At 39.8% G+C, this 262,500-nt stretch overlaps 4 protein-coding genes across 7 annotated transcripts; 1 reads left to right on the top strand and 3 right to left on the bottom strand.

Moving 5' to 3' along the window:
* Window positions 1–42,240: 42,240 nt before the first annotated feature.
* Window positions 42,241–92,738, bottom strand: WASHC3 (WASH complex subunit 3). 3 transcript variants are annotated; one of them, XM_020982350.2, is made up of 7 exons: window positions 92,568–92,738; window positions 89,730–89,828; window positions 82,227–82,292; window positions 76,021–76,143; window positions 71,841–71,948; window positions 55,855–55,919; window positions 42,241–44,659 (listed from the first exon to the last, which is right to left on the bottom strand). In XM_020982350.2, exons 1-7 carry the CDS (start codon window positions 92,616–92,618, stop codon window positions 44,575–44,577), a joined length of 597 nt encoding a protein of 198 aa, XP_020838009.1. In that variant the 5' UTR covers window positions 92,619–92,738; the 3' UTR covers window positions 42,241–44,574. The 3 variants fall into 3 exon arrangements, with proteins under 3 accessions (XP_020838009.1, XP_020838008.1, XP_020838010.1); XM_020982349.2 differs by having other exon boundaries at window positions 71,841–71,951; window positions 92,568–92,736; XM_020982351.2 differs by lacking the exon at window positions 42,241–44,659 and adding an exon at window positions 66,375–66,489 and having other exon boundaries at window positions 71,841–71,951.
* A 19,801-nt stretch (window positions 92,739–112,539) lies between these two features.
* On the bottom strand, window positions 112,540–156,869 carry NUP37 (nucleoporin 37). The gene is made up of 10 exons (XM_020982352.2): window positions 156,651–156,869; window positions 151,636–151,794; window positions 147,334–147,458; window positions 144,481–144,553; window positions 143,440–143,534; window positions 122,585–122,675; window positions 120,162–120,343; window positions 117,617–117,667; window positions 113,502–113,595; window positions 112,540–112,717 (listed from the first exon to the last, which is right to left on the bottom strand). Exons 2-10 carry the CDS (start codon window positions 151,789–151,791, stop codon window positions 112,604–112,606), a joined length of 981 nt encoding a protein of 326 aa, XP_020838011.1. The 5' UTR covers window positions 151,792–151,794; window positions 156,651–156,869; the 3' UTR covers window positions 112,540–112,603.
* A 62-nt stretch (window positions 156,870–156,931) lies between these two features.
* On the top strand, window positions 156,932–233,628 carry PARPBP (PARP1 binding protein). Of its 2 annotated transcripts, XM_020982353.2 has the most exons (11): window positions 156,932–157,036; window positions 161,903–162,056; window positions 177,031–177,261; window positions 189,639–189,749; window positions 196,780–196,950; window positions 198,038–198,192; window positions 210,129–210,312; window positions 213,352–213,530; window positions 214,922–215,003; window positions 228,099–228,237; window positions 231,077–233,628. In XM_020982353.2, exons 2-11 carry the CDS (start codon window positions 161,907–161,909, stop codon window positions 231,418–231,420), a joined length of 1,746 nt encoding a protein of 581 aa, XP_020838012.1. In that variant the 5' UTR covers window positions 156,932–157,036; window positions 161,903–161,906; the 3' UTR covers window positions 231,421–233,628. The 2 variants fall into 2 exon arrangements, with proteins under 2 accessions (XP_020838012.1, XP_020838013.1); XM_020982354.2 differs by lacking the exons at window positions 213,352–213,530; window positions 214,922–215,003.
* Window positions 232,136–232,906, bottom strand: PMCH (pro-melanin concentrating hormone). The gene is made up of 2 exons (XM_020982355.2): window positions 232,667–232,906; window positions 232,136–232,348 (listed from the first exon to the last, which is right to left on the bottom strand). Exons 1-2 carry the CDS (start codon window positions 232,904–232,906, stop codon window positions 232,136–232,138), a joined length of 453 nt encoding a protein of 150 aa, XP_020838014.2.
* Window positions 233,629–262,500: the final 28,872 nt, after the last annotated feature.

The following is a 262,500-nucleotide window of genomic DNA, read 5'->3' on the forward strand; positions in this document are numbered from 1 at the left end:
AAAGGCATGGGTAGTGGGAGTGGGAGTAAGAGAAAATAAATGCTTTTTAATTTAAAAATAAAACGTGAATCTCGAATTATCTTAACACAAACATGACAGACAACTCATTCACGGGAAGACTTTAAGTCAACATTTTGCTCTACCAAATCCAAATTGCTTTCAGTCAATAATCACAGTAAACACAATCTTATTATTACTAATTATTTCCAAGATTACTAATTTTGTATTCTCTGCACCTTTTCAGTTAATCGTGTGTGACTGTAAAGCTGCAGCCTGCTGTTGAATGTTGTTTGCAAATTCTGCCTCTTCCTTCTTGAATCTTCAGCATAGGATGATAATCCTAGAACTGGAAGGAACTTGAGGCCATCTAATCCAAGCTCCTAATTTTGCAATGTCTTGCCCAGAGTCACATGGTTAATAAGCATCATAGTAGGGATTTGAACCCAGGTCCAAAGGATGTCCTTGATGCATGTATGGATTAGTTTCAAAAAGTTTTTGTAGAAATGGGAAAGAAGGCATATGGGTACATAGTTATTGATCCTTTCCGTCATCTTATTTTCCAGTGATAATAAGACCTCATATACTTTCCAAGCTATATCCTCTTTCAGGTATCTCCCCTTTGAACTTTATCATCTTCATCTCTGACCCCTTCCGAGGATATTTGGTTTAGTCCAGCTTCCCATTTTTGTTTTCTTTAGCATAGTTTCTATTTCATCACACAATAAAAATATGAGGGACTATGATGTTAGAATCCAGATGTTGCAGTTCCACTATCATTGATGGAGGAGAGAATTTGCCAGTGGAATATTTACAGATCTGTTCCATTTCTGTCTTTTTTTGTTATTTTTCCAGTTTCATCCTTAAGTGTCCATGGGATGTAGTTAAGTCTCAATAGGTTTTCTGTAAACTCGTCTTTCCCCTCTACTCCTTCTCACTATTTTATGAGGTAATACTTTGCAAAATCATCCACTATCCATCCTCCTTTTGTGAGATTTTACAAACAAGTTTATATTCTAAACCAGTGTTGACCTTGGCTGCCATCTCTCACCACTTGGCAAGGAGATCAAGTGTTTCATTTGAGGTGATGTCTAGGCTCTTTTAATCTTATCATTGTGGTGTTTGATTTACACTGGCTAAACTTCCTTAGGAAGTAATGATACTCTGTGTTGATGTCTGTTCTTTCACTCATTTCCTATTTTATAGGGTCAACTATTTGTTTAAATAGGTCAAGCTAGTGTTGTCTCAATTGTACATCATGCTTTCTTCTCATTTTATTCTTTCTTATAATCTGGTATCGATTTTGATCTTTGCACTAACAAGCTGATAGTTCAATTGTACAGAGAAAACTGATTCAGAAATAACTCCTATATTAGTAATGAGTAATTTCCTGTCTGTTAAAATATAATCAGTATAATTTTTTATTTTTTATTTTTTATTTTTTTGTGCTCAGTGTCCAGGGACTCCTGACTCTCTTCCTGGAAAACATATTCCAACAATATACGTATAAGGTTTTTATAAAGTCTATAATCCTTTGACCTCTTTCTTCTTTTATTCATGAGCCATATTTTCCTACTTTTTTTTTTGGTCATTCTCCCCTATGCCTTTCTTTGTAATGAAGCTAGAATTGGGATAGCAATTGGACTTGTAAGTTTATTTATATAGGGAACTCCCTCTACTAATGCAGGTCAGCACCCTCTCAGCAACTTATACTCCTGGAGAGTTGTTGAGATCACTGACAGGTTCTGTGACCTTCCCAAGGTCACAGCCATTATTTGCCAGAGGCAGGATCTGAATCCAGTTCTTCTTGGCTTCAAGGCCAGCTCTCTAGCCATGAAAGCCAAGTTGTCATTCTGACACTAATGTTCTCAAATATTAAAACATACTTGAATAAGCAGAGGCTCCATGGCTTAATTAACATAAGGAAGTCCCAGTGTGTAAACTCCCTCCACCCACAGATTGCAATATGTCTATAATTTAATAGGTGATTCCTGGGGAGTTGCCTGAGGCACATAGAGGCTAATGAGTTGACCAGGGTCATACAGCTAGTAATTATCATAAGCAGGATTTGAATCAAGTTTTCCTGGCTTAAAGTTCAACTTTCTATGCTTCTTAATAAAATGTATATTTGTAAGATACATATGTGTGCATATTTACTGTCTAATATAGAGATGCAGCTAGCTGGCGGGTGACAGGGATAGATATAATCTGGAATCTGACCCATATATTTAGAGAGTTATAGGAAGACCTTGAAGACCAGCAGCCTAGCAGGAAGAGGGGCAGACAGGACTTAGAATTGCTGAAGCTAGGCTTTCCAGTAGGGGTAGCAGGCAAGATTTATAGCTATTCATAACTTTCAAATATCTCTATCCTAAGGGGTCTGAGTCTGGGTTCAGAACAAGGGCCATTTCTTTGATTGCTTCCAAGGGGGAGGCCAGCCTTTACCTTGCACTGGCCAACTTAGCCCTTTCTCAACAACAGCTAATTAAACAAAAGACAATCACAAATAGCTAGTGAACTTTTTTTTTTATCAAAGAAAGAAGCAAGTGGAAATCAGAGAAATAATAGGATAGAATATGTCAAAGAACACACAAAAATGAATGAACTCCTTAGCTGGAAGTTAAGATCTTAGTTTGAATCAGGAGTGAGAACAATCCCAGTGAGTAGAAGTCTACTTTCTCTAGGACCGCAAGCTCTGGAAGTCAGGCGACATAAGAGAGGCTGACTCCCCTGACGTGCTGCAGCTCCAGGATTCCATTTCACCATTCAAAAGCCCACACTTCAACTCTTATTCTCACTTTCCGTTTCCTGGGAGCGTCACTGATTTTGTGGTTGCTCAATATCGCTTTCTTTTAGTGACTTTTCCATTGACATTGTTATAACCATTGTTAATATTCTTCTCTTGAGACCATGTGCAAGAAACTTGTTTTCAGGGGTTGGCAGACCCTGGTCCACTTACTAATATCAAATGCCAAGTTGAAGAGCAACAACCAAAGATGAATAGTGATACTGACCAACTCTACGATGAGGGTTCCATTGTTGGCCAGGGAAGACCAATGTGAAATGGACCATCTATTCTGTAGTTCCCATGCATCACAAGCTATGATGTAACCCACAGAGTAGATGAAAGGGACCTATGACATGAAGTGAGCAGAGCTGCTAACCTAAGAATGTGTCATTGATACAAGTAAATGACGTGTTTTGAGTCCTGATTGATTGTGGGTAATTAAGAGGGAGCCCAGCCACAGGATGAAGGTCAAGGAACAAACAAAGAAATACAAGTATGACCTTGAGTTCTCCTAAGGATGTAACTGATCAAGGAATGGCAGAAGTTGAGGCTTGGCAACAGTGAACTATATTGATCTATTATTGTTTTACACAAGGCAGTTAGTGCTGCTCAAAGCCCACCAATACGTGATGATTTCAGAGACCCAGTCTAAGAGAAAATCTCAGATCTGATGTCAAACAGGTTCCACCCCCCAAAAAGATACTGCTCCATCACTACTGTCTACATGAAGCCTTTCCCAAAGCTCATAATGCCTAGTGTCCTACCTGTGTCCTACCAACTACTCTGTAATTAGCCACTTCGCATTTTTTTGCATTTACTCACTTCATATTTATTCTGTACATACATATACATGTATTTGTTGTCTCCCCAACTAGAATATAAGCTCTTGGGAGTAGGGATAGTTTAATTTATTGTTAGTAGAACATCCAAGTTGATCTATCTATTTATCTATCTATCTATCTGCCTATCTATCTATCTATCTATCTATCTATCTATCTATCTATCTGCCTATCATCTATCTATCTACCTACCTACCTATCTATCCATCCATCCATCTATCTATCCATCCATCTATCTATCTATCTATCTATCTATCTATCTATCTATCTATCTATCTATCCATCCATCCATCCTTTTATCTATCTATCTATCTATCTATCTATCTATCTATCTATCTATCTATCTATCTTTAAAACTCTCTCCTTTGGAGCTGGGAGTAATGTCTTAACTGTGTCCCCTTTCAAGTTAGGCTAGTTTTTCCTTAAAAGGCATGACACCATCCTCCAAATTTAATTGGCTTTTGTTGTTCAGTCATGTCTGATTCTTTGTGACCTCATTTTTGGGATTTTCTTGGCAAAGATGCTGGAGTAGTTTGCTATTTCCGTCTCCAGCCCATTCTACAGATAAGGAAACTGAAGCAAAAAGGGTTAAGTAACTTGCCCAGGGTCACACAGCTAGTTAAGTGTCAGAGTCTGGTTTTGAACTCATGAAGATAATGAGTCTTCATGATCTCAAGCCCAGGGCTGTATCCACTGCACCACCTAGCTCCCCTTGGAAGGAGATTCTTAAGCCCTAGATAACATTTTCTGGTTGCCAAAACAGCCATGAGTCAAGATCTTCCTGATACTTGGCTGGTAAACTGCCATGAACAATTCAGAGGCAAGGGGAGTTCTGTTCAACAGAGCTGGGAATCAATTCATTGTGTCCTGTGTCCTCAATACATATCCTTTTTGAATATCCTTCTCTTGCTATGGCTGAGCAAATCTCCTTTTATGAACTGCTGAAAGGCCTTCACAGTGTCTTATTTTGTTTAAATCCTGCGTGATTTCTGGGGATAGTTTCAAATTACTTTCTAGAATGTCTAGTCTAACTCCACCAACAATGCACAGGTATACCTCTTTTCTCACAGTCAATTGTTCTGGGCTGGGAATGTGTCAGGGTAGTCCCTGACAGTTTAAGTATAATATTGGGATGAAATGAGACATTTGTAAGCTCTTCAACAGTTAACAAAAGATTTACTTAGCTGTTATAAGGGAAGGATATGCAACAAGGATATGCTTGGGGGACATTATCAATTGATTGTGATGAACAAAGTTCTGCTGCCTCTGAGTAGACCATGCTGTTGTATTCCACTAACCATAGATGAGGCAGTTAGCTCCTCATGGCTGATTTGTACTCAAGTGACTAGGAAGTGTGGACAGCAACAGTTTTGAGGATGGTTTCAAAAACTGTTTTTTTGTTTTTTAATATTTACATTTTTCCTAATGTAAAAACAATTCAGACACTTTTTTATACCTACTGTTCTTTTTTAAATAATATTTCATTTTTTCTCAATTACATGTAAAAACAATTTTTATTGATTTTTTGAAATTCTGAGTTCCAAATTCTTTCCCTCCCTCCCTTTACTCTCCCCTCCTTGAGAAGGCAGGCAATTTGATATAGACTATGCATATGTAGTCATGCAAAACCTATTTCCATATTATTCATTTTGTGAAAGAAAACACAGACCAAAAAATAACACAAAAAAAGAAAAATAGAGTAAGTTTTAAAAAGTATGCTTTGATCTACATTCAGACTCTATCAGTTCTTTCTCCAGAGAAGGATAGCATTTTTCATTATAAGTCCTTTGGAATTGTCTTGGATCATTGCGCTGCTGAGAATCGCTAAGTCATCCTCCGTTGAGGATGTGCACTGTTCTCCTGGTTCTGCTCATTTCACTTAGCATCAGTATATGTAAGTCTTTCCAGGTTTTTCTGAGAACATCCTGCTTGTCATTTCTTATAGCACAACAGTATTCCATCATAATCACATGGGTATCTCCTCAGCTTCCAATTCTTTGTTACCATAAGAAGAGCTGCTACAAATATTTCTGCACATACAGGTCTTTTTCCTTTTTTAAAATCTCTTTGGGGTACAGACGTACTAGTGGTATTGCTGGGTCATAGGATATGCAAAGTTTTATAGCCCTTTGGATATAGTTCCAAATTTAGATGTAGCTCTCCAGAATGGTTGAAACAATTCACAACTCCATCAACAACTTATTAGTGTCTCAATTTCTCCACATTCCCTCCAACATTTGTCATTTTCCATCAGCTAATCTGATAGGTATAGGGTGGTATCTCAGAGTTGTTTTAATTTGCATTTCTCTAATCAATAGTGATTTAGAGCATTTTTTCATATGACTATAGGTAGCTTTGATTACTTTGCCTGAAAACTGCCTGTTCATATCCTTTGACCATTTTTCAATTGGGAACTGACTTGTATTCTTATAAATTTGACTCATTTCTCTATATATTTGAGAAACGAGGCCTTTATCAGAGAAACTTGCTGTAAATTTTTTTTCACGATTATTATTACTGTGTATTTCTCTTCATACTATTTCCCCACTATTTTTCCTCTCTCTCTCTCCTTTCAACTCTGTCCATTCTCAAAAGTATTTTGCTTCTGACTACCACTCCCCCCTTACTCACCCTCCCTTCTATCAGCCCCCTTTCCTCTTATCCCTTTCCCCTTCTACTTTCTTATAGGGTGAAATAAATTTCTACACTCAACTGAGTGTGTATGTTATTCCCTCTTTGAGACAATTCCAATGAGAGTAATGTTCAAGTGCTCTCCTCTAACTCCCCCATCTTCTCCTCCACTGTAAAAGCTCTTTTGTATCTATTTTACATGAGATAATTTACCCCATTCTACCTTTTCTTTACCCCTTCTCCTAGTGCATTTCTCTTTATTTTTTAAATAGCAATTGTTTCTGTTTTGGCCAGAAAAACTGATGGTCTTCCCCTTGCAGATGATTTTTTTTTCTTTTGGACTAGGTAAAAGAAGCATTCCCTGCTTCATTTCTTACTTAGCCTTAATCACTGAATGCGTGTTGCTCAGACAAACTGAGACCTGGGAAAGACCTTAGCTTCAAAGGCCAAGGTCTCCTACTGCATCCTGGGCCATTTTCAGTCATCCTGATCTATCTCTCACCACTGGACCCACACTTTGCACAGCCCTCCCTCACTTAAATCCAGTTCACTTGCAAGTCATGGCATCACCTCCCTGATGCCATGGTCCTCTTTGAGAATGAAGGGCAAACAACACAACAATTTTTTTAGGTATCATCCCATCATATTCAATGCATACCTATGCCCTCTATGTATACTCCTTTAACAGCCTTAATAATGATAAATTACTTAGGAGTTACAAGTATCATCTTCCCATGTAGGAATATAAACAGTTTAACTGTTGAATCCCTTAGGATTTCTCTTTTCTGCTTCCCTTTCTATGCTTCTCTTGAGTCTTACATTTGAAATCTAATTTTCTATTCAGATCTGGTTTTTTCATCAGAAATTCTTGAAAGTTCCCTATATCATTGAACATCCATTTTCCCCCCTGAAGGATTATGCTTGGTTTTGCTGGGGAGGTGTTTCTTGGTTGTAATCCTAGCTCCTCTGACCTCTGGAATCTCATGTACCAAGCCCTCTAATCCTTTAATGCAGAAGTTGCTAAGTCCTGTGTTATCTTGACTGCAGCTCCATGGTATTTGAATTATTTTTTTCCTGGTTGCTTGCAATATTTTCTCCTTGACCTGGGGGCTCCGGAATTTGGCTATAATATTCCTGGGATGGGGCAGCTAGGTGGTGCAATGGATAGAGCACTGGTCCTGAAGTCAGGAGGACCTGAGTTCAAATCTGGACTCAGACCAAACACTTGACACTTACTAGCTGTGTGACCCTGGGCAAGTCACTTAACCCCACTTGCCTAAAAAAAAAATAACAATAATATTTCTGGGAGTTTTCATTTGGGGATCTCTTTCAAGAGGTGCTATTGGTGGATATCAGGGCAATTTTCCTTGACAATTTCTTTTTCTAATAATTTCTTGAAAGATTCTGTCTAGGCTGTTTTTTTTAAGTCATGGTTTTTAGGTAGTCCAATAATTCTAAAATTATCTCTACTGGATCTATTTTCCAGGTCAATTGTTTTTCCAATGAGATATTTCCCATTTTCTTCTATTTTTTCATTATTTTGATTTTGTTTTATTGTTTCTTGATGTCTCATGGAGCCATTAGTTTCCATTTGCCTAATTCTGATTTTCAAGGAATTATTTTCTTTAGTGACCTTTAGTAACTCCTTTTCCACTTAGGCAATTCTACTTTTTTAAAGAGTTCCTTTCTTTAGTTAATTTTTGTACAACTTTTTCCATTTGGCCAATTCTGCTTTTCAAAGAATTATTCTCTCCAATGAATTCTCTTTCAGTGCCTCTTTTTACCATTTGACTTATTCTGTTTTTAAAGTGTTATTTTCTTCAACATTTTGGTGCCTCCTTTCCCAAGCTATTGACTCTTTTTTTCATGATTTTCTGACATCACTCTCATTTGTTTCCCCAATTTTTCCTTTACCTGTCTTATTTGCTTTTGAAAATTCTTTTGGAGTGCTTCCTGGAATTCTTTTTGGGCCCCAGACCAATTCACATTTTTCTCTGAGGCTTTGGATGTAGCACTTTTGATTTTGTTGTCCTCTTCTGAGTGTGTTTTGACATTCCCTATCACCAAAGTAACTTTCTATGGTAAAAAAAATTTCTTTTTGCCCATTTTTCCAGCTTATTTTTTGAATTTGAACTTTATGTTAAAGTTGGGCTCTGCTCCCGGGGGGGGGGGGGCATTGTCCCAAGCTTTAGGTTTTTTGTGCAGCTGTTTTCTGGAGGTCTATAAGGTGGTGCTCTAAGGAGAGGTGTGTTTACTACTTTCCTGACCTGCGTTCTATCCTGTGAGTGACCACAAGCACTCTTTTCTACTCAAGAACTATGACTAGGGTCCTCTGCTCCCCTGTGGCTGCAATCTCTGGTGTTTCAATGCTCCTCTTTGCCCTGGGACTGGGACCCAGAACAGGGACTTGGATCTGCATATTGGCAGTGCAGCAGAGTCTTGCACCCAGTGCCAGTTAAGGGACCCCTGTAACCTCCTCCTTTTATTTTTTATTTTTAGTTAACTGGGGTTAAGTGACTTGCCCAGAGTCACACAGCCAGTAAGTGTCAAGTGGTCTGAGGCCAGATGTGAACTCGGGTCCTCCTGACTTCAGGGTCTGTGCTGTCTCCAGTGTGTGTAACCTCCTTCTGACCAGTTGTCTGACGCCCTTACCATCTGTGAGCTGGAAGCTGCTGCTGCTGCTGCTCGGCTAACGCCTGCTGCTGGCTTGCCAGGGCATTACCAGTGCTGGACTATTCTCCACTCTCATCCCAGTGTGACAGACCTTTCCTGCTGATCTTCTAAGTTGCCTGGAGCTGGAAAATTGTTTTACTCTGTAATTCTGTTGGTTCTGCTGCTCCAGAATTCCTTTTGAGGCATTATTTTAAAGTTTTTTGGAGGAGAATTGGGGAGAGCTCAGGCAAGTCCCTGCCTTTTCTTCACCATCGTGGCTATGTCTCCCTTTTCCATAACGTTTAAAGAAAAGCTAGTGTAACTTACACGGAGGTGGTACAGGCATTAGGGAGTTAGGCTATCGTTTCTACTTTATCTTCCATCCAGAGCTGCAATGACGAGGGACAACCGGGGCTTTTTGCCTCCAGTGTGATAATGTCAGAGGGCGCTGAGGTGCAAAGTCTAGAGGGCATTCATAGCACTTCCAAGCCATTAGCAACCAGAGGCAGGAGTGCTTAGTGTACAGTTAGCAAAACTATAGGAAGTTATCTGCTCCTTTCCCTCTCTGTCCTCTGTGCTTTCATCCATGTAGCAGTAACAGCCTTGAACCACTGTCCCAGAATCTTTGTGATTTCTCCATGACATTCTTCTCACCCCCTTCAAATGAGGCCCTGATGAATTCCCAGGTATGGTCCTGCTCTCACCCTTAGATTTACATATATCTCCCACATGTATGTGCTTCTATTTTTTCACTTTATTTATTTTTTAAATTAAATTAAATTAATTTTTTGTTACATTTTAAGTTCTGAACTGTCTCCCTCTCTCCTTCCCCACCTTGTGCTTATAATATTTTAAACAGTTCAGCTCCAGCCTTATAACCTTTATAGGACTCTAATTTTATTTGGGGCATTTCTCTTATGACCTTCATCCCAACACCCCTCCTCCCACCCTTGCTAAGAAGTATTTTAGAGGCCTGGGGCACATTTCTGTTTTTAGCCTGAAACCAGCCGTTTTGGGTGGTTCTTTTTCCTAAAGACAGCATGGAAGGCATCCTAATATCAGGTCACAAGAGGGGAAACCAAAGCTGCACAGGAATATGTGCACTTTTAATATCCCAAGTGCAACCTGAGCTTCGGGTAAAGACCCAGATACGTTACCCTGACATCCTATCAAATCTAATCAGTCTTGTCTTTATTCTGAAAGTTGGTGGTACTCTGACTTAATAAATTGAAGTAAACAATAAATTCCACTGGTCTGTCGAGACTGTGGTTAGATTCCCTGGCCAGAAATGATTTTGATTATGGAGTTGGCATCGTCAACACTTCCTCCATCCCCCACCCCAGTGCTCTGAAATCAGTGGTTGGCAGTAACAGGATTCGGAAAGAAAGCAGGGAAAGAACTACAATGACAACAACAACAACTGTATACAAAATCCTTGCATCTTCAAAGCCCTTTCCACATTAATGGATTCCTTATGGGTAATATGGCCAGAACTGTCAACGAGGACAAAGAATGGGAAAGAGCCTTCTTTCTTAAAAGAAAAAGGGGGAGGAAAGGGCTCTACTTGAGAAAAAATGATTTTTAAAAGAGAACAGGAAAAATCCCAACAGAATGGAACTCGTCAAAGTGTGTCTCAGCAACACACCAGGAAACTGAGCTGAACGTGGACTCGGCAACCACACAAAGCCAGTAGTAAATGCCCGTTCAAACTGCACACAGCCAAAGCTGACAAAAAACAAGACAACAAGTCGTAAGGATCCAGATGCCAGTTCATGCTATGGGGGAGGTGGCATGTGTGTGGAAAGAACATGTAAAGGCTCACAATGACAGGTTGCTCATATCAAATTCACAAAATCAGCAGAAGGAAGTCTGCTTATGTTGTTGTCAGATTCACCCTAAGACGTTCAAGTTTCCATGTCCTGGCCAATGACCCACAAACAATTCTCTTCTTCATAACATTCTCCTTCCATGGTCACTTGAAAAACAGGGAGTGAGTTTCACAGTTTATAAAACCCCCACTTACGTCAGAAGGGCTTGGGAGGTCATATTGGGACATTTCGAGTAACTGGGGGCAAGGTCTGGATTTACCCTTTGGCTCTGGTGTTCTGAATGTGAGATGGCTCCTCATCCCTTGAACTGATGGTTGGCTGACATTTTGGAACGAGGGTTTGGAGGAGATTGGGGGTGGGGAGGGGAAGGAGCTCTGATGACAAAGAGGCACTTAACGGATGGGGGAACACAGGATTGAAGCTGACAGCTCCTGAGTTTAAGGAAGTTTTATTTTTAGAGGCAGGATTAATGGTAGAGGTTGGAGAAAGATTTCTGAGGCCTAGTTTGAGGAACTGAGAGTGAGTAAGATGACATCTCCCATCTTAGGGTTTAACTGATCTGACCAACGTAACTACCACTTGGGATAAATAGTAAATGCATATATACATACACATATATACACATAATTGTTTGTATCTATATATAGCTACACACACATAACTATACAGATATGTATCTGCCTCTATACATAATAGTAACTGCCTATATAAATGTGTGTACATATAGATACACATATATGCATGCATGCATGTAGACAGAATTACAGATATAGAATTATAGCTATCGACATAGATACAAATTTTTATTATTTTGTGATCTTTTGTTTTTACATTACCTATATTCCTCCCAGTGTCTTGATTTTTTAACTCATTCCATTCTGCACCTGCTGCTCTGCCTGGTTTCAACTCCATGAAACAAGATGCCCCTGAGTCTCCCTCACCCCCTGCTTTCCTGCCTCCTCTCATTAGATTGTAAACTCCTTGAGGGCAGGGGCTGTCTTTTTATTAATTGTACCCCCAGTACTCAGCACAGTGTCTGGCACACAATAGGTGCTTAACAAATGCTTATTGGATTAGATAAAGAAGAAAAAAGAGAGGAAAACTGATTTAGCAAAAATGACCAATATACTGGAAGAGTCTGGTATTGTAGATAGTGTTCAGTATCCATAGTCTCCTACCTTTGCAAAGAAGCAGCAGGGGGAGATGCTTTTCATCTCTCTTCCCTGGGGCCAAGTTAAGTCATCATAATTTTTTTTTTTGTCATCATAATTTTTGCGGAATTCAATTTCAGTCATTCTGGGTTTTTTTTTTTAATTTACATCATTGTGGTCTTTGTGTATATAGTTTTCCCAGTTTTGCTTCCTTCACTCCATGTCAGTACATGTAAGTATTCCCATGCTTCTTGATATTCACCATATCTGCCATTTTGTATAACTCAGTCATACTCCAATACATTCATGTACCACAATTGGGTTGGCCATTCCTCCAATCAATTGCCTTCTTACACATGTAAAAGAAATAGGGGGCAATGTTAGGTTGAGGGTTGAAGACAATAAATGAGAGTGCGACTTCAAGTTCAGGTAATAAATTGTTATAATTTCAGTACAGGGGACACTTGAATGAATCTGTGGTTTCATCCCTATGAGTCCTTCCTCCAATCATGTAGAGTGCATCCTATTCTACTTCCTCATCTGGTGGTAAGCTATTATCCATGTTCCTCCACAGGGAGTTCGCAGATAATAGTATTCTATCATTACTCCTAAGAATAACATTTTTATGGCACATTAAGGTTTTCAAAAAGGAGAGGGGAGTGGAGTCTGCAACCTATAGGGTGGTGAACTTGTCTTTAATTCCTAGCAAAATTCTTGCACTGGCTATTAAAGGAATGCCTAGTAAAAATCTAGAAAAGAAAGTGGTGATCACCTGGAGCCAAAAAGACTTCATCAAGAATAAGTAATGCCAGGCTAGATCAAGGGAATGTTGAAGATATAGTCTACCTAGATTTAGTAAAGCATCTGACAAAGTCTTGAGTTCTATTCTTGTAGATAAGATAGAAAGATATAGACTAGATGATCCTACATTACGTAGATTCAGACCTGGTTAAGTGGCCAGATTCAAAGAGAGTGTCATGTCAGCTGGGAATGTGATCTTCAGTGGAATGCCCCAAGGATCTGTGCTTTGCCATATTCTGTTAATCATTTTTTATAAATGAGTCAGATAAAAGCAGAGATGCCATATTTATGAAATTTGTATATGACATTAAGTTAGATGGTGTAACTGACATCTTGCCTAAGTATCTCTTCATTTTAATCCATTTTCAATTTAGTTGCTGAATAAAATGTTCTAAGGCACAGGTCTAACCATGTCATCCCACTACTCAATAAACTCCACTTGGTCCCTATTACCTTCAGGTATATAGTATATAAAGTATGCTGGCATTTCAATCTCTTCACAATCTGGCCTCTTCCTACCTTTCTGGTCCTTCTACTCTATAATATAGTCATACCTGCCTACTTTTCGATCCTTACCCTTGACCCTCCATCATTCAACTTGATGCATTTTCACTGGCTGACCTCCACTCCTGGAGTCCTCTCCCTTCTCACCGCTGACTCTCAGCTCTCCTGTCTCCTTCCAAGCTTCAGCTCAAACCTCACCTTCTTCAGGAGGCCTTTTCCAGTTGACTCTGATCCCAAGTCCCTTTGCCCTGTCATCACCTTTCATTTAGACTGAATGTCTCTTGAATACACCTAATTGTCAGCACGTTTGCTCCCCCAGTACAATGGGAGCTCCCTGAGGACAAGGACCGTTTTTGGCCTTTCTCTGTATTCTCAGCACTTAACACAATCCCTGGCACTTAGGAGGCACTTAATAAATGCTTATTGACTGACGGACTGTATGGCAGAGAATAAAGATTCCAAAAAATTGTGACAGAATCTCCGTAATGAAATTTATGACTACTACTACTGATGATAAGGATAGCTAGCACTTATTTAAATAGCAATTTAATGTTTGCCAAAACATTTACAAAAATTATCTCATTCAATCCTCATAACAATCCTGGGAGGCGTGTCATTATTATTCCCATTTTACAGATGATTAAACTGAGGTTGTTGTTTAGTTATTTCAGTCATGTCTGACTCTTCGTGACCCCATTTGGGGTTTTCTTAGCAAAGATACTGGAGTGGTTTGTCATTTCCTTCTCCAGCTCATTTTACAGATGAGGAAACTGAGGCAAACAGGGTTAAGTGACTTACTCAGGGTCACACAGCTACTAAGTGTCAAGGCTGGATTTGAACTCAGGTCTTCCTGACTCCAGGCCTGGCACTCTATCTACTGTGTCACCTTACTGCCCTGCAGGAAACTGAGTGACAGAGAGGTTAAATGACTTGCCCAGGGTCATACAGTAAAGTGTCTGAGGCTGGATTTGAACTCAGGTCTTTCTCATTTTAGGTTCAGTCTCTATACTCTAACATAGAAAAATAAATACATAAAAACCCAAAATTTAAAAAAATTAAATTAATTTAAAAATTTTTTTTAAAAATTAAAAAAAATCAATTTCACAAATACAAGAAGGAAGAGAGGTTGTTAGGTAGCGATTCAGGTAAAAAAAAATCTGGGGTTTCTAATGGTCTGCCAGTCCAATGATAGTCAACAGTGTGCTAAAGCAACCTTCAAAGCTCGTGCAATCTTGAGCTATATCAAGTCCAGAATTAGGAAGGTCATGGATCTTCTGACCTCTGCCCTGGTCAGCCCCTATCTAGAGGACTGTTTTTAGCTGTGGGCACATTTTAGGAAGGAAACTGAAAAACCAGAAAGGAGCCAAAGGAAATCGGTGGGGATGATAAAAGCACAGGAGGTCCTACTATCTGTGAATTAACCCGAGTAATGGAGGCTCTCTGGTTGAGATGAGAGTGAGGTGACAGACTAGCTGTCTTCAACTGGTCACAGAGAAGAGACAAGCAGAGTGTTGCGTGGGAGGAACAGAGAGAGAAGGCCAGTTTGGCTGGTTCCCAGAGTACAGGAGGGTGAGTGATGCTCAATGAGGCTAGAAAGTGGGTTGGGCCAGGTTGTGAGGGCCTTTAAAAGCTAAAAAGAGAAGTCTACATTTTATCTCAGATGCAATAGGAACTCACTGGAGTTGACCGAGTGTGTGTGTAGGGGTCATATGGTCAGCTCTATGTTTCAGGAAAATTACTTTGGCAGTAGTGAGGAGGATGTAATGAAGGGGGGAGAAACTTGAAGCAGGGATCTAATGAGGACATCATTGCAAATATTTAGGTAAGAGGTGATGAGGATCTAGACTGGGGTGGGGAACCTGTGGCCCTGAGGCCACGTGTGGCACTCTAGGTCCTCAAGTGTGGCCCCCCTAGAGCACCATGTGTGGCCTCGAGGCTGCAGGTTCCCCACCCTTGGGACTATGGTAGTGATTCTGGAAGGATGAAGGGGTCTGATCCAAGAGATATGGATGCAGAAATGACAGAGTTGGCAACTGATTGGCCATGTGGGGTCAGAAAGAGTTGTGGCTAATGCCAAGGTTATGCATCTAGTAGGATTGTGATGCTATAGACAGAAATAAAGAAGTCTGGAATAATGGAGGGCTTGAGCAGGAGTTTTTAACATAGGGCCCAGGAACCTGTTTTTAAAAATATAATTGATTTCCTTTAGAATTCCATTTATTTTAGAAAATCATTCTGAGAAAGGACCCGTAGGCTTTCCCAGACTGCACAAAGGATGCATGGAGAAACAAGGTTCAGAACCCTGGGTTTAGGGGGAAAGAGAACGAGTTCAGCTTTGGATATGTTGCATTTGACATATCTCTGAGAAGTCCAGTTTGAAATGTCTAATAGGCAACATAGGTAACGTGGAGCTGAAGCTTACGGGAGTGGCTGGAGCTTCAGACCCAGGAAGAAGCCTAAGATAAGTCCCAAACAACCTAATCGTTGTTCCTTACCTGGAAAATCACCTGTCAGCCTCTATCTCTAATGTTCCCATAGACATTTCACAATTGCCTGCTGTTATCGATAAATACAGGTGGCACAGTGGATAGAGCGCTGGGCCTGGAGTCCGGAAGAATCCTCATGAGTTCAAATCGGGCCTCAGGAAGAAACTAAAGCTATCTATAGTCATGTGAAAAAAATGCTCTAAATCATTATTGATTAGAGAACTGCAAATCAAAATGACTCGGAGGTGCCATGTCACACCTATCAGATAGGCTAACATGACAAAACAGGACAATGATAAATGTTGGAGAAGATGTGGGAAAATTGGAAGACCAATGCATTGTTGGTGGAACTGTGAACTGATCCAACCATTTTGGAGAGCGATTTGGAACTATGCCCAAAGGGCTATAAAAATGTGTATACCCTTTGACCCAGCAATGTCACTTCTAGGTCCGTATCCCAAAGAGATCATAAAAATGGGAAAAGGACCCACATGTACAAAAATACATATAGCAGCTCTTTTTGTGGTGGCTAAGAATTGGAAATTGAGGGGATGTCCACCAATTGGAGATTGAACAAGTTGTGGTATATGAATGTAACGGAATACTACTGTGCTATAAGAAATGATGAGCAGGCAGACTTCAGAAAAATCTGGAAAGACTTGTATGGTCTGATGCTGAGTGAAGTGAGCAGAACCAGGAGAACGTTGTACACAGTAACAGCCATGTTGTGTGATGACTAACTTTGATAGACTTAGCCCTTCTCAGCAATGCAAGGATCTAAGACATCTCCGAAAGTCTCATGATGGAAAATGCTATCTACATCCAAAGAAAGAACCATGGAGTTTGAATACAGATTGAAGCATACTATTTGCTATTTTTTTCTTCTGTTGAGTTTTGTTTTCTCTTTCTGGTGGTTCCTCCTGTTGATTCTCATTCTTCCTTACAACATCACTAATGTGAAAATTTTAAAAAAAGACATTAACTCTTACATAGTTGGGCTTTCTGCTGCCTAATATGTAATATTCAGTATCACTACAATAATTCTAACAACTTGTTATAAACTTTTTAGCTTTGTTTTTTTCATATTCCGATGTATGTGTTACTCCATGTATAAATTAGCTTACTAAATATACATATATCGATGTGACAAATAAACATGTTTACATTTTCATCTTAAAAAAAAATGATGAGCAGGCAGACTTCAGAAAAACCTGGAGTTATATGAACTGATGCTGAGTGAAGTGAGCAGAACCAGAAGAACACTGTACACAGTGACAGCCACACTGTGTGATGACTGACTTTGACAGACTTGGCTCTTCTCAGCAATGCAAGGATCTAAGACAACTCCAAAAGACAATGGAAAATGCTGTCCATATGCAGAGAAAGAACTTTGGAGTCTGAATGCAGAGGGAAGCATACTATTTGCTCTCCTTTTCTTTTGTTGTTTTTTTTTTTGTTTCTTCTTTCTCATGGTTCCTCCCATTAGTTCTAATTCTTCTATACATCATGACTAATGTGAAAATGTTTAATATGAATGTATAAGTAGAGCCTGTATCAGATTGTACACCATCCTGGGGAGAAGGGAGGAGAGGAAAGGGGAGAAAACTTAAAACTCAAAATGTTATGGAAGTGAATGTTGAAAACTAAAAATAAATAAATGAATTATTTTTTAAAAAATCTGGCCTCAGACACTTCCTAGCTGTGTGACCCTGGGCAAGTCACTTAACCATGTTTGCCTCAGTTTCCTCATCAGTAAAATGAGCTGGAGAAGGAAATGACAAACCACTCTGGTATCTTTGCTAAGAAAATCCCAAAGTGGGGCCATGGAGAGTCGGAGACCTCTAAAACAACTAAACAAACACCAGCGATCTCAGGCTGAGAAATGTGATGCGCCCAAGGTCATACGGTTAATAAGTGACTGAAGTAAGATTCAGACCCATCTTCCTGATTCCAAATCCAGCACTCAGGATCATAAGTTTGGACCTTGAAGGGATCTTAAGATATTATCAAGTCCATCTTCCTCATTGTACAGGTAAAGAAACTGAGAAAAAGAAGAGGTAAAGTGACTTGCTCTAGGTTGTAGTTAGAAAGATTTGAACGTAGGTCTTCCTGACTCTGAGTCCAGCCTCCACCCAACTTTACCATTGATGTCCTCCATCAACATCATGATGTGTGTGTGTGTGTGTGTGTGTGTGTGTGTGTGTGTGTGTGTGAGAGAGAGAGAGAGAGAGAGAGAGAGAGAGAGAGAGAGAGAGAGAGACGCATAGCAAGAAAAACGTGACAGGCATTTTCATATGCGTTCAGATGAGGCATCGTGAATGTTCCAGGACCTTCCAAATATTTATTTCTGGAAGATTTTTTCATCGAGAGTTGAGCACTCTCTCAGTTTTCTGTTGTGTTATTCCTGGTAGTCTGCATAAGGCAAAACATCTGCTTTTATTTCTCTCCTTTGACAAGGATTCTAAATATTTGTACATTAGAGAAAATGATGACAATTGTAGGAGATTTCGGATGTGAAGAAAGAAGGAAAAGAGGTTTTGCAAGCTAGCCTGATAATGGTCATTGTGCAGACCTGAGAAACAGAATGAGAGTGGGAAAGATGTCAAAGGTCAGCTAGCCAATGCCCTCAATTTACCCGAGTAAACTGAGGCCCAGGGGAATGAAGGCGCCAGTGGTTATATTCATGTTGGCAGTCACAATTTGTGTCCCCATCTAGTGCTGCTTTTTAATAATTAAAAAAAATTGTAACCATCTTTTAAAAAATATTTTAATAATCTCTTGAAAATTATGAACATAGTATTTTATTTTCTCCCAATTACATTTAGCCATCTTTTAAAACCTTATAACCATTGACAAAAATCAAACAATCAACATGAATATGCCAAAGAAGGACTTACATCTTCATGGACCCTGGGCATTTAACAAAGTGGAACCGACCAGATGAAAGGACAACAAGAAGTGAAAGCAGGGGTCTGCTCTTCTTCCCTTCTGGGTTGGTCCAGGAGGACAGAGAATGAAACACGCCTCCCTCCTTTTGGCAAGCACAAGGGAAGAAGGATTCTGACATGGTCAGATACTGGTGTTGCCTTGTTTGTGAATAATTGATTTTCCTTGTTCTAAGGGTGGCACCTGAGGGCACCTCCTCCCGACTCATAGAGTGGGTCCCCCAGAGAATGACCAGCCAGGTAATGGGAGATCGATATTCTGTAATACCTTCTGTAAGATGAGGACTTGGCCTACATGGTTAATAAGGTCACTTCCCGTGCTGAGTCTATGATCTGGTGATTGCATGACTGATTGTGTCTGACAGTTATATGCACGATTTCATACCCATACCTCCCCACCTTGGCAAACAGGAAGAAAGTGCATTTTCTCAATTCTTCCCCAGGGCCAAGCTCTGTCATAAAACCTAGTAGATTCTTTAAACATACAAATAGACATTCATTTATTTAATCAATTCAGTAGCCATTTATTAAGTCATTACTATGTGCTATATATTGCTCTGGGGAAGGTAAAAAGATAATTACAATATGGTCCCTACCTTCATGGGTTTTACAACTTAACAACTGAGGAGAAATAACATTATGGGTCAGAGGTTACAACTGGGCTACTCAATGCAGTATTCTACCTCTGACAAGAGCATTGAGGAATACTTGTGGGGAAAAAAAGTTTGTCTTCAAAAGGTAGGGCTGTACCCCAAATATCCCTCATAGCTCTTAAGCACATACGATGGATCTGCCTTCCATAAACTTATCTAAACCCTTCTTGACCCTAGTTCATTTTCAGTCTGGACCATCTCTCAAAGTAACTAAATACTTCATGGTATTATAATAATAAAATAAATATAGGTACATAAACAAGATAAATAATAAAATAGAAACAAAAAATAAAACAAATAATTATACAGTAATATAGAACATAACACACAATAAATAATAAAATAAATATTACAAATAACTAGCTTATATATTGATATAGTTTTAAGGTCTGCAAAGTGATTTACCAATATTATCTAATTTTAATCTCATAACAACCCTCAGAGGCAGGGGCTACTATTATCTCCATTTTACAGATGAAGAAACTGAGGCAGACAGAAGTGAAATCACTTGCCTACACTTAGACTTATAACTAGTGAGTGTCTGAGGCAAGATTCAAACTCAGGTCTTCTTGACTCCTGGTTTAGAACTCTATCCATCGCACTTGGTGCATCTGCACTATCCAGCTGCCTCTGGGTACATCCAGATTTTCAGAATTAGAACGGACCTTGAGAGCCATCTAGCCCAACCCATACGCGAAGAAGAATCCTTTCTACAACATAGCCGAAAAGTCGGTCTTCACCCTTTGCTCAGAAACCTACAGGGAGGAAGAAAACAGCTCCTCCCTGAGAAAGTCCTTCAAATAACTGGACACAGCTGTGATGTGCCCTTTACATCTTCTATTCACCAGGCTAAGTATCCCTCGTTGGAGGGCATTCTAACTAACAGTATGGCTGAGTAAGACATTTGTAAAAGCTCACTCACTACCTCAAAACACAGCTAGAAATGTGCCCAAAACACTAAAAGAAAAAAACAACTAAAAAAGGGGAAGTCAAATAAATTCCCAATAGGCAAAAATAGCAGAGCGATGGAAGATACAAGCGAGCAAAGCCAAAAACAAAAAGGTCCCAATGCAATGAAGAAATATCATAGGGTATAAGGAATTCTCCAGTGGAATAGAATAGTTCTGCAGTAAGTAGGACTAGAACCCAGAAAAGAGAAAAAACTGGCCATAAGAACTTTGGGGGAAGGATTAGAAGACCCAATAAAAGAATCTAAGGAAAAGTTATGGAGTGAAATGAGAACTCCCAATGGAAAAAAAAAAAGAAACTCAAAAGGAAAATAAGCAGTTTAGAACAGAAGCTGTAAAACCCTAGCAAAGCAGTGAACAGCACAGAAGGGAAAAATAACAGAGGAGCTATAAATCAAAGATTCAATGATACAAGAATCTTTGGAGAAAAATAAGAATGTATGAGATATCTACTACCAAAACCTATTTGCCTGGAAAACACGGCTGCTAGGGAAAACCTATGAATCATCAGTGTCCAAAAAAAGTATAATATGAGAAGAAAAAACTTGAATACCCTATTGTAGGAAATCATAAAAGAAAACTGTCCAGAAATATTGCAACCAGAGGGCCAAACATAGGCAGAGTGGTATAGGGGAAGCCACATTGGGCCTAGAATCAGATGGGTTTCACCTGTAAGACCTTGAGCAAATTACTTCCATCTCTGTGGGACTCAGTTTGCATCTGTAAAATGAGGGGTTTGGACCTGATGACTTTTAAGATTCCTCCCAGTTCTAAATCTGTGATCCTAGGATCCAATAATCTAACCCATATGATGCCACCACAGAGGAATCTTGGTAGACTAGGATCAGAATGTTAGAAGCAATATAAGATACAGTTACCTAGTACAGGTTTAATTTTTCAAAAGGGGAAAAAAAGAAATATAACAAGATTTAATGGACTAAGCAAACTTAATAGTTATAATCATAAAAGTGAGTGGTATAAACTTGTCTATAAAAGTGGAAGAAAGTGGTAGAACGAATGCAAAGCCCCACAATTTGCTATATACTAGAAACACACTTAAAACATAAAGATTCAGACTTCCCAGATGTCTGATCAGGGAAGAATTATCATCTCTTTAGTTATGGACACCAGGTATCTCTGTCATATCACATGGATTGACATATATTGACCTTGAAATTCAGTAAAACTCAAAGATTATTAAAACAACAACCACAGATCCCAAACTTTCTATCTAATCATGTCTTCCCCCATTGATTTTTTGAACCCCAGTTCATTTGTCACAAGGGGTTTCTTGGAGGTAAGAACCATTCCATACAGCAGCAATTCTCAAAGGTTGTGCCATGAGTTCTTACCAGGTGTCCCATAAATCACACGGAATATGCTCTTGGAGTCACATGTTTGAGTCTCTTGACTCTCCTGTAATATGCCTTAATTCTTCATGGCAAAGAATAACAGTTTCCAGAGGGGAAAAATGTTTGAGAACCACTGCTGTGTAGTATCACTGGAGGCAGAGGTCAGTCATTGGATCAGAGCTCACCCCCATCCTCTCCTCCTAAAGCGGTGCTGGTAATTCCATGGGTAACCCTGCCTTGTCCTAGATTTCCAGTGCTTTGATGTCATTTCTCGTCCTTTCTCAGAAGATCTGGGGGTCTGTGGGTAAACTAAATGAGTTTGCCTTCAGTCACACACATGCCTGTGTTCTCCCAGGCCAGGAAGAGGGATCAGGGCCAGTGGATGAGGCAAGGATAGGAAGGGTCAAAAGGTTGTTGTTAATGGGGAGGGGAACTGCTAGCAATTTGGCTAGCCCTGCATATTTTCTTGAGGATATTTCGGAGGCTGGACTCTCTCTATGTAAACCCACCAAGAACATGCACATACCCCAACCATCATAACAGACCTGTTAGAAATAGGGTCATTTCTCTAGAACTTTGTATGTCAGCCACAAAATTTATTGTGCAATATAGTTTATCCATCTGTTTAAACCATCCTGTTGTAAGCCCCTGGACACACTCCTTGGGAATAGAAAACATACTCAACTAATTTTCAGTTTCACATAAATTCTATGAAAACAAATAAAAGAATGAAATCTCAGAATTTCTCTATTCTTTTTTACCACATGTGTTTCTTTGAGGTTTAATAATATTATAAATAAAGCAGCTTCAAGAGGGAACACAAAACAGTGAATACCGATTTAAAAGAATCTGGAAACAGTGAACTTTCTCCATATACCACTGTGTGGGGGATGGGAAACAGAACAAAGATTCTTATTAGTTGTATGGAGAAACCAGAAATACTGGCTTGGCATTAAACTGACCTCTTTGCAGATGTACATTGGCATTCAAATATTTTTTTAAATTCTTAAATTCCCAAGGAAATGAAAAAAAATCAATTTCAGTCAAATGTATTTACATATAAATCTACTCTACCTTATTCTAAACATTTCCTAAACCTTTTAAGGAAGAAACTTTTCTCTTTTCTTTTCTCTTCTCTTCTCCTCTCTCCTCTTTTTTTAAAAAATTTTTTCTCTCTTATTTTTTTCTCTCTTCTCTCTTTTATTTCTTTTGCTTTTCTTTTCACATTTAAAAAATAAAATCTTCAGTCTATTCATCACACCAATAGTAACATTTGAACAACTCCCTGCATCTTTACTTGTACAATTCAACTATTGCTTCACCTCCCTAGAGTTGTCAAATATGTTTTAGCATTCCCATCAATGAGATGTCATTATTTTGGAAGAGAATTCACAGAGGGAGACTGGAATGCTGTGGACACTTGTAAATGTTGTCCTATAATACGGGTCATAATCCAATGCAGGTTTCTGGCTTGTCCCAGCCTTCCTGATTTAAGCATAGGTACTGGTTTCTATGATTATGCTAAACACCCCCTTTAGCTTTGGAAGTTTGGACAAGAGTTGAATAATCACTATCCTAATCTCAGATTATATGGAATACAATGGAATAAGATCTTTAAAGAATCCTTAATATTATTGTGCTGCAAGAAATGATAGATTTAAAACTCAAAAGCTTATGGAAATGAATGTTGAAAACTAAAAATAAATTAATTAGAAAACAAAATAAAACAAAAGAAATGATAAATAGGAAGAAATCAGAGAAGCCTACAAAGACTTGTAAGAAGTAATGTACAGTGACGTATGCAGAACAAGAAGAAAAATATACACGATGTTTCTTTTTAGGGACGAGGATCTGGAGTGTGATTTCATTCGTGTAGAGAACTCTTGGTGTGGAAACTCTCTTTACCAATGTAGATCAATAATTGTTCTATAACTTCAAGTCTTAAAGTGACTTGTACAGGGAGACACAGGCAGCCATGTATTAAGAGGTGGGACTTGAACCTAGGTCAGCTCTCTGTCCATTATGCCATATTCTTTTCATAATGTAGATGAAAAGAATATTAAAATGAAGCCAGGTACTATGTAATTATAATGATGTATCTTGGCTCCAGAGAGGAGATGAGAAAGTAATTTTCTCCTTTTGGTAATGAGGTCACAGTATCACAAGACTATGAAGCGGGGGAGTGCTCCATACCATCATCCCAATTATTACAGAAGAACTGGGAATCTCCATTGACTCAATCAATCAAAACTGGAAACTAGGAGAGATTAAGACCTTAATCACTTTAGGAAGAGTGAAGTACTTTCGAGCTACAAATGAAATAAGATGACATGGGAAATGTATTGGGATTGGTTGGAAGAAGCATGTATATCAGAGAAAGGAGTCAAATAGGGAAGATGTCAAGTTTCAGGAATGCCTTGAAGAGGCAAACCCCTTGGGCTTGTAGGAGAAGGCGCCAAGGACTGGGGAGGCAAGCTGAGGAGTGTTACTCTTCTTCACTCTCCTCATTTGATCAGAAGATGACCTTGGGAGTTTTGAAAGGTCAGAAGATTTGGACTTCCCATCAGGATTGGTAGTAGTATTCTCTGAACAACGGTGGCTGATGGCAGCACCTGCATTAGGTGCTGAGAGACATGCTGAGCACACTAGACCTAGAGTCTGTGATTTTTAAAAAATTATTTTGACATGTGAAAAAAGTTTTAAATCATTATTGATCAGAGAAATGCAAATAAAAACAACTCTGAGGTACCATCTCATACCTATCAGATTGGCTAAAGTGGCAGAAGAAGAAAATGGCAAATTCTGTAGAGGATGTGGAAAAATTGGGACATTGTTGGTAGAATTATGAACTGATCCAACCATTTTGGAAAGCAACTTGGAACTATACCCAAAGAGTAATAAAACTGTACATACCCTTTAGCCCAGCAATACAACTATTAAGTCTGTTTCCTAAGGTGATCAAGGAAAAAGGAAAAGAAAATATACATTCAAAAATATCTATAGCAGCTCTCTTTGTGGTGTCAAAGAATTGGAAAGGGGATGTCCATCGATTGGGAAACGGCTGAAAAAGTTGTGGTGTGTGATTGTGATGGAATACTACGGCTCTGTAAGAAATGATGAACAGGTCGGTTTTAGAAAAACATGGAAAGACTTGCATGAAATAATGAAGAGCGAAACAAGCAGAACCACGAGAATATTGTATGCTGTATTTTGCATTGTTTTAGAGTAACTGTGAATGATTAAGCTATTCTGAGTAACATAATCATTCAAATCAGCTACAAAGGACTTACGAAGGAAAATGCCATTTACCTTCAGAAAAAGAACTGATGTATGGAAGTTTGTATTGTATGGTTCCACGTATATATCTATATCAAATGTTGACCTTCTCTATTGCAGGGTTGGAAGGGAGGGAAGGAGACAACTTGGAACTCAAAATGTAACAATAATAAAATAAAATTAATAAAAATATTTTGATAATGGCATTTGAATATAATTAGTTTCCTTGTAATACTGTGTATTTTATTTTATTCATTTAAAAAATTCTGAGAAGAGGTCTATAGGCTTCACTAAATGGCTTAAGGCATCCATGATACAAAAAGTGTTAAGAACCCTTGGACTAGACACACTGAAGACAGGCAGCCTCAGGATTCCATCAAGGCACCGACCTTCAGAACCCCATACAGAGTGTTTAAACCTTAGAGGAATTTCATGAGGGTTGCACAAAGGGAGAAAAAGACTTCTAATAATCAAGAGCTGTGAATTTACCCTTTGGCTACATGAACTTTCTAAATTTGCACCCATTTTCCAACGAAGGACCTTGTGTATGCAAGGGGACCATGTGGTTTTGGTTTGCGGGGCTATGCTTGCTTAGTAAACAACCCTTTGTAAAAACTAATTAACTCTGTCAGGTAAAGCAGTCATCAGTAAAGAGTCCACGGGATAAAGGCTTATAAGCAACTGTGATACACACACATACACATATGTAAGTACGTATGTATGCATATATACATGCATATATGCCCTCCCACATACATGCATGCATGTATATATGTATATAACAAATTTCATTTATACTTTATGTATCACATACATAGATACCATATATATAATCCCAACCCCTCAAGGTTATTTTTACAATCTGAGGGGAGTAGTCAGTTGCCTCAGGGAACCAGATCAATCAGAGAGAGTGGGAGTTGGGAGAATGGTCTCAGACTGAGTTCTACAGAATCATAAATATATAACTGGAAATAACCTTAGATATCATCCAGTCCACGCCTCTCATTTTACAAATGAAGAAAATGAGGCCCAGAGCAGAGGAATGATGTGCACATGGTCACGGAGCTAGTGAGTGGCACAGCTGCCACTCACTGTATAGTTGGTTTTGTTAAATTTTGTCTTTGTTACAAGACAGAGCTCATTCATTTGGACATGGGGACAGTTGATCTAGAAATAAATGGAAAGACAAGAGCCAGCAGTAAAACATTTTCTCTTTTTTCTAAAGAAGAAAAAGAGGAAAGCATCCCAGTCAGAAAGAAGAATTCATCATCTACCTCTTTTGGCAAGAAAATTTTAAAAAGTTATTTTGCCCCAGACAAAATCAATTGAATAAACAAAATTAAACAAAAACCAAGCCCAAAAGAAAGCAAAATGCCATAAAAAAATTGTTGCCTCTAAGGCCTCATAAGAAGGCATCTCTTTTGGCTACTCTTTGATTCATGGTACTCACCAGTCATCTACCTCAGAAACCTCAACTGAATCACCTTCTCCAGGTCAGAATAAAATGAAAGACATAATGAGAAAGCAAAGGGCATGTTCTTCAAACAGAATTCAGTGTAAATAACTAGGAGAAAAATCTCTCCCCACATACACAGTGGGTATGTGATACCCAATGTCTTGCAGAGCTCACATTCCTAGGCTTATATCCATCACAGGATACCTCTCCTCCTCAGAAGCTGCTTCCTTGAAGAGCTGTTGATGTCATCTGCTGGGCTGCTTCCTCCATTGAGCTTGAAGTTGCTGATGTCATCTGCTGGATTGCATTATCCACTGAGATGCTACTGTCATCTGTGGCTTCTCCACCGAATCGCAGCTGTTATGGTTCTTCCCCCAAAGAAAAGTATTTATAGCTCTGCTGTTTTTACTCTTCCTGCAGACTCATATCCAGAAAACAGCAAAAGCCTTTATGTCAAGTCTGTCTTTTTTCAGTGACTGTCCTCCCTCAGCAAGAACTCTCCATACCTGCTTAATATTTCTGCTGGGATGAGTACATTCCTTTCTAGAAGATCTAGTTTTCTAGTACCAGGGATGCCCCTAAGGGGCACAAATATCTTTTTGCAGGGCTCCTTTCTATATAAAGAATGTGATTAAAAATGTATTACAAAATTCAGGAGCCCATATGAGGCATACTGATTTATCAATGAAGATCTAGAAGAATGGGAAGAGGAGGACTTACATATTTGTGGATTGTCCATTGTGTGTATGTGAAGATTTTTTGTGAGTCCCTGTTCCATTTCTTTTGGTTCAGGTCTAGGTACTATGTCTCCATGTTCTTTATCTTCAAATTCACCACTCCTGGCAAATTTTACACCTTCCACCTTGAGAAAAAGGTAGTAACACTCTTGGTTATCCTTTTCATAAGAAGTATTATGATTTAAAACACTGAATTGTACAAGGCCAAAACAGCTATCCAAATTTGAAAGTCTGTTTGTTGTTCTCTCAACCACTCACACGACTTATTGTGCCTCCTGTGTGACCACCAAGGGTTAAGGAAGATGAACACCCTTCTTCCTGGCTGGTCAAAACACTATTCATCAGATATTCCAAGAAAATGGTTTACAGACTGAAAACTCACCGCATTCTCACGATGTAATTTAAAGTGACTGTGATGGCAATGAGTGATAAATCGACATGCATGTAAATGATTTAATGAAATCTGGGGCAAGTGGAAGTACTGCTATGGAAAGTCAGGCAAATGTAGAACACTTTTGTGACTCTTTATCTGACAGATATCTGGGATTATTGGAATCTGGAACTGTTTAATTTAATCTAGGACATTTAGCTGGCTTATTTTAGGTTTATGCAAAAATACCCATATCCCATACAATATATCCTATACGAATAAGGTAACATTTGCTTGCTTGTGAAGGCCATTAATAATTATTCTGTTTTATTGTGTATATTTCATTTTTATCTGCATAAAGTTGGTGCTTGTGATGAGCTGGGAGCTGGAGTAAGCTCTGGCCAGGTCTCTCTTTGCTATATTCATTCTGGAGGAGGGAAGTGACTCCTTCATTCATAGCCAGTGAGATCATGTGTAAAAGGAGGGATGGTTTTGGGGTCTCCTTCTCCCAACTCAAGAAGAAATGGCCCCTGGACTCTTGGCTTTTTCATTCATTTTTTTTCCATCTAGGGCAGGAAGTAGAGTCTCTGACCTTAGGAGTTTTGAAGTTTAGGAACATGAATCATAGATCTCATGCAGATGTTGTAGCCAGCCCACCATCAAGCAATCACGAGGAGGGGTTCAAGGCTCCAGCTCAGCAGAAGCCCACAGCGATGCCCTCTTTGGACACAAATTTGGCGGGACTAGTATTATGTGGAAACTAAGCTAAGTTATGATTCCTATCTTGGGGTACGGAGAATTATGCCTCCAAAGGTGTTGGGGGAGATGTTTGTACAAGTTCTTTTTATATCTTTGAAATAAACGTCCCTTTATAAAAGCTACCTGGTTTAGATAAAGAACTGATAGACTCAGAATATAGATTGAAACATTTTTTTCCCTTTATTCTTTCCCGTGGTTTTCTTTCCTTTTGATCTGTTTCTTCTTCCACAACTGTGGCAAATATGGAAATATGTTTTACATGATAGCACATGTATAAACCATATCAAACTGCCTACCATTTTCAGAAGACAGGAGGGGAAAGAAGGAGGGAGACATTTTTGGAACTCAAAATCTCACAAAAAATGAATGCTAAAATTTTTTCTTAACATGTAATTGGGGAAAAATAAAATGTCATTTCAATTAAAAACAATGAAATGAAAAAGAAAGCTACCTGGTTTTAAATGGTCAAATGGAACTGCAGTGTTAGTTGCTGGTGCCTAACAAATGGAGGGAATGTAGTTGGTGGGGGCCAGGGGTAAGTACAAAGAAAAAAGGATGCCATCCAACTGTACTCCAAGCCATCTCACTGGCTTGTGACCAAAGGCCTTGATCTCCCAAGCATGAATGCAGTAAGGAAAGACGTAGCAGCAGCTGACTCTATCTTTTTTGAAGACAGTGACAGTTCCATCTCCACAGCCAATAGAAAATGGCCAATCTCATGGCAGGCCATCCAGAACTAGTTACAGGATGTCCCCGTGTGTTCTTCTTTTGAATGGCATCACAATTCTCCCTGCCTCTTCAGGTGGACAGACACTTTTCAGGTGGTCTGTGAATGCACTAGAACCACTCCCTACCATTACAAATAGACTGATAAAATAAAAAATGACCACGTGTACACTAACGTTAACAAGGCGGGGCCAATCTTGTCTATCAAAACTTACCATGAATTTTGGTGCTGTCCAACGTTCTCTTTTACATAAAGTCTGAAGCTGGAGTTATCCTTTCAGCTTTGCTTTTTTTCACTCAGTATCTTTTCATATTTTTTCATTTTTTTCAATTCTTATGGCACATAAATATGGCATATTTATTACATTCATAGACAACTATTTAATAATAATAGTTAGCATTTACCTAATACTTTGCAAGACATCTAACATATATTATCTTATTTGATCCTCACAAAAACCCAGTAAGGTAGTAGCTATTACTACTCCCATTTTACACATGAGGAAAGTGAGGTGTAGAGTTCACTGACTTTCCCAGAGTCACACAGTTAGGCCAGTGAGGCCAAATTTGAACTCAAGTCTTCCTGACTCAAACTACATTTTATTTCCTTCTTCGTCTCCTTGACTTTGGTTTCCTCCTCTGTCATGCGGAGGGCTGGACTAGTTCAAGAATCTCCAGGAACTCTTTTATCTCAAATTCTGTGAGCTGCCATGTAGATGGTGATTTCACATACATATTATCATCTCATCATCTGCATACACCTGTGAAGTAAGTACCATAGATATGACGATCCACATTTTAAACTGATGCGGTTGCAGAGGCTTCAGGAGCTAGCATGACCCTCTTGCTAGAGGAACTTCAATGATTTTCTTTTGGTACCCCAGAGTCGAACACAAACTCCACAACTTGTCCTTTAAAGCCCTTCTCAGGAAGAATTTATGATCAAATCAGAGGTGGAGAACATTATGAAATGCAAAATGGATAATTTTGATTACATTAAATTAAAAAGGTTTTACACAAAATCTTATGGAAGTGAATGTTGAAGACTGAAAGTAAATTATTTAAAAAAGAGCCAAACCTTGTGTTTGGCAGTCAACGCCTTCTTGTTCCAATATTCTACCGCCTTATGCCTTTTCACAACTCTTCGATAAGTGACACCAGCCACCTGCCTGTTCCTTGAATGAGCCTCCATCTCCTGACTCTCTCCTCATCTCTACCTTCTAGCTTCCCTGGCTTCCTTCAAGTCTCAGCTAGAGTCCTACCATCTCCAAGAAGCTTTCTTGATTGCCCTTTATGCCAGCCCCTTCCCTCTGGTGATTACCTCCAATTTATCTTGTCCATAGTTTGTTTAAATAGTTGTCTTCTTATTCCATTGTGAGTTCCTTGAGGGCAGAGACTGTCTTTTGCCTTTCTTCACATCCTTAGTGCCTGGCACATAGTAGGCTCTTAATCAATGCTTGTTAACTAACTTATTAAGTACTTACTATGTGCCAGGCACTGTGTTAAGCACGAGAGTTACCAAAAAGTAAAAACTGTCCCTATCCTTAGGAAGCTTACATTCTAATATGGATGACAATTTGTATGTGTGTTGGTATATATATGGACAGTGACCTTAGAAGAGAAGGTACTAATAATTTAGGGGACCAGGAAGGGCCTCCTGTAGAAGGCCACATTTGAGCTGAAGCATAAGGAAAAGCAGGTATTCCAGGGGAGAACACTCTAAGAACGGGAGACCCCCCACCACAAAGAGGAGAGATGGAGCGCTGTACGGGAGGAACAGCACATAGGCCAATATGGCTAGATTGTAAAGCTGGGAGGTGGGACTTAAAATGTAAGACCAGAAAATTGGAAGGGATCAGATTGCTGCAGTTCAGTTGTGTCTACGTCTTCGTGACCCCCATTTGGGGTTTTCTTGGCAAAGATACTGGAATGATTTGCCATTTTCTTCTCTAACTCATTTTACAGATAACTAATGCAAACAAGGTTAAATGACTTGCCCAGGGTCACACAGCTAGGAAGTGTCTGAGACTGGATTTGAACTCAGGTCTTCCTGACTCTAGGCCTGATGCTCTCTCCACTGTGCCACCTAGTATTTCCATCTTAGAAGTAATAGGGAGCTTATTTAATTGAATTCAATTTGTCCAAAGACAATCCCTAGTACTTGGAAGAACCTGGTTCTGAACCTGCATCTTTCTCACTACAGATCTGGGGTTCTTTCCACTATACCAGGAATCCTCTTGAAGGCCAAGAATTTCTTATTTTTTTGGGTGGGTGGGGGGGCTAGGCAATGGAGTTAAATGACTTGCCCTGGGTCACACAGCTAGTAAATGTCACTTGTCTGAGTCCAGATTTGAACTCAGGTCCTCCTGACTCCAGGGCTGGTGCTCTATCCACTGTGCCACCTACCTGCCCCCAGCCAAGAATTTCTTCTCCCTTTATGGAACTGACCTGGAGAAATACTGGCTCAAAGCCTGGTGTATCTTACAAATCATTTATTCTTCCCATGGACACATTATGGGATTATTCAGTGATTTTACAAAAATAAACAACCCCAAAGGGTCTTCTTGTTTTACTAGGGACAGAAGCATCCCGTGCCTGGATCAGGAATTGTTTGAACTGGAGTGGGGGGCAGAGGGGAGCTTAGCAAAACATCCATCCTGAACCACCAGAACTGAATGACCTTTAGGAACTGGCTTTGAATGAAAAGTCCTAAGCAAACACTGTATTAGAGATTTATTTTGTCTCTGCTTCACCGGTGCTTTCCTCTCGTTTAGATAGCTTTACACATCCACAGCTAGGCCTCCTTAGGTATGATTAAGTTTGATCTTTTAAAGAACAACATGAGTTTATTTTCAAATTCAGGCTCTGGTCTTTGGAGACCAATATCCTTTTCCTTCTCCATATTTTGCCATTAAGAGCCCTGGGGTTCTGCCAAAGAAATGTATTAATAAATTAAAGCTTGAGATTTTCGTTGTCATGTGAACCAGAAATTGGCTCTCGATGAGATGAAGCAGCCAACTTACCAGGGCATGTACGTGTATTGGACTAATAATGACCATGTCTCCAATAGAATGACTGAGCAATCTGGGGTTTGTGGTTTGTTTTTAATTTGTACAGAAGTATGATCTACCAGTCAGAAGGCGCTCAGCCGACTAGGGTGGGTTTTTGGAAAAATACATGATTTTACTTTTATCAGGCAGAGCACATTCATTTGACAAGGACCCTTGGTTTAACATTGTAAGGGGGTTGAGGGAGTTCCCTGATTGATCTGATGAGCTTTCAGAGTGGTAGCTTTCATAGGGAAGTTTGATGGTCTGCTTCTTCTTATGTAGAGAAGAGGCATGACCTTTGGCACTTCAGAGACAATGGCTCTTAGTAATTAGGCTCAGATAGTCATGGGAGAAACCACCCTTTTGTGGAGGACCTATACATTTTTCCTTTACCCCTCCCCCTTTTTGTAGGACAGGCTAGAGAGTGCAGCAGAACCAAAGCAAGACAGTGTCCTGGGACAATGGGGGGCTCTACCTGCCATTTAATTCGCATTCCAGCCCAGGACTAGCTCAGTACATGAGAGCCACAGGTGATCTCAGCCACATAGCCCAAGAGTAGAGTTCCTGCTTCCCAGCCTGGGTGGTGGAAGGTAGATTGTCTGGGTGGCTGAATCCTAGAATCCAGCCTTCTAGTAAGGAAAAGGGGCATATTTTTTTTGTTTGTTTTTGGCCAGCTAGTGGCCTTGGAATCACCTCACTAGAATTTCCATGTTACAAAAGACCCTATATTTCATTCTGTAGAAAAAGCAAAAATCACATAAAAGACTCATAACAGATATCTATCTATCTATCTATCTATCTATCTATCTATCTATCTATCTATCTATCTATCTGTGTGAGAGAAAGAGAGATAAAATCAGAAAGGCCATGCACCAAAACACTTGTACTTTTCTGAGAAATTCCCTCAGGTAAAGTAATTTAGGAAGTATGGTCAACTCTCAGTTATTCAGAACCCGCAAGAAATAGGTTGTTCTATGTAACCATGTGGGATGGAAATCTTTCCATAACGTTTTAAGCATTCCCATGCCTTCTAACACAGTGTACATAAACATCGTTTAAGCTATTCTAGCTGACTAAGGGTCACTGCTGCAGGAATAAACCGTCACATGGTGCTGTGATGTCTTCAGGGGGTGCGGGGGCATCTGAGGCAGTCTCTCCCCCGCTGCTGCGCTTTTGTTCTCATGCCATCTTACTTCGACAGTTGTCTCCTCCTTTGCTGTCAGGTGTTCCCACCCATTGGTACTCATTACTCCTTTCAGTGTGTCTGCTCATAGACCCTCTCCCTTCTTCTGCTCCACTGTGGGTTTGGAAAGCAAATATTCGTGCTTGTTAGAACTGGGTACAACGGACAAATAAGCTCCTTCTACATACATCTCTGTGTCCCTCTTGTGCTCCAAACCCTCCAACATCTTACTGGTTACCAAATCAACACTGACGTGCATACTGCTTCATGGTTCACATGTATTATCTCATTTGATCCTCGCTACAATAGGACCTATCTGGTAGGTGCTATTATCATCTCCATCTTACAGAGAGGTGAAGTCCTGAATCCCACAGCTAGTAAGTGTCTGAGGCAGACTTTGAATCAATCCAGTCCCTCTGTAGCTACCTGAAAATGAAAGTTATTTATCCTTTCTTTCAAGCAGTTATCCACTGAACACATAAGCAAGTGTGTATTTGTTTCTCTTCTCAGATGGAAGATAACATACCAGAGAGATGTGAATACCAATGTCCAATGTTAACTAGGTAGGTTGCCTGGGCTCTAATGACTTGGACTTGCCAACAGCAACAGCACTTTCTCCCATAACTATTCACCAAGAAAAAGAAAAGAAAAGACAAGAAATCTTTCAAAATCAAATGTGTAATTGCATTCTTATCATTAAGTTGTATCAGTCAAGGCAGTATTCAGGACAGCGACCCTTAACTAAGATCCCTGAACCTAAGATTTGTTACATAAAATGTGGAGCTTTTCCCTTTCAGTTTTCAAAATTGTGCAAATTCTCTAACAAACAGAACAACTAGGGCAAGGGTTCTTCACTTTTTGTTGTGTTTTGGAACCCCCTGGCAGTCAGCTGGCTGAAGCTTATGGGCCCCTTCTCAGAACTGTGTCTTCCAATGCATAAAATAAAACATAGGGTTACAAAGGAAATCAATTATCCTCAAATAGTGATCAAAATATATTTAAAACAAGTCTGGATACCTCAAGTTAGGAACTCCTGGAGAGACAGTCAGAAGGAAATAAAGGTAAACTGCAACCTAGTCTATGAAATCATTCCTAGCCTTCTAGTTTTTCTAGTACTTGGCAGTATTAAACTCCCTTTTCTCTATAGTACACAAAGGAGGTCCCTGACAGTCCCCGTGAAGAGACAGCATCAGTCTGAAAGTCTAGGGGATAGGCAAGAGTCCTGGTTCCAGGATGGCCAATGGTGTAAGGGATGGTGTTCATCCTTCATACTCAAAAAGGATCGTCATCATGATGTTGGGGTCAAGGTACAGCGTGTTCAACTGTGGTTGACCGGTTCAATATGAGGTCACAGGTCAGGCACAAATAGTACATTTGAACATTTGCAACGGAGACATCTCTATATTTGTGTATCTCACGTTTCTTCTGTGCTACTGTGATTCTGCTTTGCTCACAGAGCACAGTGCCTTTTTGGATGTGGACACACCATGCTGGGCAGTCCTGTGCCAGTGTCTCTCATATCTCACAATTGACACTACAGTTTTTCAGAGAGACCTTGAGAGTGTCCTTGTATCACTTCTTCTGACTATTGTGTGAACAAACTTGCCTTGTGTGTGAGTTCTCCGTAAAATAGTCTTTTAGGCAAATGTGTTTTTGGCATTTGGGCTATGTGGCCAGATCATTGGATTTGTGCTCTCTTCAGCAGAGTCTTAATACTTGGCTCAGTTCAGTTTGACAGAGGACCTCAGTATCTAGGATCTTATCTTGCCAGGTAATCTTCAGAGTTTTCCTAAGAATTCCAGTGGAAGCGGTTCGATTTTCTGGCATGGTGCTGTAGGGGTAGACTGTCTGGGCTACACAGACATACATCAATGAAGTCAGCACAGCAGCTCCATAGACCTTCAGTTTGGTATGCAGCCTAATGCCTCTTCTTTCCCGCACTTTCTTTCAGAGTCTCCCAAACGCTGAGCTAGCTCTGGCAATGTGTGCATCAACCTCATCATCTATATGGACATCCCTGCAAATATACTCCCAAGGTAGATGAATATGCCCATAGCTTTCCAAACTTCTCCATTTGCTGTAACAAATATTTCCACATATGGATGGTGCAGGTCTGGCAGGTGCAGAACCTCTGTTTTCTCGGTGTTGGTAACTCCAACCAGCCAGAGGTTCTCCACCAACATTTCAAATTGATCCACACTCTGCGGCATCTCAGCCCCAGAGGCCGCACTGAGTACACAATCATCAACTCTCCCTCTGTTTTAGTCTTAGCTTGTAGCCTTTTAAAGCTAGTTTGCCATCAGTGTGGTAGCTGACCTTGATGCCGTTTTTTGTCCTAGGTGGAGTCTGACAACATCATGGAAAACATCATACTAAGAAGCACAGGAGCAAGAACACAGCTCTGCTTCACTCCACTGATGACTAGAAAAGTGTTAAGAGTATCATCCTTTATCCGGAATCTGTGCAAGCACGCCGTTATGAAACTGGTGTGCCATGCTGATGAATTTCTCTGGGCAACCAAATTTTGCTACGAGCTTCCACAAGTCCTTGACAACTGACAGTATCAAAGGCCTTGGTCAGGTATCGATGCACATTGTACAGACCTCTCTTCTGCTCCGGGCATTTCTCTTGGAGCTGTTAGGCAGCAAACACCATGTCGATCATTCCTTAGCCCTTTCTGAAGCCACACTGGCTCTTGGGTAGATGACCATCTTCTAGGTAAAGGACTGACTGATTAAGGAAGAGATGACTAAGAGAGAGAAGCTTCTTTGATTGTCACAGGACAACCTATTTCCTTTTTCTTTGTAGAGATGGACAGTGGAGGCATCCTTGATCTCTTGGGGGATAACTTCATCTTGCCATATAACCTAGAAGATTTCAGTCAGCTTTTATATGAGCAGTGGACTCTCTTCCTTGTAGATATCTGCTGGGATGGAATCAGTGCCGTTTGCTTTGCCATAATAGAGGAGCCTAATGGCATACAATATCTCTTCTTCAGTTGGAAGTTCAACTAGAGAGGGACTGACTTCAACCTGAGGTATAGTCAGTGGCTTCAGCATTGGTTGATGATGGTCTATTAAGAATACTTATAGTAATGTTCAGCCTGTGTCTCCAGGATCATGAAAGGAACCCAGAAATGGGAAATATTCAGGCAAATATAATATTCAGATATGTATCTGTCCATGAATCTGTGATCTCCAGGAGTTTGATACCTCTAAAGCAGATGGCAACCCACTTATGTCTTCTCATTCTGAGTGATTTTTTTCTCCTCCATCCCAAAATACTTTTATGAGAAGTTTATGCAACACACTGGTGGCCTTCCTCGTTGTATAATGTCAAGAGGTACCAAGATATACAGACTCTTTTGAACATATGTAGAAATACAATGTCTAGGATGAAGTAAGCCATTGTCCTATCTTGTGTGTTGAGGGTTTTGTGTCCAGTTCTGGGCACATTTCAGGAAAAGTATGCGTGGGCACATGCAGAGGAGGGTAAGCAGGATGACGCAAGGACTAGAAACCATGCTACTGGCTGAACAATGTATGCAAAGATAACCTGAAGAAGAAAAGACTTCAGAAAGAAATCAGAAAGAGTTAAAGTCCTATCTTAGTGAACGTGGTGAATGACAGCTGCCTCAGATATATGAAAGGCTGTCACAGAAAAGTAGTTAGATGAATTTTGCTCCCGTACAGAAGAACTAATAGCAGTGAGTAGAACCTGTAGTGGGGCAGGAAGGGGAACCTCAAAAAAAGGTTGACTATCAGACCAGGGGTTTGGAGTAATATAAGCCTAAAGCCCTAAAATGGTTCTTTGCTCCCTTAGGCTGCAAAAAACCCAAGCCAATCCCATCTCCGAAGTCTCAGAGAGTGTGTGTGGATGGATGACCAACGGCAGAGAAGGTATGGGGTACAGGCAAAAAAGCTAGACTAGGGATCAGGAGGGATCAGAGCTGATCTCTATCTGGCTGTGTGACTTCTGAGAATTCATTCCTTCTCTCTAGACTGCAGTTTCACGATCTTTAAAATTAAGAGAACGAACCATATATTTTTGAAATGCCTTCCATCTCTAGGGTTCTATGATCCAAGGATTGGCTCTCTCTGGCTTAAACCCATAGTTTAATATTTCTGTGGTACAGCAAGACCCTACTCCTTTGAGGAATTTCAAGCCCAATCCAATGAAGTTCATAGAGAACTGGCCTTGAAACCAGGACAACCCACATTCAAGTTCTGTCTCTGACAGATAATGGCTGTGTGGCCTTGATTAAGTTAGGTCTCCAAGCAATCCTGAGGCCATCTGTTGCAGAGAAGGTGCTGACCATGCTTTTGGGTTCTCTGCAACGATGAAATGATGGATCCAGTCCCTATCCCTTCCTTGTATAGGCTTGGGGCCTATAGACAGGGGCCTTGACCAAAATTCTAATCTTGAATACATTACAGTGCAATTCTTTTACAGGCTCTAAGCTATTCATTCCTTAAGGAATATTTGTGTATCTTCTAAGATTAGGAGACAGTGTAAATGGGGTCACTGATGAGTTGCAGGAGGCATTTAAGGTTTTCTCTACTGTGAATGAACCTACGGAAAGCCCAGGGTTTCTATCTCAAAAAGAAGGATGGAGCAGTTCTATTTTCTCTTATTTTTGAAATGGTTCCCGGTCGATACCTTGCCAACACTTTCTACTTGCAGAGAGGGAAAAAATAACTGTAATAAACAGGTTAAAATTTGCTCGGCTATTGCCTGGGATTGTTTATCTACATTCCATTGTTTCCATGGTGATGACTGAAACCAAAGGCTTGTTTTAATGGCCTGTCCCGCACGGTTTGCATATTATAAAAATCAATAAAACAAAAAATAAAAAGTTCCATTATTTGGGGCCATTAGTGGGGGGAATGGAGGACAGCCCATTGTAGGATGCCTGATTTTAGAGGAATATGCACACTGGCGTGCCCAGATAAGCTGGAAGCCTTTTCAAAAGAAGAGAATATTACAAAATATCCTCCTTCCAGAATGAGCTTGGAGTCAGCCTCTCTTTGTTAGAACATCAAATAATGACAGAATTCTTAAAAAACCAGAGCAGTTGCAAGATTGTTTTCCTTTTAGATTGGAACTGTTCTGAAAGACAGGGCATTCCTGGATTCGAGGGCTATTCATTCTTTTTCTTATAAGCTCATAGAAAGGATGTGTTCAAATGTATGACTGACCTTGATTTTCATTGTTCTCATTGCACAGCTCCTCCCTTCTTCACACCAACAATCCACTTTGCAAACCACCAAATTTGGTGCTAGCTAGCGCTGAACTGAATATGAAATAGCCTCGAGGATTCCACAACCAAATGGAACTGATTATACAACGAAAAATAAACTTGAACAGGGCTCTGGGACATCATGTAATGTATTTTACTGTGTTTTGCTAGGTTATATGAATTTGGAAGCAAGAAAATTTGTTTTCAAGTACAATGCCTTTCCTTTAGAAAACCAAAACACAATGCCTGTTTTGGAAGAGAAAAAAGAGCAAATAAATGAGAAGATCATTATTCAGAAACTAACCATTTGCTATTAACTGTGAAATCTAAAGGGGAGAGCTTGAATCACAGCATGGCCTACCCCACAAAGTGTGTGCTTAGCTTCAAAGCAGGTCTGAGCTGTTTAACTATGTGTAGAGAGACATGCTGATAGCACTCAGCAGACGGTGAACCTTTTGGAGGGGACAGACAGTTCTTAAATACCTGTCATCAGTATTACATCGTAGACACACTAAGATGGAACAGAAAGATTCTCATGTCAAGCCTTCACTATTACTACAACACAAATGACTTCATCTGTGCAATTAGTGAACAGGCTGTTCCCGCTTGGGAAACAGCTCCAGAAGGAGAAGCTTATTTGGGGTTTGGTTTGTCCATTTTTTTTCTGCTGTGAATGTTGCAACTTTAGGCCGACTCAATCTCTCAACTTAATGCTTGCTGCCAAAATGGGAAAGCTTTGCCCTCAAATGATTAAGACAAATAAAAAGAAGGAAAAGAAAATTAAACACAGCCCTTCCACCCTCAAACTACAGATTATATCTACCTACACCTTATAATCTCTGTGGTCAAAATGTTTTAGCACTTTCACATCTGTAAAGTCAAATTAAATGGATTTTTACTTAATAAATTGGCTTTTTCCAAAGCCATGCTTTGTTACTATTATCATTACCTTATTGAGCTGTTTTGGCAACTAATTCCAGAAAGCTGAAACTAATTAAATTCCTTTACTTAAAGGAAATCAAGAGCAAAGGAAAGAAAACCTTTTCTTCTCTACCCAGTTTCTACTCGCTGGAGAGTAGGCTACAGCTAAAGGCAGATCTTTGGAGATTTAAAATTACTATAAGGGTAGTAGAAGTGAGGAATACCTCCAATAATGGTCATGACTTAAGCTTCTAATACAAGAGAAAAAGGTCACATATTTACACATAGGAAAAAGAAAAAAAAAGCCCACACCAAAAAATGGAGGTATAGAGATTGCTTTCTTAACTCTGACTCAGCAATGAGACTGAAAAAGCATTCCCAAAGGCCTACTTCATAGAAAAAACGAAAAGGAGTTTCCTGTTTTTTTCATATAGGCCCTTCTTCCAATCCTAATAGATCCTACTGTTGGCAGACACCAGGGACTATCAACAGTTATTAAAGAGATACCAGTTTCTTCCATTAGCAAGTAAAAAGTAAATGTGGCTGGTGGAACAATAGACCATGGAGCATTCCCATTAAAGAGCAGCATTAAAAAGTTATTTATGCTGTTGCTTGACTGGTGACCTTATTACGTATTACAGCCTCATCCCATTTGAGAGTTTGCGGGACGTATTTTCTAAGCAAATTATTTTTACTTAAAAAAAGCCACTTCATTCAATTTCAGGTCTGATTTTAAAAGGATGAGAACAAAAGCTGTTATTTTATAACCAAGGCTCTCTTCAGTCTTAGTAATTGTTGTATTGTATAGTTTGCCTTCTGCCATGTTACAAAAATATAGTTTTTAAAAGGTCAAAAATGTTTCAAAGCCAGGATGCATCCATGCTGTGATAAGACTGTGCACTCACTTCCTCATATATCTGCTTGAGATGGAAATTAATGGATTCAATTTCAATGAACATGTATTGAAAGCCTGCAATATGCAATATACTCTTTTAGACACATGGGAGACAAAGCAAACCTAGATGATATGTATGTCTAGCTATAACTGTGTAAGACATTCATGGAAAGTGATATGAAAGTTCAAAGGAAAGAGAGATCGCTGCAAGTAGGGCATCAGGGAAGATGGTATGCTAGCTGGGTCTAAAAAGACAGGTGAGCTTTCATCTGGGTGAGGTATGGTAGGAATGGATACTTTCTCAGATCTGTCTCAGGAGCTGATACCACACACAGGGCATTTTTCAGCACAGCAGCGGGGTGGTAAGGCAGGGCAAATGTGCCAACACCACCAATTCCAGGCACTTCCTAGTCTTTTTGTTGTCAATTACAGCTCTGGTCTTGGGCCAGATACCATTAATTTGGAATATAGGGCAGAAGATATAAGAAGGCATCAGAAAAAAAATGTACTAGATTCCACAGCTGTTCAGTGGGTACAAAAATTATGAGAGATCTTACGGATGCCTGAGTTATCGTCAGTGGGTTGTTGGGCTTGGAACATAAATGTTGGGTGTCTCAGGACTTAGGCTCGTTAAACATTTTCATCAATGACTTGGAAGCATATCAAGCTAAGCAAGGAAGAGCTTAGAAGGAAGAATTTTAATGTGAAATGATCTTAGTAAATGGAGGTCGTCATTCCATAAAACCTTTCCAGACTACAGCAATGAGACCCTTACCTGAAATCAGAGCCCTTGTTATTTAAACCATTCATTTGGCAATGAGTCACATAATATCTCCTAACATTTTTTTTGGTTGTGTTTTCTATTATTGATGCTTATATTATTAATTTTAAGTAATTAAAAATAACTTTTAAGATTTTAGATTTTGTCAGCCCCTAGAAGATGTGGAGTTCTCTGAGAACCTCCTTTTTATATGGTAGAGTCTCAGTATGTATTTGATTGATTTCAAGACGAATGTTTGTTTGGAAATGAAATCCTGAGATTTATACATCAAACACAGAGGTAAATATCTCATCTATACACTGGCTATACTCTCTTGTAGCACCTACAGCATAAGGTTTCACAACATCACTCAGTTATGAAAAGATCAGATGCTCACATACCTATGAAAGATCAGCTCATTAAAGTAGGGCTGCTGAATCCACGAAGCCTCATCTTCTCTACTTGTCTGAGAGCCCATGACATATTAGACGATGGAAAAGGAACAATAGATTTTTTTTTCCATCTCCATTGGTGAGGAGAAAAATAGGCTTAAGCCGAATCATGAGAGGATTCATATTAAACACAACGCCTTCCTATTCCAAAACATTTCTGAAAGGTCATTCAAAACTGGAGCAAGGAAAGGACACTGGGCAACCTTCTCAGAGGCCTTCAACAGGGGATAGCATTTTACCAGGGGAACTCTGAGAATGATAATTTACCTCTAGAGGAACTTACCCACACCATAATTAAATGTTTTTAGAGCCTTTCAAGTTTTTATTCTTCTATAAATTTCCATGATGGAAATGGAAATGGAATTCCATTCCATGGAATGGGTTATGTCACCTTGATTACTAATCACTGTATCTTTGTATCTTATATCTCAGCTTAGCTGATTGTCTGACAACAGAAATGATAAAGTCCTCTCTTCTTTGTCCTTTTTTAAAGGTCCATCCAATTAAAAATAATCATGATGAACTTTTCAGGGGGATTTCTAAAATAAGAATGGAAGTATAGTAAAGTGTGACCAACGTTGCCAGAAGCCTTCTTACCACCTGAGGAAAAAGGAGGCATAGCTGAGGGTTTTTAGGCAGTCCCCTCCTGCTTTTAACTTTTGCTTTTGGAGAAACAATTGGTTACTACAACAACACAGCATCACACAATTTTTGTTTAAGTGAGAAAGTGAAGGAGAGAAGTGAAACAGATGTTAGAATATCCTTAGGAGAGTTCTGAAAATAACTTGACTCAACTTTTCATCTCAAAGGAATCGGTGTGTAGTTTATAAAAGGCAAGTTTAATAAGATTATTAAAATCTATTTTGTAAGTTCTTATAAAGGACTAGAATTTTAATACATAGGAATATAATGGCCAAAGTAAGCATTTCTCATTGACATAAATGAAATTATTTTTAATTTCTTTAGCAAGTCACTTTACCCTTTTTTGGCATTCATTGCTTCACCTGTAAGACAAGGAAACTGGACGAAATGCTGTCCATATACTGAAAATATTTTTATTCATGCTTGTGAAGACTGTTAATTGCTGAAAACATACAAGATTAACTATGTAGCAAAAATACGTATTACCTCTAAATCCTACGATTTAGAGCTGAAGGGACCTCAGCAATCAGCTGGTGCAACTCTTTCCTTTTACAAAAGAAGACACTGAGGCCCAAAGAGGTTAGCTGACTTGTCCAAGGTCACAAAGAGAGTAAGAAACAGAGCTGGGATTCTGAACCCATTTTACAGTAAATTGTAAAATGTGAGGTTTCTTAGCCTATATTTTAGTCTTCTTAGTCGTTCACGTAGGTATTTAATAAGATCTAGAGATGACCACTGCTTGTGGGAGGGCTGAGAAAGGCAATACAAGGTCAATTTAATTTCATCGACATTTATGAGGGGCCTACTGTGTGTGGAGTCAGCACCAAGACTTCAATGGAAAAAAAAAAAAGAGCTGGCCTGTCCAATCTAGGTAGACTGAGGCAGCCACCACTCGGTCACTCGTTTTCATCCCTTAGCTTATTAACGTTTTGAGAAAAAGAAGGCAAAATAACTTTTTTAATGACTGCCACACTGGCAATACCGTAACACTGCTGCATTACAAGGTTAAAATGTGGGAATTTCCATAGTTTGTGAACTCTGGGGATGGAGCTCGTTATTTTAAGCAACCTGTTCAGAAACAAAGCAGTTTTACTAAGCGGTGTTATCTGGGTGATACTTCCTAAGAGCACACATACAACATTCACCCTTTAACAGAAGCCATGTTTTGCTTACGGATTTAAGGAAACTCGATGGGTTGTGTGTCCAGGGAAACATTTAAAATTTGTACTGTAATTACAAGGGACTATACAGATATGGACTTGTTTATTGTTAATCCTTGGCTCATCATTGGTAGTTTTTTTTAAAATAAATTTTCAAGTAGAAAAATTCTGGAAGTCTTAAGTATGGCTTAGCATCAAATCTAGCTTCAGATTGAAGGAGATATAGAACAATCCTATACTTCTAGAGTAAAACAGTAAATTTAGGTCAATTCAACAATTGTGAAATAGTACCATCCAGCAAGTTTGTCAACTTTTCCATGGAACAAATGTTTTAGAGACTTCTCAAGCTATTCCCTGCACCATTATTTACAAAGGGTTGTCTCTAAAGGTGAGCGGCTCCTACAACATGTGCAGATTAAATATTCTTTTTGAACAGCGAGTCCTAAGGGGTAGCACCGATGCTTAGCTAACTCCTTCAAGAGGACACCACATTTATAGTCAACGTGGACTGTTACCACTGACCTTGGTATAATATATGATGACCAAGTGCTGAAAGGTGTCGTTCTCTAGTAAACAGGAAGAGAACCATCTTCACAACCACACCTGAAGTCTCCATAGGTAATTTGGTGATTTTGAACTGTATTGTCTTTTGGACAGAAAATTAGTTAGTAAATGTTACGAAAGTGAACTCACGTGAACATTTTCATGCTGAAACGACTAGTACAAATAGTCTCCACAATTTAACCAAGTTTAATGTTTGGATAGAGCTAATTAGGAAGTATGCTACCTGCTATTAAACTCAAAGTAAATGGTTTTTGTCTTTCAACTTACATTTCATCACTCAAGTATCACAGCTTAGTGCTTGTAATACCATTATGCTTTATTTTAAGTAGGCTGTTCACTTTTTACTTCTTCAGGTATACTGGGGTTATAGATTCTTAAATGTGGTAATAAGATGCACGGTGTCAAGTTACTCGTCTACCAGGATAATAAAAAATCCTTTGCATTTTTAAAACACAGAAATAATTTTTGACTTATTGCGTGGCTGGTTATTAATTCCTGTATAGGTCAGATAAAATTCAAGTTAGTCATTATAGAAAAATTTTCACAAATTCAGATGATTCTTAGATAATATTTTTTCAACTTGTGATTAGAAGCCATTATGAAGAGCTGAAAAATCTTAGTCTAATAAATATTTTGTGAGAGAGGTGATCTCTGAAAGTTGTCATCCTCTAACATAATAGAAATGGCTTTTACCTTAGGACTAAAGAATATAAGTTGTCAAAACATCCCTCCTCCTATGCATGTATATATTATGTAGATATAGAAGTTCTATAAGGCCAACGTGAAGTTCAGTCACTAAAAGAAGATTCACTATCCGAACTCTCTTTGGCATTTGCTTCACCTTCCCCATCAGGCACTGGGGCGTCTGGCCTCCTAAAAAAGAAAAGGGAAAAAGTTTTTTTAAACGCTTTTTTCCAGTTGAGCAAAGAACTTAGTTAACTGTAAATGAAATTCATCTTAACATAGAATATTTCTAGTAACAAGGCTGCCAAGCCTGCCGGGCTTAATTGTGGGAGTCTCCCCCTCTACCACCACCAAGCTGTCCTCTCTGGCACCTTCGGCATCCCAGGGATTAAGTGCAATTCCTCCCGAGCCCACGCACTCGACTTTCCTTCGCCAGTCCTTCCATAGTTCGCTGTTTCAGCATTTTCTGCCTCTTGTTGCCATGGACACGGGGTTGCAGACAGAGATGGGAGCTGTAGGGGCAGGCAGGGCGAGCGTTCAATGCCAGCAGGCTCCAAGTGAGGGAGAGGTACAAGAGAAGGGAAGGAAAAGAGGGATGTTCGGGGAAGACACAGAGGCTTGAGGATGGCCAGCAAATTCAAAGAAGCCTCAAGGAGACATGGATAACAAAGACGTAGAGTAGGTAAGGACAAACAAAACCTTCAAGGCAAATGCTGGAAAAAAACCCATTCCGTGAGGCCCCCATGATATTTCCAAGGACTGCTGCTGGAGAGACATAAGCGTTCTTGCAGATGAGCTTCGTCACTTGTGATATTTTTAAAAGGTCATGATAGCAGCAGCTGAGGCTGCTTGGATCCCTGGGTTGTCCCGGCACTGCGACGACAAAGTCTATACATTTTAATCGGGCCAGTAAAATTCCATGGCAGAAGAGAATACGTCTGCGTGAGGGGGCCAGTAAGGTTGTAACACATAGTTACCTGTTGTAAGTCAAAAGAAACCCTCCAAGTTTTCATTTCTTCCTAAAAGTGACTGTAGGCTCCCTGACTCTTGGAGACTTCGTGCCTCCAGTAAATTCACCTTTTTCCTTTGATGAGCTCACAGGAGCCTGGATTCCTTCGCAAAACCTCCTCTAGAAGCCCTCTCTCTAGCAGGGGCTTTCTTTAAGTCCCAACTAAAAACCCACCTTCTACAGGGAATCTTTCCCAACCCCTCTTAACTCTATAGTCTTCCCTCAGTTAATTATTTCCTATTTATACTCTATGTAGATTGTTTGCATATATTTCTAGTCTCCTCCATTGCACAGTAAGATCCCTGAGGGCAGGGACCCTCTTTTACCTCTAACTGTATCCCTAGTGCTTAGCACAGTACCCTACATACAGTAGGTGCTTAATAAATGTTTACTGATTGGATGAGTGCACAACATGCCAGGACAGGCTCTTTGCTAGCCATCCTCTCCTCTTCTGATGCTCACTCCATCTGCCAACATCACCCTGTCGAGCTCCTTGCTGCTTTCTCCTTCAGTCCAAGGTAGTCTCTCTCCTTTCTTAAGGGGTTTAATACCTGGCTCACAGCTTTCTTCTTGGACCCCACCGCTACACTTCTACTCAGGAGTGCCAACTTTTGAGTTGCTATTTCCCCTAAAGTGCTGACCTCCCAGATCATCAGCCCCTTCAACTGCTATGCTCTCTCTCTATACCCCTCAGCGTAGTCATGAACCCAAAATGGTCATCTCTGTGAGCTCCAACTCTGAAATTCCCCTCTCTCATCAGGATTTTCTATCCATCCACTGTCTCGTCCCCCTGAACTCCATTTTTCTTCCTTCCCACAACGTTCACTCCCTCCACATCTCCCTGTTCTCTGGGTCCAACACCTCCTGTTCTGGTTTCACTCTCCTCTAAAGTCTCAGCCCAACAGTTGGTTAGCTTATCATGCACCATCTCCGAGCCCTGAATCCTTCTGGCATTCATACCTGCTAATTCTCAACCTCAGATCACTCCAACTACCTCTGGTCTTTGCTATCATTCCCAAGATGCTCCAGAGTGGGGAGGGGCCAACCTATGGCCCTCTAGGTCCTCAAGTACAGCCCTTTGATGCTTCCCTCATATGGCCTCGAGGCTGCAGGATCCCCACCCCTGCTCTAAACACTACTGAAGGAAGCTCTGTAACTTTACCAATTGGTTCCACTACAAATTCATGCTAAAATAATACCAGCCAATATTCACACAGTGCTTTAAGATTTCTAAAACACTTTACACAATAAGTTAATTTGATCTTTAGAATAACCACCTGAGGAAGATACTATTATTATCATCATTTTACAGACGAGGAAACCGGGGGCACAGAGAGAGAGAGTCCTAGCATTAACTGGGCCTGATCCACTGCATGGCAATCCCTTCATTCTTAACTGGTAGACTTGCTATCACACTTCCCATAGTGAATGTTTTAAACCTTCTTTTCCAGTTAAATCATCCCACCCCTCCTAGTAGATAATCTTACCTCCCAAACTGGGGAAACTCATCACGCATTCCCTTTTCTTTCCTACCTCACTCATCATCACCTCCTTTATTTCTGCCTTCCAAGGGGCTGCTGTCTCTTTTCCTTGTCAAACTAAAGCATTTTATTTGTGCCCTAGGTCTTACCTTCTCCCATTCCTAGGGCAGCCTGCCCCAAGGACAATCCAATCTTTCCCTATCTTCATTGCTTTCTATCTAAAAACAGTTTCATAGGATCTGGAACAAAAAATGACTTTACAGATTACCTAGTAGTCCAACCCCCTCGCATTCTACAGATTAGAAAAAACAAAAACAAAACAAAACAAAAAAACTAAACGAAGCCCGGGAGGGAATTTTGCCCAAAGTTATACCAGTCCACATGGGTAGTAAGTAACTTAGATAGGTTTTGAACTCAGGTCCTCTGGCTACAAATTCAATGATCTATCCATTACACCTTCATATCTGATACGCTACAAAACAGAAAAATACTGGCAACGTTCCATGGCTTTCAAATATAAATTTATACAATGTTTCACATTTTTGGACAACGCTGTGGTGTAATGCTCCTGGAGGTCAGCTACAGTGTTTTTGCCATTCTTTGTATCCCCAGCACTCAGCATGGTGCTTGACACATAATAAATGCTTAATAGAGATTTGTTGACTGACTGATTGACCAATAAATACAGTCTGCCACATGACAGAAGTCAAAGAATTTCAGTGTTGGAAGGAACCTCGGAGATGAGCTAGTCTGACAAGGTCCTGAACAGTAATCCCTGCTATGATGTCCCCAGCAAACAGTCTTCAAGCCTTGGCCTGAAGACATCCACTAAGAGGGAACCTACTACCCTCATACGGCAGTCCACTTCACTTTTTGGCCCTTAGGAGCCTGTAGGAGCAATAGCATCTACATGTCGGGCCAATTTCCCAGGTCCCAATTTATGTTCCATTTGCACAGGACGTGAACAATCAGCTAGAATCAGCCACAACCACCAGCGGATGCTAAAGTTAACACAGCAATATGCGAGGCCTATACAACTGAGATTGGCCCAGTTGGGCCAAATAAAAATTGGCCACAAGACTGGAGGTAGCAGATATATTTTTTCCCTTGGCTGTCCTCAGACCAGGCCTGCATAATGTACGGTCCACGGCCCACCAAAGCGGCCTGCGGGTAGCAGGTTGGGCAGGCCTGCCTTAGACCATATAGATACTTTCTTACCAATTACAACTGGAATAAAAGGTAAATTCCTAGCAAAAAGGCACCGATAGTACAATATTCCATTTTTCAATTATGGGCCACATCAAAATTGAATGACCATCTAGGACAGTGCAAACAAATAACAATGAACATATCTCAAATCATTTTAAAATAATCTAAAATCCGAAAAGACTAAGAGTTTGAGATTAGGAGAAAAGGGACATGAGAAACATAAAGGATAGGAAATCAATGAAGCAAAGAAATCACCTTCCCTCGACCCTACATACATACATTTAAGTCTGGGTTAAGTTGGCCTGCCTAAGTTCTAGCCCATGTGTTTGCATCAGGGATTTTTAAAAAAAGCCCTGAAGCAAAGTATAATGGCGTTTTTAAAGCCTGTATCCCTGCTATTTAATGGCATTTCCCCCACATACTCAGGGGGGAAAGGAAATCTTGCTTTTTCAATTTCAGGATGATGCACATATTGGAAAATTAAATACAAGTTGAACCAAAAATCATATTCTATGCCTTCATCTTGATTTCATACATTAATCTTGCATTTAAAACTTATTTTAATAGGAAGAAAATATTTTTAAAAACATTTGCTATGTTGAACCAGGATGCTAAAATAAAGCTCCGTCTCCTATGGTTTAACAGAATATTTTCAATTCAGATAAAAAACAAACAAATCACAACACCTTAGTGCTAAAACCTAGAAATGAAGACATCAGGTTTATGTGCCATATTTAAAATATCTGAACGACATTCACCAAAAGGAATGAATATATCAACAAAATCTAGAAAAATTACGTAGTTACGGGCTAAATCAGTAGCAGAGAATCATATATGCGCGTGTCGCCAATTTCTCAACTTTCAGTTACAGATTTTTAAAAATTTAGTTTGCTACAGAGCACATTTGGCAAGCAGATGATAATATCACCCGAATCCAGGTTACACATGAACTCTCCGAGTCAACTGAAAAGATGCCTTCTAAGCCGGAATCTTTTGCTGAGGCTAGATTCCTCTTCAAAGAAGGAACTCCTATGTCCTTGACCGAACAGGCCCAGAAATGGAAAAGGACACAAAAAGGGCCCTTTGGCTGCATGAAGTATAACCTCTCTGATTGAAGAGCCTTTGGTACAGACAGCATCTTCCTGTGACACTTAAATGGAAAGATTCGATCATTTTAAGGGCTCGAAAGCACCTGAACCATTCTCGATAAGAAAACATATTTATGCATGTAGACGCGCAGCTAACAAAATGGCTCCTGTCTGCTTTTTAACTCAGAACAGTTGAACAGCCTGTTCCAGCTCCCTAAAAAAGTAGTTCTACAATCATCTGGGGGCTCAGACTAAGCAGACTAAGCATGAACGCAACTCTTAGGACATCGCAAGGAACGCGTGACGGGGCTACCGTGAAAGATCCTTTTCAAACTCCCCACCAAATCTATTGTACATTTCAGAGCAGCAATAAGAGAGTAAGACAGCAACAACAGCAAACACATCCCACCTCTTCGGAGATGCTATGACTGGGCTGTCTGAGTCCTCAACGTAAGCCTTGGAGCAGTGCTGAGAACTCACAGAAGAGTCAGACAGCTGACCGGGGAAACGGAAAAGAGAAGCCACATGAAATCCTCACAGTGGAGCTCCATCCAGCCTCAACAGGCGGTCTTGCAGAAAGATCAGACCACCAAGACTCCTGCACTCGGCTTGCATTGGCTATCTGATGATCCACTGGGAGCCCCGATCCATTAATTCCTACTCTCATATCAACGGAGCTGGTTTTGCTGAAAGGTTTAAAGTAAGGCAATTATTGACATGTGTCGTCATAACAATTCAATTATAGTTCTACTCTGGCCGTACCAATATGCTACAAAACAACCCAGATTTAGAAGCAGCTCTGCCAAATTTCAGTTTCAGAAATCTATTCTTGCAAAAGCACCCAATATATGCTAGTTTCCTCAATAGTTTAAGAAAATACATGAAAGCATAATGAGAAAAGACATTTTAAAGAGCAATATCTTCAGTAATGACAAAGACGTATACTATATTTCTGAATGAATAATTCAAATAAATTAATTCTGGACAAAATCCACTGTAAATTTTCCATTGTCTCTTTCCCTCTATCAGTTTAATATCCACTAATATATCCTTCCATACACCTTTATATATCATTGGCATCAGGGACTAGTTTTTACCCAGAATAGAAAATCAATTTCACATTATGGGAAAATAGGAGATAATTTTGTTTTAAAAAAAAATGAACCAAAACCCAAGATTTTTGCACAATTCTATCTTCACTCAAAAACTTTCCTCAAAAACCAACTCAGCAAATAAAACAATGGTACTATGACAATTATTTTTCTGAGAACAAAACCACATCTCCTTCCTGCTGTCACGCTGACTTAGTTTTCAGGCTGAAATTCAACACTATCACTTGATTTTCAGTAGTTCTTTCTCTACAAGGGAATCAAACAGAATTCTTGGACCACATTTATTGTAAACCTTAGTTTTGTTCTTTTGTTTCTTCATGCAGGCAGAGCAGCATTGTTTCTACCAGTTGTCATACGAGTCTGTAGAGATACACTTACTACCTAAGGCTATAAAAACTTTTCTGTTTATACTTTTAAAGAGAAAAGACAAACAGACCGATCTATACTAAACAGTTCTTCGCTGAGGCTTCTTATGCACAAAAGAGTCTAAATGAGAGAAGAGAAGAAAGGGGACTTTCTTCAGTTGGCACATGGTACTGATCCTTCATCATCTCTCCACCTTTGCCAAAAGGAATGTCTTTAACTTTTACGTAAAAATGATTTACCCACTGTCAGAGCTGCTCCATCAATATAAAGTTGGAGGCCATTTATCATCACATCTAGCTGTGCAATGTACTTTGAGTGGCTTTTCTGGTAGTGATTAGATGCACTGAGCTATCCACCTTCTCTCACCCAAACCCCCTTGTGACAAACGGCATGTATTTGGGAGAAAGCTAGCCAGACTGAGGTTGTCGACTGTGGTTGAATAACAGTCTTTCCTCTATGAAAAGCTAAATGGTTACTGGAATTCGACCCTAAAACCTTGGCAATCATCTCCCTACCCAATGTTTCCCAATTTTCTCAGTCATTGACATGCCTATGAACACACCAAGGGGAGGCTTTTTTCTTTCCTGGCTTGGAATCCATGGATCAATCCAACAGCCCCCCTCCTAAATGCATTTATAGATGTATATAACAGCATATTATCCAGAAGAACGTTCCCCTCTCTACAAGGTTTCCTACTACCATAGTTCATCTAATCTTGGTCAAAAACTGGCAAAATTGGCAAAAAAAAAATAAAGTCAGGAAATCAGAAACATCATGACACATCGATTCCAGTCACATTTTAAAAAACAACTCTTGTCAAAAGGCACAGTAAGAACTACACTAATTCACAACTTTTTTCTTATGACGATACCTTAACTTTATCTATATGGTGCATAGTTTCAAAGTGCTTTAATACATTATCTCATTTGATTTTCACAAGGAGATAATACAAATTTGGGTGAGAATTAGATTCAAATTTATCTTTGTAAAGATACTTTTGTACCATTTATCTGGTATTCAAGATGTGTAAAGGAGAACTCATTATTTCCCCCACCCCAACCCACCTCTTTTCCCAATTTCTGTCAATGACACCATTTTCCCCATCTCCAGGTTCATAACCTTGGCATCATCCTTGACTCCTTAACCTCCCTCAGCTCATACAGCCCATCAGCTGCCGGCCCTTGCCCTTTCTGCCTTCACAGTATCTCTCTTCTCACATAGACGGGGCTTGAGTTCAGAATCTCACTGACTCCCGTCTAAACTATTTCAATGGCCTCCTCAATGGTTTCCCCACTCCAAGCCTCTCTCCACTCCATTCTCTCCTCCATACAGAGGATACCACATGTCAGAGCAATGTTCCTCAAGCACAGATCTGACTACATCCCTCTCCCTGGTCAATACACTCCAAAGATTCCCCTTTGCTTCTTAGATAAAAATAAAAACACAAACTCCTCTGTACACCTTTAAAGTCCTCCATGCTTAGACTCAACCTACATTTGTGGTCTCGCTGCACGTTACTCCCCTTGTGCACTCTATGGTCCAGCCAAACTGGCGTTCTTGTTGTTCTCCCCCTGCCTACTCCATCTCCATCTTCATGCCTTGGCACTGCCCCCGCTTCCATCCCTGGGACGCACTCTCTCTCTTCTCCACCCTCCGGGAATCTCTCTCTTCCTTCAAGATGCATCTCAAGCACCACCTTTTCCACAAAGCTTTCCCTGATCCCTCCCTAACGACCTTGTACTAGTTTGTCTTTATTCTGCGCGTGCTTATATATGTGTACATGGTGTCTCTCTTGCTGGAATGTAAGTTGTTTCAGAGCAGGATCATTTCATTTTTGTTTTTGCATCCAGTGTCCAGCACATAGTAGACATTTAATGGATGCTTACTGATTGAATTAGGTAAAAAGTGTGTTTTCAAAAAAAATTGCACGCTCTCAAAAAGTATGTGAAAACATGCTCCAAGTCACTAATAATAAAAGCGCAAATTAAAACAACTTCCAGGGTTTCACTTCACACCTAGCAAATAGGCAAAGGGGACAAAAATAGAACCTGAATTCCAAGGAGTTGTGGGAAGGCAAGAATATTGGTGTACCACTAGTGGCGTTGCAAGGCAGTCCTGTTTTGGAAAACAATTTAGTCATGCAAAATAAAGTAACTAAACTCTTCATACCCTTGACTCAGTGCAAGATCACGCAGGATTGACCTCACTGACCTCAAGGAGGTCAAAGACAGAAAGGGCCACTATTATACATTCAGAATTTTCATTAAGTTAGATGGATCTTCCATTCCCTTAATCAAAACACGCTGGGTTGTAGCTAAGCTCCTTAAAGGCAGGAACCATGATTTATTTCCCTCTGTACCTCCTTTAGTAAGTAGCAGAATATATTGCACACAGTGGGCGCTTTATGCAAGTTTATTACAAGGATTAATGAAAGAAAACTGGTAAAGTCTGCCTAAACTGCAGTTTGCTGACATACATCCCCTTTCAATTTCAGATACACAAAAACCTTACCTGAAAGAAATCTGCATGGAATAAAGCACTCAAATAATTGCTGAATGAAAGATTTTTTTACAGTATCAGTTTATGGGAGAAATAAATTTATTATTATTATTTATAATATCATGTATTATGTATGTTATATGATTTATATTATATCTATCATATATTATTACACCATTATTATTCTTTGCACAGGTCTTATACCTTAAGGAAGCATGTATAACACCTACTGTTAATGAGGGCCCACTGTGTAGCAGAGACTAAAACACTGGAAGGCATGACTATTACTGAATACACTGTATGAAGTGGTATCTTAAAATACATTATATTTTTATAACTGCCAACTAAAGGCTGGAGATGCTTTCAACTCACATTAGATGTGCATATGAATCCAGCATGGGGAAGAGAAGGGAATAAGGGCGTTATAAAGGAACTACTATGTGCTGGGCATTACAGTAAGTGCTTTTTATTTAATATTTTTACAGGTATTATCTCATTTGCTCCTCGCCACAATCCTGGGAAGCAGGTGCTAGCTCGTATTCTTCCCATTTCACAGTTAAGGAAACTGAGGTAGACAGCGATTATGGGATTTGTCCAGGGTCACACAACTAGTAAGTTTTTGAGACTGAATACGAACTCAGCTCTTTCTGACGCCAGGCCTGGTGCTCTGTCCATTATGTCCCCGGCTACCTCTACAACTTTAAAAGTGTACATCAGACTCAGGTGCAAGAACAGATGTTACATATTGAAGTGACGCTTCAGTGGAGCTGTGGAATTAGTTCTGATTACTGAGACATGCCAGTGTTGGAACTGTATGCTATCTGGAAAATGTCACGATCAGGGAGCCAAACATGTAGACTTTTTTCTGAGTTTTGGCGGGTAGAAATAATAGAGAATTCGGACATTTGTATTCGTTTTTAAAGCATGTGCACCCGCTTCCTGTAAAGTTGAGAGCCATGCAAAATTGCAAGGTCTACAGCTACCGCAGGATATAATGATGATGAATGATGAATGATGGTGACTAAATAGTTCAGAACACAAGGATGAATCAAAACTTGAAAGCCTCTGTACAAGAATTCAGAGCAGCTCTAAAGAGGCTGGTGAGGTATCTGGGCCTAAGGCAGAGCAGTCGCCAGATTCCTTTGAACTGAACAACAGACTTGATGAGGGCAGGGGCTGTCTTTTCCCTTTCTTGGTGTCCCCAGAGCTTAGCACAGCGCTTGGTACACAGTAGACTCTTAATAAATATTTGACTGCACTAATGCATTGTTGGTGGAGTTGTGAACTGATCCAACCATTTTGGAGAGCAACTTGGAATTGTGCCCAAAGGGCTATAAAAATGTGCATACCCTTTGACCCAGCAATACCACTTCTAGGGCTATATCCCAAAGAGATCATACAAACGGGAATAGGACCCACACGTACAAAAGTATTTATAACAGCTCTTTTTGTGGTGGCAAAGAATTGGAAACTGAGGGGATGCCCATCAATTGGGGAATGGCTGAACAAGTTGTAGTATACGAATAAAATGGAATACTATTGTGCTATAAGAAATGGTGAGCAGGCAGAAAGACTTGTATGGACTGATGCTGAGTGAAGTGAGCAGAACCAGGAGAACACTGTACACAGTGACAGCCATGTTGTGCGATGACTAATTTTGACAGACTTAGCTCTTCTCAGCAATGCAAGGATCTAAGACATCTCCAAAAGCCTCACGATGGAAAATGCTATCCACATCCAGAGAAAGAGCTATGGAGTTGTAATGCAGATCGAAGCAGACTACCTGCTCTTTTTTTTCCCTGTTTTGTTTTGTTTCTTCTTTCTTGTGGTTCTTCCTATTGGTCCTAATTCTTCTTTACAACATGACTAATGTGAAAATAGGTTTAATAGAAATGTATACGGAAAACCTGTATCAGACTGCACACTGTCTTGGAGAAAGAGGTGGGGAGGGAGGGGGAGAAAAGTTAAAATTCAAAAGCTCATGGAAATGATCGTTGAAAACTAAAAATAAATAAATTAACTTAAAAAAATATGTGTTTGACTGACCAACCAGAAGAGAATCTTGTTAAAACTTTTAAATCACACATTCTCACAACTCTGAAAACAAACATGTTTTGTAAAACTCATACAAGCCAGTACCTGTTTTCTGTTTGCTAGTCACTGTTATGGAGACCCAGTCAAACTAACCCTGTTATTTCTTAATTTGGTTCAACCAAGGATTTGGTAAAATTCAAATTTTTCGCACTCTAAGGTCTTCAATGAGAAGTCTCTAAGTATTATGAAAACCAAAAGAAGGGAGCTAAGGAGAAAAACAGCAGCTCACTCTTCTACACTACCTTCCCCTTCATGACGCTGCCTTACCTTTGGAAGATCCACCGGCTATTGACAGCTATGTGTATCAACAAGTTCCTAAAACTCCTCCCTAGATGATTAAGGTTGGTTTAACTGATCATTTAACACACTGGTTTGTCCCACAAGTGGAAGGGGAAGGGACAATTTATAAAGGAAGCTTATTCATCCACAAAAAATCAACAAAGAAATGAAACTTTTTTCATTGCCTTGGATAAATTCACTTCATAAATAAGAACCTAATTAACATTCTGTAGGAAGAATTACTTACTCAAGAAGATCTGGGTCCAGTCCTTCAGATATCATTTTGTTTCTTATTGCCATCACAGGAACACCCTGAACCAAAGAAACATGGAGAAAATACAAACATCAGAAACGTCTACTTACACAATTTACCACCTTAGCCATCCACTCTATATGTGCCCTTCAGATCTATCCCTTTTTAAAAATATAAACTACATAAAACCAGGTGGACTGTGAATTATTTTTTTTAAAGACTGCAATAACTATATTTCAATATAATTGGTTTCCTTCATAATTTTGTGCATTTTTAAATACATTTTAAAACCTTATTTTGAGAAGGGCTCCCTTAGGTTCATTTGGCCAGACTGCGAAAATCCTAAAAAAGTTAGGATTCCCTTGTATAAACCTAGGCACTGATGGGTACTTAAATGCCTTCTGAGACTATGAATCATTTTCCACCCTGTTCTTGCAAAGTCTGGGCTGTTCCTTAGGCACACCGCCATCAGATGAACGATAATTCACATTATTAAACCACAGGGTAACAAATGTTGCCACTATTCATCATATTCAGCTGAAATTGAAAATGTGTGACTGCAGAATCATTAAGGGTGACTTCTCCGTTTATTTTTTTCTTTTAATCAGACCTGTGATTTCATCCAGGTTAAGGGAGTTCCAATGAGGAACTGATAGACACCTGATACACAACTTAAGTGTTTTAGGGAACTGAAGGGGGGAAGTGACTTGCCCAGGGTCACAGAACTAGTATGCATCAGAGGCAAAACTTTAACATAGTTTTTCCTGACTCTGGACCCTGCTTTCGATCTACCAAGCCATGCTTTTCCACGATGGGTTGAAAAGAAATCTAAGTCAAGAGGGAATGAAAACATCGTTTGCTGGAGATGTTTTACGTTAAGTCACTTCAATTTTAGACATGATGACCAAGAACCCGGATAATTAGCAACTTCTTCAAACTCCTAAGCTTTAGGTCTATCCCTATGATTTTAATGACCTGTGATAAGTAGTGGGACAATCCATTATTTGAGGAGGGTGTTAGGAATGCACCAAGGTCATTAGCCATCACACAGCTATTCTGTGAATGAGAGAACTTGTCTTGCAACCTGGTAAGTCTGGCACCTTTAGAATGCCAAACTTAACATTCATATATATTAGTAGGAACACTGGAGAGCTAACAGAAGAGCTGTAAGATGTAAGTTAATGCTGTATTTTTAAAAAGAGACTTTTCAGTGTCTTTAACCTTGGCCTGATGATATGAGGGCTTTCTACAAATCCAACTGCTTGCTTTAATTTGATTTTAGCATAATCCACAGGCTATCACTGGAAAGGTTATACAAACAAGATATGAGTCCAAGAAAACAGAAAGGGAGGGGGAAGGAGAAAAAGGGAAAAATGTTTCCTAAAACATGGCAAAGGGAACGAAAGGAGAGATAGGGATTGACAGATTAAGGAGCTTGGATTCATAAGCACTTTATATTAACATGTTTCCCAGAACTGGTGGAAAGCCAGCTCAGTAGAGATGTGCATGGACCATGGAAGAACTCTGGTCCAAACATGATATGGTAAAGGTTAGAGAAAAAAAACCAAACTACCTTTTCAGCATCAGTCCTGCTACAGACTCCATCATGATCACCACCTTTATGCTAAAAACATAATGCATGATTCCTAAGAATACCGATGGAGCATCTGCCTCCAGAAGGAAGGACATCTTCAGCTGCCACTAATGCTGCCCAGAAAATCTGTTCTTGTACCCTATTCTGCCTCAGAGGTCAAGAAACACTGCCTGGCTTGTTAAACATCCAAAAGAAAAGAGTCTGGTGGTCTAAGGAGGACATGAGCGACCTCAAAACCTAAGTATACTGAGCTGTGGGATTTTTTTTGGCATGGAACAACTTGTTGCATGTCCAAGGTAAGTAAAGAGGAGGAGAGAAGGCAGCCATAAGGCTGATGTTCCAGAAAATCCCGTCTGGACTTGCGTCACTGGAGAAAGTGTATAAAGAAGCCAGACTACTGAGATCACGACTGCAGCACCAAGAGTTAAATATAAGTTCTTTATTGCATCACAGAAACTTATGTTTGGGAGTTTAAAATGGGCCAAGATATACACTGATTTGTTATTAGTGTTAATAGGAAGTGCCCTGCTAAATCCCTTTATGCTCTGTTGAAATTTTCCTGAAAGTTTAACCTAAGAGTAAGATTGGGGGGGGAATTTTAAAGGCCCTTCATCTGCTTTAAGATATAGAAATTGTTTCTTTTCACAATATCACCACAAAAAAAGCAGAATCACACAGCTGGAAGGGACTACAAGAGATCACGTATTTCAATCAGCACCTGAACAGGAATTCCTGACGAATGATTATCCGGTCACTGCTCAAAGACCAGTAGTGAAGGGCATCTTCTGAAGGCGGCCCATTCCCCCTCAGAACAACTTTTAATTGTCAGGAAATGTTTCTTTACACGGAGCAACATCTACCCATTAGTCCTAGCTTTGCCGCCTGGGGCCAAACAGCCCAAATCTCAACCTTCCTCCAGATACTTGGGAGCCTGCTCTCTCTCCTCGAGCCTTCTCCAGGCCAAACATTGGAAGCTCCCTCAGCTGTTCCTTCTATGGCATGGTCTCCTTGCCCTCACCACACACGAATGGATGTACTTGACTTGGCAACGTCTCTCTTCAAATGTGGTGCCCAGAACTGAACATAGGCTCCAGACGTGGTGGGACCAGGGTGGAACGCAGTGGGTGTATCAGCTCTTTCATTGTGAACACAATGTCCTCCTTAATGCAATTGAGGAAACTAGCAATTTTTCTGGCTTTCGTGTCACATTGGTAACTCATGTTGAATTAAGACTGTCTTCTACAACCCCCGGCTCTTGTGCCCAGGACCTATTGTCTAACCATGCCTCCCCTTCCCTCTCTTCATGTAGTTGATTTTTTTAACTCAAGCATGCAGTACATTTTGTGATTTTTCTCCTAGATTTGTAAACTTAAATGACAATTTAATTAACAAATAAAGAATGGAAAATCTGAAGACTATTTATTCTATTATGTTAACAAAAGAAGAAACAGCTTGCGAAAGTGATGGCAGGATTTAACAAACCTTTGCAGCCCATCTTTTGGAGGCAGTGGGGATAGTCAGCACTATATCCAGATGCTAGAGCAGGGCTGGGGAACCTTCAGCCTCAAGGCCACATGTGGCCCTCTAGGTCCTCAAGTGTAGCCCTTTGACTGAATCCAAACTTAACAGAACAAATCCCCTTAATAAAAGGATTTGTTCTGTAAAACCTGGTCTCAGTCAAAAGGCTGCACCCAAGGACCTAGAAGGCCACATGTGGCCTCAAGGCTGCGGTTCTCCACGCCTGTGCTAGAGCTTCAGCTGGCATAAAAGGTCATTAAGTAATTATGGCTGTTTTGATCCACCTTCTTTCTGGCTCTACACGTGTTAGCAACCTAGTCATATGTGAGATGGTGCCTGGGCATTTAGAAATGTTGTAGCAGTTTTTCATTGAGGGTGAAGATTTTTATATAAAATATTCTACATAGTAGAACGAAAATTTTTATTGACTAAATCATGATATGTTGGCACAAGCTAGTCTAGCAGCTTTCAATGGATGGATGAAAAGTTTAAATCTTCAAAATGAAATACTCTTCAGACACAAACTACTCAGTCACTGTGCTCCAAGTTAGTTATTTAGAATAGTGATTTTTAAATAACAAGGAAATATTAGACTGAGGGCAGCTAGGTGGCGCCATAGTGCATAGAGCCTGAAGTCAGGAAGACTCATCTCCCTGAGTTCAAATCTGATCTCAGACACTTACTGGCTGCGTACCCCTGGGCAAGTCACTTCACCCTGTTTGCCTCAGTTTCCTCATCTGTAAAATGAGCTGGAGAAGGAAATGGCAAACAACTCTGGTATCTTTGCCAAGAAAACCCCAAATGGGTCACAAAGAGTCAGACACAACTGAAAAGCGAATGAACAATAAAAATATTAGACTCACCATGATCAACTCATTACTTGTCTGTCATCAAAGACTTAGGTAATTAACTTGAAACTAGCATCTTTCAGTGTGGAGGTAAAGGGAAAACTTGCAAATGTCAGAGCAGCTGCTGCAATTTTGCCAAGGGCAGGCTTCTAAGTGGTTCAGTTCTCCATGGGCCGATCTAACTTTTCAAATGACATTCTTATGAAAGATTTAGAGTCTAGACTCCTTGGGTTTGGGTACCCCCAAAAGATGGGCTGCAAAGGTTTTTACATTCTACTCATCAATTTAGTAAGCTATTTCTTCCTTTGTTAACATAACAGGATAGTCTTCAGATTTTCCATTCTTTATTTGTTGATTAAATATTTGAGTTCAAATTCAATCCGTGATACTCTCTCTTTTTTTTTAAAGGCAATTGGGGTTACGTGACTTGCCCAGGGTCACACAGCTAGTAAGTGTCAAGTGTTTGGTCTGAGGCCGGATTTGAACTCAGGTCCTCCTGACTTCAGGGCCGATCTATCCACTGCGCCACCTAGCTGCCCTGAGGAAAGCAGTTTTTTTTTTCATACAGCATTCCTTGTGGTTAAAAAAAATGTTCCTGAAAAGCTGTATATAGATTAAAGTGCTGTAAACTGATTTTGGACACTCTGAGGGAGTTGATTACTTAATGGAATTTTGTGGAGATTCTTCTATGATGAGAATACTCCCCCACTGAATTACACATTATGTAAGCTCTGTGTTTCTCATATCAGGTTTTCTTTAAAGAAGGGTTCACTCGTCCTTTCCTGTTCCTATTTCTCACTGTTTGAAAGCATCTGAGAGAAACACCCCACAGTCCTGCAGCTAGGACTGTGATGAATGCACGACTGTTCTCGTTGGAAGGTAATCCTATTCCATAGCAGAGCATTTGCTTTGAGCTGCTTTTCAAAAAGGATTTCACTTTGTCCCTTTCAGCTCTCTCCTTCTATCTCTTTGGTAAGCAACGGGCCCCTTTACGAACAAGCAGCTGGGGAAGGATGTTAGCTGTGGCCATGGGACAGAGTACAGCTCACTGATCCATATGGAAACAGAAATTATGACCTTGGCCTCATACATACATGGTCTCTAGCCAATGGAATTAATCACAGGCCAATATAACTAAGCAGGAAAAAGCAAGAAAGAAAAGGATGGATTTATCACTAAATCATATCAAATGTCAGTCATTAAACTGTACTGGACACGGGCACCTGGAGGCATTAAAGCAATAACAATGAAGCATTAAGATTTAGGCAACTTCAAGCATGTGTATGGTAGGTATAGATAATTTCTCAATTGGTGGCACTGCTCCATGTCAATCAAAAACTCATCATCTCTGGGGCAGCTAGGTGGCGCAGTGGGTAGAGCACCAGCCCTGGAGTCAGGAGGACAGGAGTTCAAATCTGGCCTCAGACACCTGACACTTACTATCTGTGTGACCTGGGCAAGTCACTTAACCCTGATTTCCTCACCAAAAAGCAAAAATAAAACAAAAAAAATCATCATCTCTCAAAAACTATAACTTCTTTGATAAGCAACTTTCCTTACAATACTAACAGAAAAGGAAATTACTAATAAAGCTCTTTAACATATCTTTGTTGATGTGGTTCAATCAAAGCAAAGTGTCTTATACTTTACTGTAGCCGTGTACCATGTCACGAAAGCTCACAGTACCACGAATCCAAGCTACAGCATGAGCAAGAGTGTTTCACACCAGACAGGAGATGAGGTGCAGAATATCTCCACCACCAGGGCTGCTGTCTTCACTACCTGAAGCCTACTTCCCTTTCATTGCTCCCCCCTTGTCTCTCCTATCATCACTTCCCTGTAACCTGAACCTTAGGCTGACAGAAGGTATGGCCAATATGGTGGAGTAGCAGGGAAAAATACAGCCAATATGGCTAACATGGTAGAGTAACAAGAAGAAATACAGCTGAGCTCTTTCCCCAATACCTCCAACTCCTCCAAAAAGATCTAGAAAATACACCAGACTTAAGTTCTGATCAGGAACTCCAAGAATAAAATCACTGTGAGCCATTTTTTAGCCCAGGCTAGCATAGGGAGACCAAAGGTCTTGAGAGGCTAGGGATGGGATGGGATCAAGCCAGAACAGCCCCATGGAGCATTTCAGTGCACAAAGACAGGAAGTCATCCCAGACGTTAACGAGATGCTCCTAACTTTCTGCACAGTGCAGGGGGTATGTGAACCTGGCCACTCTGCTGCTCATTTCCTAATTCCAGGTCACAGATGGATGCGAGGGGGCAGGCATGGCAGGATGACACTCCAGCTAAGAAGCAGCTGCAGGTCCTAAGCTGTATACCAAGGAAGGATGGAAGCAAGACACAGCTGTGCGGCCAGAACTACAGAAGCAGAGCAAGGGCTCGGTTCTACCTCCTAGCCTAGTCTAAAACCTGCACAGGTAGAACCAGGGCAAAAATCCCAGACCAAAGGGTAGCCTGCGGTTCTGTTACTCTGAATCAACGTAGCTTTCTGCTGGCTGAGAGTGAGAGTCCAGCAGAAGTCTACTAGAACTCTAAAGGAGGTTAAGTCCACAGGTGTGCTGATCAGACCCAAACCTAGGTTAAGAATCTGCAGAGCTCAGGAAGTAATCAGACACTGCCTTGAATCAGGCCACTTTGAGAATACTGAAACGAGCCATCCCTAAGATCCTGGAATAATATAAGACTTAATACGCTGAGACAGCAATGGCAAGACCAGTCCAGACATTCTCTTCAAAAGTACATGGAATCTGGCCTTAACATAAAGTCTCAAGTCAGGGAGTAGGCTGGAAAAATAAGCAAACAAAAAAATAATCCCACAATAAAAAGCTATTATAGTGACAGGAACATTTAAGACATAATCCAGAAGAGGAGAATGACTCCAGAATATCCACAAGCAAGAGCCTCAAAGAAAAACAGAGCTTGGGCCTAAGTTCAACTTGAATTTCTGGAAGAGATAAAGCAAGAGTTTAAAAAAGAACTAAAATTTTTATAAATGAAATGAGAGCACTAGAGGAAAAAATTGGAAAAGAAATGTGAGTCATGGAAGAAAGAATTGGAAATAGGAATTAACAGGCTGGCACAAGAGGTACAAACCCTTGCCCAAGCATCAAACTCTCTGAAAATTAGAATGTTCCAAATAGAAGCCAATGACTCCACAAGGAAAAAAAAGAAGTTGTCCCAAAAGTCTTAGTGCAGCTTTAAGTGCTTGCCTGCTTCTGTCCTAGCACTAGCTTAAAACTATGCTAAGACTTTGGGACATCTCAGATTAAAACAATGTCAAAAGACCGGGGGAAAGAAAGTGTAAGGTATCTCTTAGTCAAATAACTGCCCTGGAAAACAAATCAAGGAAAAATAACTTAAGAAATCACTGGCCTACCCAAAAGCTATGAGTAGAAAAAGAGCTTAGACACATTATTTCAAGAAAACATAAAAGAAAAGTGCCCATATTTCTTAAAACCAGAGGACAAAGTGGAGATAGAAAAAATCCACTGGTCATGGCCTAAAAGAAATTTGAAAAAGAACACTCCCAGATACACGAAAGCCAAAATCCAGGGCTTTCAGGTCAAAGAAATACTACTGCAATCAGCCAGAAAGAAGGGACTCAAGTACCAAGGACCCAGAGTCAGGGTCGGGCACAACTGAGCAAGCACCACCGTGAAGAAGCAGAGAGCTTGGCATGCAGTACTGCAGGTGGCAAAGGACATAGGCTTACAACCAAGAATAAGCTACCCAGCAAAACCCAGTAACTGCACAGGAGGAAAAAAATGTGCTTCTGATGAAACAGAAGCATTCCTAATGAAAAGATCAGAGGTGTATGGAAAGTTAAAAATACAAATACAGGAGTCAAGAGAAACAAAAAAAAGGGTCAATATGAGTGATCACAAAGGAATAAGGGGAAATCATCTACAACTTGATTTGGGGAGAAAACACACGTGTCCCCTGAGAGCCCTTCAAAATCAACGTTCACAGAGACAGTCTGACTAGATGCAGGACCTGGGAGTGGTTCCATCACATCAATGCTCTTAAAAGGAGAATGGAAAAGGAAGGGAAAGGCAGGGGAGGAAGGTGAAAAAAAGGATTGGGAAAACGATGGGACCTAATTGTGGTATGCAGGCAGAAATCGATACCAACAAGGACAAAGGGAAAGGGCAAGAGAGTCACAAGGGAAACTCACTCATTTCAACTGGTCAAAGGAGGGAAGAATACACAAACACACATTTGGGTGGAGAAAGTTACTCAAGGGGAAGCAGGAAGAAAGGGGAAAGGAAGGAATAAGAGAGAGGGCAGATTAAGGGAGGGATTAGTCCTAAACAAAACAAACCCTTAAGGATAAACAAAAATGTTGACAGCGGCTCTTTTTGTGGTGACAAAGAATTGGAAATTGAAGGAGTGCCCCTCAGCTGGAGAATGGATGAACACATTATGGTACACACATGTGATCGAATACTACCGTGCTAAGAGAAATGATGACAGCAGAATCACAAGAATAATTTACACAATGACAATAATATTGTAAGAGCACAAATAACTTTAAAAGACTTAGGGTCTCTGATCAAAACAATGACTATGATTCCATAAGAGTCATGATGAAACATGCTCCCTACCTCCTGACAGAGAAGTAAAGGGCTCAGAATATAGACTGAGGCTTCTTTGGGAACACAGCTAATGTGGGTTATTTCTTTTGCTTCACTATATACGTTTGCAATAAGGGTTATGTTCTTCTCTCTTTCTCAAGGTGGGGTGTGGAGGAGATGGTAGAGAGACAAGATGAATTTTTGCTGACTGAAAAAATCAAAAAAGGTAATTTAAAGGAACTTTTAATGAGGAGCTCCAATGTGCCAAGTACTTTATCTAATACTGTGCACCTACAATTTCTGATATGGGTGAATACAAATAAAGATGTTATCACCTTATCCTCAAGAGTCTGGAAATTCTACATATTCTCTTTTTCTTTACCAAGGGCAAGATCAAGGGAAAGAAACCAGAAGGGAGTTAGATTAAAGTTTGAGAATCACTAAACAAAAGTATTGTTGCTAAAAGAAAAAATAATTAGAATATGTCATTTAACTCTTATTTTTTTTAAAAGAACACTACAGTACCACTTCTTACGAGAGCAGAACTTTGTATTTATTGTACCAACAACAGAATGGGAACTGAGAATTTTTTTAAAAGGCTAATGTATAATCAGAGTTATGATCTTTTTCTGTTAAATGTTCCTTATTGCTAGTTGTGATTTTTTAATGTTACTTAGAGTAAACCAAAGTGAAATCTAAAATGACCCTTTAAGCCACTCTCCAGCCCAAAGTCCATCATCTAAATTGCACCTCCCCCTTTTTAAAAAATAATTCTATAGCTGGCTCATAAAGTAGCTGAAATAAATTGTGTTAAAGCTTGGCAACTCCCCTCCCCTTTCTAAAAAAAAAAAGGTACATAAACTAAGACTAAGAATGGAAAGCTACAGCTTGAAAGGAATATTTCTGCCCAAACTTCTACTGTCTGAATATAGCAGCTCTACACATAAGAGTTCACTGACCTACCCCCTCAATCCCTAGTACCGTCATAATATCATTGGCACAAAAATATGTGGATTAAATTATTTCAGAAACTCATGTTCTCTTCATGCTTACTTAGTTTTGCTCTTGAGAAAGCTTTATGGGTGCTTTGAATATATAAAAATATATCAGCATGTATACTTCTCATTGTATATATATTTAATACCTTACGCATTTTCTTAATTATTTTTGAAGTGCTGGGAGAGGTACCCCCCACTTATAACCACTGCTGGGTGTGGGGGTGGAAGGAAGCTGGCAGAGGGATTCCTTGAGTTCAGTAGTTCTGAGCGGAAGCAGGGCTTTAGCTGTTCAGGTGTCTGCACTAAGTCTAGCACCAATATGGTAAGTCCCTGAGAGGTGGGGGCTGCTAAGCTGCCTAAAGAGGGGCAAAGTGGCCCAGTGCAGAAAAGAGCCAATGGGATCAGCCTGTGAGTGGCTGCTGTATCTGTAGCCTGGGTGAGCTAGGGAGACACACCTCTTCCCCAAAGCCACCCCCCACCCCCAGCTATCACTGTTACATATTCAAATTTTCCTTTAAATTTTCATTTAATCTCCTTACCAGAAAAGCTTGTATATTATGAAAACAAAGAATTTAAGAAAACAGTAGCTTGAAATTCTTCTGTAGCTTTAACAGCCACTAGTATTGTTGGTATATGACTATTCTTTCAAATACTACCAAGAATTTTAGGTTCTCTTGAGGTTTATACACAGAAGATAAATATTTTCTATATACTAAAAGCACTTCATGTTAAAAAAAAAATCAGTGACAATAATTTTGACCTAACTAATGAACTAACTACTAACTACTCTTAACTCTTCACCTGTTACAGGACCACGGACTCTTATATATTACACAAATGCCATTTAAATAATTGCTGTGATTATTATAAGGAAAAATGTGCTATCAATAAAATAGAGTTGAATTGTTATCTTGTCAACAGGTGTGATTTGGATTCAAATAAATGGACAGAGAGAAATGAGAATCACCTCTCAAATAGGTGGTCGCTGCCCCTGGCCATCATTCTGTTCTAGGTTTTACTCTCCTTCCCACCCTAATGTCTTCTTCTTGGGTCTCTCTTCTTCTAATCGTCATTACTTCATTCTAAGTATAAGATAAAAATAAAATAAAATTGATAAATGGTCTTAGCAGTTTATTAGCTAAGAGATGCGCACCTACCCAAGATGAAAACTAAATGTTTCTAAAATTCACCATTACGTGTAAGAAAGAATAAATGGGGATGAGAAGCATTAAAAGGTCCAAGATTCCCCAAACTCTGAGCCGGTCAGTGTTGAACTCTCGTGTAATATGTATCTGCATCTGGAGTGCTTAACTTTCAAGGACACCTTGGAAAGTGTTCAAATGGCGGCCACAATTGCGGCTGAATACAGCTGGAAATGAATGCTCTGTAAAATGGGTATAAGAAAAAGCTATTTAAAGGAGTCAGATTTCCATCATTCTTTTCACTCACATGCACAGGAAACCAAGCTGTAAGTAATGACAATTCTCAGAGATCTCCTATAGAGATCTGGTGAAGTTATAAAACATCCTGAGAACTGGCTAAAAGAAACCATTTACAGCAACAAAAACATTCCATATCTCACATGGCATGTTACTGTTAATTCTTGGGATTTAGTCATCTTTAGGCACTTTGAAATAGTTGGACACATTAAGGTAATGAAAACAGATCTGTATTAAAGAAAATCCATGATAGTACTTTTCACAGTTCCTATCATTAACTATCTTTCAAACCCACCAACCTTAAGGTCTTCTGACCAAAGTGGGATTCTCACAATAGATTTTTTGCATTGTAGGATTAAAAGGTAATTTTACTTGTGGCCTTCTATGTCACTAAAAGTCATACTGGGATGATCAATTATAAACACTAAGTGCCAAAGTCAATGACCTTTTCTTAATTAGTTGAATTTCATTCAAATTCTACACACTACACTTTCCCCCCTTCAAGTTCCTGGAATTTCTTCACCCAAATTGGGGATGGGGCTGGACTTGCAATTTTGTCGGTATAGGGAACTCCCAGATGAGGCACCTCCCTCTACTAATACAGATGAATGTCTTTCCTGCAATTCAGAATTAGAGATGACCTGTCCAAGGGCATACAGCTACGAGGTAAGACCTGAAATCAGGTCTCCAGAGCCAGCTCTCCCACATTACTTCCACCACCTTGTTGACCACTTCTGTTCCTTTTAAATAAGATAAGCCCTTCTGCACCATACTTTAGTCATGGGTCTGGACCCACTAGTCTTAGCTATAGCTTTGTGGCTAAATTTGCCTTTTTGTATTTTCTAGTTCTTCAGGCTTCTTTCTCTTACTTTTTGCTTCTGTGTACAGTTACGTGAGGCCAGTGGTTTTATTGCTGGTCCTACTCCTGGATACTTTCACCTCTGAGTCACTGGCTGGTCATTTCTTTTGCCATTCTTCCTATGCTGTACACCCTGAAGCCCTCTGCGGTATGTGGCTTTTGACAGGCCCATCTGGGCAGTTTTCTTCCGTCTCCTCCATTTGCAGTTTAAAGCCTTCTTGGTCACCTCTACTAGACTCCAGGCAATTCTATTTTCTATACCTTATTAGCTATATTCCACCTCTGCCTAAAAGTCTGTCATCTTTGTCTTCAGTTCCTTACTCAGAAACCTTACAATCCTGGCGATCTAGGTTCCTCCTGGCAGTATCCTTTGTGCCCACATCAATCTATGGGAGTAGAAGGTTTTCCATCACATCCAAACACGTGAACTGGGGAAGACAACAGACTTTAATAAGTCAGGCTGACAGTTTCTCCAAGATCCCTCAGCAGCGAGTCCAAGGACCACTTTCATCTCTTCTACTGCTGATCTTTACAAGGTGCCCTCTCCCTCTCTCCTGTTAATACCTATGAATCCATATCATCATTCTCTGGACCATAAGAAATTATTTTTTCCTCAGAAAGTCCAGTCCTCTATCTGTGGAAAGAGCCTCATGCTTGTCAGTCTAAATATTCAGTGGTTCCTCTTCCCTTCATTCTGTATCTGTTTCTTCTATCTTCTACCTGCCTCCCACAGGTTAGGATTCTATTCTGCTAATGTTTCTCCTCCTCCCCCCACCTACACTAACTGCCACTGATGAGAAAGGCAGGTCAGTCTAGACAAAGCAGCAATGTACCCTGAAGAAGAGACAGTGATTGGCATTTATCAAGCTGGTCAAACCATTGGTAGAGTCAGCCCCGGACCCTGAGCACAAGAGCCCAGGAAGCAGCAGGATCCCCGTGAACCATCAGCCCTACCTCCAGCCCAGCTTCAGCAGCCATTATCAGGGAAAGGAGCCCCTGAGGAGATGTAGCCTGGTAACTGCTAGTGAAACTGCTGTCAGCCTGCCCTCCTCTTCATCCACAGTCCTGAGCACCTGGCAAAGTGAGTCCTCCCCGCCAAAGCCCTCCTCACATTAAATGGTTCCACATTAGGAATCTGCTGGCTTTGCTGTTGTGACCTAAGGACCCCACCACCCTTCCATGGCGCTGGGAGTAAAAACTTCTTCCAAATGGGTGGCCTTCCCCATTAGAATGTGAGTTTCTAGAGGAGGGACAGTCTGCCTTCTCTATTTGCATCCCCAGTGCTCAGTACAGTGCTTTGCACTGAAATAAAGGTGTTTTCATTTATTCATTCAAAACCTCTTCTTCCTTAAAGCACATCTCCATTTTCCCCCCTAGATAACATGAAGAACATGGATGCAAATGAGGCTTCCATGGCTATCATGTCACATGGCTATTACAGAAACGCCATTATTGGTGCCTTTCTGCATCTCCTGGTCATAAACTTCTTGTGCTTCTGCTACATCTGAGGCCTGGACTGCCGCTGTGGCCAGGGGCTGCATGGCCCGCCGGTCCCTCTTCTTGATCAGCTCCCTTTGATGGGCAATTAGTTCTCTCCTGCGAAGTCCACACGGAGCAAGGTTAGAAATAAGCATTGCAAAAATAAAGCTGGAATAGAAATGAAGATACTAGAGATTGTCCTGAAAAGCAATGAGCCAAGGAGCTTGAGAAAGGCTAAAATTGTGATACAGGAAGGTAATGGAGTATTACTGTAGTGTAAGAAAAAATGAGTATGAAGAATTCGCAGAAGCACAGTTAGGTCTATAGGCTGTGGATGAAGAGTGGGTAGAATTAGGAAAGCAATGTACCCAGTAACTACCTACGCTAAAAATGGAAAGTCTAATACTGGGTGCTAGGTAACTTTGGAGCGACCAGGTGGCGCCATAGCAGATAGAGCACCAGGCCTAGAATTAGGAAGACTATCTCTTTGAGTTCAAATCTAGTCTCAGACATTTCTTAGTTGTGTGACCCTGGGCAAGTCACTTAACCCTGTTTGCCTCAGTTTCCTCATCTATAAAAGGAGCTGGATAAAGAAATGGCAAACTACTCCAGTATCTTTGCCAAGAAAACCTGAAATGGAATCACAAAGAGCCAGACACAAATGAAATGACTGATCAACAACAAATGTAATTATGACCAATCTTAGCCTCAAACAAGAATGATAAAATGTACTTTCCCCCAATACTTTGGCAGACATGGGGGGTAAGGGGAATAGAGGACTGCATACATTGCCAGATGTGGCTAGGCGTTTTAAAAATTTTTATTGATATCGTTTGTTTTTGTATTACCTTTATCTCCCAAAATGTCCCTTTACCATCCTCACCAAGAGAGCCATCCCTTTTAGCAAAAAATAAAATAGGAAAAAAAAGCAATTCAGCAAAACCAACCAGACCATCAACTAAGTCCAGCAGTACAGAAAGCTTCCCATGTCTCTCTCCCTCCATCCTGTCAAAGAAGGGAGAAAAGAGGGCAGCTAGGTGGTTCAGTGGATAGAGCACTGGCTCTGGAGTCAGGAGGAGCTGAGTTTAAATTTGGCCTCAGACACTTGACACTCACTTAGCTGAGTGACCTTGGGCAAGTCACTTAACCCTGATTGTCTCACTAAAAAAAAGGAAGAAAAGAGTTGGTTAGTTTTACTGAATTGCTTCTCCTCTCCCCTTTTTTTTTGTTATGATAAATGGTTCATAGAACAGGAGAAGGGGAGGGATATAGTCAGAAATGAAAGGTATGGAAAACACATACACATACATATATATTATAAACGTTAAAAAAAAACCCAACAGGATAATTGGAAAATGTTTGGTGAAAACTTGTCAAAACAATGAGAATAAAAATGAAACTCTCAGTTGTCCTCTGCTGCTCCTTGAAAGCAGGGATCGTCTTTTGCTTGTCTTTGTAGCTCCAGTGCTTACTACGGTGCCTGGCACATAGTAGGAGCTTAATAAATGCTTAGTGATCACCTGAGTACATCTAAGCTGAAGTAAAAAACCAGGTTTTAGATGTTGTTGGCAAATGGGAGGTAAGTGGGTTAGCATCACAGGATCATAGATTTGAAGCTAAGGGGTTTCCATTGCTATCTGGTCCAAACCCTCTCATTTTAGTTAATATGACTTGAATCCACCCATGGAAGATTATACTGTACTTCTGGGTATCCCTCTACTGATTTCATACTCTGGCAGACACCATCAGAATTTGTGGATAACAACAGAAGAGCTTTCAATATTACTTTATTTAGATGAAAAATCTGTTATTTTTCTATAAATGCTGATAGAGAAGCATTAAAATGAAAGCATAATAGTTGTCACCAAAACAAAGGACGTGTTTCTCACTAGCGTGTGGAAAATTTAGCAGTGAATGCTATATGATTCTCTAAATACTAATTTTCCTTACATGACTACCTTCCACCTATCCAAAAGCACTCTCATAACCAGTTTTGAGAAAATGAGGAAAAAAAAGGTTTTATAAAACTTTTTCTTGGATCCTTAAAACACTTCTTAAACTGTGGGTCATGACCCATGGGGTCACAGCTTAAGAAGCACTGCCCAATGCCTCTTACTTTTAGTACCTTCCCTCTGTTAATTATGTCCTATGTAGCCCGTCTATAGCTTGTTTGTGTATATGTATATATATATATTATGTTTGCATGTGTGCTCCTTGAAGGCAAGAAGTGAATTTTGTTTCTTTTTGTACCCCCAGTGCTTAGCACAGTGCCTGGCCCACAATACTTGCTTAATACATGTTTACTGATTGATTGATTGATTGTTAAATTCTTCCCAAGAGAAATAAAAAGGCTGACATAAAACTATACTGGGGAACTGTGTTAGTATGAAGATTTGAACCTCCAAGGTTGTATAATTTTTCAAGTGTAGGTACTCCTTCTATTGACATAAAAATGGCTGTTATTAAATAAGATGGAGAATTATTCTGAATGACAAAACAGAGAATTAATTAAGCATAATCGGGAAACAGGAGATTGGAAAACTTGGTCCCTGAGTTTAGCAGTTTTTCTAGATGGTAAAAAAAAAAAAGGAAAAAAAATCTCCAAGAATTTTCAAAAGCTGCTGCTAGACAGAGAAGACAGATTAAATCAGCTTACCACTTGAACCATTTTGAGATATCTGGCATATCTTGGATCCTTGGCTACAGTTAAGATATGTTCTGCTGCCGCTTCACATTTCTGTGGTCCAGTGTCTCGTATACTGTTCTGCTGTAGAGAGCATTGTGTATAAATCTTTATATAATTCAGAAAAGGGGACCATTATTCTATTTACAAAGGATGCTTCTTTTTTGTAATTCTAAAGCAATTAACAAACTTTAATCCCCCAAAAAAACCAACCATATTTCTAGATTTGGATTAAGAATAAACTCAGGTATGTCACAAAATATTTACGCACCCCTAGATAACATTTCAAAAGAGGCTAATTTTGGGGGCAGCTAGGTGGTGCAGTGGATAGAGCACCGGCCCTGAAGTCAGGAGGACCTGAGTTCAAATCCGACCTCAGACTGAACACTTGACACTTACTAGCTGTGTGACCCTGAGCAAGTCACTTAATCCCAATTGTCTAAAAACAAAAAAACAAAAAAAAAGAGGCTAATTTCAATTTTGACGTACTGTTTTTGGAAAGAGTAACTTATCTGTGGAAGGAAAAGACTCCTTTCAAAATCTGAACATTCTCAGAACAGTTAACAGGTCTTATATATACAGACAATAGAAAGACACTATTTTAACAACATTTTATCATCAGTCCTTTAATTATCAAACTAATCTAAATTGTTTTGGGGGCAGTCAGTGACATCCTTATGTATCTAAAGTTGCCTTATTTGGATCCCACATTAAATATTTTAATTTAATTGCTTAAAGCTATTTCTGCTTCTAAGAAAATGGTACTGAGAATGTCACTGTATAGTAAATAGAAGCCTATCTCATAGATGGAATTCTCAATTTTGAGAGTTTCACATATATAATTATTACTTATAACTTTGAGAAAAAGAAAATTTTTTCCCTACACCATTACAGACTAGCAAATATCATTTATAATCTTAGAGCGTTGAAAAGCTAAGTGACTTGCTGAAAGTTATAGGGTCAGCATGTATCAGCGGAGCACAATGACCCTAGGTCTTCACAACCCCAAGGCTGGTCCTCTCAAATCCATTACGTCATGCTCAGTAAGATTCATACAATTTTCTCAATATCTGCTGTAGTTCACAATGATGTATGACCTTTAAAATAAAAAATGTATATACTATATAAACTACTTTAATTTTCTAGTAAATTGAACCCTTCTGTTCATGTGAACATTTCAGATAAAGTTAGTGATTGGGAATTTAAGCCAGTATTGATGGTTACTTTGTGTTCAATTCTCTAGAGCAGAATTTGTTTGCAATTTAATAAAGCAAATTTAAGTGAATCGAAAGGGAATCGAAAGGGACCATGCAGTGAGTCATTCACTCATAAAGGTCTAGTATGGGGAGATCTATTCAGGCACAGCATGTCTGCCTTCCACTCTCTGAGAGTCTGATACCTGTTTTACATAGTATATGAAAATTCATACTATAATCATTACAATTTAAACCAGAGCCAAGTCTGACCAAAATTCTAAGGTAGGCTAAGAATAAATGTCCCCCAAGCCCCTAAAGTCTCTCAAATTGAAATGTTTAACAGTCCTAAATGTACCACTAAAAAATTCAGGTGTATTTTATATTTTGTCCACATGTAGGTGAACATGGTGAGCTGAAACTACTAAATTAATTTTTAAAAAATTCAAACAAGCTTCCAAGAATATATTTTTATTTACGGACAATAAATTTGCACAACAAAACGGAGCAAATTTCAGTAAATACACTTGCTTAATAAATTTTAATTCATAACTCTTAACTCATGCTGTAACCAAGACTTCAATATAACATTTTGCAGTTTTGCTATTTAAACAACTGTCTTGGGTCATTTACCATATCTCTCAACTGGTCCTAATTTTATTTCAGAACTCATCTCAATCTGCATGAATTAACTACTGCTCCTAGAACAAATGGTAACATCTGACCCATGAAATACAGGTTGCAGAAAATCAGTGTGACATTCTAATTTAATGCTTCAGAACTCCAAATCATGAGTTAGTCCTGCATTTAGGCCATAGATTGAGAGGTATGGATCAAGAACACAATGTACACGATTACCCATCACTACAAAGTTTTCCAAACAAATTTGGGGCTGTCTTATTTTAGAGAAATACAGACTTATTAACTGAGTTAATGATGGAGTTGATGGAAAATGAAAATGTGTTTATCAGCATAGCAGTATCAAGACAGTTCACATACGTACATCTATTTCAAGTTTGTGTTGAACAGATTTTAAAAAATTAATCCAACGAACATGCAACATTATTACAGCCTTGCAATACATGCAATGCATGGGTATGCTTTATAGACGTTCCAACTGAACTGATGTAAAATGATAATACGTTGCATATCCACTTTCTCATAGGTACACCATCATTTTATCATCACCCTGAGTTTGCAAAACATGTTAGAAATCTGGCTAGAAGTAGTGCTGATTAGTGTTTTTCCTAAGCAAAAAACAAAACAACAACAAAAACCCAGTCAATTTTTAATATGCTAGGACTACATTAACCTTTCAAATACATTTTGTTGATAACATTCCATAGCAGCATTTAAAAGGCCTAAGCCACATTTCATTCCTGTATTGTTTTTAAGTTTGTAGATAGGAACATTATAAACAGGTCCAGGTGTACCCTGCCTAATGATAAATGTTTCCATGAAATCGCCACTTTAGTCAAAAAAGGAAGTAGTCAACTGCTACTGAAACAATGCTATGAACGTGAAGGACACTCTTTGGGGGTAGGATGGGAAGGGGAGATATTGGCCAGAGCCTGTCCAGAACCTGGGGGATGGGGAAGAAGGGCTAAGCACAGGAGAGAGCCAAGGAAAGGGGACCTGGACACTCTGCACCTCAGCAAGGGCTGAAATGAGTGGAAGATTTGGGACAACCTTAACATACTGTACATAGGACAGGACCCTACACAAGGGAGAAAACGAATGGGCGGAGGAGATTTAGGTGCAAGGAAGCACTGGGCCAGAGTCTGCCAGAACAACTAGGCTGGCCCAAGATGATGGGCCTGAACAAGGACCTGATGCTGACAAAAGAGAGCTATGATGAGAGAATTAGCTAAAATTAAAGTGGGGTTTCCCATTGTTAAAATGGAAATTTGGTTAAACTATACTGTTCATGTTGGTTAGGGCAACTTTAATGGGATATGCCTGTACAACTAAAGATAAATTACTAGGGAGTATATAAAAAGAGACAAATGTAAAGATTTCAGAAATCGCATTCAGGGGACAAGAAAATTTAGTTTGACTGCAGGAAGAAACAATCTTCTAAGAAATGAAAATTCCTGTCCAACAACCATAATTTTAAAATTTTACCTCGTACATATTTTTGGAGACTTTATGATAGATGCAACTATATACCAAATGAATATTAAATTACCCAATTGTAGGGAATTGTTTCTCTAATCTGCATCCAAAATCCATAAGCATATACAGCACAGTTAGTACTTTGTTCACAAAGAAGAGCAAGTAAATGTTGAATTAAATATATCTAAATAAAAATCCTAAAAAATGACTACAGACAGAAATACACAATTCCCATATTAGTGAATGGATATTATTACTTTGTTATAGCCTTTTAACGGACTATAAAAATGGTCTTGCTTATTATTAGTCTTTGAACTAAATACCTTACTGAGGTAAATATCTTTACTATCCTTATCTCAAGTTGTCCTTACCGGTAAAAAACTTAAAAAAGAACTTTTAATATACTTTGCAACTGAACAACAACTTAAATTAAACCCAACAAAAATAAAATAAACCCCCCCCAAAAAAAACACCATGTTAACTGTGGGAGGTGAAGGGTAGAATCATATTCAAGATTTTTTTCCTAACCCCAAATACTTCATGTTTTCCTTTTTAATAGTTTTATGGAAAAGATGAAAAAAAATTCAACTTTAAAACTAATCTGAATTTCTGAAATGACCACCCTCCAAAAGCAGGCCAGTTGAACAAAGACAAACAGGAAAGAGAGGCTGACAATATTTTTACACTTCATATTTTATGTCATTTGAAATTTAGAATTTGACTCTTAAAACTTTTACATTTTTTTTTATTTCTTCTTTCCACCCTAGTTGCTCTTCCATCAGGCTCAACCATGAGGACATATTCTCTGGGAAGTAAATATGAGTCCTCAGTACTTAAATACTTACCTCAGATTGAGGAGACAGAGATGACTGTTGACCTGAGGGGGCTTCAGGGCCATTTGTAACACCATTAACATTTGCAGTCGATATTTCAAATTTAACATCATCTAGACCCGGAATAGATGATAGCTGAACATAAAAAAGAAGTTCCATCATGAGGATAATGCTAAAAGCATATCAGGTTCTAGCTATTATTAAATATACTAACAATATACATTGCAGCTGGGTTTATCATCATGTCTTACTTTGTAATTTGATTTCCTTTCCATTCACAGTAAATGTCTTCCAAGTTGTACATACACTCATAGTGCATTTCAAACTTATACAATGGCCACTGTGAGGTAAGAACATGGTTACTACTAGAAGATAGGGATTCAGAGACATTTTCAGGCCACACACTAATCAAGATGGTGATTAACTCTGAGAGAAAGACCAGCTTCTTAGCAGAGGGCCAAGTGCAGGGCCAGTCAGCTTGATAGCCTTTAGCAGCTGGCTGCTGAGTTCCCAAGATTTCACCAAGAGGCAGTGAGTGGCCACTAACTTCCCTCACTGATTCATGTAAGTCAAGCTGTATGTCACTGCTACAGAGGAGGGATCTGTTTTCAGGGAAGAGAAGGAGGCACTGGAAGGTGACACTGATATAAAAAAGTGTGTGTGTGTGTGTGTGTGTGTGTGTGTATATATATATACATATATATATATATGTATATATATATATATATATATATATATGTATATATATATATACATATATATACATACATATATATACATATATATATGTATATATATGTATATATATACATATATATATGTATATATATACATATATATGTATATATATATACATATATATGTATATATATACATATATATATGTATAGAGAGAGAGAGAGAGAGAGAGAGAGAGAGAGAGAAGGAGGCACTGGAAGGTGAGAGAGAGAGAGAGAGAAGGAATCACTGGAACATGACACTGATTATATATATATATATATATATATGTATATATATATATATATGTGTGTATATATATATATATATATGTATATATATGTATATGTATGTATATGTATATGTGAGGTAATAGGGGTTAAGTGACTTGCCCAGGGTTCACAGCTAAGAAGAGGCAAGTGTCTGAGGCCAGATTTGAACTCAGGTCCTCCTGACTCCAGGGCCAGTGCTCTATCTACTGCGCCACCTAGCCACCCTTCAATAATATATTTTAAAAGAAAAAAAGTAAAATTGAAATCAGAGGCCAAATGAGCTAAATAGTCCAAATTTCAGTACTACGTAAACATATCCATTCTAATTAGTAGAAGATACTGGTAATTCTGAATGAGAACCCAATCAACTAAAAGAGGACTGAGCTATATTAAAAAAAGAAAATAAATCACCTTTATGAGAAACCTAATGAGATCAGACCATGAGTCTACCTATACAAAAAGGGAAATGGAGAACAGACAAGTGACTGTATAATGATCTCCAAACCCAGTTTCACAGTAAACTCCCCTTAAGTGTTTGGGGGATTTTTTGGTCTGATCTAGCTGATATAACCCTCCAGTTTAATTTTGTATGTATAAACACTTTTAATATTCATCACTGCGCATTGCTGATATAGTAAAAAAAAAAGATTACAGAAAATCAGATAATTCTGGACCTTGAAAAATTTAAGAAAAGATCTAAAACAATAATCTTTATTTTGTGGAGGCCTAGACAGAAAGAGTAGATTACCAAAGATGAATTTGCTTTCAATACAACAAATATTTGGTTGATTTTAGATTATTTGCTCTTTATTAGCAATTCCCAAATACTGTTTTATAGAATGTTAATAAGACTTCTATGAGAAATGGCTAGTGATATTTCTCTCTCCAAATACTGAATATATAAAATTTTACACATATAAATAAAACACGTGTGACTATTTTTTGGTTTAAAAATCAAGCATAATTTCATCTCTTTAGTCCCCAAACTACCCTGACTAGTTTATTTTACCCCAGCTATCCAACCCATTGCCATATCTTATTATTTCTCCCTCTACAATATCTCTCCCATCCATTCTTTCTCTCACCATCTCCTCTCCAGGAAGACCCTCATTCCCTCTTGCTTGGATGACTGTGATCCCTTCCTAACTGGTCTCCCAGTCAAGTCTCTCCGCGCTCCATACAGCTACCAGGTGCAGGTCTGATCATGTCATTTCCCTATTCAGTAAACTATAAAGGCTTCCTCTTTCCTCCAGGCTCATAACTCTTCCGTCTAGCTTTTGAAGTTCTTTAGAACCTTGCGCAACCCATCATACTTTTATAACCTTATCATGTGTCCCAGTGCTTTGCCGCTCTACAATTCAGCCAGAGCGGCCTTGTCATTCCTCACAAGCCTCTCGTTTCCACTCCTTTGTGCTGCAAGTACCTGGAAGGTAGTTCTATTTTAAGCTGAGCATCCCTTGTTTCCTTCAAAACTCCGCTCAAGAGACACCTTCTCCTTGAAGACTTTCCTGATCTCCCATGATGCCCAATGAGAATGCCTTCCTCCACAAAAACAACTCACTATGTATTTCAGCTGTATATATTTATGTATGTCAATGCTGTCTTCCTCACTTGAACATAAACTCCTGGAGGGCAGGGATGCTTTCATTTTTGTCTTCATAACCCCAGTTTCTAGCACAAAGCAGCACAAGACATCACCCTTGTGATGTCATTCGGATGAACACCAACACTAACACAACACCGACAGCACAGCACCTTGAGGGCAGTGGGCACTTGGTCAATGCTTGCTGACTGACTGATGTGCCCACATCTCATTCCCAAGAATTACCAGGCCAGCTCTTCTGGGTTCTGTCCATCTATCTCAAGGCCTCAAATTCTCTGTCACCAAATAAACTTGGGAAATGCTATTCTCTACTCTTCCCTGAGCCCTTGATGCAGCCACTGGCACATACAGAAGGCATGTTTGACTTTGTTTAGTGGTATGGCCAGGCCTAAGTAACAGAGTTTCATATCCCATCCTCCACAGTGTCCATTCCAAACGTTTCTCTCTCCTTTTTGAAAAGACTTCCTAGCTCCCGACATCACTGAGATTCAGGAAAATGGGTGGGAGCATCTTCAATTCCCTTCCTTTATTCCTGAAAACTCAGCATCATCACCATTCTCTCCTTCTTCCATTTTGTCTTAGAGGAAGAAGTATCAGTTCCTTGTAAAACGAATTCTCTGCCTGCCCCTGGCTCCCCTAGTCTATGGCCTTGCTATCATAATTGCCCTCTCAAGCATCTTTACTGCTTGAGATGATGCCTTCCCATCTGCCTACAGATATGCTCAGGTCCTCCCAAAAAGTTATGCCCTGATCATTTTACAAACTGTTCCAGCCACAGTCTCATTTCTATCTTTCCCTTCATCGATGCCAGCATGGCACAGCGGCTAGAGCTCTGGACTTGGGGTCCAGGAGACATACATTCAAACCCCACATGTGAAATGACTAGCTAAGTGACAACTGTGTAGAAGTCACTTGCTGAATCACAGTTTTCTCATGAAAACTGGGGTAATAATCCCACGTGTCTACCTCATAGAGTGGCAAGGCTCACATGACATAACAAAAACATCATCCTTACAAATGTCAACATGCTAGATGACTGTAAGCTAATAGGGTTATTCATTCTTAGACAGAGTCGTCTACATCTGATGCCCCGACTTCTTTACGATGTACTTTCTTCACACACTCCAGCCACCTGGCTTTCATTCGGCACGCCATGTTCTGGGGAAGTCACCAAGGCCTGCCTCATCCCCAAAGCCCAGGGCCTTTTTCTAGTCTTCATCTTCTCTAATCAGTCTGGAGCTGACTTCTCTACCATCACTCCCACATCCATCCATCCTCTTGGTCCTCTTGGTCTTAAGGCTGCCATCCCAGTATGACCCACCCTGCCTCTCCTACTAGCAGGGTCTTCTACAAGTTATTTCCCATCTCAATTCTCCATCTTGCTCCAAACCATTTTTATGCTGCTGCTGGACTGAGCTTCCTCATGCAAAGGCTTAGCTGTGTCATTCCTACTCAAAACCTTTCACTGGGCTCCTGCTGAAAAGCCAAACTTCTTTGCCTGGCATTCAAGGCCCACACACCTACCTATGTAACTTATGAGTGTAAAGTCAGCTCTAGAGAACATGGACTATTTCCTACCCTCTGCACGTTCCTGAAATACACTCTTTCTTGGCTGAATTCCTACAAATACTTTAAAACCCAATTCAATAATACCTCCTCCAAAAAGCCTTCCCTGATCTCCTAGTTGGTAAGGACCTGTTTTCACCTCCCTTATAGGTTTCCCTTTGTGTTATGGCTATTTATGCATGAGTCATATCCCCTTACTAAGGAGTAAGCTCCAGAAGGGCACAATCCAATCCTTCTTGAGCTTTCAGTACCCCCTTGCCCCCCACAAACAATAGGCACTCTGGAAACCAATGACCAAAAAGTCCTTAGTTTGTAGAACTGCACTGAGTGACCTTAATTGACCTAAGAGGAGATCAAACCCAGGATTTTGGCCTCAGTCAAGGGCCAGGTATTTATTTAGCCCCTGCTATGCTACCATGTGCAAGGCACCAGGGCCACAAAGACAAAATGAAACAGTCTCTGCCCTCAGGAAGCTTACATTCTATCGGTGGACATAATGTGTACATATAATACCAAAGAACTGGAGAGGGGGAATTATCAGGAAGCGTAAGGGATGAACTGGAGCTGAGCTTCTGAAAGGCACTAGGGATATTTAGGGGTGAAGCTTACTAGGGAATGCATTCCAACCATGGGAAGAGGCAAGGAGAAGGAATGTCATATACAAGGAAAAGTAAGTTGACCTTATGGCTGAACTGTAGAGGAGAAGGGAATAATATGTAATAAGCATGGACAGACTGAATGGTTTTTGAATGCTAAGCATTCAATCTAGAGGTAACAGGGAGCCCCTAGATTCCTGTTATTAAAGGGATTAGTTCTATGAAGTTTGGATTCCGTCGAAGGGCCGCACTTGAGGACTGGGGGCTACATGTGGCCTTGAGGCCGCAAGTTCCCCATCCCTGCCCTAGAGCTTTTCGGAAGAGGACAGTAACACTGCCAGGCCTGAGTTCAGGAATATCACTTTGGCAATTATGTGGAGGATGGCCTGGAAAGGGAAGGGAATCGATGGAAGGAGCCTAACACTTGAGTATTGGTAGAGCGTTAAAACAAAGTGCAATTACATTAATCAAACAATCGAATCTCAAGAACTAATATACACTGAGAATTTGGCAATGACGAAGGCAGAGGGACTGAGCCCTGGGTAGCTTTAACGTGTGCACTGAACTGAGGGCAGAGCAAGGAAATGTTCAAGGACACATCCTTTTATTCCCCAAACTGTGAAACCATTCTAGGAAAGCCTACTCTTACTGCTTCTTGAGTCTGAATAGGGAGAGAAAAACCACAGACTCCAGGGAATTCACATCAAAGGGCATTTTCTCCAGCAGTGAAGATGGTAACCCACACACACACCTTTCGTTTTCTGCAACCATAAATAGGGGGTGATAGTAGAGGGAAGGTCCATTGACTGTACACACACCACACACACACACACACACACACACACACACACACACACACACACCCCCTCCCCTCAATTTTGAAAAGATATTGGCCAGAGCAATGATATGGATGTTATGTTTATATAGAATTTATCCTATTACTTTCTGTATTGGTGACTATTTTAAAAAATTTATATTTTTCATCCAGTAGTTTAATTTGACAAGGGCATCATCATTAAGATTTTCAATATTTTAAAGAAAAGAAATTAATATTTTAAAAATAGCTGCTGGAGGAGATAATGTATTGCATTTTAATTATTTTTTTTTCAAGGCAATTGGGGTTAAGTGACTTGCCCAGGGTCACACAGCTATCTGGTCTGGGACCGCATTTGAATTCAGGTCCTCCTGACTCCAGGGCCAGTGCTCTATCCACTGTGCCACCTAGCTACCTCTGCATTTTATTATGATGAAAATAACAAACAGTTTAGAACAAATTTCATTTCTCCTCCAATTTTAGCTTTTGAAAACCCACAGTATTGTAAAATGTTAGCTTTCTTACTACATATAAACAAAAAACTGACCTAATTCATCCTGAACTATGACTTAAATACTGTCACTTAAAAAGTTTTAGGATACTGAGAAAACTATATCTATGAAAAAGATAAATTGGGTAAAAAGACAAACCTTTGCATCCAAAATATTGAGAGTTGTTTCAATTTGTTGGATCCGAAGAGAAAGAGCTGACAGTTTCTAGAAAAGAAAAAGAGTTGAGACATGAGAATGAAGTTCACTGGCAACAATGGAAGACTGAAGGGTAGCTGGACCAATTTAGGAATGAGAAAAAAAAAGAACATTCCATCCTACAAAGAGTGAGACAATCTATGATATTACTTAGCAGAGGTAGGAAAACTTAAAAAAAACCCCATATATGTATATATAAGAAATATAATGTCTTTAGCCTTATTAGAATTTCCAAAGGATTCACAGTAGGATACACACATAAAAGCAAGGGTAATATAAACCAGCCAGCTAGAATTTACTTGGAATAAGATACGACTTTACTACATCGACACGTAAGCATATAGTACTGGCCCCACTTTGACTTTCAAGATTCAGAAGTCAAAGGGTGAGATGAGCATGTGGGGAAATAGGTAATTCTTGCTGGGAAGGATTAAAGAAAAAGGAAAAAAAGTCAGAACAAATGAAAAAACAAAAGGAAGCAATCTACCATCAAAATCAAAGATAAACCAGAACTATGAATTTACCATGCTCTAATTATTCTGCACCATTAAATTACACATACACACATAAACAAACAACAGTATCATCGTCATAAAATCTGATCCATAAAAACATTTATTTAAAAAAAAACCCTAACCCCAAACATTACCATATTCAGCCAAACAGTCCAAGGCTAGTCGGCCAGGTTATTTGCTGGCGAGTTTTTTGCATTCTGACTGCTTCCTGGCACATTATCCGATTCTGACTGGCTTATAAGGCTAACTTTAACATCCTGAGAAATGGTCATTCTGCCAATTTTTCTAGAGAAATTAAAAAAAAAAGAATATACAACCTCAACGTAGTTTGCTTTCTTACAGAAGACAGTTATTTTTAAGATGAGATTCTTGAAGTCAGAAGGACATTACTCGGAAAAAAATCAAAGATATCAGAATGCTATTTAGACCAACTAAGGCCAAAAAAGAAATTCAAAGTGAACCAAGTTTAACTTAACCTGCCAGGATTTGTTCACTTAAGTTATTCTGATTGTAACAAATTTAGGGCATTTTCAACAAATTCAAGGTAATAAAAACAATCTGTTGAGATTTATCAGGTCAATGATTCAATGGTCAAACTCACATAAAAATGTAAGTGGTTTTGCAAAATAAGTGTGCATCCCTTTTAACAAAAAGAAATTGTCAAAATCTTAATCATATTTTGATCAATGAAATTGTACTGTTTTATGAAACTCAATATTTAAAGAAAATCCATGATGAATCATTATACAAAATACATCTATGAAATTCCTAATGTGTTAGTTCTCTAAATATAGATGCTCATACAGTGGGCTTCACTGAGGTAAATTTACCTGAAGTCAGAATGCAAAAAAACAGGATTTGGGAAAGAACAAACAAAACTAAATATAGTCTGATACCCATCACTTGACTCTAATTCAACTTTGTCTTTTAACACATACTTCTTTTGACATTTTATAGGTTCCTTAAATATATGAATGAATCAACCAAGAAGCAGGTCTTTATTAAAGGTCCACTATATAATAGGCACAAGACACAAAGGCAAAAATGAAACTACCTGTTTCCCAGGAACTCGATTCAATTGTAACGCACTAGCTCAACCTAAAACTACACCAACATATCACTTCTGAAAGTTCACTTTTTTAAAAAGTAAGATTTGACACCAAGATCAGAGAGAAAATTTGTAGCATGCTCTCAGACAGGTATCCCTATTATAATGCAATATCTAAATTAAATTCACCTGCCCCAAATGGCCCATAAATTTGGAATTAACAACTGCTGTTAACCTTTTACTACTCCTAATAAACCTCTAGGGAAACTAACTTTTAAAATTTTGGCAATTAGGAAACTTAAAGCCTTTTAGGCTTAACTCAATCCATGAGGATTAATCCATTCAATTCAACAAATATTTATTATCAATGATCATTTATTAATAGACCCTAAACTATAAAGTCACTCAATGCCAGCCTGCCAGCCAGGTTTTTTTGGTTAAATATTTCCCAATTACATGGAAAAATAAATTTTAACAATTATTTTTAAAAATATTGAGTTCCAAATTCTCTTCTTCCCTCCCACCCTTTCCCCCTCCTTGAGAAGGCAAGCACTTTGATTTTGATTATACACGAGATCATGCCAAATGTATTTCCATATTAGCCATGTTGCAAAAGAAAACACAAACAAAATAAAAGTCTCCTTCAATCTGCATTCAGAGTTCATCCGTCCCTTCTCTGGAGGAAGACAGCATTTTTCATTATGGGTCCTTGGGAATATTCTTGGATTACTGTCTTCACCAGTGTAGCTAAGTCTTTCACGGTCAATCATCCTTATATTAAGGCTGGTACTGTGTACAATGCTCTCCTGGTTCTGCTCACTTCACTTTGCATCACTTCATATAAGTCTTTCCAGGTTTTTCTGAAATTAGCTTGCTCATCATTTCTTATGGCCATTACAATCACACAGCACAACTTGTTCAGCCATTCCCCCACTATTGGGCATCCCCTCGATTTCTAATTCTTTGTCCCCCAAAAAGAGCTATTATATTTTTGTACATATAGATCCTTTTCTATGATCTCTTCGGGATACAGACCTAGTAGTAGTATTTTCTGGGTCAAAGATTATGCACAGTTTTACAGCCCTTTGGGCACAGTTCCAAATTGTCTCCAGAATGACCGGACCAGTTCACAACTTCACCAGCAGTACATTAGTGTCCCAATTTTTCCACATCCCCTCCAGCATTTGTCATTTTCCTTCTCTGTCATATTAGCCAATTTGATGGATATAGGGTGATATATGAGAATTGTTTTAATTTGCATTGCTCTAATCAGTAGTAATTTAGAGCATTCTTTATGTGACTATCGATAGCTTTGATTTCTTCTTCTGAAAACTGCCTGTTCATATCTTTTGACCATTTATTAACTGAGGAAATCAGCCAGATTATTCTTAACAGATAAAGGGTTATGGAATGAAAAAGATAATTTGTCCTTGGCTTTGCTGGTGAACAGAATAACTGAAGCGGAATGCAGAAAACAGACAAGTGGCTCTCCCCGTGTTTTCAGTGACAGACTTTGAGAGAGTAGAGTCTCTGAGTAGTCTACTTCACTCACTAATGTGCTACTACAAAGAAAAACAACTTCTGTTGATATTGATGGCCCAGGGCTTTCCCTATTACTTTATCTGAGCCTTACAATAGCTGTGAAGTCAGTGTTACTATTGTTCTCATTCTTCCTGTGAGGAAAGTGGACTCAAAGCTGTCAAAGGATGTGCTTATCGTCTAGCTTGCAAATATCTGGGGTGAGATCTGAACCTAGGACTTCCTGGCTCAAAATTCGGCCCTATATCCATTACACTATACTACCTCTCAAACAAACTTTTGGTAAAGCATTAACAAATGTACACAAATGAATCACTCACGCCACCAGGAAAAAAAAAGAGAAAAGGATTATCTGTTCACATGAGAGAACAGACCAATGACTACTAATGATTTGTGAAGAGTCTTAAGAACTAATTTCCTAGACACAGCCATGGACAGCAATCTGAATCTCCTATGGTTGTCTTCTGCCCACTACTCAGTTAATTTGGTGATAGAATAAAGGTTTTGAGGAACATGAAAACAAAAGTGTTTAAACAAACCCTTGTAGCTTAAATTTTATGCCTTTTTTTTTTGCTAAATTATACGTACACACACACATATAATAAACTGTATTGTAACAAATTGCTAAGTTTCCATTTTTACAGAAAAACAACCTTAAGTGATTCAAATATTTATGCATATGCATTTGTAATGGGATACTGGAAGAAGGGAATACTCAGGGAACACGATGTAAATAATGTGCTGACAATAGGGAATGACAAAGAATTCAGAAAATGATCCAGTTGTTAGTCCACAAAGTCTGGGAAAGAATGCCGGTTATGTTAACCAGGGCTTTTCACAGATGACATTGGACCCGAGCAGAATCCCATAAAAGCCTCCTGCCTCCGAAACGGTGGGCGTCTCGAGGCTCTAAGTGGTAGGATTCCGACTCCTGCAGGCTAGGAATTACAACACAAGGACGAGCAGTTGATTTAAACAGAAACAGCATCAATTCTTATCACATGGCCAATGATAACTCTTTGGTGATCTGGCTACCACCAAATGCTCTACGTAGAATAATCTGGTGCAATTAACAGTGTGAACAGTGGGGTTCCCCCCCCATAGTCTAGACCCATATAACGGTGACAATAAGATGCGAATATTGGCCTTCTAGCTGCAAGTGGGGCTGTCTCATCAGGCTTAGGTGCTACGTGAATCCCCAGCATGTAATCCCATAATGCTCATGTAATTGTTTGCAGCCATCATGAACTACTCCTAAAGAATCTGGAACCCAACATCTTTTAACATGATTGTTAAAATTTATTTTTCATGTAACTGGGAAATATTTATCAAAAGAAAAAAAACTGGCTGGCTATCACTGAGTGACTTTATCGCTTAGGGACTGTTGTTAATAAATGATACTGGATAATAAATGTTTGTTCAATTGAATGGATTAATCTTCATGGAATGAGTTAAGCCTAAAAGCTGTGTGATGCACAAATGGATATGGTGAAGTTAGGATAGAAGACAAGATGATAAGCGATGACTTTTACATAGCACTTACTTTGTGCCACACGTTGGGCTAAGGGCATTATAGTGATTATCTCACCGGATCCTCACAACACCCTCGAGAGGTAGGTGCTGTTATTATCTCCATTTTACAGAGAAGGAAACTGAGGCAACGGAGATGAAGTGACTTGCCCAGAGTCACACACTAGAAAGTTATCTGAGGTTAGATTTGAATTCAGGTCTTCCTGACTCCAGGTCAGATGCTCCGTCTGTTAAGAAGATCTCAGGCCACTTTGAAACTCGAAAATGACAGGCCCCTTCTCCAGTGGTCTTCTTCCTCCTCCCTGACTCCAGCAGGGCTTAGAGGTAAGACCGAAAATGGCAGCAGCATCAATGAAGGGGCTGAATCCCTCCCAGATGTGTTCTCTCTGAATAGAGAAGTCTCTGAAATATGTTACTGGGCAACTGAGAAAAAGGCAAGCAGCAGTCACCTTCGCTCTCCCTTCTCCCCACCAACCATCAGGGGACTGGAGATTTGAAGGCTCAATGGGCTGGCATTCTGCTCTCCCCCCTCCCACCCATTTCACAGATGAGGTCATTTTGATTGAATGAGGTTAAGTAACTAGAATTTGAACACAGGTCCTTCAACTCTAAATCTAGCATTCTTTCTGCTGTTTCTTTCCCAAACCATAGATCAAAACAGTAAATATACTAAAAATGGGACTACAAATGTTTACATTCCTTTGAAGGGCCTATCAATTTGTTCTTTCTTTCTCCTGTGCTCAAGCTACTTTAAAAATCTCATTAATTACCTTCCTCTTGTCTGAGAGACTGAGCATTTATTCCATTTTATTTTTTCCTCAAATGTATGACTTTTAGATTTATGAATTAGGTCAGACTGTTAATAATGAAATTCTGGCCTAGAAAAATTTAAACATTCACAGATTTCAATTTAGCCAAATCTGACCTACAAAGACAACAAAACAGGGACCATGCAGTACACCCCAGGAATCGTGGGGGGAAACGCATTACCCAGTTGAAGAATGGAACCTTATAATAAAGAATATGCCCTAAATAAAGACCCACAGAACCAATTTTCAGCTTTAGAATAATGATTTTCCTTGCAATTATGGACAAAAGATAACATTTTAACAGACCACGGTTAATGTTAATGTTCCACTGTTCTAGTGGAAATGATGTACAATTTTTTTTTTCATTTCTTAAGAAGCAATGTCTTGCTTCCATTTGGAAAAGCAGAAAAGTCACCAATTAGGTTCTAGGCCCGCTCATCCATTTAAACAGTGAAAGTAAGTAAATCCTCTCCCTTTTTAGAAGTAGCTTCTTCAAAACAATACTAAGCTGTACTGAGAAGGGATGAGAGCAAGTTCACGTGGTACCTGAGATTTTCTCATTTTTTCCAAAAACCGTAGAATGCACTATCAACCAGTACATTTTTTATGCAACACATTAAAGGACAAAGGGGAAACTACATATTTCACGGCTCAACATATTACACAAAACCGAAACGTTGTGGCTTTGGGTACTGTAAAGTATACATTGCTTACACATTCCGTACTCTACAAGGGAAATATCACTTAAAAAATGAATTTCTTACTATTGGGTTGTGGGTCTACTAAGTGCCCAAAAAGGGAACTTGGTCAAGTCAATGGACAAATCAGTTTGAGTGAATACTCTTCAAGCATAATGCCTACTAAAATAATGAGAATGATAAGGAAAGCGCAGGGTTTTTGCTAGTCAATGTGTTTGAAGAATTTCAGCAAAAATGTATGCTGTGAGGGCAACAATGGTTAAAATGCAATATTTTATTTTATGCCTAGAAAGAGACTCTAATGTAGCAATATTCCTTTAATTAGTGAACTTTGAATGGTTCTAGTGATGAAGGAAAAGAGCCAGTCATTTTTAACTCTAATTCAATTCTGGTTCAGTTTGAGTGTGTTACAGTTTGGTTTGGGTTCAAAACAGTTCAGATGGAAAAATATAATTTTTTTCATTTTTTTTTCCACTTCAAAAAATAGCAACTAAGGCTCATTTTTCATTTGAGGTAAAAAAATAGCTGTTTGTGTCTGCGTTTGAATGTTCTTCTGAAAAATGAATCATTACATTCCTTAAAGGTGCTAGTAATATATTTAAAAGTTATATTACAAAATATAAAATATATATTTATAAACAAACCAAACATTCTCCACCTTGGAAGAAAAATCACTCTATATGTTATGTGTACACATCATTTTTCTGAGGACAGTGATTATCAGATTTCCTAGTTAAATAGACATTATGTGTGTGCATGTGTGTACACATAGATATATACACATATATGCATAGATATGGAAAGAAAATTAAAAATAAATGTGGTTGAAATGACTGAAGGTGCACACTACTTACTGTCACATAAAAACGACTTAGAATGCCTCTCATTCCACTCTTTCTGAATAACCTGACTATAATTACTTGAGTGTTGCTTTAAAAAAATCAAAACTTGAGGCAGGTAGGTGGCATAGTGGATAGAGTACCGGTCCTGGAGTCAGAAGGACCTGAGTTCAAATCTGGCCTTAGACACTAGCTGTGTAACCCTGGGCAAGTCACTTAACCCCAACTGCCTTAAAAAAAAAACAACCAAAACTCTAAAATAGCAGAAGGAGGAAACGACATCGTGCAAAATGTCTGGAAAATTACAACTTACAAGAATTAAATCCAGGTGATTCTAGGTATATAAGAACAAAGAGGTCAGAACAAATGAGTACGGGCCCTGATACTAGAATCTGTTTCAACACACTTTTCCAATAAAAAACAATTTAGTTTTTCTGCCACTCTAACAACAAACACCAAACAACCTACCTCTTCACAAACTGTAGAAAATCGGTTGAGAAACTGTACGGTATGCACCACAAACTGGTTCAGAAATGCAACAGTCCTTTTCTGTTGAATCGCTGGCACCTGCATTAAGTAAAAACACAACATAACTAACATAAAAACACAACATCATTTAACAGGAGAAGCAGCTTCCCTTGAATGCTCTGGGTGGTTCAGTACTTTGTGAGATCCAGGGCACTGCTGGGAGTAGAAAGAACACTCACTCTGCAGTCAGAGGGCCTGGGTTCCAGTCTGGGCTTTGCAACTCACTATCTGAGTAATTTGGGGGAAGTCACTACCCCTCTTAGGGTCTCCGTTTCCTTATGTGTGAAATGAGGGAGTTGGAGCAGATTATTTCTTAGATCCTTTCCCACAAATCCTAGGAGAGCTATCTTCAAGTATTGAAAAGGTTAACAAACAGAAAAAGAATTCTACTTTCTTAGCTTAACCTGGGGAACCAGACTAGGGACAAAGAATAAAGTCACATCTTGGTTCAATACAAGGAGGTGCTTCCTGATAGAGACATTCAGCAGTGGAACGGGATGCCTCAAAAGGTACACAGGGTCAATTCATTAGTGGAAGGCATCTTCAAGATATTCCAGGCCAATCTCCTAATTATAGAGATGACAGAAATGAGGGTCAGAGGCAGAAAGTATTTCATCCAAGGGCACACAGGTGTGAAAAGGCCAGTCTCCAAGCCCTAAACCCAAGGTTTCTTCCACTACCCCATGCAGCTCTGTGGTGAAGTCTGAAGCTGACCAAGAAACACAAGATTCAGAGTATGGAGAATCTGTACTGACAAAAAACAATTTTTAAGAAGAAAATGAAAATGGGGTACGAGGGGAAATGGGAGTAAGTTGTGAACACTGGGGAATTCTGGGAAAGAATTACTTTTCTAGAAGCCATCCCAGGATAGACATGGTGACCTCCTTTTTTGAACCCATGCAGGATCTTAATTATTTGTAATTTAAAGGGGCTGCCTTGTGATCAGTTATACTTTGTGGCATTTCAGTGCCAAGAAAAGAGCCTGGATTTGGAATTGGAGTACCTGGGTTTCAATCAATCAAGAAACATTTATTAAGCACTATATTATGCGCCAGGCACAGCCCTAAGTAATGGGGATACAAAAAGAGGTAAAAGTCAGTCCTGGTCCTCAAGTAATTTACAAGCTAAAGGGGCAGACAACATGTAAACAAACACGTACAAAGCAAGCTATATATATGGAATAAATAGCAATTAAGAGAGATGGTAATGGTCTAGAAGGAAAGGAGAGTGTTCCTGGAAGGGAGGACAGCCAAAGAAAATGCCTGGAGCTGAGAGATGCAGGGTCTCGTTCAAGTACCAGCCACAAGGCTGGGGTCAGTTTCAGCCTTAGTTCTGTTGCTGGGTAAGCTTGGCTTAGTCACTTCTTTGGACTTAGTTTCCCCACATGTTAAATGAGAAGGTTGAATTAAACTTCACAGTCATTGAAAAACAAATAAAATGGACAAGGAACAAAATCTTTTCTCAAAACTCTAGGAAAGGCATAAGGAACTTGTGGCCTTCTAGGTCCTTGGGTGAAGCCTTTTGGCCGAGTCCAAGTTTTACAAAACAAATCCTTTTATTACGGGGATTTGTTCTGTGAAATTTGGATTCAAAGAGCCTCACTTAAGGGCCTAGAGGCTGCTGGTTCCCCACCCCTGCTCTAGGCTTTAAGCAGGAAGAATCATGCCAATTAGCAGGAACCAATCAACAAGCAAAGAGAATACTTCAGTGTATTCAGTGTCTCCTTCTAAGCCTGTCCCCAGTACTGGTGCCGTATCTGTGAAGCTGGACGGTGTAACCCTGTCGTATCCCTCCAACTGACTGACTAATTGGCTTTCTGTTTCTGAATAAAATAAAATAGCTTCTTGTGTTCTAAATGATGAGAGGGGTATATGGATGATTTAAGGCAGAGGAAAGATACAATTCCACCATCACAATGTGGCCCAAAAGATTACTGGTCACTAAAGGGACATTACATCTGGAGTTGAAGAGCTTGGATTTAAATCTCATCCGTGTGGGTGACCTGAAGCATGCCACTAAACCTTGGTGGGCCTCAGTTCCCCCCTGCAAAGTGGGGAGGAATGGGCTAAATGTCCTCTCATGTCTCTCCCACCTCTCAATCTAAGAGCTGCATCTCCTGTTCACTGAAAGAGCAACAGTCAGAGTCAGAATGGCCCTGCCCTTTAACCACTGGTGTGACTTCGGGAAGTCTCTTATTTTTTCTGTAGGACTGTTTTCTTATCTGATACCAAGGGGCTCGGACGCGGATGCCCCCTCATGATCTGTGAAGGAAATGGGCTTTGGGATCAGATCCGGACCTAACGGGGACCTCAGAGGCATCTAGTCTGACCCCCTCATTTTACAGATGGGGAAACTGAGGCCCTGAAAGATCACAGGATCAAAGATGTAGGCCTGGAAGGGACCTCAGAGGCATCTAGTCCAAACCCCTCATTTTACAGATGGGGAAACTGAAGCCCAGAAAAATCACGGGATCATGGATTTAGGGCTGGAAGAGACCTCAGAGGCATCTAGTCTGACCCCCTCATTTTATAGATGGAGAAACTGAGGCCCAGAAAGATCGCGGGAACAAAGATTTAGGGCTGGAAGGGACCTCAGAGACATCTAGTCCAAACCCCACATTTTACAGACGGGGAAGGGAGATTCAGAGAGCACAAGTGACTTGCCTAAGCCCTGAGGACACAGACACTAAGTGTTCTCTCTGGGCCTCAGTTTCCTCCTCTGTCAAGCGAGAGGACGGGTCTCCGTGACCCCCGGGAGCGACCCTCCTCCCCTACCAACCTTGGTCAGGTCTATGCCCGACCCCATCAGAGGCAGCCCGTCCTCGTCCATGGCCCCGGCGAGCGGGCCCCACGCCCCCTGCTTTCCCAGCCCGGACCCCAGGAGCGGCTCCCGACCGGCCCCCTCAGCCTGAAGTCCCACGGCCCTTTGCCCCCGGAAGTGGACACAGCGAGGTCTCTGCGCCTGCGGAAAAGAAACCGAGCCCTGCCCGCAAGGCCTTTTGGGAGCTGTAGTTTTGCTCTAGAGCCTCCCATTGGCTCTGAGCCTGCGGAAGAAACCAACCTTCCCGGCCTCTTTTCGCACGGCCTTCTGGGAACTGTAGTTTTTTCTCTACTCTCCCAGCGGGGAAGTCGATGGCGCATGCTCAGAGTCGTGCTTGAAAAGTTAGAATAGCAGTCAAACTTGGATAAAGCTAAAATCAGACTCAGAGCTAGAAAGAGAGCTCACGTGGCCAGGTAAGCACGTGTGAACTTAGGGTCATAGCTCCAGAGCTGAGAGGTGTTCTCAGGTGGCCAGGTGACCACACCTGTACTTGGGGTCTTGGCTCCAGAGTAGGGAGGGAGCTGTGAGAGATGATCTCTCAGAAGTGAAGCCTCCTCAAAGGGTCATTAGTTCTTGTTAATGGTTCTGGTATTGTTGCTTTTGAGTGGTACATGTGGACCAACACTAAGTGAAGACCCCTCAGAGTGCAAGACCCCCTCCCCTAGCCTTCTCCCTCCTCTACTCTTAGATAGTGTTAGCAGAAATTCGAGTCATAAGAGCATCCTGTCTATCTCATCCTCTAGCTGGTTGTATGACCTTGGGTAAAAGACTGCTGAAACTGTGAGGCCCTGAAAAGGGGAACATGCTAACATAATTTCTATATCTCTTTTTTCTCTCTGTTACTGGGGTAGTTTTTACACGAACAGATTATATACCTGAGGCTCAGTCAATGAGCCCACGGGAAGGGGGGTTAGGGTGGGCTGCTATGTTAGGGTCTATATAATCTTGCCTTAAAGAGCACTCTAACTCTTGGGGCAGCTGAGGCAGCATGGGGGTGCACTTTCTCGAGAAAGTCAATAAAGAGATCTCTCCTTTTTGCAAACTTTTGTCAAGACTCTGGTTTTTAACTGAGTGAAACAATGTAAACAATGTGAGATCTCTCAGATGGACTGAGTGTAGCAATGTCTTAGACTGTTACAAACTCAAGGTTGGTTACACTAGCCTAAATAGGCCTAAGTTTCAGGTTCCTAGAAATCACATGATTTGTATTGTTACATCAGCATTAGGTAATGGCTAATTACTAAATAAGGATAAATAGCTAGGATTGGGAGTATTATAATGTGGTTTCTTGTTTCTGGGGTAGATTTTCGGGTTTTCGATTGTAAGGCTGAAATTCCTATCCAATGGGAATTCAAAGCCAGTGGTGGGTTGGTATCTCTGTGTTAGGGCTATATAACCTTTGTCCGGGCCTTTGTGCCTTGCCTCACTTGGCTCGGACTGCCGGACGAAGCAGATGCCCGCTTCTCGTGAGAACGTAATAAATCTTTCACTTTATACCTAGAAAATCTCTGATGTTATTTTTGGGCAGCTGTAGCACATAGAGCTCAGGTGGCTCTTGACTGCAGAGCTCAGAGAGTCTCCACTGACCAGGTAGCCAGCCATACCTGTATGTAAGGTCATGGCTCCAGAGCTAGGAGTAAGTCCAAAGGCCATCTTGTCCAAATTCCCTTATTTTACCATAGAGAAAACTGTGGCCCAGGAAGGCTGAGTGACTTGCCTAATGTTTGGATCCATATTGGGCTGATATTTAATTGGAGTCAATTATTATTCACAGCATAGTTGATCTGTACTCTGAATAATGGAAACTGCTGGTGTTACTTCTTAGTAGCTCTGAGAACAGAAGTGATAACTACTCTGCACTGGCTTCTGAATGCAACTGGCGTGTGTTGTTGTTCGATCACACCTGACTGTTTGTGACCCAGTTTGGGGTTTTCTTGGCAAAGATACTGCACTGGTTTGCTATTTCTTTCTCCAGCTAATTTTACAGATGAGGAAGCTGAGGCAAGCAGGATTAAGTGACTTGCTCAGGGACATGGTGCCTGAGATAGGATTTGAACTCATGAAGATGAGTCTTCTTGATTCCAAGCCCAATGCTTTGTTCACTGTGCCACCTAGCTGCCCATGCAACTAGTGTAGAATGCTAAAAATTGGTAGATGAATAGAATGTTTTTTCCTCAAAGCTAATTTGCAGTGCATTCAACAGGATTAGTGTTATTAGACTGGCAGTAAGTTTTATATTAATGTTTTAAATCTGTGGGATTGCTTTATGCTAGTGTTAAGTTGGTAAATTGTAGGGTTTTTTTTAACATTGTGATTTTGGAAATCATATAGAAATGTTTTTTATTTTGGAGTGATACTTATAAGTGTTTTTTGTAACATTAGGTTAGATCTTCCTTGATCAGAAAGCTATGATTGATTTGTGAATTAGTACTGTAACTTATTAGAGACTTTTGTTGGTAAAGAAAGAGACCTCCTCTTAAGTATCCAAATGTGTGTATTTTGGTTTGTAAAAGAGTTGATCTGGTTTGGTAAACTATGCTGCACCCTTATGGAAGCTGTGGTTGGGTGTGAAGGTAGCAAGAGAAAGTTGACTTCCAGACCTTTACTTTGGGGTATGAGACAACATTTCAGTACTGGAAGTATCCAGAGGGCCCCTGCTTAAATTCCTCCTTGAATGAATATCAGCCCGTTCATAGGAAAAAGGAAAGTTAAATGGAATATTCAGGCCTTGAACAAACTTTAGCATCTCTGATCCATTGACTGTGTGAAGCCTATTGTGAAAAATTTTTCAGAAGTGCAATCCAAAACCATACTGGGAATAGTGAGGCACTTGGAAAAAGGAGGTGAGAAAAAGGAGATATGGACTGACTTCTTAGGGCAGTTGGGTAGTGCAGTGGATGGAATCTGGGACTTGGAGAACGGGAAACTGAATTTCGATCCTGCCACAGACACATTTCTGCTGTGTGACCCTGGTCAGTTGATTGATTTTAGCCTCAATTTACTAATCTGTGAAATGTGAATAATGGTGCCATTTGTTTTATAGGATTGTTGTGAGGCCTTGGGAACTGTCATGAGCTCTCTAAAACTATTGACTAGGATGGCATACATGATGATTCTTTTATTTTTTGGTGTTGTATGGGTTGATTCTGTCCAAATGACTAAACCCTATAGCGATGAACACGTTCTTGGCATAGTATGTATGTTTTTACATGAATTTAAGTTGACCCTATTACATAGGAAGATTTCAAAGCAGTCACCAGGGAAATTGCCCAAAGACTTTTTGTGAGCCGATGAGCAAAAGATAGCTAGAAGGTCAGGATCCCTCCCGAGATCATACATATCGCAGTGTAAATGAGCTTCTGCTAGCATATAGTAGAGAAAGGACAGGGTGATTGTGCTACTAACCTCTCCCCTGTCCAGAGAAGAGGATGTACCATTTCAGACCAAAGAGACTTGAGCCTGTGGTAGAATGTCTACCATCTCTAGGACAAAAGACTCTATGTTAAAGTCCTGATGAATTCCTTTTTTGGAAAGAACCATGGAAGGTCAAACTGGGAATGTGAGGTGTTTTATGTTGAGCAGCCAGCTACATTGACTGTTATGTTGCTTCCTGCCTTGGTGGCCAGAAATATACTCTGTAAGAAGGTATTGATTAACATGCATACTGGGCTGCAAATGTCTGCAATGTCTGTTGTACAAATGTTGCCATTGATGACTACAATGGTTCTTTATAATTTCACTGCATTTTTTGTTTGTTTTTTAGGCAATTGGGGTTAAGTGATTTGCCCAGGGTCACACAGCTAGTAAGGGTCAAGTGTTTGGTCTGAGATCGAATTTGAACTCAGGTCCTCCTGACTTCAGGGCCGGTGCTCTATCCACTGCACCACCTAGCTGCCCCATTGTCACTGCATTTTGCAAGATGGTTCCATGGTACTGGTGACCTGAGAATGGGATTGGAACGCCCTCTAATTATAGGATCTAAAATTGTGAACGTTGGTATGTGATTAAATGCTAAACATAGGATTTTTAAAGTGATCCTGTAACAACATGTTGCTTCCCAATATTCTTATTGCTTGAAGACTTCGGCTATCTGATTGACATAACTTGACTGACCCTGGGTGGATTGGATTGGATATTTTGGGGAAATGTTAACACTGGCAGTTTTGGTCTGGAATGTACATAAACACCTAGAAAGAGAATAGACTTTGGAAGGGATACATGTAGAGGAGCGGCCCTGTAAGGCATCATTAGCCCTAGAGATGAAGGAACTGAGAGGTGAAAATGAGTTGCCCAAAGTCCTCTGATTCTTGGCATAGAACTCTTCCCACTCTCCTCTCCCCCCAAAAACCAAACTGCATCTGGTAAATACAATGCAAGAAATGCTGTAAGAGATGGGAAACAAAGTGCTAGAATCAAAGAGTAACGGAAGGCATCACTTTCAGTTAGATAGTGCTACAGTGCACACAGCACCAGGTCTAGAGTGAGGAAGACCTGAGTTCAAATCCAGCCTCAGATGTTTACTAGCTGTGTGATCCTGGGCAAGTCACTTAATCTCTGTTGACCTCAGTTTCCTCCACTCTAGGGGACAATAATAACCCCTATCTCCCAGGGTCAAGTACACAGTAAGCACCATGTGAATGTTAGCTATTATTGTTAGCTGGGGAACTCCAAGAGGAGGCTTCTGGGAAGAAGTATTTATTTGAGATAAACCTTTTAGGATAAATAGTGTTGGAAGGGGATTTTGGGGAGACGTAAGTGACTCCATTTTGTTTCGTGTTTGCTATTTTTCTTTTTTTTTCTGTGTGATGCCTCTTTGAGTGTCTCCTTCAAATACCTCCTTTTTGCATAATCTCTTCAAGACTACAGAAGAAAACTCAGAATTCCTTAACTGTTTTTCATCTTTCATTCTCTAAGACAACCAGAAGGGCGATGATGCCTTGAGTGAAACAGAGCTGAGCAAAGTCATTGGGCTCACTCTGTCCTCCAGAGTCATCGAAGTCCAGTGGCAAGCCACAGGTCAAGATGACTATAAATGGCCCAGGATGCAGTGGCAACCTTAGCTTTTCTATATTAACGTCTTTCCCAGATCTCAGTTTGTCTGAGGCTTTGCCCACTCAGTGACTAAGGGCTAGGTAAGAACTAAGAAAAAGATGGCCCAGTTTGTCATCACAAAACTATCACTCTGGGAGGGAAAGACCCTTAGAGTTTCTGGCTGGAACAGTAAACAGTTGCTATTGACACTCATTCAAGGACCTCAGCAGTTCTGGAAAGTCACCCCTTTCTATTTATCCTATCTAATAAAGCACTTAATATTCCCTTAACAAATGCTCATTGACCAACTGACTGATAAAGAAGGTTCAATTTTCTGTGGTCTAGTGCAAATGGCTATTATATTTTATTTTGTTTTGCTTTGCTTTTTGGCTAGGCAATGGGGTTAAGTGACTTGCCCAGGGTCACACAGCTAGTAAGTGTCAAGTGTCTGAGGCCAGATTTGAACTCAGGTCCTCCTGACTCCAAGGCTGGAGCTCTAGCCACTGCGCCACCTAGCTGCACCTCAAATGGCTATTATAGATTTATAATAGATAGACACATATGTACTGTATGCAGGTGTGTGTGTATGTATATGTGTGTATATATGTACACACACACATACACATATATGCCATTGTGAGATACACATGCCTATCACCTACTTGTGTGTTTCACACTTTTGAGTAAATAAATAAACTGCAGTTATCTGCCTCTTTTTATACTATTTTGTCTTATTTGGACAGTAGCTAGTAAGGACTGGAAAATTCTCCCAACAGTAGGATTTCATAGATTCAACAAGAATTTATCAAGTACCTACTATGGGCCAGGCAACAGGCTAAGCAGTGAGGATAAAAAGATGAAAATAAACTAGGCCCTGCCCTCAAGGAGCTTACACTCTGCTGGGGGAAGTGATATGTACACAGAGAAATACATACAAAGTAATTTTTTTGAGGGGGTAGGGAAGAGAACATGAGGTACCTTTGCAGTAGTGGAAAGGCCTTATCTGGGAGGTAATGTCTGAGCTGGGCCTCGAAGGGTAGTATGGGCTCAAAGGAGCTAGAGGGAGAAGGAAGAACATTTTAGGCGTTGGGTTCAGGCAAAGAGGTGGAAGATATTGTGTCTGAATGGCTGAACAAGTTGTGGCATGTGAATGTAATGGAATACTATCGTGCTGTGAGAAATGATGAGCAGATGGATTTCAGAAAAACCTGGAAAGACTTGTATGGTCTGATGCTGAGTGAAGTGAGCAGAACCAGGAGAACATTGTACACAGTAACAGCCATGTTGTGTGATGCCTAATATTAATAGACTTAACCCTTCTCAGCAATACAAAGATCTAAGACATCTCCAAAGGCCTCATGATGGAAAATGCTATCCACATCCAAAGAAAGAACTATGGAGTTTGAATGCAGATCGAAGCATACTATTTACTATTTCTTTTCTTCTGTTGTGTTTTGTTTTCTCTTTCTGGTGGTTCCTCCTATTGGTTCTAATTCTTCCTTACAACATCACTAATGGGAAAATATGTTTAATAGGAATGTATATGTATAGCCTATATCAGATTGTGCACCTTCTTGGGGAGAGGGAGAAAAATTTAAAACTCAAAAGCTTATGAAAGTGATTGTTGATAAATCAAAATAAATAAATTAATAAAAAAAATTTTCAAATGATGTTGTGTCTGGCCAGTTTATATAAAATGTCAGGGGACTGAGAGGAAATAATATCCACTAAGTCTGGAATCATAATCTAGAACCAGGTGACAAAAGGCTTTAAATTCCAAATGGAGCAGTTTGCATTTTATCCTGGAGGCAAGAAGGAACCTCAGAAGCTTCTTGAGAAGGGCAGTGTTGGAGAAGTTGGGCCTTGAGAAAACCAATTTCCTAGCAGGCAGTTTGGAAGTTTGACTGGACAGGGGAGAGGCTACAGTCGCAGACATTGTTGAAGACATTGTTGCAATAATCCAGAAGAGATTTGATGATGGCCCAAGCTGGAATGTTGGATGTGTGAGTGGAGTGTATGGGGCAGATGGGAAAAACGTGGGCATATAATTGAAAAGATTTGGCCACAGATTGGCTGTGTGGGGGTGGGGGGTGGAATAAAATCCCAACTCTGGACTGAAAAAAAGATTAACCCGAACTCATTCTTAACTGATCATTGGATGGAGGAGCTGCTCCAAGTTCTCTTGGATTGATTTTTGCTAAATATAAGGCTAGCATCCCTGGTTCTCATGTTGGGGAAACATTTGGTGTTTCTTTGCCTATTGGGTACCCAACTGCTACTGCTCATCAGTCATACATCATTGTAACCCCGGCTTTGTGTAGTTTTAATCACTGGACTCCTAGGGCCACTAAAACCCATGTGTACAGCGAGTACTCATTAAAAGAATAGGCACAGAACTTCCAAAGAAACTGCTCATTTTTCCATGTGCATGTGTGTCTCTTAAAACCTGTAGACATGTGTTATATTACTTCATTTGTTGGAGCGATCATGGATGGTCGGATTTTTACTGACCAGGGACTATAGAGACTGGCCTTACTTATTTTCATTCAAGATATCTTTTCTAATCTTCATATTTCAACATGGATGGATCCATAATCTTGTCAGTGTGCCTATTCTCTCTAGGAAGGTTTGCAATCTCTCTGTCTTCCCTTCCTTTAGACTAGGAGCTCCTTGCAAGGCAGAATTATTTTGACCTTTGCACCCTTAGAGCTCAGCCCAGTGCCTAGCATAGAGTTAGTGCTTACTGAATGCTTTTGGATTCACTGGCCCTTCTCACCTTATGTATTTTTTGTCCATGTTCTTTCATAAATCCTCCGTAAAGGAGCTGCTCCACATGCTAGAGATCTTCTTCAAGATCTCTCAGTATCATCTAAGGATGGGGGCAACTTTGGGACCATCAAGTTGTCACTCCTTTTTTTTTCATTTTATTTAACATTTATTTTTCATATAGTAATATTCAGATGTCACATTTTCTACATTGACATTTTCATGCTAACAATCCCCTCCCACCCCAAGAAAAATAAAGGATTTTACACAACTTTAGGGTGGAATGCACTAGAAATGAAATTACAATTGCACCCAAGCTACAAAGAACACAAAGAGACCAAACAATGGAAAAGCTGCATAGAAGACAGCTGCAGGGATAACATCAGAAAGGAGCAAATCAGAATCCTGCAGAATCTCAGTGTTGGTATTTGTGCCATGAGATTAACCCTAGAGAGGCCAAAGTGGTCAGAAAGCAGGACCAAATGGAGAACTTCAACAGAATGCTCTATCTACAATAGAGTTCAAAACATCCATTTACACATGCTAACATATTGCTCTCTTTCCCCTCTCTGTTATGCTTTCAGTTTTTGGTAAATATTTTTGAGATTTAAACACTGATAGCATGTCAGAATACTAATGTGCTTTAATTTGTCAAGGTGGAATGGATAGTGTGTTTGCCTGCTAATTTGATTTTTGCAACACAGACAAGAATAACTGGACCTCACATGTCCTCTGCATTGGAGGCTCAATAAGGATCACTAGGATACATACCTGACTTAGAAGGAGTAGCAGCAAAACCCAAGAGTTCCTCCTCCCTCCAGAGTCAGAATCAAGGTCAATGGTTGCCTGTGCTCTAAGTTGTCACTCCTTGAAATGCAAATTAAAACAACTCCGAGGTACCACGTCATACCTGTCAGATTGGCTAATATGGCAGAAAAGGAAAATGATAAATGTTGGAGAAGATGTGGGAAAATTAGGACCGTATTGCACTGTTGGTGAAGTTGTGAACTGATCCAACCCTTCTGGAAAGCAGTTTGGAACTGCAAACTCTGCATACCCTTTGATCCAGCAATACCACTGGTAGGTCTGCATCCCAAAGGGATTATAAAAAAGGGAAAAGGACCCACATGTACAAAAATACTTCTTGCTGCTCTTTTGTGGTGGCAAAGAATTGGAAATTGAGAGAATGCCTCTCAACTGGGGAATTGCTGAAGAAGTTGTGGTATATGAATGTAATGGAATATTATCGTGCTATAAGAAATGATGAGCAAGTGGATTTCAGAAAAACCTGGAAAGACTGACATGAACTGATGCAGAGTGAAGTGAGCAGAGCCAGGAGGGCATTGTACACAGTAACAGCAACACTGTGCAATGATCAACTATGTTGACTTAGCTCTTCTCAGCAACACAATGATCCAAGACAATTCCAAAAGACTCATGATTTAAGGCTATTCACATCCAGAGAAACAACCGATGGAACCTGAATGCAGATCCAAAGCATGCTATTTTCACTTTTTTGTTGTTGATTTTGTTGGTTTTTTTCCCTTTTGTTCTATTTCTTTTTTCACAACATGACTAATGTGCAAATATGTTTTACGTTATTGCACATGTGTAACCTATATCAGATTGCTTGCTGTCTTGGGGAAGGGAGAGGAGAGGAAGGGAAAAAAATTTGGAACTCAGAATCTTTCCAAAAAAATGAATGTTGAAAATTGACTTTACATATAATTGGAAAAAAAAAATACTATTAAAAAAAAGTTGTCACTCCTCCCCCTTTGCCCATCTCCTCCTCCAATATTGGATGATATCTTCTACATTGTTCCTTATATACAAGCCATTGTTAGTAACATATTATAGCTACGGCTTAATTAGAACCATACTGTATCTATATCACATCAGTGGGGGATATTGATGTTCAAGAGGTGGGCATTGTGCTTGTGAGCCATCTACAGGGAATTCTTCCATTTGGACTCTGTGCTGGACATCCTCCATGACAGTAGCAAATTAATGTATATTTCCCTGTGTTGAGACTCATTTTATTTTGATAACAAGAACTGTTGGATGTAATTATCTCTGTGCTTATATTTGTCAAGGAATCTTGTGTGACCTTAACATATGCAAGGGAGACTCCTTTTTTGGTGTAATGTCTTTAAGGCTGCATTTTACTCTGTTGCTGAGTCGTTTTTCAGTCATGTCCAACTCTTTGTTACCCCATTAGGAGTTTTCTTGGCAAAGATACTGGAGTGGTTTGCTATTTCCATCTCTAGCTCATATTACAGATGAGGAAACTGAGATAAACAGGGTTAAGTGACTTGTCTGAGGAAATGTCCAGGAAATGTCTGAGGCCAGATTTGAACTCAGGAAGAGGAGTCTTCCTGACTCCTGGCCCAGAGCTCTGTCTGTTGCGCCAGCTACCTGCCCTCCATTTTGTTCTACCAATCAGTCAATAAACATTTTTAAAATGCCTACTTTGCCCTGGACAAGTCACTTAACCCCCAATGCCTAGCAAAAAAAAAAATAACAAAAACAAACAACCCCCCCCAAAAACAAAATCCAGTTTAAAATCAAGATAATACTATAATTTTAGGGCAGCTAGGTGGCGCAGTGGATAGAGCACTGGCCCTGGATTCAGGAGGATGTAAGTTCAAAATCGGCCTCAGACAGATAACACTTACTAGCTGTGGGACCCTGAGCAAGTCACTTAACCCTATTGCCTAGCCCTCCCCCCCCCAAAAAAAATGCCTACCTTGTACCAGGCACTGTGCTAAGTACTGGGGAAACAAAAGAGGCAAAAAACAGTGACTGACCTCAAGGGGTTTTTAATAATTAATAAACAATTAAGTTCAAAGGTTTTTTTTTAAATAATCAACAAACAATAGACACAATGGTATCTTATATTATACACATCTTTCTGTCAACTATGTGATTATGAAGATGCGATCTTCTGGGAGAAGGGAGAAAGTGAATGAGCACTTATTAACTACCTACTATATACTAGACAGACACTGTGCTAAGAGCTTTACAAAGTGAATGAGCACTTATTAAGTACCTACTATATACTAGACACTGTGCTAAGAGCTTTACAAATGTTATCCCATTTGTGTTCACAATAACCTTGGAAGGTGGGTGCTACTATCATCCTTTTTATACAGCTGAGGAAACTGAGGTAGACAGGGTTAAGTGACCGCCCCAAGTCACACAGCTTTTAGTTTCTGAAGCTGGATTTGAACCCAGGTCTTCGTGACTTCATGTTTAGGGCAGCTAGGTGGTGCAGTGGATAGATCACCAGGCCTAGAGTTAAGAGGATGCTTCTTCCTGAGTTCAAATCTGGCCTCAGACACTTACTAGCTTGTGATCCTGGGCAAATCACTTACCCTTCTTTGCCTCAGTTTCCTCACCTGTAAAATGAGCGGGAGAGGTAAATGGCAAACCCCTCTAGTGTCTTTGCCAGGAAAACCCCAAATGGGGTCACCAAATTGAACAACACCTTCCTGACTCCAGGCCCAGTGGGCTATCCATTTGTGCAAGTTTTCCTTCTCATATTTTCATCTAGAATATTCTCAATCTATATGTGGCTCAGTCTGATAAAGATTTAAGAGGACTAGGAGCATAATCATATAGTTTGGTAATTGGTGATTTCCATCTGATCACTTTTATTCAGTAGTAGTATTAATAGCATCTTTCGTACATTTCTCCAGTCATGCGCTACCTGCCCCCTATTTCCAGACGTCTTGAGACTGACCTCTGGGCGCCTACTTTAGTGAGGCATGATGTGGTGATGGCCCTCAGTTTTAGAAAGCTATGCTGGTGGAGTACAGTCCTTGCAGGCTCTGCTGTGATGAGAAGGCTTTGAGTGCCCTCCCGGCACTCAAAGATCAGTCCAGCCAATCTTGAAGAGACACAGCTGGCTGACCAGTTGGTGATGCAGTTCTGGCTATGCAGCCAGAGCAGAGGCTGCTCCAGTCACATCGTGCAGGAGCGCAGGGTGTTTTTCTCTGAGAAGCAGGTCCCTTGTGTCTCCCACATGGATGCTTCCATCACAGGTGATCTGGGCACGTACCAAAATCCCATTACACTTCTGCATCATGAACATGAGTACTTTCTTCAGGAAAAGAGCTGGGATGTACCCTATAGGGAGAATGCCAAATGACATGAAAAAAAACCACAACCAAACAACAACCTGATTATTTTAACACACAGGCAACCATTCATTACTGTTATGGAAGGTATTCCCTAACCAGATGTGAATGTACATTCAGGTCACCAACTTATTAGATAAAAGATCAAAATTACTGTGAAACTAGAAGAATCAACATGAGAAAAAAAAAGTGGCATGCAGTTAAAACAACTTTCGTGCCTGGAATGCTTTCCCTCCTCACATTTGTCTCTCTTGGTTTCCCTTCTTTTAGGACTTTGTGCAAGCCCTGCCTTCTGGAGAAAGTCTTTCCTCGTCCCCATTCCCTAACATCCCAGTTGTTAGTCTTGTCCCCTCCAAGGGTTGCTCTGTATCTATCAAGGTTACTTTGTGGGTATCTTGTGTATACCTACATATATACATGTATCTACTTTGTAGGTGTTTTGTGTATAGCTACATATATACATGTATCTACTTTGTAGGTGTTTTGTGTATAGCTACATATATACATGTATCTACTTTGTATAGGTGTCTTGTGTATAGCTACATATATACATACATATCTACTTTGTAGCTATCTTGTACATACTTTATACACACACATCTATACATATACACATATACATACATGTTGTCTCATTAGAATGTAAACTTCTGGAGGATAGTGATAGTTTTTGCTTTTTCTTTGTATCTCCAGTGCTTAGCACAGTGCCTGGCATATCATAAGCACTTAATAAATGCTTCCTTGATGGAATGAACCTGACCTCTTTATTTTCATACATTGGAAGGTCCATGGTCTCATAGTTCTGGGTACTCTCTCCACTAATGAAGAAGCAGGCCCTCCCTGATTTCTGTTTGTAAGATTCTAGACAGCTTTTCCCTATTAAGTCCTTCAGAAGGGCTCTGCAATGGACCACAGGCCTTCTTTTGTTCTTTTAATGACCCAATTGTACCAAAGTACCACTTGGGTTGTCCAACTGTTGTTTCTCATTCTCTCTGGTTCACTTCTTTCAGTTACCCATATCCTTAGTAATATCTTTTATGCTGCTTCTAAAATACAGCTAACTTACAAACCTATATAGATAACTTGTTTTTTACTGGTTAGTACAAGACAACACCCACCACAGGGAGAAAACATACAATAAGTGAAAGTGGGTTGTGTCTGATTTTAAATGCATAGCAAATAAAAGGGGGAAAATTATTTGATTATAGACAGCTTAATCAAAGGGAGCTTGTTTAAGTGAATGAACCCAAGCTACTTAAAGTAGAAAACCAGTTTGTAGAGAAAATCTCTTTATTTTCTTATCACTGTTGTGTCCTTTACCATCAGTGGCCCTTGGCCTTATTTGGTAGTCACTGTTGTTGTCTCTGGCTTACTTTTTCTGTGACAAAACCACCTCTCTGAAGAGTTTTGCCAACAGCTTTAAGACAGCTCTAACTTCAGTTGACTTCAAAGATGAGCCTTACTTTTGGCAAAAGGCTAATCTGAACTGGGCTTGGCTCAATGAGAAGTAAGACAGCTGTGTTTATAAAAAAGATCAAAGTTTTATGTGTACCACCATTGGGAGCAAGGATACCAGCAGGATTTACTGTCTTTTACTACAAAGCAAAGAAAGAGCTGTGTAGCTCAACAACAGTAAATGAAATTGGGAGGAATGCTGAAATTCCACAAAAATGGAACATAGAGTCTACTAGGGAGTTAAATACCAGTAATTGAGATTGTTTGCACAGGCCAAGGAAACTGGCAGATACCTCTGTTACTTACCGTTGTTTGTATGGATTTTGTAAGCTTCTCTAAGTGTTATAATTCCCCAGGTAGACGATTCTGTTAATGATCAGTGGAAAAGTCAAACAGCTATACAACTAGGGGGTAAGTGAAACAGAAATCTGCTGACCCAGGGACATTTCCAGACATGTGGTCACCTGATCCTCCATGAGGGCAACATTTGTTTTTACTGAGGTGGTCCAAAGAATGGCTCAAAGGGTAACAAAGTAGATTGAATTCTTTTGATTTCCCACGAAGCCCCAGCCCATATATGCAGAGGCAACCATGTTTGTATTGTATCTGTATCATGGATTATGTCCACCAACAGGCTCTCCACCTCTACTTTTATGAAATGATATCGTCTCCAAGTTGACACTCTAATCATTTTGTTGCATTACTAAATTGCATGTTAGCAAAGTGTCCTTTGCAAATTAAAATTATGTGGATTTAAACAGAACAACTAGCAAACCACTCCCCCTCCCCCAATAATTTTAAGGTTCATATCTTTTAAGTGCATAATTAGAAACAAATGTTGGCTGTTTTGAAATTCTTTTGACATGGCTGCTTTTTTAAAAAAATGTTTTTCAATCATCAAGGTGTTAGATTAAAGAAACAAGTTCTCTTGTCCTTATTATTGAGGATACTGGCAGCTAGATCAAGGTTCATGGAAAAAGACTAGCTTCTCTGAGGACTTGACCTTGCCATCATAAGGGATATAAGGGAAGAGGCCATGATAATAGCTTTTTATTTTCTTCTTCTGCTTTTTAACTTTTGAATATAAGGCCATATTTGGGCTCAGAAGTGGGACTACTAGTATGATATTAAATTGGGTTAAACAGAGTTTAACTTTGGGGGGCTACAGAAAAAACATGAGAAATACCCCAGAGCAGCTGCTCTTCTCCCTTCAGAACTATTAACATTAAAAGTCTTGGGCACGAGAATATCTCATAACTTCCCAATCAGTATTTCTGGGACAAAGTCAGATTTTGGACAATTACAGAAATCCAGACACAAATGTGCAAACCAGATTCCAATTTCTCCTCTTGACATAAGATTTAAAACAGCACCAGGAACATTTCTAGGTCAGTGTCAACATGCAGTCACAAATTACCGGAGTAAGAAACAAATTGGAGTGCATGGGTGTGCGAGTTTGTGTTTTGGCAAGGGAGCAACATTGAAATACTCACTGTGTACAAGCCAAATCATAAAAATAAAATGGGATTTATGATCCCATCCTTTTTGAAAGAGTAGGACTTAGCCCTGACATCTTGCAGATTTGTGATATCCTGACTTTAGTTTCAACAGTCCTAAATCACGCTGCATTTTAGAATATCAGCACAACTATTGCTGGGTTTTCTGAATGAAGAAATAACGTAGAAAATGCACAAAGTAGCTTTAATTGCAACAGAAAGCCAAGCCAATCTACCTTAGTTACATTGACAAACAAGGAAAATCTTATTCAACTCAACAAGAATATGTTAACTTCTGATGATGTAAAATAAAGGGCTGTGTTGGGTAATTCTTCTTGTTTCAGTTATGTCCGATCTTTTTTCTTGGCAAAGATACCGGAGTGGTTTGCCATTTCCTTCTCCTACTGATTTTACAGATGAGGAGACTGAGGCAAACAGGATGAAGTGAACTTGCTCAGGGTCACCCAGCTAGTAAGTGTTTGAGTTCGGATTTGAACTCAAGTCTTCTGACTCCAGGCCTGGGACTCTATTCACTGTGCCACCTAGCTGCTCCCTGGAGAGAGAAAGCCAAAAATAAAAACTGTCCCTGCTCTCAAGGAGCTTACACTCTACTGATTGTGACTAGGTTACAAAAGTCAGATTGCATATTGTGATAAGTTATTAATAACAATTAATTTTCCCTTTCCACTCTCTCCTGCTCCCATGGCTATACCTGACCAGGTTAAAAGAGATGGACCATATACAAAGGAAAGCAAAGTTGCAATGTCTCTTTTCTGAAGCCCGTGTCAATTTGAACACTGCATGGAGAAGTGGGGAAGGAGAGGTAGAATGAGGATGAAGACGGAGGAAAGGAGAGGCTCGTGTACTTCATCCCACTGAGGACACATTAAGGGTTGGAGATTTAGGGCAGGAAAGAATCTTCAAGATCTCCTGGTCCTAGACTTTAGGGTCCATGGATAGGTGTCTTAGGGGGTCCATGAACTTGGATGGGAGAAATTTCAACTTTATTCCAATATAATTGGTTTCCTTTGTAATCCTATGCATTTGAAAACGTTCTGAAAATGGGTCCATAGGCTTTACCAGACCAGCAAAAAGGGTCCATGACCCACACAAAAGTTAAGAAGCCCTGACATAGTCAGCCTTCTCATTTTAGAATAAATTGAGGTAGAGAAGTGAAGTGACTTTCGTAAGGACACTCAAGTAATCAGTGGGTAATCAAGATTTGAACCCAAATCCTGGGGATTCCTGATCTTTCTACTGCTGCTTTCTTGCCCCTGGGGCACAGTGAGAAGCAAGGGCATCATTGCCCTACTAGAGATCTAATATTTCTTGCAACTTATATCTTTTAACTCATAGAAATGCCAATGATTCACAAAAAGAACTTCTCTTTCCCAGATGACCCTTTATTTCACCTCCAGCGTCCTACCAAAGCAATCTTCAGTAATAATTATGAGTAACTTGGATTTGCTTCTTTCCTGATAGCTCCCCATCAAAACACACAAGCTGAATGGGATCATTTAACTGGATTATGTTCTTGAACATTTCTTCATGTAGAACTATCGTTTCTCATCCTTGAACACTCATGCTGAATACGATTCCCAAATCTCTACTCTAAACACAAATTTTAAATTCTCCAAATCAAGTCACCTAATTAAGGGCAAATCCTTTTAAATTCTGCAGTAATTGATGCCAAAGACATAGCATCCTGCCACCAAGCCCCTGTATCCTGAGATGGCAAATGGTTCTGGAGAGCCAGGGATCTGAAGTCAGAAGATCTAGAGTTAAGGCTTGGCTCTGCTTCTCATAATCTTTGGGACCTTGAGTAAAAGAGGCAGTGACTTTCACAGCACAACATAGATGAGAAATTTCACAGTCCATTAATTCAACAAATATTTATCAAGTACCTATTATGTGACAAGCAGTGGAGCCAGATACTCCAGAGGATACAGAAAATAATGGTGTCTGAACTCAATGCACTTACTCTCTAGGGACGGAGGGGAGGGAGGATAAAGACAGGTACCCTTGTTACGATCACAGGAATTATGTGAAAATACCACAGGAACACTTGCCCTGTCCTGCTAGTTCAGAGTTCAAAGAAGAAGACAGTGATTTCTAGCTGGGTTTGAGGCAGACACACCTAGCATGCCCTCCCCTCTCACCTCTGCCTGGTAGAGCCTTTGGTTTCAAAGACCATCATCCCCTTAGTTGTCACTGACATATCTCTTTCCTCACATTCTCTTCTGTCTATATAGTTTACGTGTTGTATCTTCCAGTAGGATGTAAGCTCTGTGAGAGTAAGGCCTGCTTATCACTTTTGCTTTGTATCCTGGGCACATGATAGGGAGTTAACTAAAACATAGCAGTTGTTGAGTATATAGTAGGCACTTTGCATTGACCTTTTTTTTGTCGTTCAGAGGCCTTCTGAGCTTTTGAGGGGTGAGGCTGTGTTTAATTCACATTAAGTAATGCTTTTTTGCGGAGTTTTTGGTACCAAAGGAAATACAAAGTTTGAATATTATTTAATGATACAAATATGCACGTGTGTGTGTGTCTGTGCACATATATCTGTCTATGTATATATATGACTCAGTATGTATTTGTTTGCATGTTGTCTCGCTCATTAGATTGCAAACTCCTGGAAGGCAGGAATTGTCTTTTGCCTTTCTTTGTATCCCCAGCACTTAGCACAGTGCCTGACACATAATAGGTGCTTAATAAATGTTTATTGATTGATTGGTATGGTGCTTGTCCTTATGGACTTTGGTCGATATAACACACCTTAGTAGAGAGAATTATTAAAACAATGATATTACATTTTTTTCTCTCATGACCTCATCAGTGCAAATGGGATTAATGATGATCTTTTATGTTGTTGACTCAGATCCAGTCTCTCTCCTGAGCTCCAGTTCACCATCATCGATTGCCTCTTGGACATTTCCAAGGGGATGTCCCATAGAGATCTCAAATTCAATATGGTCAAAATGGAACTTGTGATCTTTCTCTCCAACTCTTTCTGTTGAGGGCACCACCATCCTTCCAGTTACCTAGGTGTGAAACCCCAGCGCCATCCTTGACACCTCTGTCTTACTCACTCCATATCGATCCAATCACTTGCTAAATCCAGTTGATTTCACTTCACAACATCTTTTCCATCTGTCCCCTTTCCCTCCATTCTCACCACCTCTCACTGGGACTATCCCAAGTCTCCTAACGGGCCGCCTTGCCACAAGGGAGGCCTCTTCCCATTGCAATCTATCCTCCATACAGCTGCCAAAGTGATTTTTTTTTGCAAGCACAGGCCTGACCATGTCACATTCCTTCTCATTAAATTTCCGTGGCCCCTATCATCCCTAGGATCAAATATAAACTCCTCTCTTGGACATTTAAAGCCTTTCACTTTTATTTCTTACATATTACTTCCCTTCACACACACTCTCTCCTCCATATGCAGCACTCCATCCTCCAGCTTGGTGCCTCTTTCAATTCCCCTTCCTCACCTTTTCCTCTTAGGATCTGTAATTTCCTTCAACCCTCTTTACATGAAGCCTCTCCTGAGCCACTGTGGTGGCAGTGTTGTGCTGAGCACACAGTAGGTGCTGTATAACTTTGTATAAATCGGACATCCTGAATAAAGTACTTTGTGAAATCCAAGAGGGAATAATGGGGAAGACTTCATGGGGAGGTTGAAACAGGACTTGGGTTTTGAAAACAGCTAAAGAATGGGAATGTCATTACAGGCATAAGAACAGTGTGAGCAGAGGCGCAGGGCAGGAAGGGATGGGCCTGTAGGGGGGGACAAGAGGAGTCCTCTTTGGGTAGGCAGGGCATACTGTATGTTTGGGGAGCAGCATGAGGCAGGGATGGCAATGGAGGATGGTGTTAGGTTGTGGAGGAACTTGAAGATCGGGCAAACTTGCTGGCCACAGGAGTCACTCAAGATTTCTGAGTAACGTGACCACATCTGTCTTGGGGACATCAATCTGGCAAGCAGAAATATGAGATATTAATGTACATCATGGCATCCCCTCAAACCAGTTTACCTTCAGAGGAAACTAAAAGCTGCAGGTGAGAAAGCTTCAGCTGTGTCCAAATGATGGTAAAAGAGATGCAAGTCAGCTGTACTGACAGCTCAGTGATAAGTGATGTGGCTGGGCTATTAGTACTTTAAGAACTTTCTTGAACCTTAAGCCAATGACTCACTTATTGGACAGGTGACATTAGATTAAAAGGATGCATATTAGCATTATGAAAAAAAACACTCCAAGAATTTGTCAAAAATCAGAGGGACATACACAATCGGGCAGGTTTCAGGTTTCTGTGTAAAGAGGAAATACATTCTTATTCTCTTTCTTATTACCTCACTGTCATCTAGCTTCCCTATATATTTTTCCTAATGAGAGTGGGAGAATTTTAGAAAAAAAAAGGAGTCTGGCTAAAAGTATAATGTTGGGATTCAGATTTTGAGTGGCACCGATTCCTCAATTTTATTGTGTGAATCATCTGTTAAATCATCTGATGGTCATACATTACTAAGCAAATAATCAGATGAATTTGAACAACAAAAAGAGTTTCATATGGTAAATGAAACAATAACAATTCACAGTCGCTGATGAGTTCAAAATGCTCTATAGATTTAATCTTATTAAGCCCAGCATTCCAATAAAGCCAAACTGCCAAAGCAAACGTATATACATATGTATATACATATTCTGGCAGGGGTGGAGAAATAAAGTAAGAGAGCCAAATTTTCTGACATGTTTCTTCCTGTAAAAAATGTTTGTGTTCCGGAGAACTGGGAGCAATACATACATCCCAATACAGCAGATGCCCTTTGTACACTACTGTAATAAATCAAAAGCACTGGCCTTTCATTTACCTTTTTTGGATTAAGGTCAATTACATGGTCTCAAAAAATATGTAAAAAAAATCAAAATTTAGAATAGATTAAGAAAAAAATCATTTAATAAGAAGATTAAACACTTAGATGTTAGCATTAAAAACATTTGCCTGTTTAAGGGATATTTGAAATATAAAAAAAAAGGATTCTGACCAAAATATTTATTAAAAATATGGTGTGAGAACTTAGTGTACAAGGAAGATATTTGTTTTACATCTCAGTCACCCAAAACAATAACTTGTGGTCACCTCCCATTGCACAAAGCGGGAGAGTTCGATGCCAGGACAGACCAGATCCCACAGCTGCAGAACCAATGAGGATGGGCTACAAAAAACAAAAAGCAGAAGATGAGAGAGAAGAGTCAGAATGTAGCAGTAAATCCAAAAGGCCCCCAAATCTAAACAAAACATCCTCCAAACAAGTGTGTTGTAGCTGTCTGTCCTCATTTACAGCATATGCTGGGGTGGGGAACCTGCGGCCTCGAGGCCACACTGGCTCTCTAGGTCCTCAAGTGCAGCCCTTTGACTGAATCCAAACTTCAGAGAAGAAATCCCAGGCATATACTTTAGAGATGACTTTTTCTGAATTGTTTAAATTAATGTTGTCTGTCATCTATACAGATGACCACACCGGCAGATTCAGGGGAATGTGCATGCTGACCGATGTCTCCCAGAGTGGGGAAGGAGACCACGTTCTTGGCCAGCCCCTTCTGCCCCACGCAGCATGTGCTGCTGGGATGGCAGGGAAGCAAGGGCACCATCGGAGACCCAGGGAGCAGGAAGATGACTGGTCAATCAAATCTGTAACCTTGTTGTCATTAGTACTTCAGCCAGACAATTTCACGAGATGATGACACAATTTAAATAAAGAAGGAAAATAGAAAATCAATAGGAGGGAAATATTAGCATGCAATACTTCGTAAACTTGAAAAGACTTTTATTAACTTGCTATTAATGAATGTAAACATTAGGAAAAATACACCTTTCTATGTAATGTAAGCAGCTAAAATGACAGCCAATTTAGAGATTATAAATTCAGAGAGAGGGAAGCAAGGAGAAGGGACAGATAAATGGTGACAAAAACAACCCCAAACCCGAGCCAGTACTACCTGCGGGTGCCCCAAATGGTGAATCAGAAGCTGAGTGGTCATTTTGCCAGGGTAGCCAGTAGTTGCAAATAGGTTTTCATTTACTGTTGACCACCTGAGAAAAGAATCACCATTGATCACTCTGGCCTCTCCATACAACTGAGGCTGCTCCTCCACCCAATCCTGACCCCAATCTCTGTCCTAAACCCCCGTCCTGTGTTATCTCACAAAATGTCTCCATCCAGTCCTAGTGACACCTAAAACTCAAATCGATCTGAAATTCCACTCATCTTTTTTAGAGTACCAATCCTACTTTGGCTCCTCATTTGGGAAAGTTATTGTTTATTCAGGGTTGGGGTCAACCCACAGAGGTACTAACTGGCTAAATCCTGCCACTGCTACTCTGGCTGTGTCTTTCCCATTCTTTCCTTTTCATTCCCAGCAACAGTGGCCTGCTGCCTGACGCTCTTCTTGTTGTCTGCCTGAGCTACTGCGGTGGTCTCCTGGCTACTGACGTCTGCATCTGGTCTCTTTCTTCTCTAAACTCATCTATCTACAGCTGTCATATTAACTTGTATTCTCAGGGATCTTAGAAACCTTCTAGTCCAACCCCTTGTTTTACAGATGTGGAAACTGAGGCCCAAAGATGAGATGGGCCTTTTCCTAGGTCACAGAATAGAGATTCCCACTTGGAAGGTCCTCTAATTCCAACTTCAGTGCTCTGTTATGATGATACCAGGCTGACTCCTCATTGGCAGGATCATAGCTTCTTGTGCTTCTCCTTTTTCCTTCTGCATTATACCTTGTATTATCACTTACTAGATTAAAAATTCTCTGTGGATTGATTCTTGTTTGTATCAAACTGGAGGCCTGGGCAGCTTGAGGCCTGCAAAACTCCCCAGTGAGGTGAGGAAATGTTTCACAAAATGAATAAAAATACAGTAAAACAGAGATAATGTCAACTTGTGCTTTTCTAAGTTTCCCTTTGAGTTTGATACCACTGCCCATTTTTGGGGGTAGTTCCAAACTGCTTTCCAAAATGACCACATCAGTTCACGGCTTCCTTAACAGGGCATCAGTGTGACTGTCTCTCTGACAACTGTCATTCTACTGTTTTTCATCTTTGCCAAACGGACGAGCGTGAAGTGGAGCCACAGAGTTGTTTTAATTTTATAATGCCTTGGAACATTTTTTTCATACTTTTTGCTGTTGTTGTTTCCATATGGTTTTTAAAAATGTGTTTTGAAAACTGCTAGTTTGTGTGCTCTGCTTTCTGTTGGGGAATGGATCTTGTTCTTATATATTTGGATCAGTTATCTATATATCTTAGATATTAGATGTTTATCATAGAAACTTGCTGCAGTATTTCCCCTCCATTAACTGGTTCCCTGCTAATTTCAGCTACAATGACTTTGTGAAGTAATTTTCAATGTTACGTTATCGAAGTCATCTATTTTATTTCTTGTCATCTTTTCTGTCCCTTGTTTGGTTAAGAACTCTTCCTATGGACAGCTGTGCCTCTAGGTCACATACCCATCTCGAGCTTCGTGTGGTATAGAGTGTGAGAGGCTGATTTAACCCAAATTTCTGTTAGACTGCTTCCCAACAGCTTTTTGTCAGATTCCAGGTTTCTTCATTAATGCCCTTGAAAGCTCCTAGCCTTTTCCTGGGGGGCCTGCAGTGAGGACAGGGTAAAACTGTGCATTTATTGAGCAGAGATAATGGAGCTCTGGACTAGGAAGGGGCCAGTACTTGTCTAACCTAAAATTTCCAAGGAAGACGGACAGGACAAAATGACAGACTGGACTCTGCAGACGGAATCAACAGTGACTCCAAGGTTTTGAGCTGAGGAGACCAGAAGGACTGCAGAAGGAAGGAGAAGAGTTGGGGGGCTACTACAATAATCCTCTTCCCCAAACAGAGACTACAAAGGCCTTTTCTCATACAGAAAACAAATGGAATCAAAAGGCTCGTAATTTAATTGGAAGCCTGCCAAAGCCACTGCTAAAGGAACCAGTATGCTTAATGCACAATTTTTATAGTAATCAGTGTAGATCCCTGTTTTGGAAGGGTGCTCTGAGGAGGGAAAAGAAGGCTCTTTATGATGGAAAAAACTATTCCTCAAGGCAAATCCCGTAATTGTGTACAATACTGATAGTTGTTGAAAGTACATAAAAGGACCTTGTGAAATTTGGGTTAGAAAGCTAGGTTTGGGCCAATTGGAGAGATGCAAGATTGGGCAAAGAAACCTGGATTTTATTCAGTAAGCAATGGGAGCAAGAGCAGGGAAGAAGTGAATTTAAAGAAAGTCTGGCAAGAGACCTATCAAAGCAAAATAACCTGGGGGCATTTAAGGAAGAACCGATGACGACAAAGAGACAAAAATGGAAACAATCTGTACAGATTTTTGTAACAAACTCTCCTCTGCCGTCAGTAACAGTGGAGCAGCCACACCTGGACGATCCCTGATGGTCTGCGTGAGGAAGGAGAGCCGGAGCAGCTGGACTACCCACAGCCAGCACCTCGAGGAGAGGGCACAGTTGTGAAAGAGGGAGAAGGCCAAAGGCCTGGGAGATACCTTGGAGCACACTGCGATTTTTTTTCTTCTCTTTTGTTTTTTAGGCAATTGGGGTTAAGTGACTTGGCCCGGATCACAGCTAGTAAGTGTCAAGTGTCTGGTCTGATGCCGCATTTGAACTCAGGTCCTCCTGACTTCAGGGCCGGTGCTCTATCCACTGTGCCACCTAGCTGCCCCAACATACTGCTATTTTTAATAATGACAACAACAACAAAGTGACTGAATGTTAAAAACTACTGATTCATATGCCTACTTTTCCATCTCTACAAAATTTTAATGAAAATAATCTACACATATATTGAGGTTATTCTTGATGAAGTTACAAGAAGGAACGGGCAGGGCTTTGCAAATAATATTCACCAGCAGATGCTTTTTTTGTTTTTGTTTTACAGTTATACAATTTAAGATCTTAATGTGCTTACAGCCTATTTATAAAAAAACAAACAAAACAACATTTCATTTGGTAGAGCTAAACAATGCCTTAATAGGTCTTTTTCAGCAAAGTATCTTTTCTGCATAAGTTAAAAATCACATAAAATTCCTTCAATGATGTAGTAACAAATATAACTTTGGTGACTCTCTGCTTATTAATATCAAAGAGATCATAACAAAGGTAGACATGAAACATACAAATTGCTGTTATGACCCCGTCAATGGAAAAGGAAAGAAGGAACAGCAGACTGTTGAGCTGACTTATTTTTGTTTTCTTCCAGGGGTGTGGACAAAGGCCTCTTTCCCTTCTTGTAATACCTTTCCATTCTCTGTATTCTCTGAATTGTTTTTGTTTTATATAAAAACAAGCTGAACTAACCCTACCACACACCCAAGTTTTTCACCAGTCTACAAGTTTTTGTTTGGAATGTTTAAAAAGAAGTGATTCTTGAAATATTGGTGATGTTGACTCCACTATTTATTCCATTTCAGTCATCCAGAAAGTATTCACTGAATGTCTGTCTGCTTTGTGGTCAGAACTATGGGGACTCAGGGGGAGGAGAGGAATGAGTGGTGGTGGTGGTGGTAGAGAATGAATTGTGGGAGATAAGAAAAATAATGAGACATAATCACTAACTTGAAGGATCTTACAAACTAGTAAGTGAAGAGACTAATACATGTGAAATTGTACCTAATAATATAAGAAAACAAACAATTAAGTGATAAACTGTGTAGAATGTACAATATGTTTTGTAGGAGTTCAGAGAAGAGGGACATCCAGAAGAGCTAAAGTGGTCAGAGGGTGATCTGGATCATGGAGGCTGGGGTGAATGTGAGAAGGTACAGGACAGAGTACAGAGCATTATCATCAAGCTAAACTTGGAGGAAGTCTTGGCGAGAGGGGAAGTCGATTCCTATGATAAGAAACAATATTAGCACTTTAAAGGGGTTGGACTAGATGTCCCTAAGGTCCCTCCTAGCTGAAATGGTTTATAATGGTTTTTTTCTATCCTTATTTGTTTTTTAATTAAAAACTGAAATTGACTTAAAGATTAACTTACCAGCTGTGATATGCAGGATTCAAGAGATTAAATCAGAAACTTTCAAAATAACTGGGAAACTATACCTGAATAAGTGGGCTCGATCCATATGGACAGGTCTCTTGTCTTGAGGATAACTAAAAGAAAGTATTTAATTACAACCTGTTAGCCAGTCAGTCAATAAACATTTATTTAGTGCCTATTGCCAGGCTCGGGCAATAAAGAATGGTAAAATGGTAAAATATAGTCCATGTTGTCAAGGAGCTCACATTCTAATGGGGGAGGTAGCATGCATACAACTGTATAGGAACAAGACATATATGGGATAAATTGGAGATAATCAAGGGGGAAGGCATGAGAATTAAGTGGGATTAGGAAAGGCTTTCTACAGAAGGTGAAATTTGAGCTAGGAAGGAAGCCAGGAAAACCAGGAAGTGGAGGTGAGGAGGGACAGCAGTCCAGGCATGGGGGACAGTCAGAGAAAATTCCCAGAGCAGAGAGATGGAGTGTCTTGTTCATGGGAGAGCCAGGAGGCCATTGGATCAAAGAGTATGTGGGGGGATAGAGGGAGAATAAGGTATGAGAAGACTGAAAAGGTAGGGGAAGGGACCGGGGGAGCTTTGAGAATCAACTGGAATTTATGGAATAGGAGAGTGCAGGTCAGACCTACAGTACTGGAAAATCGATTTGACAGTTGAGTGGAAGATGGAGTGTATGGGGTTTTTAAGTATAGGGTTCATTATGATTATATAATATGCTAAAAATATGTCTATTCTCGTGTAAAATTTTTAACGTTAGGCACGTGACATCTGATGACTAAGAAAATTGAAGAGCCCATGGCAGGCACAGCAACTAGAAGGCAATAGTCTAGGAGTTAAGTGACGAGGGTCTGCAGCAAGTGGTGATGGTGTCAGAGGAGGGAAGCAGGCATATGCAAGAGATGTTACAGAAGTCTTGGCAACAGACTGGATATGGGGGTGGGGGAAGGGTAGGAAAGAGGAGACTGAGGAAGAATGATCAGATAAATAGAAGGAGAATCAGAAGAGGATGGTGTCTTGAAAACCTAGACATAAGAAGGTATCAAAGAGGAGAGAGTGATCAATAGTGTCAGAGGTCACAGAGAGGTCAAATCGATTTTCCAGTACTGTAGGCAAGGTTCTCAGCTGAGTGGGGAAAGGGGAGTCATGGGAAGTTTGAGGAGGGATGAAAAGGTCTGGAGGAGCTGCTGTGGTGAATAGGATAGGGAGTTAATTAGGGAGCCGTGGAAGGGTTGCCTTATAGCAGTGAGAGCCCAGTTGAAGTTATATAATATAAATTTGTACGAGACCCAGTCAGCATATTTTCATGATTTTCTCTAGCTTCATTCAGCAGCAAATCTAAAGAAATGAAGACGATGGTGGGAGGAATCCACAGCTGAGACTTAGCAGGGAATGACTGGCAATAAGATAAGGGGCAAGGGACTCAAAAGAGGACAGTGTGGAGTTGAAGTGGTTTACCAAAAGGTCAAGATGTGGAAAGGAGGACAGTGTAGCTAGTACAGGGGTGATGGCCTGGGAAAGAACTAAGGGGTCAGTGTGGATGAAAAACAGGGCGTGGGGTAGCAAGACAAAAGGAGAGGTGGAACGGCAATAGATTGTGATCTGATAAAGGAATTTCAGAGTTCGGGAATACAGAAGTGGAGCATTGTGGTGATGGCAAGATTAAGGATATGACCATCTCTGCGTGTAGCTGAGGTGAGGTGGAGGGCTAAGTCATGTGAAATGAATAACTGGAGGACTGTGAAGTTAGGGGGCTTGAAGGCTTGTCGGTATGTACGAAGTCCCCTAGTATGAAGGCAGGAGCTAGAGAGAAAAGATATGAGCTCCATGGGGAAAGAAGGGGAGGGTCCTGGAAGTACAGGTGGCAGATTTGGATTGAGTGAACCTCAAAGGAGCTGAGGTTACTGAGTGATTCTGGGGGGAAGATGCATTCCTACTCCTCCATATCCACCAGTGAGTCCGGCGAAAGTACAATCTGTGCTGGAAAGGAGGTCACATAGAGGCTAGGTCATCAGGAAGGAACCAGGTCTCCATAAGGCATCTGGTTTAAATTGAATCTTGAAACGTACATTTTATGATAAAATGGCAAGTCTAAAGTATTCACACAATGATTGACGGATACAATTATGATAAAATACCAGAGGAAATCAACAGCTGCTTGAATCTCATAAAAAAGGATGAGACGATCATCTATAATTATTAGAAAGGCAAGAAGTGACTCACTGGGAAGACACCATCAAGTAGTGGTGTAACGCCAGTGGAGGAGGAGAACAGTCCTGGGCATACAGGAGGCACCCGCTTGATGCTTGTTGACTCACGAGAGCCCCCAGCCATGCACACACTTTGCTCCTAGCTCAATTCACTCTCCAGACTGCCCCATCTCTTCTCCCCTTCGATCCTCCATTTCCCAGTTTCCTTTGGGATTTTGTCCTCCCCGTGAGAAGGGGAGCTCCTTGAGAGTAGAGATTGACTGGTTTTCTTCCACTTGTGTCCTGAGCACTTAGTACTCTAATGAATACTCATTCATTCTACCACACCATAATGTTTAACATGATAAAAATTTTTTTCAATAGCAAAAATGCTAAGGAAATACCTGGACCGAGTAATGTCCCAGATTAACCAATCATTTCCTGCCACAGCTCCAACTTTGAAGGTGTTTCTTAAACACCAGTGTGCTGACATTAATGGCGTCTGTTCAGATTCCAGAGACAGGATAGCCTGCTGGGTAATGAGATCATAGAACCTGACTGTTCCATTCTTCTCTGCAACCATCAACTAAAAGACAGAAAAAGATAAATTTACTGGAAATGATAATTAAACTTTTCTGCTATTTATGTTGATAATAAAAATTCAACAGGCAAATCTGTGCCATAAGATGCTGGTCCAAAAAAAACCCCAAACCCCCCAAAACCCAAACCCCAACTTTCTTGCGAATACTTAAAATGTATACTGAAGTATGAAGTGATGGATTCAGTTTACCAAACATTTTAAAAAGAATTTAATATGTTTGCAAAGCACCGTGCCAGGTGATATTAGATGGGGCTTATATTCTCCCAGAGGTCACAAGGCTGAGTGGCAAAAGATTTTGTGTAAGCCTGCAACAGTAAGTGGGAGACCTTGGATAAAATAAGAAAAATAAATTTTCATGAAGAAACTCATTAATATAATTTCAAGTGGTAAGAGAAAACTATGAATGACTAAGAAGAAAGAGTTTGCCCTCCTAAAACTGCTGCAAAATAATTCAGGATGAGGTCATGTATTAAATCATATAATTTTACAGAATGTCAATTTTGTGATACCCTCTGAATTAGGAAAAGACTAAGTTTAAGAGTTTATCAAGCCCAGACAAGTATTTCTTCCAGTTATATCTCTTACTTGTTTAGCCATGAACTTTTCCACTATCCAAAGATCTGAAAGGTAATTCCTTACTTGCTCCTCAAATCTGTTTATTATGTGACTTTTTATATGCAGGTCACGTATCTGTCTTATCCTGCTATATGGTATGAGCTGCTGACCTAAACCTCATTTCTGCCAGAATGCTGCCCAATTTTCCCAGAAAGTTTTGTCAAATATGAGTCCTTCTCCCAGTTAACTGGGGCCTTTGGGTTTATCAAACATGACACTTTCTTCTGTGTGTCACACACTAAATCTGTTCACTGCTCATTCACTCTCCTCTCCTCTCTCTCTCCCCATCCCACCTCTGTCTCCCCCTTTTACCAAACTGCTTTTTTAAAAAAATGATTACTGCTTTGTAATACAGTTAGAAATCTGGGACTGAGAGATCCCCTTCCTTCTTACTTTCTTGTTGTCTCTCTCAGAAACTCCCACTGCCCCTAGTTCTAAGCTCTCGGGCCCAGCAGGACAAGGCCAATGGTTCTTCCACACTGTAGCTGCCCCACAGAAATCTTCTTTCCTCCAGGCTATGTATGTCTAGCTTCTTCAACCCTTCCCATCACCATTATGGTAGCCATGGCCCTGCCCTCCCACTCTGCTTCGTACAGCCTATCAATGTCCTTTCTAAGGCTGGTGCTCACAGATAACAATAATAATCCAGATGTGATCTGACCAGGGGCAAGAACAGTAAAATGATCCCCTTCCTCTTTCTGGACACTAGGTCACTTTGACTCAATGTAGCTTAAGATTATCTTACCTTTTTTTCCCTTCAATTTAATAAGCATTTATTAAGTGTATATTATATGTGGGACCCTGGTGCATGCTGGGAATATACAAAGGGCAAAAATAAAACAACTCCTGTTCCCAAGAAGATTTACAATCAACTAGGGAAAAACCACATGCAGACTGATAAATATAGTACCAGGTAGAGAAGAAGGAGGCTAAGGGAGAGATCAAACAACGTACTCTAGGACAACCTGGTTAGGAAAGCATTAACAACTTTGGGCCACAGGGTAGAGGCAGGGAAGGCTTCCTGGAGGACACAGTACTTGAGCTGAGCCTTGAAACTCAATTCAAATCAACGAGCTTAATAAATGCCTCCTCTGTGCACAGCACCATGGGAGACACTGAGAATACCAACACCAAAATGACAGTTTCTGCCTCTGAGGAACTTAGGCTCTCCTGCGGATAAAACTTCCACAGAGAAGTAGATACAAGATAACCTTAAGAAGGAGAAAGCACAAAAAGCTGAAGAATCAGTTAAGGCTCAGGGAACACTCAAGCTGAGTTGTGAAGAAAACTAAGGGTTTTCAGAGGTAGAGATAGAGAGAACACCTTCTAGACATCAGGGACAGCCCAAGCACGGGCCTGGTGGTAGAAGGAATGCAGAAGTCTGAGGCTAGGCAGGTCGAACTGGCCAAATGAGCTGGGCCCAGACCTGAAGCAGCAGCACAGGCCAGTGTGGGCAGTTGGTTATTGTATTGAGCCATTCACCGTATTTACTGAGTATGCACAGGATCTACACCTGGCCCCTGGGAACCTGTCTCACTGGAGTCACAGCCCACGTACAAACTCTGTTTGCATTGATCAAAATAAAAAACAAAACAACCCTATCACACTCACCTTACACGCTTCCTCAGGATGCCAGCAGACACTCATTCCAGGGGAGCGGAGAACAAAATGAGCTTTCTGATTCCCTTCTAAGTCCCAGACCCTAAAAAGAAAATATGACAGGCTTTCCTGTTAGCCCTTTAAAACTGTTCATTTACATAGCATTATTCAAAGCAGTTAACTGGATGGCAAACTGAGATTCTGTAGTTACTCACTATTTTTTTCAAGAAAGTTAAACTTTTTTTTTAAGCAAATGAGGCAGCATTACAAAAATTCATTCAAGTCTTTTTCTCTATTGCATCATAAAAACTCGAAGTGTTTTTATACTCAATCATATAGGAAATTGCCATACTCTTTCTGTGATGTGATTAATATGCTATAACATGTGCCAAACTATTCTGGCACATGGTAGAAAAATTTTTAAGTTAATTACTTTCTCTATTGCGGGCTGTATTCTGGAGTTTCCAGGAGCTGAATCTCACTAGACTAAACAGGCTGCAGTTCCCTAATTCTACACTTAGTTCATGTTATACTTTCCATCAATGGAACTTAAAAGAAAGACAGGGCTCCTGTTTCAAAATAACAGCATATAAGTATTATGCTGTAGCTTCTAACATGGCTTGACAAAACTGAATTCACTAGGTCAATGGCCATTTACTTGGTATTCCCTTGACCTCTCTGACCATCGTAGCCAAATAACTGCTTTTATTCATAATTCTTTTGCTTTAGCTCTCCTCTCTTTTTACTGTTGCTACCACAAGCTCGGCCTTCTTGTTACAAATTTTTTCCCTGGTAGAACTCGGGAGTGGTGGCCAAACAGAATGGGGTTTTTTCCAGTAACTTCTTTGCTTTTTTTTTTTTTAAACAAAAATCCATGATAATGGTGGCCAGCTTGTAAAAGAAACTGAGCCTCTGAGGGAGGCATTAAGTAGACAATGCTCATGCTTTGGGGTAATAAATGTGGAACAAGCATAGTGAAAATGGCATGCCAAAATAAGAGGAGAGCCTGTGTGCTACACCAGTGTTTATTTAATGTTAAGAGGCCTACTGCCTGCTGGGAAGACACGGACAAGAGCTGCACCGGATGAGAAGACGAGGATGAATCACCCTCTAAAGCCCCGGAGGGTGGGCCCATAGAAATATCAACTACGGACACACTGAGGTAATGAAGCATAAGGAAGGGGCATATCTGATGATCAGTCAATCAACAAGCGTGTATTAAGTGCATACTTAAACCAGGCACTGGGAAGATGATGTATTAATTACTCAGGATGAACTGTATTAATACAGTACAGACAGCCATCAATCAATCAACGTTTGCTTAGGGTTTAGGTGACCATTTCTAAGAAAGACTGCTTTCTTAGAAACTTATCTTAACTCAAGGAAAACTGAACTAAGGAAAAACCACATGTAGACTGATAAATATAGTACGAGGTAGGGAAGAAGAGGCTAAGAGAGAGATCAAACAACATACTCCAGGACAATCTGATGAGGAAAGCATTAACAACTTTGGGCCACAGGGTAGAGGCAGGGAAGGCTTCCTGGAGGACACACTCAAATCAACGAGCTTTAACAAATGCCTCCTCCGTGCACTTCGGGCTGCTTCTGGCGGCCTGTGAAAAACAGAGGAAAACTAGGGTCTGTGGCCACAGGTTGTGCAGGCCTCTCTTGTCTTTCTTCTTCCTTCCCCATAAAACTTTCCAGGCTTACTGTCTGTCACTTGCAGACAACTGAAGTGGTACAGTAGATAATAGTGCTGTGCCTGGTCAGGGAGACCCAAGTTCAGATTTGGTCTTAGATCCTTATGGTGTTACTCTGGGCAAGTCACTTCTGTCTGACTCAGTTTCCTCAACTGTAAACAGGGATAATAATACCACCTACCTTCCAGGGTGGTTGTAAGGAACAAATGAGATAATATTTGTAAGTGCTTAACATAGTGCTAGCACACAGCAGGTGCTTAATAAATGTTTATTCCTTTGCTTTTCTTCTCCCCACCCCACCCCCGCCTCCCTCCCTCGCTTGCATAGAAAGAAGGAACAATGCTGACATGGGAAAGGGGAGTCAAAGAAAGCGGGAGTCAACAAAGTGGCCACAGGATTCTTCTTTTATGACTCATCTGAGTAATTACACACTTTTCTGTTTGCGCCATAGTGTCTTTCATTGAATTTTACTTCTAGACTTTTTCAATTATCTCATTATGGGACTTAACTTTTTATTAAAACAATTTCAAAAATCTAGACAAAAATAATTTGAAAGAATATTTTGGTGAAAAATGCCCATTCCTGGTATTAAAAGATCAATATATTCACTTTTAAGCTAATTCAAGTGTTTTTCTAAAAGAGTATCCACATGACTAAGTGGAAGCACATCTTCTCAACTGCCAGACATGCTGCACTTAGACCCATTCAAGAAAAATCAAGTTTTTCAACTATGTTTGGTGTACGGGGGAAGATGATGGTTTGGTTGCATTATAAAGTTGTTAGGTTTGGCAACAGCCACATTTATTAGACACACACATAATAACAAACAAGAAATAAAACGCTAGCACTAGCATCTATTTGATTTCTACTGAAATAATAAAATGCTGCTTTGACTATTTAGTGAATCCCATGAGAGAATGGTTTAAAACCCCCATTCTTCTGATTCCATTCTAATAGGCAGCTGATTTTACATGTTAGCCATTATATGAAACACAAGTATACACTAGGATTTTTTCCCCCTCTTTCAAAGGGAAAGCAAGATGTGGAAGTTAAAGAATAAAGATAACAATATTTTCAAAATGCTAGCCAATTAGGGAAATTTATCCAATCATTGTGCTATCTTCATTTAAAAAACCCCACATCATCCCCTCCAAGCACCCCTACAAACTTCCCCCTCCTCTTTGGAATAAGAGGATTTGTAGTTTAAAATCATATGCTTATTCAACAAATTTTAGTGGTTGTATAACTCAAGTCCAAACATGCAAAAGACAATAAATTGGGCTACAATGAGCATAACTAAATTAGCTATAGATATTGTCTAAAATGTGTATTCATTTTTAATGTTTTCATGAAGTGTTCTTGCAAGACTTTTGGCAGAGCTCAACAGACTTTTCTATGACTTTGGATCGGGTATCTTACCTGATTTTTTCAACAGATGTCTATTTCCTGGGGGTTCTCACTGGGTGTGCAGAAAATTCTGTGGAACTTACACCTGTGTTCACCTGCTCATTGTGAGTCTTCGTAGCCTTCCCAACTGAGGTGGATTAGGGATTTAATTTAGACACCCAAACTGACCTTGCCCGCTGACAAAGCTTAATTAACTTTCAGGGCATGGATAAGGCAAAACTTTTCTATATTCCTTATTAAAAAGGGAATTTGAGATTAATTCTTCCTTTGAATTATAATTAGGCTACATTTTTATGTTTATGAACATCTATTCATGAGAAGCTTATATATATATATATACATATTTTTAGTTTTATATATATTTAAAAGTCTAAATAATTAAAACTCACAATTCAGGAATGTGTTTTGTGTTGTCTAAATTAATTTAACTTCATCACTCTGAGGAAAAAATATAGTTTATGAGGAAAAAACCCTTTTTTTCTAAAACACCATTGATAGTAATAAGTAATACTTAGAGAATGAAAATGTACAAAATAAAATATTTAAAAAGCTGACTATGAGCCAGATATGACACTAAGCTATCTCATCTGATCCTCACAACAACCCTGTGAGGCGGATGCTGTTACTATCCCCATTTTACATTGGAGGAAACTGAGGCAGAGGGGTTAAATGACTTGCCCAAGGTCACACAAGTAGTGTGACACATAACCATCTGAAACCAGATTTGGACTCAGGCCTCCCTGACTGGCCTCCATCCACTGCATCACCAGCTGCCCCTCCTTGTTCAGTTTCTTAACAGAGCAAGAACTTCCTCCATTTCAATGCTGGGTGTAAATGAACTGAATCGATTGATAGCTTTGATCTGACAGTCATTGTGTTTGAGCAGACTTTTCCACTGTTCACAGAAGAAGCAGAAAATGACCAAGCAAAGTGTAGAACTTGCTCAAGAAACTGGGTCAGCCATTTTCCTTCTGAAGGCTTCAAATTCCTGTCCTGTGATAGGGGTGCATTGGGGTTGTTGTCAGACTAGATGGCTTATTCTCACAGGGTGCTGGGAGTTCTCATTGGGTGTGCAGCAACTTCTGTGGAACTTACACCTGCATTCACATCTTCAACGTGTGAGTCTTCCTACCTGCCCCTGGGGGGCACCATTACTCATGATACTGATGGGCTGGGGTGATCTCCAAGGTCCTCTCTACCTTTAATATTCTATGGTTCTAAGGCACACACCCACGACTCTCCCAAGAGACCTCTGTCTTAACAGAACAGTTTCTAAAATATAAAAATCATAAAATTTATATTCATTTGTTTTATATTGATGCTGCACATTTTATACATATTTTTATGTGCTTGCTGTCTTCCCCATTAGAATGAAAGCTCTCTGCAAACAGGTATTGTTCACTTTTTGTACTAACTCAGTGCTTAGTATACACAGTAGTTGATCGGTCTTACTCAAAATAAACAGTGTCAAACTTTAAACAAGGCACTGACATTATTCAGCTTTCTTACATGTAAATTATGCTAATAAAATCAACAAAAGACTAGGACAAAACTTGATATTAATGATTTTTATCAAGAGTAAAGGATGTTCAAACTGAGCTATTATACAACTGTGAAAGCGTTTTTTAAAAAAAATCCCAACTAGCCACAATTTCTTAAAGATTGCAAGAGTTGGCCATACAAAAGGTGTGGTGATTCTGGCCAGGTTGAGGAATTAACCACAACAGCCTTAATGGTCAAACCTCTTAAATACCATTACATCTCCTTACAAGTATGCAAATAGTGTGATTCAAAACCCCTGTTTGGTCATGGAATGAATTTGAATCTTAAAAAATTCATACTGAGAGCAAGTTTTCCAATAAAATCAGGCTAACAAGGAACAAAATTGATTTATTTAAGAATGTTCACAGGTTGTAGTAAAAACAATTTCTCTGCCTCTGATCCTAGAGTAGGTCCCTTTTAAGGGCTTCTGAAGCACTGAAAAAAGCCCCAACAACAAACCACCCCAAAATTGACAATGTCAGCTAACATCCTAGATGGACTATAAGAGAAACATGGCTTCCTTATTAGCATTAGGTAAAGGTCTATAGTTCTAAGTGGGTGTAAAGAAAATCTGAGGCATGCTCATGACCCTTTAGACTTTAGAATGTATGCAGGAAACACACACACACAGGAGAAAGGCTGGCTGTGTAAGTGTCAAGAGATGTTCTTGGGTACCAGCCACACAACATTCAAAGCCTACATGTGATAAGTTGGAGGACTGAGGTCCTGTTTCCAGCTGGGTAGCAGGACAATACTGCTCCTTAAATATCTTTGTTCTCTATTCCTGGTGAGCTTTTGGTCAGGTAGCTCTGCATCCTTGGTGCTAACTCTATCTGCCAAGGAAAAGTGGAATCATTTTGAGCCCTGCACATTCCTGGAGATGTGATTTGAAATGCACATCCTTTGGGCTGGTTCAGCATGCCCAGCCTTTATGAAGCCAAAGGAAAAAACCTATGGGAGGCCTAACAGAGTACAGTAGAGAAGGAGCCAGAAGACCTGGAGTCTTATTCTGAATGTACTAGTGTGTCAGTTTCACCAAACCATAGTCTATTACCTATTAGATGGGGATAGCAAATGCCCTATCAATGTGACATCAGGGTGAAAGGGAAAGGTAGTGTGTGTGGCAGTGGAAAGAAGATCCTATGTACTTGTCTCCCTGAGAGAATGTAAACTCTTCGAGAACAGTTGCAATTTTTTTTTTTGTATTTGTATCCCCAGGGCCTGGAAACAGCAGGTGCTTAATAAGTGTTTGTTGGATGATTTGGTTGGGCTGCTAAGATAGCATTCATCATCCTTTAGTCTTTTCACTAAGTTCCACCTGGAAGAACAACAGAAAAACTACTCAGGGGGTGGCAGTGATGGGGAAAACCTGAAGTAGGAACCTGTCTGGGCCAGTTACTGCTGTGGGCTGAAGAAAGCCTAATCAATTAACGAGTCCTGTAGGAAGGCTCCAACCCAGAGAGCAAACAGCACCCTAGCTCCACGTACACTCCAACAAATCCCACGGACTTTGATGAGGCCTCTTCAAAGCACAACTTTCACCTGGTTACACTTGCTCCCCTGGGTTTCTACATTCTCTATGGTTTAGATAACCTCAAAACTTATGGTGCCTCAGGGATGGGAGGGTAGGTGTTCAATTGAAGCATGCCCAGAGAAGGCACACTAATTCAAAACTCTGACAGAAGTGTTAGAAGAAGTGGGCAGGCCCTGAATCCTCAGAGAAAAAGAAAGGGGGACACTGGGGCCCAGGCCTTCACAGAAGGAGTATGAAGGGAAGCAGGAGCTCCTTAAGTGGGGAGAGGGGAAAGGTGGGGAAGAAATAGGTTGCTAACATTCAACTCTGAATATGATTTCCCAAAGAAACTATGTTCTAAACAGTGGTTAACTTCAGGCATTATGGGTTAAATTGGCTTTTGTGGCCTGGTCTGACCATTTTAACACCATTTTTTATGGAAAAATGAGTTCTGAATCCCTAACTTACAGATCAGGTTTTGGAACAAAGGCTGTTTGGAAGTTGGGGACTGCCTGTATGGTGGATCTCCGTGTACCAAGATGCAGAAAAGCTTGTGCTCTTCAATACTACTTGCCATAAAATTGCAATTCAGTATTAGCTTTCTGAATTGCAAGTCATTTCAAAGAGTTAAACCAAGAGCTAGATCTAGGCAAATACAACCAGAGAAATGTTTGGTATTGTACTTTGACATGAAGAAATGGTTGCATTTTATACCTTTCCTTTAGAACTTAGGTGCCAGGAAGCACTTATCAAGAACCCAAGGGGGGCGGGGAGATGACTCATATCTCAGGCATGTAACATCCCATCACATGCATTAGTCCAAGACACTTGAACTGCTCCCTAAGTGCCAGGCACTGGTCTCGGACCTCACGGGACTCAGGCTCTGCAACAGGAGAACACAGCATCACACACAGATTGCTGCCGAGTCGTTTCAATCCCATCCGACTCTGTGACCCCTTGTGGGGTTTTCTTGGCAAAGACACTGGAGTGAAAATTTACATTTCCTTCTCCAGCTCATTTCACAGATAAGGAAACAGGCAAACAGGGGGAAGTGACTTGCCCAGGATCACACTGCTAGCAAGTGTCTGGGGCTGGATTTGAACTCGTGAAGATGAGTCTTCCCGACTCCAGGCCTGGTGCTCTATGCACTATGGCGCCACCTAGCTGCCCCTGAGTTTTGGAGGGGAGCTAAAAAGCACTAAAAACTGGATAAATCCTGAAAGGCTTCTTATAGGAGGTGATACTTGAGTTGAGCCATGAAGGGAGTAGAGATTTTAAAAGGCAGAAAAGGGGAATAGCAGGAGACAGAATGTCATGTACAAGTAGGCTAGTCTGGCCAGAATGTTGAGTGCATGACTAAGGGGAAACAAGTCTGGAAAGAATGGCCAGAGCCAGGTCATGACAGTTTTAATGCCCAAACAGGTAGTTTGTATTTTATCCTACAGCCAACAGGGAGCTACTGAAGCTTCTGAAGCAGGGAAGTAACATGGTCAGACCTGTGCTTTATAATATCCATCTGGCAGCTGTGTGGAGGACAAAGCAGAGAGGGGAGAGATTGGATGCAGGGAACCTAATGAGCAAACCATGGCAACAAGCCAGGGGAGAAGTGGTAAGGCCTGAGCTAGGGCAGAGGGTGTATGAGAGGAATGAGAGTAAAAACGTCGTGGAGATTGAAGCGACAAGACTTGGCCACGGGCTGGATGGGGACAGGGGGAGTAGGGAGAGTTAAAAGTCAAGGCACCTGAAGGTTGCAAACCCGGGTGCCTGAAGATAATGGAGGTAATCCTGATAGAAACGAATAAGGTTAGAGGAAAAACGACATTTTGTTTTTAACTCTCCATCAGAATGTTGCTTGATAACACTGCCAAATAACATATAGTCATTTGAAAAGATTTCCTGGAATACTGGCTTGCCTGTTGTTAACTAAATTCAATTGACTCTTGAGTATTCCTACAAATAGAGGTAAGGATAATACAAAACGGCAGATAATCCAAAAATCATTTATACTTGGCTTTAGATGGTGTTTTTGTACTTACATTTGACTATGGGTGTGTCTGATATTCTGGGATTCATTTCAAACCAAAAAAAAAAAAAAAAAGAAACCACATTTTGAAGATCTAACTTAAGAGTTGGGAAGCAGTTCAAATTTCTTCATCTTGCCCCCTGCTAAATTTTTCCCCTGCAAGCTACTCTATGCTGAGAATGGGTCACTTATTCTCATACCAATGCAAGAATGCCCTTTCTGAAACCCTTCTTAGTTAGGGGAAGTAGTTAACCGTTTGGTTTTTACATAGCTTCAACAGCGGGCAAAATCAGGAGTGGAAAGTGAGCTCTAATGCCCTTTGTGAAAGAGATGATAGGTATTATACAGGATAGGTCTGCATAAACTCTGATTCTATATTGCTGCTAGAACCAAGATATAATGATAGTCAGAAACAGCACACTCACACATACACACAACAAAGCCTACACTGCTGGACAGAACACCACCTGTGTGCTGTCAGAAACCAGCTGGTTCAACAATGGCCAAAGATCTACATAAAATAAGGAATCCTGTCTACTGAAATGCTTCTGTTGAAAACATCCTTTAGAGTGTTAAAATCTTAGCCTACTAGGTGTGGCTCACAGGATGTGAAAGCGGAAAGGAGCTTTAAGAGTGAGACTAGGTGAGCTCCAAGGTCACTTCTGGAGAGATCAGATGTCTAGTTTGCTTCTAGTTGGGTAAGCTATCTGTTAAAACCACTGCTTAATTTCACTTAGGAGCAAAGAGGATTTTTGTGGTGTATGAAATAATCTCCATGCTCTTTCTCACTCTCCCCCTGCCCTCTTCTCTGAAAATCATATATTCAAGAGATGAAAGGATTTATGCAGATTCAGTACTGGAATATTGACAGAACCCTAGATATTCACAAGGGTCTTTTAAAAATGATAATTAGTAGAGGGCAAAGTTCCTTTTGTGGATTCCAAAGAAGGAGCTTTTTGGGTAATAATTTATTCTTTTTATTCTATTCTTGATTTTTGGCTGGCTAATTATCTGCTTGGGAGTTCACTGAAGAAGGAAATTCCTGCTACCAAATGTTTCTGTCAATACGGACAAAAGGAAAATGGATGGTATCACATCTGTATCCACTTGGCTTCTCTACCTGGTAGATCCCATGACCCTCATGAAAGAATTAGGTTGTCTGCTGAATTATAATACACAATAAAATATGGTAAGTAATAGCTTGGAGATAGATAATCAAAGTGGTTAAAGGCCACACTGGAGAGTTGCATGGGAGGACGGACTGGCACCTCCTCTAATATGTAAGGAAATAAATGGAACAGGGAGGAGGTCAGGGAAAGAGATTCCCCTGCACATCTACACATCTTTTGATAATGTCTGTCCATAATATGGCCTCACACTACCTAGCCCTTTTTTCCATTATTTCCCAACATCTGGTCAGCCCATATGATCCTAATTTTGTTTGTATCTTTGACTGTAAAAGCCAATCTGTTTCCTTCTTTACTCAGATGAATCAATTAAGAAAGATTCATGAATACCTAGTACATGCCAAGAGCCTTGTGAAATAAAAAAAGACAACGTATATTTGCTCAATAAGAACATGATCACTGAGCTTTGACACTCCACCCTTGATTACAAAAATCCAGAGGACTTTTCAATTTAATTCAATGAGCACTTTAACGCCTGTCAGTCCACAAGGAGCTTCCGTTTCACTGGAGAAACTACATGGTCAAACAGGTAAATACAAAATCAATGCATAGAAATTTTGGGGTGAAGTGCTAACACCTGAGGGAATTAGGAATATCAATGCATGCAGAAAGTGATTCCTGAGCTTTGACAGAGCCAGAGTGTGCAAGAAGAAGGAAGGCAGAGCATCCCTGGGATGAGAGTGGCGTGGGGTCAGAGACAGCCCATTGCGCAGAGAACAGCAAACAGGCCGGTCTGGCTGGAAAATAGTAAGTGTGAGGTGCGAGTTACGTGAAATATGTCAGGAAAGATAGTGGGAGCCAGACCTGAGGTCTTTAAATGGCTGATGAGTTCACGTTTTATCCTGGCAGCAAAAGGGAGTCACTGAGGCTCTTTGAGCAAAGGAGTAATATGGTTAGGCATGTGTTTTAGCAATGGCAATGTGGCAGCTGTGTGTGGGGCTGACTTCCTTTCATGTGGAAATAGGACCAAAGGAGGTGGTTATCCTAACACATCAGGCAGAGGCAAGGAAGGCTTCATGGGACATCTCTGGATTTCTCTGCACATGACTTTGCAAAATATGACTCAGGTTCCATAAGAAGCAATTAGAGAAGAAATTACTACAAGTGTTCAGCAAAGGGATCAGAAGGCATTTGTTAGAGTAGATGGGGAAGGCTTCACCACAAAGGCACAATTTAAGCAGGACAATGATGAACGGGAAAATCTGAATAGGCTGGGAGTTAAGAAGGAATTCCAGTTGGGAAGAAGAGTATAACCAAAAACACGGAATTAGCAGGGCATGTGCTAACCCTCTACTGGAGTGCACTGGAAGGCTAGGAAGGGCAGCACTAGATTAATTACCTTTTCAGGTCGTAAAACGGCTTTGAAACTGACGAGAAAAAAAGCCACAGTGACAAAAAAAAAAGGATAGGTTGGTTAAATTGTGTGCTATGAAGAGTTTCTTAGTGAATGTCTATGAACTTCTAAAAACAGACTCCTGAAGGACAAAGATTACACTTAAAAAGCTGTGTGATGAGTACTTAGAAAAGTGACATATATATCTGGGGATGCAACCATTACTTATAATACAGCAGTCTGGGAATATTAGCAGTTTTACTTTAAGATAAAAATAAGGGCTCAAAATAAGTGATTAGTGCATAAATCTATCTTTCTTTTATCCTTAAATGGTAAAAACATTACCACTATGTGATTCAAAAAATAAACTAGGTAGAATTTCAGGGAAAAATGTCTTAATTTCATGTAGGCACTTAATTTCAAAAACTAAACATTTCAAAAACTATTCTCTGTAAAAGGCCATAGGCTTTTTTTTTTTTAATACCAAACTCATACATCTGAGTTAAGTTCATGAAAATCTGAAGGGGGTGGGGTAGGTAGGTGGTGCAGTGGATAGAGCGCTGGCCCTGAGTCAGGAGGACCTGAGTTCAAATCCAGTCTTAGACACACACTTACTAGCTGTGTGACCCGGTGTAAGTCTCTTAACCCTGTTGCCTAGCCCCCCCCAAAAAAAAAAACTGAAGGGAAAAAGTCACTGAAGAATATTTTTAATAAATTTGGAAATAGTAAAGTCTGACAACTTAGTTTCCTGGAATTATTTGAAACGGATTAATCAATGCTCTGTGAAAACAGCTAATAGATATAAAGCAAGGTTGTGAAACAAAGTTTATTTTTATAGAAGCGAGAAGCTACCTTGAGGCCAGTGTACAGAAGAATCATTAACATGATTTAATTTGTATGGACGAATGTTACATCTTTTCAGATTAGATATATTTTTGGAAAGATGAGGATATTGAAAAATTTGTCACCTCTACAATATGCTCATGTGTTCTACTTTTCTGTGTCTGTCTCAGATAAAACCAAGTCCCATGAGGGCAGGGCATCTGTCTTTTCTAAACCATACCTCCTCCAAGATCCTGATACTTAGGTACTTAACAAACCTGCTGGATTGTGTCTGTAGTTCAGCAGGGCCAGTGGAGAGCCCAAAATCAATGCATTCCCACCGCCACTGAAATACCACGTCAGTTTTCCAACAGATCACATGTGATGATTTCATTTTTAAAGAATGCAAATAGGAGAAATTTTTCTGCAATATAATAAGTTTTAACATAAACTTACCAGTAATATCACATGGGGAATATTAGTATTCCATTATTTCCAAGAAAAAATTTGAGGCCAATTTGTAGCCTCAAATTTAACTCTATGCTGCATATTAGTTTTAACTTTAAAGGAAAACACCTTTTACCATCCACACCCACAGAGACTTAAAACAAACCCAAACTCCCATCTGAATGCTGCTTTGTGATTCTTCGGTGCAGCCCATTTCTAGGAAGCATGAGATCCACAGAGGTTAAGTTTAAATTTCGATAAAAACTACCATAGTAATTGCAGGATTAAAGAATGAGGCTAAGTAAACTGTCCCTGCATGGTACATTGCAGGTGGATGAAATTTTACACAGCAACATTATACTGAGGTGCAGGAACCATTTTTATTTGGGAGCTTAAATCTTATTACAAATCCTAACCTAATCACGCCATTGCACTGGATCAACTACTCGGCTAGTGCCAACTCTGCCACAGCTCTGAACTCTGGTTCTCCTCCACCTCCCAGCAGAACTTGGCCTCCCTCCTCCTCCAGGGATCCTGGGCTCGGGCTTTCAGTTTCTCCTGCTCAGAGCCAGTGAAGTCCACCTCTTTCTTGGCCAGTATCTTCCCTGCCCCTGAGAATACTAGCTCCCTACAAGGGCTGCCTCCTCACCTCCAACAGAATACAAACCCCTCGTGGGCAGGGGCAGTTGTGCTTGCTGCTATCGGTATGCCTAGTGCTTAAGACAGTGTCACGTACAAAGTAAGCACTTAATAAATATCTTTTCATTTACCGATGGATTGATCCACGATCTCATGTATGTAGATATGTCCCCTCTACTACAGGCAGCTAGGTGGTGTGGTAGATAAGACCACTGGGTTGTTGTTTGTCCTTCCTTCTCAAAGAGGACCATGGCAGCAGGGAGGTGATGCCATGACTTGAAAGTGAATCAGATTTGAGGGAGGGAGGGAGGACTGTGCAAAGTCACCAGGCTCACTTTCCTCTCTGGAGTCATCTAGGTCCAGTGGCAAGATATAGATCAGACAACTGGAGATGGGCCCCAGAGCACTGGGCCTGGAGTCACCAATACCTGAGTTCAAATCCAGCCTCAGATACTTGCCAGCTGTGTTACCTTGGGCAAGTCAACTTCATCTTGGTTTGCCTCAATTTCCCCAACCATAAAATGGAGATAATAATAGTACCTACCTCCCATGGCTGTTGTGAAGATTAAATCAGACAGTATTTGTAAATTGCTTGGCACAGTGCCTGGCACATAGTAAGCACTATAGAAATGCCAATCAAGATTATTATTAATACTGGTTCATATAGCAACCCTTGCATGTCTTCTCATCCTATTAAATTCTCACACAGGTCTTCTGTAAACTCTGTAAAAGACATGGCTGTGATTACACTAGTGTGCCAAAGGAGGGTCTTTGTGGCAGCAAACACTGCACGACTTCCTCAGTGCAATCCAGTTTCATCTCCCTCTCCAAGAACTTAAATGACCTGTCCAAGGTCCCAGAAGAGTCAGACCGGATTCTTTCTCTGTGGCAGGGCTGACACCTCAAGTAAGCACGTGGCGCTTTTGCCTTGCTTTATGCTGACCCTTGTTGAATCAATGAATAAAGTTCTATCCATGATCATATCGCTTACTGATTCTTGGTTACTGATATGGTTTTAACATGCATGGGAAACTCCTTGTTTGAAGAGAGCCTTTAAGGTTCCCTGCTGACACACAGAACCACCTCTGAGCACACACATAGCAAGGTTGGATATTCTTTATGCCTTATGTGATAGTGCAGATATGGTCTACTATAGGTGATCTCCAAAGGGCTCCAAAAGATCACCTTTTCGTATTGTTATATTAGGGTACTCCAAAATGCACACAGACCATTTTCACAAGATTGCATACAGATGAGAAAGAGCCATTTTTGGATACAAATTTCAGTTTCTCACTTAGCTTCTTTAACTCCTGTGACCTCTATTTTCATTTCACTCTAGTCACACAAAAAGATGGGCACACCCTTGATTCTACCATTACCCATAAATGTTCTATTTACATTATCAAAATTTATGAAATTTCTATCATAACCGCTTTTCAGTCAGTCAACAAACATTTATCAAGCCACGTACTGCAGTAAGCTTTGAGGATACAAGGAGAGGAAAAAACATGGTCCTTGCTTTTAAGGTAGTCACATTCTAATGGGGAGAGAACATGGGTGGGACTATGTACATACAAGACAGTTGCAGGGTAACTGGAAGGTCACATCCAGTGGAATTTCTCTCCATCTCTCCCCATGTTTCCCTCCTTCCTTAAACCACTTCTTTGTTCTTATGTTGACTGCCAATCTCTCCGCCCCTTCGGTGATGAAAACCCAAGCACCAAACTCTACTATGGGCCCACTTTCCTCTTTCCCAATATTGATCCTGTAGGAAACCAGTGAGATAGTTCTTCTTGCCCACCTGTCTTATTACTGTTCGCTACTCGCCAAGCCTGGATTACCCCCAACAACTGCCTCCTACTCACATGCAGCTGTAGTGTATCGGAGGAAGTCACAACCGTGCTGTCCAGTCTGTTACACCATGCAGATGTCTCCTGCCCTCCATGACACCCACTCTAATCTGCACTCTTTCCCACTGGCTCCTCTCTTGCTCCAAGCAAACCTGCCCAAGTCCCCTCCCATCCTTGGAGAAACCTTACTTTACTGCTAAATCCAATCATTTTCCCCCTCCCACCTTGCTGCCTCCCCTTTCCTTCTCAATACTTGGTAGAATGCTCTTGTAGGCCCTCAGACAGACAAGGCAAGCAACTGACTTTCCAGGAGTTTATAGCCTAAGGGGAGGATATGACAAGCACTTGGAGAGCCAACATAAATAGTATCTACACAAATCAGAATAGCATCAAACTCAAATAGAAACAGGACCACTAAGCCACACGTAATGATCCCTGTGTGCCACATATGGCCTTAGTTTTAAAACGTAATAATATCTACATTTTATTATATTTTTACTTATTTTCTTTAATATTTCCTAATTAGATTTTAATCTAGTTTAGGCTGCACTTGGGTGACATACTTGCCATCTCTGTATCAGAAAGCTGAAAAACCAGGTGCTTTGTGGGATCTGAGGGCTGATGGTCCTTACTGACTGGGAGTCTAGATGATGCAACATCAGGGAGTAGGGAGGGAAATCTTGCTTTGCTAGGGGAAGCACCCCAGACTCAACCAGAGCCTCCCCTTTCATGCCCAATATGAAGACCACCACTCACTTGGGGTATTCACATGGGAATGAGAGCTAGTGCCAGCATGAACCCTGAAAATGATGCTGAGTATTCGGCATTCTTGGGAGAGAAACTCAAAATCTCAATCTGGCTGGTGTTTTCACCCCTGCTGCAAACCAAAGACAAGAGGAGCTTCATAAAAGAGAGCTAGCTTGGATAGTGTGCTGAAGAATGAAATGTGAATCTGTGCACAAAGGTTTGGGATAGAGGAAGCAGGAATGGGGCATGCCAAATAAGAGTGTGTAAAAATGAATACATTTACCTGGAGACTTTATGAATGATTAAAAGGGCTTTAAACAGAAAATGGAAGAGGAAGAAGATGGCCTCCATTTATCCATTAAGCTAGTTACTACAGAGGTTAATGGACACGATATTGGAAAATCAGTGGAGGAGAGTAATTCTTAGGAGACAGATATCCACAAAGAAGGGCAATAATAAAACTCATGGCCTCAAACATTTGTGCACAAATGCACCAACTATGGATGATAAACTACAATACTAATCTTAACATAAGGAGGTAAATTCATGATCACCAGTTTAGGATATGATTTGATTATAGTATTTTTATGAAAGGGCATAACTGTTTCAAATGAAACAGACTAGGAAAAAAGGGACAGTGGGATAGTACTTTATATCAAGAACATAGACTTACAAAAAGAAATCAGGTACTGGAGGACAAAGCTATAGTGAACAGCATGGATTATCCTGTATATATAGTTTGCTTTCTATATATTTGTTTACATGTTGTTTCCCTACTAGATTGTAAGTTCTTTGAAGGCAGGGACTGTCTTTTAGTTCTTTTTGTATCCCCAGTGTTTTAGCACAGTGCCTGGCACATAGTAGGCACTTAATGTTTATTGATTATTATCCTTCACATCCTGACCTTTGTAGGTTTAAGTTTGTAATCTGATCCCAATCTCTAAGTTAGGCCTTCTGACTTCAAGATGAACTCTATTATACCATACTTCCAATTTCATCAATATTACTTAGAAAGGAGATCTTTGAAAAAATCCATAATATTGTTTTGTAGGTTTATGAATTGCTAGTTGCTTTTTGCTAGATATTGTCAGTCATCAGAAAATACATTTACTTTGATGCAATTCATGATTTCAGTGGTGTGGAAAACACCAATACCACAGATCAAAACCATACTCCAAGCTTCCTCATCAGAGGAATTGAAGTAGAGCAAAAGAAACATGAAATGCACAAATTTAGAGCATCCACCCCAACTGTTCACATGTACTATTTGTGCCCAACCTGTGGTAGACCATTCTGAGCTCGTATTGGTCTGATCAGCCACAGCTGGACACACAAGGGACGTCATTTTGAGCCTCTTCAAAAATGAGGGATGACAGCCACGCTTTCTCATCCTGTGAGAACTTTCATTTGTTTATTTCACAGAAGATGAAGCATTCCTCCTGTTCTTATTTTTCTGTATCTTGGGGGTACCAGGGAACTTGTTGTGTGGGCTATTATTCTTTCCATTGAACTGGTAACGTTTTCTCGTCATAGAAGCATTTGATGACGTCTCATTCCTTGCATACAAAGAAAATACACGTGGCTCTATAAACTACCTTTGATTATAAATTGTTTACACCTTTTCAATGAACATTAGGCCTTATCCTATTCCTTTAAACATTTATATGCCCATTATCTGTAATGCATGCTGGGCAATAGATCTATTCACTCAAGAGAATTTGATAATCCACTTTAAAAGAACTACAATGCGATGAGCTTTGTCCTTCTGTTTAAATACATCTACATGGGGAAGATCACAGTGAGTCAACATGGGTTCGCTGAGAATAAGCTAAGTTGCTCCAGAACTCTGAACAATGCATTGACCAGCTGTGACTCTAGAGGACCAATGATAACACAGGCTTTCCAATTCCTAACTACTAATGGACTCGTAACAAGTCACAGAGTTTTTGGACATGGTTAATGTGGGAACTTGTTTTACTTGACTATGCATATCGTTACAAAGGTTTTGTTTCACTTTTTTTTTAAGTGGAGAATAGATGGGAAGAAAATAAACATTTATTAATTGAAAATAAATATTTTTAAAAAGAAAACACATGATTTATTCATGTTATGTCAAAAATTGCCACAATAACATAAATCACATTACATTAAAAAAAGAATAAATCATATTAATCTAAACTAATTTTCTTTTATGACTAAACTACCATAGTTGAAGAGAATGGTGGGGACACAGTATATCTGGATCACGTTTAACAAAGGCTCTTCAATATTTATAAAAAATATAAGGGAGGAAAATGATTAAATGGGTAGGTTTGGAAACAGTTGACTACTGCCCTTTGATCAAAGGATGTAGCACAACCTGGAATGAGAGCCTGCTAGTGGACTGTCACAGGACTTCCTGTTCCAACATTTCTATCAGTGACACAGATGAAGGCAGAGATAACATTTTTGCAGATGAGAAAGTTGAGTTATTGTTAACATGCCGATATGACAGAATCAGCATCTCAAAAGATCTTGATAGTCTAAAATAGAGAACTGAAGATAATGAGATGAAATTTAATAGGTATAAATATGAAACCCTGCAGTTGGGCTAAAAAAAATCAGCAGGACTCTTTGGAGTACAGCCAGAAAACTGTTCATATGAAAAGGCGGAGTATCGCTATGGTACCGCAGGATCAGCAGGAGCTACAGTTTGATATGGTCGACAGAAAAGGTCATGCTATCAATTATAGGTCAAATTTAAAGAAGTATGGTTTCTGCAACAGAGGAGTGGCCCCAATGTAAATGTACTCTGTTCTGGTGAGATCACATAGAGAGTAGTCTGTCCAGTTCTAGGAACCACATTTTGGAAGGGATACTGACAAGTGATATTATGGGAAAAGGAGGGATGTCAAGGAGAATCAAAACTCCGTCACCCACGAATTGGTTTAGAGAACTATGGACATGAGCCTGGAAAACTAAAGATCTGAAGAGGGGTGGAAGAGGGCATGAGTTGATAATTCTTTTCAAGTACCTGAAGGGTTCCTATAGAATGGCAACTAGACATGTTCTGCATGGCCAAAGAGAGCAGAACAAATGCGTGGAAGTTCCAGGGTACAGCTTTTTCAGGAAGTCTTTCCTTCTGCAGAGCCAACGAGAACTGCCCACAAAGGGAAGGGCTCCCCGTGGAGAGGAGTAAGCTCACCATCACAAGCACAGGCTAGAAGACAGACAGCCTGTCATGCCGGCTGCTGCACACTGTGCTCCTGAGTTGGTAAAGTTTGGACGACAAGAAGTGTGAGGTCACCATCGAAGCAAGCTCTTCTATAAAATTCTAATGTAGTCTGTTCACCTGTTACTAAATTGTAGTTTTTTGTGAAGCAACTGGGGCTAAGTGGCTTGCCTAGGGTCACAAAGTTAGTAAGTGTCAAGTACCTGAGGCTGAATTTGAACTCAGGTCCTCCTGACTCTACGGCTGGTGCTCTATCTACCACACCACCTAGTTGCCCCTTATTGAATTTATAATGCAGAACATCTCTAACTTTTAAAAATAAAGGTATGTGACTGATGCATTTTCAGAACAGCATGGCCCCCATGGTCACATAGACAGGACAGAGCAGAGTCTCGTTCATTCTTTGAATATAGCCCTCCTTGCCCCTGCTGCCTGGAACAGCAGAAAATGCCTCCCCATTGGTGCCCCTGACACGGTCACGTTTGCACTGTCACACTAAATTTAGATGGCCGCTGTGCTCCCCCTAGCAGGATGGCTGTCTTCTGCGTCTCAGGTTGGAGTGCTATCTGCTCTCTGCTTCTCTCTTCTCCACTGGCCCTGATCGCTGGCTTGCTCCCCGAGGCCCTGCCAACATAGCTGGGCTTTCCTGCTAACAGGCTTGGCCCACCTGAATGTGCCCTTACTCCTCTTTGGCAAATCAAAGCACCACAGCTCACTGGGAGTGATCTCCCAGTATGGGATCCCAGCCTTTCCCTTTGTTGCTCACTGACTGTTTCTTTCCTGAGAGGGCTTGTTTCCCCCAAGCCCGCCAGCTTCAGGGCTAGTCTAGAGGCTTCAATCTGCTGAGTCTGACCTCCGAACAACCAAGCATTTGTCTTAAGTGAGGCTGTCTAATGTCTACACAGGCAGCATTCACAGCGCTCATGACTTTCAGAACGTCTTCCCTGCAGCCCTCTGATGTGGCCAGTATGAGTCTGACGATGCCTGCCTGACAGATCAAGACACAGTCAGACAAGTTCAATATCTTTCCTCAGCTCATAAATGCAGAGGTCCAACCTGAACCCAGTTCTCAGGACCCCAAACCCAAGCCTCCTCCCCTCGCAGCCCAAACTTGCTTTTCAGGACTCAGTCAGGTTTTGCCCACCCTGACCGTATGTCTTTCCTCAGGAAATACCACACTTGTAATGGACAGTCAATGAATGTGCGAGGAGGCCAAAAATGATAACAGTACATAGTGAGAAAGAAATTTTAGTGACATTTAAATCTTTTGGGTTTCTAACATGAAAATGCCAATATACATATAATGCAATACAAAATGAGTCTTACTTCTGCAACTTAAAAAAAGTTACCGATGGCATTAGAAAACAGATAAATTTGAAGAAAGCAGAAAAAAATTTCAAACTAAAAAAGAAACTTTCATGCTAATATGAATAGATATTTCACATTTTAAATGCAGGTAGGGAGTCTATAAATCTGTATCTTATCACCAAACATAATCCTACAACAAAATTGTATAAGGTATGAATTTTATATAAAGTTAAGTCATTTTATCATTAAGGAAATTAGTTCTTCTCTATGAGTTAATCCGTCTCATTTCAATTCTCTCCCTACCCCTTCCTTCCCCCTTTACATCTTCCTTCCACCTTCCTACTCTTCCTCTTTTAGCATTTTTATCTGATATTCACAGGTTTTAGAATTATTAGCATCCCATACCCGATCAGCATGCAACCTTGAACAAAATACATGATCCTTAAGTGAATTATATCCACTTACACACAGAAAGCCTCACATATTAGATTCTGGAATACAATGATGAATGAATTTGCGGTGCTTCTTTTTAAAATTAAAAAAAGTCACAGTTCATTTTCAAACCCAAATTTCATTTTTTAAAAGAATGGTTCCTAACCAACTTTGATATAGCTTTTCATTATCTTTTTGACCTTACAAAAAAAGTGGAGATTTTGAGTACTTTTATATATCTCAAACAAGATTACCACACAGGGAAAGTGGCTTGCATGAAGCAAACAGGAAGTATATGTTAGTTAGGAATAGACTTCATTATTGCTGGCTCTGAAATATGTATGCATACCCCAATTCCGATTGAAATTATTCAATATGAGTGCTTTGCACACATTAGGTATCAAAGATTTAAACTCAATTTTCTCTATTCTGTATAGTGTGTATTTTTTTCTTCTTATAGTTTTCCATATAATTCTCCTTAATTTTATTTATTTATTTGGCATAGGGGCAGGAATAGTGATCTCTTTCTAGAGGAAGTCCTTGGTGAGAAATCCTTGTTTACTGCCCTGAGCTGCTACGTGAGCTGCTACGTGAGCTGCCAGGGTCCTCCAATCAGGAGTCCTGACTCTGAGATCAGGCTTCTAACCATTACACACCCTGCCTCTTGATTATCAAAATACAGTTTCACTGTAGAAATATGACCTACCTGCATGTATGATCATCACTCACGCTTGCAATCTCTTGGCCTTCTTTGGGGGCAAACACCAAATCATTTATATAATCTGAATGACCAGGTAAAACCTGTCATGGGAAGAAAATAACAAAAACCTGATAGAAAAAAATTCCATTTCTATTTTCATTTCCTTGCCTCAAAAACTTCTACTGTGTGTGACTGTTTTCTAGAAACACTTCTTAAGCAATATGATATTTTACAAGCATGACACACACACACACTCTTTTCGGCACAGTTTATCTTGGAAATCTGCTGACAGTTCCACACTGCTAGTAGCTGGGTCTTGATTTTCAAATGTGCAGCACTTGTTAAAATGGAGATGCCCCATTCTTTTCCTCCTGCCTAACCTCCTGTTGCCTCTGTTTTACTTCCTGTAGAAGATGACAAAATCACATTCTGAGAGAGATGTGTTCTGGGGACATTCTGGCCACCACAAAGGACATTTTGCTGTTCTGCTCCCTTACCCATTCTCTCAACGATGCAGGGGCTGCCCTTATTATGACAGCAGGAAGGACCTGGAAGAAAGGAGCCCTGTCACCTGGGACTAAGCCTGTCTGAGGGCTCAGAGTCATATGCCAGCTCAACTCGAAGGCCAATCGCTGCACTGAACATGCCCCTGTTAGGAGGCTGCCCTTGATTTCTAGAGGGCTGTGGAAGGGCACACATAGGGAGAAGATGAGGAGGAGGCTGGGCTTCTCCAAACCCCACACGTGAAGTCACTCCAGAGCTGCCATTTTACTAAAGAATGATCCCAACTTAGAGCACAGGTTAAAGGTTAAAGAAATTATTTTGGCTACTTCTGCTTCTTGCTAATAACAATTAAAAAAATAACTCGGGTAGTAAACACTTACAGTTGGTGAAACATTCTTCTCAAAAGATCCAGTTAGGCAGATAATACAAGTACAATGTTTTCAACAGTAAGCATTCTACCACTCAATAAACTGTAGAAATTACATTTTACAAGCAAACAAATACAGAACAATGATTTGTAAAGGCTTGTAGGTCTATATGTACCTTGTATTCATTTTTATCTTGAAGATCTGAAGTGAATAGTCTCAATTTCCTATCAGCAGCTGCAGTACAAAATCTGTGAGAAAAAAAATATATATATGGTCACCAGAAATGAACCTAAAAAAAAACAAAAACAAAAACCCAGCAGACATTATAAACCTTCATACCACTTATTTTCCATTCAATACTGAGTACAAAGTAGTCAGTGCTAAAGGCTGTGAAGGATAAAAAATGTAAGAGGCAGTCTGTTTTAAAGGAATTACAATTTAGCTGGGAAGACAATTGATAAATGCATGCAAAGCTAAATACAGGAGCCAGGAGGGTAAACAATGATAAAATGTGACACAGAAGTATAATTATTCGTCAGGAAGACCCAACACATATAATCTAATTTTTTTCCTTCAAAAATACCTTAAAACTTCTCAGAACTCAAATATAATAGAGATTTTATTTCTTTTTTTGTTTGTTATTTTCTCTTTTTTTGGTGAGGCAGCTGGGGCTAAGCGACTTGCCCAGAATCACACAGCTAGTGAGTGTTATGTGTCTGAGGCTGGATTTGAACTCAGGTCCTTCTGACTCCAGGGCCAGTGCTCTATCGACTGTGCCACCTAACTGCCCCGAGATTTCGTTTCTAACAATAGATATGTCTACATAGAAAAAAAAATCTAGAAGGACTAATTCTACTATTACCTTGTTAAATTGAATACATACTTAAAAAAACAACTATCCTAAACAAGCTTATGGTTTCATATATAATGTCCTTTTATTTTCTTCTGGTATAGTATAACTTTCGTGATTGTTAAAGTTCATTAATTTCATAAGAAACAAGTTAAGCTCTAGCAAGCTGCCAGAAGCAGACAGAGGTCAAGTGACTTGGCCAGGGCCATCTAAATTAATGTCAGTGGCAGGACACAAAAACAGGTCTTCCTGACTCCCAGCCTAGCACTGGATCCATGGCATCGAGGGGTCTCCCACAAAGGTACACACAACATGTGCAAATCAGGGATTATTTCTTATTTTTTTCCAAATATACAAAATAACCTGATTATTGTATTTACAAAAAGCCAACTTAATCAAATAATTATTTGTTAACTGAGCTGATGAATGCTCTCCTAGCCACTAGGATAATGATAATACTTGGATATTAGCAGTTTCCTTTTTTACTGAAGTGCTGTATTTTAAACACAATATTTTAAACAATTTTTAAGAAGGAAAAAACTTCTTTTGATCTAGGTTAAAGACTGAGTCAAGCCCTTTTAACTTAGCCCATGTCACCAGTCCAGTTCCCAGATGGAACTGATGAGGAATGAAAAGTAGAGGAGCAGATGGAAGAGGGATGAGTTCCTGCGGAGGGAAAAAGCTGGGCAGTAGCCCCTAGGCTTTCCCCCTACGTCCTGAGGGTGGGCACGCCTGTATTTCCTCACTCAGAGGAACCTCTAGAATCTAGAGAACCAGATTATATCCTCCTGTCTTAAAGTGAAACTATAATGAAACATTTAATTCTTTGTTTAAGAACTCTTTCAAACACTGTATTTAGTTGTAAGTGATATATTATGCTGTTTCAGAAAAGAAGTTTTTTCAAAGGAACATAGCAGTAAGACAATTTGTAAAGAAACTGTACGTAGGATCAAGAGGCTGAAAAGCAGCATGCTTTGAATCATGATTCAATTGAGTTTCAACTAAAGTCAGCAAACAACAAAGGGGAGAATGGTGAGTGGCTTGTTTTTTTTTTAAACAAAACAAAATGAAGAGAAAAATTGTTATAGAACTCTTAACCTTCAGGAAGTCTATGCTTAAAAGTCAGAAGACCTGCATAAGTATCCTAGGGCTCAACAACTCATTACATCTGTGCAACACTCTTAACTTCTCTGAGTTTCAATTTTCTCATCTGTAAAATGGGCACAATAACATTTACAACTAAGTCCTTCACAGGATTGTTGTGAAACTCAATTAACCAGCCAACCATCACCTATTAAACATCTATACGGTGTCAAGCAGCAGGCATTCAGAGACACAAATGAGACCGTCCTTGCGACCAAGAAGAAAGCACGGGAAAGGGCCAGAAAGGCAAACTCAGGTTGTCTCTTAATTAGGCTGAACAGCTCAAATAAAATAACCTGAGGCTGAAACAAAAATGTGTTAATGTATGTGAAAATATGTTCAATAGGAATGTACACACAGAGCTTGTATCAGATTTCACGCCATCATGGAGAAGGAGGTGGGGAGGGAGGGGGAGAAAACTTAAAACTCAAAAGCTTCTGGAAATGATTGTTGAAAAATAAAAATAAATTAAAAAAAAAAAGAATATTGCCCCCCAAAATGTGTCAATGGCCAAGTAATAAGCTGTCATCAGTATGAGGCAGAGTGGTGGACAGTGGACTCATCAGTGACCCCAGGCATGTCATACCCACTCTGGGCCCCAGGTCCTCATGCAGAAGACCCTGCCCTCCTAGGCCTCTGGGATCCCTCCAATTCTAAATCTATGATCCTGTGGCAATGAACAGAAGCCCCTCTGGATCACCAGAAAGTGGAGCCCCATGAGATATGAGAACTTTTGAGGACAAACTAAAGCTAAGCATTAGTTAAAAAGGTACTGAAAGGGTCCAAAGACATTGATTTCTTCACCATGCTCTTCAAATGCCATTAAGTGTTGGTGGCATCATCAGTAACTGACATGTATTTAGATGGCATTAGTAGCTGGACCCAGAGAGTGCCCATGTAATTCTCACTTTAGCTCTGAGAGGGTAAGCAACTTATCTAAAATCACAGAGCAGGGACTCCAACCCAAAGACCTAGAAGTCACTCATCCCAAATTGGCACACCAATAATTCTGGTATCTAATTCACTTCACTTTACCTAATCACTGGAGGCAAAGCATCAAGTCTGGTCTCTGGGCTCCAAGCGATGGCATCCACTCTGAGTCCATGGTGAAACGTTCTTAGTGTTCTATACTGAATCCCATCCACTTCGGCCTCCTCCTCCTGAAATGAGCAAGGCACAGTTACATGACCATTAGGGGGAAAGGTGTGATGCATTTTGTTTCGCGATGAAAAATCTTTTTAAGTACATGAATGAGACAATCTAAGACAAACCAAAATCATCATATCACATTTTTCTTAGTTAATAAATTTTTGTTTTTAAAGTTATAATAGATTCTTTAACATGTTAAGCTGTTTAACAAGAACAGGGAGAATAGGATTTTTTGTTAAATGAGATACCATACCTGAGTAATTTATTAGCAAAAAATCAGGCTTCAAACAGACAATTAATTTATTATTTGGGAGACATTTCATTATTGTGTGGTGCTTCAGGGTTATTATTGTGAACAGCTCTAATGAATCAACATTCAGAGGGTATAAGGCAATTGGGTGACTTGGGGAAGCTTTGTGGAGTCACAAGAATACCTCGGATCACAAAAGAAATGCTTTTTTATCTTGAAAAGTAAAAATTTCTGTAAGTAATGATTTGTGTACTTCTAAGAAGTCATATTCCTACTGCATGCTCATCACTGTGCTGCCCATCCTCCCCAGGGAATCTAGGACTTAATCCTGGTTTTCTTATTTTACATTACTGTAGAGGAACTTGGGTAGAAATCATTCACCTCCTGCTCAAGCTCATCTGAGAATTGCTTTTTTGGCCATATTCCTGATACTAGCTTACTTACATGTCATCTGCCTGGCTCAAAAAGTAAAGAATATATAAATTCTTGTTATTTGGGTTATTTGTTGGAATCTGTACAAGAGGTATTTAATTAGATTTAATTGATTGCTACAAGGAAACTCCATGACTGGGCTAGTATTACTGAACTGGTTTGAGCTGTTATTCTAAGAAACATATAAAAGAGAAAAACCTTAAGAAGTTAGTCGATGCTTTCACTGCTTTGAACAAACCAAGTTTAGATTATTACAGAAGAGCACATCATATCCAACCTGGCAAAGAAGCATTCCTCTGCCAAAACCTCACAAAATTTCAGGGTCAATAATAAAATATACTCAGAACGTGCAGAATTTGGTATTTTCTAGGGGCACTCTACTTGAATATTCTCTTTACTTCTCTAAAGCCAACCTAAGAACTTCCCTCAGATTAAATTCAAACTGTGTTTGCTGGGTTTTTCTATATGATATCTATTTCAAATCCTTCCAGGCCTCCCCAGGACAGCCACAAGGATCTAGGATATCAAGACATTCACTCAGAATGCTCCCTCACACTTATTTATTTCCATCACTGGAAAAGGATTATAATTTTAGATTATTTCACAGTAACAACAAATCATTTTCTTAAAAATAAAAGAATGGTAATCAATTTGTCAAGGAGAGAAACATATCAGGCTTTAGAACTTTGCAGCTCACATATATTCCAGATGTATAACTTTAGCTGACATCTCAATTTGTCAAGGGACACCTGCTAAACAATTTAAAAATAATTTAGGGAGTCCAATACCTCGCTTTTTAGACTTCAGATTATTTTTAGTTTTCTCCACTTAACTAATCAATCTTCTGAAAAATGAATCCTACATATTTTCAGATCAAAATACAATTTTGTGGATACTGGAAAAGTATGTATGACAATTAGTCACTGTAATTTGTTCCCAAACTAACACGTGGAATTTTATGGAGAAAAAGCCTCAGAAAACCTAACGATTATATAGTCTATACAATCATGTGTCACCAATGAGGCTTATTCCTGGCAGCCAATAATGTGGCCTGAGCCAGCTAAAAGGATGGGTGGGTGTGGTAGGGGCAGAGACGGATGCTATTTTGAGGCTAATGTGGGATTGCACGTTACTGTAGAGACAGGAAATCAAGACAACCTGCTTTTGAAAACTAGACAAAGTGTTGCTAACGTATATTTCCACTGTACGTCCATCACTGGTTGATGGAAAAGTAAGAATCAGAGCATCATAACTCTGGAATGAAAAAGGATATTAAAGATTACCTAGCTGAACCTTCAGAGAAGGAAACTGAAGGCTCAGAGTCAAAGTGACTTGTCCGAGGCACAGATAAGGAATTAAAGTTGACAGAAATTCCCGAGATGTCTCCATCCTAGGCAGAAACATGCCATGAAGTGAAGATTGTCTATCAGTTTGTATTTACTATGTAATCTCCACATACACCACATTTTATTGGGTGGTATGGAACCTGGATAAGCTGACAACCTCCAAAGAGTTTAATCATTTAATAAGAATTCCAAATAAGTGGTAGTAACTTACATAGTGGGGAATGGCCTGTTTCTAGTCATTTTTACTCAGAACCTTCTTAATTTTCCCCTCTACCTTTCTTTTCTTTCTATGAGCCTGCTCATCTCCCTCCTTTCCTTTTTCTGTTTATTTAACCATCTTGCTCCCTCTTCCTCATATATCTGTTTAGCTCTCCTTCCTCCAAATCCCTGTCTATCAAATTCTGTCCCTCCCTCTGCCCACATTTTTTTTTTAAACTTCCAATCTCTATTCTACTTTTCCAATAAATGAATATGGAACTGAAATATATTCCTCAGTATTTATTGTTCTTTTTGTACAAAACTTTATATTCCCTCCTAGTTTCTAAAAGCAAGATGTGTGAGCATATAATACATACATATACAATATATGTCATCATATTATATATGTATTATGTATAACTTGTGACTCTGAATGGATTCCCCTCCCCGCTGGGGGTGAATAGCCTGCATTAGGATAAAAAAAAAAGTTTACTACTTGCCTTATAACAATTCATTCCAATTTGGTGAACTTTCATGATGCTAACCATGAGCTTACCATTTGGTTCCAATCAGCTGGCTGCTGTCACCTGGTGGGCCTGATGAAGTCAATACCCAGACAAGATCAGCCTCAAAGCCACATGTGGCCCTTTAACTCCTCGAGTGCAGTTCTTTGACTGAATCCAAAAGGCTGCACTTGAGGAAGTAGAAGGTCACTTGTGGCCTCGAGGCTGCATGTTCCCCATCCCTGATCTAAGGTAAACCACTCTTAATATAAGAAAATTTGGTATGACTTTCTTGGAACCAGAGATCAGCTAAGCTTAACGTTTTTAAAATTTTATTTATTTAAAAAAAATTTTTTTTCAAGGCAATTGGGGTTAAGTGACTTGCCCAGGGTCACACAGCTAGTAAGTGTCAAGTGTCTGGTCTGAGGCCGAATTTGAACTCAGGTACTCCTGACTCCAGGGCCGATGCTCTATCCACTGTGCGACCTAGCTGCCCCTAAGTCTTAACCTTTTTGAAGGAATCATGCAACATCAGTGTAGATTTAGCCCAAACATATACCTCCTAGAGAAAGCCACAGAGGTGTGAAAAAATAAGTAATGTTCATCATTCTCAGTCGTTGCCTGATCCAAAAGTGCCTTTAGAATCAACGATTTAATTTAAATTTAATTTAAATTTAATCTAAAGATTAAATTATATTCAGTACACATTTAATGCTAAAAGCACATTTCAGTTCTCCGGAAACTAGTAAACTATGCAATGAATTAGCTGGAATGATTAACTGCACAGTTTGGTTGATAAAAGGTTAATCATAAATATTTTTTAGTTTTAAGCCTTTTTGTAGAATGATAAAAGCAACTTCCCTTCTATAAAATATAGTGTGTTTGATGCAATTAAATTGTTGATGACTGAACATCTTGTAATACCCCAGGGTTCATTCTGAACACTAATTATAGTTCAGCACTGTAGAGGCAGGTGTTTAAGACCAATAATTAGTACAAATCCTATGTTATACCTGGAAGTTATTTTAAGTGAATCTCAATTATCAGCTGGTCATGCCATTTTTTTCTGCCATGACAGTGGAACATAAGAAAAAATGAATTACTGCTGAGCATCAGTTGATGGAGGTTTTATGCATATGACAACTCATTTAACCAGAATAGTAAAAGCCAGAACATGCTAGTACCCAAAGACTTTAGAAAAAACAGGAATTTACTCTGGTTCTTTCCCCGCAATTTGCACACTGGTTGTACTACACAAGGGGCCCATTTATTGGTAAAGTCTTTTGTTCTTTAAGTTAAGATGAATAGAAACTATCTTAAAATTGTAATTCTCTTCAATGAGATGGGATAAACTTTGGTTTATATCAATTTAACAATTCAGTGACATCTCTCTCCTAAGACTTTCGTGCATACTTTCCCCCGTCTAGTTTCAGTAACTGCTGTAATACTGCACACTCACCTGAAATGTACAAGTGCCAACGACCACATAATTATTGCCACCATATGCAATTAAGGTTCCGGCATCACCACACTCAAAGGGATTAAATTCCACCACGTGCACATAATCCTCACAATCCACAGTGTAGGCAGCATTTCGAGAGGAGTCTTGCTTCATCTCCTATGACAAAACATAAGCAGAGCTAAAAACACAATCTTCTGGACAAAGTCAGAAGACTCTGGATTGCAGCACAAACAGATACAATTAGAAACAGACAATGTGTCATCAGAGCACCACACCTTCAGATGATGAACATGGAAGGGGTTACGTAGCCCAATATTAGTTTAAGAGGTACTAATCAGTGAAAAGTCTTTAAATGACCGCTCTCCCCCTTCCATACTCCCTCCCCTCAAAAAAAAAAAGAATCCTAAACCCCAAAACATCCCAAACCCAATTTAAAAATCTGAGCCAAGGGGCAGCTAGGTGGTGCAGTGGATAAAGAACTGGCCCTGCAGTCAAGAGGACCTGAGTTCAAATCCGTCCTCAGACACAAAATACTCACTAGCTTTGTGACTCTGGGCAAGTCACTTAACCCAAATTGCCAAATATTCATTTGGCAAAGAATTGGAAATTGAGAGGATGCCCACCCATTGGGGAATGGCTGAACAAGCTGTGGCATATGAATGTAACGGAATACTATTGTGCTATAAGAAATGATGAGCAGGCAGACCTCAGAAAAACCTCGAAAGACTTATATGGACTGATGTTGAGGGAAGTGAGCAGAACCAGAACACTGCCACTTTGTGTGATGACTACCTCTGATGGACTTAGCCCTTCTCAGCAACGCAAAGATCTAAGCCCTCTCCAAAGGTCTCATGATGGAAAATGCTATCCACATCCAGAGAAAGAACCATGGAGTTTGAATGCAGATCGCAGTGGATGATTTGCTCTTTTTTTTTCTTCTGTTTTGTTTCCTCTTTCTGGTGGTTCCTCCTATTGGTTCTGGTTCTTCCTTACAACATGACTAATGTGAAAATTCCTTTAACAGGAATGTATGTGTAGAACCTATGTCAGATTGAGCGACATTTCAGGGAAGGAAGTAGGGAGGGAGGGGGAGAGAAATTTAAAACTCAAAAACTTATGGAAATGATTGTTGATAAATAAAAATGAATTAACAAAAGGGAAAAAAGAGTAAGCAAGATGACAGTATGAATAACCTAATGAACTAAATGTAGACAAATACCCTCAGTGTTTATTGAATAATAATAATGACTTACTTATATAGCCCATTAAGATACATGAAGCATTCTCCTCACAATAGTAGTGTGAGACAGCTGGCATAAATATTGGTATTCCTTTTTGAAGATGAGAAAAGTAGGGCTCAGAGAAGTGTGGTTTCATTTTATTGGGTTTTTTTTTGAACGAACAATATTAAAATCAACATAACTGATTCGTATTGCATAGCTACGACTTGAATTTAAATCAACGAATAAAATACTGCAACTTAAAAAAAAAATCTGAGCCAAATCCATCAGGGTTACGCTTGACACTTCTCCATAAACATTAGTGAATGATACCTGCGTGGTAAAATTCTCATTTAATTGGCTATATTGAGATTAGGATATTAAGATTTAGAAAGTAAAGGAAATTTAGAGATCATCTAATCCAACTCCTTTCTAGGAAACCGAGGCCCAGAGATTGCCTTTTCCAAGTAACAGAACCAGATTGTTAAATTCAGGGCATTTCAATGTTAAATTCAGTTTTTCTTTTACTACACCACAGCTACCTCATTAATTGAGAGTATAATCAGGACTGAGGAATTATCTAAAAGATGTTAAGTGGAACTCCTGGTTAACAGTAAACATCTATTAGAGAAATGACACAAAACATCACCACCAGACCATGATCTGCTCTCTGAGAGCAATATTGCTACCTTTGCGTGATCACCAGAATTTCTATACAGGATTTTTTTAGATTAAAGTTTAAAATTAAATTTTTTTTTTCATTTATGGGCTACTGAAAATATTTGTGAAAAAACAAAACAAAACAAATTTTGCTGTGTTTAATAAGCCAGACAGCAAATACTGAGAATTTGTTATGTGCTGGCACTATGAGAGACAAAGAAAGGTACTTAAAGTGTCACTTGATTCATCTTTATTCTTATCAACAGGAAAACAGAGGTCCTGCAAACAGAAATGGCATTGTGCTACAAAGGGAAGAAGCTGGGCCTACAGCTTAGTCTGGCCACTGCCAGAGTGACTGGGGCACAGCACACGCAAACGCTCACGGGCAAACACACACACAAAGATGCTGGCTGTATGACCCTAGCCAAGTCCCCAGACCTCTGAGTGCCCTAGGCAATTCAATTCTCCAAGACTACAAGGCATAGAGACAGTGCTGATGTGCACTGTGAAATCACAGGTCTGTCCCCATTCACTGCCCCCTTACCCCTGTGATCTTGGGCAAGTAGGCCTTGGTTTATCAGAGGGCAATGCCTCAGCATCCTTCATGTGCATGGGGGTATGTGAGCGAGGAAAATAAAACATCAGCCCAACTGGTTGATGCATTTGGAAAACGTGTGCAATGTGAAATGCCTGTGAACCTCTCATCTCCAGGAAGGAGGAGGAAAAACAATGTCAGCATAACTAACTGTATAACACTCAGAGGACAAGAGATTGATTTGTGGTTGGAGACACACACTCAGAACATTCCCGTGACTACAGGCTTGCTCTCTGTGGAAAAGCATCTAGTCTCAACACTTGGACAACAAGATACTGGTAGAATGATCCATAGTATTTGATAACATTTCAGTTGCCTCAAGCTTAGTCATGTTCTGCGAGAAATAAAGGTAAACCAAGGCACACAAAAAATATTACTTCTAAATGGATACATGACTTAGCTATAAAAGGGTGACGTCATAAACAACTTAGAGGATCAAGTTAGAAATTTTCTTTCAGACCTGTGAATGGGAAGAGTTCATGACCAAACAATGGATTAAGAGGATGAAAGAAGAGAAAAGAGACAATTTTGATTACACAAAATTTAAAAATTTTTGCATAAATAAAACCAATGTAGCTAAAATTAGAAGGGAAAGAGTTAACTAGGGGAAAATTACTACAGCAAAGTTCTGATAAGGGACTCAATTCAAAGACATAGAAGGGATTGCCTCAAAATCATAAGAATAAGTGATTCTTCAACTGAGAAATGGTCAAAACATGTGAACAGGCACTTCCAAAAGGAAGACACTGAAGCTATCAATAAGTCATAAGGCAAAATGCTCCAAGTCACTGGTAATTAGAGAAAGACAAAGCAACCCTGATGTTCCACCAGATTGGTAAACAACAAAAAAAGGAAAACGACAGTGGTGGAGGGGCTGCATTAAAACAGGCATATTAATGCGCTGCTGCAGTAACAGTGACTTAGTCCAGACATTCTGGAAATCAATTTGGAACCATGGTCAAAGAGTCACTAAACTACCCTTTGCATACCCTCTGACTCAGTCATACCTCTACTAGGCCTACAATCCAGATCAAAGAAAAAGGGGAACGACCCATATGCATAAAAATAGTTTTAGCTCTTTTTATAGAGGCAAAGAACTCAATTGGGGAATGAGTGAGCAAATTATGAAATACTGTTTTGTAATAAGAAATGATGAAAGGGTTGGTTTTAGAGAAAATTGTGAAGACTTGTATGAACTGATGCAGACTGATGTGAACAGTATCAAAATTTATACATTAACAACCTTGTAAAGACAACTACAAAAGATGTAAGAATTCTGATCAATGTAACGACCAGTCCTGATTTCAGAGGACTAATGATGAACTATGCTGCTTACCTCCTGATGGAAAAAGATGGATTCAAGACGCAGAATGAGACACTGCGGGAATTTGTTTTGGTTGTCTGTGGATATGTTACAAGAATTTTCTTTTTCTTTTAAACAGTGAAGAGATGAAGAGAAAATAAATGCTTGTTAACTAATAAAACAAAACAGGTGAATGGATGAGATGATTTCTGAGACCCCTTCTGGATCTAAATCTGTGGTCCTCGAACCTAGAGCTAGCGTTGGAAGGGACCTCAGAAGACATCTAGTCCAAACCCCTCGTTTTACAGGTGAGGAAATAGAAGCTTAGAGTCTTAGATGTTTTCTAAAGTTTCCTCTTCTGTAAAATGAGCAGTTGGAAGAGATGTATTCTGAGGCCCTTCTAGCTCCAAAGCTAGAGAGCCTTTGTTAAGCCTCAGTTTCCTCCTCTGTAAAACGAGAGGTTGCACTAGATGGGCTCTGAGGTTCCTTCCAGTTCTAGATGTACAAGACTATCATTTCAAGCCTCAGTTTCCTTCCCAGTAAAATAAAAGGGTTCCACTAAACAGCCTCTGAAGCCCCTCCCAGCGCTAGGTGTATGAGCTTATGACTTTAAGCCTCAGTTTCCCCACTTGCAAAATAAGAGGGTTCCACCAAATAGCCTTTGAGGCCCCTTCTGCTCTAGTTCTAGGATCCTACAGGCAGCCAGGTGGCACAGTAGGTAAGAGTGTCTGGGTTCAAATCCAGCCTTAGTCACTTACTAGCTGTTCGACTAGGGGTAAGTCAAGTCGACCTTTTGTTTGCCTCAGTTTCCTCATCTGTAAAATGCCTCCCAAGGTTGTTGTGAGGATCAAATGACATAAGATTTTTAAAATGCTCTGCAAACCTTAAAGCACTATATTTGTATATATGTAATATGTAGACAACTGGCATAATTATACATAAACATGTAATATAAATATGTAAGTATATTTATATAAATATAAATACGTGTATATCGTTACATACAATATTAACACATAAATAACAATTATATATTATATATAACTGGCAGGATAGTAATTATTATTACGGGTGGGGGTCAAGACCTCCTAATTTGGAAGCCACGGGCCCCCACGCCACAGCTCCCACCTCAATCCTAGTCCTAGGAGGCAGAGCGAGGTGGGCTGGGGAGGGGCCGCCTAGAGGACCGTACCCGCGCCTGCCTCCGCCCTCCTCCTGGCCTCAGTTTCCTCACCTGCGAAATGGGGATGATAAGGGCACCTACTTCCCGAGGCGGTCCAGTGAGGAGGAGGCAGAAAGGGAGAGGAAGAGGAGGAAGAGGCGAAGGAAGAAGAGGAGGGGAGGACAATCCAGCCGCTCCAGCTGCCCGGCCCGGCGGACACCACACAGGGAGAAGAGCAAGACCGGCCCACACCGCTGCCTCCGCGAGCGCATGCGCAGTCCGGCCCGGCGCCCGGCGGGCTCCGGCGCTACCGCTTCCGGGTCAGAGGGCGCCGCCGCTGATTGGCCCGCGGCCTCCAACCGCTCGCGGAGCCGGCGTTTAAATCTCCCGGAGCCTCAGCAGGAGACGGCGAGGCAGTGCGAGCGGGCCAGGGGGCCCGGCGGGGGGGGTCTGGTCAGGTGAGCCCGGGGTGGGGGGGACCGGAGGGAGGAGAGGAGACTGAGGGCCCTGGCTCTGTCACTGGCTCTGCCCAGTGACCTTGGGCTAGTCGGGGGCCTTAGTTTCCTCACCTGTAAAATGACAGGCGCTTTGCGCCCGGCTCAGCGACCCACCACGGTCCTGGGGGAGGGGGTGTCGGTGCTTGTCATTATCATCCCCATTTTACAGATGGGGAAACTGAGGCAGGGCCCAGTCAGGGGGTGTCCGAGGTGGGATTTAATAATAATAATAATTATTATCACTGTCGTGACCCCATTTAGGGTTTTCTTGGCGGAGATACTGGAGGGGTTTGTCATTGCCTTCTCCAGCTCATTTTACAGATGAGGAAACTGAGGCAAACAGAGATGAGGTGACTTGCCCTGGGTCACACAGCGAGGAAGCGTCTGAGGCTGGATTTGCACTCAGGTCTTCCTGACTCCAGGCCTCGAGCTCACACACTAACAGTGGGAGAGAGGAGGGCATGGTGCCCAAGTCACCCGACTCCTCAGGTGCAGAGAAAGATGCATCAGTAGAATAAATTTCCTCACTGGGGAATCCCCTCTATTCCAGTGAAATCCCAGGTCTAATCCTTGTCCCTTGCCACCTACTACCTTTGTGACCTCAGGTGGCAATTCAGTTCATTTCAATAAACATTTATTAAGCTCCTACTATATGCAAGCACTGTCCTAAGGGCTGGAAAAGCCACTTGCTACTGCTGCTACCACTGACACCATCCGCATCGGCTTGGTATATGGGATAAAGAGCCAGTCTATCTCTGATACAGTCCAAGTGACCTTGGGCAAGTCAGCACCCCTAGGCAAGTTGCAGAATACTTGTTGGTCTGCATTAACAACCAGATCTCAGGAGGAAAAACATGTATTGGGGGTAGGGGATGTGTGCCAGGCACTGTGCTAAATGCTCACAACTACATATAGATGCTATTATCCCCCTATCACAGTTGAGCAAACTAAGGCAAGCAGAGGTTAAATGACTTGCCCAAGGTCACACAGCTAGGAAGTGTCTAAGGCTGGATGTGAACTCAGGTCTTGCTTGACTCCAGGACCGGCTGTTTCAGACGCACATTTAAGCTGAACCTGCATTATTAGTATTTTTTTCTCTCACTTTCTTAATAAAACCATAAACCAAGGCCTTCTTGGTAGTGTTTTAGAGGTGTAAATGTTCACACTGAAGATTTAACAATCAACTCTCACTAGTTGGTCTGAACTGGCTTCAGCACTACGTCCTACCTGTATCAGTGAAATAACAAGTTAGGTCCAAAAATGTACAGAAGAAAGGCAGGATGGTGGTGTCAGGAAGACCTGGGTCCAAGTCTGCTGACACACACTGTGTGACCCTGGGTGGTTCACTTAACTTGTTAGTATTCTAGGCCAATGGTGTCAAACTCAAAAGCAGGATGACCAATCCATATGTAAGGATCCCTGCAGGCAAGTATATTGATTGAGTTTTAAAATGTGATATTATCTATGTTTTATTGCATTTAAAATTTTTTTCTTAAGTATTTCTTAATTATGTTATATGTTATATAATAATTATATTACATTATTATATATGAAGTATTTCCCACTTATGTTTTATTGTAGTTTGGGCCATATTCAAGAGTATTGGGAGGCACATAAGGCCTTTGGGTGTCTGACATCTCTGTTCTAGGCCACACTCTTAAGATTAATTTGCATGGAAGGTGTTCACCTTTGTTCAGTAACTAGAGTTTCTTTGCCTTAGAGTTCCTTATGCCAATGAAATCACAGATCTAGCCCAGAAGCAAAACATTATGAACCTCATTTCAACAGTTTTAAAAGTATCTTCTCTGCAAAAGATACTTTTCATAACAACGAGGATACTTTTTATACCCTAGAGATACAAACATGGGAAAAGGCAATAATCCCTGTCCTTAAGTAACATGCAAGCTACAGTTTTTGTTGTTTAGTTATGTCCAACTCCTCAGGACTCCATTTGGGGTTTTCTTGGGAGAGATCCTCAAGTGGTTTGCCATTTCCTTCTCCAACTCATTTTACAGATGAGGAAACTGAGGCAAATAGGCTTAAGTGACTCACCCAGTGTCACACAGCTAGTAAGTGTCTTAGGCTGGGTTTGAACTCATGTCTCCTGACTCCAGGGCTGGTACTCTATCTGCTCTATACCACCTAGCTTCCCCTCAAGCTACTAACTATATGGACCTTGAGTCAGCAAGGCCTGAGTTTAAATCTTGCTTAAACCGAGTAACCCTGGGCAAATTACCTAACCTAATTCAGCCTCAATTTTCAGGTGTATATTGTGGGAAAACAATTGCACATACCTCATAGGATTCACACATCTCATTTGTGAGCTCCAAATGAGAAAAAAATAAGGCATTTTGCAAACCTTAAAGTGTTCCATAAATGCTATTAGCATTACTTTTATCATTAGTGAGTTCCTTGACTTTAGAGATTTCCAAGCAGCAGCTGGTTAACTCCTTATGAAGTATGTTGTAGTGGAGATGCTTTTCCTACATGAATGCCTTCGACTCTCAAGATGCTGTGATATGTACCCAATACAAAGTAGAGCAGGTTGGGCCAAAGGAGAGATCTAGTATACTATGGGAATATATCAGAGGGACATATCACTTCCAACTTGTTGAATTAGCCACGGCTTCAGAGCTCGTAAGGATGTGGTGATGAGAGGACTTTGCAAACCTAAAAGCTTTATATAAATGTACATGTCATTATTGCTGTTAGTTGGGACCTAGGCCTAAGCGTTGAACAATAATAATAATAATAACTGAAGTGTGTACTTTACCATATTCTTGTATGAAACACTTTAATACGCATGATTTCCTGTGAAGTAGGCAGTGAAAATATTCCCATTTTAGAGATGTAGGAACAGGTTCAGGCTTTCCCTGATAATGAATAGCAGGTCCAGTTAAGTGACAAAGGCAAGGGTCTTCTGACTTCAATTCCAATTCACCTTCCACTATGCTGGTACTACAAAAAGGGAAATATCAGAATCAAGGAATCAATCGGCAAGCATTTCTTAAGTATCTATTCTGTGCCAAGTAGTGACATATAAAGTCAGGAGTGAAATGGTTTGTGCCCTCTCAGACCTTCCAATGGGGGAAGAAGGAGGTGGAAAACACCATGTACTTTCATAAAAGAAGACAGTTTCAGGGACAAGGCACCGAGATCTGGGGTCTCCTTGTAGAAGACAGAGTTTGAGCTGGTTCTTAAAGGAAACGAAGGATTCTAATGGGGGTAATGATGGAAGGCATAACGGGGGGAACATCCCTCCCTGGGGGAGGGGTGCAGACAGTGCAAAAGCTACATTTCAGTAGTTAAAGAAGGCACTGACTTTATACCAAACTGAACTACATATTTCTTCCAGCATGATGTATGTATACTTGCTTCCTTAAGTGAGATGTTTGTTTTAGTTTTTTTATAAATGTTGCACACGCATTCAGTTTTGGCTATGTTTGTTTTCTGACCCAGATCATATTCATTCCTAAGATCAGAGACCATGACTTATCTCTAATCCATATGCACATTTCCTCTGTAATATAGTTTGAAAAAGAATTTGTGGGGAGTTCGCTAGAGAATCACTTAGGGAAGAATAAAAGGATTGTCTTACTACATTGAAAGTGTTACACAAAGGGCTTTTGCACCATAGGTATTCTTCCAACAACTTTAATCTCAACTGATTCTTCCAACAGTCCTTGGCATCAGATTTGGTAGATACTGGTAGAAACTGAGCCAGAGTAAGTAAGTGATTCGTCCTGTTTCTGCTAATATTCTTTGTAGTAGAAGCTCATTACAGATGCCAGCATGAGAGAGAAAGGAAAGGAGGGGAAATGTTTCTGAATAGAGTTGGTTTTTCTTTTTTTTCACTAGCGGCTTCAAAATTGTGACCTTGTAAAATTCCAAGGCAACCAGATCAAAATTAATTGGGAGACGTTTAACAAAATAAATAAAAATACATTACAACATGGACAATGTTTGTTTGTGGTTTTCTTTGTCAAACCTGCTGAGGGCAGGTTTCCATTTGAGTCTGATACCACTGGTCTCTGCCCTTTTGGGCACAGGAATCAGGCAAGTTGTATTGTATTTTGGGAATACTGGCAGAGGCCTTGTGAAAAATATTTTGTTGTTCAGTGATTTTTCAGTCATGTATGCCTCTTCATGACCCTATTTGGGGTTTTCTTATCAAAGGTAGTAGAGTGGTTTGCCATTTCCTTCTCCAGCTCATTTTACAAAGAGGAAATGGAGGCAAAGTTAAATGACTTGCCCAGGGTCACACAGCGAATAAGTGTCTTGAGACCATATTTGAACTCAGGAAAATGACTCTAGCCACTTGGACACCCAGCAGCTGGTGAAGCTGTTTTATCTACACTAAATCTGTAGGCTTTGAAGAATCACAGCCCTAGAGCTGTCAGGGACCTCAGAGACCATCCTAGCCTAACTTTCTCATTTCACAGATGAAACAGTTGGAGCTCAGGAAAATTCAATGGCTTGCTGATTGACACAATTCTTTTTATTTGTCTGAAAATTGTATTCTCTATGCCTAGTACTGTCTTGTACCTGTTTTCAATCATGCTGCTACATTGTTATTTCCGAAAGATTTTTCTCAAGTCAACTAAAGGACAAAATTTGACTGGGTGGGAATTATTCCTTTTTGTCCCCTTCCTCTCCTCCCTCAGTCAAACTTTCCCCCCCTGAATTGAATGAAAACCAAGACTGGTGAATGTGGAGGAATCTCTGATTTCACCTCTGTCTTCTGTGTCCCAGCTGTTCCTATTTCCATTCACTATCGACAAATAAACTTAAGTAATTTAATTAACACAGTCCCTTTTTTCCATTTAGGAAAATGGCTCCACTTTCTGAAGCTGTCTTGGATATGATCAAAAGCTTGAGAAGAAATTGGCACAGCCTTTGTCCTTCTGAGAGGACTACTGTGTGTGGTGCTGATTTTATGCTCGAGGCTTTGCAGCTGTCTATGGCAGAAATCAATAAACAGGTCAGTAGACTACCAGGGGGTTAGAGTGGAAATAGTTCTACTAGCTTCAGGTACCAGCTGCTTAGGGGAGCTCTGGAATAAGTGTAAATGTTCCAAGATCTTCTGGAGTATACACTTTCTTAATCCTCTCTAAGGCACTGCTGCCCCAAATGCCTTCTCATTTCTATCATGGTCAGGCTACTGAGATGAATTTTGAAATTCTGATTTGTCTTTAGTGCTAGCTGGGGAACACTTAAAGTTTTTTTTTTTGTTTTTTTAATGCTAATAGCCTTGGAACTCATGTGTGTTGGTTTAGTCTGTTTTTGTAAACTATTTTTGACATTTTGTTTTTGGAAAAAAATTATTTTTCAAACTTTTGTTTTTCCTCTGAGAGCAGCTGCCTTGACTTAATCATATCCCCAAGAGGCTATTTAAAGCCACGTTCACCTTTGACAGCTGACTTTGGATTACTACCTGTGTGATGTCCTTCCAATTGGTAATTCACCTGTCCATAGGCATTGATGACAGATGCATGACTGCTGAGTCACGTGGTTGCATTTGTATATCACTATCAAGCTTGGTTTTCATCTGTTTATTACCATTTCCTTTTCAGAAATAGAGGAATGAATGAGCTATGTGAGGCTTCAGCCAATTTTCACACTGGCACAGTTCAGTTGTAGTTTGTAGAGTTATTTCAGTGTGATGTGGAAAAATATAGGTTGGAACCACTAAGCCAGATCATTGCTGTAGAAGACTGTCTATACTTTTCATTTATTCAGCAACTTATTGAACACTGATTGGGTTTGGGGCCCTCTTCTAGTTCACTTGGGTAAACAAAAGAGGTGGGGTCTGCCCTCAAGGAGGTTGCATGTATTTTGGGGAGACCAGACACTCACCCATTTAAATCCCACAAGTCTTTACCTCACAAGGATATTGTAAGAAAAGGTCTTTATCACCCTTCAGGAACTACATAAATGGAGGTTGGTGATAGTAATGAGTGATGCATGATTAAGTTTCAAGGGGTAGGGTTCAGAAGAGTATGAGGATGATAAGACTTCAGGGCATTATAGGCTGGAGTGGTCAGGAAAGGCTTCCCTGAGATGAGACTTAATAGCAGTACATCTCTGTATAGCTCTTGAAGGTTGACAGAACACTTCCTAGCAGTCTTGTGAGATAGAGAGATTGTGACTGTTAATGCCCATTTTATGGATGAGGAATCTGAGAAAGTTTGGAAAGCTCAAGGGGCTTGTCTTCAGCTAGTAAGTATTGGAGCCAATATTTGAATCCGACTCTCATGACTTCAAGTCCAGTGTTCTTTCTACAAAATCACGATAGACCTTGATGTACGTGAAAGGAAGGTGTAGATAAGGCAGCATTGGGGAGGGTTCAGGGGACACAAGACATAGCCAGAAATGAGTGACATGGTCATGTAGAGCTGGCTCATTGCAGGGTGGGCAGTCATGGAGGTCAGGTTGGAAAGAATGGGCAGATGAAGGAGCTCCTTGGATTGCAGGGTAAGGACATACAATCTCTTGTAGTTAAAGTCGTGAATTGAATGATAAATGGAAAAACATTTGCCAGTGTTTTTTATGTGACACATCCTGTACTTTGTGCTAGGAATACAAATAGAAAGAGAAGACAGGCCCTGCTCTCAAGGAGATTATACTGTAATTGGAGGAAAGAGCATAGTGCATATATAAGGATTTAGTAGCAGAGGGGGTAGAAGAACCTGGAAGCCCTACTGGTTCAGCAGCCAGGTCAATGTTAAGGCCAAGGAACTCAATTTAGAATTCTGGATTCAGAAGAAGCATCATAGTTCATCTGACTTGGCTAACCCCTTCTCCCCCTTTTTTCCCCCCAATTACATGTAAAAACAATTAACATTTGTTTTTAAATAATTTTGACTTCTAAATTCTCTCCTCCATCTCCTCCCCCTCGTTGAGAAGGCAAGCAACATATAGTCATGTAAAACATTTTCATGTTAGTCATATTGTGAAAGAAAACAGACCAAAAAACCCCCAAGAAAAATAAAGTAAAAAAAAAAGTATGCTTCGATCTGCATTCAGACTCCATCAGTTCTTTCTTTGGAGATGGAAAGCATTTTTAATCATAAGATATGATATCAGAATTGTCTTGGATCATTGTATTGCTGAGAATAATAAAGTCATTCACAGCAACACCCTCTTCTCACAAATGAGTATGCTGAGGCCCGGAGAGGTCAAGCAACTTGTCTGAGGCCCTGTAGCTTATTTGTATTTTCTTGTATGTGATGTAAGAGGCCTCAGTGGGGGACTGGACTTCGAGCAGGCTTTAGTCTGGAAGGCCTAGGTCCAAGTCTCATCTCTGACACATACCGGCTCTGTGACCCAGGGCAAGTTTCTCCACCTCTCTGAGAGGTATCCAGGCCACTCTCTAAGACAAGGCAGCTGACCCGAATTAGTAGAGGAGTCCTCACAAGGAGCTTCTTAGAAAGTTACCATCACAGGGGCAGCTAGGTGGCCCAGTGGATAGAGTATTGGCCCTGAAGTCAGGAGGACCTGACTTCAAATCCAGCCTCAGACCAAACACTTGACACTTACTAGCTGTGTGACCCTGGGCAAGTCACTTAACCCCAATTGCCTAAAACCAAAAACAAAACAAACAGAAAGTTACCATCACAGGTCTAGCAAAAAAAACCAAAATACAAAAATTTACAGATAAAATTTCCTGTGTGCCTCCTCAGGGTTTATAGTGTGTGCTTTTCTGGGCCTTCCTAGAGTCTCCCTCTAAAATGTCTCACTTGATGTCAGTAACTACCATGGATTCAATTATCTCGATTAAGATGATTCTTAGATTCCCATGCTCCTGCCTCCACAAAGGCAGGGGTGTGGATTCTGATTAGGACTCAGGTCCTAGAAGGATTTTCTGTACCCAGAAAGGTAATGCATATTTTTGGAATCAGTGTTGAATGAATGAAGAGACCAAGAAAGAATCGTCGAGCAGGAAGAGAACTAGAAAGTAGCAGCTAGTGGTCCTCCTATCTGCTGATCTATTCCCCTCCAAGATTGCTTTGTATCTACTCGGTGGAGTGTGTGTGTGTGTGTGTGTGTGTGTGTGTGTGTGTGTGTGTGTGTACACATTTATATAAATCTGTGTATGTCTGGATATTTATGTATATTTATAAATTTATTTATATATATTTATATAATTGTGTGTATGTATACACACCCCATGTATATTTATACATTTGTTGTTAAATAATTTCAGTTGTATCCAACTCTCTGTGACCCCATTTGGGGTTTCTTTTTGGCTAGACAATGGGGTTAAGTGATTTGCCCAGGGTCACACAGCTAGGAAGTGTCTGAGGCTGGATTTGAACTTGACTCCAGGGCTGGTCTTCTATCCACTGTAACACCCATATGCATATGTGTGTATACACATATTATATATACACATATATCTATATACATACACACATGCATGTATATATATATATACACATGCATGTATATATATATATACACACATACATACACGTATACACGCACATAGACACATGCACACACATATATGTACATACATGTACATATATATGTACATACACACATATATGATGTATTTACATGTGGTCTCTCCTGTTAGAAAGTAACCCTCTTGAAAGCAGAGACTGTTTCCCCTTTGTCTTTACCTGCTTCATGTTCAACACAAAGTAGATAGTTCATAAATGGATGTTGACTGGTTGAAGAACGTCATGGAAACCAAAGACAGGAAATTGTCAAAATGGAGGGCAACAGTCAGCAGTGTCAAATGCTGAAGAAAATGAAAGAAGAATAAGATCTGAGAAAAAGCTATTGGATTTTCAGCTAAAGCTCGAGGGGGCGGCAGGGCCAAGGAGAGCTTTTCTTAGGATAGAGGAGATCTGACCATGTTTTGAGAACAAGCCTTCTCCAAATCCCTGTAGTTGTACTGTTGTTCAAGGTTGTGTTCAACCTTCCTCTGATCTCATCATTACCTGTAAGTGTTCTGTCTCTATATTCCATAACTAAAATTCCTCTGTCTAATCTTAACCTCTTGCCCTTTCTTCTCTTATGGGATCATAGTTTTAGAGTTGGAGTGCACATTAGAGATCTCCCCTCCCCCCTTTTAAAGAATGAATGAAAAAAAGCATGTGTGCTTCCTACATGCCAGGTACCATGCTTAGCCCCGGGGAGATAAGCACACAAGTGATGCAGCCTGGATTTTAAAAATTTATTTTTATTTTTAAAATTATTTTTTAAAAAATTTATTTTTAAATTAAAAAAACTTATTTTTAAAAGATAGATTTTTTTGGATATTATTATTTTTACGCTTTCTAGATTTTCCTTTGTACCCTTCCTGTTGCTGCTTCAGAGAACCATCTTTTATAACAAAGAATTTTTTGAAAAGGAAAAAGAAGGGCAGCTAGGTGGTGCAGTGAATAGAGCACTGGCCCTGGAGTCAGGAGGACCTGAGTTCAAATGTGACCTCAGACACTAGCTGTGTGACCCTGGGCAAGTCACTTGGCCCGATTGTCTCTGAAGGAAAAAATAAAGAAAGAAAGAAAAGAAAGATAAGGGGAAAAAAAATCAGAAACAGTAATCAAGACATTGAAACATTTTGACGTTACATTTCGTGTTCCACACTCGTGAAGCCACTTTACCCCCTCTTAAACCTCTTGTCCATTTTTTTCACAACCTTGTCATTCTTTCCCTCTTTGTTCCCCCAGACAATCACTGCTGCTCTGGCCTCCTTTTCCTCCCTGTAACTTAACCGTTGCTCTGTGGTCGCTCCTTCCTGACTTCTTCCCTCATCTGCCTTTTCCGGGTCTAGTCACCTGATGTGGAATGCCTCTGGAGGAAGTCACACATCTGGACTGTCCAAGTCCACCCCAGATGGATGTTATCAACGCCACCGAGTCCTCGCTGTTACCCACCAGCCCTTTTTACTCTTCCCTGATTGTTTCTTTGTTCGAATACCTATCAGTTTTGAACCCGATTGACTTTCCCAAAGTATTTGTTCCAAAGCTTCCCTTTTTTTATAAGCTTACATACATGACCCCCTTGCCACTTCTCAGCAGAGAACCCTGACTCATACTTCACTGTGAAGAATTGCGGCCGTCTGTCCCTGGCTCCTTTTTCTCCCAAATTCTACACTTTAGATCACCTAATCACCTCCCACTTTCTTTAGGCACTCTGAGGAGGAGATGGCTATCTTCTTGCAAACTCTAATGCCTTTATTTGTGTTCTTATTCCCATAACTATCTCTTCTTTGGCCCTTAGATTATCCTTCCCCTCCCCCTTTCTTTGATTTTCATTTTCTTAGCTACTGGCTCCTTCTTTACAAATATACCTTGGTTTCTCCCATCTTTAGGAAAAAAAAACCCAAAACTTTGTTTGATCCTAATATCTTCTCAAACTATTGTCCTATATTTCTTTTCCCTTACATAGACAAAGTCCCAGGAAAAACTGTCCATGGTCCTAACTTTCACATATCCATTTGTCATTCAGTTTTCAATCCCTTGCAGGCTGGCTTCTGACCTCATCACTCAACCAGAAATGCTCTTTCCAAGGTTATCAATATCTTTTAATTGATATATTCAATGCTTTCCCTCCTTTTTTTTTTTTAAAGAAAAAGGATTTGTGGAGTTTTAATGTGAATAGTTGGTACAAAACATTCCCCCTAAATTAGGGGTGTACTCTCTCCTTGGACCTACAAAGTCCTTGGGAATGATAGACTGGAAATTAAAGTAACAAAGATAATAAGAATACCTGTGGCTAAACTCTCCACTACTGACCCTAGGAATCCCTCATGGAGTCCTCATGAAGTTCTCCTAAGGTGAAGCTCTCTGCTGGGCTTGCAAGGCCATCCATGGCTGGACTGAACCATTCTTCTCCTGGGCCAGGAATTCCAGTCTTGCTGCTGCGTACCCTCCCCCAACGTCCTCCGGCCCTCACATGTAGCCCTCAGGTGGGGAAAGGAGAGACTCCAAAGTCACTCGATCTTGGCTGTTGCTGGGCTATGTTACTTAGCCACAGCCTCACAATTTTTCCAGACCTTGCAATGCCCATGAGGTCACTGCTTGGGCATTTCCATTTCCAGGCCACTGGTGGGACTTCTGATAGGACTTCTGGGTATTCTGAACTTGCAAGATTGCTTGGGCACTTTCATCCCAGAATATTCATCCTCCTCAGATCAGGGAAAGCAGGTAGTGGTGAAGCGGATAGAGCACAGAGCCTGGAATCAGGAAGACTCATCTTTTTGAGTTCAAATCCAGCCTCAGATATTTACTAGTTGCGTAACCCTATCTGCCTCAGTTTTCTCATCTGTAAAATGAACTGGAAAAGGAAATGGCAAACCACTACAGTGTCTTTGGCAAGAAAAAACCCTAATGAAAAATGACTCAATAGCAAAACACATCAGGAAAGAATAAATATGAAAGAAAAAAGAGGCCTACCTTCTACTAAAATTAATTGAGGGTTTGGGAATTGGAAGAATGATTGCAAGGGGTTGATAAGTAAGGCCCTAGCATCTCTATCACAGTGCCATGAATGTCAGGGGATGGGTTGAGGTGAAGAGGAAGACTGAGCCAGGCACTGGACTTTGGGAGGGATAGTGATTTGGATCAGAACTTTGCCTCTGTATCTTCCCTCCTTGCCTTCTGTTTGCCAAGGCCAAGGCTTCAACTTGTTCCCTCCTGATTCTAACCCTCCAGTCTTCTCTGGCAGCTTGTCCCATCAACCACCTCTTCTCCTTCAGTCTTTCTTTCTCCTATTGGCTCCTTCCAGGCAGCGAGCACACATCCCCAGCTCTCCCCAGCAGAAAAACCCCATCATTTGACGCTGTTCTCAGACTCTCTTGAGTATTTCTTTTCCAGCTCCTAGAAAGTAAGGCTGTCTCTACGTCCTCACCGCCCTGTCACTTCTCGGGGCGGGAAACGGGCTATAGGCTCCTCATGTGAGCCATGAGTCCTTGATGCTTCTGGAGTCAAGAAGACCAGGGTTCAAGTCCTGTGTCTGATATATACCAGCTGTGAGACCCCAGGCAACTCACTTAACCTCTCAATGCACATAAGCAACTCTTTAAAATTATAACTTGCTGACCAACATTGATAGGGGGTCTATGGCATCAATAGAGGAAATTTTTTACTGGAAGTTCTTCTACACAAGGAATGAATAAATTAAGTTTATAAAAGACTGCTCGATACACATACTACCACGGAGATAACTCCCTTCTAAGAGCCTTCGATTGTTCAAGTCAAGGGAGGCATAGAAAAGGTGGTATCTACTCATCAAAACATTTACCCCTGCCACAAAAGACACCATGCCCAGGGTCCAAGCAGAAAGAGGATCCTTGCAGATGGTCATGTTCTGTAGATGCTTCTGTTTGTGAATGACCTTGTGCTGACCGGATCAAGCCCCAGAAGATTTGTGATTACTGCAGAGATTGGCCGCCAGGAAAAAACAAATGTGTGAAAAATCCCTATTGTCCAGACTGTTGTGCAAGTATTTGAATGGTCAGTCTCCAGGGGTGGGATAGCAGGATGTGTGTCTGAGACAGACACACAGGAGAACCATGAGCTGCTCTCCACAGATCATCAGTTCTAGTAGGGCAAGAAAGGCAACTAACATTCATGAAAAACACTCTCTTCCTTTTCATTTTCTTTAATCTAACTGCCCCCAACTAGATCTAGATGTAAGCATTTTTAAAGGGGTAAAACTTTGAATTATTACAAAAGAATTGCAGGTCTGACATCATCAGAAAGAACAACTGTTGTGTTCTGAAAAATGCATAAACCTTGTCTTTCTCATTTTATCCTTGTGAAATATAATCTTCCTGATGTCCATCAGAGAATTAAAGCACTGAACATTTTGAACTTCCTTCAAACGTTAGCCAGCTGGCATGTTTTCCTAGCAAAACACTTTGCGATTTGACCACAGACTCTCACGATTGGTTGTTACTGGTTTGAATAATAGAATATGCTGTCGTGGTGGGCACCTGATCATGAAAGCTGATATCTGGAGTGCATTTTTATTTGGATTTAAAATGTTTTTACAACCCCAATATAAATGCTGTTAATCTAGTCAAAACCTTTTCTCATAAGATCAAGGGATTGCAAAGTTTTATTTTAACTAGTTACATTCAAAGAAATTTATTTTAGCATAGTGCGAGAAAACATTTGAAGCCTCACTGCCATTTATATTACATTTGATCTATTTTTAACATAAAGGATATTATAAGAGAAAAAAATAGCCCCTAGAATATTTCAGATAATTCATATAATTCATATTTTCTAAGAAATATCTGAACTTGCTTAATTGGGGGAGCTTTAAAAGCATAGATCAATGAATTATGGAACTGTAAGGAAAGTTAGAAATCATATCCTCATTTCAAAAATGAAGAAATTGTCAGGTTAAATGATTTGCCTCACCTCACATAGCCAGTTAAGGAAAAAACAGGTTTCCTGATTCTACTACTTTGTGATTTGTTTTATTGAGCCTATGTATGTATAATTTTGGGGGAGCACTAGACCTGTGATTTAATTGGCAGAGGGAACTTCCAGTAAAAACTGTCCTGTATTGATGCCATAGACCCCCTATCAATGTTGGTCAGCAAGTTATAGTTTTAAAGAGTTGCTTGTGGGCATTGAGAGGTTAAGTGAGTTGCCTGGGGTCACATAGCTGGTATGTATCAGAGACAGGACTTGAACCCAGGTCTTCTTGAGTCCAGAAGCTGTTAGGTATACCATACTGCCTCTTGTGTATATAATGTGAATACAAAATTGGAAAATTATAAATCTGTGAAGTTAGAGGCTCCATGTTTCAAAATATCCAATTATCTTCCTTTTAAAAAAATTGCTAATTGGGCTAGTCTTGTGAAATATTATTTTCCCAAGTTCTGATGTAATGTACTGTAAATTCCAGGAGACAATGAGCATCAGTTTCTTGCCTAGGAGTCTAAGATCTTAGGATTTATAGCTGCAGGGAACCTCAGAGATCTCTCAGTCCAGCCCCTCTCATTTTCAGAGAAAGCAAACAGGTCCACAAGCCGTGTGACTTGCCCAGGCCAAGTAGTTATTAATGAATGGCCAGGATGCAAGCCTACATCCTTTAGTGCTAGTTTAGCATCTTAAAAATCATACTATGTGGCCTCTACAAAGAAGAGCAAAGAAGTAACTTTCAGGGCATCTTGTTTTACATATGATTATCAAGTAGAGAATTAGGTTTTGTGGTATAAAAGAGGAAACATGTAGCAGAATCCCTTCTGATATTTCCAGGCTTCTTTGACCATTATGTCCTTACCATTTATTGGATAAAAACTGTTGTCCTGGATAATTACTGTGACTAATCTCCAAGTGTAACAGACAGAGAGACAACCTTCGTGCTAGTAGCTAGAAATTTTTTTTATTTGTGAATAATAGATGCTTAGAAGAACAACATGTGAAATTTCTCAAAGTCCTATCTGGGCATCCTATAGACATAGTCAAAACCCATAAATACGATGTGTTGGAGAGAGGCAGTGAAATAACTGAGTGAATTAATGGTTGGCACTTTCTGAAAGGTACCATAATAACTCTCTGACTATAGATTCTTTTAAAAAGAGGACTATAAGAGGAAAACTAATTAGTGATGAATCCCAACCATGGTCATTAAATGATGCTATCATGGAAATGTTGACAAAGAGCCTTTCAGGAAAACTATATACTTATCTAAGATTTGCAAGGAAATGTTGATAGTGAGTAACAAAATGTCCCCCATCACAATATTGGGTCTCTAAGCAACTAGGATGTAATTCAAGCCAGATTGCAATCCATGTTATTTCTCCCGGGCAGCAAGCCAAGAAGAAAGAACTAGAAAAGATATTGATTATGTACATTAGTTGTAGTCCGATCTCTCTTGAAAGGAACCCTGACTCTGACTTTTAATATGAGCTTACTTTAGTTCAGCATTGAATCAAAATTGTGCTCGTTGGACTAAGGTGGAAAAGCATAATGTTAGAGTTTAGCTATGATATTTTGCTTTCCTTGGAACAAATTAAAGAAATGAAATCTAATTCTCCCTATGTGTCTGTATGCCCATATTTTAAGATAAACACTTCTTGGAATAGTGTGGGCTATGGGAATTCACAAAGACATTAGACAAATTCAGATGAGGTTAAAAAATATATAGATGGACTTTCAGGGGTGGAACCAAGATGGTGAAGTAGAGAAAGTGCTCAGCTAAGCTCTCCCAATATTCCCCTGACTTTAAAATAACACCTCACATAGAATTCTAGAGTGACAAAGCCAAAAAAAAGGTCAAGGAGACATTCTTCCAACCCAAGACAGCACAGAGGTCAGAAAGAGAGATCTGTGATGGGGAGGAGGCTGACCCAGAGCCCACATGGATGAAACACCAGTGGTGGGATTAGATGATGGTGACAGAAGCAGCAGCTTTGGGAGTTCTCGTGCCAGAGACATTTGGGGGGCCCTGGCAGCTGGTCAGAAAGGGATTGCAGGGGATCCTTGTGCTAGCACTGAATACAGGACCAGGTGACGTTTGGCACCTCCATTACCTATTCCCCGTTCTGGGTCACAGCTGGAAGGCAAGAAGGAAAACTTTTAGACAAGAGGGAGTAGAAGCCCTGAGAAACAGTATCACTTCTGACCCTAAGGGATCAAGACCCTGAAGAACAGTATTGTTTCCAGACTCAAGAGAACAGGGGCCCTAAAGAGTAGTATTGATTACAATCAATACTAAATACAAAAAATCAGGAGCCTTTCCTAGGTAAGGACCAGACTACAGACCAGGAAAACAGTGATCACACCTCTTCCCACATTATACCACCTTGGAAGCACTGGAAAGTCTCAAACCCCCAGAACTAGCTTTAAAAACAGTAGAGCAAAAAAAACCCTGAACCTTGAAACAATGCCTCTCCTGCCTTCACAGAGCCCAACATTAATGTAGAGTTCCAAATCAAGAAATATGGTGGAAAAGTGAGCAAACAACACCACCAAAAAGAATCTGACAATAAAAAGCTACTATGATGACAGGGAAGATCAAGACGCAAACTCAGAAGATAATGACATCAAAATAGCTACATCCAAAGCCTCAAAAAATGGGAATTGAACAGAAGCCCAACAAGACTTGCTGGAAGAGCTAAAAATTGATTTCCAAAATCAAAGAAGAGTGGTAGAGGAAAAATTAGGTAAAGAATTGAAAGCAAAGGAAGAAAATTATGAAAACACAACTAACAACTTGATAAAAGAGGCACAAAAAACACTGAAGAAAATAACACCTTAAAGAATTGGCAAATAGAAAAAGAGATACAAAAATTCACTGATGAAAATAACTCCTTAAAAAGCAGAATTGGTCAAATGGAAAAAGAGGTACAAAAGCTCACTGGGGAAAGTAATTCCTTAAAAATTAGAATTGGACAAGTGGAAGCTAATGACTCCATGAGAAATCAAGAAACAACATAATAAAGTCTAAAGAATGGGAAAAAAAAAGAAAATGTGAGATATTTCATTGGAAAAACAAGTAACCTGGAAATCAAGGAGAGAGAATTTAGAAATTACAGATTACTTGAAAGTCATGATTAAATAGCCTGAATACAGACTGATGCATCTCTCTCTCTCCCTACCTTCCTCCCTCCCTTTCTTTCTTTCCTTACCGCTTCCTCTTTTTTCTTCTATAAAATGACTGATATGGAAATCTGTTTTACATGATTACACATGTATAACTTATGTCAGATTGTTTACCATCTCAGAGAGGGAGGAGGGATGAAAGGGAGAGAGGGATAGAATTTGGAACTCAAAACCTTTTTAAAAATGAATGTCAAAAATGTTTTTACATGTAATGGGGGGGGGAATAAAATATTATTTATAAAAAGAACCAAAACATCTTCCAAGAAATTATCAAGGCAAACTACCTGATGTCTTAGAACCAGAGGGCATAATAGAAATTGAAAGAATCCACTGATCACCACCTGAAAGTGATCCCAAAATGAAGACTTCCAGGTGTATACTCCCAGAGCTCCTAGGTTAAAAAAAAATACTTTAGCCACGAAGAAGCAATTCGTAGATCATGGAGCCACAGTCAGAATCACATAAGATTTAGCATCTTCCCCTTTAAAGGAGCAGAAGGCTTGGAATATGATATTCCAGAAGGCAAAAGCACTAGGATTGCAACCAAGAATAACCTAGCCAGCATAACTGAGTATAATCTTTCAAAGCAAATAAATGCATATTTAATGAACTAAAGGACTTTTAAACATTCCCGAAAAGACCAGAGCTGAATAGAAAATTTGACGTGGAGAAATCATGAGGGACTAAATAAAGTTAACTGTTTAGTTTTCTGTATGGGAAAATGATACATATATTTTCTAGGAATTTTATCATTATTAGGGCAGTTAGAAGGATTTTACATAGAAAGAAGGTACAAGCATGACTTGATTATGTTGGGATGATGTAAAAAAAACCTGGATAGATAAGAAAGAAGGATGCCTTGGGAGAAAAAGAAAGGAAGAGACAGAGTGGAGGAAATTATCTCATAAAATAGACATGTAAGGAAGAGCTTTTACAGTGGAGGGTTGAAAAGGTGTGGAGAGGGGGAAGGTAACTCTTGAACCTCACATCTAAATTGATTCAAAGAGGGAAAATACATATACATACTCAATAGGTAATAGAAATGTATCTTACCCAACAGGGAAGTAGGAGGAGAAGGGAGAAGAGAAAGGAAGTGGTTGATAAAAGGGAGGGGAGTCAAAGAAAGCAGTAGTTAGAAGCAAAACAGACTTAAGAGGAGGGCAGAATAAAAAGAAAGGGAGAAAAAACTGAAGAAAACAGGATGAAGGGAAATGTATAGTTAGTAATCATAACTATGAATATCAATTAAATGAACTGATTGAAAACCAGAATCCAACAGCATGTTGTTTATAAGAAATATACTTGAAACAGAGAGACACACATACACCTAAAATAAGGGACTGGAGCAAAATCTATTATGCATCAGCTGAAGTAAAAAAAGACAAGAGTAACAGTCGTGATCTCAGATAAGGCAAAAGCAAAAATAAAAGGGATAAGCCGGGAAGTATATGCATCAAATGACATAGCATCCAAATTCTTAAAGGAAAAGCTAAATGAGGAAATAAGACAATAAAACTATACTAGTGGGGGACTTCCACCTTCCCCTATTAGAGCTATGTAAATCTAACCATAAAATAAATAAGAAAGATGTCAAGGAAATGGATAGAATCTTAGAAAAGTTTGATATGATAGACCTCTGGAGAAAATTGAATGGGAATAGAAAGGAGTATACCTTTTTCTTAGCAGCATATGGCACCTTCACAAAAATTGACCATGTATTAGGACATGGAAAACTCACAAGTAAATGCAGAAAAGCAGAAATATTAAATGCATCATTTCCAGACCACAATGCAATAAAAATTACATTTAATAAAGGGCTGTGAACTAAAAATTAATTGTTAACCAAACCATCTAATCTTAAAGAATAAATGGATTGAAGAACAAATCATAGAAACAATCAATAATTTTATTAAAGAGAATGAAAACATTAAGGAAATTAAAAATAATTTTATTAAAGAGAATGACAACAATGAGACAACATTCCAAAATTCATGGGATGCAGCTAAAGCAGTATTTAGGGGAAAATTAAATCTCTAAGTGCATACATCAATAAAAGAGAGAAAGAGCAGAACAATAAATTGGATATACAATTAAAAAAAATTAAAATAAGAACAAATTAAAAGTCCCCAATTAAGTGCCAAAATGAAATTCCTGAAAATCAAGGGAGAGATTAATAAAATTAAAAGAAGAAAACCATTGACTAATAATAAATTATTATTTATAATAAAACTAGGAGCTGGTTTTATGAAAATACTAATAAAATAGTTAAACCATTGGTTAATTTGATTAAAAAAAAAAAGAAAACCAAATTACCAGTATGAAAAGGGTGAATGTACCACCAATGAAGATGAAATTAAAGCAATTATTAGGAGTTATTTTGCCTAATTACATTCCAGTAAAACTAACAATCTAAGTGAAATGGATGGGTATTTACAAAAACATAAATTGCCCAGTTTAACAGAAGAGGAAATAGAATACTTACACAATCCTATCTTAGAAAAATAAATTGGACAAGCTATCAATGGGCTGCCTAAGAAAAATCCGCAGGACCAGGTGGATTTAAAAGTGAATTCTAGCAAACACTGAAGGAATAATTAATCCCAATACTATTTAAACTATTTAAAGAAATAGGCAAAGAAAGAATCCTACCAAATTCCTTTATGACACAAATATGGTTTTGATACCTACACCCCCAGGGAAAGAAAAAACAGAGAATTTCCATAAAGAATATCAATGTGAAAATTTTAAATAAAATACTTGCAAGTAAATTACAACATCTCACCAGGATCATACACTATGACTAGGTAGGATTTATACTAGCAATATAGGGTGGGTTCAATATTAGGAAAATTATCAATATAATTGACCATATCAGTAACAATAACAACTGCCTCTTCATATCCTTTGACCATTTATTTATCAGTTGGGGAATGACTTGTATTCTTACAATAAAAGTTGCATTTTTAAAAACAACAGAATAATAATAAGATAACAGAATCTAGTACTTCCCTAGTAAATAGTATTGAGAGACTAGAAAATATGCAAATGAGCTTTTACCCTTTAATCAAAAAGCAGAATTTCAAAGAAGCCCAGAAAATTTATTCAACTCTAAACCTGCCAGTTTTGACTCTCACAGACTTGCCTTAAATTAACCACTTTATAGAACTGTCAAATCTTTTTGCTTGATATATGTCTTCTAATATTTGGTTAATAGCTCAAATTGGCTCTCCTTTTTGGTGGGTTGAAAGGGAGGAAAGGGATAACTGCAACACCAGTGGCTAATTGTAGGGTCAATTGTAGCAAAATTTTAATTTGTCTTGAAATTAACAATTTAAAATTCTCATTTTAAAGCATTCAATTTTCCTATTTCATCAGCACTCTGGAGAATTCACCGTCTCTCTTAGTGAAGTATTGGTGGCTTGGAAACATTTACTACATGAGAAACTAGACTTTCCATTTGAAGACATGGAAGTGGTTGAACATTATAAAGACATCAGAAAGACCTATGATTCTTTTTTGAAGAACAGCAACATTCTTGACCTGATTGACGTGTACCAGAAGTGTCAAACATTGACTTCTACTTGTGAAAATAAAGTGATATCTCCTGTAAGTATTTTTTAAATATTATTTTACTTCATTAGGTTTAAACTACTTCAGTTTTTAACAAGATGCAAGTTTTTATAAGCTTTTAAAAATACTTCTTTTTACTTTGGAGAAGTATGTTAAAAGTATAAAATCTCTGAAAGCTGTTCTTTAAAGATGTAATTTAGTGATAAGTTTTAGCATAGTGGAAAGAACTCTAGAATCAGAGAACCTGGCTTCAAATCCTTTCTCTGATGCCTACTACCTATGTAACCTTGGGCTTAATATCTGAGCCTCAGTTTCCTTATGTATAAAAAATTAAATTGGACTTGGTGGCCTCTGGAGTTTCTTCTAGGTCTAGATCTCTGACCTAGACCAAATTTTTTATTAAAGAAGATTTATTTACAGGGACTTTTTTTTTCTTTTTTCATTGCACCTGTGATGCTACAATTGTATTGCTGGAGATCTTGTTTCCCACAAAATATCTCAAGAGCTATTTTTGTTTGCCTATTTAACTTTATAGATTGTTGTTGTTTGTCCTTCATTCTTTAAGAGGGCCATAATATCATGAAGGTGATGTCATGATGTGCAAGTGAATTGGATATAAGTGAGGCAAGACTGTACAAAGTCACCTGCCTCACTCTCTCCCCTAGAGCCATCTGGGGCTAGTGGCATGATGTAGATTAGGATAACTGGAGATGTCCCTGGGATGCAGTGGGAGACCTTGGCCTTTTAAGCTAAGGTCTTTCCCAGGCCTCAGTTTTTCTGAGGCAATGTCCATTTGTTGATCAAGGCTAGGTAAAAATGAGGCAAAGAATGGCTTCTTTGACTTAGTTTAAAAAAAAATTCATTTGGGATGGGAAGACCCTCAGGGTTTCTGGCCAAACAGAAATAATTGCTATTTACACTCATTCTGAGCCATCAGAACCCAAACAATGATCCAGTGACCCTTTCCTTCTTTTCTCCTTTTTTCTTTCCTCCCTTCCTCCTCCCTCCCTCCCTCCCTTCCTCCCTCCCTCCCTCCCTCCCTCCCTCCCTCCCTTCTCCCTTCCTCTCTCCCTCTCTTCTCTCCCTCCTCTCCCTTCGCTTCCCCATCCTCCTTTGTCCACATAGGCAATCATACCCTTTCCTGCGGGTGCTCTGCACAAAGGAATACAAGTCTTGATCACTGAAACCTAACAAAATATCTTGGGATTTACAGGCAAGATTTCTTTTTTCTGGACCATGACTCAAACCCAAATCGCTCTGGCTGTCATTGATTAGCCAACAATAGGTCCCAGTCCGAGCCTCACTAGGTCAACTTTATAAATAATTAACTAGAGAGGGTGGAGCCAAGATGGCGGAGTGAAAGCAGTGACTTGCTTCAGCTCTCCCCCAAACCCCTCCAAATACCTATAAAAAATGGCTCTAAACAAATTCTAAAGCAGCAGAACCCACAAAAAGACAGAGTGAAGCAAATTTCCAGCCCAAGACAGCCTGGATGGTTGATCGTAAAGGCGTATCTCGCCACGCGGGCAGAGGAGCACAGTGTGGCATGGGCACGCAGGCCACAATGAACCTGGAGCAGGCCTCAGAGGACTGAATCTCTAGCAGCTGTGGCAGCTTCCAGACCCACAAACACCAGACAACTTAGAAGGGGTGGGAAAAGTCTGTTTCTGCGGTGCTGAGAGAGGAGCTAGGTCGAGCCAGCTCCAGAGTGCAGAGCATGGGCGCCGGGGCGGTGGCTGCGTCCTGAGCTTCCGGCCCACAGACTGAGGGAGAATCGAGTGGCTGATCAGAGGGGGATTGCAGGGATCTATTTGCTAGTGCTGAGGTAGGGATCTCTTGCTTTGCCTGTGCTTGGACCTGAGTCACAGTTCTAGGCTGAGGTCCTGGGTCGAGGAGGAGTGCTGGCGTGGTAGAGCTTGTAGTGGCAGTGGAGAGGAAACCTTCATAGTTCCGGGACAGAAAGGAGTACTTGTGGTCACTAATAGATGAGAGCACAGGCCAGGAAAGGAGTAAACTCCTCGCCCCTTATCATACCACCTTGCAAGAACTGAAAATTTACAGGTCCCTACAAGTAACTCTGAAAACAGTTGTATAAACCCCCGAAGCTTGGGACAGTACATTCTCCACATTGGAAGCAGACTCTTATGTAGAGGGCCGGCTTTGGGGAGTTGGAGGGCTTAGGCCAGCCCGGGTCTTACCTGCAGCTTGTACTAAGCCTGACAGCTGTGAAACTCAGGATGTCGGCTCACCACCCCCCTGTTCCGTCTCTTGAGAACAGGATGCAGGAAGGGAGGAAACGGATGGGGTACAGGACAGGTCGCAGGAAAGAATGTAACAGACAAGGTACAAGGAAGTAAGGAAATCACTTAATTAGATTTGTACTTTTCATGAATAATAATGTTACTGTTGCTTGGTCCAGTACTATATAAGCCTGAGCCCTCAGATCAATAAACAGAGTTTGTTCTTCACTGCTCTCACCTGGCCCGTGATTCTTTCTCTCTTCACACTCTGCTGGCATCAGACCACAGCTGGGGACACAGGCGCTCCCGGCATTCTTACCTTAACAAAGAATTTAAAACTCAAGTAGTTGGCTGGGATCATGAGCAAGCAGCACAAAAAAAGTCAAACGATATTATCTTACTTTGGTGACAAAGAAGATCAAAACATACAACCAGAAAAAGACAACAAAGTCAAAGCTTCTACATCCAAATCCTCCAAGAAAAATGTGAATTAGCCGAGGCCATGGAAGAGCTCAGAAAGGATTTTGAGAAGCAAGTAAGAGAAGTAGAGGAAAAACTGGGAAGAGAAATGAAGTGACAAGAAAATCATGAAAAACAAGTCAACAGCTTGCGAAAGGAGACCCAAAAAAATACTGAAGAGAATAACACCTTAAAAAATAGCCTAACCCAAATGGCAAAAGAGGTCCAAAAAGCCAATGAGGAGAAGAATGCCCTAAAAAGAAAAATTGGCCAAATGGAAAAGGAAGTCCAAAAGATTACTGAAGAAAATACTTCCTTAAAAATTAGAATAGAGCAATTGGAAGCTAGTGACTTTATGAGAAATCAAGACACTGTAAAACAAATCCAAAAGAATGAAAAATTAGAAAACAATGTGAAATATCTCATTGGAAAAACAACTGACCTGGAAAATAGATCCAGGAGAGAGAATTTAAAAATTATTGGACTATCTGAAAGCCATGATCAAAAAAAGAGCCTAGACATCATCTTTCAAGAAATTATCAAGGAAAACTGCCCTGATATTTTAGAACCAGAGGGCAAAATAGAAATTGAAAGAATCCACAGATCTCCTCCTGAAAGAGATCCCCAAAGGAAAACTCCTAGGAATATTGTAGCCAAATTCCAGAGTTCCCAGGTCAAGGAGAAAATATTACAAGCTGCCAGAAAGAAACAATTCAAGTACTGTGGAAACACAATCAGGATAACACAAGATTTAGCAGCTTCTACATTAAAGGACCAGGGCATGGAATATAATATTCGGAGGGCAAAGGAGATAGGATTACAACCAAGAATCACCTACCCAGCAAAACTGAGTATAATCCTTCAGGGGAAAAAATGGTCATTCAGTGAAATAGAGGACTTTCAAGCATTCTTGATGAAAAGACCAGAGCTGAATAGAAAATTTGACTTTCAAACACAAGACTCAAGTGGAACATGAGGAGGTAAACAGGAAAGAGAAATCATAAGAGACTTATTAAGGTTGAACTGTTTACATTCCTGCATGGAAAGATGATATTTATAACTCATGAGACCTTTGTCAGTATTAGGGTAGTTGAAGGGGAAAAATTATATGTATGTATATAGATAGATAGATAGATAGATAGATAGATAGATAGATAGATAGATAGATAGATGGCACAGGGTGAGTTGAAGATTAAGGGGTCATATCTGGAGAATAAAATTAAGGGATGAGAGAAGATTATACTAGGAGAAGAAGAAAGGGAGAGGTAGAACAGGGTAAATTATCTCACAAAAAAACAGAAAAGAAAAGGCTCTTACAGTGGAGGGGAAACAGGAAAGGTGAGAAGGAATGAATGAATGAATCTTATTCTCATAGGATTTGGCTTAAGGAGGGAATAACATACACATTCAATTGGGTATGGAAATCTGTCTTACCCTACAGGAAAATAGGGGGCAAAGGGGACAAGAGAGTAGGGGGATGATAGAGAGGAGGGCAGACTGGGAAAGGGGGTAATCAGAAGCAAATACTTCTGAGGAGGGACAGGGTCAAAAGAAAGAATAGAATAAATGGGGGGCAGGATAGGATTAAGGGAAATAGAGTTAGTTTTTCACAACATGTCTACTATGGAAGTGTTTTGCATAACTGCACATATATAACCTATATTGAGTTGCTTGCCTTTCCAATGAGGGTAGGTGGGGAGGGAGGAAGGGAGAATATTTGGAACCTCAAAGTTTTAAAAACATATGTTTAAAAAAAGTTTTCACATGCAACTGGGAAATAAGAAATACAGGAAATGGGGTACAGAAGTCTATCCTGGCCTACAGGAAAATAGAAAGGGAAGGGGATAAGAGAAGGGGGGGAGATAGAAGAGAAGGCAGACTAGGGGAAGGGGTATTCAGAACGCATGCCATCTTGGGTGGGGGGAGGGGTGAGATGGGGTGAAAATTTGTAATTCAAAATCTTGTGGAAGTAAATATTGAAAACTAAAAATAAATAAATTTATATAAAAAATAAATAATCAACTCATCTACATTAATGCATTCATTTTTTCAGCAAACTTATTTTATTAGTTAATGATTATGGCATCATTATAGTCAGGCTGGGCTAGTGTTTATTCATTGAACAAATTGCTAAGTAACATAGTTTACGTAAAAATTAGGCCCAATACCACATTTTTGGTGCAGGATTATACAGGCATATTCTTGAGTATTTTAGGTTGTTTGTACTCTAAGTTTAATGGAGTAAAAATCTCGTTTACTCCCCATTTTGATTATGTTGCTATTAGGTCAAGGGATTTTTGAGGGAAATTAAAAATTAAAAAAACAAACTCTAGTCTGCTTATGTACTCCCCTATGCAAAGCTTGTCAGTGGGCTCTCTGTTACCTCTACTTCATACAGAGGCTCCTCAGCCTGGCAGTTAAAGCCCTTGGCATCCTTACTCCTAATTCTCTTTCCAGTCTATTTTCATATTTATTTCATACACTCCTGCTGTAATCAGATGGGCTGGTTGGCTCTTTCTTTATGTGACATTTTGTCCTCTGTCTCCTTTTGTATGTTATAAAAGTGGCCTCATAGCCCTATATCAAACTTCACCTTGTAGGATTCCTAGCTTCTTTCAAATCCCCTCTCGGGTGCTACTTCTTATGAGCAGTTTTTACTGATTTCCTCCTTCAATAATTAGTTTTTCCTCTCTCTCTTCCAATTACATTATATTCCTTTGAATTATTTTGTTTTTACTTCTTGGAGAAACAATTATGTTCATATGGTAGCATCTTAGCTCCCAGGGGGCTAGGAGCATTACTGTTATTATTCTTGCTCAGTATATCTCAGGACCTAGCACAGTGCCTTGCACAAAGCAGTTACTTAGTAAAGTTTCTTTTTCTGACTTATCTTTGCATTTTTTGTGAATTGAACCGTTTGTGACTCGCATTAAAGATAAGTAAGAAGATCATCTTTTTCTATATTTGGAAATAGTTTGAGTAGTGGTGAAACCATTTAGTATAAGTACCTTTTATATGACTGCTCACTCATGACTTTCTTAATTTTTACTTCTGAGAGAACCTAAATAAAGTAAATTCTTGGGTTTTTTTGTCAATTTGAATATTTTTATATTATTATAAATGCTATAGTTATAGTTCTTTCAAAATTTTAGTTTTGTTGACATAGTATATTTTAGTTTTTTCACTCATTGCTATTTCCCTTTTCTCATTTTAAATTTTCCTTTTTTTAATTATATTTGCAAATTATTTATCAGTTTCATTGGTCTTTTCAAAAATCCAGCTCATGGTTTCACATTTCTTTTATTATGACCTTTATTAGTTTCTCCTCTTAGCTCTGTCTACCCCAACAAGTTTATTGTTTTTGTTTTCTCTTCCATTGTTTTTACAAGCTTATTTGTTTTTCTTTATGGGTTTTCCAAATACTTCCTCTTCTTTTCCTCTTTCTGTTTTATCAAACTAGAAGCTATCATGAAGCAGGTCCTTTTCTTTTGGTTTTGCTTAAAAGCATCATGGGTATAGCCTACACTTGTATAGCCTACACTTGTTTAAGAAAACCAACTTCACAAATCCAAGAAAGAGAAAGTCTGGTTAAACAACCATTCTTGTGAAAAAGATCTGGCAGTTTTAGTGGGCTACAAGTTTAATACAAGTCTGCATGCTATGTGATAGTAGCAAAAAAAAAAAAAGAAATAGAGTATATGTGTATATGCATTAGTAGAGATACAGCACCCAGGGTGAGGGAGGTGATCATTCCTTTGGCTAGCTGATGTCTGCATTAGAACCACATTTTATTTATTTAAAAGTTTTTTTAAAAAATGTATTTCCCCCTCAATTATATGTTAAAACAATTTTAACATGTTTTTTTTTAAGTTTCAAGTTTCAAATTTTATCCCTCCCTCCACTCCTTCCTCCTTGAGACAGTAAACGATTAGATACAGGTTATACATATGCAATCATGTAAAACATTTCCATATTACTCATTTTGTACAGGAAGACTCAAATAAAGGAGAAAGAATGAAAGAAAGAAAGTATAAAATAGCATGCTTCAGTCTGTATTCAAACAATATCAGTTCTTTCTCTGGAGGTGGACAGTGTGCTTCACTACTAGTCCTTTGGGATTTTCTTGGATTGTTATATTGCTGAGAATAGCTAAGTCATCCACAGTTCTTCATCATACAATGTACAATGTTCTCCTGGTTCTGTTCGCTTCATTTTGCATCAGTTCATGTAAGTCTTTCCAGGTTTTTCTGAAATCATTTCTTATACTACAATATATAGTATCATTTCTTATACTACAATAATATTCCATTACAATCATATACCTTGGTTTTTTAGGCATTCCCCAATTGATGGGCATCCTTTTGATTTCCATTTCTTAGCCACCACAAAAAGAACTCTATAGATATTTTTGCACAAGTAGATCCTTTCTTTTTTTTTTTTTTATGTTTGTGGGATAAGACCTAGCAGTGGTATTGCTGGATCAAAGATTATGCACAGTTTTATAGTCCTTTGGTCATGGTTCCAAATTGCTTTCCAGAATGGTTAGATCAGTTCACAATACCAACAGTGCATTAGTGTCCTAGTTTTTCCACATCCCCTCCAGCATCCATCATTTTCCCTTTTTGTCATATTAGCCAATCTGATAGGTGTGAAGTGGTACCTCAGAGTTGTTTTAATTTGTATTTCTCTGATCAGTAATGATGTAGATGTTTTTTCATATGACTGTAGATACCTTGGTTTCTTTATCTGAAAACTGCCTGTTCATATCCATTGACCATTTATCAATTGGGGAATGACTTGTATTTTTATAAATTAGACTCAATTCTCTGTATATTTGAGAAATGAGGCCTTTGCCAGAAATACTTGTTGCAAAAGTTTTTCCCCAGCTTTCTGCTGTCCTTCTAATCTTGGCTTTGTTTGTGCAAAAGCTTTTTAATTTAATATAATCAAAATGATTTGTTTTACATTTTGTAGTGCTCTCTATCTCTTGTTTGATCATAAATTCTTCTCTTGTCCATAGATCTGACAGATACACTTTTCCATGCTTTCTTAATTTACTTATGGTATCATCCTTTATGTGTGAATCATGTACCCATTTTGACTTTATCTTGGTATAAGATATGAGATGTTGGTCTATACCTAGTTTCTGCCATACTGTTTTCCAGTTTTCCCAGCAGTTTTTGTGAAATGAGTTTTTGTGACAACCTCATTTTGGGGAAGACAAGTTAATCCTAATAATAGCTAGCGTTTGCATAGTACTTTAAGGTTTCCAAAGTGTTTTCCAAATGTTATTTTATCCTCACAACAACCCTAGGAAGCAGATGTTATTATTGTGCCCATTTTACAGATAAAGAAACTGAGGCAGACTTTGGTTAAATAACTTGCCCAGGGTCACCCAGCTAGTAAGGATCTGAGGCCAAATTTGAACTCAGATCTTCTTGACTCCAAGCCCAGCACTCTATCTATTGCGCCGGAGGAGGAGAAATAAAATGTTCCAGGGAATAGAGACTATGCTACCTGAAGATCAGCTGAAAAGGGGTTGCCTGGGCTAGAGAAGAGAAGACTGTGAGCTCCTTGAGGGCAGGGACTGTTTTTAGCCTTTTTTTGCATCCCAAGCACTTTGTACAGTACCTGGCACGTAGTAGGTGATTAATGAATATTAATTGACTGAGAAGACTTGATAGGGTAGGAATGGGAAGGCAGGGCATGATAGCTACCTTCAGGTATTTGAAAAGCTATCCTGTGGAAAGGAGATTGGACTCTTTCATATTGACCGCAGAGGGCAGAAGTAGGAGTAATGAGTGGAAATGATAGTGATGTGTGATTTGTGTAAGGATCCAAAGTGGAAAGGTGTATGTCTCAAGCTGAAAGCCTCCCTCTCCAGACCATTAAATACAGACTGAGTTGAAATACTGTGTCAGGAGGTCTAACTGTGGAGGACAGGGGCTCTTCTAACCCACTTCCTTTTGCAGAGGAGGAAACAAAGTCAGGTCTTCTCTAAGGTGACATAGGTGCTCATGGACAGAGCTCAGAGATCCTCTTGACTTGCAGCTCTAGGGCTCTTCCACTGAAACTTGCTGTAGGTGCTACAGACTCATTTTACTGACTGCCAAGGTCTGGCTTTGGCCATCAGTTATACAAAGCAGAAAACGGCCAAAGGTCAATCTTTAAATTTGCTTCTGGAGCACAATTTTTAAAGAAATGTATCTGTATCTATATCTAGCTTTTTCTAGTTTATAGTTTCTGTGTCTAGCCAGTTCTCAATCCAATTCCCTCTCCCTGGTTCCGTGAGATATGTCCTTGGTCTGTTTTGCTTTGATCTCTAGTTCTGGCTGGATCCTTCTTGATGAAGTAACAGGTCTCTACTAGTTACTACTGGCCACTAGTGTTTGTCCTTAGTCCTTGCTCTTTTTTCTTTAGCTGAGTAGCAGGTGTCTCCTGGGCCTCAGCTTCTATCTGGTTAATTCTCTGTCCTCCCTGCCACCTCCCACCCCCTACATTGTCCTCATTTCAATTAGATTGTTAGATAAAGTATTTATTAAGCACTTACTATATATGCCAGGCACTGTGCTAGATGCTAAAACCAAATAAACAAAGAAAGAAATAAGATTTTCCCTATCTTCCAGGTGTTTACTCATGGCCTCACCTCCCTGATGTCATGGTCCTTTGAAGGACAAATAACAACAACAATAACACATAAAGGGGAGCTAGAAAAGGAATGAGGAGGGGACACATGTAGGGGTAAAGCTGCTGGGTGGAGGGGGAGCAGGCCGACAATGAGCCGGAAAGAAAGTGAGCCATGCAGTGGGGGCTTCTCATGATGTTGTCTAATGTCCAGGCTGGAACATGCTAGTCACTGAGTCAGCCTGATAGAGGAGTCCTCCTCAGTAAGGCAAGGCAGCTGGTGTGGAGGCAGAACCAGAAGAGAATCCTTACTAATGGCTAAGCCTGTTAGCAAACATAAGATGGATCATTTAATACAGCTATCACAGAGAGATTGTACCTGAGATGGGAACAATTCACCATACCATTGCCCCAAATCATTTTTACATAAAGCAGTACAGGAAAAATCAGCTCAAGTAAGGACTGATGCATGCTTTAAAGTAAAGTAATGTCTTGTAGAACATCAGTGTGCAGGGCAAATGTGCTAGTTCTGATGAGATGACAATTCAAGAAAGACTTTTTTTTTTATCCTTTCTTATCTTTGTGGCTTTCAATTGAAGCCCAATAATAATTGAAAGCAAACGGACTAGACTACAGCAACATATCACAAAGATTATGCACTAGGACCAGATTTATGCCAGGCATACAGGGCTGGTTCAATATTAGGAACATATAAACATAACTCATCATATGAATAGCAAAAATAACAAAAATCATATAAAATTGCAGAAAAAGCTTCTGAGAAAACATAATACCATTTCTTTAAAAAAAACACTAGAAAGCATAGGACTAAATGGAGTTTTCTTCAATATAATAAGCAATAAAAACCAAGAAAAAGCATTATCTGTAAGGGAGGTAAGCTAGAAACTCATCCAATAAGATGAGGGGTAAAGCAAGGATGTCTATTATCAGCGTTACTATTCAATATAGTGCTAGAAATGCTAGCTGTAGCAATAAGACAGATATCAGATTATATTTCAAAGCCCAAAATCTTCAAATGATTTGGCATTGCATAAGAAATACAGAGAGTTGATCAATAGGTATACAATATACAGAAGTAAACGAGCAAGTGTTTGATCAACACAAAGATCCCAACTATTGGGGTCAGAACTCACTATTAAAAAAAACAAACAAACAGCAAACCAACTTTGGAGAAAGCTGGAAAGTAGTCTGGCAGAAATGTCTCACCATATACCAAGATACATTCAATATGGATATATGATTTATACATAAAGGGCGAACTCATCAATTAGAGGAACGTGGAAGAAATAACCCGTTAGATCTAGGGATAGGGGAAGAGTTCATGACTGAAAAAGAGATATAGAGGCTTATAAGTGGCAAAATGGATAGTTTGATGACTTGAGATTAAAAGAGTTTTTTCACAAACAAAACCAATGTTGCTAAAATTAGAAGAGAAGCTGGAAATTGAGGGGAAATTCTTTGTAGGAAATTTCTCTGATGAAAGCCTCATTTCTAAGATATATAGGGAACTGATTCAAATTTATAAGAATAAGAGCCATTCTCCGGTTGATAAATGGTCAAGGGATATGAATAGGCAGTTTTCCAAGGAAGAAATACAAGCTATATCAATAATCATTTTGAAAAATGATATAAATTGCTAATTATTAGAAAAATACAAATTAAAACAACTTTGAAGTATCACTTCACACTCATCAAATTGGCTAAGATAATAGAAAAGGAAAATGACAGATGCTGGAGCAGCTGTGGGAAAACAGGTACATTAATGCTGTGTTGGTGGAACTATCCTCAGGTCAAGCCATTCTGGAAAGCGTTTTGGAACTATTCCCCCAAAGCTATTAAATCTCAACAAGATCAAAGAAAAAGGAAAAGAAGTCATATGTACAAAAATATTTATAGCAACTCTTTTTGTGTTGGCAAAGAATTAAAAATTGAGGGGATTCCCATCAGTTGGGGAATGGCTAAAGTTGTGATATATCAATGTGATGTAATGGTATTGTGCTGTAAGAAATGATGAAAGGAAAGGTCTCAGAGAAACCTGGAAAGGCACATATGACTGATACGAAGTGTAGAGAGCAGAACCAGATCATCACTTTAGACAATAAAAACAATATTGTAAAGGCAAACAACTTTGAAAAGACTTAGGAATGACCTGTCACAGTTCCAGAGGACTCATGATGAAACCAGTCTCCAGATGGAGAGATGATAGCCTCACAGTGCAGACTGAGGCATTTGGTTTTGTTCTGATTTTGGACATGGCTAACACAGGAATATGTTTTGCTTGAATATGTATGTTTGTAATGGGTTTGTTTTTTCTTGCTTTCTCAATGGGAGTGGGGGTGGTGGGTGGGAGAGAAAGAATTTGGAGCTGAAAATAAAATTGAACTTAGAAGAAAATTTTAAAAAGGTAACAAACTGATGTGGATTATGTCAGTTCAGTTTTATTCTGGGATTCCTCACGAGAAATGACTTTGCTTGTCTCTCCTGAACCCCTCTCACCTAAGAAATAATTCTGCTCTGTGTGGTTTTTTGTGTCCCTAGGGAAGAATTAGGAAAAGCTGAGAGGTGGAAACAGAAATAACAAGCCAGACAACTTTCTAGCTCCTCTTGAGTTAGATCTTTATGGTGTGACTGTTCTTTTATCCGAAGCAACATGACTTCCAAGAACATTAACTGTAATCCTATTTAAATCGGTACAAAATACATTCCAAAATGAAAATTCCTCTACAGTTTTTGGTTATCCTTACAATTGCTTTTTTCTACATTCACCTAAGTTACATGTAATTGACTCATCTTTAGGTGTTTGAGCTAATTAGGCCATAGATTATCATTTGTATAAGGAATGGAAATATGGTAAAATACCGTGTGTCCTTGGTCTTGTCACTAAATTATTCTAAGCTCAGGCTTCCTCTTTTGTAACACTAGAGAAGTAAAGTAAACTGTTGGGAGTGCTGTGGTTCTATGAGCAGAAATACCATGGCAAACTTCTCTGTCCTTACAGAGGTTCTTAATAGAACTTTTCAGTCCCTTTGTACTGTAATATATTCATTGTATGTTGTATGTTTATTGCAGGTACAACTATTAGATTTCATATCTGGCAGATCATGTACATCCTATGAAAATATAAATCTTTCTGGATCAGAAGAATCTCCAACCAGTAAATGCAACTTGGATAATAAAAAGGTACTGGGAAAGTGGAATTAGTAGATTATGATCCCTGAAACACCTCTACATAAATAAGAGAGCTGGATTTGGAATCAGGCAGACCTGGGTTCAGATCCTGCCTATCTCACTTGCTGTGTGGCTTTGGGCAAGACACTCACCCTCCCTAAGACTCAGTTTCCTCATCTGTAAAATGAGAGGGTTGGATTAGAAGACCTCTAAAGTCTCTTCTGGCTCGAAGTCTTGGATCCAATGATCCCTTATATTTGAATGTCAGCTCCTCAAGGACAGATAGTGCTTCGCTCTTAGTTTTGCATCTCTAGTGTCTGCATGTAGTTCAAAAGCTGTTCTTTTTGCTTAATAATTACTCGTCTATTGATTATGTTGTATCTAATCTTTATCAAAACACAGTTCACACGTGTGTATATGTATGTGGTGAGTGGGTGAAGGCTGCGGTGGTGGGGAGACTTGATTGGGTTTTAAAAATTCATTTAAATGAAGTGATGTCCAGCATCTTGATTTATTTGCAAGTGTTAACAAATTGGTGGTACTAGGAATGGCCAGGATCCTCGTGTAATGAGTGTATGGTGAGAAAGAAGAGTCTGAGGGAGGTGGCTGGAGGGTGCTCTTACTGTCAGGAAAGGATGGAGACTCACGGTTCAGACACTTAGTTGAAGCACCCGGATAGTTTCCCTTGTAAGCACTACCTCCTAGAACCTTCTTATGAAGACTTTTTTTTCCTAAAAATTTTATTTCTTATTCTGATCTTAACAAACACCAAATAAAATGAACATTTCCATATACAAGTGGAACAGAAAAAGGCATGAGGCTGAATTAGATAGACAGGCAGATAGATAGGCTATGTGGCCATGAACAGATCAAAAATGGATTAGTCTTTTTTGTTGAAGGTGATTTTAATGTAAGATGAATGATGAGATTAAAAGATCAGAGCCCCATAATATGGCTTACCACATAAACAATACCCGGATACTTAGAAGAGTCTGTGAGCTTACTGATATCGGTATTCCCTTCAATAATGATGGCACTCTGTTCAGACCTTCTTATTCCACATAACTCTTGTTTTTCCATAAATCCTCCCCAGGGCTTCTATCCAAAGTGCTGCGAGCCTTCTGTTAACTTTCTAGACACTGTGGATCCCTGGGATTCTCACTATGTGACCAATTCCTCCTCTCTTCTCTGACATTCTGCCTACTACTTGAGTACAATTCTTCATTGACAAACATTGCAGCTTACTCCCACCCACCATATGCTGCATTGTCTGCTTTCTGGGTGATCTGCTTTGATGCTTTAGAGAAGGTGATTGTTCAATGATGAGCAACCACAAAACCTCACCAAAGAATATTAATATTAAAAAGATTGGCCTTTATTTATTTCCAATAGAAGTTTGCATTCATTGAAACCACTACTTGGTTTCCCAAAGGCAATCTAGCCTGCCTTCTCCTGTTCAGTTTTGGCCCCAACTCATTGTCAATGCACAGTGTCTGTCAAAGATATTTATACTGATGGACCAGCTTGATGGCCTGACTGTATGTATCATAGGGTGGGCAGCTGTCAGTCTTCCTTCCTTTTTTTTTAAATGAGTCAACCTATGTAACAAATAGACAAGCCATAGAAAATGGAATGAAATACTTTTTTTTTTTGCCCCAGTTCATTTGACTCTTTTCCCCCATTAGGTTCAGCAATAGCATGTTAAAAGTCTCATGAAGGTTCTAGCTCTTCTTTGGAGGTTTATAGAATTGCAAGAAATAGTCTAATCACTTTTTTCCCAGGCATATTGATATTGATACATTCTTTAGTTTTAATCCATTCTTTTATACATTTTAGTTGCTTATATTATTTCTAAGATAGTCTGATTTACTAATGATTAGTTATTATTTTGATCTTTATTGTGTTTTAATCTAAAAATAGAATAGCATACATTCTGTTTACTAGTATGTTTTTCTCATGTATTTTGTAAAAGGAAAAGCTATAAAACATACAGTTTCATGTCAAAAAATATTCTTAGAAAGGGTTAGAACCATACTAAATGTCTGAGGTAGCCTTCTAGTTAGCCTTGACAACAGGCACCAAAGATGTTTACTATTTCCAGGTTAGACAGAGTGGCCCTTTTTATCTTGGTTGTGTGTGTGTGTGTGTGTGTGTGTGTGTGTGTGTGTGTGCGTGTGTATGCTTGCACATATATAACACATGCTTTAGTTACACACACTTTAGTTAGGCTAAATTGGTGCTATGGAAATTCTGAAGCAACAAATGCAAAACTGGAATAAAGATTCACAATCTCACTTCCCCCCATGATTTTGCTAGCTCTGTTCTATTTTCTCCCTTATGTATTATTCACAAATTGGCACAAAGACTGGTTTTCTTCAATAAGAAATAAGTGAGGAGTGAAGGAATGAAGAAAGGAAAAAAAAACTTGAATAAGATTGTTCAATATCAAAATAAGTTTTGCAAATACTTTTTGAGACTCATGGAATCAGTCCATTTCACAAAGTCAAATAGCGGCGTTTTAATTTTGGGTATCTTCAGAAAAGCCCCAATCTTGTGGATTTTTCCAATATATGCCATTTCTTCTGGACCAAAGAACTCTCTCTCTGTGGAATGCTTTTTGAGAGTGCCTCTTCAAAGCCACTTGAGAATACTACAGTGAGGGTACCATAACTGCCATGTTATCTGACCATAATGAGAGGGAGAGAACTCCAACTGGAGACAGAAGTCAAAATGACTCTAACTGTAAAGAATCCAAGATATTTTTCCTTCAAGTTTGCCCAGGCCCACAAGTCAGGAGAGAACGTGCCAACCCTAGCAAGCAAGTTGTAAATGTGAGAACTAAAACCTAGTCTTATACCCAGCAGAGAACTGGTAAATCTGTAATGATTAATCTTTTTTTTTTTTTTGGTGGTGCTGGTGGTGGGGGTGAGAGGAGGTTGGGCATTAGTTGTAGAAAGGGTAGAGAATTAAAGTTACTGAAAACCAAGAACTGTGCTGAGTTTAATTTTTTGTCAAATTGAATACTTCTTCCAAATGTCAGAGGGATACAAATAGTATTCAAATGTTTAATATATAAGATACATAGAGGGAATTAAAAAGTTTATTTAACATTTAGCCTGTGTCATTATACAAGTGTCATCTATTATTTAGAAACTCTTAAGATCAGAGTGTAAAAATAGATCAATACCTCGTTTCCTGTAATATCTACAAACCAAAGTTGGCATCTCCAAGTATCTTACTCCTAAGGTAATACTACTATCCAGTCTTCCAATTTCTAAATGTTTGTAAAGTTGTATAATTTTTGGAAAACCATTAAGGAATGGTATTCCTTCTTAGTGCTTACAGGAGGCGGGGAGGAGGGAACAAGCATTTATTTAATACCAACTGTATGCTAACCACTGTGTGAAGTGCCTTACAAATATTACCTCATTTGATGAGTGGACCAATAAAACCACAAGTGCTGAAGGTTCTTTTTAGAATACACACACACACACAAAATACAATTTGAGATAGAAGACCAAAAAAAAATTTAAATACTCCAGAATCCAAACCAAATATTAGAAAAATTATAACTGATTTACAACCAAATTACAACAAAAATTATAATCTAAAATTATAACCAATCCACTATTTAGTAGGTATTTATTAAATGTCTTCTATGTGTCTGACACTGTTCCAGGTATGGGAATACAGAGATATAAATGAACCAGAGCCTGTCCTCAAGGAGCTTACATTCTGTAAGGGGAGACACATGAAATATTTATGCATATAAATACATACAAAATAGATGATAAGTAATTTTTATGAGGGAAACACTAGCATTTGGAGGGAGCCCCTCATGTAGGAAGTTTATTGTGTAGGAGAGTGACGTGGTCAGATCTGTAGCTAAGGAAAATCATTTTGGCATTCATATGGAGAATGGATTGGGGAAAGGAGGGACTTGAGACTTTACATGAGGTGGGGAGACTAATTAGAAGGCTATCGTAATAATCTAGGTGAGAGGGGATAAGGGCCTGAACAAGGGAGATGACCTTATGAGTGGAGACAAGGGGATGGATGTGAGAAGTGTTGTGTGGGTAGGACTGACAAGGTTTGTCACCTGATTGACCCGATGAGGCTAGCGAGTATGTTGTTCATCCTTCGTTCCTTTAGAGGACCAGTGACATCAGGAGGGTGATGTCTTGACTTGCAAGGGGATTGGGTTTCAGTGAGGCAGGGCTGTGCAAAGCCATCAGTTTCATTCTGTCCTCCAGAGTCATCAGAATGCAGTGGCAAGACATGGGTCAAGATGACTGGCCATGGCCCCAGATGCAGTGGCCTTTTTAAGCTAAGGTCTTTCCCAGGTCTCTGTTTGTCTAAGGCAACACCCATTCAGTAGTTAAAAGCTAAGTGAGAATTGAGGCAAAAGATGGTGTAGTTTGCCTTCACAAAAGAAGGCTTGTGAGTGTGAAGAGTTGATGATAGTACCAAGGTTACAGAATGATTAAAAGGATGGTGATGCCTTCACCAGTACCAAGACAGTTTCAAAGTAGTGTGGGTTTAGGGGGAAAAGATGATGAATTCTGTTTCGGAAATGTTGAATTTAAGATACCTATAGGACATTTAGTTTGAAATATCCAATAGGCAATTAGTGATTAGGATTGGAACTCAGGAGAGAGACCAGGGCTGTATATATCAATCTGAGAATCATCTGTATCATGATGATAATTGAACTTATAGTAGCTTATGAGACCACTGAGTGAGAGAGAGAGAGGGAGGGAGCAGGGATGAGAGGATGGAAGAGAGAGCGAGAGAGAGACCCCAACCAGGACAGCGCCTTAGGGGACACCTACAGTTAGGGGATACGATATGGATGATGATTTAGCAAAGGAGACTGAGAAGGAGCAGTCAGGGGAAGAGAAGCAGAGAGAGCATGAAGGGGTGATACCAAAAGCTAGTGAGGAAAGAGTGTATGGGAAGAGAGGACGAGGCAGTCTGCAGTGCCAGGCACTATGGGGGGGCACGAGGGATGAGGATCAAGTACATCAGGAATATTAAAAGCATCCAAACAAACTGAAGGTGTTCCTTCAAATATTTATTGAGCCCCTATTATATGCAACACACGGTGGGGGGGATTAAAATAAACATGCATCTTCCTGGAGCCTTATCTCAGCCCAATTGTAAGTCTGGCTTTTGGCTGACAGGAGGCGTAGGGGGAAATACAGAGCACGTGCAGCTGTTGGGAGTCAGGAGTGAAGCCCTAGGGGAACAAGGAGCTCAATAGTGAGTGGCCGCCTGCCTGGGGATTCCTCCCTTCCCACCTCACCTTTCCTAGAAGATTCTCCAGGGACACCAGCTAAGGACCCCTCATGGATAAAGATCCCTCAGGGACATCCACTTCACTTACCTAGATTCAGCTACGTTCATTGAAAATTGTCACTTTTGGGGGCAGCTAGGTGGCACAGTGGATAGAGCACCAGCCCTGAAGTCAGGAGAACCTGAGTTCAAATCCGGCCTCAGACCAAACACTTACTAGCTGTGTGACCCTGGGCAAGTCACTTACCCCCAATCACCTAAAAAAAAATGTCATTTTTTTCCAAGTAGAAAATATCCTAGAAAATACATCATTCCACATGACCCCACGATCCTCCCCTTTTAATTCTTGCTCTTGGCTTTTCAGTAAGAATTTCAGGTTTTCTGGGTATCATTTTTAACCATGCTGCCTTTTTACTCTCCTGGCTACCAGTGTGAGAAGTGGTCTGAGATTCAGATACACCAACTGTGAAACCTTGCCCGTGGTGGTGATATTTTCTATTTGTTTTCAGGATTAGTCTTAGAATTTTGGAACTTGTTAGGTCTTTAAAAATCTTTCTGCACACAGGAAGCCTTTGAGTTGGATTTTAAAGGATGGCTGGGAAGTCAACAGATGAAATAGAAAAGGGAATAAATGTCAGGCATGGGGAACATCACGGACAAATGCTCAGAGATGTGGGTGCAGCATGTGTTTGAGGATTTCTTATATGGAGGAGATTAACTTGAAGCAGGCTAAAGAGACAGGTGACAGCAGATTGTGAGGGGCTTTAAATGTCTTGCAGAAGTTTGAAATACTGAGGCACTGCAGATTATTTGACCATATGAGAAAGAGAAGTCCAATGGCAGGGTATAAAAAGAATAGGTTGGAATACAGACAGCGAGGTAAGGTGGGAAAGGTCTAAGAGATTCTAATAGTAATACAAAAGCTTTTGTTGGTATTTGGGGGCATAGAAATAGAGAGAAGATAGGTAGGAGAGACCACCTCTCAAGCAGAAGAGCCCCTTGCCCTTACAAACTTTGCATTTTAGTTATATAATGTGATAACAACAGCAATAAAAATAGCTATCACTTTCATAGTGCTCTGTAACCCTTTAAGGTATGCAAAGTGCTTTTACATTTGATCCTCACAACTACCATGGGAAGTAGGTGCTATTATTATTTCCATTTTATAGGTAAGGAAACTGAGGCAAACAGAGCTTAAGTGACTTGCCCAGGGTCACACAGCTAATAAGTTTCTGAGGTAGGATTTATATTCAGGTTTTCTTGATTCCAAGGCTTCTCTATCCATTGGAAACTAGAGTTAGAAAGGAGAAGGTGGGAGAGATTATTTGTACAGAGGCATGGGTTGGAGTTATCTGGAAAGAAAGTTTTGATTGGCCCAAGACCAGAAAAAATAAGGGGAAAGCTTGGGATTCTTCAAGGCAGAATGAGAAAGGAGAGCATTCCAGGAATGGACAGCCTGTATAAAGAAGATGGAGATAGAATGATGTGATGGGGAACCTGCATTCAGATGAGAGGTAGCTCCAACTATGAGAATGCATAGGATTTGCCCAAAGAGAGAACGTGGAGAGAGAAAAGAAAGGGTGATTTGGGAGTAGGTTGAGTGATTAAGAAAAGGAAATACTTGTAATAGAGAAGAGAAGGTATTATTTAGAAGCTTCTTTGTTGTTCCTTCCCAAATGGCTCCATTTTCTTCAGTGTATATGAGATTGTAACCCTCCAAATAATCATTTGATGTTTTATTGAACAGGTACAGTCAATAGCAAGGAAAATTATCTGTTCATATTTAAGCCTGCTGGTGAATTCAAAGAATGACTTAGCCTTGGCTCATATCATTAACATTCCTGACAGAGGACTTGGAAGAGAAGCCTTCACAGATCTCAAACATGCTGCTCAGGAAAAGCAAATGTCTGTCTTCCTGGTATGGAAACCTGGATTTTCAAAGTACTTCCATTATTTTGTCATTAGGCTGAAAACTTTCCTCTAATGTTTTTATAAAGAAAGCACCTTGTGGTTAGATTTCTTGAGACTCAGAAGAAATCTCATCTATATCACTAATTTAGACTCTAATAATTTTCTTTACATCTATGCATATGGGCTCCCTCACATAATTCTCTGACTGCTTTCCAAAGGAAATTTCTCAAGACTTTTTCTTTGCTTTCTGTATACAAAAGTTCTCATTTGAGTGACTTTCTGCAAAAGTACTTCCCTGAGTCTCAGTTTCTTCATTTGTAAAACGAAAGAGTTGGGCCGAATGGCTTCTGAGGACACTTTGAACTTAAGATCCATTGTCTGCCGCCAAAATAATTTCTTGCTCTTAGGCATGAATACATGAACCTGTGATCATAGTGTCATGGAATTTTAGAACTAGAAAGAACTCTATTCTAACCTCAGTGGAAATAGGGCATAGTTCCTGCCCTCAAGGAGCTTACATTCTGAAGACCAGAGCTGAAGGTCCAAAGCCCAAGGGGTATACAACATTCCCACCTGCTCTAGTCCTTCTTGACAAGGAGGTATAACCTTCCAATGTCTTACTCACCAGATTTCTTGGCTGAGAGGCAAAGATCTTGGCCTAAATAAATCAAACCCAATGAGATGTTTGGACCCCTTCTACTCTAGACAAGACAGCCCCCACTCAGAGAGAGGTTGTTGGGAAAGCTTAAAGTGAGCAATGAAAATGTGACATTTACTTACTGGTAAGCCTCCTAATTTAGCACAACCCTACCTTCTGGGAGAGATCCCAGCCTTCTCTGTCTCTAATCTTCTACGAGGCCCTGGCTTGGCATCCTCTTGACTCTATTAACTTTATTGTGGCTTTTTGAACATGTCTTTATCAGACGTGTCTTTTTGCCGTCTAATGTTGGTTCTCATCTCTATCCAGTTTTAACTTGGTATTGCAGATAAAAATCTTTGGGCCAGTATCTTAATGTCTGTCTTTTGGTTGTAATTGCAGTTTTTCTCATTACTTAATTACTAAATATTACTAAATAATTTCTTTTAACTTGCAGGTTGCCACCTCATTCATTAGGATGATAGAGCTTGGAGGGAAAGGATATGCACCTTCACCATCTGATCCTCTCAGGACACATGGAAAAGGGTTAAATAATTTTATTATTTTCATGGACAAACTGGAAGAAATTCTAGGAGAAATACCAAATCCAAGGTAATAGTTCATGTGATGTTCATAGTAGTCAGTTTAAATTTTAATTTATTAACTCATAGAATTGGACATATAAAGAGTATTAAAGATATGAAATCAAGATGAACCAGTGAATAGGCAGATGTTGTTCAGTTATGTGTGCCTCTTTGTCTTCTTATCTCTCTGCAGTCTGGTTTCCAACTTCATCATTCCACCAAAACTGCTCTCTCAGAGGTTACCACTGACCCCTTAATTGCCAAATGCAGAGGCCTTTTCTCAATCCTCATCCTTCTTGACCTCTCGGTAGCCTCTGACACTGTCAGTCACCCTCTTCTCCTTGGTACTCTCTTCTTTCTAGGTTTTTGGGACACTGCTCCCTCCTGGTTCTCCTCAATTCAATTCAATAAACATTTTTGAAATGCTTACTCTGTGTGAGGCACTGTGCTAAGTACTGGGGACTCAAATAAGAAAAAGAGATACAGGGGCAGCTAGATGGTGCAGTGGAGAGAGCACCAGCCCTGAAGTCAGGAGGACCTGAGTTCAAATCTGACCTCAGATCAAACACTTGACACGTACTAGCTGTGTGACCCTGGGCAAGTCACTTAACCCCAATTGCCTAAAAAAAAAAAAAAGGAAAAAGAGATACAGTTCCTGCCCTCAAGGAATTTGTAATCTAGTGGGGGGAAATAACGTACAGAAAGAAACTGAAAAAGGGGAAGGCACCAGGATATACTTGGCCCGGGGTCAAGATGTGCTGTAGCTGAGCTGCTGATGGAGAATGGAGTGACCTGAAATGTTGTGAAAGTTTAATTTACTGCCTCACTCTCCATCCCTCCAATCAGAAGGGAGAGGCCACTGAATCTGGAGGGTGATGAGTTTTCAGGTGATTGCCTTATCCTGAGGGGGAAGCAGAATATTCACCAAGCAGAGCTGTTGACCGCTCCCTTTCAGTCTCCTTTACTGGACCTTTGGGTCACATTTGCTAACTGTGGGTGTCCCACAGAGCTCTGTCCTAGACTCCCTTCTGTCCTCCCTCTTTACTACTTTACTTGTTGATCTCATTAGTTCCCATGGATTTAATTGCTATCTCTGTGCTAATGATTCTCAGATCTGCTCATCTAGTCTTAACCTATCTGCTGAACCTCTGGTCTCGTTTTCTTCAAATTGCATTTCAGACCTTCCAAACTCAATGTCTAGTCGACATCTCAAACTCAACACGTCCAAAATGGAACTCGCTATCTTTCCCCCTAAACCCTCTCTTCTTCGCCCCATTCCTTCCCCATTGCTATAGAGGATAATACCATCCTACCAGTCCTCCAGGCTTGCCTCCTCATTATCTCTCAAATCCGCCCCCCTCCCCCAATATCCAATCTGTTGGCAAGGCCTGTTGATCTCACCTGGGAAACATCTCTCAGGTATGCTCCCTTCTCTGATACTGGTCTCACCCTGCTGCAGGCCCTCATCTCCATGCCTGGACTATTGTAAGAGTAGCTGGTGGGTCTGCCTGCCTCAGGTCTGCCTTCACTCTGGTCCATCCTCTAATCAGCTGTTAACGTTATAGAGTACACATCTGCCCATGTCACCCTGCCTTCTCCCATTCGATAAACTTTGGTGGCTCCCTGTTCTTGATAACCGGACCTGTGGTTTCATCACTGTCTGGAGTTTCCAATGAGGAGCTTCCTCTCACAACTGTGGCCAGCTTCTCTGCCATGTCTAATCAGAGAGAGAGTTGCCAGGGCCTGAAAGACTAGACTTGAACCCAGGGCCTCCTAGCTTTTTGGTCAGCTCTCTACCTAGTAGACCACACTGCCTCTTGATATAATCCAGTAGTGTTTCTTATAGAATATGGTTTCAGGAGGGACTTGGTCACTACCTGATCGCCTCCAGATTGTTGCAGACTAGTTCTGTTTCACCTCAGATATGAAGCCTTGGCTTTCTTTCCCTTGGGTAGCTCAGAAAACTTGGGCTCAAAAGAATACACTTCAAAAATACAAGATAAGGAAGTGTAGCTACACACTTTCTTGTGAAAAAGATCTGGAGGGTTTAGTGTACTGCAAACTCAATATAAGAGAACATTGTCACTTGATTAGAAAAGCCCGAGGAATCTTAGGCTGCCCAAAGAGAGGTATGAGATCCAGAGGAAGGGCCTGTACTGGGCCCTGGTCAGATCACATCTGGAGCTCTGGCTGCCCTGTTTTGGGAAGAAAAAGAATAAAATGGATTAAATCCAAAAGAGGACAACCACAGTGATGAACAGACTTGAGACCATTGTATCTGAGCATGGGTTAAAAATATAGAATATTTAACCTGGACAGATTGTATTATATTAAATACTTAAAGAGTTACAGGGGACAATATAACCACTTTCAAGTATTTGAAAGGTCGTCCTGTGGAAATAGTCTAAAATTGTCCTTAGCCTCACAAGGCCGAGCTAGAAATGATGGGCGGAAGATACAGAAAGGGAGATTTTACCTCAGGTAGGGGGAAACAACCTCACCAGTTATCCCAAAGTGGAGCAGGCCATTTTGTAGGTAATGGCCTCCCCATCACTAGAGGTCTTGAGAGAAAGAGGATATCTGCCCATCAAGGCTGATGGAGAGACGACTCTTCTGGGCATGTTGTCTGAGGCCCCTCCAATGAAGATCCGAGAGAAGCCCACGAAAAATCCTGTCAGGGGTATTGCTGCAGGAAGATCTCTTTGCCAATGGATGCAATAGCTCTCCTGGAGGCATGGTGGGATTGTCAAAAGAAAAATGGGCTGGTTGTTAGGACGCCATGGTTCTAACTGTCACCTTTTAGAAGCTAGTCAGTCCCTTCTCTTCTCCCTGGGTAGAGGCCCTTCACATCTCCTCCTCCAGGTGGCACTGGGTGGCCTTAAGGGGGGTGTTTTGGACCCTGATATGTTCATTATCTAAGAAGTTGTTTTGAATATTACCCTACACATAAGACTACTATTTGCATGTAAGGTGTTTTTTTTTTTAATGCCTTAGTCATATTTACAACTGTTTATTTTATTTGGCAGTTTTGGAAAAACACATTTTCCCCTCACAGTTATTTACAGTATCTAAATGCTTCTATATACTAGAATTTGATCTCAGCATTTTGAGGGGGAAAATATGAAAAAATGTATTTTAGTGTCTGGCTTTCATGGAGCTTCATGGAACATGTACACACATGGTTATTTCTCTGTCAGTTAACTGTAGTCACACGCCTGAAGGCTCATTTTATTATTGAGCCTGGACATGTGATTTTGTCACAAAACATCAGATTAGTAGATATTTGGTTATTTACATAGCTTATAAAGTATGCTAACTTGGCTAAAATAGATTTTTTAAAGTACTTATTTTTCTAGAAATAAATATTTTTTATTTCCTCTCTTTCATGATTCAGAAGTTCATAGTGCCAGAAGGAGACAGGCTCCAATTTTCTTTTTTTTTAATCTTTTTTTTTTCCCCCACTGTTGTGACTCACCAATGTGATATGATAGTCAGGAAGCTAAAGTGCTGTTGGGTGGCATTTAGTGAGGCAGCGCTCCTAGGCCTCAGGAGGGGCTGCTGGTTTTGCTATTCTTTGCCCTGCTCAGGCCACATCTAGAATATGGGGTTCAGTCAGCGTGCTGCCATTCGGAAGGCCATTGATAGGGTAGAGAGTTTCCAGGGAGGGCAGCCAGGTTGGTGAAGGACCTTGAGTCTACATAGTATGAGGACTGATTTTGAAAGAAGGAGAGATGGTTAGCCTGAAGAAGAGGAGATAGTGGGAATGTGAGAGTGGTCTTCAAGTATTTAAAGGGCTGTCGTGGAGAAGAAGTAGTTAGTAGCCTTGTTCTACTTGGCCGCTGAGGGCTGAACCGGGCAGGAGCAAAGGGTTGAAGCTGCCGAGGAAAGTTTAGGCTTGATGCCAGGAAGAACATCCTAACGAAGCTGTGCCATGGGGTCTTGCAAGACAGCGGCTTCCTCTTCATTGGAGGTCTTGAGCAGAGATTGGTTGACTGTATTGTGGAGGTATTCTTTGGCCAGTAGATATTAGACTACATGATTGCCTAAATGCCTTCCAATACAAAATTCTGTGATTCTTTGACTCTTCCAACAACAAAACTCTTAAATTTGTTTTTTAACTACTTTTTGTCCTGTCTAGTCTTTTGGAGTAACCCAAACAAATATATTACTAGTTTCGATGCCTATCCTTGTCCTAAGGACATTAGAGGATAGAAACAAATCCACTAACACGTAGGCCAAAAGTCAACCAGGGAAAGCTTACAAACCAAGATGGCAGGTCCTTGCTCTATAATTTAAGAAGAAACTCTTGTCTGTGGTCATTCCCTGACATGCCAGATCATGGTCTCAGGTGTTATTTTGAAGAGAAAAGGTCTGGCTGACAGCACATAAGCACCTGATCTTAGCTGCTGTATTCCACAAAAAAAATTTCCCCCTAACATTTTCTTTCTTTTGCTTTAGGTTTTTTTTTTTTTGGTGGGGGTGGGGTGGGGTGAGGTGGTAGAATGGGAGGAAGGGCAGCATTGGATAACCCCTCAAAAGAACTGGAAATTAGGAAGGAAACAATAAAATGCTCTTCCTGAATTTTTATGTTTTTATTTTTCCATAGGTTTTGGTATCTGTAATTAGGCCGCATCTTCACATTTTTCCAGTAGGTGCCACCATCTGACACATGCTGTATTTTCCCCAGAAAATTCTTTAGTCAGAGGCTTCAGATTATCTAAATTAATTGAATTTCCCTATTGTCTGCAGGGTTTTAAATTCTCTATGTCAGGTTTACTTTAAAGCAAGTGATAGTTTTATTATCTCATCTCTAGAGTTTGTGTGTGTACATATTTATGTGTTTATATATACATACATATGTGTGTATACATATGTATATGTCACAATTCGTTCTGATAACCTCAAGTATTATTCCGAAGGTTTTTTTAAAAATAAGTATGGTTTTAAAATTCACTATTCACAATTTTTTCTTATAAAGTACAACCTAGGGCAGCTAGGTGGTGCAGTGGATAGAGCACCAGCCCCGAATTCAGAAGGACCTGAGTTCAAATCTGGCCTCAGACACATAACACTTACTAGCTGTGTGACCCTGGGCAAGTCACTTCACCCCATTGCCTAGCCAAACAAAGAAACAAACAAAAAAAACCTTTACAGTACAACCTATCCCCAAAAGGAAAAAAAAAAATTTTTCTCTCTCTCTGTATGTATATGTATATATGTATATATACACACATGCAAATACATACATACACATTCAACATTTGCACACACACACATACACACACACACACACACACACACACACACTCAAAATATAAAATAATAAGGACAGGTAGGTGGCACAGTGGATAGAGTACCAGACCTAAAGTCAAGAAGACTCATCTTCTTGAGTTCAAATCTGGCTTCAGATATGTATTAGTGATGTGACCCTGGGCAAGTCTCTTCATCCTGTTTGCCTCAGTTTCCTCATCTGCAAAATGAGCTGGAGAAGGAAATGGCAAACTACTTCAGTATCTTTGCCAAGAAATCCCCAAATGGGGTCATGAAGAGTCAGGCATGACTGAAACAACTAAACAACACAAATATATACAATATAACATTTCTATGTATGTATGTATTTATGTATGTATGTATATATTGGAAATTGGTTACATACCGAGAGTAACCAATGGGCAGCCCATATGCTCCGTTGGTCTGGGTGGACCCCTAGTGGAGGAGTTTGAATGGGGTGTGGAGAGTCAGACCAGCAGGAGAAGGCTTGACACAGGCGACATCCCAGGTCCGTGGCCTAGCAGACTGAGCACTGGGCGTGAAGTCACGGGACCTAGGTTCACATCCTGGCTCTGTTGTTCACTACCTGCATGACCTCAGACAGGTCCTGTTCCTCCCTGGGCCTCAGACCCTCATCTGTCAGAGGAGGGAGTTGGATTCCACTGCTTCTGAGGTCTGTTCTACTTCTATAATCCATCGAAGTGTGGAGGTGTACATTGAAAAATCATACTGATTATGGGGACTCAGGTTTTATTGAAACCAGATTTTGGGAGAGGATGTAGGGGGGACTGTGGCTTATAGTTGCACCAATACACATTTCCTTATGGAGTAAAAGAAATAGTCATCTGATCCTTGAAGAGGTCAGGGAAAAAATAGCCACTTTATCTCTTCAGAATGGGTGACATTAGTCACCCCCCCCCCAATCCTCCTCTTTTGAGCAGCTCCTTCTTTGTCTTTAGCATTTGTATTCTGACAGAACCTCAGGAGTTGGGCTGTGATTTCAGGCTCTCTTCAGTCCATTTCCAAAGCTCTGGATGGAGGCGTAAGTAAGCCACCAGGAGCCAATGAAATCCAGTGTGGCGTAGATGACAGAACCCTGAGGCGTCGTGGGCTCTCAGTCCTTGTCCCAGATCTGGCAGGTCCTGCCATCTTGCTGCGCCCCTGTTTCCTCGTGTGTAAAGCAAGTGGCACCTAGGTGGCCTAGTGGATAGAGTTCTGGGCCTGGAATCGGGAAGATTTGAGTTCAAATCTGGCCTCAGACACTTATTGGGCATGGGACCCTGGGCAAATCATTAAACCTCTATCTGTTTTACTTTCCTCATCTATAAAATGGGAAAATAATAGCACCTCCCTCCCAAGGTTGTAGTGCAGATGAAATGAGATAATGTTTGTACAGTGCTTAGCCAGTGCCTGGCACAGAGGTGCTTAATAAATGCTTGTTCCATTTCTTTCCCCTAAATGGTCTTTAGGGACCTTTTAAGTTCTAAAATAATGTGTTTCTATCCATTCCCCTTTGGGCCTCTATCCAGGCTGGCCTGGATGAAATGTCCACAATGCCCCATTCCCCTTCCCTTGCCCTTCTTCCCAAGTCTTACTTTGGGCCAGGATAACAGCTGTAAAACTCTTCCTTCATAGTTTCAGTCCAGGAGTGGGGAACCTGCAGCCTGGAGGCCACCTGTGGCCTTCTAGGTCCTCAGTGCGGCCTTTTGACCGAGTCCAAGTTTTACAGAACAAATCCTTTTATGAAGGGCATTTGTTCTGTGAAGTTTGGACTCAGTCAAGGGCCACCCTTGAGGACCTAGAGGGCCACAGGTGGCCTCCAGGCTGCAGGTTCCCATCCCTGTATCTAGTCTGTGGGGCCAAGGTTTGAAATGGAAATCGTCTGAGATGTTTTCAAGGGGGTTTGTGAATTGAATGGGAGGGATTTAGACCAGATGACCTCTCAGGTCACTTTCAACTCTAGGATTCTATGGTTTAGTGACGTCCAAATGGATGTTTGCCTGAACACATACTGCCTGAGCCAACGAAGATAGATCCCAGCTCTCCTTCTTGTGGCTGTTTGCCAGAGGTCATAATGGGGTCAAGAGCCACTGTCTTACAGTTTGTCCCCAGTACAGTGGAGTTAAAGAGTTGTATTAGTCATAAAATTCAGCTTGTTTCCTGTAGAGGAAATGAGAGAAAGGGAAAAGTCCCCAAAGCTGACTGCCATAATGTAATTAATTTTTCCTGTTCTTAGTCTAGGCATTGAAGCTGCTTCATATTTTATCAAGCTTTTGAATATACCTTCTTTTTTTTTTTAATCTTTTTCCAGTAAGGGTTTATTCCCAGAAAGAGTGAATATTGTATAACCCACTGGGTATTATGTTCTATTAAGTCTTCATTTTAGCTGTATCTCAGTTCTTGAATATCCTTAAGTAAATAAGTCAGCCCATAAGAACTCACATAAAGGAATTTATAAAGAAACCAGCCAAAGAAACTAGTATTATGTAAAGAGTGACATTATTAGTCATTAATTGTGGTGTGGGTTTTTTTTTTCTTGATACAATCCAGGGAGAGTTAATGAAGGCAGATAATATACTTGAAAAAACCATTGTGCTTAGAAAGATAGTTTTTGGAAATTGCACAGAATTGGAAAAATATTTAAAGTGATGTATTTGAAAACAGATCAGTTGATTCCAGTAATTCAGATCTGGAAAGTGAGTAATAACAATGCCCCAGCATCTGGTGTATTTTATAGCTGAACAAAGAGGGCTGCAGTGCAGAGCTGTCAATTGGTCAATAACAAGTGTGTGTTAAGGACCTGCTGTGTGCCAGGTATGTTGTGCTAGGTGCTGGAGCTGTTGTTCAGTCATTTTCAGTCATATCTGACTCTTCATGACCACGTCTGGGGTTTTCTTGGCAAAGAGATCAGAATGGTTTGCCATTTCTTGCTTTAGCTCTTGCTCATGAGGTAAACAGGGTTAAATGACTTGCCCAGGGTCGCGCAGCTAGGAAGGGGCTGAGGCCAAATCTGAGTCATGAACAAGAGTCTTCTCTCTGTTTCTCATGCCTTTTGTGGCTAAATTCCTTGCAAAGGCTCTGTAAGATTGGTACTTCCATTTCCTGTTATCTCATTTTTCTCATCTCTCTAGAGTCTGGCTTCTCACCTCATCATTCAGTTGAAACTGTTCTCTCCAAATTTAGCGGTGATTTCTTAATTGTCAAATCAAGCAGCCTTTTCTCAGTCTTTCTGAATTCTCTGTAACCTTTGACTGTTCATTTTATCTCATCACTACCCTTTGTCCCTGGACTGTCTTTGACTGGAAGATAGAAACTCCCCCCTTTTTTTAGCTTTTTTAGATTCCTTTTGTATGTTGTCTTCCCCTATTAAATTGTAAGCATCTTGAGGGTGGGGACTGTCTTTGTTTTTTATATTTGTATCCCTAGTGTTTTATAGTGACTAGCACATAGCAAACACATTTATTGACTGACTTACTGACCACCATCTTCTTGATACTCTCGATTTTTGCAACACTAAATTTCTCCTGGTTCTCTTCCTTCTTGCCTGATCAATCCTTCTCAGGCTTGGCGAATCTTTATCCAAGTCATGTCGCTAATTGTGTCAATACCCAATATAATGCTGGACTTTGTCAATAGCTTCTTCTACATCTACTGACATAATCATGTGGTTTTTGTGGGTCTTGTGATTTTTTTTTACCATTTTAAAAATTTTACTTTTCCCAATTACATGTAGGTTTCCATTATTTTTGTTGTTTATATGATTAATTATGCTTATTTTTTTTCATAATCTGAGCCATCTTTGCATTTCTGGTATGAATCCAACTTGGTCAAAACAAGTAATTTTATGGATATAGTGCTATGATAAGATTTTATTTAAACTTTTTGTATCAATTTTCATTAGCAAAATTGATCTATAGATCTCTTTCTCTGCTTTTTCTCTCTTGGGTTTGCATATCAGAACCTTTAACATTTTTATAATAGTTTGGATGAAGATTCAACTGTTATGTTTCTCAAGTTTGTGTATAAAATGAAATTAAGACAGGTATTTAGTACATAAAATGACAACAGAATTAGTGTCCAGAAATATCTCAACAGGCTTGAACAGAAACTAAAGTCATAAGATAATGTTTATGGGAGTAAATGTAAAGCTGTGCAGTTGGGTTCAAAAAATCAATTGTACTACGTATAGAGTATGAGTCAGAAGGGGAGAATGTAGTTAGATGTAGCAGCTCGACTGACTAAATTGTTTATATTCTAAACAGGTTAGGAAGACATTCTCTTCTTATTTTAATGCAAGTACTCCCAGTTCCTTCAAGTAATCCTCACAAAAACTGGTATCTAGATTCCTCGTTGTCCTAGTCAGTTTCTTTTCTTTTCTTTCTTTTTTAAATAATTTTTCATGTTTTTCCCCAATTACATGTCAAGACACGTTTTAGCATTTGTTTTTATAAGATTTTGAGTTTCAGTTTTTCTCCCTTCCTCCCCTCCCCTCTTCTGAAGATGGTAGGCAATTTGATATAGGTTATACATGTGCTATCGTGTAAAACATATTTCCATATTAGTCACAGTTGTGAAAGAAAAAACAGATCAAAAAGGAAGAAAAACACAAAAAAGAATAAGTGAAAAAAGTATGCTTCAATCTGTGTTCAGAGTCTCTCAGTTCTTTATCTGGATGTGGATGGCATTTTCCTTCGTGAGTCCTTTGTACTTGTCTTGGATCATTGTGTTGCTGAGAAGAGCTGAGTTATTCATAGTTGATCTTCATACAGTTTTGCTGATTTTGTGTACAGTGTTTTCCTGGTTCTGCTCATCTCGCTTTGCATCAGTTCGTACAAGTCTTTCCAGGTGTTTCTGAAACCTGCCTATGTATCATTTCTTATCGCACAGTAGTATTCCATTACAATCATATACCACAGCTTGTTCAGCCATTCCCCAATTGATGGGCATCTCCTCAATTTCCCATATTTTGCCACCATAAAAAGGGGCTGCTATAAATATTTTTTGCACGTGTAGGTCCTTTCGCCTTTTTTATGATCTCTTTGGAATACAGACCTAGTAGTGGTATTGCTGGATCGAAGGGTATACACAGTTTTACAGTCCTTTGAGCATAGTTCCAAGTTGCTTTCCAGAGTGGCTGGATCAGTTCATGACTCCACCAACAGTGTATTAGTGTTCCAGTTTTCCCACATCTTCTCCAATGTTTATCATTTTCCTTTTCTGTCACATTGGCCAATCTGATAGGTATGGAGTGGTACCTTAGAGTTGTTTTAATTTTCATTTCTCTAATCAAAAGTGATTTAGAGCACTTCTTCAAATGCCCATAGATATCTTTGATTTTTTCATCTGAAAACTGCCTGTTTATATCCTTTGACCATTTATCAATTCGAAAATGGCTTATATTCTGATAAATTTGACTCAGTTCTCTCTATATTTGAGAAATGAGGCCTTTATCGAGAAGTTTGCTGTAAAAATTGTTTCCCAGCTTTCTGCTTTCCTTCTAATCTAGGTTGAATTGATTTTGTTTGTGCAAAAGCTTTAAAATTTAATATAATCAAAATTATATGTTTTGCATTTTGTAATGCACTCTATCTCTTGTTTGGTCATGAATATTTCCCTTTGTCATAGATCTGACAAGTAGACTATTTCTTGGTCTTCTAATTTACTTGTGGTGTTACCCTTTATGTCTAAATCATGTGCCCATTTTGACCTTATCTTGGTATATGGTATAAGAAGTCGGTCTATACCTAGTTCATATTCTGTGTCCTAGTCACTTTCTCCTGAATATCCTCTAGTTTGTCTGTATGTGGTTTCCAGAACTGAACACAATATTCTACATGTGATTCAGAGGAATTCTTACCTTTCAACCTGGATTCTGTGCTTCCTAAGGTCACTTGATTTCTTTTTACCACAAACAAAACAGATATTGTTGGCTTTTACTGAACTTCTGGGCCTTGGAGAGCTCCATGTATTTTTCATATAGCTCTGGAGAGATACTTTTTTCAATGTTGTTATTAGGAATTTTAATTTAATATTTTTTACTTACTAACTTTAAAAATTAGGGTCTTTTATGATGGAAGAGGAAATATTATACTTAAGTACCAGTTATTTTCTTTATGGACCATGCAGGGATGGGGAATCTGTGGCCTCAAGGCCACATATGGCCTTCTAGGTCCTCAAGTATGGCCCTTTCACTGAATCCAAACTTCACAGAACAAATCTCCTTAATTAAAGGTCACCATAGTATATTTTATTAGAGTCACCAAGAAAAGATAGTTGGAATTGTTCTTGTAAATTTACATATATTGCAAATTCTTCTAAAATAGTTTTTAATGAGAAGCTCAGTTTTTTGGTTAGAAATGTTCCAAGATGCTCATTATAAAATTGCTCGACATTTTCTTTAGTCTTTTATTTAAAAAAAAATCTTTCTCCTCCAACCTTATAAGTCAAGAAGAGAAGTCTCCATTAATGCTAGAAAGATTCTCACCTTTTGAAAACAAGCTTTTATTTTGCCTTAAGTTGCTCACATCAAAAGACTACTTGCTGTTTCCCTAGATGCTGCTGTTTGACTTAAAAGATCACTCACCTTCTTTCAACAGTGTTGATTAACTGTGAAAATCTGATTTTCAAAATAACAAGTCTGTTGAAGTATTGCCAATATTACAATGAGGGATGATCCCTTATTCCTATTTTCAGAGTTGCAGGAGGTCGGATACTCTCAGCAATAAAGACAGAGTTGATAAAGGGCCGAAACAGTGGGGATCCATTCCGGCAAGCAACAGAAGAGGTTACTCAGGATTTGGATTTGAGGATTAAAAACATTATCAACTCTCAACAAGAAGACAGAGTTGTTAACACCACTGGCTGCAGCCCAGCACGGGTAATGGATTGCCTTTTTTCCTGTTTAGTCTCCTAACAAAAGAATTGTCTCTTTTATCATTGGAAATATGATTCAATACTTGCTTAAGGCAAAGGAGTGTGATTTGCTCTGTATTGAGACTTTGTTCAAAGAAAATCTTTTCAAGTAAGATCGTGTTTGGTTTTGGGTTGTCAATTTCTAACAACTAAAAATATTCCTAAATTGAATGTTGCCATCTGAGGCAGCGTAACCCAGTGGCAAGAGTACTGGACAAAGGTCAGAGCATCCTGCTTTTAGTCCTCGATTGACTGCTAAGTACAATTATGTGATCTTAAATAAGTCACTTAATATTGAGGAGACCAAATGGTGCCCTGGGGTCAAAGGACCAGGGTGCAAATTCCGGCTCTGACACTTACTACCTATGTGACCTTAGCAGGTGACTTACCCTTCCCGGGCCTCAGTTTCCTCAGGTGTCAAATGTGGGGTTTGGATTAATTGACCTCTAATGTAGCCCTTCCAGCACTAACATTCTATCAATTCAAAATAATCTCTAAGTTCCTTTCCATCGTGGAAAATTTTATGATCCTTAGCTCATGTGGTAGTCTAAATATAGTTTATAAATTTGTGTAAATATTTGCTATTTAGCTACCATGGCAGTTTTTCTAAAGCATATCCTAATTTCTCCCTATTGATACCAGTTATAAAATAGCATTGTTTTCAGCTCCCAGGTCACTTGTGGTATGGCATGCTAGGCATTATAAAGTAATGTTAGTTTTTTTGATGGAGAATTTCAAACCAGGCCTAGTGGTGATTGTGGTCTATAGCTAGAACTCACCTTTTTCGGCAGAATTTCCCCTGCTCTAGAATCCCTCATTCTCTACCAGACTTAACTCTGTACATAACTATGCCAAAAAAGTAAGGGAAAGATCAATTTTCTGGTCTCGCATCACCCCGTTGGCTACAGGTGATGAGTTTCTCATGCACAGAAGCTCTTAAAAACATTCTTTATCAGTGCAGAGATTTTTCATTAGTGGAAGGGAATACCCATAACAATGAAATCTTTGAAGTATTTTTAATGTCTAATAATGTAGGAAGCTTGTTATAATATTGTTTTGCCCTCGAACAAACTTTGTTATAAGATGGTTCTGTCTTAGATTTTTCCTAAGGGTTTTTGTTAATTAGCCAGTTAAGGAACTTTCATAAGTTGGCTCTGCGATATTGACCTTACAGACAATTATAATGGGCTCCAGCACAGGAAGAAAAACTCTTGCTTAACTCTTATGCCTACGTTAGATTCTTGTCAGAAGAAGCTATGTTGAGGGATGCCATTCTAGCTGAGATTACCCCACACTATGACAGTCTGCAGATGGGAGAAAGCCCTGAATCTCCACTGTGTATTTTGATTATGCCTAAAGGGGTGAGCACCAGGCCTTGAGGTGAGCCCCAAAGGATCCTTGACCTCTGACTGCCTACAACCCCCCTGCCTGAGCCTGAGTCAGGTGATAGCCCCAGAGGAGCAGCACAATGCATGCAGCAGCTCCTATCCCGAGGGCTCAGGAGTGTCCCATCTCTTGTGGCCAGGGTTAACAGCAGCAGGAACCTGGTTTCATAATAGAGTCTTTTAAGCAAGTTCCAAGTCCTAAAACTAGGGGCATTCCTTGAGCCTTGGACTTGGTGTTTGCTTTTCTATTGTCTCTATATAGTAATAAATAAATGGTGATAAACATATGGAATTCATTGGTCCTGACAATAAACTAGATGTGGTTTAGATAGGTTGGCGGATGTTAGAGCTGCAGGTTAGTAAGCAGCAGTGAAGGCTATCTGGAATACGTCCCTAGCCTTTTGAGGTTCATATCATGAATGCTTTGCCACAAACATGGTCTTGGTGCCACTGTTTCTGAGACAAACTATTGGACAAGGAGGAACATTTTAAATCACAATGAGGTGCCTGCCATCATATAGTCACGGTACTTTGCTGTTTTTTATTGTTTCATCTTCATGACAGTCCTGGGAGCTCAGGCTGCAGGTATTATCCCCATATGATGCTTGAAGACACAGAGACAAAGAAGTGTCAGTCCTGGAGTCCTAGGGTCAGGACAGGAGGAAGACTTGGGCCCGGGCATCTTGGCATAGCCTTCTATTTCTACTTGATCCCACTCCTTTCTACAAAGCTATAGATTTGGACCTCAAAGGGACCTTCTAGGTTATCTAGTCCAATCCCCTCATTTTTCAGTTGTGGAAACTGAGGCCCAGGGACACTGATTTTCATGCGTGATTTGTACTTGTCTCGCCATTTTGTGGTCTTACCTCCGTTACCAAAATGATTTTCCTAAGCCACACTTTTGATTGTCACTTCCCTATCTCATATATCCCAGTGGCTCCCTATTCCCTTTAGGATTAAATATAAGCCCCTCCGTTTAGCTTTTAAAACCTACACAACCTGGCTTCAATCCACCTTTCCAGCCTCTGCTTCCTACACGGGGCAGTTCAGCCAGCCTGGCCAGGTCTCTGTGCCTCATTCACACAGGCGGCAGACAGACTCTCCATCTTCCACCTCTGTCCCTTGCTCTTACTATTATCCCCCGTGCCTGGAATGCACTCCCACCTTACTCCCATTTCTCCGAATCCCTCATTTCCTTCAAAACTGAGAGCGAGTACTGTCTTCTCCATGAAGTCTCTTGTCATTCTCTGAACTGCAAAAATTTCCCTTGTATTTCATTTGTATCTATTTCCTAGATGCTTATTTTTGTCCATGGTGTTTCCTGTAGTGGAATGCAAGCTCCTGGAGGACAGGGACCATTTTACTTTTGTCTTTGTATCCCCAGTGCCTAGCACAGTGCCTGACACATAAAAGGCATTTTAACAAATGCTTATTGATTGAGTCATAGTTAATGTTTGATTAGCCCACCAAGGAAGGAGAGTATTGACACAGATAATGGAAGACTGTGAGTAATGGGGGAGGGATGGAGTGGGGACGTGTGTGTGTGTGTGTGTGTGTGTGTGTGTGTGTGTGTGTGTACAATCTTTATTACATCTACTTTAAATTATTTTTGGTTTTAGCCAAAATCGTATGCCATTAATCATGGCACTGCCTACTGTGGCAGAGAGACGGTGAAGATTTTACTTGTTCTCTTGGATGAAGAAGCATCGAATCCTCCCACTAGAAACAAAGCAGACCTTTTGTATGGGGATGAAAATACAACTTCATACACTGGCACTCCTATCCTGACTCTTTTTAGGTGAGGAATGAATGAATGAATGAATGAAGAATGAATGAATGAAAATTTGTTAAGCACTTACTATGTGCTAGGCATATGAATGTAAAAAGAGTGATACTACTTGCCCTTCAGGGAGATCATGGGGAAAGACTATGCCTCTAGGGCAGTGGGGGCCAAGAAAAGAAAAGCAGGGCTGGCTGGGATATCTGTTCATGGCAAATAGATGGTAAGATAGCCTGGGTTGACAGCTGCAGAGCTGGATAGAACATAAAAGTGAATGGCGGCCTGGTGTCTAAGGCCAGTCAGGAGACATGATGGAATAAGAGGGCTAGTTTGCATTTATTCATTATCAAGCTGAGATGCCCCCTCTGGTAGGAGCTTCCATGATGAAGGGCTTAACTTCAGCAGGGAGTGGAAGCATGGCTTTCGGAGATCTGGGCCTCCAGGCCTCCATTTAATTACTAAATGAAGACATTTCTTTAAATTAATATGTCTGTCCTTACTAGTTTAATTATTTGTTTGCTGGAGAGCAGAAGGGTGAGCCAGATGACCTCTCAAGGATGCTTTTAAGTCGTTCATTCTCTGATTCCAATTTTTCCCTCGAAACATTCATTTTGTTAAAAGATGCTGACCTGATTCTTCCTTTAGAGCAGTGATCTCCAAACGTTTTTGATCATCTGTTAGAGCTATCCCAAAGGTGCCTTCAGAGGGTCTATAGAAAATGTATTTCATTCCAATACTCTTATTCAAGTGCAAAAAAATTTTTTTTAATCCAGTTTGGAAAATTGACCACAGAAGACTAAATATAAAAAGTAATAGGATGAAGACATCTTTTTTTTGCATTGGTTCTATGTGAACCGCACCAAGAAATGAGAACCAAGTAACAGTGATGATAATAATCACAGCTTTGGCCTGAATCCTGTACATTCCTGCCTTCTAAAGGCCCCCTTGTTGCTCCCCACTTATAGCTTTGCACTCACCATAGATCTTCTGGTAAAGGCTGAATGAGGAAGGATTCTTTTTTGAGTCACGTATTGTCCTAGGTCGCCTCTAAGGTCCTGTCCAATTTTGATATTCTGTGATATTGTGATTAGGGTGACCAGCATTCAGAAGTGATAGCAAATCAATTCATTTTTAAAATAATTTTATTATTACAAAGTTTATATCCTGAACAGTTGCCTAAAATTTGAGTTTTTAAGAAAAGAAAATGACCTGTGTAAACTTAATTAACTCCCAGGACTCTAAGAAAAAGAAAAAGGAGGTGATAGCACCATTATGTAAAACTGCAGAGACTCATAATCAAGAACAAATCATCTAAGATCATAGAAATGCTGCTTTCTGTGGGGAAAATCAGAATAAATAAAAGCCACCTTATAAGATGGTTTATCATTCCCTAATTCTTTTTTATTCAGTTCTCCAACACAAGCAAATGAATTCCTGATCAAGCCTTTAAGAGAACGTGTTCAGAAATCTATGGAAGAGAAAAAAATAAAGGTACAGTATGATTAATTTGAGTAAAGTTATACATGAAATCATATTAGCATAGATGTCATGTACAACTACAAACATCGTTGGTAGTAGCATACTACATAAAGGAGATACAGGATAAAATGCAACATATCTAGGAAAATCAATTTTAAAGAGGATATTGTAAATTTTTAAGTTGACAATTATAAAAATCCTCTATCTCTGCAATCTTGGTAATGTGCCTCTTGCTATTTAAATCTTTCTTGTTTTCAAAGAAGAAAAAGAGGAGGGAAAGTAAAGCTTGAAACATGAAAAAGCCATAGGTTTTGACCTAGAAAGGACCTTAGAGGTCTCCTTGTGCACCCCCTTCCTTTTACAGATGAGGAAACTGAGGCCTAGTGAAGTTGAATGATTTAGCCAAGGTCCCACAGATGGGGAGCATGTGGCAGAGCCGGGGCTCTAGCCCAGAGCTTCTGACTCTAAAACCAGTATTCTTTCCATTCTACCTTCATTATTTGCATTTCTAACATCTTTAGGGTTCTGTCCCTAGTACTTTCCTGTGCTTTTTTCCCTACGCTGTTCAACATTCCTAGAAGGCCTTCTGCTCACTTCTCTAGTCTGGTGAAATCCTAATGATCCTTTAAGACCCAGCTGAAATGCCACCTCCTTCATGAAACCTTACTGATTTCCCCACTCAGTAATGATTCTTTTCCGCTGGAATCTCACTGATTACTCTGCACTTAAAGAGGCCATGTGATCTGAAAGATGGTGATGTAAGTTGTGTTCAGCCCCAGCCTCTGGTTCTGCAATCTCACCACAGTGAGCTATGCGCCACATTTATAGTAATTAGAATTGTGCCACAAAGAGAAAGAGGAGGAGACTGCCTCTACGCAATTTAAAGCCTTCTGAGATCCTAGCAGAGAGTGAAACGAGCTGAAGCTCCCACTCACTCACCTTAACCATATACTGGTGGACTATGTGCCCAGTGCAAAGGATTTGCCACACTTGAGCTCCAGACTCTGACAGCGTGGCCCCTCCCTTGGTCTACTCATGTCATGACTCAGTCTGAATTCCCCAGTCCTGGTGAACCTGTTGGGCATCATGGCACAAAAATGTATGATAACAGTGAACTAGGTGGGCAGACCCAGTGATACAGAGCTTGTTAGAGGGATGAAGATTTCCATACCTAAAGGAAAGGGTTGGTATAAATGCATCTGTAGTCCTCTCGACTTCCTAGGCATCCCAACAAATCTCCACACATCCCAACATAAGGAGCTTAAGTTCACCTTGCCCTGAGGGTCTGGACAGTAGAGAGCATGTTCTATGGCAATGGAAGGATGAGAGGCAGAGGAAAGATGGCAAATGACCAGAAGGCCAAGAGAGAGGTTGGGTTGTTATTGTTGTTTGGTTGTGTCTGACTCTTTGTGACCACATTTGGAGTTTTCTTGGCAAAGATATGGGTTGCCATTTCCTTCTCCAGATCTTTTTTTTTTTAAAGGCAATTGGGGTTAAGTGACTTGCCCAGGGTCACACAGCTAGTAAGAGTCAAGTGTTTGGTCTGAGGCCGAATTTGAACTCAGGTCCTCCTGACTTTAGGGCTGGTGCTCTAACCACTGTGCCACCTAGCTGCCCCTCCAGATCTTTTTACAGAAAAAGAACTGAGGCAAACAGGGTTAAGTGACTTGCCCAGGGCCACCCAGCTAGTAAATGTCTGAGGCCAGATTTGAACTCTAGGCCTGGCACTCTATGCACTGTGCCACCTAGCTGCCTGAGAGGTTGAATATAAACTAGCTAATAAAGCAACAGTCAAAATCATAAAGAAAGAGAAAAATGAGCAAGCAGACAATAAAAGATCATGATGCAATGAATAAATATTGCCGTGTTATGGAAACTGAAACAAAACTGCACAATGAAAAAAAGATAAATAAGTTATGTAGAATGCCCAGAAATGATAGAACAAGAAACTCTGGAATTGTTTAAAAGAGAAATTGAACTATTATAGGAAGAAATTCAAAGGAAATTAGTGCAGAGATCAGGATATTTAAAGAAGAAATCAATAAAACAAGTCTGAGAGTAGACGATTTAGAACAGATGACAGAATTCTTTCAAATCAGTGAAGGCCATAAGGAAAAACGACAGGCTTGGAACTTAATAAAGAAATGGAAGAAATTTAGGCAGAACAAAAACAGAAGAAAACCACATTGGAAGAACACATGAATTTTATGAGAGCCAAAGTGACTGACCTTGAAAACATGGTATGTTAAGGATAACTGAAAGATCATAAGACTCTCAGAAAAACAGTCATTTGTGGAGTCAGAATATAATACTCTAGGAACTGATGGCAGATCTGTCCTTTATAACTATTAAAAACAGAAAACAAAAGTATTAATCATCAGGATCTGTACAAATCAGTACAAAATTAGTAGTACAAATTTCTGACAGAAACACCAAGGCACAGAGTGGTTAAGTTCTGGAATTCAGTGCCAAACAATGAATATTAAAATAGCCAAAAGCCCCTAAGAGAAAGACTTTTATCTATCAAGGAATGTTCATTTAAATAGCCTAGGACTACTTCTCTAAAAGAAATCCAGGGAAAGATTGTGATGCGCCCCCCAGATAAGGTAATCCACATAACTGAGCAATGGTTAAAAAAACAGAAAGATGGAATTTCAACATAGGAGAAATGTTTGATTGGGTCCTCCAAAAGAAGGCAGAATTGAATAGATCATATGAATTCTAAACTATTCAGCCGATCATTCATCATGCATTGATTGTGTTCTTCCTATGAGTCAGGCGCTGTACTAAGCACTAGGGATACAAAAGAATGCCAAAAAAAGAAAAAGGGTACAGTTAATAAGAAAAGATGAAACCATAAATCAACTCAGCTTTCTAAGGCAAGGTAAGACTTCAAAAAACTTTTTTTTTAAAAAAAAAATAATAACTAACGGCCAAAGAGAAATCAAAGAATTCTCAGGGGACAAAAGGATTTATGAAGATAAAGATTTAAGGGGAGCTAAATGCAGGAAGGAGAAGGCATGGACAAGAATTGGATGACTATTTGGCAGACTGAAATCCACATTCCCTCAAGAAGGCGATGAGTGAAGGTAAAACAGGGAAGTCACCCATGTGCAGTGTGGGAGAGAAGAGTAAGAAGGAACCAGCTTGCCATGGGTTTGAGCAGAGAAAGGGTCATAATTTGGCTGGTCTCTGAACATCTACATGGGGAGATTTTATGGAGTGGGGTAAGAAGAGGCAAAGAAGAAAAGAATATAGGAAGCTAATCTTTCTCTAGAAGGGTTAATCATGAGGGGAGGTATTAAAGTGTGTACCCATGGGGGTAGAGGGAAGAGTGATGGACTTTCTTTGGAGTGAATGGGTACCATAAGAGACCACTGCCTCTGAGTAGTGGGCATGCTTCCCAAGGCTGGATCTCACCTCAGGAGAAGGGGAGTAGATGTCCCCACAGGTGGCCAGCTTCCAAAGTAGAAGGGGTGGAGACCTTAGATCCAGAGGTGGGATGGGCCTTAAAAGGGTGGAGTGGTGATGCTAATGGTATGTACATAGTGGCTGGACCTGGTCTCGTGACCCATCAGACAGAGCACTTCCCATCAAACCACACAGCCTCCTTCATGACTGATTATTTTCTGGGAGTCAGCCTCCAGAGATTAAGGCCCTTCCAAAGAAACTGATGGCTAAGGCAGGAGTGGATGAGGTCTGAATAGATGCTAAGAGAGGAATGGGATAGAGGAAAACATAAAAGTATTTCCTCTTCTAGAAACCCCCTGTAGTGTGACCAAGGAGAATAAACAAAGAGAGAGATGTCAGCATATAGCCTGGGACTAGGAGATCAGAAGAAATGGGGATAAAGTCCAGTAACAATTACAGCTCACATTTATGTAGCACTACGTTAGGGTTAAAGCCAGGTGCTTTATGTATGCCATCTCTTTGGATCCCCACAACAACTCTGGCAGGTAGGCCTATTTTTATCCTTATTTTGCAGATGAGGAAACTTAATACAATCTTAAATAATAAGCAAGTCAAAGAACAAAATCATAGAAATAATGAATGATTATGCGAAAGGAAATGGTAATGATGAAACAATATGCCAAAATTTCTATGATGCAGCAAAAACAGTCCTCAGAGGAAAAATCATTCCTCTAAAAATACAAAATAAAAATAAAAAATTTCTCTAAAATATATTCAAAAGAGACAATGAGGTCTGTAATGTGAGTTAAATGTAGAGTTGCTCAGACCAGGAAGAAGTGGTTAGGTCACCATGAACTGTGGTTCAGAAGATAAACTGTCCACAATGCTAGATTTCCCACTAGGGTAGGCTGTTCACATGGATTTAAAAAGTTAAAAAGCCAGTGAGGACCTAAATGCCTCTTACTCTTACTGACCAACAAGGTGCTTCGTAAGCCACGGCAAGGAACCAGCCCAAGGGAAGGCTGGAATTTGTAGCTAGCACTGGTAAGCAAATTCCACCTTGTTCTGGTCCAACCTGTATGCAAATTGTTCTCCAAAATTGAAAAAGAAATCACTTCACTAGGTTTTTTTGGGGGGAGGGAAATATTTTTTTTTCACGGCATGACTGTTATGGAAATGTTTTGCATGACTTCATGGGTATAACCTAGATCGAATTGCTTACCTTCTCATGGGGGTGGAGAGTGGGGAGGGAGGAAGAGAGAGAATTTGGAGCTCAAAATTTTAAAAATGAATCTTAAAAATTGTTTTAACATGTAACTGGGGAAAAATACTAAATAAATGAAAAAAAAATCACTTCACTAGACTCCTTTAAGAGACAAATATAGTCCTAACAACTAAATTAGGGTAGTCTATTTGCATAGTTGGTTTTCTAATTTTTAAAAATGCATATTCAGTTCATTAACTTACATCACCATCTTTCAGATCACATGACCTCTTTAAGTGCAGAGTAATCAGTGAGATTCCAGTGGTTTATTCTAAGAAATGTAAAACTGGTCATGAATACCTTTGGTGTTGTAGCTCTATTACTTTATTTTTTCTATGGCTTTTACTTAGCTCTTTAGTTGGCCTAGCAAATAGCCCTGACACAAAGTAATTCAGAAGGAAATCGAGTCAGTCTTTCTGTGTTTTGTTGTATATGACTCTTCTAGCTGAAGCCTCAAAAGAATCAATATAACCAGATACACAAGTGACTCTGGTACTTCCCCAGATATAGGACTTGTTGGAATGACAGAATTGTAAAAGAAAATCATATCATTGAGGTAACTACGTCTGGGCACTTTAGCAGCTTGTAAACACTTTTTAACTCTGACTCTCTTGATAGAAAATTTTCTTTTCGGTTGTGGAAAGGATCTGTTCTCTGCAGTTGAAACTCTGTCTTGTAAAGTGTATTTTAAAGCAGGAAATGAGACTAAATTTGGAGATTTGGTATGTTTGATGACTTGTTTGTGAACTGCCCATCTCATATCATCTTGGTCAATATCCTTCATTTTTCTGGCTCTTCTCTCTGGATGAATGAACAAGCATTTATTTAGCTCTTTCTAGTGTTAAAAATTGGGACCCAACACTGCTTCTGTACTCAAGGCAACACTTAGAAGAGAGTAGTGCCCAGAGAAAGGAGTCCCAGGGATGCTGAGTGGAGCCATAGGGCAATGAGTTGATCAATTTTAATACTGTGATTAGATTACTGATCCCAAAGAAAGAGGTAGGTAGTGTTTATATGTAGGAGAGGTAGGGGAGGAGAGGGGACAAGTTGGTGAGAGTACATGTGGGTAGCAGGGAGGATGGCAGAATGTCCCACGATGTCTAGGGTGGATTAATGTGAAGTATGATCTGGGGCCAGCTAGAAATGGTCAGGTGAATGTGCAGTCAATGAACCACCAAATCAAACCCAGCTCTGTGGAAGTGGAAGGAAACAGGCATTTATCAAGCACCTACTGTGTGCCAGGCACTGTGCTAAGCACTTTGCAAATATTATCTCATTTGATTCTCACAACTACTTTGGAAGGTAGATTCTATTGTTATCTCTATTTTAATTTGAGAAAACTGAGGCAGAGAGAGATGCGGTGACTTGCTTTAGTTCTAGAAAGTGTCTGAGACTTGAATTCAGGTTTCCCTGACCACAGGCCCAGAGTTCTATCCACTGAGCCACCTAACTGCTAAGAAGTTGGAATTCATGATCTCTGAGATTCCTTGTAACTCTGAATTTCTATAATTTTAATTAGAAGATTAGAGAAGCATCAGGTATGGATGGAGCACTGAACTTGGAATCAGAAAGACCCTGGGAAAATGAGGGGGCTGAATTAACTGCTGTCTGAGGTCCTTTCCAGCTCTAAATCTTTGGCTATGGTAATTGTAGTCTAAGAAGACTTCTAGAAAGAGGTCAAAATCGAATTGGATCTTGAAGAATGGGCAGGAGATGGAAAGGAAGAGAGACCATTCTGGCCTGGGCCAACAGCACCAGTGAAGGCCTAGACAGGGAGCAGCAGGAAAAGCAATGGAAAATAGTAGAAAAGAAAGTCATAGAGATATGACAGGGTCGAGTTTTGGCAGGCCATGAATACCAGGCTTGAACTTGATGCTTTAGGCGATAGGGTCCCATTTTAGAACATAAATAGTCCTGTTTGAAGAAGATAAATACAGCAGCATTGTGCAGCGAGGATTGTGAAGAATTTGAAGAGAGAAAAGGGGGGGTAATCTTTCTCTGATCTTTGAAGGGCCTGAGCAATAATAGCTAATAATACCTGGCATTTATAGATTAAGGTTTGCCAAGCTCTTTACGCATGTTATCTTAATAGGGCCTTTGAATAAGAGAGAGTCGTGCCTGTGGGAGGAGAGCAGGCCTGATTTGATAGTAGCTAGTTTGAGAAGTTGAGGGAGGAATCCAAGATGACTAAAATCTAATAGAGGGAAAGAATGTTGGTGGCACTAAAGCCCAGAAAAGCTGGTTTTTGTTGAACAAATGAGGTTGGTTTGGAGTATTTCAACATCATGTTCTGTCCTCTGATCAGAGCTGGAAAAGACTAAAGACCTAGAGAAGCCTGCAGTACTCCAGCCTTCATTATGTTACGGAAATGAAGATCTGGCACATCATGGTGTCCTTGGTTTCCCTGGAATCTCTGACCAGATTAGAATTTGAAAGCACTGTATATACTCTTAATCCTGAGTCGTTAGAACCTTTGACTTGATCTAGAGAGGGAACCTCCTTAGTTTTTCAGAGAAGTCATCTTCCTTAGAATGTACTCCTATCACCAATGTTCCTTTTGGGACATAATTCAGAACCAGAATTGGAGCCTGTGTGCATTGGTTCCTTTGTTGCCCTGGAATGTTTGCATCCTTTGTTCCATCATTACTATGACTATGAATTGGAAATGGCTTGAATGAGAGAATCTTCTGATTAATAGGGGAATCTGTTGGGCAGCCTTTCTCTTCAAGCAAGCTGCCTATAAAATAATAAATGTTTCTGGCAGACCAGGTAAACATAGTGTAGATTGTCTTCTTTTTCAGCCCAGATGGTGACAAGTCATTATCTTGGACAAGTCACAAGATCCTACAGGTAATAAGTACCACTATTGGTGCTCTTGCCCATGTCTCCAACTCCAGATCCAACCACCACACCATGTTGCCTCTCATATCAGTCAGATGGCATTTATTAAGCCCCTACTATGTGTCAAGAACTGTGATACAGTTCCTGGGAACTGCAAATACAAAGAAAAGCAAAAAAAAGTACCTGCTCTTTACAGTGAGGAGTGAGGTGAATGGGAGTCAAAGACGGGAGGATGTGCAGTACAGTAGAGTATCATTAAAGCCAAAGGAAAGGCTTAAGAAGGAGGAGGTAGTCAGCACTGTCAAATGCTAAGGTGGTCAATTGATACATTAATAGTATTTCCATAAAGAGTACTTAAAAGTAAGGATTAAACCAAAAATATATCCATTGTGAGATTTTTGTGTTTTCTCTTTGTTTACTTTGCATTAGTCAGAGTCAAACATGATTGTTACTTTGAAGTCTATACAGAACCAAAAATTAGAAGTTAACTGAAAAGGGTAATTCTTGCTTTTTCCAATATAAACAACTTGGAATAATTGATGACTTGAATTAAACCAAAACTGGGCTGAAATTCTATCTGGAATGATAGTAAATTTAGAAATGTTAAAAAAGAATGAAGGTAAACTAATTATAATTAATAGTGGTACTAACAGTTAAGTGGAAAATATAAATAATAATAATAATAATAGTAACTAGCATTTATATAATGACTATTATGTGCCAGTCACTATGTTAAGTTGTTTGCAAATATCCCATTTGATCTTCACAATAACCCTGGAAGGTTGCTATTATTATTATCCCCATTTTACAGTTGAAAAAGTAAGATAAACAGAGGTTAAGTTACTTGTACACGATCACACAACCAACAGGTGAGGGCAGATTGGAACTCAAATCTTATTAGCTCCTGGCCCGGTTCACTATCTATTGTGCCATCTGTTTCCTACAACTTGCTAATGTAAAAAGAGCTTTTGTGTAGGAAAAGATCAATTTAAATTTTTAAAAAATGTTTATGTACTGATTAGAAAGAAAACTGAATATGAAAAGGTCTTTATAATTTTAAAGTTAAAGATTTAATTATTATACTTGAGCCTTAGAAACTCATTCCAAATATAAATGATTATTTGAACACATTCTCTAATCCATTAACAAGGAGATACAAATTAAAATAAACAACAGACTTTGCATTTTCCCTTCACACTCCAAAACTGTCCAAGATGACAAAAATTGGGGATAGTCAATGTTGGTGGGGCTGTGGGAAGATGGGCGCCTGTAAATCAGTCCATTTGTTCAGTTTGGAGTCATGCAAGGAAAGTGCCTAACCTGTCTGTAGCCTTATATCTAGCAGTCCTGCTACTGGGCCCCAAGGATGTCCGGGACAGAAAGGACAGAAAGGGATGATCTGAGTCGTCCCAGTATATTTAGAGTTGCGCCTCTTCTGGTGGCAATGTACTGGAAACAAAATGGGCATTAATCAGCTGAGAAGTGGTTCTAAAAACTAGAGTCTATGATTGTAATGGAATACCATTTAATGAGAAAGGACAAATATAAGGAATTCAGAGAAACGTTGGAAGACTTGAATGAACTGGTGTAGAGCAATGTAACCAGAGCCCAAAGAGTATTACACACAACATCAAGGGAAAAAAAATTCTCAAAGAAAGCTGTACTCTCAGTAATTAAAAACCAAAAACCAAAAATGGTGGTCCTACAAGAGAGCAGGGGGATAGAGGGGAGGGCAGATTGGGGGAGAGGGTAATCAGAAGCAAACATTTCTAAGGAAGGACAGGGTCAAAAGAGAGAATAGAACAAATGGGAGGCAGGATAGGATTATGGGAAATATACTTAGTTTTTTACATGACTACCATGGAAGTGTTTTTCATGACTACACATGTATAACCTGTATTGAGTTGCTTGCCTTCTCAATGAGCATGGGTGGGGAGGGAGGAAGGGAGAAAATTTGAAACCCAAAGTTTTAAAAACAAATGTTAAAAAAAATTGTTTTTCACATGCAACTTGGAAATAAGATATACGGGATATGAAGTATAGAAATGTATGCTGCCCTACAGGAAAATTGAAGGGGAAGGGAATAAGAAAAGGGGTGGGGGGATAGAAGGGAGGGCAGATTAGGAGAAGGGGTATTCAGAATGTGTGCCATCTTGGAGTGGGTGGAGGGATTAGATGGGGAGAAAACTTGGAACTTAAAATCTTGTGGAAGTGAATGTTGAAAACTAAAAATAATTTTTTAAAAAAATGATGGTCCTAGAGAACGGATAATATATATTTGTAGTCAGAAAGACCTGAGTTCAGATCCAACCTCAAATGCTCCCTAGTTGTTGGTCCCTGGACAAGTCACTTAGTCTGTCTGCTTCAGTTTCCTCATCAGCAAAATGGGCATAATAATAGCACCTACCTCCCACGGTAGTTGTGAGGATCATATAATTGTAAAGCTCTTAACATAGTGCCTGGTTATATAGTAGGCACTATATAAATATTAGCTATCATTGTTTTTGTTACTGTTATCATGGCATTGAGACATGGAACTGCTAGAACCGAATTTTGTGCCCACTGTCTAATGTACTGCTGGCCATTCTTTCTTATTTTTTTCTTTGTTCCCTTGGAGGGTTCAGTCTGGAAAAGGAGAGAGGGGAACTTTCTCTCGTCTTTCCTCCACATGACTGATAGAATGACAAAAGGCATCAGTAAAACATTTTTTTAAAGAGAAACTCCATTTCACTTATGATAATAGTTGTAACTTTTTAGCAGTTTGACTCATTCTTCTCCTTAATATAACCAGAGTCAGGCTTTCCTACATGAGGTACTATTTTCCTCAAACTGGGAACCTCCTAAAAATTTCAGTTTCAAAACAGTTTGCGGCAAAAGGACTTTACCAATTCTTGGCAAACCTGAAGTTCACTGCAATTTTACTGCTCGCGGAAATCTTTCCAAGGGGTGGGGGTGGGGGAGGGGAAACCACTCTGAAGCAAAATTCAATCTCTTCTTCTCATGTGACTCGAACATGAAACGATTTGAACAGCCACGCATGAATCTGGACATTATTCTCAGTTGTTTAGCACTTCAAAAGCTGCTTCAGGAGAGAATTGTTTTGCCTATTTGTGATTCCAATACAAATAAACAGAGAGATTTGGAAAATTTGCAACAGGAAGCAATCTCAATTCTAAGTAACCACTAATCTTGTGAACAGAAATTCAACTTTTGTGAACAAAGGAAAAGCAGCCTCTTTTTAAGTTATAAATACAATCTAATGCAGCAACTTAACATTTTCTCCCTATTTGGGGGTAGAATTAATAAAATCAAAGAATTTTAAGTGTGTGAAAGGACCCTAGAGAGTCCAGTCTCCTTCCCAGTTCAGGAATTCCTTCTCTGACCTCCCTAATAGGGATACAGATAGCCTCTCTTGGACATTTTGAGTGACAGGGCTCCCTATTTCACTAGATGGCTTATTCCAACTAGTTCAAATCAACATGCATTTATTGAGAGCCTACTGTGTGTCAGGCCCTGTTATGTCCTGGGAAGTCCTTGCCCTCAAGAGCTTACATTCCATTTCTGGATAACATGACTTGTTTAAAAATTCTTTATTTTATTAAAAGAGTATCTATATCTCTTAATCTTATACCCAGTGGTTAGAGCTACACATAATACATAATACATTTAATACAGCTACAATAAAAATAAGCTTATTTCATCTTCTACGTGATAGCGATTTTCAAATATGTTAAAGGCCATCCACATTTCCTCATTTCTTTTTTTTTTTTGCAGTTTTTTTTCCTTTTTAGGCAATTGGGGTTAAGTGACTTGCCCAGGTCACACAGCTAGTAAGCGTCAAGTGTTTGGTCTGAGGCAGATTTGAACTCAGGTCCCTCCTGACTTCAGGGCTGGTGCTCTATCCACTGCACCACCTAGCTGCCCCTCCTCATTTCTTCTCTGAGTAGCAACCCCAGGTCATTTAACTCTTCCTCATATGACTTGGCTTTCAGACCTTTCACCATCTTGGTTGTCGACCTTTAGATGCTCTCTAGATTGTTGGGGTCTCCATTGACATGTCATATTTAAAGCTGAGCATATACTCCAAGTGTAGTCTGATCAGTGCAGAGAATAATGGAACTATTACTTGCCCATTATCCAGAATATACTTCTCTTAATGGACCCGAGGAGTAAAATTGCTTTCTTGGCAGCCGTATCACAGTATTGGCGATGTTGGACTTGCAGTTGACCAAAATCTCTGTCTTCTCCCATGTGGAAGGCTATTAAACCAGATCCCTTTTGTTCTTATGCAGTTAGTAATTTTTTGAACCTAAGCATAGGACTTTGCATTTAACCCTAATAAATTTCATCTTGTTGCTTTTGGCCCCTTGTTGCAGCCTGTTGAAATCTTTTTGAATCTGGCTTCTGGCATCTGTTTCCTTAGTTATCCTGCCTAGCTTTGTACATCGGTGAATTTGACAACCAGTGTTTTGTGATAGCAGAAATCACCTTCATAATCCTTTCTATGCAGAGTCTCTGTGGGGGGGGGGGAAGGAGGAGTGTATTTTGTTTTTGTCTTTAACAAGAAACATCGATGAAAGTAAAACATCTCATGTAATTGAGGCAAATGAAAAGTGATTTTTAGTGGGCTAGTGGGAACAGATGATGTCATAGGTAAGGGAAATTGAAGTCTGGGAGATATAAAAGTCCTTTATCCTTTGGGGTTATGGGCAGCATTTGGAAAAATTTGCTGTTTCTCTGTGCCCTCTGAATGGAAGCTTGTTCTAATTTTGTCTAATGCACAATTGAGGAGCATTTCTCCCTGGTGTAGAGATCATTGCCATTATCTTTGGAAAGGTTCACAGTTGTTTACTTCAGTGTGCTGCGAATGGATGATAGCCAACATTTATAAAGCACTTTAAGACTACTTTACCTGTATTCTCTCATTCTATCTTCATAACAACCCTCTGGGATAGGTGCTGTTATCATCCCCATTTTACACATGAGGAAACTGAGGCAGAGAGAAGTTAAATCACTTGCCCAGGGTCACATTGAGTTTCTCAGGCAGGATTCAAACTCAGTTCTTACTGACCCCAAGTCCTTCACCCACGCCACTGAGCTGTCTGATGTAATCTACAGAGTGTTAGCAATCATAGAACGTCATTCATAGCATAACTTAGTTTTAATTCAAGGTGCTATTTTCCTGATGACCCCCAGATTGTCACACTTAAATTTCTTTGAGAAATCTTCATGCTATCCACACAGCATAATTTTCTCTGAAATTAATTTATTTTTCTAATTCAATGTCACCAACTTCTGACTTGAAAGATACATGAAGAAAAGCAAATTTGTTGTAAGAATTCCTAGGCTGGTAGAGCTGGCACTGGAAAAGACCTTAGATGTGTCTAGTTCAACTCCTTTGATTAGGTGAGAAGTGACTTGTCCAAGGCCACACAGGGAATAAGGTGCAAGACACCAGAAGAGGATTTCAGGACTCAAGATGAATAAAACTTGTAATGATCAGAAGAATTTTAAAGGATTTTTACGAGATGAGCTCTGGCTGAACCACAAGTATAGTAGTAATTGTTCATTTTCTTCTGTTGCTTCACCAGATGAAACAAGCCTTAATTAGGTCCCAGTTTGCTTGCACTTACAAAGATGACTTCATGACCAGCCATGAGAGATGCAACAGTAAGAACGAGGCCGAAGGAGAGCCAGCGTGTACACCTCACCTGCAAAATGCCCTCCCTGGTAATTGTTGTCACTTCATCTGAACAGTTTATAACTAGCTCTGAGCTAATAGCAGAATGGAAAGCCAAAACAAAACAAAACAACAAAAAACCAAAGTATTTTAAGTGATGGGAAATTTATCCTGAAAGCTTTCATTTCTTTAAATGAACTAAAATGTTGTGTTTTGCTTAAGTGAATCTACATAACAGTTTGCAAGTGCATAAAGCATCCCACTTGAACTTTTGATTGATCTTAAACTTCATGAATTAAGAAAAAAAAACATTTGGAGTATTTTAGATATCATTTTTGTTCTTCATTTGAAGACTTATTATATATACACATATAAGTTTAAATTCTTCTCCCCGATCAATATTTCTTTATTGTAAGGCAGCTCACTCTACCTTATTCTTCTTAAACCCATCCTTTATCCTCACTGCAAACTCTGTTCACCCCACGCCTGCCTGCCCGATTCCCCACCCACTTATTCTGTCAGTCCATCATTCCTTTTCTGCTCTTACTTTCCTCCCTGAACAGTCTCAGCCCTGCAGTTAACCAGTTCACTGATCCAGCATCTTGCACCCTTGAACCCCTTGCTGCCCTGTTGGCTTGTCACTCACCCCTGCCAACTCCCTGCCCTCGGTCGTCTTCCCCATCTGCCTTTTCTGAGCTGATGCAGGAGATGCTGAACATTTTTTAAAAGGAAGCACTCAACAGTGCTGACAACAGCCATTACAAATTCATTTTTTGTCATCTCGTATACACTCTTATTGTTTCATGGAAATCCTTTTCTTTTCTGACTGATTGTCTATCACATATTCTATGTAATGACTTTTCTAACCCTCTTTTCTCTTGTAAGCCCCCAGAGCTGCCTCTTCTTGTGTATTAGCAGATAATATCAAGATCGTTTGTCACCAATCTTCTCATTTCTCCTCCTTTGTACATTATGTCCCCTCAATACATTATTCATCCTCTTCTTTGCTCCGGTCTCTGAGCATGAGATGGCTCTCTCGTTTGCCAAGGTTAAGCTCTTTATCTCCTTCCCTCTGAACTCCTCTAGGATCTTGCCCCATGAGTTATTTCTTCTCTTTCATTTCAATCTCTCCGTGTCATCTTGTTCCTTTCCCACTGACTACAAATTTTCTCAAGCTTCACTTGTCCTTAGAAACCTTCACTTGACTCTGACATCTCCTCAAGTTGGCCTTCTAGAACTCCCTTCCCATTTACTCCCAGGATTCTAGAACAGGGGTTCTTAGCCTGGCTTCCATGGATAGATTTCAGGGGTCTATGAACTTGGGGAAAAACACATCTTTATTTTATTTTCATTAACCTTTAAATGAAATTTAAAACTCCAATGATTCAAAAACATGATTTGGAGAGGAGTTCCATCAGTTTTACCAGACTATCAACAGGGTCTATGACACAAAAAAGGCCGCGAGTCCCTATTCTAAAAAGAAGAGGTCATATTGACTATTTTTGCTTCTTACTCACTCAAGTCGTTTTTCACCACCTCGTCATCTGGCTTCGTACCCAACCTCCAGTCCATGATAGTCCTCTCTCAGCAAGATTTTGTGATCTCTTAGCTGCTAAACTCAATGGCCATTTCTACCTTAAGGTGTTTATATTCTGCCTTAAGGAATATATGTATTACTCCCTTCCTCCTGCATGCTCCTTTTTTTCTCTTGGCCTCGATGACAGCTATCTTTCATTTCTACTTCTACCTCTCTGGCCACTGCTCAGTTACCTTTGTTAGATTACCATCTATCTCCTGCCCCCTAAAAATGTATGTCATCCAAGACACCACTCTGTCTGTATACTCTTTCTCTTGGGGAGCTCATCTGCTCTCACGGGTTCAGTTATTATCTGTAGGCACACTACTCTCAGATCCATAAGTCCATTCCTAATCTCTCTTTGGGACTCCAGTCCAGACACTGATTCCTGGGTGTCTAGTTGACATCTTAAAAACAACCTCTCCAAAGTGGAACATATCACTTTTCCCCAAGCATTTATCTTCCCCAAACACAGTATCTATGGCCATGTTTTCTCTGCCCCAGGCTTAACTTTTAAACTTTTAAACTTTTACAAAGTAAGAGATTCTTTTAAATAATGTGGTAATATAGAGTAATATGAGAAGCAACTTGGTGTTAGTGGCTAGGGAGCTAGCCTTATAGTTAGCAACACATAGATCCAAGGTCTGCCTTTGCCGCTTATTGCTTATCTGACCAAGAGCATGTCTTTTCACCTCCTGTTGTCCCAGGAAGCTCTAGACTAAGTTGCAAGTGATGTGCAAGTCTGCATCAATAGAGAGAGTTTCCATGTTGGAAATCCCCTTCAGCAGTGAAATCCTAGGTCAAGATTGGCCTTCCTCCCTCCCAGTCCTCCCAAAATGTAGAATGGAGATGCTTTATAAAATGAGACTGGCTAATATTTTTAGTTTTGTACTAAATTCCATGACAAATTTAATTTTTAAGATTAATTGCAAACTAGTTCAAAGTCATGGAGATTTAAATGTTTAAAATATTTTTCTGTAAGTAACCTTTGTGACTAGACAAAATTATAAATTGATTGTTTATTAAAAGAAAGTGTTTTGTTGAGAATCACATTTTAGGTGACGTAAAGAGATAAGAATTGAAGACCGAGGAGTTTGATGGTCATACGCTTACACTGGATACCCTCTCACTTGAGAGCATTCCTATTTAGTTAATCAGCTGACCGGATTTTATATAAAGAATGTTTGTTGAAAACATATAACCTTTGAATGTGTTAGCCTACTCTGAATTCTTCTGGGCAGTAGTACTGAATAGGTATTTATTTTCCTTTTTCTCTTTTCTTTTCTTTTTCTTTTATACCTCTTGCATAATAGAAGGCACAAATTCATTTAATGGAGTACCAACCCTTGGAACAAATTCTGGAAATGTTCAGCTGAACAGAAGTAAAAATGAAAAATTATCCAAAAAACCAAGTGGTCAGACAGGAAACAAGGGCCCCAAGAGAAAACAGGTGGATTTGAACGGTGACAATGGCCTCTGTGATCGTGAAAATGAACTGTCTCAGCTCCAAATGAGTAAGATTCCTAAGACGTCGAGCAATCTACAGAGTAAATCAAAGCAAATACTAGCCAGATCAGCAGTGAAAGGCTGCAAGCCAGCCACCAGGAATAAATTGATTGCAGGGCAGACAAAATTAACTCAGTTTTTCAGGCTCTGAATTTGTCTCTTTTGTTCTCTGGGTGTCTGTATTAGTCACTACCGAAAACCGAGTCATCATTGAAAAGGTCATGACTATCACCTTTGGAAAGAGCAACATGTCAAGTACACTCGTGCTCTGTCTGATGGAAATATAGGACGTTGAAGGTGTTACCATCAGTCAAGTAGACAAATGAGTCATGATCGTGCTGAATTCTCACAAAGTTTATTACACGGCAAAACGATTACATTTAGTTTACCCAGGAAAAATCTCAACCGTTTGTTCCAAAATACAAACATTGATCACGTGTACATTTATGAAGCACAGGAACTTTCATGTTTTGTTTCACTGCCACCTAAATAGCTGTGTTTTCTTAGGAAAAGATGATGTAGGCCTGCAGGTATCAGATTTGCCAGCAAGGTCGATAGACTCTTCCCAGCATGCACCTGAGCACTGTGTAGGGAAAAAAGAATTCCAAAAGTTCAGATTGTTAAAAGGAATACATTACAGTGACTAAACTAGAAATACACGAATGATTTGATTAATGTAGTAATTCTGAGTAACCAGAATTGCTATAATTTCATCAGTTAGTTAACTTATTGTATGCTGAGTGCTTTATATTAAAAATTGTGTTTTTACAATGGTATCCTTGTTTGATATTGTTTCAGTTATCTGTTTATAAAGCCATATTCCCATTTTTGATAACTTTTAAGATGTCTGAGTTGAATAAATAAAACTACTCACTGTCAAAATCTCTCCTTCCTATTGGAAATTTAACTGAGTTTTCTTCATCCCCAATCTCTCTCCTCTCCTGTGTTGATTCAGTATTCTGAACTCCATTGTCAGCCGGAAAAGCCAGTGATCCCTTCAGTGCAAGATAAGGGAGCTGCTTAAGAGCTAGGTTCAACGGAAGACCACGGCTTAAGAAACTATGTTTGGAGCCTACGTTCTGTTTAAAAGAAAAAGTTAAATTATGTTTCAGCTTTCTTATTATAAAATGGAAGTGTGCAGAACATGTGCATGTTATTTAGTGACATCTGTTTCATTTTTGTTCAGAAACACTTGCATGAACAGCGTTCAATAGGACTGAAAACCTTGTAGGGTATACAGTATCAGCACTGATGATATTGAAGTGTCAATCGGATTACATTAAAGCCATAACTATCCATCAGAGACATTTTTTGTGGAGCTTTAAGAAGACAGGTACACAAATGATTTTCGACTCCTATTGATGTTAAGGAAAATGAAACTGGATAGTGACTCATACCTTTGGATTTCTGCTCTCCTCCTCATTGATAAAGCCACCCTCCTCGGATTTATAATGTTCAAGGGAAGGGGCAGCTCCGGATTTCTCTGCAATATCTTCCTTCTGAAGGGCTTTGCCTAGCCCAAATGGATTTAGGAGCATGTCGTCCTCCACGGTTCTCATGGATTTTGATGCTGAAAGCAAAAACGCTTGGGAGAAGAAAGACAAAGTTAGTATGAGCATGGAGGATGAGAACCCCATGTCTGTTATTCTCCCACTGTTTGCCGGTGCCTTGGAAAAGAAAGCCTCCTCAGTTGACATCCTTCCTCCACTGTCCCTACCTTTTATATGTTTTCCCCTGCGAAGAGAGAGCACTGCAAGGATTTAAGTCTCTCATTTCTTGAGTGACTCATCAAATGAAGACACTCACCTTTTGTGTAGCTAAAACCTTACATTGTTTAGATTTGGTCATTGTAGATTTTTAATCTGCAGCATGAATTTTCTCAGGGTGTGATTAAAAGTCTTTGTGGAAGGCTTAGTGTACAATAGATTAGACAGTCTTCATAAATGGGATGCTATTAATGTAGTCCACAGGATATCTGGCTCTTTGTTCATCCTCTTCTTCTCAATGGAACTTACCTTTTGATTAAATACATTAAAAAATCCAACCATTCAAAGATGACAGGTAGAAGGATTTTGTTTCATTTTAATCCCTGTATAAGGTGTAATTGCTTTTAAGTGATAGTTTTTTGATAAACACTTGACAAAATAAATCCCTTATGATTGAAATACACATGATGGTAAACAAGTTTATAACTCAGGCATTGCATCTGAAGTCACAATGTTAGTGATCTATCTGTATACTTCTGAAAAAATACTTTTTGTAGGACCCTGATACATTTGCTTGTTCTTCGTATCTTCAGTGCTTAGCACATTGCCTGGCACATAGTATGCCCCTAATAAATGCTTGTTGATTGATATGATATATTTTCTTTTTTCCTTTGGCATAAAATTCACTGTCAGCACATATATTTGGTATCAAGATAACTGTAGTCCACTCAGGTCTTCCTCTCTCCTTTTCTTCCTCCCTTCTCCACCCTCTCTAATCCAACTCATTAAAAGACATTTTCAGGATGAGATTTCCATCAACAGTGGGGGTATCCTGGGCTGTAGTAGCGTGTCCATCTGGCAGGAGAAAGTTAGTGTCAATTTAACTTCAACCTAAATGAGACCCTTCTGATCATTTCTACCTCTGGACAATATCCACAGGATGAGTAGGGTCTCCCATTGCAGTATTCCCCTAGGTGAGGGGAGAGGTCTACCCAACTTCCAAGGCAAAGACATACTTTCCCTACCTAAGATTAACCACCCCCTGTCCAAAATCAGTCCCCCAGAGTGTGCCCGCTTAATACCTACCAAGGATAGGCATCATCCAGTACGTCGTTAGGCAGGATTAGTGGTAATGGGTTTTTTTTAATATATATTTTGCTGATTCTTAAAGCAAAGGCTAGGTTCAAAAGATTTCCTTATTCTTACAGCACTTCTGGGCAGATGGCTTAAAGTAGGAGCCATTTTGGGTATTGATGGTATCTTAACAATGATCAGATATCAAGTAGGGTCCTTTTTTGTCCCCTGTCTTGGGAAGATAATCCAGGACCATCTCAGCAGGTAAGGTGAACAACCTGGATTACCTTATATTTGCGGTGGAAATCCTACTATGGGCAGCACAGCCTAGCCAGGACTCTCCAAAGTGGCTTCCACTTTGGGCCAGGCTTGACACCACTGTGCAATGGGGTATGGATAGTGCCAGACCCTGGACTGGAAGATGCTGGTGGATGGAATAGCAGCAACTTCTGATGGTGAATATGGGGGGGCACTGATGTTGAAGACTACAGCAGCTCTTGGTCATGAGTGACACCCCAGATCATCTCTCCAACCACAAATTTGCTGGTGCATAGAGCCTGGAAGATCTCAGCGTTACTACTTGGGTGACAGGTTGCTTCCATGATGACGTGCATCCAGGTTTGAATGAGCATAGGGTGGTGCAGGTGTCATCCCCTCAAAGTTCAGAGCAGAAGGCAGCTACTTTGCTGATGTGGGATAGACTGAAGGAATAGTACCGTCCTCTCCTGTGGCTGCCTGCTGAAGCAATAGCCCCTGGGTCCAAGCCAGAAGCAACCCCAGGAGTCTCCCAGAAGCACTGTGTACCCTGGGAAGATCTAGAGAACTTGATTCAGGCTATGAAGTGCCTGGAAGTAGCCTATGTGTGTTGGGGGTGGGGGGAGGGAAAAGGGGGGGAGCCCAGGGCACCTCCAGGAAGCCCTCAGCATGAGGCAGAGACACTTCATGCTGTTCATGTACCGAGACATGTCTCTCCCTTTCTGGCTGCATCTATCCTGCAGGACCAGACCAGGGCAGCTGAGTCCAGGGGGGTCCCGGCACAGCACCCAGAACAGCGGTGAGTGTCCACAGCCAAGCTCTCGGGCACTCAGAAGCCCTGGCTTTGCTCTCTGCTCCTGCAGGAGCTGGACACCGCCCCCCCCCCATCTCCCCAGCTGGACTCAGCCCTCTTCCTTCTTCTTTCTTCTCTTCTTCAGCCACCATCTTCCCCAACCAATCAATAAACATTTATCAAGCACCTGCTCTATACCAGGCACTGTGCTAAGGGCTGAGGGTGCAAAAAGAAGCAAAAGACAGGCAGTACTTGACCTCAAGGAACTTTCTGATCTATATTTTCTTTTACTATTTTTTTATTAATTTATTTTGATTTATCAGCAATCACTCCCATAAGCTTTTGAGTTTTAAATTTTTCTCCCCCTTTCTCTCTGCCTCCCTCCCCAAGATGGCACACAATCTGATATAGCTGATCTATATTTTCATAGTGTATCTCATCTGCCATCCTGTTCAAGCGATATTTTCAATAAACGTGTTTTGAGGACGATGATTATGTATTTGTTTTTGGTTAGTGACTAAGGACATTTCAATTTCGAGCAACACATATTAGGCACTTCCTGTGCACAGAGGACCGAGTTTCAAATGTAGGAGGAAGATGCAAGGATTAAATACAGCACCGTCTCTGCTCACGCACTTTACAATTTAGTCAAATACAACCCATATGCAGAGAATAGTCATCGGAGAGGATCCAGATGTGCCTCAAAGAAGTGCAAGCCAGGTGTTGGGGGAGGTTCAAGTTCCGGGGGGAGGGGCCAGCACCCGAACTGTCTGAGGGCTTCAAGGAGAGTTTCTTGAAGGCGGTTGGAGTAGCAATCAATCAAGAAGCATTCAGCAAGTGCTTGCTATGTGCAGGAGAAACAGTCCCTGACCTCAGGAGGCTTACATTCTAATGGGAAAAACAACATCTAAATGAATAGGTAAATACAAGATATATACCAGCTACCTGTACCAGAATGCAAAAGCACGTTTTAAGCACTTACTGTATGTAAAGCACGGTGCTAAGCATTGGAGGTAGAAACAGAAAATCGAGATAGTCTCTGCTTTCAAGGGGCTGATACTCTGATGGAATCGACCGCACAGGGTTCACATTCATGTTGAATTTGTGACAGATGGAAAGTCCAGGCAGTAATTGGGGGTAACAGCCAAGCAAATGGCAAAGCACTGGGCAGTAATGGTGCGGCAGAGGGTCCTCTTCCAAGAGGATGGAGGGCACCTAGGGGTGAAAATGGATTGAGGCTCTGGGGTCTTTTCGGGAGAATAAAGATGTAGGGGTCACCATCCAGCCGACGGTGGGCATCTTGTGACTGGTGGGAACTGGGGAACTGGGCAAAAAGGGTCGGTTGGGGAAGGGAAAGGTCCATGCTCCGTCACCTTACTGCCTTTTGGTGGGCTAGAGGAAGGTAATCTCAGAAGTTAAGGCACTAGCTACCGGAAAGTCAAGGAAAGAAAGGCCTTCTGTGGGCTTTGAGCTGAGGCTTGAACAAAGCCAGAGGTGGAGGTAAGAAGGGGGCATATTGCAGCACTGAGAAACAGCCAGTGGAGAAACACAGAGATAAGATGGGAGTTTCGTGTTCAAAGAATAGCAATCAGGCCAGTAGGGCTGGATTGTGGGGTAGATGGAGGGCACAAAAGCATACAAAAACTGGTAAGGTAGAAAGGGGCCAGACTATGAAGAACGTTAAAGACTATTTTGTATTTTATTGGGATTGGTTGCCCCATAGCACCTCAAAATCATTATTTCCAAAACAGACCTCACAGACAGTGAAAAAATATCAAAAATTTTCATAGCAAGATTTTCTGATAAAGGCCTCTTTTTTCAAATATTTGGGAACTGTGTCAAATTTGCAAAAATAAGAGGCAGTACTCAATTGATAAATTGTCACATTATTTTTTCTTGCTTTTTTGTGATATGGCTAAAACAGAAATGTTTTGCATGATTTTACATGTGTAACTATTGTATTGCTTGCCTTCTCAGTGGGTGGGGGAGGGGCAGTAGGGAGAGAGAATTTAGAACTCAATTTTTTAAAAAATGATAAAATAATACTTTTAAAAAATTGTCCCCCAGCAAACCAAGAAAATGATCAACACCTGGAAGGTATTTATTTTATTTATTTTAATTAATTTATTTATTTAAAATTCATTTTAACATATTGAATTCAACTTGGCATAATGGGAAGTCAACCCACACTTTCTTAGGATTTATGACTCCATCAGGGTGGATACTCTTTCTACTGATACAGAGTCCAACCCCCCTCACCCTAATGGATATTCTTCATGAGTTTCTGACACTGGAGGTGGGAGGTGGGGGGAGAGAAATCACTACCCAGAGGCCAATCTCAGGCAATTTTTTTTTTAAAGAGATCATTGATCACTCTGGACAGAGAAGTTTTAGTTGAATGATAAGGTCAGAAGCCAGACTGCACAGAATTTAGAAGCAAGTGAGGGGACTTGAAGTGTGGGTACCTTGTGTAGATGACTTTCTCAATGGGTTCAACCCCTTGAGGAGAGATATTTGATGATAGGTAGAGGGGTTGTAGGATCAACTGAGGGGTTTTTAGTGATGGGGGAAAGATGGGTATGTTTGGACAATGAGGAAGAAGCCAAATGATAGGAAGAGAGAGGGTGAAGATAAAAAGAGAAAGTGGGAATGATACGAAATCTGCCGAAGTTTGGAGGAGATGGGATGATATGTGCATACAGAGGTGTTTGCCTTGGTAAGGAGAAGGGCCACCTCTTCATCCAAGGATGAAATGAAAGAGGATAGTGGGGAAGGCATTTGATTAATGTCACCTAAGCAGAAGGGAAGAAGAAAGAGTTCTTGGGGGAATGGCCTCAGTTTTTTCAGTGAAATGAGGCAGGATTCTCCACTGAAGAGGCAGCAGCAACCATGAGAGGTTTGAGAAAGGACAAAAAGTTTTGGAAAAGTAGCTATGGTGAATGGGATAATGAATTGATTAGGGATATGTGAAAGGATTGCCTTGTTATGGTGAAGGCCCCATTGAGATTATGTAACTCAAGTGTGTAGTAGACCCAATATATAAGCTTGCGTGATTCTTCTCCATCTATTTATAGGCACATTAGTAGGAGTAAAGGAGGCAGATGATAAGAATAATTCCAGGGCTGGAGTTTGGCAAGACCTGATCTTTGATGAGACAAGGGAGGAAGAATTCAAGAGCAGAGGACATTGCAGAATTGAATCACTTTGCCAAGGGATTGATGTAAGGAAGGGAGGAAAAGTATAACCAATGTATGGGCGATGGGAAGGGAAGGGAAAGAACTGAGAGGTGAAGAGAGTGGAAGTCATGATGAGGATGAAGAATAATTCTGAGTTAGTCATAAAGCATATAGGGAAAGATGGAATAAGCGATTATGATCAGATAAAGAAGTTTTACATTTCATGAAAATGGAAATAGAACACCTGTGGGTGATGGAAAATCAAGGGTATGCTCATCTCAAAGAAGGGTGGCCAGCCCAGGATGGTTGGGGAGGGAGGAAGGAGGGAGAAGTATATCCCTGATATAGAGAATGGCATGAGCAGAGGTACAGAATCAAGAAAATGGGGAACATGCACAGGGCATGGTGAGAGTTCCAGTTTTAATAGAATGTTGCATTCTTGGGAGAAAAGTAGTGAGATCTGGAAAATCTTGGTGGTACCAGATTATGGAATTGCTTGTGTCAGGTTAAGGAAATTGATCAATTAATACATTTAACATTTATTTAGCTTTAATTAAGAAAGCACAATACTGTGTCATTTACAAGGTGTCAGAAAAGTCTTAGCTTTAATAATTGTAAATTGCAACGTAAATTTGTAATGTAAATTGTAATGTAAACAACTTACAATCATTTTTGCATTTATTTTTGGAACATCCTGTATATACGTGTGTATGCATATTCACACACGTGTGTATATATTTGACTATATTCATTTACACACATGTGTGAATATATGTGTGTACACACACACACACACACACACACACACACAGTAGCATGTTGTAGTGGATAGACAGCTAGCCTCCAAGTCAGGAAAACCCAGGTCTTACCTTGGCCACATTTTGGCTATGTGATATGGGGTGAGTCACTTAACCTTACTCAGGCAATTGTCTAAGGTTCTAAGTTGCAGAGATGATGTCCATCTTCATTGGTAGAGGATGTCCCACACCCTAAGCTCCCTTCACTAAGGAAAATAAAGGTCTAATCCAACAAATTGAAAAAGAAAGAAAAAAGCTGATCAGATATTCCATGAGTTCCAGTTCAATGCAGTTAATTAATGACAGAAATCCAGCTAAAATATGTGAAAATGTTCTCTGAATAACCTGAACAACAGTCAGTGCAGTCAGTCACCAAACAGAAAATTCTTAAGGCTAGAAATTAGCTTTGGGTGCACAAAACTCGTTATACACCTCGCCCATTAAATTGTCCTTGAATCAAGTGTTAACTTTGGAAGAATGGGCTTGTTAGATAACTGTGCTTTTGCCCTTTTAAAGTTTTCATTTTTGAACCAGATAATTGGGGGGGGCGGCAAATATTATTTCACATATCCATTATTATGTCTTATATTGTCCCTCTTTTTTAAAACAATCCACCCCATTTGATGCAGGATTGGGGGTGAATGGCGCTAACAGCTGATTCCTTTAGGGGTTGTTTGAATCTCATTAGATGGATTTGCATTGGGATAGTGTTTAGGATCAGAAAGCTCTTAAGTATTCGGGCTGCTTTGATCCTGGAGCTTCCTTTGGGGAGAGAGGAAGAATGTTATTAGTTTTTTCCTTGTATGTTTCCCACAGTCTGAAGACCTGCCTTGGAGCTAACTGTCTGTCCCATGTAGGGAAGTTGTGCCTTGGGAGTAAGATTCTCTGAATCTGCTGCAGTTCTGGTAGGGTAATCAGTATTAATAATTATATATTTGGATTTAAATTATGGCTGGATGAACTGGTTTGGCTAATCTTCACACCAATTTGAAACCAAATCCAAGCCATTCTGAGGTTTTAAAAAGGTTGGTTAATGTTTTCCTTTATTTTATTTAACTATCATAAGCCTCTGAACATTATGAGGTTTTCCCATAACCATTTAATTATGTAGAAGCAATCCAAATTTTTAAAAAAATACAAAAAAAGATAGCTTTTCTTTTACACTGGTTGCTCTGATGTGCAATGGAGCATAGTTGGTTTTTTTTTTTTCAGTGATGCTTAGAATGGTATCCCCAAGCAATAATATTACTTTGAAGAAAAATGACTGGTTTAGGTAGTTCAGAAAATCTTGAGAGGAGACCGAAGCATTCTAAACAAATGTGGAGAAATACGTTTTCTGAAGAGTTAACTTTCAGCTCCTTCCTAATTACCCTCCTTAGTCTAATTAGTGTAGCCATTTAGTGATGAGTTTGGAATCCAGGTTGGCTCATATGAAATTATAAGATGAAGAGTATGAAGGGACCTTAATTCAAACCAATTCCCTCATTTTATGGATGAGGAAACTGAAGTTACACATGAGATGTGAAGGGACAAGATCTCAGAGCTAGGAAGGTCCAGAGCTGCAATTTGAGCCTAGATCTCCTGGTTCCAGATTGATGTGTTTATAGTTCAAGTGATCTCTGGCTCCATCAGAAAAATACTTTGTAAACCTTGGAGCATCATACAAAATGTGTACCTGATGAAGCAGAAAGGAGGGCTTGAGGCAGATAGAGCTAACAGGATACAGGTTGGGACCATCTAGAAAGTGCTCATAGATCACAATCTGATCTCAAGAAGACAATACATTGAAGACAGTGGGCTTATCTGTATGCATTCCCAAAGCACCTCGGACTACCTGACATTCCAGACATTCCAGAGCAGCTCTCTTCTTCCCCTCCCATTTTCTTAAACTGTAGTAGCTCCTCTCCCCATCCTGTTAAATTATATATAGACCAGACACATAACCTGGCCCAATGCTCTGTCTCCCACAGGGAGCAGGCCCCCTGGGTGCGTTACCCCAATAAATGCCTTTTGTTTAACTTGGAGATGGTTCAAGTGAATTCTTTCAGGACAGATACTGTGACTCACGTGCCAGTTCTTCATCATTCCTATTTTCAATATCATGACTGATTCACTAATGTAGAATCAAACACCTCCATGCTTCTATCTCCTCTCTCCATGCTTTTGTACCTGCTTTCCTCTATACCTGGCATGTCCCCTTCCCCCCCCACCTCACCTCCACCTGATGCCGATACAATCAAACCTAGGGGTTAAGAAGAATATTAAGGGTTGCTTTTCCAGTACTTTGTGAGGCCCCTTCTGGGGGGAGGTCCTCATTCTGTAGCTCATCCTGTAACTTCAGAGTATCCTAAAGTCCTTGTCCCCTTATCTTGAAATACCATAAAACTTCTCCTTAACCTGTACCAAAAGAATTGCTTTTGTCTCACTTATCCTGTGTCCCCCTTGTTCTTAATCTTTAACCTGTGTCACCCCCCCATCCTTAATCTTTAACCAACCATAAAACCCTAAAAACCTTCCTGTCCTTAATCTTTAATCATCATAAGACCCTAAAAATCTATAGGCTCTACAGCTTTCTGTCTATATAAGTATAGTCCCCCGCCAAATATCAGTACCTTTCTCAGCTCCATGGTTACAGAAAAAGTCCGTGTGCTTTTCACATAAATAAAAGCTCTCAATCGCTAAAGCGAGCATCTAAATGAATTCTTTCACACTCAACTGCTCTCCCAAATCTGACCTCTACACACTCCTAGAACCCCTCGTTTATTCCCAAAGTCTGCTCAATCACCACTTTACATGAAGCTTTTCCTGATCCCTCCAGCTGCCTAAGCATTCTCCTCCCCAAATTAATTACCTAGTATTTTGCATATACTTTTACATGGATACATTTTAAAGTATTATTTAAATTAACTAGCATGAATTAAATTAGCGTTAATGTAATTATATGCTTAATATTTGCAAATCACTGCTCTGAGAGCAGGAGAAACAAAGAGAAAAGTAAATTAGTCCCTGATGCCAAGGAGGCTCCCCTTCTAATAGGATGATGCCACCTACACACACACACACACACACACACACACACACACACACACACGGTATACACATAGACACATATATGTATGCACATACATATGTGTATATACATATATGTATGTATATGCGGACACACATATGCTGCCTCTCCCAATGCGATGTAAAGCTTTTTGAAGGCAGACACTTTTATTTTTTTTTAAATCCTTGGTATATAGCATATAGAACAGGAGCTCTTGACCTGGGATTAGTAAGCTTTTAAAAAAATATTTTGATATCTGTATTTCATAAATTATAATAAAATACAGTTTGTGATCCTATGCATTTTACTTTTTACACTTAAAAATATGATTTGGAGAAGTGATTCATAGGCTTCCCTGACCTGCCTATGAGGTGACACAAAAAAAGGTGAAGAATCCCTGACGTGGAAGGGATTTATTAAATGCTTATTGACTGATTGCCTAGTAGACTCTGAGCTGTGGAGGGTGTAGTGGATAGAGTGTTAGACCTGGAATCAGGGAGATCTGAGTTCAAATCATGCCTTAGATAGTCAATAACTGTGTAACCCTGGGCAGGTCATTTAACCTTCATTAACCTCTGTCTGCTTTAGTTTCCTCATCTGTAAAATGAGGATTATAGTAACACCTACTTCCCAGAGTTGTTGTGAGGATCAAATATGATAATTTTTGTAAAGCACTTTGTAAACCTTAAAATGCTAAATAAATACTATTTTTGTTATAATTACTATTCATAATGGGGAATCTGAGTCACCAAATAATAGCTAAGTGATGAACAATATTTACTAATTAGGTAAATGGCAGAGTGCAGCTAAAACACCACTCTTCTGACTTTTCTTCAGGTGCTTTTTGCATTAACCACTATTCCAGGAGATGTGGTCAGCATTCAGACAAATGAAATACCCCAGGATCATCTGTCAGGAAAATAAACTATCTCAGCAAGCCTGAGGTAGCCAAAGGATGTTAGAAGCAGGAAGGAGATTTCATTTTCCAAGCCTATAATGAAGAGAAGATTTCCCATGGCAGCGAACAGACAAAATCCCTCCCTGACCTGTCCTGATGGATGTTTATTGGGAGGAGGGGTTTCCTCCAAGGGTTTTTAATCTGAGGCCTGTGAACTTTAAAAAAATGTTGATAATTATATTTCAACCTAATAGTTTTTCTTTGTACTCCTATGTATTTTATATTATGTGTTTAATATGAGAAGAGTTCATTGGCTTCACCAAACTGCCAAAGAGGACCATGACTAATTAAGACTCTCTGGAGAAGACGACAGACAGATCTACAGAACCCATTTTCAGAACTTATCCAGTAGACATTATTTAAGGTAGACTGATCAAGAATGACAAAATAGGATGTCCACAGGAGAAGACTGCCAGGCCTGTGCTAATGGACAGTCAATTGTAGTAGAGAATTTTTGATGCATCCCCGCATATGGTGGAGAAGGCTTCTCTAAGAGAGTATAAAGACAGAGGGATGGTGTTGCAGCCCAGACAAGAAATTGTCTTTCTTTTCTGCAGGGCAAAAACCAGAGTGAATCCCAGAAGGCAGTACCACGTCAAGGCAGTGAGTACAGAATAGCCAAAGAGGAAAATTTGGGTCTTAAGTAGAATGATGGGTGTGGGTTCATCTAGGTCTGAGATTCAGAAGGTGTCAGGAGGCATAGCATTCTGGGCTTATCTTAGGGGCTATCCTTCCACATTCCCCTTGCCCCCTACCTCCTCTATGGGTCATGGGGAAGCAGGCTTGGCAACAGTCCAAAAATCAGATTCCCACCTGGGTGCCCTGATCTCTGCTAGGTGAGCTTCTACCTTACCATCCCTAGAATCAGGGCTTCAGGCTACTTCCTAACCAATTTCAAACCAAGCCACCCAGGGCAGTGGCTATCTTACTTGCTTGTATTACTAGCTGTGTGACCTGGGCAAGTCACTTAAGCTCTATTTGCCTCAGTTTTCTCAATTGTAAAATGAGGATAATAATAGTATCCACCTCTAGGATTGTTGTGAGGGTCTAATGAGATAATAGATGTAATGAACTTAGCACAGTGCTTGGCACACAGAGAGCGCCATATAAATATTAGCTATTATTATTATTTTTAAATTATTATTGTGCTTATCACAGTGTCTGGCATACAGTTAAGTGCAATATAAATGCTAGGTCTTCTTGTCCTCCTTCTCCTCCTCCTCCTCCTTATTCTTCTTCTTCTTCTGCAACTGCTGCTGCTGCTGTGTGGCACTGCTTAACAAATAACTTTATTCATTTATTCATTCATTCATTCATGCATGCATACATTTGTTACCTCATTCCACCAGGGGAGGAAGTTAAATCCCACATCTTAGAAGTAGGATAGTATCACATGATGATGAGGACACTCTGGGCAGTCCACCTCTCCCTGATCTCCTAAAACATCGCCCCTGCTCTGGCTTCTCTTTCTTCCTTTCAAAATTTTGGCCCTTTCAACTTGACACTGTCCTCAGCCCTTGGGTTGAAGGATCATAGATTTAGGACTAGAAGAAGTCTTAGATGTCACTGAGTCCAAAAGTCTTATTTTACACTGGGGGAAACTGAGGCCCAGAGAGGTTGAACTGACTTGACCAAAGTCACATAGATAGTTAAGTGAGAAAGGGAAAAATTAGAGTCAGTGAGGTTCACTGACTCTAAAGCCAGTGTTCTTTCCATTGTTGGGTCCCCATTCCTCTTTTCCTAGATTCCAATCCTGCTCTCATTAGAGGAAAGAACTCCTGTTTATTTTCCCTTGAATATCACTGGGGGAAGTGACAACCCTGCCCACTGGGTCCACCATAAATTTATATTTTGATGATGAAAGCATACATAATATTGGACTAATTTCCAAGTGATGCTGTAGTATTTCCAATCACAATGACTTGGCTTTGGACACTTAACTTATGCATCTCAAATATTACATAGCTAGCCCGCTAAGTGGTATAGTGAATAGAGCATCAGGAAGATCTGAGTTTGAATCTTGCCTCAGACACTTTCTAACTCTGAAACCCTGGGCCCTTCACCTCCATCTGCTTCAGTTTTCTCAACTGTAAAATGGAGCTGATGATAATAGCTCATAGGGTGGTGATTGTGAAGATCAAATGAGATAATATTTATAAACTGTTTAGCACAGTGCCTGGCACATATATAGTGGATGCTATTAGTATTATTACCTTTAATTAATACACATTTATCTCTTTAAAATGGTACACATTCAATTTCATAATCATAATATGAGAAATTAAGTATTTCTCTCTTATATTTATTAACTGATTATTGAACCCGGACCAAGGTTTTTCCCCTTTTCTTCTTCCTCATCCAGAAACCAACCAGTGCGGGAAGTCTCTCATAAAGTTTTACGAAGGCCAAGATCTAAAGAGACAGTTAAAGAAATTCTAAGTTAGGACTAACGGGTGTATTCCTGCTCATTGTGTTTGCTCAGACAGGTCTGGGAAAATGTGGCTTCTCCTTTTTGTTAGACAGGTGACATGGAAATTGATTAACCAAGATTTAGATGACACTGGTCAAGTACCCGAAGACCTTCATTTTAATATAGCCCACCTCCCACTGTGTTAACACTCAGTGTTGATTGCCACACCTCAGGAACACCTCTTCGAAGGGCATATGACCTGTAAGCCCACTGCCATTAGGGGTCTTTGGTTTAAGAGAGAAGGCCAAATGACCATCCTTTTATTAATAATATCTGGCCTTATGAATAAAATTATTAAATTACACCAAAACTATGTCTCTTGAAATTATTTTAATTATCAACAATAGATAATAAGTAGAATGGAGGACTGGATATAAAACCAGCCTCTAAGTCAGGAAAAGCTGGGCTCAAATCCCACTTCTAGCACATATTGGCTGGGTGACCCTAGGCAAATCACTTAGCTTCCTAGTGTTCTAAGATCTACAAGACGAAGAACTTCAGAGCAGGGGCTGAACTACATTGGTAGAGAGAGTTTCTCCTTGGGACTTCCATGCTCCTATATATCAAAAGAGATAATGTATGTAAAGCACTTTGCAAACCTCCAAGTGCTGTATGAGTGTTAATAGCTTATTAAAAAAAAAGCCGAAGATCTATTTTCTCTCCTTCTTACCCCCCACTTCCCATGAGAAAAAAAGAAATATAAAACTCTTGCAACAAGCATACAATCAATCAAAACAAATTCCTGCATTGGCTATGTCCAAAAAACTTATGTCTCAGTCCCCACCCTGAATCTGTCACCTCTCTGTCAAGATGTGAATAGCCTGCTTTATCATAATTGTTACTGTTTACTCCTTTAGTGTGTCTGACTCTTTGTGATCCCATGGACCATAGCACGCCAGCCTCTTTTATCCTTTATCCTCCACCATCTCTCAAAGTCTAAGGTCATGTTCGTTGTTTCCATGACACCATCTATCCATCTCATCCTCTGTCATCCCTGTCTCCTTTTACCTTCAATCTTTCCCAGCATCAGAGAGTCTTTTCCAATGAGTCCTAACTTCTCATTGTGTGGCCAATGTATTTCCACTTACAGCTTCAGTATTTGACCTTCCAGTGAAGAGCCTGAGTTAATTTCTTTAAGTTGTGTGCTGTCAATCCTTCCTCCTCCAAGAAGACCAATGACATCATGAGGATGATGTCTTGACATGTAAGAATTAATTTAAATGAGGCAGAGCTGGGCAAAGTCGTCAGCCTCACATTCTCCTCCAGAGTCGTCGGAGTCCAAAGGCAAGACAAAAATCAAGATGACTAGTGATGGTTCAGCTTTCTTCAAGTATTGACCGATTTAATCTCCTTGCTGTCCAAGAGACTTTCAAAAGTCTTCTCTAGCACTACAATTCGCAACATTAATTCTGCAGTGTTTGGCTTTTTCTCACAACCATACATCGCTCTGGAACAACCATAGCTTTGACTACATGAACCTTTGTCAGCAAGGTGGTGTCTCTGCTTTTTAGTCTGTTGTCCAGATTTGCCATAGCTTTCCTTCCAGGGAGCAAGTGTCTTTTAATTTCATGGTTGCAGTCACCATCTTCAGGGATCTTTGAGCCCAAGAATATAAAATCTGGCATTGCTTCCATTTTCCTCCCTCTATTTGCCCAGAAGTAATGAGACCAGTTGCCAACATCTTAGTTTTTTTTTTTTTGATGTTAAGCTTCAAGCAAGCATTTACACTCTTCTCTTTCATTCTCATCAATTGGTCCCCTGGAATCACAGTTGGTCATTTCATTGATCACTATTCTTGTCTTTCTAAATTGTTTGTCTTTACAATGCTGTTGTTATTGTATAAATTATTCTTTTGGTTCTGCTCACTTTACTCTGTGGCAGTTTATACAATCTTCCCACATTTCTCAGAAACCATCCATTTCATCACTAAAATATTACACCATTACATTAATATACTCTAATTTTGTTCCACCATTCCCCAAATGATGGGTTACCTCCTTTAAAAAAAAACCACAGCTATAAGTATTTTTGTATGTGTGGGTCCTTTTCTTCTTTTTTGGGGGGGATGGGGTATAGGTCTAGTAATGGTATCTCTGCATCAAAGGGTATTTTCATAGTTTAGTAACTTTTTGGTCATAGTGCCAAATGGCTTTTCAGAGTGGCTGAACCAACTCTTATTATTATACTAATGAAATCACAGATCAGATTTTAAAAAATCCATAAAGTGCTTAAAGTTTGAAAAGCACTTTTATATAAGTTATTCATTTGATCTACACAACAGCCCTATGAAGACAGTAATAGAGTTAATATTCTCTCAGTTCTACAGAGGCTCAGAAAAATTAAATTACATGCCCATGGTCAAAGAGCTAGTGAATGTCAGAGGATGGATTTAAACCCTTGTTTCTCTCCACAGTTGTTTCCAAAGTGGTCAAACTAATTCGCAACCCCATCAATAATGTTTTAGTGTGCCTGTCTTCCTCCAAAATTGGTCCCTTCCATTTTTTGTCATCTTTGCCAAGTTTTGGATGTGAAGTGTAACCCCCAACTTGTTTAATTTGCATTATTTTATTAATGGTATAGCAGAGAAAAGTGCTGGATTTAGGGGTGAAGGACCTTGGTTCCAATCCTGGCTTTGCCAGTTACAACCTGTGTCACCTGGAGTGAGTCACTTAACCACCCTTTGCCTCAGTTTCCTCATATGTAAAATGAGGGGTGTTGATGATTTCTCTGGTCCCAACAAAATCTGTAATATAATCCTATTTACTATTGATTTGGAGTAATCTCTTTTGTCATTTGCAATTCTTCTTTAGAGAAGGATTTATTTATCAGTTTTGACCACTAATCTCTTTAGGGAATAGCTTTAAGGAGGAATGTGAAGAATGAAGAACACTTTCTCTAGCCTCTGGGTTCACTTTTGGGTGGGGGAATAGAGAGTCCTATTCATGATATTACCCCTAAATCAGGATCCTTTTTTCTCACTTGCATTTAGTCAAAAGTCCACCACTAACCAACAAGTCAGCATATGATAAGTAGTGACTGACAGTGTGAAAACAGACTACAGGAAATCAGATCAGAAGAGACTGGATTAGTCCTGCAAGGTCAGGAAAGGTTTCATTGAGGAGATAGGATCTGATCCGGGCTACAGAAGAATGGTAAAGATCTGAGAATGTTCTTGGGATGGAGGGAATAATGGAAAGCATTTGAGGCTGGCACAGCAAGAAGACCAACCTGGAGGCTGGAAATTAAAGGAATTTTCAAAAGACAATGCATGGACTATTTGGCTGGAGGATACTCTTTAAATTAAAAAGTCAGAGATAAGTTTAGAAGGGTAGGCTTTGGCCAAAGGCTATCAAAAGACTTAAAAGCCACAGGGGAGGGAATCTCCACTTTGTCCTGTAGGTAGCAGGAAACTGGAGGTTTGGGAGCTAAGGAATGACATAATGAATGCATTGTTTCTGGGAGACCAATGTTTTAGTGGAGAGATTGTTTTCATGTGTGTGTGTTTCATATTTTATGTTTCATGGTTCTTATCTCTGCTACTAGAAAGAAGTGTTAAATATGGGGCTCCAGGTTAAAATGTAATTGGGAAAATTTTAACAAAATAAATAAAAATATAGTCAAATATAGGTAATGTTACATTTTAAAACTAAGGTATCCTTACTTACAGTTTAGTGTTCCTTGTTTCTAACTGAATTTGACCCCACTTCCCTTAAGGGCAGGAACTATATCTTGTAATTCTTCTGTATCTCCCATAGTTCATCCCATGGTACTTACCATAGTGCCTAGCACATCAGTCAATCTACATTTATTAAGTGTCTGCTATATGCCAGGCACTGTGCTAAGTGCTAAGGATACAAAAAGAGGCAAAAGACAGCCCCTGCCCTCAAGGAGCTCACAATCGAATGGGAGAATGATCTGCAAGCAAATAAATACAAAGCAAGCTATACACAGCATAAATGGGAAATAATTGAAAGAGTAAAAGCCCTGGAATTAAGAGAGATTAGGGGAAGGAAGGCTTCCTATAGAAGGTGGTATTTTAGTTAGGACTTAAAAGAAGCCAGAGAGGTTAGTAGTCAGTGTGGAGGAGGGAGAGAATTCTAAGCATGTGGGACAGAATGAGAAAATGCCCTTCATAAATGTTTAGTGACTGACTGACAGATCTGAGCACACGGCAGCAGCTGTTAGGGAAATCCCAGCTTGATGAACATTGGACAATCCTGCACCTGTGAAAGAATCCTGACTGCCTCTAGGGCATCGTGTCTGCCTTTACCGTGGAGGTCTCCAGACACCATCAAGGGTGAATCCAGTACAGTGGGGAAAAGCGATTCAGAATCTTGGTGCTCTCGCTTGCCCTTTTCTTATTTCTGGCACAGTGCGAAGATCACGTCAATTGAGCTTCCCTGTGGTTTAAAGCCACAGTTATTCTGAGAGTACACAGTTGACATCGCTGAGTAGTAGCTGATTCAAGAGAATTCTAGCCAAGGTCTTGCCGGCGATGGAAAGTGACCTAGCAGTGGCCACAAGCTCTATTTTTCTTGCTTCCTCACGTTGATGTCAATGATGATATCTTCTGAAGTCCTATGCATGTTGTGACCAACATCTGGACAGTCTTGAGGGGGCAGAGAGCACATCTATTAAGCTTATTTGGGGCTGCACATTGGGCAGTGGTGCAACAAACATGAAGGGAGATATAGATCACTGATCTCATGATCATGGGGACCACCTTCCCTGGAAAGACCTCATAGGCCATGGAGGCCAACCCCCTTCTTCTTTTTTTTTTTTAAGTTATCATTATTATTTTCACAAATGGGGGAACTGAGGCTCATAATGAAAAATCATTTAGGATCATAGAAGGGATCTCAGAGGCCAAAACCAACCCTTTCATTCTTTTTTTTTTTCAAATGAAACTGAGGTAGGTGAAATCACTTAGAATCACAGCTTTAGAGTTGGAAGGGATCTCAGTGACCATCTCGTCCAACCCCATCATTTTTTTTTTACAGATGAGGAAACTGAGGTACAGGGGGGTTTAATGAAATATACAAGGTCATTCAGGCACTAATTATCAGAGGCAGGATTTGAATCTAGGTCTGAATTCAGAGTCAGGGCTCTTTCTTCTATGTCACTCTGCCTGTTTTGATGAGGAGGAAAATTCTATTTTGCTTCCATAGTAACTTCTTGGAGACACCCGATCAGGACTAGGAACTTTTACTTTATGCCTGGAGTTGTGAAAAAGGTGCTTGATTTGAATTTGTGAGCACATTCCCCCCAACATATCAACAGATACTAATTATCCATAATCCTACATGCTATTTCTACACATCTTACTTAAATATCACTTTTTGGGTCCTTTTAAAACACTTTCATGAATGAATGAATGAAAAAGCATTTATTAAGCATTTACTCTGTGCCAAACACCTTGCTAAGCAGTGGGGACACAAAACCCAAAGTGAGACCATCTCTGCCCTGAAGGAGCTTATATTCTAGTGGTGGAGATGGCACAGTGGCCAGGGAGGGGCATTTTTTCTTTGAAAGTCACAGCAATGGCTATTGGACCCATAGGAGAGAAGTAAAAATGGTGGCATTGATTTGATTACAGTTCCAGAACTGGAAAGTGGGGGAGAGAGTATGGCAGCTCTTACTCCATCAAATTAAAGTCCTCCTCTTGGTCCTTTAGTCCCTCTACAATCTGACTTCACCTTCCAATACCACCTAATTTCATATCACTTCTCAACATGTACCTTCTTACTCTCTAGAGAAATAGCGTGCCCTTGATGCCTCTGGGATCACCTGACTGACTTTTTCCTGATGTTGAAGTTCTTAGGCTTACAGGCTTACAGGATGAATGATCTTTAGAGGCCATCTGCTTCAACCTGCTCATTTTCCAGATTTTGAAATGGAGATGTAGCAAGATCAAGTGACTTGCCCAGGGTCACACACTCATAAGTTTCTGAGACTGAATTCAAACTCAGGTCTTCCTAACTCCAAGTCCACCATTTTATCCACTATACCACCTAGCTTTAGAATGCATTGAAAATGTCCTCCCTCTTTTTCTTCCTTTCCTTCCTTCCTTCCTTTCTTTCCTTCCTTCCTCTTTTTTTTTTCTTCCTTCATTTGGGAGGATGGAACAGAGAGAAAAATAAATGCTTGTTAATTGAAAAAGTGAAATAAAAATTTAAAAATAAAATGAAGGGGTTGGCTTATGAAGTCTTTTATAGCTCTTCATCTGTGATCCATGATCCCTTCATCACCTAGTATAGGACCTGGCACATAGAGGGTACTTAATAAATGCATGTTGATTGATTCTAGCTCTAAGATGCTCTGATTTTCATCTCAGTGAACCCATGCCCATCTATTCTCACGTTTTCTTCCTTCATGTAATGCCCGTACTAGAATACAGTATGACGTGCTGAAAATGCCACTCTCTTCACTCGTGATTTTCTTACCCTCCCTCCTTGTCCCCAGTTCTCCCTGCTCTCCCCTCCCCATCCCTTTCCCCAATCAGGAAGTGCAACAAGGTTCATGAAAACTCAAAGCTGAATTTTAGAAAACTCTCAAAACAACCCAAACCCTCAAACATTCAGTTTGGTTTGAGTCTTGGACAAAAGCTCGCTATGCAGCTAGTGGGAGACACTCCAATTTAAGGGCTGTAGTAACTTCATTTTGGGGCTGGTGATGGGGAAATTATGAAACCATAACTCGGGTTTTATTTTAACAAAACCAAGAAACAAAAACACTCCCTGGTAGAGTCTGCCTGGGAAAAGGGGCCTACCTAACCCCAACTGTGGCTATTTTGCTGCGGTTGATTCTCCTGTTGGAGTTATGGGGCCATCCTTTTCCAGTTCCTTCAGACAAGTTTGACTTTTGAAAGAGCTCAAACTATTCAGCTTGATCTGAGACAGCTTGCTTTCCACAACAGGAAAAGCTCACTTCGATGCAATGGAGTTCAGTTGTTGAAGTCTACCTGGTGTTCAACTTTCATTTCAAAATCATCCTAGGAGAGATGCTTGCTTGCTTCTTCTCCTAGGTGATTTACTAAACAAGTCATGGCAAAGTAGATAAGAACACATGCTCGGAATTAAAGGACCTGGGTTTGAATCCTGCCTGCGATGCTTACTGTACATTTGTGTCTTTGGGACATAAGTCACTTGTAATCCGTGGGCCTTTGTTTCCCTATCTGTAAAGGGAGGGTTTGGACTAGATGCCCTCTGAAGTCCTTTCCAGATGGAACTCTATGATCTTAGAGGAGCCAGTTTTAGACCTAGTCCCCTTTGGATAATAAATTTGTACTTAGGTAAGAATTTAATCCAACGAATATATGTTGAGAATCTCTGCTACCTACATGGTAGAATATACTGCAAGGTGGGATGTTCAAACCCAAGGTTTGGATAAGTCGATAGACAATATAAATATATAATTAATGTAATATAAATATATAATAAGTGTAATATATAATATTTACTAAGTACCTACTATGTATAAGGCACTATGCTAGGTGATGGTAATAAAAAAGAAATTAAAAATAAAGAATAATTTGTTTAAATTATTTTAAAATTAAAAAAATTTAAATTATTTAAAAAATAAATAATTCTTTAAAAAAAAGTAAAGACAAACTTTACCAAAAAAAAAAAACCCTCCTAAGTCATTTTGGGCAAACTCTACTTGAGAAGAAACATGGTGGAATGGAAAAGAGAGCATGGGTTAGAGGCAGGACCTGGGTTCAAATCCTACCTTAAATATTTTATAGTAACTACAGAATTTTGGAGTCAGAAAGGACATTAGCAGCCATCCAACATATGCCCCAAAGGAATTTTTCTCTCTGATATATTCAACAAGTAGTCATTTAGTTGGTTTGAAGATGCTGAGTTAGCAGGAACCCACCATCTCCTGGATGCCCATTCCCCTGTTGCAGCTCTAACTATTGGGAAGTGTTTCCTGTTGTGGAGCTTAAATTGGCCTCTTTACAACTTCTATCTGTTCTGTCCTCTGGGGTTGAGCAGGATAGGTCTTTTCCCTCCTCCATTCGAAAGCCCTTCAAACCTTTTCAGACAGCTGTAATATTCCCCATGAATCTCTTCTCCAGGCAAAATATCCCAAGTTCCTTCTGCCTATCAATTTCACTTAGTGGCCATGTGATCAGCTGAGTATGCCATTTACACTCATGGAATCAGAGATTTAAAGTTGGAAAGCACCTCAAATGTCATCTAATCCAGTTTCCTCATTTTACAGATGAGGAAATTGAGTCCCAGAGAGGTTGTGACTTGCCCAGGATCATATAATTGTCAGAATCAGGATTTGAACCCAGGTCTTTAGACTCCAAAGCCAATTCTCTCTCCATTTATAGCACATAGCTTCTCAGATACTCAGTTTCTTCCTCTAATGAATGGGGATGTCAAAAGTACTCTTCCCACATCCCTCAGAAAGTCTTTTCAGCAAACCTGAATGCTAGATAATAAGTTTGGGTTATCTATAACAAATAATTGAGATTAAAAAAAAGGATTGAATCCTGCAATTAATTACCAGGGTAGGTAAAGTTAGTCAGTTGAGAAATACTTATTAAGCACCTCCTCTGTGCCACTGTGCTAAGCATTGAGGATACAAAAAAGTCAAAAGACAGTCTCTGCCCTCAAGGGGCTCTCAATCTGATGAAGGAGACAATATACAAGGGACTATTTACAAACAAGCTATATACAGGAAAAATAGAAAATAATTAGTGGAGAGCATTGGAATTTAGAGGGTTAGGGAAAGGCTTCCTATAGAAGGTGGGGTTTTAGCTGGGACTTGAAGGAAACTAGAGGAACTAGGAGGCAGAAATGGGGGGTCAGGGGGACCGAGTAATCCAGGCGTGAGGAAAAGGCAGAAAAATGCCCAGAATGGAGAGATGGGGTGTCTTGTTTGATAAACAGCAAGGAAGTCAGTGTCACTGGATCAAAGAGTGGGATGGGGCAGGGTGTAAGGTGTAAGAAGACTGGAAAGGGGGGAGAGGCAGCACCTTTCTGGCTGTGCTCAACAGAGTGTCAGCTTACTTCCATTGGTATAGAGCAAACTGCTGTGTAGACTCAAATTCTATGGCTGAGGAATGTAGCAACTAGTGGCAAAGAATAATGGAGTCCAAGAACCGAGCCGACATTCTCCAGGACACCAGTACCAAAGTACTTTTTTAAGACATTGGGCCTTTGAGTATCCAGATACACTAAGCATATGACAGAGTGCCTAGTTTTCCCCACTTAGTCTTAACACACTCCAGTTTTGCCAGATAACGAAAAAGACCGAAGTGACAGCATCTATGTCAGCAAATAGCATAAACATTCTCCGAAAGTGTCTGGACTCTTATCAAATTGGCTAGCTCTTTGCACTGTTAATACAAACTTAATCATGCTCATGGAGCACACATCCAGCCGGCACAATCATTCTTGAAGTGACTGCTATTCCACGGAATCACGTTACCATGAAACTTGGGTGGCTTCCCTTGAAACCTGATGTGACTCACAAGAGTCAATAAAATGTGGTTAGTGACATTTAATGTAGCTGGAAATTCCTATGGCTTTATTTGCGTTTCTTTTCAAATTAAATATTTGTTAAACATTTCCCCTGAATAGTAGTTGAGTCTCTTGTGTTTTAATGTTTGTACCTTAGGTCCCCAGCAAACCAAGTCTGTCTCTCAGCAATAAAGAAATCTGGCTGTCCTTGTTTTAGTGGGAGAGGAGTTCCTGGAATCACTTTCTTGACTAATGAGTGGTATGGTCCTGATCTTGGTTAAGCATTGGAAAATTGTATCTTTCCTCATGTATGCATTATAAAATTTGGTCCTGAGTTTTTATGGAATGATCAGCTTTGAAGAAATGGAGGAAAAAAAGATGTCATCAGGGAAGTCTGTAGTGGGAAAATAAGATGGATTGGCTACATTGCAAGAGCAATGGGGAGGGATGGCAGGTGGATGGTGATACACTTGTACCCCTGAGATGTCAGGAGGAAGAGAGGAAAATCTTCAGTATGTTGGATGGCTAACACCCTTTCCAACCCGTTATACATGCTTCAGGAAAATTTTGGGAGGACACAGACCAGATTTGGAAAGGAAGGGCAGACATGGCTAGGGGTAGGGTGGGGAGTGGCGATCTACCTTGGAGGGAACTTCCATATAGAAGAGATCACAAAGCTGTTACAGTATTGAGTATTGAGTATCCATTCATTTCCTAGATTTAGGGCTGGAAAAACCTTTAAAGGTCATTTATTCTGAACTTCTTGTTTTACAGAAAAGGAAAATGATGCTCATAGAGGTTAACCAGCACGCCCAATGTTACACAGGTAGTATATATGCCAGGGGTGGGGAACTTGCAGCTTCGAGGCCACATGTGGTCCTTGAGTGTGGCCTTTTGACTGAGTTCAAGTTTTACAGAACAGATTAGTAAGGGGATTTGTTCTGTGAAGTTTGGATTCAGTCAAAGGGCCACACTTGAGGACGTAGAGGGCCACATATGGCCTCAAGGCTTCAGGTTCCCAAACCCTGATATATACCTTGACTTCAGCAAGGTATTTGACAGCCACAACATGCTTGTGGATGAGATAGGGAGAGGACAGCACAATTAAATGGGCCCAAGAGGGCATGAACAACCCTAAGAGTTTTGATTCATGACTCAATAGCAATGTGAAGGAAGAGGTGTCTAATGGTGTTCCCCGGTGAGGGAGAGGTGGGTCTGTCCTTGGTTCTGTTCTGTTTAACACAATCCAAGTCTTGGATTATAACAGGTAGCTTGTGTATTGAATCTATGAAGGACATGAAACTTAAAGGGATAATTCCAACATTGGATAGCCATTGGTATCTCAAAAGATCTGTGGAGATCGGGTTAGAGTGGGAAGACGATGGGAGAAAGCAATTTGTGTTAAAAAAAAAGATTTAGAGGTTGTAGTGGAAGAAAAGCTTAATATGATTCACTTCTGTGATGTGGCAATCCAAGGCCAAATTACTAGGACTATAGTTTCAATAATAAGTGAGATTATAGCCTTGCTACTCTATACTGGTCAGACCCTATCTGGAGTATTGTATTAAGTTCTGGGCTCTGCATCTGGAAGGGAAATTGGTAAGCTGGAGTGAATCTAGAGGGAGGTTGGTGGGAGGAGAGTTGGAACTGTATCACATGAGGATTGGTTGAAGGACCTTGGGTATTTAACCTGAACAAGAGAAGCTGTGTAAAATCAAAGGCTGTCTTAGATGATCTCTAGGGTTCATTTTAGGTCTTCATCTACATTCTGTCTGGTAAAGACTCCTCAATATTCAATGCATTTTTAGATATAGCCAGTGTGTTGTTCTGTTTTGCCTATTATCTAAATATTTACCTATCTATTTACCATGTACCTACCTCTTTCTCCTTCTATCCATCCATCATTTATCCATCCATATCTATTTATCTACCATCTATCTATCTCTCTCCATCCTTCCATCTCTCCATCTATATATCTATTTTTATATCTATCAATCTATCTACCTACCTACTATCTATATACCTATCCCTTTATTTACCATGTACCATCTGTCTCTCCATCCATCCAACTATCCAGCTATCATTTATCCATTCATATCTATTTATCTATCTACCATCTAACTGCCCATCTCTCTCCATCCTTCCATCTCTGTCTCTTTCTCTCTACCTTCCCATCTCTCCATCTTTTTATCTATCTTTATATCTATCTATCTAGTCCCAAAAGTCTTCATGCAATTTTAAGCTACTAACTCTCAAAACTGCACAAAGACTTTTGGGACATTCTATCTATCTTTGTCTATTTATATCTATTTACATATAAAGTGCATATGTATATATTTATATATACCATATATGCATATAACTTTTAAAAAATTATACACAACAGATGTTCACATATACAATTCTCTTTCTTGTTCTTTGTGTTGAAATACTAGTATCTGTTGATAGCTGTTAAATGAATAATTTTTTAAAAAGGACATTTCAAATTTAAAAAGCGAACAAAAGAGACTCATTGCCTTAACACTGGGTAAAGCCAGGGTAAAGGCCAAGGGCTAGGATTAGATACAGTACCCTAGCTATGTCTTTGTTGTTTTCCATTTCCTCATTCTTCTTCAAGCTCCATTCTTGATTTTCTGGATTTTCTTCCTCCATGACACAGCAGTCTTCTTATTCTAGAAGTTCATGCTGCCTTTGTAGCCCTTCTGATTGGTCAGTTCTTCCCAGAACCTCCATTTTAAGAAAAGTGTTCAGTCCAGTTGTGTATTCATTCTTCTATGGGCTCTTCTCTTGATTCTCTGGACTTTCTCCACCATGCCCCTGAGCTGCAGGTACTTTTCCCCTACCTGCCCACCACCTTTTGGCTCCCCTCTACAATGCTCTCTTTCTACATTAGAGTGTCAGTTCTTTGAAGGCAAGGATTGTCTTTCTTTTTGCTTTTATTTGTATTCTCAACATTTAGCCCAGTGCCTAGCACATAGGAAACAAATAATAAATGCTTGTTGACTTGTTGACTATGAACTTCTCTAGACTGATCAGGGTTGTTTCCCTGAACCCAATGCATATATTCTTCACTGAACCTTCAAGACATAGTAGGTTGACAATAAATTTGTGAGGAGTCATTTTATTTCTGGCAACTCCGTATCACTTCTTCCATGTGATGAAAAGTATTCTCTGGGAGTCTTGGTGACCAATGTGGATAATGGAGTGGCTGATCAAGGATTAGAACATTTTAGAGGTCTCAGAAGGATTGAACTAACCAAATAATGGTTGATTGGCTACAAACACATACAACCAAAATTTTGGCAAGGCCAAGATGAAAGCTTTTATTCAGTTATGCAATTCTGGCAACATATTGTCAACCAATGTACTAATAGTCAAGACATTAGAAAATTATATCAACAAAGTTAGCAGACCATTTAGCAGACAAGTACTCTAGCATAAACAAGATAGCAAACTTCAGACTAAACTAGAGGTCTGCAAAGGAATGATGCTTTACAATATGTTGGATGTTATATTTTTTGGTTATTGATGCTTTTTTTTTTTTTTAGTATTTTAATTAATTAATTAATTTTTAGTTTTCAGCATTTGCTTTTATAAATTTTGAATTCTGAAATTTTTCTCCTTCCTTCCATACCTCCCTCCCCAAGATATCATGTAATCTGATATAGGCTATACATGCATAGCCTATATTAAGCATATTAAACATATTTCCACATTAGTCATGTTGTGAAAGAAGAATCAGAACAAAAGGGGAAAACCATTAGAAAGAAAAACAAAAAAAAACAACAAAAGAAGGAGAAAATAATGTGCTTCAATCCGCATTTGGACTCCATTGTTCTTTCTCTGGATGTGCATAGCATTTTCCATCATGAGTCTTTTGGAATTGTCTTGGAACATTACATTGCTTAGTCTAAGAAAGTTGGTCATTGCAGAATGTTGCTGTTACTGTGTATGGTATTCTCCTGGTTCTTCTCACTTCACTCAGAATCAGTTCATGCAAGTCTTTCCAGGTTTTTCTGAAGTCCGCCTGCTCACCATTTCTTATGAAACAATAGTATTCCATCACATTCACATACCACAACCTGTTCAGCCATTCCCCAATTGATAGACATCTCCTCAGTTTCTAATTCTTGGCCACCACAAAAAGAGCTGCTATAAATATCTTTGTACTTCTGGGTCCTTTTTACATTTTTTATGATCTCTTTGGGATACAGACCTAAAGGGTAAGCATAGTTTAATAGCCCTTTGGTCATAATTCTAAATTGTTCTCCAGAATGGTTGAATCAGTTCATAACTCCACCAATGCATTAGTGTTCCAGTTTCCCCCCATTTTCTCCAACATTTATTATTTTTCTGTTTGTCATGTTAGCCATCTGATAGGTGTTATGTGGTACCTTAGAGTTGTTTTAATTTTCATTTCTCTAATCTTACTGATGCTTTAGAAAAACAACAACAACATTGTGGTTACTTCCCAATAACACTCAACCCCATAGACCCTTATGAAAAAGAAGTATAATTAAGCAAAATGGACTCTTTCCTGCCTACATCTAATAGCATATGCTTCACTCTGCACCTATGGGCCACCATCTCTTTGTTGAAAGGAAGAAGGCATATTTCTTTGACAGTTCTCTGAAGTTAAGATTGGTTACTGCATTGATAAAATTTCTTATGTATTTTAATATTATCTTTCTTTGCATTATTGCAGCCATTGTATAAATCATTTTTGTTACTATTAATTTTGCTTTAGTTCATACAAATCTCAAATTTCTTCATCTCTAGATGGGTTTTACGTCTTGATGAACCATGTACTTTATTTCTGGGTTAATGTTATCCTGAAATTTCTTGTACTACTTACTAGAGCTTTGTGATTCTGGGCAAATCTTTTAACCTCTATTGTTTTCATTTTCCCCTGTGTAATATGAGACAATTGGATTAGATGACCTTTAGTGTGCCTTCCACATATAAATCTGTGATACTACAAATATATATAATATATATGTATATATATTTATATATGTATACACACATTATAATGTAAACCAAGAAATAAGCAACACGAGGGAGGCACTAACTACTCAGGAAATCAGTAAGGATTTTAAGTAGAAGATAAAGCTTGGGCTGATGTTAGAAGAGTTTAATGGAGGTTTGGTTTGGTATCTAAAATGAAATTTGAACCTTTAAATTTTTTTTCATAGAACAATAGAATTTATTATATTATGTATTGTATTGTGTCAGGTATCATATTCTATCATATCATATATTGTTATGTCATACTATATTATATTATATTATATTATATTATATTATATTATATTATATTATATTATATTATATTATATTATATTATATTATATTATATTATATTATATTATATATTATATTATATTATTATATTATATTATATTATATTAATTATATTATATTAATTATATCATAAACCGTCTTTCCCAACAGCCTATGATATCTGAACCTCTCTCCCTATGGGAGACTCACAAAGGCTCACCTAGGCTCACTCTAGGTGAGCCAATGAGGGAGGAACCTCTGTTGCCCCTGAGGCAGTTCCTTTTATCTTCAGATGACTACAATCATTGAGAAATTTTTCTTCATATTGGGCTAAAATCGATTTCCCTGTCATTTCTACCAATTATTCAGATTCTCTCTTCTGAGTTACACGTTATTCATCTTCCATGCATCAGCTTTTTAAGCATTTTAAGAAACTATCCTGTTCCTCCTAAGTCTGGCTAACAATCCTCAGCTCATTTGAATGAGCCTCCTTATTTAGGCACTGCTAAAAGATTAGAAGGATATTAGGATCTAAAATGGTTTAGCTGGACAACTTGCAGAATTAAAGCTCATATTGGGAGATACGAGGTGAGGTTTCAACGGTTTGGGCCTGACTTGGATTGGTTTCATGATTTGATCATTGGGTGTCTAGCTAATTGAGCTATTTAGGTTCAATGTCAGGAAAAATTTCATAAAATGAGATGGCTTGCCTGTAGTTGTGCTGTGTTCCCCTTCCTTGGAAGCTTTCAAACAGAGGCTGTAAGAATCCCTTTGGGTAAGGATTGGATGAGATGGTCACTGAGGTCCCTTTCAGCTCTGAAATTCTGCAGTTCCCTCTCTGTCTCCACACACACACATATATATGTACATATATGTATAAACACATATATAGATATGCATACACATACATATATACACACGTATACACACATGTATTTATCCTGGCTTTGTGGATAGAGTTGGCCTTGGGGCCAGGAAGATTTGGGTTTGATTTTCAGTTTAGACACATACTGGTTGTTTGACTTCTCAAGGCTTTTACCTAGACTATAACTTTCTAAGACTAATAAGTTACAGAGAAGATCCCTACCTGCATTGGTAATAACAATAGTAGCTAATACTTACATCACACTGTATATATGTTAGCTCATTTGATCCTCATAGTTTGGGTGGTGAAGTGGATGTTATTATTAGCTCCATCTTTTAGACTATCACCTAGAGTAGTCACCACACAGAGACTGGAAATTTCATGGTGAATGGAAGCATGAATATAAATATGATGAGGGAGATATTTTTAAGTAGGAGAAAAATCCCTAGAAGAGTTAATCCATTCAGTTTTGGAACTTTCATCATAGGTCTGAGTGAGTGACGGTAAACTTATCCAGCGCAGTCTATCTAGATGGCCCCAAACCAGGTGATGAAACAAATTCCATGCAGCTGTCTACCCTAGCCATCTTGCCATCGGACACTGATGGGTAACCCTCAACTCCTTTCTGCCTCTTTCTCTGGTCACAGTAATCAAATCAATACTACCATTGCTTCTGAAAAGGGTATGTCAATGAATCGACTTACCATCCCTGTGATTCTCTAAATCAAAACTCTTCTCTTGCCATCTTTACTCTGCATCTGCTCTTTCCTTCTATTAGAATTTAAGCTCCAGGATGACAGGGAATAGCTAATTTTTATACTTCTATACCTTGTGTTTAACACAATGGCTGACACACATCAGAACACCTATCTCCCAGGATTGTTGTGAGAACAAAATGAAATAATGATTGTAAAGCACTCAGCACAGTGCCTGGCACCATAGAAACTTAGTTACTACTTTCATTCATTCAACATTTTGCCTCCTCACCTCTGCCTCCCAGAATCTCTAGGATTGTAGGCATAGAGCTGGAAGGTACTTCAGGGATGTCCCCTGATTTTTAGACGAGGAAAACAAAGGCGTGGAGGTCAAAAGTGACTTGCCCAAGATAACAGAGAGAGTTATGTGACAGAAAGGCAGACTGCATCACCTCTCAAAGGAAGCTTTTCCTGATCACCCCTAGCTGCTGGTGTCTTCTACCCAATTACTTTGATTTGCTTTGATATATTTCATATTTATTTATAGATGCAAATACTGTCACTCCTTAGCAGAATGTAAGCTCCCTAAGGGCAGACATGATCTCATCTTTTAAAATTGCCTCCCTCAGTGCCT

The sequence above is a fragment of the Phascolarctos cinereus genome, unplaced genomic scaffold (genome assembly GCF_003287225.1).
Source record: "Phascolarctos cinereus isolate Bilbo 61053 unplaced genomic scaffold, phaCin_HiC Scaffold_1;HRSCAF=81, whole genome shotgun sequence".
Lineage (NCBI taxonomy): Eukaryota > Metazoa > Chordata > Mammalia > Diprotodontia > Phascolarctidae > Phascolarctos > Phascolarctos cinereus.

Bases quoted from the DNA above. Each gene is read 5' to 3' on its own strand.
- PARPBP (XM_020982353.2), top strand. From the start codon at position 161,907: ATGGCTCCACTTTCTGAAGCTGTCTTGGATATGATCAAAAGCTTGAGA. The intron at 189,750-196,779 runs GTACTGGGAAAG...TTTATTGAACAG, and splicing joins GCAACTTGGATAATAAAAAG to GTACAGTCAATAGCAAGGAA. The intron at 213,531-214,921 runs GTGAGGAATGAA...TTTTTTATTCAG, and splicing joins CCTATCCTGACTCTTTTTAG to TTCTCCAACACAAGCAAATG.
- WASHC3 (XM_020982349.2), bottom strand. From the start codon at position 92,618: ATGGACGAGGACGGGCTGCCTCTGATGGGGTCGGGCATAGACCTGACC. The intron at 89,829-92,567 runs GTTGGTAGGGGA...TACTTAATGCAG, and splicing joins CGGGCATAGACCTGACCAAG to GTGCCAGCGATTCAACAGAA. The intron at 55,920-71,840 runs GTAAGCTGATTT...TCTTTGGTTCAG, and splicing joins ATCTCAAAATGGTTCAAGTG to GGTGTTCCTGTGATGGCAAT.
- NUP37 (XM_020982352.2), bottom strand. From the start codon at position 151,791: ATGAAGCAAGACTCCTCTCGAAATGCTGCCTACACTGTGGATTGTGAG. The intron at 144,554-147,333 runs GTAAAGTGAAGT...TTTTTCTCACAG, and splicing joins GCTTTGCCTCCAGTGATTAG to ATTTTGTACTGCAGCTGCTG. The intron at 122,676-143,439 runs GTAGGTCATATT...TTTTCTTTTTAG, and splicing joins AGTGATGATCATACATGCAG to GGTCTGGGACTTAGAAGGGA.
- PMCH (XM_020982355.2), bottom strand. From the start codon at position 232,906: ATGGGGTTCTCATCCTCCATGCTCATACTAACTTTGTCTTTCTTCTCC. The intron at 232,349-232,666 runs GTATGAGTCACT...TCTTTTAAACAG, and splicing joins AGGAGAGCAGAAATCCAAAG to AACGTAGGCTCCAAACATAG.